Below are 257,502 nucleotides of genomic sequence, written 5' to 3' on the forward strand. Positions count from 1 at the left end.
TTATTTTAGTGTGTTGAGTCTTAAGAGCTCTAACTTTTGATTGCTATATGGTTTTATCATCTCACATTTCGTCATACACAGGTAAACAATATGAGTTTTGTGAAAAAGACAGTGGGGGGGGGTGGGCATCAATGACTAGGCCTATCTTATATGACAGACTAATCATGATAAGTGTAATACTCATCTATTCTATTTCACATTACTCAGAACATCAGGATCCACATCCCTATAATTTGTAGGCTATATTTAATTCATATTTTGAAAGTGGATGAATTAAAAATGTCATAAGTTTCAATCACGTACGATGTACCCATACAAACTGACCATCTCCATTTAATCATCAAGTCATAGACAATAACTTCAAACGTTGTAAGATTCCACTACAATGAGCAATGACGTTGTTGAGCATGCAGTCCAATTCAGGCGAGCGGCGAGCAAACAGTCATTTACTTTGATATGACTTGAAAAGACACTCATCCTCCGCCTGACATGCAATCGGTTTGAAATCCTAACACAGGAGAGAGGGAGAAGTCATAGACTTCATACACCACATATCCTTTTAAATTGCCAGGTCGAGTCCATCTATTACCATTCCAAGTGTCAGATAGTAAGAAGACGCTAACAGTGCAGTAATGTTCTGTTTCTAGGCGATCGATTTAGTCCACAAAATACCTTCTTTTTTTTTTTTCTTAATCTACAGTCGTATTAAGGTTACCACAGTATTAGACACATGATAACACAATGGTGTCGGTTAGACATGTACCCACCACATTTTACAATGATGATGATGGCGATGTGGTATATGGTAAATTGTGCATTACACATGAAAAACGTCTGAAGAACATGTGCTCTGCTGATGTACCCTGCTGTCACATCTCACAAGGACAGTTAGGAGGTGCCATACTTGTGGTCAACAAATGCCATTGAATATCTTAATCCTCACGAAAACCTGTTTGTTTAAAAAAAAATCAGAGATATAAAAATAATGATAAAGTACATGCATTTACTTCTGAGTCTGAGCAAATTGTACATTACACACTTATACAGAACATGTAGTCTCAGCTGTCATGAAGTCACAATGACATACAGAATTACTATATGTAATTATATGGTTAAAGATGCCATACTTGTGGTAAACATCATAGAATACCTGAATTCCCTCAAAAAACCTGCTGGAAAAATATATATATACATATATTTGTCTCAGTCTGAGTAATCCAAATGACCTTAACCAGAGCATGATGCTGAAGCCCCAATGTCAATCAGGAAAGCTTGGGATCAATCAACCAATCCATCATTAGTCATTATTTATTACATTTGCAGAGGTAAAAGTGGGGAGAAAGTGGGGGAAAACAGAACAATATTTTACAGTAATAAGTCTGTCACCCCCTATGGGCTATTGTCTGATAATGACATTGGTCTGCCACAACCACAGATCACAGGTGCCAATTGCCTCGCAGGCAAAAAATAAATCAAAATGTATTGGGCCACAATATGGAGAAAAAAAGCTTTTGGTCAAAGCTTGTTGCAAAAAAGCCACCCCTTTTTAACGATTCCAATAAAATCTGTTTTACACCCTGCTTCAGCTCGCCCCGAGCAAACGGAAGCACCTCACTCCATCTTCAAGTCGGTGTTACTGTGTTACTGAGATATTTTAGAATCTAGGGGAAAATACTGAGCATCAATAAAATGTGTGTTACCCAGTGGGCAAAAATCGTTTAAATGACGTCTTTACAACCAGAAACCAGGCAAAACTGGTTTTGAAGACAGACGTCATTGGTCATTTCAGCTGTTGTAATGTCATAATGCTGTAATTTCAACAAGTTCTGCCCAGTTTTACAGCTGAAACTTCTATCCTTTTCCTCCTCCAAGAAACAGATAATGGCCACACATTGTATAGGTTTATACAGGAATCTTTGTTATGGCTTTTGCAAATGTGCAGACAGGCATAACAGACCAGGGCTGTCATCACTTTAGGCCTTATACACTTTTCTAATGTCAAAAATGGGGAAATCATTAGTAATACTGGTTGAGTATGTCAAATCCTCTAACTAAATAACACCATAAAAAAACTGATAATAAAATAGCTATAATTCCTATTTTAGGGAAAACTCATGTTGAGCCCATTGGCATCTAATCAGTTGTTTTTATAGAACTGCCTTGCTCTGACGCTGGTTAGGCTATAGCTAGCCCTTGATCATAACTCTCAGTTCCATCACATCACACATAAGAGTCAATGGACAAAGGCGTCATTTGTAGGGGGGAGTTTTGTTATAATTTTGAATATTGACATGCATTGCTTGCGGTACGATTTTGGAAGAAAAAGGACCTTATCTTTCATATCGGCGAAAAAATAATAATAACGAAAGGTTAAATTGATATACCTTTTATAGGGTTAGGGTTCCCACGCGGCCATATTTCCATGTTAGAATGCTTGTTTACGAAAAGCAGATGGAAGAGAGTGGACTACAGTCGGCTACAGTCAGACGACGGAACGAGTTTTTGATGGGGGGTGCAGGATTATTTTGTTGCCTGATTTAGATATGTTTCTGCTTATAATTTCTGACATTTTTGGTAGAATATTTGTTAGTCAACTTGTGTATAATTAGATACTGTAGATGCAGCGTCTCTTCTGTCATTATATGTTGCCCTAGAAGACTAATTAATGCTTTAATAAAACGCTCAAACAGATGCTGCGGAAGGTCATCGAGCAGGACGGGAAGAACTGGGACCAGCTAATACCCTACCTAATGTTTTCAATCCGAGAAGTACCCCAATCCTCCACTGGATTTTCCCCGTTCTAACTCCTCTACGGGAGGAAGCCACGCGGCCTACTGGACCTCGCCAAGGAGGTGTGGGAAGCCCAACCGACCCCATTATGCAGCGTGGTAGAGCACGTGGAGACGATGCGGGAGCGGATGACAGCCATATGGCCCGTCGTGAGGGAACATATGGAGAAGGCCCAACGTGCCCAAGCCCAGGTCTACAATCGGGGAGCCCAGCCCTGAGATTTCCAGGTGGGAGACAGGGTGCTGGTCTTAATCCCCACGACCGAAAGTACGGACCCTACGAGGTGGTCGAGAAGATGGGACCTGTCAATTACCGCGTTCGGCAACCGGGGAGACAGAAACCTCAACAGATTTACCACGTGAACCTGTTGAAGTGGCACGAGAGAACAGCCTTGGCTGTGTATTGGTCGGGACCCAGGACGCCAATGGGACCAGTGGTGGTCCCGAGCAATGAGGACCTCGACCCGGCCCAGAAGCAAGAGCTCAGGGAGCTGGTCGATCGGAACACGGTGGTGTTCTCCGAGAAGCCGGGCCGCAAGACCCTCATTGAACACCACATCCGTACCCGGCCTGGCGAAACGGTAAGAAAGAGGCCATATCGGATTCCGGAGGCCCGGAGGAAGGCCGTGAAACAGTAAGTGGAGGCTATGCTGAGGATGGGGGTCGTTGAAGAGTCCCACAGTGCATGGTGCAGCCCCATCGTGTTGGTGCCCAAACCGGACGGTAGCCTCCGCTTCTGTAACGATTTCCTGGGGGTGAACGACATCAGCTTGTTCGACGCATATCCCATGCCGAGGGTGGACGAGCCCGGTGGACGAGCACCCTTGACCTGACCAAAGGATATTGGCAGGTATCGTTGGCAGCCTCCTCCCGGGAGAAGACGGCGTTTTTGACACCAGACGGGTGTTATTCAGTACTGGGTACTCCCGTTCAGTCTCCACGGAGCCCCGCCCACATTCCAACGGCTGATGAACAGAGTACTTCGACCCCACCAGCAGTACGCAGCGGCCTATTTGAATGACATCATCATCCACAGCCAAGGTTGGGAAGAGCACTTGACGCGCCTTCAGGCGGTGCTGGACGCGCTCAGACAAGCCGAGTTGCCCGCGAACCCCAAGAAGTGCAAACTAGGTTTCGAGGAGGTGGAGTACCTGGGGTATTTGATCGGACGGGGGAACGTCAAGCCCCAGGAGAAGAAGGTTCACGCGGTGCGTGACTGGCCGTTCCACACACCAAGACACGGGTCTAGTCCTTCCTGGGACTAGCAGGATACTATAGCCGATTTATCCCCAACTTTGTGGCTATAGTTTCCCCCCTCACCGATCTAATCAGGGCCCGCCTCCCGAAAACAGTGAAATGGACGAACGAGACAGAAGCGACGTACAGCAGGTCAGCCACCAGGGGGAGACTCGTCGAGGCCTGGTGACAGACGGAGTATACATCACGAGGCGATGACTCGATCTGCTGGACGTGCCAGGTCTCGACGGGCTCTCTGCCCAGGACTAATTGGGGCTGATTGGGGAGTTGGAGAGTAATCAAGGGCTGATTGCTCACCAGCTGTACAAGCCCCATAAAGCATAAAGCAGCACACAGAGGAAGACTGGGGGAAGTAAGGGGACTTCTGTGTAGTTGGAGACGGTGCGAGCTAAGACGTTTGTGTGCCTGACAGGATACAGCAAGACCCGGAGCCCAGAAGACGGAGAGGGTCTCATGGGGAGACCTATCTTTTTCTTTTGATTTATTATTTAATAAACACCCTTGAAACCCGAGCTCATCATACTCTGTCCGTGTAAATGTCTTGACCCAACCCCCTGGTGTGCCACACTACACACACAAAAACTATCTAGGTCAAATAGGGGAGAGGTGTTGTGCCGTGAGGTGTTTGCTTTATCTGTTTTTTTTTAACCAGGATCACTGTTCATTGAGCAATATGAGATGGAACAGAGTTACATGCAATAATGGCTCTATATAATACTGTACGCTTTCTTGAATTTGTTCTGGATTTGGGGACTGTGAAAAGACCCCTGGTGGCATGTCTGGTGGGGTAAGTGTATTTTTTATTTCACCTTTATTTAACCAGGTAGGCCAGTTGAGAACAAGTTCTCATTTACATCTGCGACCTGGCCAAGATTAAGCAATGCAGTGCGACAAAAACAACATAGAGTTACACATGGGATAAACAAACGTACAGTCAATAACACAATAGAAAAACCTGTATACAGTGTGAGCAAATGAAGTAAGAAGGTAAGGCAATAAATAGGCCAATAGTGCCGAAGTAATTACAATTTAGCAATTTACACTGGAGTGACATATGAGGATGCGCAAGTAGAAATACTGGTGTGCAAAAGAGCAGAAAAACCAAAACAAATATGGGGATGAGGTAGGTAGTTGGATGGGCTATTTACAGATGGGCTGTGTACAGCTGCAGCGATCGGTAAGCTGCTCTGACAGCTGAAGCTTCAAGTTAGTGAGGGAGATGCAAGTCTCCATCTTCAGTGATTTTTGCAATTCGTTCCAGTCATTGGCAGCAGAGAACTGGAAGGAAAGGCGGCCAAAGTAGGTGTTGGCTTTGGGGATGACCAGTGAAATATACCTGCTGGAGCACGTGCTACGTGTGAGATGTTGCTATGGTGACCAGTGAGCTGAGATAAGGCGAGGCTTTACCTAGCAAAAACTTATAGATGACCTGGAGCTAGTGGGTTTGGCGATGAATATGTAGCGAGGACCAGCCAATGAGAGCATACAGGTCGCAGTGGTGGGCAGTATATGGGGCTTTGATGACAAAACGGATGGCACAGTGATAGACTGCATCCAATTTGAGGAGTAGAGTGTTGGAGGCTATTTTGTAAATGACATCGCTGAAGTCAAAGATCGGTAGGATAGTCAGTTTTAGGAGGGTAATGTTTGGCAGCATGAGTGAAGGATGCTTTGTTGTTAAATAGGAAACCAATTCTAGATGTAATTTTGGATTGGAGAGGCTTAATGTGAGTCTGGAAGGAGAGTTTACAGTCTAGCCAGACACCTAGGTATTTGTAGTTGTCCACATATTCTAAGTCAGAACCGTCCAGAGTAGTGATGCTAGTCGGGCGGGCGGGTGCGGGCAGCGATCGGTTGAAGAGCATGCATTTTGTTTTACTAGCATTTAAGAGAAGTTGGAGGCCACGGAAGGAGTGTTGTATGGCGTTGAAGCTCGTCTGGAGGTTTGTTAACACAGTGTCCAAAGAAGGGCCAGATGTGTACAGAATGGTGTCGTCTGCGTAGAGGTGGATCAGAGAATCACCAGCAGCAAGAGCGACATCGTTGATATATACAGAGAAAAGAGTCTGTATGTGTCAGAGCTGTGTGTAAGTTGACTATGCAAACAATTTGGGATTTTCAACACATTCATGTAAAAAGAAGAAGTGATGCAGTCCGTCTCTCCTCATCTCTTAGCCAAGAGAGACTGGCATACATAGTATTTATTTTAGCCCTCTGGTTACAATAAAGAGCAAGACGTGCTGCTCTGTTCTGGTCCAGCTACGTCTTTCCTCACAGCACCCGACCTCACAACTAGACAATATTCAAGATAAGACAAAACTAGAACCTGGTTTTTAGAGTGTGGTGTCAAAAAAGCAGAGCATCTCTTAATTATGGACAGACCTCTCCCCATCTTTACAACCATTGAATCTACAGTGCCTTTGGAAACTAATCCGACCCCTTAACTTTTCCACATTTCTTTTAGGTTACAGCCTTATTCTAAAATTGTCAAAGGGTCTGAATACTTTCTGAAGGCACTGTATATGTTTTGACCATGACAGTTTACAATCTAAGGTAACACCTAGTAATTTAATCTCCTCAACTTCGTTACCACACAATTCATTGCCAGATTCAGCTGAGGTCTAGAACTTAGGGAATGATTTGTACCAAATTTCAATGCTCTTAGTTTTAGAGATGTTCAGGACCAGTTTATTACTGGCCACCCATTTCAAAACAGACTGCAACTCTTTGTTAAGGGTTTCAGTGACTTCATTAGTTGTGGTTTCTGATGCGTATATGGTTAAATCATGAGCATACAGTATACATGGATACATCAGCATACAGTATACATGGACACATCAGCATACAGCATACATGGACACATCAGCATACAGTATACATGGACACATCAGCATACAGTATACATGGACACATCAGCATACAGTATACATGGACACATCAGCATACAGTATACATGGACACATCAGCATACAGTATACATGAACACATCAGCATACAGCATACATGGACACATCAGCATACAGTATACATGGACACATCAGCATACAGTATACATGGACACATCAGCATACAATATACATGGACACATCAGCATACAGTATACATGGACACATCAGCATACAGTATACATGGACACATCAGCATACAGTATACATGGACACATCAGCATACAGTATACATGGACACATCAGCATACAGCATACATGGACACATCAGCATACAGTATACATGGACACATCAGCATACAGCATACATGGACACATCAGCATACAGCATACATGGACACATCAGCATACAGCATACATGGACACATCAGCATACAGTAGACATGGACACATCAGCATACAGTATACATGGACACATCAGCATACAGTATACATGGACACATCAGCATACAGTATACATGGACACATCAGCATACAGTATACATGGACACATCAGCATACATGGACACACAGTTTTGCCCCCCCCTCAGGTTTTCGTGAGGGGTGTGGATGGTGTGGATGGACATAATCAACATGTGCGCGATGGTGCACACGGACGCATGTGTGTGCCCGGTCTTACACAAAACACGTCTCTTCTTCTTCTTCTTTAAGGTTTTATGGCAGACTACCCCTATTGCTTTATTGCTGCCACCTAAGGTACGGATAGTGAACAAAACTAAAACTAAAAACATCAATTTCGGGAAGGGGGGGAGAATACCAACATCATATACAATACAAAAATAAAATGAATAAATAGTGATAAAACTGTTCTTAAAGTTGTAGCTACGTGTAACACTTGAAGCTAGCTAAGTGGCTATAATACTGTACCTTGTGGATTCATTAGCTAGCTAAGTGGCTATAATACTGTACCTTGTGGATTCATTAGCTAGCTAAGTGGCTATAATACTGTACCTTGTGGATTCATTAGCTAGCTAAGTGGCTATAATACTGTACCTTGTGGATTCATTAGCTAGCTAAGTGGCTATAATACTGTACCTTGTGGATTCATTAGCTAGCTAAGTGGCTATAATACTGTACCTTGTGGATTCATTAGCTAGGTAAGTGGCTATAGTACTGTACCTTGTGGATTCATTAGCTAGGTAAGTGGCTATAATACTGTACCTTGTGGATTCATTAGCTAGGTAAGTGGCTATAATACTGTACCTTGTGGATTCATTAGCTAGGTAAGTGGCTATAGTACTGTACCTTGTGGATTCATTAGCTAGGTAAGTGGCTATAATACTGTACCTTGTGGATTCATTAGCTAGGTAAGTGGCTATAGTACTGTACCTTGTGGATTCATTAGCTAGGTAAGTGGCTATAATACTGTACCTTGTGGATTCATTAGCTAGCTAAGTGGCTATAATACTGTACCTTGTGGATTCATTAGCTAGGTAAGTGGCTATAATACTGTACCTTGTGGATTCATTAGCTAGGTAAGTGGCTATAGTACTGTACCTTGTGGATTTGCTAAGGCAAATGGTTTGATATGCGGAATCTAAAAGCCAATTAGATTCACTGTGACAGTGAAAAACATACCTTTGGTTTTATGTCGCTATTCAATGTCAAAATCTGAAGTTCCAAGGAAAGAGCATGTCCCCAGGGTTGCCAGGTTAGCAAAAAGCCCAATGACCTCTAGCCCAATGACCTCTAGCCCAATTACCTCTGAAAACCCACTCACAAAGCCTGCAAACTAGCCCCCCCAAAAGAGAAGTTGCCACATTTATCCAATAGACCCTTTTTCCATAATGTTATTGAGCGAATTAAGAAGGAATATCGATGTAATTTTTAACAATGTAGGCTAAGAAACAAAATTCAGTTTTCCATCAAAATTATAATTCTTGCAAGTTTAAGAATATGTCGAAAGAGAAAATATAATTTGCCCTTATTAAAGTCTCCAGATCAACAATATATGTCAATTTAACTTGTTTTGACTGCTATGATTAAGCATCAGCCCTGAGGGGGTGTGGTATATGTTCTTAGTACATAGCCATTATTGGCCATATACCACAAACCCCTGAGGTGGCTTGTTACTATTATAAACTGGTTACCAACGGAATTAGAACAGTCAAAATAAAATGTATAGCATTCCCGTGGTACTTGGTTTGATATATCATGGCTTTCAACCAATCAGCATTCAGGGCTTAAACCACCCAGTTTATAATTGTAAATAAATCCTGTTTGCACATATAGTGCATTTGGAATTTATTCAGACCCCGTCCCTTTTCCACATTTTGTTACGTTACAGAGGTGCTGACCTGTTGCACCCTCGAAAACCACTGTGATTATTATTATTTGACCCTGCTGGTCATCTATGAACATTTGAACATCTTGGCCATGTTCTGTTACAATCTCCACCCAGCACAGCCAGAAGAGGACTGGCCACCCCTCATAGCCTGGTTCCTCTCTAGGTTTCTTCCTAGGTTCTGGCATTTCTAGGGAGTTTTTCCTAGCCACCGTGCTTCTACACCTGCATTGCTTGCTGTTTGGGGTTTTAGGCTGGGTTTCTGTACAGCACTTTGAGATATCAGCTGATGTAAGAAGGGCTATATAAATAAAATAGATTTTGATTTGATTTGATTACAGCCTTATTCTAAAAATTACTAAATATTTTTTTTCTCATCAATACCCCACAATGACAAAGCGAAACAGGTTTTTAGAAATGTTTGAAATGTGTCAGGTTTTGGCCAGGACTGTTCAGGTTTTGTTCACTAGATGTCCCCCTTGCACCTTTTTTGTACCTTTTGTTTTTTCTTGCTCTAATTATTGTTTGCACCTGTAAGTCATTCCCTTGTTACTATTTAAACCCTGTGTGTTCCTCAGTTCCTTGCTCAGTGTTTGTATGTTAGCACCCAGCCCCAGCCCAAGCCTTGTTGTGATCTTATATTTTCTCTTGTTGGATTTTCCAGAGGTTCTCTGGTTTTGTTCTCGTGTATTTTTGGATTAGTCTTTTGAGGTTTGTTTTTTCCCTTGCTGTTTTTACCACTTTGTGGATTTTCTTTGTATTTTGGAAGATATCTATTTTTATTAAACCACCATCTCTAGTACTGCTGTGTCTGCCTCATCTTCTGGGTTCTGCCAATTATTAGTGACTGTTTCTCGCACCGGGTCGTGACAGAAACACTGAGCCATTAATATGAACCCAGAGGCAGCCAGTACCCAGGACTTTTTTCCCATGCTGTCCCACCACGAGGGGACTGTCCAACGTCACGAAGCTGCTCTGGTTCAGCAAGAGGCCTTACTGGCTGGACATTCTCAACTTCTGTCGGAGATGATGACTTCCATAAAGCAGATATCTGATCAACTTTCTCCTGCAACCGCTTCTGCTCCAGTTCATCAGATTCAAGTGCCCGTGGCAGTTAACCCCCTGGCTGAACCTCGTCTGCCGCCTCCCCAACGGTTCTCAGGTGATCCGAGTGTTTGTAAGGGGTTTTTCACCCAATGTTCTCTCTCCTTCGAGCTGCAACCCTCGTCGTTTCCCACCGACCGGTCCAAGATAGCATATATCATCACCTTGCTGTCGGAAAAAGCCCTAGCCTGGGCTACCGCTGTGTGGGATGCCCAAAGTCCCTGCTGTGCCAGCTACTCTACCTTTGCTGAAGAATTCAAGCGAGTGTTTCAAGGTCCTATCAGCGGTCCTGACTCAGCCAAACAGCTCCTGACTCTCCGCCAAGGTCGGCGCAGCGTGATGGACTATGCCATCCAGTTCCACACGGTGGCAGCAGCGAGTGGCTGGAACGACGAGGCGCTCACAGTGTGCTTTTTGAAGGGTCTTTCCAACACCATCCAAGATGAACTGGCCACTCGGGAACCACCAGACAACCTCGAGTCCCTGATCAAGTTGGCTTCACGCATAGACCAGCGTCTGAGAGAGAGAGAGCTCAACCGTAGATCTCTCACCCTAGCTCCTATCGGTCCCAGCTCTGAGTCTCCACCTTTATCCTCGCTGACTCTACCGGAACCCATGCAGGTTGGACGCATCTCCCAGGCTGAGAGAGACCGCCGGATGAGGGAGCGATGCTGTCTATATTGCGGCAAACCGGGCCATTTCCTCTCCACGTGTCCCGGGCTCCAGGGAAAACGCACTCTCCCGTGCAGGCCTGGGAGGACTGTAACGGGAAACATAACCTCCTCCCATCCATCCAATTCCCGCCTGCTCATTTCAGTTACCCTTTCCTGGGACAACCACGAGCTTCCCCTTCAAGCCTTGGTAGACTCTGGAGCCGCAGGTAACTTCATGGATGGTGTCTGGGCGAAGGAGAATGGCGTTCCCTCTGAACCTCTAAGTGACCCCATAAGGGTTACTACGTTGGATGGAAGCCCTTTGGGATCTGGACTTGTCACTCGTGTCACTACCCCCTTGCGACTTTCAGTTTCCCAACACCAGGAAGTGATGAACTTTCATCTGACCTCGTGTTCCGAGTTCCCTCTCGTCCTTGGATACCCCTGGCTTCACAGCCATAACCCTCACATCGACTGGTCTGTGGGCACTATCAAGCAGTGGGGTCCTACGTGCCAAGCCACTTGTATCTTCCCAAGTTCCCCGAGTTCCCCTCCCGAGTCTCTAGAATCCATCGACCTGTCCCGAGTTCCCGAGTGTTACCATGACCTCAAACCAGTATTTAGCAAACAGAGGGCCACCAAACTACCACCCCATAGACCTTACGATTGCCCCATCGACCTGTTTCCGGGCACCTGCCCCCCCAGGGGTCGGATCTTTTCCCTATCTCCTCCCGAACGAGCTGCTATGGATACCTACATCAAGGACGCTCTGGCAGCAGGCCTCATGCGTCCATCCACCTCGCCGGCGGGAGCAGGGTTTTTCTTTGTGGCCAAAAAAGACGGGGGATTACGTCCTTGCATCGACTACCGGGGACTTAATGCCATAACCGTCCGTAACCGCTACCCGCTACCCCTTATGGCCACAGCCTTTGAGCTGCTCCAGGAAGCAGTTGTCTTCACTAAGCTTGACCTGCGGAACGCATACCATCTTGTGCGGATCAAACCCGGTGACGAGTGGAAGACCGCTTTCAACACGCCTACTGGTCACTACGAATACTTGGTGATGCCCTTCGGCCTGACCAACGTCCCGGCTGTGTTCCAAGCGCTCATAAACGATGTGCTTAGGGATATGCTTAACATCTTCGTGTTTGTTTACTTGGATGACATCCTCATCTTTTCGAGCTCCCTTCAAGAACACACTAAGCATGTCAGACAAGTACTCAAACGCCTCCTTGACAGCCATTTGTACGTTAAGCCGGAAAAATGTGAATTCCATTCCTCCCGAGTACAATTCCTGGGATTTGTAGTGGAACCCGGTCGAGTCCAGATGGACCCCAAGAAGGTAGGGGCGGTAGCGGATTGGCCCACCCCCAAGTCCGTTAAGGAGGTTCAGCGTTTCCTGGGCTTCACCAACTTTTACCGCAAGTTCATCAAGAACTTCAGCTCGGTGGCAGCCCCTCTCTCAGCTGTAACCAAGGGTGGCAACACAAGGTTTCTGTGGGGAAGAGAAGCGGAGACGGCCTTCCAAGGACTCAAGCAGCGCATCCTCTCTGCTCCCATTCTGACACTACCAACGGCGGATGAACCTTTTGTGGTGGAGGTAGACGCATCAGAGGTTGGGGTTGGAGCTGTCCTGTCTCAGAGGGGTGAAGACAAGAAGCTTCATCCTTGCGCCTTCTTCTCTCACCGGCTTACCCCGGCCGAGAGGAATTACGATGTGGGGGATCGTGAACTCCTAGCGGTTAAGATGGCATTGAAGGAATGGAGACACTGGCTCGAGGGGGCTTCTCAACCGTTTCAAGTGCTTACGGACCACAAAAATCTGGAGTATATCCAGCAGGCGAAGCGGTTGAACTCCAGACAAGCTCGATGGTCTCTTTTCTTCAGCCGATTTCAGTTTATCCTCACCTATAGACCCGGGTCGAAGAATCTCAAACCGGACGCCTTGTCACGAATCTACTCTCCTGCCATTCGAGAAGATACTGACATGACTGTCCTTCCGGCCGCTAAGATCGTGGCTCCGATCTCGTGGCAAGTGGAGGATACCGTGAAACAAGCCCAAGCCATCGAACCGGGCCCTGGAGGAGGTCCTGCCAATCGGTTGTTTGTTCCCAAGGCAGCAAGGTCCCAAGTCCTTCTGTGGGGGCACTCCTCTCGCCTCACCTGTCACCCGGGCGTAGGTCGCACCTTGGAGTTCATCCAGCGTAAGTTCTGGTGGCCCACCATAAAAGAAGACGTTGCCACTTTCGTCAAGGCCTGTTCCGTGTGCTGCCAGGGCAAATCTTCTCACCTCCGCCCTCAAGGACTCCTTCACCCTCTATCTATTCCCCACCGACCCTGGTCCCATATCTCATTGGACTTTATTACTGGCCTTCCTCCGTCCCATGGTAATACTACTATCCTAGTCATCATCGACAGGTTTTCTAAGGCGGCCAGGTTCGTTCCCTTGACTAAGTTACCTTCTGCCAAGGAAACGGCTGAGTTTGTGATTAACCATGTGTTCCGAGTCTTCGGCATTCCGCAAGATATGGTTTCCGACAGAGGTCCCCAGTTCGCCTCAAGGTTTTGGAAGGCCTTCTGCCAACTCATAGGGGCCACTGCCAGTCTATCTTCAGGGTACCATCCGGAGTCCAATGGCCAAACCGAGAGGATGAATCAAGAGCTGGAAATCACCCTCAGATGTATGGTCTCCAACAACCCGTCCACATGGTCATCCTTCATGGTTTGGGCCGAGTACGCGCACAACACCTTGTGCTCCTCCTCCACTGGTATGTCCCCGCACGAGTGTCAGTTTGGCTATGCTCCTCCATTGTTCCCGGACCAGGAGGCAGAAGTCAGTGTGCCTTCAGCCTCGAGGTTCATCAGACGCTGTCGGCTTACGTGGAAGAAGGCCCGTCTTAATCTTCTGCGTTCCTCACAGAGGTACCAACAACAAGCCAACAGACGTCGCCGTCCCGGGCCTACCCTGCGCCTCGGTCAGAGAGTATGGCTCTCAACCAAGAATTTACCGCTACGGGTGGAGTCTCGCAAACTGTCCCAGAAATTCATCGGTCCCTTTAAGGTTGCCAGAAGAGTGAACCCCGTTACTTTTCGCCTGCACTTACCCAGATCCCTTAAAATTAATCCCACGTTTCACATTTCTTTATTAAAACCTGTTGTTTTTTCTCCCCTTATCCCGGCAGGCAGACCTCCCCCTCCGCCCCGTATCATCGGAGGCCAGTCGGCTTATACCGTCCATCGGATACTGGATTCCCGCCGGGTGCAGCGGTCCTGGCAGTATCTGGTGGACTGGGAAGGCTACGGTCCCGAGGAGCGCTCCTGGGTTCCTGCCAAGGACATACTGGAGCCTGACCTCATTCGTCAGTTCAGGGTCCTCCACCCTGAGAAGGCTGGTAGGAACGTCAGGAGCCGTTCCTAGGGGGGGGATTCTGTCAGGTTTTGGCCAGGACTGTTCAGGTTTTGTTCACTAGATGTCCCCCTTGCACCTTTTTTGTACCTTTTGTTTTTTCTTGCTCTAATTATTGTTTGCACCTGTAAGTCATTCCCTTGTTACTATTTAAACCCTGTGTGTTCCTCAGTTCCTTGCTCAGTGTTTGTATGTTAGCACCCAGCCCCAGCCCAAGCCTTGTTGTGATCTTATATTTTCTCTTGTTGGATTTTCCAGAGGTTCTCTGGTTTTGTTCTCGTGTATTTTTGGATTAGTCTTTTGAGGTTTGTTTTTTCCCTTGCTGTTTTTACCACTTTGTGGATTTTCTTTGTATTTTGGAAGATATCTATTTTTATTAAACCACCATCTCTAGTACTGCTGTGTCTGCCTCATCTTCTGGGTTCTGCCAATTATTAGTGACTGTTTCTCGCACCGGGTCCTGACAAAATGTATAAAAAACAGAAATACCTTATTTACATAAGTATTCAGACCCGTTGCTATGAGACTTGAAATTGAGTTCCGGTGCATCTTGTTTCCATTGATCAACCTTGAGATGTTTCTACAGATTGATTGGTGTCCACCTGTGGTAAATTCAAATGATGGGACATGATTTGGAAAGGCAAACACCTGTCTATATAAGGTCCAACAGTTGACAGTGCATGTCAGAGCAAAAACCAAGCCATTGAGGTCGAAGGAAATGTCCGTAGAGCTCCGAGACAGGATTGTGTCAAGGCACAGATCTGGGGAAGGATACCAAAACATTGCTGCAGCTTTGAAGGTCCACAAGAACACAGTGGGCTCCATCATTCTTAAATGGAAGAAGTTTGTAACCATCAAGGCTCTTCCTAAAGTGCCTCTGTGGAGATGGGAGAACCTTCCAGAAGGTCAAACATCTCTGCAGCACTACACCAATCAGGCCTTTATGGTAGAGTGGCCAGATGGAAGCCACTCATCAGTAAAATGCACAACAGCCCACTTGGAGTTTGCCAAAAGGCACCTAAAGGACTCTCAAACCATGAGAAACAAGATTCTCTGGTCTGGTGAAGCCAAGATTGAAATCTTTGGCCTGAATGCCAAGCGTCTTGTCTGGAGGAAACCTGGCACCATCCCTACGGTGAAGCATGGTGGTGGCAGCATCATGCTGTGGGGATGTTTTTCAGCGACAAGGACTGGGAGACTAGTCAGGATCAAGGGAAAGATGAAAGAAGCAAAGTGCAGACAGATCCTTAATGAAAACCTGCTCCAGAGCGCTCAGGACCTCAGACTGAGGCGAAGGTTCTCTTCCAACAGGACAACAACCCTAAGCACACAGCCAAGACAACACAGGACTGGCTTCAGGACAAGTCTCTGAATGTCCTTGAGTGGCCCAGCCAAAGCCCGGACTTGAACCCAATCTAAAATCTCTGGAGAGACCTGAAAATAGCTGTTCAGCGACACTCCCCATCCAACCTAACAGAGATTGAGAGGATCTGCAGAGAAGAATGGGAGAAATTCCCCAAATATAGGTGTGCCAAGCTTTTGGTATCATATCCAAGAAGGGAAAAGTCCACAATGAAACTGACATTAAATGTGGAGAATGATACATTTGCGATAGAGCTGTGATCACAATTGATAACTTTCAATTTAATTAACTAAACATGGCCATTAATAATTGCGTAATAAAACAATTCTACAACAACAAACTGAGTTGTATGCTATTTATGAAATATGTTTGCCAGCTCCAAGTAGGCTACACAAGTGGCACAAATTGATTTGCAATGACTCCAGTGATATCGTCATTTCAACCTATTTATTGTATCAAATATTAGGCTACAGTAGCCTACAATGGAATAGAAAATAATAGTCTACTTGACGGCCAACAGATGCAAATGTACCCTATCATGAATGTTCCCTCTAATTTCTTTCCAGCACTGAGCAAATTTCAGGTCTGCTAAGCGCAAACACTGAGGCTGTGTTCACAGTAAATGCATCCCATTACATTTTAACATGGAAATAGCTGTTCTATCATTCAGCCTATAGTATCACTTAATGTGTGGTGTTCAATGTAGACCTACATTCCATGTGACTTTTGAAAAAAACATGCAGGGCTTGACATTAACCTGTTTATCCACTTGTCCTTCCGACAAGGAAGTGACTGAAAATGTTTTTGTTTAATGCAATAAACCACTTTACAAAATAAAATGCATAATTATTTCCATACCATTATTACAGAGAATCAGACATATTATGCTACCCTCTGCCTGTTGGCTACTTAGCTTATTCAAGCCTTTCTCAAAATACAGCACTGCCCCTTTTAGACAAAAAAAAAGCTCTTTACCTGACTTGCTTTTCAAAGATGACTAGAATTGTACATGTTTTGTGCTCTAGTAGGAAGCAATCACTCCCCTATTTCTGACTACAAATGATCTATAACTGGGCTAATAACTCACTAACTAGCAAAGAATATGAACAAAATGTGCACAGGTGGCTACATGCAGCTCTCGCTTTGATCTCAAAACAAGCGCATCTACCCATATCTGCTCATGCTGTAAACACAGTCTAGTTCAAAGTAAATGGCATAGATCTGTTGTGTCTTTGGCTATGCCGGATTAAGTGATATGACATGCTATTCTATAAAATCCTTTCTCTGTAATTAATATTACCTGATTGAGCTAATCATGTAAATATAATTAACTAGAAAGTTGGGGCATCACAAAATAATATTTATAGAGCTGTTATCTTCCGAATAAACTCTTAAAGACCTAGTAATCTTTTACATCAATAACAGTCAATATTAATCGTCACCTTATTTCAGTCTCATCTGAAAGTTGTACATTCTTGGTTATCTTCACGAACCCTGGCTAACAAGTTGAATCAGCAATACTAAATTGGGTTTAATTATTTATTTACAAAATACCTAACTAATCACACAGAGTTACATATACACAGAATGAATCATACCTTGATTACAAATTATGTCATAAAGGAAAACGTCCCTAGAGGACGGAACAGATATGACAGCTGGTTACACAAAGGAAAGTGGGTTGGGTTTGAGTGAAAGAGCGGGAAGACTGAAGAACAAAGGGAGAAGCGATGTCTCTATCGGGCCGTAGGCAGCTACTCTATCGTAAATACAGAATCGTATGCATTCTAAATTACCGCCCATTTGGAAAAGGAAAATTAAATAAATATTTACTCTGAGCTGCGCTTCGGTAGGTTGGTCGTAGATTCTGGTCGTGTTGGCCAACAGAGATCTTGCTGTCCTCGGAAGAATGTCTCTGGTGGTAAATTGGATACGTTGTAGTAACGTCGTTGTGTGGTAGATTGGGTACTCTGTCTGTTCTTTCCTAGCCCACGTTTGCAGCTGCTGTTGCTAACTCAACGGCTAGGAGGTATCACTTCTGTAGTGAATAAGAGTTCAAAGTTCATACCATTCGCAACCAAAGCTCACGCTGAGGTTGGCTTCGTTCTGTAGTTATTATCTGAACCCTTGTCAAGGCTTTATATAGGAAGGGAGAGGAGGGCGTGTTTCATAGTTTATAACCAATGTCTCTTCACGTGGGCGGGCCACTGAGTCGGGCCTAATTCACTCATGAAAACCCAACTCTCACATTTTAGAAGTTAAAATCACATTTCATCCCCTCATAAATAATTTCATATTCAAACATTTAAATTGCACAACAATTCCATGTGAATCTGATAACTATAATGTGTAGACTTTCCACTGTACAGTTTATGTCATCCTATCATTGATGAGAATGTCTCAGATGACAACCGAACTGACATCATATTCATTAAGTACCAACGCATATGTTCAACTGGTTGGATTACCAAAATATGGTTAATTTCCCCCCACCTTCTGATGTTCCCAGAATCTCTATGTTAACCAAGGGATTTTCAATAGTCACATCAGTAGGGTAGAGAGAGGAAAAAAGGGGGGAGAGGTATTTATGACTGTCATAAACCTACCCTCAGGCCAGCGTCATGACAGATCCATATATGGAAATGGCCTATTTGCATCTAGGTCTACTGCAGCTTTGATTGTTTATGCCGCACCAGTCTGTGTGGAGTACGGGCTAATAGAATCCTACTCCAATACGTTCTGCCTACAACAAAATCTCTTGCATAGTTCGTTTTGTTTCAGTATGTTGCATTGAAAGTGGTTAATATTGCATTGATTCGATCACAATTGTCACAGTAAAGGGAAACGTTGATAGTGTTAACAGGGAAAACTCTAGAACAGCTGTCACCAATCTTTTCTGAGTCATGATCACTTTCTGAGTCAAAATGCAAGCCGAGATCTACAGTTCAGATTTTTTTTTAACATGACTTAAAAAACCTAAGCCTATGCAACATTAACCAATTAAAAACAGTTCTGTAGTAATGAGGTTAATGCAGTGCATTATCATTGCATATTGGCTTTGCTTGAATTGCCCTGCCAATGCATTGTTGTTCAGGCCATTTAAATATATATATATTTAAACATTTGAAATAGGCTATATGATCCCGCTGGTAATAGATCTGTTGTTGTATTACTTGTGAGGAACAGCTGAGTGAGCATACATTTCAATAATTTCCATTAAATTTTTAATTTACTGGGCTGATGGTGCCTCCATCTGATGTTCAGTCTCAGCGGAGGGAGAGAGCAGCAGGCTGAGTGTCTGCCTCTCAACATCCCTCTGCTCAACCTTTCGTCCACTGACACTGACCAAAAAGGGACACCGTCTTCCAGCTGATGGCGAAACTCGAGTCGCACCACATTATTTCTGCCTAGTGCACAAATTCATGTTGTTACTCCTATTGAACAGAGAAAGTGAAATATTCCGTGATATTAAAAAAGACCCAAGTCGTTAATAATAACAACAACGCAAACCTATAGATACACTTTCCTCCTCATTCATTACTGCTGCAGTGCTTGTTGTAGTCATTCATTACTGCTGCAGTGCTTGTTGTAGTCATTCATTACTGCTGCAGTGCTTGTTGTAGTCATTCATTACTGCTGCAGTGCTTGTTGTAGTCATTCATTACTGCTGCAGTGCTTGTTGTAGTCATTCATTACTGCTGCAGTGCTTGTTGTACTCATTCATTACTGCTGCAGTGCTTGTTGTAGTCATGGATTACTGCTGCAGTGCTTGTTGTAGTCATTCATTACTGCTGCAGTGGTTGTTGTAGTCATTCATTACTGCTGCAGTGCTTGTGTAACGGATGTGAAATGGCTAGGTAGTTAGCGGGTACGCGCTAATAGCGTTTCAATCAGTTACGTCACTTGCTCTGAAACCTAGAAGTAGTGTTTCTCCTTGCTCTGCAAGGGCCGCAGCTTTTGTGGAGCGATGGGTAACGATGCTTCGTGGGTGACTGTTGTTGATGTGTCATTCATTACTGCTGCAGTGCTTGTTGTAGTCATTCATTACTGCTGCAGTGCTTGTTGTACTCATTCATTACTGCTGCAGTGCTTGTTGTAGTCATTCATTACTGCTGCAGTGCTTGTTGTACTCATTCATTACTGCTGCAGTGCTTGTTGTACTCATTCATTACTGCTGCAGTGCTTGTTGTACTCATTCATTACTGCTGCAGTGCTTGTTGTACTCATTCATTACTGCTGCAGTGCTTGTTGTACTCATTCATTACTGCTGCAGTGCTTGTTGTACTCATTCATTACTGCTGCAGTGCTTGTTGTACTCATTCATTACTGCTGCAGTGCTTGTTGTACTCATTCATTACTGCTGCAGTGCTTGTTGTACTCATTCATTACTGCTGCAGTGCTTGTTGTACTCATTCATTACTGCTGCAGTGCTTGTTGTACTCATTCATTACTGCTGCAGTGCTTGTTGTACTCATTCATTACTGCTGCAGTGCTTGTTGTACTCATTCATTACTGCTGCAGTGCTTGTTGTACTCATTCATTACTGCTGCAGTGCTTGTTGTACTCATTCATTACTGCTTGTAGCGCTGAGTGGAAATAGGAAGAACACACATTTTACGGGTACATATCCGGTATCAAGTTGAACTGGGGAGAAATCTTCAGTCTGAGAAAGGACAAACCAGTGAGTCAGGCTACACTCACTAACATGCTGGAGAAGCACAAAGAACTTTTCAAAGATGGCTACGGCGAAATACAAGACTTCACAGCAAAAGTCAGAGTGCAAGAAGGAACCAAGCCTATCTTTCACAAACCACGTCCAGTTCCCTATGCTCTTAAGGAAGCGGTAGAGAAGGAACTGGACCGCCTACAGAAGAATAACATAATCACGAAAGTAGCGAGGAGCGACTGGGCCGCTCCGATTGTTGTAGTCCCAAAGAAAGACAAGACCGTCAGAATGTGCGGTGACTACAAGGTCACAGTAAATCGCTGCATACTACCAGAGGAATATCCACTACCAAACGCTGAAGATCTGTTTGCCACTCTAGCTGGTGGGAAGGTTTTCAGTAAGCTGGACCTGGCATTCGCTTATCAGCAACTGAAGCTGGATCCGGAGTCAGAACAGTATCTGACCATCAATACACACAAGGGGCTATTCAGATTCAATCGCTTGGCCTATGGAATCTCGACAGCTCCAGCGATATTCCAACACACAATGGATCAGATCTTGGACGGTATAGACAACGTTGTGTGCTTCATGGACGACATCCTCGTGTCAGCACCAACCATTGGAGAGCACCTGGTAGTGCTGGACAAAGTGATGTCAAGACTGGAGAAATACGGAGTGAGAATGAAACGCAGCAAGTGTGAGTTCCTCCAGGACTCAGTGGAGTATCTCGGATACAAGATTGATGCACAAGGCCTGCACCCAACCAACAGCAAGGTGGAAGCAATTGTAAACGTACCAGCACCCACAAATATCTCAGCGCTGAGGTCATTTTTGGGGCTCCTGAACTATTACGGAAAGTTTGTGGCAAACTTGTCCACATTGTTGCATCCGCTTCACCAACTGCTGCAGGCCGATACAAAGTGGAATTGGTCCCCGCAATGCGAAGAAGCATTCAAGACTTGCAAACAGCGTCTGCTAAAGAGCAAGTGGCTTGCCCACTACAACACAGAGATGAAGCTGAGACTCGCGTGTGATGCATCTCCATACGGAGTAGGAGCCGTCATCTCACATGTTCTATCGTCAGGTGAAGAACACCCTATTGCATTTGCATCACGGACTCTGTCACCAAGTGAGAAAAATTATGCTCAAATTGAGAAGGAAGCCCTGAGCATAATATTCGGAGTGAAGAAGTTTCACAAATACCTGTACGGAAGGAAGTTCCAACTGCTGACAGATCACAAGCCTCTGTTGGCCATCCTTGGACCAAAATCAGCTATACCAACCCTTGCTGCACTTCGAATGCAACGTTGGGCTCTGATATTGTTAGCCTACGACTACGAGATTGAGTACAGACGATCCAGTGATCACGCAAATGCAGATGCACTATCAAGACTACCATGCAATAGTGACTCCGACAGTGAAGATGATAGAGCAGTCTTCCAGATCTCTCTCATTGACGAACTGCCCATATCTGCTTCAGACATAGCAGAGGAAACAAGGAAAGATCCAGTGCTTTCCAAAGTCTTGGACTTAACATTAGGAGGTTGGCCAAACTTCGTAAATGACGATAACCTTCGTCCATTCATCGACAAGAAAGACCAGTTGTCCACTGATCAAGGATGTGTTCTGTGGGGATCAAGGGTGGTGGTACCTCACAAATTCCAGAGGAGACTGCTATCTGACCTGCATGAGGGACATCCAGGGATCACTCGAATGAAAGCACTCGCTCGCAGTTATCTGTGGTGGCCTGGACTGGATCAGGACATTCAACAGCATGTAGGCCACTGCTCACCTTGTGAAGCACGTACCCGCCTGACATTGTTGAAACCAGACTTGTCAAGCACTGTGGCAAAGCACCAGCTACAGCAGAAGAAAGCTCATGACAGACACTCAAAGACTGTCAGAGAATTCAAAGAGGGAGAGAGGGTGATGGTACGTGATTTCAGACACCCCAAGAGCCTGTGGAACTCAGGTGTGATCTTGCAACGCAAAGGACCTTTGACTTACCAAGTCCAAATTGGTCATCGCCAGGTCAACGTTCATGTGGATCATCTGCTACGGTCCAACGCCCCAGCAGAGACACGCCGAGAGAACAAGAACAATAACGACCCCCAGGACTATTCTCCTGACTGTGGACGTACGGGAGAGACAGAGCCTGACCTTCCACCCGAACCTGGCCCACTACCGGAAGCCCAGGAGGAGCGGAGATATCCTATTCGACAGCGAAGGGCACCTCAAAAGCTTGACCTGTGAGTTGAGCTGTTTAAGGTAACAGACAGTAAAACAAACAAACACTTTAATATGTCCTAGATAAAAGGAAAGAAAACGGACATTACCTGGGTTAGTTATTAGGACACAAACTCCATCTTCGGGGCAGAATAATCCCCTGGATTTGTGCTGGGCTCTGAAAAGTCTGCTTCAACCCAGTAGTTGAAAAATGTTAAGAATGCATTGTTCAGATATTGCATTAGTAGTTCCCTAACATATTTACCTTGTTCTCTGGGAGTTAAAAACTATGGGGGGAGGAGTGTAGTATCTGGGATCTACATCTGTTTATATTAGTTACTATGCTGTTACTAAGCGGTGATGTATTACGACAGTGTTACGTTACTACACCTAATAGGAAATGCACATGCGCACTAGTGTGCCCGGGAACTGTAGAGCACGAGAGGTTTTGACTAAAGGAAAACTAACTACTCCCGTCTCCTGCCTAATCATTTCTCCACAACACAAATATTACAATACCGTGATGACGTAGTTCCAACGCGTCTGTTGGCCTATCACAGTAGAGGCTGGGCGCGGTTTAGACTTTGCCCCGCCTTTGCTGGCCCTCGGATTTGTCCAAGCCCCTTGGCGCGTTCCTTTTGTCCACATCTGGTTGCTGGGTAGATTAGATCCGTCCTGTGTCTGTCGATTCTACACTGAAACAGTTCCTAATATGGTATTGTCCAGTATTCTAACCTCCTGGTTGGCCTAGAGAGATGCACCCCTCCCCTCTCCAGACTGTCCACAGCTTTTATGGCCTGTGTTGGTCAATCCTTACACCTACACACACCCCCCTCTGTATTGTTTGTGTGTGTGTGTGTAACGGATGTGAAATGGCTAGCTAGTTAGCGGGTACGCGCTAGTAGCGTTTCAATCAGTTACGTCACTTGCTCTGAAACCTAGAAGTAGTGTTGCCCCTTGCTCTGCAAGGGCCGTGGCCTTTGTGGAGCGATGGGTAACGATGCTTCGTGGGCGACCGTTGTTGATGTGTGCAGAGGGTTCCTGGTTCGCGCCCGAGGTCGGGGCGAGGGGACGGTTTAAAGTTATACTGTTACATTGATGCTGTTGACCCGGATCACTGGTTGCTGCGTTGAAAGGGGGGTGAGTGTAACGGATGTGAAATGGCTAGCTAGTTAGCGGGTACGCGCTAGTAGCGTTTCAATCAGTTACGTCACTTGCTCTGAAACCTAGAAGTAGTGTTGCCCCTTGCTCTGCAAGGGCCGCGGTTTTTGTGGAGCGATGGGTAACGACGCTTCGTGGGTGTCAGTTGTTGATGTGTGCAGAGGGTTCCTGGTTCGCGCCCGAGGTCGGGGCGAGGGGACGGTCTAAAGTTATACTGTTACATGTGTAACAAAACAATATTCATCTTCAAACAATATGCTAACAGACTATAGTGCATAAACATAAATCCTAACACTAGCCACTTTAAACTATGCCACTTTATGTTTATATACCCTACATTACTCATCTCATATGTATATACTGTACTCTATACCATCTACTGCATCTTGCCTATGCCGTTCTGTACCATCACTCATTCATATATCTTTATGTACATATTCTTTATCCCTTTACACTTGTGCGTATAAGGTAGTAGTTGTGGAATTGTTAGGTTAGATTACTCGTTGGTTATTACTGCATTGTCGGAACTAGAAGCACAAGCATTTTGCTACACTCGCATTAACATCTGCTAACCATGTGTATGTGACAAATAAAATTTGATTTGATTTGAGCTGGTCGTTTCAAATTGGAGCAAATTAGTCATAGTCTGCAGAACAAGCAAGGAGGTGGGCAGAGCCAAGCACAAGCTAGCGAGATCCTACTGGCGCGTTCTAGCATTTATTTGCATATTTCCGTTAGGGAACGCCTATTCTGTGAAGTGCGCGTGTGCAATAACTCAATTCGCCTTTGCACTCCTTCTTGGTTGGTGACTACTGCTCCACAAAGTTGAGTGAAGTTCAATCTCGGGCTTCTCAATTCAAATCAATTCAAAGGGCTTTATTGGCATGGGAAACATGTCAACTTTGCTGAAGCAAGCGAAATACATAAAAAACAAAATTGAAATAAACAATACAAATTTACAGTAAACATTACATTCACACACGTTCCAACGGAATAGAGACATTTCCAATTGTGTAAAGTACTTATGTAGAATACTTGAAAAGTCGTTTTTTGGTGTATCTTTACTCTACTACTTAGATTTTTGACAACTTTTACTTTTTCTTCACGATATTCATTAAAAAATGATGTACTTTTTACTCCCTACATTTTCCCCGATACCCAAAAGAACTCGTTACATTTTGAATGCTTAGCAGGACAGGGAAATTGTATAATTGACACACTTATCAAGAAAACATCCCTGGTCATCCCTACTGCCTCTGATCTGGCAGACTCACTAAACATATGCTTCGTTTGTAAATTATGTTGGAGTGTTGGAGCGTGCCCCTGGCTTTTACTTTTGATACTTAAGTATATTTGAGCAATTACATTTACTTTTGATACGTAACCAGATTTAAAACCAAATACTGTTAGACTTTTACTCAAGTAATATTTTACTGGGTGACTTTCACTTTTACTTGAGTCGGAGTTCCATAAAGACCATTTCAAATTTCCACTAGCGCTGCGCTCCAGACCCTAAAACTGAGCATGAGTAAAACCCTTCGCTTTATACGGTTATCCATAAGAAACGTCGACATAATGCAGTTTACTTTAAATCACCTCTGAGGGAATTTATCAAAAGTAGCAATTTGACTGAAAATTTGACTGGAAAATCGAGAACACGTCAACACTGAATGTCCCCGAAACATGCGTGCCACATCCACAGCTCGCGGGAGACTGTTTCATTGGTCGGATTTTGGCCACTGAGGAAATTCGATTAAACTGAACCGCGGTGCATAGGTTATGGCCCGTGACATGAACAGGCAAAAGCGGTGAGGGAGGAACGCTCTTCTCCAATCGAACAGTAATTTGCGCCACTCGGTCATGTTGTCAACAAGGCAGCATGATGTATAGTTCAGAAACATACATTTTTTTCCATTAAAAAAAATTGTTTTTATTGAGTAGGCAGATAAAGCATTTTTATCCAAATAAATCACTTGTGCATGTGTGAACACAAACTCATATGCAAAACCGAAATGTAGGAACAGTAAACATAGAAATAGCACACATAGAACATATCTACCGCTTCTTAGACTTGCTTTCAATGAGAATGACAGATCTATAACAGGTATTTCTATGTGAATTTGGTCGGGTCCAATGCAAACATTTTTATCTCAATGTCAAATCATTTTTGGGTAACAGTTAAGTAAGTACCATACTGTGATTGTTTTCAATTAAAATGGTAAAAATATTTTTTTAAATAGCTCATTAGCAAATGGGTGGCAGGGTAGGCTAGTGGTTAGAGCATTGGACTATTACCTGAAAGGTTGCAAGTTCAAATCCCTGAGCTGACAAGGTACAAATCTGTCACAGGCACTGTTCCTCGGCCGTCATTGAAAATAAGAATTTGTTCTTAACTGTCTTGCTTAGTAAAATAATAAACAATCTCTCAAGCAAGATTTTTGCTAGGACTTTCTGGCAGTGGTCTGAGCTGGGAGGGGAAAACTCAAAACTAGCTGTTTTTGACAGAGATGTTGAGAACTTTCTTTCTTACTGATCTGTTCACTAATTTGTCCAAGCAAGCCAAAACAGGCTGACATTTCAAGAATCGTTTCAAACGGCTCTTACATAAAAAGGGCATTATCATCATTTTCACAATTTCCCTGTATTATTCCAACCGATATATAAAATATAGCAAATAACGTTTTTGACTGCACTGGGCCTTTAATAAATAAAGTATGGAAATAAACAAGGAAGTAGTCTGGGCTGGGGTGTTCCTTTGCTGTAGTGGGTATTTTGGCTCATTGCCTGAGACTATCATAATAGACTCCTAGACTCCTCCTCTTTACCGTAACTTCCAAGTCCTTCCTTGTTGAGTAAATACAGGGTAAATCAACATTTTCTACCCTGACAGTAAAAAGTGTGTAATCTTGGGAGGGTTTCGATGATTTCCTCCATTAGCCAACATTCGATATTACAAAAACCCTACAACTATTTTGCAAAATGAAAGGAGGATTTTAACCATAAATGACTCTGATTAAAGTTATCATTATGGCCAGGACTATTTACGACAAAAATTAACAACAAAAAATTAAGAGCTCTGTATAGACAGAGATCATTTATCCAGGTTCCACAACCGTACTCAATCCCAATCTCCTTTTTTAAAATCAGGTATTCTCCTGGCCCTAAATGATAATAGTGTTTATGTTTTTAGTGATCATTTTGCCATGGCAAATGTTGTTATACTAGGTTATTCACCTCTTTGTTCCCAGATAAGTAAATGAGCAAATATCGCATAGTCACTATCAGGAAACTACTCGGCTTTGACCGGAGGATGTCGATAATTACAGTAGAGGGAGAAGATCGAGAGGAAGTTGCATACTAAAAAACAGAATATATGACTGATGTGATGTGAGAGGAACTCTGAAAGAACAAGCAAGACTTCAGCAAAGGTAGTAGAACAATACACACTGCATTTAATGCGTGCTTTAACTTCAATTAGTTTATGTGCCAATGTTTTATTGCTTTTGTTTTAATCAATTTCTATGATTTTAAAGCTTTTATTTGCTTATCAGAAACTTAAACTTGATGATATATTGTGGAGACTAATATTGTTATGTTGAATTTACTTTAAGGATTTTTAATATTTTTTTTATCCTATAATATATTTGTCTCTGCCAGGACATTTTGAGTTGACTTTTTCTGAGCAAGGCTTTCCCCAATCCACTACTTGGGTTAAATAACTAAATGAATAACCTATTCACTGTAGCAGAAAAGCTCTTGTTATGTTTCAGTATACACTCTGTTATACACAAATTAATTTACCATGGTTTACCATGCTGCGGCGATAAAACCCTCAGATGGGGGATTGATTTCCATGATTTGGATGTATTATTCTTATTGATTGAAAGTGGAATCTATGAAATCAGAGCTGCACTGAACCTGGTGTTATTAACTCCATTTATTTACACCCCCTGTTCTTAACCAGAGAGAGCCTGTACATACATGATGCAGAATGGTACCCATGATCAGTAGTGGTATTATTTAAATATATATTTTTGTCATTAACCAGACGCTCTTATCCAGAGCAACTGCTTTGTTCAAGGGCACATTAACACATTTTTCATCTAGTCGGCCTCAGGGAATCGAACTAGCGACCTTTCAGTTACTGGCCCAACGCTCTTAACCGTTAGACTACCTGCTGCCCTATAGGAAAGTAAAATGCTCTATTTCTGCCAATGCTGCTGACTCATACCAGTCTGGTCTAATCAGGAGATAAAGTTAGACTACACAGCAACAAATTAATACATATTCTTTCATGCCTTTTCTCCATTGCATCAGTTGCTGAAGCACCCGAGAACCAGTTCAGACCAGACTCATACAGTAGTTCTAGTGTGCCAATTTCTGTTCTATTTCAAAGGACTGACTCATTTTTTATTTAACTCAGGACTCCACTTACAAAAGCTATTGGTTGCAAAATTTCAAACATGTCATTCCTTCTCTAGGTCAAATGGAGAAGGCTTTTGTCTTGGTTTTACATGTAGTCCTATGGCCAACTCTTGCAGGTATGTCATTGACTTTTGAAAGTACATTCACGATAATACAATAGACTCAAAAGCCACCTTCATATTTTTTTGTCCATTGTTTAGAGCACACTTTAGCCTGGTTATTGTGACTTCTGACTGACTGTTGGATATCTGATCTCAATATGGATGATATTGCCAATGTTGCTAATCTATCTCTGACCCCCCCCCCCCCCCCCCACACAGCCTTGTTCACAGTGGAGGTGGACAGTCTCTCACATGTGGCGGAGTTCAACGGTGATGTCACCATGGGCTGCAGGTTCCAACCTGGGGGCTGGGACCCGAACCTGTCAGTGATATGGCAACGGGTCCAGCCTCTTCCAGATGTAGAGGTGTACAAGCTGGATAACGGACAGGAGGACCTCACTTCTCAGAATCTCCAGTACCGCGGCAGGGCACGGTTGGTGTCGGAGGAGCTGACCAATGGCTGGGCCAAGCTACATGTGTCCAGGCTGAGGATCAACGACTCTGGGGTGTACCGATGTCTTGTGGAAATGGGGGGAGCTGATTATAAACAGACCACTTTGACTGTCAAAGGTGAGTTAAAGCTCTTTCATTGCAATAGCACAGTACTGTAGTTTTTATAAGCAGTCAATCAATATTAGGTAATGAACTTGTCTGAAAAAAAATTGGTAACATTTTACTTTGTTTTTCTTATACGACACAGTAATTACACTGTATTCACATGCTGTTACATATGTAGTTTAACCACATTATAAGTACTGCATTGTAATAGAGTTGAATGTTTTATCATTCAACTTTCATGTGTCCTTTAGCTACCTATAAGACTATCATTAAAAGCATGCAGAGACGTGGGGGAGATGAGGTGGAGCTGGCCTGTGAGTCTGAGGGCTATCCTCTTGCCACAATCAACTGGAGAGACAAGAGTCTCAGGAACATCAAATCCAACGACACCGTTGTGAAAACTCCAGACCAGCTTTTCCATGTCACCAGCAAGATAACGGTCAAATACTCTGAGAAAAACAACTATACATGTGCCTTTGTGGAGAAAGGTGAAGCTCCAAAGGGTCCATCAGCCAGGTTTGACATCCCAGGTATGAAGTGGGTGAATTTCCCTGTTTGGTTACACTATTTGAAGGGCATCTACATAAGGACTTCATAACACATTCATAACTCATACATAACACATTTATAAGCAATACCATGTGACATTATAGTGTGAAAGCACTATAGTTAAAGCACAACAAGGTCTATTTAACCTCTGAATGGAAAGTGGGAGAGCATAGATGTGTTGTTGATAAGATGCTTTAAAACGGGTGCTTTCCTCAACGAGCATAGTGTTGTAAAGCGTAGGTGTCGGGGTGATGTTTTCCCTTCCATTCAATTAATCACATTGTAGGCGTCATAAGTCAATGTGGGGGAAAAAAACATGGGCTTTGAAGATGGCTAGCAGATAGTGTATAAATCTTTTCATGAAGACCCAATTTTTGTCAGAACTTAATCATTGTAGTGGTAGTGGCGTTGTTTTAAGTTTGACCAATTTCTGGAAATTCTCTTAAACCCTTTTTATCTGGTGTAATATTGTTCTCTTTCCTAAATGTTTTTTTTATGTTTAGAAATTTTTACTAAGAACATAGGCAGTATTATATACAGTTTATGATGAAAAATAAAATGGTTTCACTCTCCCTATCTTTTTTACTCACAGATGAAATACCTGTGCTTGAGAGTAAACCTAACACCCTTTCTATTGTATTGGGCACGACGTTGACGGTGGCTATGATCATTGCAGCTACCATCTTGGGGTATCGCAGAAAGAAAGGTAACATACACTTAACTTTTCTACAGTTCTTAATTGATTTGCACACATTTTTTATCTCAAGTTTGTTACAAGGAGTTTCCACTGTTTCATGTTGCCTGAGATAGACAGCCTAGAGAGGAAGTATGTACTTTAACCTCTAAAGTTGTAACTGATGTTGAAGCCAGAATGATCGCGTACAGAGTTAGTGTGAGACTGGAAAAAAAATAATCTGAATCTTGTGACAATGACTTAGAGTCCCTAATGATTTAGCATGTGAGAGCATGAGTGTGTGCTTTCTAAACCTGTCTGAACTGCCACGTGTGGAAACACCCCCACAGTTTGTTTTTGTGTTGGGGGGGGGGGGTTTCACATGTTGTAAATCATGTGGATGGTTTACTACTACTACTAATAATAATAACAACAATAATTTAATACATTGGTAAAGCATCTTTTAATTTAAACAAGAAAAATACCAAAGTGCAGGAAATAAAATAGAATTTTTTTTTTTTTTTTAAACGAAACAAATATATCTAACCATATCATGAAAGCAACAATCAAATTCTAGTAGGAAGGGTAGTCCAGCCGATAGAGATGAGTATTAAGGCCAGCTTTAAAAGTCCCGGCAGCCTGATATAGAGCTAGTCATTCCTTATTTTTAGAAAAGTCCCCTATCAGTCTCGATCTCTATCAAGTTTACAACACAGGAAGTTGGTGGCACCTTAATTGGGGAGGACGGGATTGTGGTAAGGAACAGTCAAAAGGGGATCCTTGGGACGTCCCAACTCTGACGACACCACGTTTAAGTAAAATAAAAATAAATAAAAAGGGTTACGGTAAGGGTTATTTATGGCAGGGTAACACTAACACTTGTGGTAATGGCTGGAATGGAATAGTATGGTATCAAATACATGATTACCATTATTATGAGCCATTCTTCCCCTCAGCAGCCTCCTATCTTACAGTATTACTGCAATAGCATTTTGAGAAGTCAGCGTGTTAAAAACCAAAGAGCGAGAAAGAGGAAAGGAAAGTCCCAACCTTAGACACTAAAAGTGTTACAAAATTACTACTTTCTAAGCAATAACATGAATAGGACATCTCATGCAACATTATGTAAACTATAACCCGCCTTTACGTTCTGTTCACAGGGAGGCCCAGGACCATCAAGCTCTAACACCCTCCTGGGCTCAACAGAGGTGTGACCTCTGACATGTCTGGACCCCTTTCGGCAGCTCCAACTGGTCCTGGTGATAGACTGTTTGTGACTGTCAGTGACCTGTACCAGGAGGCAACAGAGAAAGAGACTCCTCACTGAAACTGTAAACTCTGCCAGGAGAGGACTGAGAACACAAAAGACTCATGGACACACATACACATTGACTCTGTCAACGAAAAGTTGAATTGTGCTACATTTTCTGTTAACTAAATGTGATGCATCCGGGTTGGCATTTCCACTCACTACCAAATATGTTAATGAGAGGAAGCCCAGTTGCCGGCAGTGGGAGAAGATGGAGCGAGATGGATTTTGGCCGACATTGCTAATTTTCTCATCGATTAAAAAGTTGATCTCCATACAGTTTTCTGTTTCCAAAACTATAATCTGTAAAAAACAGAGTGGATTGCATTTTTTAGACTAACATTTGCCAACGATTTTTTTTTAAATGGCGTTGTTTAGGAGTGCAAGGGTGAATTGAGTACTTCACAGAGTAGGCGTTCCCTAATGGAAATATGTAAATATATGCTATAATGTGCCAATAGGATCTCACTAGCTCGCTCTTGGCACTGCCCACCTCCTTGCTTGTTCTGCCCATTATGATTAATTTGCTCCCATTGGAAAGACAGGCTGTGGTCTATCTTGGGTTAGTTATAAACGTCTTTGTCTAGGCCTTCTCATAATGTCATCAAAAAGTATTGCTTCTCCTTCACTTAGAACTAGAATGGTCCATCTACAGAAATTATTATGTCAGGTGCATTAAATATGCACTATGCCGAAATCGCTCCACCATTTCCTGGTTGCAAAAATACTAATAGTTCGCCTAATTTCAGTTTATGTGACAAAACAAGTGCTCATTGTGTAGATAATCATTGTACAATCTAAACAGCTGTGAAATATATTTTCCATAACCAAAAATATTGTATTTTCAGCTGTGAGAAGCTGGTGTACAAAACCAAAAGTAAAAGACTCAAAAACAAAACTTCAGAATGGGGAAGCATAGAAATAGCTCATATAGAACAGATCTACAGCTTCTTAGACTTGCTTTCAATGAGAAAGACAGATCTATAATGCATATTTCTATGTGAATTTGGTCAGGTCTCCCAAAAATGTACATATTGCAGCTTTAAGTGATGTTCTGTTTTGTGTTATTTACTAGATTTTTTCGTTTCATACAACTTATTGGAAGATTTTTGGTCCCTCTGAAGGCCTAGGTCCTATGGTCATGGTTCGTCATTGCATTTACTTACTGTATATCTTGTACCGTTACTAAGTGTAATACAGAGATAATAACATGTTTATACAGAGATGTCCAACTTTGGGGGATTTTATTGAAAAAACAGTTCCCCTCCATCCTTCCCATGAAACCCCAGAAGGAAAATTAGTGATTCCAGCCACAGTTTAAGTATCGCTCATACTAACACAGTTGTTTACTGTACTCCAGGTATTTGATACTGTTTGATACGCATTATGAGTCTAACCATTTGATGACTTAGACCTTGTGACCACACAGTTTCACTTTCTGTCTGAGTCATATGGCAACTCTACAGTGGGACTGGATTGAGTCAGTCCATTGCACAATTTCCTAGAAAAGAACTTTGTCTATAGACATGAAAGATGGGTGGTGCTGATGGGAAATGCTGATGATGTTTCCTGCTTAAAGAAATATCTCGGTCATCAAATTGAAACTCAGTCATCAACTCTGGTCTTTTTTCTAATTCACATAATAAGATATGCTCACTAGTACATTGTAAAACATGTGCCATGATAATGATTGTATGCTATTCGTGACAGTCTATACCTCGCAAAATCAAATCTGAACCCTTAAAACCAATTGCACAGCTTTTTTCCCTTCTTCCCCTCTAATCAGGGATTGATTTAGTCAAAGATGATGGATATACTGACCGTCCTAACAATGGGAGTTGTTGTCCACAAAGCGGCAAGGCGCGCTGTCTAGCTTTCGCCTATCCTTTCTTTGGATTGGTGGATACATCTCATTATTGTGATATTTTTTTGGTAAATATTCAATGAAGGTTGTTGACGTCAACCGCCTGTAATCAACGGAAAGAGATGCTATGCTACTAGCCTTATGCCATAAATATGCATAGCCATCTCGGGACAACACCGATATGGAGTTGTTTTTTTTTACTTACAAGTTGCCGGGATGTCACGTGTCCTACTATATCAGTACACTAGTAACAATAATACATTTTCGGGGTACCAAATGCAACACTCTCTCATTGACCTCCATAAAAAAACTCCTTGGTTGTTGGGCGAAACAACGAAACTCTGCCGAGTTGGGGCTCCCTCTTCCTATGTCTCTCTGATTTAGGCCTGCGACACCAGGTGGGTGCAATTCATTATCAGGTAGAACAACAGTACTCCGGACCTCCACAGTAGGATTTGAATACCGCTGGTCTATACTTTGTTACACAAGGAAACAGACAAGGATTTCCCAGTGGCTCCACCCTGAGGATCTTGGTGTGTCTTACCTCAGATACCAGTTTCTTCCTTCTGTTGTCCCAAACGTATCTGTTCTACCATGGTATTAAATAACATCTGACATTAGTTTGGAAGGAGGCTCTGTTGATCAAAATTCAAATGTTCTCTCGCCTCAAGTGCAAAGATTGGGTCTGTGCTGGGTAGTGCTGAGTGATTAGTGCTTTAAAAATATATATACAGTATATATACAGTGCCTTTGGAAAGTATTCAGACCCCTTGGAGCTCAGGCACATCCTGTTTCCATTGATCATCCTTGAGATGTTTCTACAACTTGATTGGAGTCCACCTGTGGAACATTCAATTAATTGGACATGATTTGGAAAGGCACACACCTGTCTATATAAGGTCACACAGTTGATAGTGCATGTCAGAGCAAAAACCAAGCCATGAGGTTGAAGGAATTGCCCGTAGAGCTCCGAGACAGGATTGTGTCGAGGCACAGATCTGGGGAAGGACACCAAAACAATTCTGCAGCATTGAAGGGCCCCAAGAACACAGTGGCCTCCATCATTCTTAAATGGAAGTTACGAAACACCAAGACTCTTTTTAGAGCTGGCCGCCGGCCAAACTGAGTAATCGGGGGAGAAGGACCTTGGTTAGGGAGGTGACCAGGAACCCGATGGGCGCTCTGAAGGAGCTCCAAAGTTCCTCTGTGGAGATGGGAGAATCTTCCAGAAGGACAACCATTTCTGCAGCACTCCACCAATCAGGCCTTTCAGGTAGAGTGGCAAGACGGAAGTCACTCCTCAGTCTAAGTCACATGACAGCCTGCTTGGAGTTTTCCAAAAGGCACCTAAAGACTCTCAGACCATGAGAAACAAGATTATCTGGTCTGATGAAACCAAGATTGAACCCTTTGACCTGAATGCCAAGCATCACGTCTGGAGGAAACCTGGCACCATCCCTACGGTGAAGCATGGTGGTGGCAGCATCATGCTGTGGGGATATTTTTCAGTGGCAGGGACTGGGAGACTAGTCAGGATCGAGGGAAAGATGAACGGAGCAAAGTACAGAGAGATCCTTGATGAAAACCTGCTCCAGAGCACTCAGGACCACAGACTGGGGCGAAGGTTCACCTTCCAACAGGACAACAACCTTAAGCACACAGCCAAGACAATGCAGGAGTGACTTCGGGACAAGTCTCTGAATGTCCTTGAGTGGCCCAGCCAGAGCCCGGACTTGAACCCGATTTAACATCTCTAACACTAAACATACAATTATGTATTTTACATTGAAAAGGAAGGTGAAATCTTATAGATAGTGGTTTTATAATTTGATTATACTATACATAGAAAGTATAAAAGTAATTTAACGCCTTTTAACCTTTCTTGGAGTATGCAGCTTTACTAGTTATTGTTTATGGTCCTCTCATGATAAATATTATTATCATTATTTAATACTTTCGGGGATTACGTAGATTACATTTTAGATTACATGATGTAGTTACATTTAAGAAGTTTAAAGGGGAAATCAGGAGTTGCGTCCATTTTTGGAATTATAAATTAATGATATGACTCTTGTTGGTGAAAATTGGGAGCCGGCTCGCATATCAGAAGAGCTTAATCTATTTATATATATTTAAAAAAAAAAATAAGATATGAATAATCAAAAGATTTAAATGAATAGAATTAACTAATTCAAAGAACGAAAAAATAAATAAAATAACATAGGCCTAAATGCTCAAGCGCACACACATTCGTTCTGACTGTCTGCTTAGACTAACAGCCTCACCTGTTGTTCCTGTCAGTCAGAGACGCAGTGTCAACCAATGAACGTGAGGGAGGGCCGAGCCAATTCACTCACAGTCACACACTTAGCAGCCGAGGAGAGAGAGGAAGGACAGCTGTGAAAACAACAGCTGGAAAATGAAGCACTGTGCTCATGATGCCATCTATTTTGTGAAGTGCACCAGTCCCTCCTGCAGCAAAGCACCCCCACAACATGATGCTGCCTCCCCCGTGCTTCACGGTTGGGATGGTGTTCTTCGGCTTGCAAGTCTCCCCCTTTTTCCTCCAAACATAACGATGGTCATTATGGCCAAACAGCTCTATTTTTGTTTCATCAGACCAGAGGACATTTCTCCAAAAAGTACGATGTTTGTCCCCATGTGCAGTTGCAAACCGTAGTCTGGCTTTTTTATGGCGGTTTTGGAGCAGTGGCTTCTTTCTTGCTGAGCGGCCTTTCAGGTTATGTCGATATAGGACTCGTTTTACAGTGGATATAGATACTTTTGAACCTGTTTCCTCCAGCATCTTCACAAGGTCCTTTGCTGTTGTTCTGGGATAGATTTGCACTTTTCGCACCAAAGTACGTTCATCTCAAGGAGACAGAACGATTCTCCTTCCTGAGTGGTATGACGGCTGCGTGGTCCCATGGTGTTTATACTTGCATACTATTGTTTGTACAGATGAAAGTGGTGCCTTCAGGCGTTTGGAAATTGCTCCCAAGGATGAACCAGACTTGTGGAGGTCTACAAAAAAAACTTCTGAGGTCTTGGCGGATTTCTTTTGATTTTCCGATGATGTCAAGCAAAGAGGCACTGAGTTTGAAGGTAGGCCTTGAAATACATCCACAGGTACACCTCCAATTGACTCAAATTATGTAAATTAACCTGTCAAAAGCTTCTAAAGCCATGACATAATTTTCTGTATCTTTCCAAGCTGTTTAAAGGCACAGTCAACTTTGTGTATGTAAAGTTCTGACCAACTGGAATTGTGATACAGTGAATTATAAGTGAAATAATCTGTCTGTAAACAATTGTTGGAAAAATGACTTGAGTCATGCACAAAGTAGATATCCTAACCGACTTGCCAAAACTGTAGTTTGTTAACAAGACATTTGTGGAGTGGTTGAAAAACTAGTTTTAATGACTCCAACCTAAGTGTATGTAAACTTCCGACTTCAACTGTATGTGTATATGAGCAGTAGATGAGAATGTAGTACCAGTAGACAAAACATGAACCTGAACAAATAAGTTACTGTTCTCTCTTTTCAGCTATGTGACAGCATCAAAACTTATGCTCCTGTGTAAGGGTCTGCAGCGAATCACAGCCAGCCGCCAGAGAGAAGCAAATGTAATCACAGGACATGTGACAGAGTTGATGGACACCCAATGTTCATCAATGGACAGAAAGTTCCACAGAATGGAATATAGTCACGTGCTATCAGAAAACGCTGCACTTGACCCCAGGTTTAAGAAGTTAGCCTTCAGTGATCTAATCCAAGATGGATTATCTAATCCAAGATGGCGTAGCAGTAGGACGTGTGTGTTTGTCCTGGTCTTATCCCGTGTAAATAGCTGGTCTTCTTTGTATATATCTTTCAGCGATTGTGTGCAGATATGTAGCGGAGTCAGGCGCAGGACACAGGTGTTGAGCAACACAACGGAGTTTACTCAAAATACAAGCAAAACTCCACATAGGAATAATAACAAACACACTAGCACATACAACAACCACTAACGACACAAACAATCACGGACAGAACAGAAATGTATGCCAGAGGATTAAATCGGGAACATGATAGGGGAATTGAAACCAGGTGTGTGTAATACAGACAAAACAAAACGAAACTGAAACATGGATCGGTGGTGACTAGAAAGCCGTTGACGTCGACCGCCGAACACCACCCGAACAAGAAGGGCCGACTTCGGCGAAAGTCGTGACAGTACCCCCCCATTGACGCGCGGCTCCAGCAGCGCGCCGACACCGGCCGCGGGGACGACCCGGAGGGCGAGGTGCAGGGCGATCCGGGTGGAGACGGTGAAACTCCTGTAACATTGAAGGATCTAGAATGTCCTCCACCGGTACCCAGCATCTCTCCTCCGGGCCGTACCCCTCCCACTCCACGAGGTACTGAAGGCCCCTCGCCCGACGCCTTGAGTCCATGATGGCTCGTACGGTATACGCCGGGACCCTCTCGATGTCCAGAGGGGGCGGAGGAACCTCCCGCACCTCAGACTGCTGGAGCGGACCAGCCACCACCGGCCTGAGGAGAGACACATGGAACGAGAGGTTAATGTGATAATCAGGGGGGAGTTGTAACCTATAACAAACCTCGTTCAGTCTCCTCAGGACTTTGAATGGCCCCACAAACCGCGGACCCAGCTTCCGGCAGGGCAGGTGAAGGGGCAGGTTTCGGGTCGAGAGCCAGACCCGATCGGGTCGAGAACCGCCTCACTGCGGTGGCGGTCGGCACTCGCCTTTTGCCTCCTGATGGCCCGTTGTAGCCGCACATGGGCAGCGTTCCATTTATCCTCTGAGTGTCGAAACCATTCATCCACCGCAGGAGCCTCAATCTGGCTCTGATGCCATGGTGCCAGGACCGGCTGATAACCCAGCACACACTGAAAAGGTGATAGGTTGGTAGAGGAGTGGCGGAGGGAGTTTTGGGCCATCGCCGCCCAGGGGATGTAAACCGCCCACTCCCCCGGCCGGTCCTGGCAATAGGACCACAGAAACCTACCCACATCCTGGTTGACTCTTTCCACCTGCCCGTTACTCTCGGGGTGGAAACCTGAGGTAAGGCTGACCGAGACTTCCAGGCGTTCCATAAACGCCCTCCAGACTCTAGACATGAATTGGGGACCCCGATCAGAAACTATATCCTCAGGCACCCCGTAGTGCCGGAATACGTGGGTGAACAGGGCTTCCGCAGTTTGTAGAGCCGTAGGGAGACCGGGCAAAGGAAGGAGACGGCAGGACTTAGAAAACCGATCCACAACGACCAGGATCGTGGTGTTACCCCGCGACGGGGGAAGATCCGTCACGAAATCCACCGATAGGTGTGACCACGGTCGCTGTGGAACGGGAAGGGGTTGTAATTTCCCTCTGGGCAGATGTCTAGGTGCCTTGCACTGTGCGCATACCGAACAGGAGGAAACATAAACCCTCACGTCCTTAGCTAAAGTGGGCCACCAGTACTTCCCAGCAAGGCAGCGCACCGTCCGACCGAGGCCAGGATGACCAGAGGAGGGTGACGTGTGAGCCCAACAGATCAAACGATCGCGGACATCAAACGGAACGTACAGACGCCAGACACGTACAGATGTCCGTGTCCACCTCCCACACCACAGGTGCCACCAGGCGAGAGGCTGGAATTATGGGAGTGGGATCTGTGGACCGCTCCTCTGTATCATACAGCCGGGACAGTGCGTCTGCCTTAACGTTCTGGGAACCTGGTTTGTAGGAAAGGGTGAAAACAAAACGGGTGAAAAACATGGCCCACCTTGCCTGGCGAGGGTTCATTCTCCTCGCCGCCAGGATGTACTCCAGATTGCGGTGGTCAGTCCAAATGAGAAAAGGGTGTCTAGCCCCCTCAAGCCAATGTCTCCACGCTTTCAGAGCCATGACAACAGCCAACAACTCCCGGTCCCCCACATCATAGTTTCGCTCCGCCGGGCTGAGCTTCTTCGAAAAGAATGCACAGGGGCGGAGCTTTAGCGGCGTACCCGAGCACTGAGACAGCACAGCCCCTATCCCTGCCTCGGACGCGTCCACCTCAACTATGAACGCTAAGGAGGGATCAGGATGAGCCAGCACGGGAGCCGAGGTAAACAGAGCCTTCAGGTGACCAAAAGCCCTGTCCGCCCCAGCTGTCCACTGCAGTCGCACCGGTCCCCCCTTCAGCAGTGAGGTAATTGGAGATGCTACCTGACCAAAACCCCAGATAAATCTCCGGTAGTAGTTGGCAAACCCTAAAAACCGCTGCACCTCCTTTACCGTGGTTGGAGTCGGCCAATTACGCACGGCTGAAATGCGGTCATTCTCCATCTCCACCCCTGACACGGACAGGCGGTACCCTAGGAAGGAGATGGACTGTTGGAAGAACAGACATTTCTCAGCCTTGACGTACAGGTCATGTTCCAACAGTCGACCAAGCACCCTGCGCACCAGGGACACATGCTCGGCGCGTGTAGCGGAGTATATTAGAATGTCATTTATATACACCCTGCCCGTGCAGGTCCCTGAAAATCTCATCTACAAAGGATTGGAAGACTGATGGAGCATTCATTAACCCGTACGGCATGACGAGGTACTCATAATGCCCAGAAGTGGTGCTAAATTCTGTCTTCCACTCATCTCCCGCCTTGATACGCACCAGGTTGTAAGCGCTCCTGAGGTCCAATTTTGTGAAGAAGCACGCCCCATGTAATGACTCGGTCATACTGGCTATGAGTGGTAGCGGGTAACTGTATTTTACCGTGATCTTATTTAAACCTCGATAATCAATACACGGGCGCAAACCTCCATCCTTCTTCTTCACAAAAAAATAACTTGAGGAGACAGGTGAGATGGAAGGCTGAATGTATCCCTGTCCCAGAGATTCGGTGACATATGTCTCCATAGCCACCGTCTCCTCCTGTGACAGAGGATACGCGTGACTCCTGGGAAGTGCAGCTTCTACCAAGAGATCTATCGCACAATCCCCCGGTCGATGGGGTGGTAATTGAGTCGCCTTCTTTTTACAGAAGGCGAGTGCCAAATCGGCATATTCGGGGGGAATGTGCATGGTGGAAACCTGGTTTGGACTTTCCACCGTAGTGGCACCTAAGGAAACACCTACACACCTCCCTGAACACTGACAGGACCATCCCTTGAGAGCCCTCTGTTGCCACGAAATAATCGGATCATGAGAGGCCAACCAGGGAAGACCCAACACAACAGGAAAGGCAGGAGAGTCGATCAGGAAGAGACTAATTCTCTCCTCGTGATCCCCCTGCGTTCTCATAGCAATGGGCGCTGTGACCTCCCCAATCAGCCCCGACCCCAAAGGACGACTATCTAAGGCGTGTACAGGGAAGGGAACATCAACAGGAACAATAGGGATCCCTAATCTATGTGCCAAGGAGCGGTCAATAAAGTTCCCAGCTGCGCCTGAATCTACTAGCGCCTTATGCTGGGGATGCGGGGAAAACTCAGGAAATTCTATAGGTAACCACATGTGTGTGCCATTTACCCGTTGATGTCTTAGCTCTCCTGATCAACACCTGTGTTTGCTTTATGCCTCTCTCTAATGTCAATATGCCTTGTCTACTGCTGTCTTGGCTAGTTCTTATTGTTTTATTTCACTGTAGAGCCTTCAGTCCCACTCAAAATGCCTTAGATAGCTCTTATGTCCCACCCCACACACATGCAGAGACCTCACCTGGCTTAACTGGTGTCTCCAGAGACGAAACCTCTCTCATCGTCACTCAACGCCTAGGTTTACCTCCACTGTACTCACATCCTACCATACCATTGTCTGTACATTATGCCCTGAATCTATTCTACCACGCCCATAAATGTGCTCCTTATATTCTCTGTCCCCAACGCACTAGATGACCAGTTCTTATAGCCTTTAGCCGTACCCTTATCCTACTCCTCCTCTGTTCCTCTGGTGATGTAGAGGTTAACTCAGGCCCTGTAGCCCCCAATTCCACTCCTATTCCCCAGGCGCTATCATTTGTTGACTTCTGTAAACGTAAAAGCCTTGGTTTCATGCATGTTAACATCAGAAGCCTCCTCCCTAAGTTTGTTTTATTCACTGCTCTAGCACACTCCGCCAACCCTGATGTCTTAGCTGTGTCTGAATCCTGGCTTAGGAAGGCCACCAAGAATTCTGAAATGTCCATCCCCAACTACAACAATTTCTGCCAAGATAGGACTGCCAAAGGGGGTGGAGTTGCAATCTACAGAGATAGCCTGCAGAGTTCTGTCATGCTATCCAGGTATGTGCCCAAACAGTTCGAGCTTCTACTTTTAAAAATCCACCTTTCCAGAAACAAGTCTCTCACTGTTGCCGCTTGTTATAGACCCCCCTCAGCCCCCAACTGTGCCCTGGACACCATATGTGAATTTATTGTCCCCCATTTATCTTCAGAGTTTGTACTGTTAGGTGACCTAAACTGGGATATGCTTAACACCCCGGCCGTCCTACAATCTAAGATAGATGCCCATCAATCTCAAATTATCAAGGAACCTACCAAGTACAACCCTAAATCCGTAAACACGGGCACCGTCATAGATATCATCCTGACCAACCTGCCCTCTAAATATATCTCTGCTGTCTTCAACCAGGATCTCAGCGATCACTGCCTCATTGCCTGCGTCCGTAATGGGTCCGCGGTCAAACAACCACCCCTCATCACTGTCAAACGCTCCCTAAAACACTTTAGCGAGCAGGCCTTTCTAATCGACCTGGCCTGGGTATCCTGGAACGATATTGACCTCATTCCGTCAGTAGAGGATGCCTGGTTATTCTTTAAAAGTGCTTTCCTCACCATCTTAAATAAGCATGCCCCATTCAATTTTTTTTTACTTGACTGCCCTTAACCAGCACAAAAACATCCTGTGGCGTACTGCATTAGCATCGAATAGCCCCCGCGATATGCAACTTTTCAGGGAAGTTAGGAACCAATATACACAGGCAGTTAGGAAAGCAAAGGCTAGCTTTTTCAAACAGAAATTTGCATCCTGTAGCAGAAACTCCAAAAAGTTCTGGGACACATGGAGAATAAGAGCACCTCCTCCCAACTGCCCACTGCACTGAGGCAAGGAAACACAGTCACCACCGATAAATCTACTATAATCGAGAATTTTTTTAATAAGTATTTTTCTACGGCTGGCTATGCTTTCCACCTGGCTACCCCTACCCCGGTCAAAAGCTCTGCACCCCCCACAGCAACTTGCCCAATCCTCCCCCATTTCTCCTTCACCCAAATCCAGATAACTGATGTTCTGAAAGAGCTGAAAAATCTGGACCCCTACAAATCAGCTGGGCTAGACAATCTGGACCCTCTCTTTCTAAAATTATCCACCCGCAATTGTTGCAACCCCTATTACTAGCCTGTTCAACCTCTCTTTCGTATCGTCTGAGATCCCTAAAGATTGGAAAGCTGCCGCGGTCATCACCCTCTTCAAAGGGGTAAGCACTCTAGACCCAAACTGTTACAGACCTATATCTATCCTACCCTGCCTTTCTGTCACGTTCCTGAACTTATTTTCCTTTGTTTAGCTTTGTTTAGTTGGTCAGGACGTGAGCTGGGTGGGCAGTCTATGTTATTTGTTTCTTGTGTAGGTTCATTTGTTAATTAGCCTTATATGGTTCTCAATCAGGGGCAGGTGTTTGACGTTTCCTCTGATTGAGAACCATGTTAAGGTAGGCTGTTCACACCGTTTGTTGGTGGGTGATTGTCTTCCGTGTCTGTGTATGTACCACACGGGACTGTTTCGTTTGTTTAGTCTGTTCCTGTTCGTGCGTTCTTCGTGTTATGTAAGTTCTCATGTCCAGGTCGGTCTACGTCGTTTTTGTTATTTTGTAATTTATCAAGTGTGCTTCGTGTTCGTCTTGTTTAAATGAATTCATTATGTATTCCACAAAAGCTGCGTTTTGGTCCGATCCCTGCTCCTCCTCAGACGAGGAGGAGAACAATCGTTACACTTTCTAAAGTCTTCGAAAGCAAAGTTAACTAACAGATCACCTACCATTTCGAATCCCACTCTACCTTCTCCGCAATGCAATCTGGTTTTCCGAGCGGGTCATGGGTGCACCTCAGTCACGCTCAAGGTCCTAAACCATATCATAACCGCCATCAATAAAATACATTACTGTGCAGCCATCTTCATTGACCTGGCCAAGGCTTTCGACTCTGTCAATCACCACATTCAAATGACTGCCTCGCCTGGTTCACCAACTACTTCTCAGACAGAGTTCAGTGTGTCAAATCGGAGGGCCTGTCGTCCGGACCTCTGGCAGTCTCTATGGGGGTGCCACAGGGTTCAATTCTCGGGCTGACTCTTTTCTCTGTATACATCAATGCTGTCGCTCTTGCTGCTGGTGATTCTCTGATCCACCTCTACGCAGACGACACCATTTTGTATACTTCTGGCCCTTCATTGGACACTGTGTTAACTAACCTCCAGACGAGCTTCAATGCCATACAACTCTCCTTCAGTGGCCTCCAACTGCTCTTAAATGCAAGTGAAACTAAATGCATGCTCTTCAACTGATCACTGCCCGCACCCGCCTGCCCGACTAGCATCACTACTCTGGACGGTTCTGACTTAGAATATGTGGACAACTACAAATACCTAGGTGTCTGGCTAGACTGTAAACTCTCCTTCCAGACTCACATTAAGCATCTCCAATCCAAAATTACATCTAGAATTGGTTTCCTATTTAACAACAAAGCATCCTTCACTCATGCTGCCCAACATACCCTGTAAAACTGACTATCCTACCGATCCTTGACTTCAGCGACGTCATTTACAAAATAGCCTCCAACACTCTACTCAGCAAACTGGATGTAGTCTATCACACTGTCGTCCGTTTTGTCACCAAAGCCCCATATTCTACCCACCACTGCGACCTGTATGCTCTCGTTGGCTGGCCCTCGCTTCATATTTGTTGCCAAACCCACTGGCTCCAGGTCATCTATAAGTCTTTGCTCGGTAAAGCCCCGCCTTATCTCAGCTCACTGGTCACCATAGCAGCACCTACCTGTAGCACGCGCTCCATTAGCCTGGAGTCTTATATCTTCCTCACTAACTTTAAGCATCAGCTCTCAGAGCAGCTTACCGATCATTGCACCTGTACACAGCCCATCTGTAAATAGCCCACCCAACTTCCTCATTCCCATATTGTTATTATTTTTTTCTTCTCCTTTGCACCCCAGTATCTCTATTTGCACATTCATCTTCTGCACATCTATCACTCCAGTGTTTAATTGCTAAATTGTAATTATTTCACCACTATGGCCTATTTATTGCCTTACCTCCCTAATCTTACTACATTTGCACACACTGTATATAGATTTTTCTATTGTGTTATTGACTGTACGTATGTGTTGTTTGTGTCGCACTGCTTTGCTTTATCTTGGCTAGGTCACAGTTGCAAATGAGAACTTGTTCTCAACTGGCCTACCTGGTTAAATAAGGGTGAAATAAAATAAAATAAAAATGCCAGAGCGATTGATGAGGCTCTTCAAAGAATAACCTCAGCAGCAGGGAGGGACAGCCCCAGCAGTCAGCTGGCTCAGGCACCAGGGCACCAGGAAGAAGAGGGAGCAGATGGAGCAGAAGCACCAGCAGTAGTGCTACAAACGTCTGCTGTTTGGATGCTGTTTGACGAGAGAGGAACTGGGGATGCAGCACGAAGGAATAATGGAGGTTCAATCCTATTTGGAGGAACCCCTCCACCAAAGATCTGCAGGTCCTCTGAGCTGGTGGAAGAACAAGGGCTCTGTCTACCCACGGCTTACTAAAGTCATGACAGGAAGACTGCATAGTGGCCACATCCGTTTCCTCTGAGAGGGTCTTCTCGAAAACGGGACAAATAATTACTGAGAGAAGAAACCGCATCAGCCCCTCGAAAGTGAGGCAGCTTGCATTTCTAAATGCAAATCTCTCATAAAAGCAAAATATGGTCAGCATTGCTGTGTGCTGCTGGTTATAACATGGCAATAAAGAAGAGAGAGAAAAGAAGGACCAGTTTAATGTTTTAAGTGGGATGCTGCAGTTTTGCACATTGTCATTTATTTTTCTTTGATATGGTGCAATATTTTATTATTATGTTGTTCAGATTGTATTCGTTTTGAATTGTTACATTTAATATGCACTTTGTTTATATACATAAAAATATATATACTTTAAATGCACATGTGTAATAGCGTCCTTCTTTTTTACATTTATTTCAATTTGTGGGATGCTGCAGTTTTGCAAATTGTTATTTATTTTTCTTTGATATGGTGCAATATTTTATTATTATGCTGTTCAGATTGTATTCGTTTTGAATGGTTAGTTTTATATGCACTTTGTTTATATACATTAAAAAGTTATACTTTAAATGCAAATGTTTAATAGCATTATTTTTCATAACAATACAATACATTGTGGTTAAGGTAGAGTATGATTTCATTTAATAATTTAATTAGAATTGTTTTAACATCAATCATAGTCAAACTATCGCAAACTGTTTGACTTGAAAAAATACAAAACATATTTTTTTAAAGAGCCGTTTGTGAGCCAAAAGAGATGTCTCTTTTTGGTGAGCTGAGCCGAACGAGCCAGCTCACTATAAAGAGACGGAATGCCCATCACAACTTTGTAGAGTTCAAACTTTCCGACCTGAAAATCACTGACGTCATAATTTCGCTCGTATTTTTTCGAGTTCCCAGTTGTCTTGAAAGCACCAATAACTGACAACAAAATAATCCCTATTTTGGTTCTCCCATGGAAAAGTCTGGGGGTTTCCAGTGCGCCAAACCACTAACCTTAAAACATGTTTTTTGGGAAGTAGAGAGCACACACTAGTTGTCATTTGTACAATGCTAAACTCAAGTGGGAGCATTGAACTACAACATATGGGCAGTAATCGATCTCCCTACATATGCCCATGTACTGTAGTTTATGTAACCCATGGTTACGTGAATCATCAGATCTAAGACATCTGTTTGATATTTTTGATGCTTTGTCCCAGGGGGTGAATTCCTACATTTCTGTTTAATTATTGTGTATCTAGGTTGAGTGGTGAAGGAAGTTACTGTGTGCAGCCAAATCTCAGAAACTTACATTGAGACAAATTTTAATGCACAACCCTTATTAGGTCTATCTCAAATTCTTGTTGTTATTTCTGTTGAAAAGTGAAGTATAATGACACACTTCAGAGTTAGAATTTATTTCGCAGTTGTTCGATTTGAAGAAAAATACATGTTAGATGGTGTAGAGAGCTTGTCAGGTCAAATCAAATCAAATTTTATTTGTCACATGCGCCGAATACAACAGGTATCCGAATACAACCTTACAGTGAAATGCTTACTTACAAGCCCTTAACCAACAATGTAATTTTAAGAAAAATTGCAAAAAAAGTAAGAAATAAAAGTAAGAAATAATTAAAGAGCAGCATTAAAATACCAATAGCGAGGCTATATACAGCTGGGTACCGGTACAGAGTCAATGTGCGGGGGCATCGGTTAGTCGAGGTAATTGAGGAAATATGTACATATAGGTAGAGTTATTAAAGTGACTATGCATAGATAATAACAGAGAGTAGCAGCAGTGTGAACAGACAATTTTTAGGGCCTTCCTCTGTGGTACTTCATTTGATACAAAGTATATAAATGTGAGATAAAATATAACCAGAAACACTCATTCTAAGTGCAACCAAAGATTACATTGAATTACAGTACATTAGTTTCTCCACTGCACTGTCGGAGCTAGAAGCGCAAGCATTTCGCTACACTCGCAATAACATCTGCTAATCACGTGTATGTGACCAAAACAATTTGATTTACAGGTCTCTCTTGTGCAAGCCTCCCTTATCACCGCCAGAGTGGAGCAACGAGCCATTCGGGGGAGTTCGTAAATTCACTCTGGAGTGCCAAAGTGCAAATTCAGAGCTTTTTTTTAGGTTGTCCGTTCGTATATTCGGGGCGTTCAGAGCGCACACTGAACGCTCTGGCCGAGGAGTAAGGATGATCCGAGCGTCATGACCTCACGATGGCAGTCAAGCACCCAAGCTAACTGGCTAAAGTTGGCTAGTTTGCTATCTACTGCCAGACACAAATGAGAGAACACCTCACTCTGGACATTTTACTCGACCTAGCAGAGCTGGTTAGAGTGTTTTCTTGTTATCTAGAGGGTTAGTGACTGTAACTGTGTTATGGCAACAATGTAATTCCGTTTTTAGCCGATGTTTACTTGCACCTGTCATAACCAATTTTAGGGCGTTCGTAAATTCCTCAATGTACTATTCGCTCGCAAACCAGAGTGTTCTGAAATTGGAGCCGATTACCACAGTGAATACGATTGCACCCCAAATTTGAAGTTCACGAGAAAATTACGTCAGATGTCTCGTTCTGCGCAAACTTCTGCCACGTTCAAAACAACTGGGAACTCGGAAATCTCTGACTTCCGAGGGTTCAAGACATCTGAGAACCCGTAAAAAACGAGCCTCGACTGGGAAAAATCGTTTTGAACTGTCATCCAACTGGGAACTCCAAGTCGGAAACTCGGACATTTTTCTAGAGCTCCGACTTTCCGACCTGAAATGAAGATCACCGACGTCATGAGATGACCTCGGTTATTTCTGAGTTCCCAGTTGTCTTGAAAGCACCATTCACACGGGGCAGAGGCCTCTTCGGGGATAGCGAATCGGAGTGAGGATAGCAAACATAATCGCTAAAGATGGCGACGGAGAGAGACACCGAAGAGAATACTGCATGTATTATCATCGCTAAATGTTTTTTTAGATAGGTGGACACGCAAAATACCGAGAGCTTTTAAGTTGAAGTCCCGTGTGCACACATGATTTGTTTTTCACTGGAGCGCCCAAGTTCCATGTCAAGTTAGCAGTGTTGGCTAGCTAGCCTTGTTGGATTCTCAATCGGGACGAATGTCGTTGGAATGCAAATAGATTTTATGAGCGATTAAATTTGCTACAAACTGTCCATGAAGCTATTGGACAACATCGTCTCTTACTTTGGAATACAGCTAGTCAGCCTTTCAACAGGACCCGCGACACGGCGAGTGTTGAGTCGAAGTGACTGACCGTCATGTATTTTTTAACTGGCTGGCCTCGGAGGCTACTTTGTCCACTGAAAAGTGAAGAAGAACCGTTTCATGTTCAACCCAGCTCCCAGAGGTTTTACTTCGCTGTATTGTCCGAGACTCAACTAAGCGTCTGGTTTAGTCGGGTAAGCACCGAAGGAATTACTGACGAGCTGGCTAGCCGCTAACGTTAACTAGCAGTTGTTAGCCAGTGATCAAGTTGGATAGTTAAGTTTGGTCTGTGCACTTTGGTTGCCGCGTCACTGACTTTTTTTTAGGTAATGGCACGGCATTTAGCTAACTAACGTTAGCTGTCATGCATACATGAATTTGGAAAAATAAAATACAAAACAGTACCACCTGTTTGTTAACAGCAGAAGTGTTAGTTAGTTACACACATCAATGTATTCTGTTCAGTATACGTTAAATGTATGTGCCAAACTACATTAGCTAGCCAGATAAAGACATGGAAAAAGCACAGCATTGGGGACTAACAATTTACTATAATGTAGCTAACTTTAGCTATATGAGGAATATGTAAACATGTAAGAATACTGTAATCTTCAATCATATACTGTGAAGTATTTAGGTAGGCTTGCTATTGTAAGAGGTGCAAATCAGTGCCATAATATAGAGTTTTGGCACAAATTCCTTCACTATCACTGGGTGATTTAAGTTGAAGGAGAGTGTTATTTATTTTGACAACGTGTAAATTACGCAAGTTGAGTTCCCATGGACTTCAACCTCCATGTTCGTCATTCTTCTGCACATTTCCTCTCCCATATATTTATAACAAAGAGAGCCTCTCACACGCGTGTTGAATCCTCTGCTTTGAGTGAAAGGAGTCACTTGGTGCTAGGGCAGTTCACACCGTACTGCCACTTCATAGGTCCATATTTTCCTTTCCCCAGGGCTTCTGTTGATAAACGATCACTGGGGCTTTGTGACCCCAGGGGCAGACTTTCATCAAGGCAAAAGATGGCAAAGAAAATGTCCATATATTCACTACATGGGTGAACTTTGATTAAACTAGGCTATATATTGTTTTTTTCTGTGATAGATTGGTTGTTTTTTCTGTTTAACAGCAATGCAACTTTAATTTTTAATCTGGTGTCCACATAACATCTGAAATTACAGTTGTCAGCTGTGGAATTATCTCTGCATAGTAGTAGTCAATGACTGCATGAGAGTATAAACACGAGTGCTGCTGAAAATATAATAGCTGTATGTGGAGTAGAATTAGACAGGGAAATAAATACTGGCCTAGATTTACACTGTCTCACAGGAGGTAAGTATCCTGTTGTACTTCCATGATTTTGAAATTTTTTATTTAACTAAATCAGTTAAGAACAAATTCTTATTTACAATGACGGCCTATCCCCGGCCAAACCCTACCCTAACCTGGACGCTGGACCAATTGTGCGCCGCCTTATGGGACTCCCAATCACCGGTTGTGATACAGCCTGGAATCGAACCAGGTCTGTAGTGATGCCTCTAGCACTGAAATGCAATGCCTTAGACCACTGCGTAGTACAACATAGCTAGCTAACTACTCCACCGACTCTCGACAGCTAACAGGCAGCTGCTTTCTATAAAAATTGAATACATTTTTGTGATTTAATTATGTTGCTTGCTACTACTCTTGTTATCTAGTTTGGCCAGCTGGTTAGTATCAACAAGGGCTTACTACAAATTCTATCTAGTGAGCAACAATATTAAAGCAGCTTGCCAGTTTGTTTACATTAGCTACAGCAGGCACAAGTCAAGCTACTTCTGCCTTGTGGCCTGGAGTATTATTTTTTATTTTAAGTGTTTTACGTTTTATATTAACCCCTCCACCTCCCCTCTTTGGAGGACAGATATCGTTTAGTTTTTTTACAGCTTTTTTTGCTACATTTTACATATACATTTTACATACATGGTACTTTTATATAAAGCAGTCACATAACAATAATACATTACCAAACATCAGCTCTTTAATCCCACCCCTCAGCCACTTTCAGCCCATCCCACCTATCATCGTAGACTACTCTCGTTTGGTTTCCATGTGCCATATATTTTTCAATTGTGCTGTGATGTTTTAAAACATTTTTTAATCTTTCTAATTGTATGTTAACCACAGATTGTGAGCTAAAGGTGAAAACCTTTCCTATGAGTAATATTATATTATTTACTGACTGACTATGGCTTTCCAGATCGCCCGACATTGCTATTTGTAAGGTTAATTTTAAGCGTGTGTTATAATTTTTTTGAACCATTCCTGAACATAGGGACAATAACAGAATAAAGGATCTATTGATTCTGTCTCTTCGCAGCATAATCTACAGAGCTGAGATTGTTGTATGTCCCATATATTTAGTATTCTGTTGGTGGGAAGAATTTAATATAATTTTAAATTGAAAAACTCTGTAAAAAAAAGTGTAGTTTTTTGTACCATTTCATAAACCATATGCCATGGAATCAGTACATCAAATCTCTTCCCATTTATTTTGCAACCTGTATTGTGCCGTTGTTAACATTTTTGTACTCAGATGAAACTGGTATATTTTTCTATTTATGCCAGTTCCTTTCAGCCAATTTGTATCTTTAATATATTGCAGGCAAACAAGTTCCACTTGCCGCCTCAATTTTTGCTTTAATCAGTTGCATGTAAGTTTCTAGTCACTAGTACTTCATAGCACTAGTACTTCATTGTTGAATAGTACAGGGGTTATTGGGAAGTTAGGGAGGTCAGGAAGAAGCCTGTAAAAAAAAATACCCCCTGTTTTTTGCTTCTCCGATGGAATGTCACTTGAGCTGTTTAGGAATGTTTTCCTCCAGTTCTGACTGCATAAGATATGGCCTACAACATGAATGGGTCGTGTAGAATATTCGCATGCTAGGCCTATGTAAAATGTAATGCATGTAACTGTAAAATTTGCAACAGCTTTCTGAAAGTATATAGGCTGAAATAACTTGTCAAATAGTCATAACATCAACAACCTAACAGATGGTCAACATCAACCTGTACATCATCTAATTGGATAATCATGATCATGATCGTGTATGTGGTTGTGCATGTCGTCTCTATGCATCTGTTCATGCAGATCAAGAGTATTTCCCTTTCTGAGTGGGTTACCATCTGCTGTGTTTTAACCTTCTCAAGATCTAATGGCAATACCGGACTGAGACGGGGGTCCAGTCAATACCGGACTGAGACGGGGGTCCAGTCAATACCGGACTGAGACGGGGGTCCAGTCAATACCGGACTGAGACGGGGGTCCAGTCAATACCGGACTGAGACGGGGGTCCAGTCAATACCGGACTGAGACGGGGGTCCAGTCAATACCGGACTGAGACGGGGGTCCAGTCAATACCGGACTGAGACGGGGGTCCAGTCAATACCGGACTGAGACGGGGGTCCAGTCAATACCGGACTGAGACGGGGGTCCAGTCAATACCGGACTGAGACGGGGGTCCAGTCAATACCGGACTGAGACGGGGGTCCAGTCAAATGAAGCACCCCACCATCCCTGAGTTATTCCCACAACGTGGACTCCTTGGTTTCTGCCTGTACTGCTCCACTTCTCGCTGTAGCAGCGTCTCCTCCTCCTCCGACCTCCTATTACTACTCTTTGGCCGTGTCTCCAATAGCCTTTAGTGGACCCCTCTCCTCGACTACTCTCATTCATCTGCAGTGATAACAAAGCAGTGCATGGTTCATACTAGTGCTTTCATGCCGAGGTGGTTAAATGAAACACCTCAGGAGTAACCAGTTTCCTTCCTTCCTCCTCCACGGGAAGCTGCCGCCTCTCGCCTGTTCCTTCCCTCTCCAATCTCCCTGTTTATCAGCTGTCTCCTACTCCTATCACCCTTCCCCCCCCGGCCCCAATCCAATATGCTCGTTAGTGACTAGATCAATCCAGACTGCAATTTGTGTCTATTTGCCATATTCTAGTCGCACTCTCTTTGAAATAATCCTAGAATGGTGAGAAAATAAGGTTTAGGTAGTTCATTTAGACTTGATATTCAACATATTGATACAACCTAACTGATAAAACTGCACAGTTCTCATTTGTAAAGTTCAAATAGAGTATAGTCTTGCACATCATATATGGTCAATGTCAAATATCACGATTTTCAATTTAATCATATTAAATACAATTTTATTTGTCACATGAGCCGAATACAACAGGTGTAGACCTTACAGTGACATGCTTACTTACAAGCCCTTAACCAACAATGCAGTTAATAAAATATTTACTAAATAAACGAAAGTAAAACAATAAAATTAATAATGAGGCTATATTCAGGGGGTACCAGTACCGAGTCAATATACAGGTTAGTCGAGATAATTTGTACATGTAGGTAGGGGTAAAGTGACTGCATAGATAAACGGCGAGTAGCAGCAGTGTAAAAACAAGGGGGATCAATGTAAATAGTGGGCCTTCCTCTGACACCGTCTAGTATAGAGGTTCTGGATGGCAGGAAGCTTGGCCCCTGTGATATACTGGGCCGTAAGCACTACCCTATGTAGCAGGCGGTGATGCAACGGGTCAGGATGCTCTCGATGGTGCAGCTGTAGAACTTTTTGAGGATCTGGGGACCCATGCCGAATATTTTCGGTCTCCGGGAGGTGGGAAAAGGCGTTGTCGTGCCCTCTTCACAACTGTCTTGGTGTATTTGGACCATGTTAGTTTGTTGGTGATGTGGACACCAAGGAACTTGATTCTCTATCCGCTCCACTACAGCCCCGTCAACGTGAATGGGTGCGTGTCCGGGCCTCCTTTTCCTATAGTCCACGATCATCTCCTTCGTCTTTTTCACATTGAGGGAGAGGTTGTTATCCTGGCACCACACGGTCAGGTATCTGACCTCCCTATAGGCTGGTTCAATGTTTTTTGATTTTTAAATTTTATTTTTTATCTTTAAATTTTACCCCCTTTTCTCCCCAATTTCGTGGTATCCAATTGTTAGTAATTACTATTTTGTCTCATCGCTACAACTCCCGTACGGGCTCGGGAGAGACGAAGGTCGAAAGCCATGCGTCCTCCGAAACACATCCCAACCAAGCCGCACTGCTTCTTAACACAGCGCGCCTCCAACCCGGAAGCCAGCCGCACCCATGTGTAGGAGGAAACACCATGCACCTGGCTACCTTGGTTAGCGCGCACTGCGCCCGGTCCACCACAGGAGTCGCGATGAGAAACCCTCCCTAACCCGGACGACGCTAGGCCAATTGTGCGTCGCCCCACGGACCTCCCGGTCGCGGCCGGCTGCGTCAGAGCCTGGGCGCGAACCCAGAGTCTCTGGTGGCACAGCTAGCGCTGCGATGCAGTGCCCAAGACCACCCCGCCACCCGGGAGGCCCGGCTGTTTCAATGTTGTCGGTGATCAGGCCTACCAGTCTTGTGTCGTCAGTAAACTTAGTGATGGTGTTGGAGTCGTGCTTGGCCACACAGTCGTGGGTGAACAAGGAGTACAGGAGGGGACTACGCACGCACCCCTGAGGGTTGAGGATCAGCGTGGCAGATGTGTTGTTGGCTAACCTTACCACCTGGGGGCGGCCCAGGATCCAGTTGCAGAGGGAGGTGTTTAGTCTCAGGGTCTTTAGCTTAGTGATGAGCTTTGTGGGCGCTATGGTGTTGAACTCTGACTACAGCTCAATGTGATAATTTTTTTCTCACATACAGTACCAGTCAAAAGTTTGGACACACCTACTCATTCCATGTTTTTTCTTTATTTTTCCTATTTTCTACATTGTGGAATAATAGTGAAGACATCAAAAGGGGCGGCAGGTAGCCTAGTGGTTAGAGTGTTGGACTAGTAGCCGAAAGGTTGAAAGATCGAATCCCCGAGCTGACAAGTAACAAAAATCTGTCGTTCTGCCCCTCCTGACTTGCCTAGTTAAATAAAGGTAAACCCCCCCCCCCCCCCCCCCAAAAAAAAGAATGCAATAACACGCATGGAATCATGTAGTAACCAAAAAAGTGTTAAATCAAAATATATTTTAGATTCTTCAAAGTAGCCAGCATTTGCCTTGATGACAGCTTTGCACACTCTTGGCATTCTTTCAACCAGCTTCACCTGGAATGCTTTTCCAACAGTCTTGAAGGAGTTCCCACATATGCCGAGCACTTGTTGTCTGCTTTTCCTTCACTCTGCGATCCAACTCATCCCAAACCATCTCAATTGAGTTTAGGTCTGGTGCTTGTGGAGGCCAGGTCATCTAATGCAGCACTCCATCACTCTCCTTCTTGGTCAAATAGCCCTTACACAGCCTGGAGGTGTGTTGGGTCATTGTCCTGTTGAAAAACAAATGATAGTCCCTCTAAGCGTATTCCTCCTGGTCGCGGCAGGGTTTCCCTTTGTAGTCAGTAATAGTATGCAAGCCCTGCCACATCCGACGAGCGTCAGAGCCGGTGTAGTAGGATTCAATCTTAGTCCTGTATTGATGCTTTGCCTGTTTGATGGTTTGTCTGAAGGCATAACAGGATTTCTTATAAGCGTCCGGATTAGTGTCCCACTCCTTGAAAGCAGCAGCTCTAGCCTTTAGATCGGTGCAGATGTTGCCTGTAATCCATGGATTCTGTTTGGGATATGTACATACGGTCACTGTGGGTACGACATCATCGATGCACTTATTGATGAAATCGGTGACTGAGGTGGTACACGCATCAAAGCCGTTGGGTAAATCCCGGAACATATTCCAGTATGTGCTAGCAAAACAGTCCTGTAGCGTAGCATCCGCGTCATCTGGTACTTCCTGCTTTAGTTTTTGCTTGTAAGCAGGAATCAGGAGAATATAATTATGGTCAGATTTGCCAAATGGAGGGTGAGGGAGAGCTTTGTCTCTGTGTTTGGAGTAAAGGTGGTTGAGAGTTAGTTTTTTTTCTCCCTCTGGTTGCACATGCTGGTAGAATGAGGTGTAACAGATTTAAGTTTGCCTGCATTAAATTCCCCGGGCCACTAGGAGAGCCGCTTCTGGATGAGCATTTTCTTGTTTGCTTATGGGCCTTATACAGCTCATTGAGTGCGGTCTTAGTGCCAGCATCGGTTTGTGGTGCTAAATGGACGGCTACTAAAAATATAGATGAGAACTCTCTTGGTAGATAGTGTGGTCTACAGCTTATCATAAGGTACTCTACCTCAGACGAGCAAAACCTTTTTTAATATCAGACATCGCACACCAGCTGTTATTGACAAATTGACCCCCCCACCCCTCGTCTTGCCGGACGCAGCTGTTCTGTCCCGCCGATGCACGGAAAACCCAGCCAACTGTATATCTGTGTCGTTGTTCAGCCACGACTCGGTGAAACATAAGATATTACAGTTAGTGTCCCGTCGGTAGGATAGTCTCGAACGGAGCTCATCCAGTTTATTCTCCAGTGATAGCACGTTGGCCAATAGAAAGGGTGCTCGAGGCATGTTACCCACTCGCCAATGAATTCTCACAAGGCACCCTGATCTGTGTTTCTTTATTTTCTTCATGTGTATGACAGGGTTTAGTGCCTTGTCCGGGAGCAACATTATATCCTTTGCGTCAGACTCATTAAAGAAACAATCTTTGTCCAGATCGAGGTGAGTAATCGCTGTTCTGATATCCAGAAGCTCTTTTCGGTCATAAGAGGTGGTAGCATTAACATTATGTACAAAATAAGTTACAAACAATATGAAAATGCACAAAATAGCACAATTTGTTAGGAGCCCATAAAACGGCAACCATCCCCTCTGGCATCCCCTCATTTTTTCCCTGGATACCTCGGCCCAACCCTATTCTGAATGCTGAATGTCCCTCTGGGACCTCTTCAATTACACTGACTCAGTAGAATGGGTTGTTATGAAGCTTGTATTATATGTGGGGTATCGTCTGAGTGGCTGTTTGGTGTCCAACCTCATCACAGTTTTGATTTTGAGAACAGCTCTCAGTATCACTTTACCTAAAGTGAAAAGACATCTTAAGATAAGGTTCTTAAGGGCCGTGGCTGAGTGAGGGTTACTTATTTGTGCAGTTCAGGGAGGCTTGATGGCATTGATTGAGTGCTTCTCTCTCATGCAAGAAGGCATATCCACCTCCACCGTATTATGCTCAAGTTATGACATCACTGTCATCTCCATGACAATGCTGTTCATCAGGAGGAATCCTTACGGCAAGGTCCTCTGAGACCCTTATCATATACTGTATGAAAAGTGTCCGTTTGAAGTTCGTCCCTCTGGGTTATTCTAGATAATTAGCACTAGGCTAGCTAGGTTTGTGCTTGACTGAGTGCTGTATCGTACTTGCTGCTCATATGAGCGCTTTGGTAGAGAATGTGTAATCAAAAAAAATGGCATGAGAGTAGATATGAATATTTTCAAAACAGTTGATCCCCGTTGAAATATCAAGGTATCTTAACTAGTTCCACTCTTCATCTCCCCATTTATTCATGAGCTGATCTGCTATCTGTATAATCAACTCGATTGTTGCACAATATAGGAGATATTCTGGCATTCGTTGGAGGTTATCTAGCAAGCTTAGCAACTTTGCTCATTTTACTTTTGTTTGACTGCCATTACAAGGTTTGTATGATTAGACAATGCTTTACTGAGGCTGCCCCTATTGCTGAAATGCACTGGATTAATTGAAGAACATGGAAACGCTCTGAATTTTATGAACGGCCTGTTTCGCAATGCACAACAATGTCATTGGCGATCAAAGATAGTTACTAAATATCAGTTTAATTTGCCCTGGAAATCTTTACATGGTGATGCAGCGTCCGTCTTATTTGGGGAGAACCCTGGCATAGTGATCATATCTTGGTTTTAAACTCTTGATAGATAAACATTATTTCTGATATTGAATCTTGGTAGATTTTCTGTGAAACATGCATCCCTAGAATACAGTGACAACTGTGCCCTGTTTCTATTTTGTACAATGACCCATTTTTTTGTTGTTGTTTTGGCTTTGTACTTCAGCACTTTGGATTTGAAATGATACAATGACTGAGGTTAAAGTGCAGACTGTCAGCTTTAATTTGAGTCTTTCATCCATATCAGGTGACACAATTAGAAATTACAGCCCTTTTGTACATAGTCCACCCAACCCCCACCCCCCATTTTAGGGTACCAAAGATATTGGGATAAATTCACTTGTGTATTAAAGTAGTCAAAAGTTTAGTATTTGGTCCCATATTCCTAGAATGCGATGACTACATCAATCTTGTGACTCTATTACATGTTGGATGCATTTGCTGTTTGTTTTGGTTGTTTCAGATTATTTTGTGTCAAGTAGAAATGAATCGTAAATAATCTATTGTGTGAAATAAGTATAGAACGCTTCTGCACTTTAACCTTATAGTCAGTGAATAATTTCAAATCCAAAGTGCTGGAGTACAGAGCCCCAAAACCCCCCCAAAAAATGGCCACTATCCGAATAAGTTTGGAGCTCAGTGTATGGAGTATGTATCAACCATTGTTGTAGTAAAAGTGTGTGACTGGCTGTCTGACCTTGTCAACATTCCCGTTAGCAATCCCATCCGCTAGTTTCCATCTGGCCCAGTGCTGCTGGTGCTCCAGGACCTGGGCTGGGGGCTCCGCTAGACACACACACACACACTCTGCTAGGACAAGTAGAGACCTGTCCTCAAGCTCCTCCACTAAAGTCTTATAGCGGTTTTCCTTGGCACAGTTAAGAGAGGGGGTGAAAGTGGGCGTGGCCTCATATTACAATAAGACACACCCACATTCATGAAGGCCTAGCTTCCACTGTCTCTGCGATTATATAATAGGCTTGGGAGATATACCGAGGGTATGATGTTCAATACCGTTTTGAAAATCATACCGGGGGCTGTGGGGATGCGTGCTACGCCACTACTTATAACTACACTGAGTATACAAAACTGACCAGGTGAAGCTATGACCCCTTATTGATGTCACTTGTTAAATCCACTTCCATCAGTGTAGATGAAGGGGAGGAGACGGGTTAAAGAATAATTTTTAAGCCTTGAGACAATTGAGACATGGATTGTGTATGTGTGAGATTCCAAGGGTGAATGTCTGGATTACTGCAACTCGCTGTTGGCTGGGCTCCCTGCCTGTGCCATTAAACCCCTACAACTCATCCAGAACGCCGCAGCCCGTCTGGTGTTCAACTTTCCCAAGTTCTCTCACGTCACCCCGCTCCTCCGCTCTCTCCACTGGCTCCACTGGCTCCACTCGCTACAAGACCATGGTGCTTGCCTACGGAGCTGTGAGGGGAACGGCACCTCCGTACCTTCAGGCTCTGATCAGGCACTACACCCAAACAAGGGCACTGCGTTCATCCACCTCTGGCCTGCTCGCCTCCCTACCTCTGAGGAAGTACAGTTCCCGCTCAGCCCAGTCAAAACTGTTCGCTGCTCTGGCACCCCAATGGTGGAACAAACTCCCTCACGACGCCAGGTCAGCGGAGTCAATCACCACCTTCCGGAGACACCTGAAACCCCACCTCTTTAAGGAATACCTAGGATAGGATAAAGTAATCCTTCTAACCCCCCCCCTTAAAAGAGTTAGATGCACTATTGTAAAGTGGTTGTTCCACTGGATATCATAAGGTGAATGCACCAATTTGTAAGTCGCTCTGGATAAGAGCGTCTGCTAAATGACTTAAATGTAAATGTAATGTGCAGGACAAAATATTTAAGTGCATTTGAATGAAATATGGTAGTAGGTGCCCGTTAACGGGATCGATATGACAACAGCCAGTGAAAGTGCAGGGCGCCAAATTCAAATCACATAATTAAAATTCCTCAAACATACAAGTATTTCACACCATTTTAAAGATACACTTCTTGTTAATCCCACCACAGTGTCCGATTTCAAATAGGCTTTACAGCGAAAGCACCACAAACGATTTTGTTAGGTCAGAGCCAAGTCACAGAAAAACACAGCCATTTTTCCAGCCAAAGAGAGGAGTCACAAAAATCAGAAATAGAGAGAGAATTAATCAGTAACCTTTGATCTTCATCAGATGACACTCATAGAACTTCATGTTACACAATACATGTATGTTTTGTTTGATAAAGTTCATATTTATTTCCAAAAATCTCAGTTTACATTGGCGCGTTACGTTCAGTAATGTTTTGCTTCCAAAACATCCGGTGATTTTGCAGAGAGCCACATCAATTTACAGAAATACTCATCATAAATGTTGATGAAAATACAAATGTTATACATGGAACTTTAGATAAACTTCTCCTTAATGCAACCGCTGTCAGATTTCAAAAAAGCTTTACGGAAAAAGCAAACCATGCAATAATCTGAGTACGGTGCTCAGAGCCCAAACAAGCCAAAAAGATATCCGCCATATTGTGCAGTCAACAGAAGTCAGAACTAACATTATAAATATTCACTTACCTTTGATGATCTTCATCAGAATGCACTCCCAGGAATCCCAGTTCCACAATAAATGTTTGTTTTACATTTACATTTACATTTAAGTCATTTAGCAGACGCTCTTATCCAGAGCGACTTACAAATTGTTTTGTTCGATAATGTCCATCACTTATGTCCAAATAGCTCCTTTTGTTAGCGCGTTTGGTAAACAAAACCAAACTCACGAAGTGCGTTCACTAGGAGCAGACGAAAAGTCAAAGTTCCGTTACAGTCCGTAGAAACGTCAAACGAAGTTTGGAATCAATCTTTAGGATGTTTTTAACATAAATCTTCAATAATGTTCCAACCGGAGAATTATGCAATGGAACGCAAGCTAACTCTCACGTGAACGCGCATGCTCAGCGCATGGTCAGCTCATGGCAGACCTTACTCAATCCCCTCTTTCGGCCCCCCATCACAGTAGAAGCATCAAACAAGGTTCTAAAGACTGTTGACATCTAGTGGAAGCCTTAGGAAGTGCAACATGACCAATATCCCACAGTATCTTCAATAGGGAAGGAGTTGAAAAACGACCAACCTCAGATTTCCCACTTCCTGGTTGGATTTTTTCTCAGGTTTTTGCCCGCCATATGAGTTCTGTTCTACTCACAGACATCATTCAAACAGTTTTAGAAACTTCAGAGTGTTTTCTATCCAAATATACTAATGATATGCATATATTAGCAACTGGGACTGAGTAGCAGGCAGTTTACTCTGGGTACCTCTGGGCACCTTATTCATCCAAGCTACTCAATACTGCCCCCAGCCATAAGAAGTTAACTCAATATTAGGAAAGTGTTCCTAATGCTTTGTACACTCACTGTATACATTAAGTTTAACTACAACACATATTGTTTTCAATAGCTCCCCTTGTGTGCAATTTCAGTAATACCTTATACCACGGTATGGTACAGAAACGGTATGAAAATCTGCCTACTGCCCAACCGTATTAGACACTGAATTATTTAGTCTTTTATAAGTGTGTTCTGTGCTTGGCATCTCACGGTCTCATTAGAAAAGAGCAAGTTGATATTTCCTGTTGAAAGAAAGAGTCTGGGTCTGGCAACCTAACAATAGATTGTTGTGTACTGTCTGTCTTTTCCAGGTTCCCCTTTTTGTATATGTGGAAGGAAATCCTCGGAATCGATCCTGAAGGTCGCCAGAGAATCATCATTAATACAAACAATTGACCTAGTCATGTTTGACTCAAAACACATTCATTGTGGAAGTTTAAAAAAAATGTTTTATGTCATTTTGCTGCATAGCCAATCTCAGTTCAGTGGAAAGTCATTTTTCTGTTTGTGTGAAAGCTCTATGGAAGCAGACAGGGATTTAGGCTAAATGTCATGTAGAGAATCAAATGGAAATTATGATTACTTAAGTTATACGTGTGTGTGTGGCTCTGTCAGATGGACAGCTGATCTAGTCCCCCTTCTATACTAGAGTTAATGGCTGATAAGCCCTGTGCTTTGCTCATAACTTATTTTATGATTACGGTGTCATTGCAGGATCTGTGCGTGTAACTGTGCTACGATTTATGTATACGGTGGCATTGTTCTGCTGTTTAACAGGATCAGTGTGTCTGTGATGTTGGCTACTACAGGACCTCGGATGTCTACACAACACAAATGAATTTGGCCTTTTGCTCAGTGAAAAGCAGATAGCCTCAGATTATTGCTCCTATTTCTTAGTAGAAACAAGTTTCCTGAAGGCCTGTGACTCTGAGGGATATCACATCTTATGTAATGTTATCTTCTTTGTGGAACTTAGAAGGGATTCAATTGGGATTGATTATGTGGCTTTGCAGGAACTGGCAGGAACGGTTCTGTCCAAGGTGCGTGTGTGTGTGGTTTCTGCGTAGCCTCTTTTCTTCTTAGCCTCTTTTCCTCTTCTTCTTGACTGGCTGTCTCTTAGCTAACTCCCCTGATTGCCTCCGGTGGAGAATTCAGCATGTGGCAGCTGCTCGCAGGCCGCTAGTTCAGACATGACAAGGTACAAATATTTTGTTCTGCTCCTGATCAAGGCAGTTAACCCACTGTTCCCCGTGCACCAGTGATGTCGATTTAAGGCAGACTACCCCCCCCCACCCACCTCCGCACCTCTCTGATTCAGAGGGGTTGGGTTAAATGCGGAAGACACATTTCAGTTGAATGTATTCAGTTGTATAACTGACTAGGTATCACCCTTCCCACTCGTTCTGACCTGACATTGTGGTTACATGCAGTCTGTGTTCTATAGAGTCTAGATGACCCTTTGGCTGCAATACAATTTTACTACTGAGTGGAAATTAGACACACACACACACACACACACCATTGTTTCCATTAGCTGGCTTTTGGTCTAAACATTTATTTTTTGTGAAAAGCTGATAAAGAAGAAAAAATCCCATTGTGAAATAACACTTTTTTGCCTCTTCATTGATGGAAATACCAGTCGATGGAAATACATTTTCCCGGTCATGCTTATCCGTCTATAGGTTCATTTGCATAATTTAAAATCATTTAAATTGGCGTGTGTGTATGTTAATTTTTTAATCTTATTTATCTCACTCGTACAGAGAACAGATACAGTCTTTGTGCAGAAAAGCTGTCAGTGCGAGAGCTGTTGCTACAGCATCTCAAACAGCAAATGCCTAGGCAACGGAAGGCAGGCTTCATCAGTGCGTCACACCACTTTGCAATGAGCTCGAGGCCGTGTGCATTTGCTGTGTGCCCCTAGCTATCTGTAAATACACAAAAATTGTGCCGTCTGGTTTGCTTAGTATACGGAATTTTAAATGATTCATACTTTTACTTTTGAAGTATATTTAAAACCAAATACTTTTACTCCAGTAGAATTTTACTGGGTGACTTCCACTTTTTAATTTTTCTATTACAGTATCTTTACTTTTACTCAAGTATGACAATTGGGTACTTTTTCCAACACAGCTTGCCTTGTAGCCTAGCTAAAACCATGTCCACGGAGGCAATTATTTGATACCAACTTTCTTTCATTGTCTAGTAGCCAATGGCACAATCCCAGTCATATTAGCAACCCATGCTAGTCATATTAGCAACCCATGCTAGTCATATTAGCAACCCATGCTAGTCATATTAGCAACCCATGCTAGTCATATTAGCAACCCATGCTAGTCATATTAGCAACCCATGCTAGTCATATTAGCAACCCATGCTAGTCATATTAGCAACCCATGCTAGTCATTTTAGCATATTAGATTTCCCCCTTTTTAAAACATTTCTAAAGGATATTTTCATCAGTCACATGAAACCTCTCGCCTTTGTCAATGGTGTTATCCTGTTAATTGTATTATGGAACGAACAGTCGCGAGTAGACTATTGCCTTGTGGGCAGCAATACGGTCGCGAATAGACTACTGCCTTGTGGGGTGCCAGGTAGACTACTGCCTTGTGGGGTGCCAGGTAGACTACCGCCTTGTGGGGCGCCAGGTAGACTACCGCCTTGTGGGGCGCCAGGTAGACTACCGCCTTGTGGGGCGCCAGGTAGACTACCGCCTTGTGAGGCGCCAGGTAGACTACTGCCTTGTGGGGCGCCAGGTAGACTACCGCCTTGCGGGGCGCCAGGTAGACTACCGCCTTGTGGGGCGCCAGGTAGACTACCGCCTTGTGGGGCGCCAGGTAGACTACCGCCTTGTGGGGCGCCAGGTAGACTACTGCCTTGTGGGGCGCCAGGTATACTACTGCCTTGTGGGGTGCCAGGTAGCCTACCGCCTTGTGGGGCGCCAGGTAGACTACTGCCTTGTGGGGCGCCAGGTAGACTACTGCCTTGTGGGGCGCCAGGTAGACTACTGCCTTGTGAGGCGCCAGGTAGACTACCGCCTTGTGGGGCGCCAGGTAGACTACCGCCTTGTGGGGCGCCAGGTAGACTACTGCCTTGTGGGGCGCCAGGTAGCCTACTGCCTTGTGGGGCGCCAGGTAGACTACTGCCTTGTGGGGTGCCAGGTAGCCTACCGCCTTGTGGGGCGCCAGGTAGCCTACCGCCTTGTGGGGCGCCAGGTAGACTACCGCCTTGTGGGGCGCCAGGTAGCCTACCGCCTTGTGGGCGTTGCTGCACTTATAATGTGAAGAAATAATAGTTGAAAATTTTTAAGCTAAATGTTCTGATCTTTTGCATCAGACTCATTGCATTTAAAAAAAAAAAATTTCATGTAGCCTAGGCCAACTGGTTGTATGAATTTGGGGGTCTATTGTCCTACAACTGTCCCAAAGTCTGTTTGGAATAGGCTATTTGATTTCACGACAAGCAGAACAATAGAATCGGTAAACCTTTCTACAATGGGGGATATTAGATTGACATAGGCTAGTGATTTGCTGTTTGTTACTCGTTTTGTTAGCTGAGGAAAAGGAAAAGTGCATATCAGAATTCAGTAAGAAGGACTGCAGATCGTTGCATTGTGTTCTTGCATGTTCTGTAAATATGAATTGCCATAATGTGATTTCTGTCATTCTGTGCACCGTGGGTTACGCACCCAATCCGGTAAAGTTCTTAAATGTCCGTTAAATTAAAATGTTTACGGCCAAATGTCCAGGGCCACATTTTCCTAATGGAGACGATGACACGCACACAGAGACTCTCTGACAGTCCTGAAATAATTATACCTTTTCCGTGAGGGGTCATTGTCCTCTACCCAGTTACCTTCCCTGCTTTTCTTATATTGTAATGTGAAGATACACTCTCTTGCTCTCTGTCTCTTGCTCTCTGTCTCTTGCTCTCTGTCTCTTGCTCTCTGGCTCTCTCTTGCACACGTGCTGTCTTGATGAAGTCGCTGGTGTGTGTTGGCGTGTATCGATGGTGTGAGAATGGGATTACATGGTGTAGTGTGGTGCTGATGAATAGTCTCCTGTTGGACCATGGAATACTGGCGACATTGTGTGTGTGAGAGCGCACGTGTGTGTGAAATGAGAGTAATCCACCACGCTGCCATTGGTCTCTTCTCAAAGAGAAACTGCATCCAGAGGTAGTGTCAAATCTGATTCAAGATCTGCCTTGAGAAACAGGGTGTGTCCTAATTGGCACCCTATTCCTTATATAGTGAACTATTTGGAACCCAATGCTCCCTGGTGAAATGTAGTGCACTATAAAGGAGAGATGTAATGATTCACTGATACGCATTGGTACCTGATTCAATGTTTAAGATATGAGTGCATCGGTCCGCGGGACCCCAAACTTATTCAATGTAGCATGCATTGGTCAGGAAATAGATTCAAACGTTACGAATCACTGGTTCACACATTTGTTGTTCAAAAATAACTTTTTGGACCCTTTTGAAAATACCTAATCTTTTGTGACAGCTCCGTCCTCTCATTGTGTCAAACTTAGCATGTAATTATGTTGACAGTCATTGATCTACAAGTTATTTTGAATGCCTAACAACCCCAGGCAATATCAGTAGTCTAGTCAAACAGTGTCGAGAGACGGTTCCTGATCTGGCACTTTGGCTCGCCACCTTCATTCAAATGTCTGTAACATGGCCTATAAAAGGCTCTATTAGTTCAGTGACAACCAGTGTAATTTGCTAGTTTTTATTTTTATCAAATGGTTATAGAAAATGGTGTTTACTGGAATTAAAGTAGTCTACTGTTATGCTACTACCGGAGACACAACTCTCATCTGGCTATATAGGTAGGCTACATGCCGATTGGTGCTTACTAGGGATGCACCGATATTACATTTTTGTCCGGATCCGATATTTTACTTGCCAAGAAATACGATACCGATAACCGATCTAAACATTTTTAGTGGCCTTTTTAAGCATTCTAGTACAGTTAAATGGTTAACACACACACATGGACACAGCGGTCTAAGGCACTGCATCTCAGTGCAAGAGGCGTCACTACAGTCCCTGGTTCGAATCCAGGCTGTATCACATCGGGCCGTGATTGGGAGTACCATAGGGCGGCGCACAATTGGCCCAGCGTCGTCCGGTTTTGGCCGGGGTAGACCGTCATTGTAAATAAGAATTTGCTCATAACTGACTTGCCTAGTTAAATAAAGGTTACACACACTACACTGACCAAAAAGTTATTTTGTTGGCATTTTACGTATGTCCCCATTACCAGTAAAACATAATCATAGACCTATTTCTTTCACTTACTTTCTGTGCTGTTTCGTTGTTCAGTCGTTTCATTCTCAACCAGGATTTCATCATACATGTCAAGCGGTGAAGTTTCAGCTCTGTCTGTCTGTGGCCTCTCTTCCTCAGTGCGCACTGTCACTGTGTCCGTTTCCATCTTGTCCAGCTGTGTCTGGAACATTTAATGTAAACCCTGTTTTTTTTGTCTGCACTGATGTAGCGGTCCTTGTACATAGCATTGAGCATGGTGGCGACACAGTAAAGAGAGAATGCCACCGAATCGCTTGTTCACAGCCTGTGTTGCCAGTTTTGTTGAGCAGGCGTTTCAATGCCTTGACCGAGGGTATCACGTCTGCTGCAGATGCAGTTGATGGGCTTATTTCTCGAGTCAGTTGAACACACTAGCTAGCTCCATTCGAACATGTTCTCAAATGCCATTGAAATGGCAGAAGTGACAACCATCACATTCATGAGCATGCAATACGACTTTCCTCAGTATGAAATCCTCGTCGACCCACTGTGCTGTCAGACTCAGCATGCTCATGGGGCTGATATCGCTGGTCCAAATGTCAGTCGTGAAGCTAATAGCAGTGACGCTATCACTGTGTAACTTCGGTAGGGCAACATCTGAGAAATAGCTCACTTGGTAACGTTAGTGTGTACCTACCGTTGCACTGACCAGTCGGCGAAAGCCAACATCACCCACGACAGAGAACGGTTGATTGTCAAGGGCAATGAATTTTCTTACTCTTTCAAATGACTGCTCGACTTGTTGACTGCTGGATCCACACAGCAGACATTGTGGGCAAGGTTAGGAATGCTGTGTTGCACGTGTGGCGTCATTGTCATGTACCTACGTTATATAGGTATGCACGTCAGCTTTGACATCGGTTTTGCACATCGGCGTTAAATATACGCGGGGAGCTAACATTAATGATATGCATGTCAATCTCTCATGTTTCAAAGTGGAGAAGAGATTGACTTCATCACTACTTGTTTTTGTTAGAAGTGTTGACAAGCTGAATGCACGAGCTGTCTGTTTAAACTACTAGCACACATCTCAGACACCCATGCATAGCTTATAAAGCTTGGATACAAATGCAGTGTCTTTACCTAGCTATCACGCTAAACATTTAGCTAACCTTAGCCAGCTAGCTAAAAACAATCTATGGGCTGTATGCGATTTATGGAGATTGAATTAAATTGTTTCTTTGTTGTCTTGCAAGCGGTACAGCTGTGGCCATCTGGCTGGTATAAACACGTGCTTCCTACAACAATAGCAACATTAGAGCAGCAAGCAATCTAGCGAACATTGACCAGACCCGTCAAACATAACTTTTGGCCTCGCAGCCAGTTCCACTGCATTTTTTTCATTGTTCCCCTTTTAATGATTTAGACCTGGGACACTTGGTGTGTGCAATTAGTTATCAGGTAGAACGGAACCAGCAGGCTCCGGACCTCGTAGGGTTAGAGTTGAATACCCCTTGGCTAGACCATAAAGCAGCACACACAGACATGCGTTGCCAAACAATGCTACTGCCACCTTATGGTTTGGAGTATTTTAACAAGGCTGAGTGGCTGAGATTGACTGCTGACACTGTTCTGACACACTCTCACTTGTTCTCTTTCTGTCTCTCTTCCAGCCCAGTGTTCTGATAGTGAGCTACATAGAGTCGGCGAAAGCATCCTCCCAGTTTGGCTTCTATCAGCAGGCCGAATGGAAGCAGGACGATTCCATGATAGCAGTAGCGGTGAGTAATGCGATGCAGTCACTTCTCTCTCTCTCTCTCTCCTTTACTTTTGCGTATTTTCTTAGGTTTTTCCTACGTTCATTTTCCATGGTGGAGGGTTAACGCATCGTTTGTTTGATTTCCACTGTTTATCATTTTGAGTTGCGGGAGGGGGGCCGGGGAGTTTGTTTGGGGTTTGGGAGACGCCGAGCGGGGAAGAAATGCTGTTGCTTTTGAACGGCTTCAAGTGCGATCTGGAGAATGGTGTCAGGAGGAAGTGGGAGAAAGTTTTGCTCACGGTCGGCTAACAGGTGGGAGCGGAACATACACATTCTGCAGCCAGAATGAATAAGGTGGTGGTTGTGTTCACGAAAAGGGGATTTCTTGTTTCCCGGCTAGTTGCGAATGTGAATTTTGTGAGGGGTGTGTTGGTGCCGATTTTTCCTTTTTTAGTGAGTTTACAAGTCTTTTTCGTGTGGTCTCGACTGGGTGCCAGGCGCAATCCGTTAAACATGTTTCCTTTCGTAGGCCAGTGTGTGTTTCTTAACAAGGCAGAACAGCAGGTAAATATCCACTTCAAGGTTAATCATGGGAGGGGTGGTACCCAGGGTTTGCTAGCATAGATAGTTTGCAGTGTTTTGAGTGTGGGAACTTAGTGCACAATAAGTTTGCATGCCCAGGTAAGGCCCAGAGACCGGGAGCTAGTGCAGACAAGCACGACCAGCCGGCAGCAGGGGCTGGGACAGGTACATTTTATCCAGGCAAAACCACGCCCACAAGAAACCTAGCAACATTCAAAGTTGCACTGAGACGGAAGAACGCCAAAACAAAAGTCTTCAATACCTTGCATTTTCCTGATTTTGCATTTGAAGTTACATTAAACTATGTAGCTTTCTAGTGAGTGATTGCAGCCAGCCTGGCTGACCAGTTGGATAGTTGCATTGTTTTTGGAGGTAGGTAAGCTGTGCAATCGCTAGCTTACAACTCCAATTGGGCTGAAACTGTCTAGTAGTGTTCGTCGTCTAGCGTTTTAGTGTGGTTATCTAAGTGTTTACGAAAGGACTATTGATATACTTAGCTACATGACATTTGTGCTAGTTGGCAACTAAAAGATGCTGCATAGCTATCTCTAGCTGACTGGGCAAAGCTAGCTCCGTTGATTCACTGTTAGCGTCAGCTATCTACAGAGTCACTTGTTTCTTGCCTTTCATTTAGCTAATTTCAAATGAGTCCATCTCCCGCGGTTGGGGAGGGGGGCTACTGGGCTTGTAGAGGTGAGTGGGGTTACAGCTGGGCAAAATGAGCAGAGGCAGGTTGCTGTAGTAACGGATACTCCTCTGGTGGTGGAAGTGGAGAGCGCCTCTGGAGAACGCTAAAAGGGCTGAGGAGGCCCGAGGAGGGTGCCACACAGAAAAAGGAGAAGAAACGTGGGGGGGGGGAAGAAGAGTGTGGCTGGGAAAAGGCATGGTGGGCTCATCCCAGGAAATACTGGCTGGCATTGGGGAGGAGGCCCTGATCGATGTGCAGACAGGGGAGGAGGACGGTACTGTGCCAGTGGAGTAGGAGGAAGAGGGGGGGTGGGGGGATGAGCAGGCCTGGATCCAAGGCTGTCAGGCAGAGGGCCCAGTATATACGGTGAGAGAACCTTCTAGGTTCCTGAGGGAGACTTAACGGAAAACTTTCCGCTGGAGTCTTACTTTCCTGATTCTGGAAGGTTTGTAAGGTCCGTACAACACGTGAGGAAGAATGAGGGGTTTGGTGCCGTCTCGCCCAGGAACCTGTATAGGCTTGTCTTCAGACTGCTTAAATTGATAGGCCTTTTCCTTCACGGTGGCTTTGTGTTTCTCTGTTGGTTTCTGATTGTGGTGTTTTCCCTTCCACCTCTTATGGAGATCTTACGGCTCCCTTAACATGTACGGCGGGAAGAGCGGGTTGCTGTGGGAGTATGTCAAACAAAAACATTTAAATGTGTTTTAAAAGAGACACAGTGATGTGGATGGGGGGGGGCGTCTAGTGGAAGGGGCCCCAGGTGCTGAGCCATGGCACAAATCTTAGTGCAGGGGTAGCAGTGCCCCCCCCGCACCTGGCATGGATGTCAAAATTCTCTCGTCAAAAGGAGGTGTGTAAGGGTAGGTTGTCAATGGTTAGAGCCAAAATCAATAATCTTGTCTTTGCTTTCATAAATGTGTATGCACCTAGTACAAGGCGGGAGAGGGGAGACTTGTTTTGCAGTCTAAGGCAGTAGTTTGCACATTTAGCATTGGACGAGGTGCTTGTGTTGGATTGGAGCTACATCACTGACTTTACTAAAGACCGGAATAGTGAGGAACCACCTTTGGGCTCAGCAAAGGTGTTGTATGATACTCTGAATAAATCAATTAAATGTTATTTATAAAGCCCTTTTTTTTTTTAAATGAGCAGAAACCGAACCTTAAACCCCATAGAGCAGGAATGAGGATGTAGAGGCACGTGGCCAGGAAACTCCCTAGAAAGACAGAAACCTAGAGAGGAACCAGGCTCTGAGGGGTGGCCAGTCCTCTTCTGGCTGTGCTGGGTGGCGTTTATAGGAGTACATGCCATTAAGGCCAGATTGTTCTTCAACATGTTCAAACGTTCATAGAAGACCAGCAGGGTCGAGGAATAATCTCGGTGCTTATAGAGGGTGCAACAGGTCAGCACCTCAGGAGTAAATGTCAGTTTGCTTTTCATAGCATTGAGAGGTTGATACAGCAGGTGTGTGTTTGGGGGGGGGGGGGGGACAAGGTAGCACGACCGGGTGAACAGGTCAGGGTTCCATAGCAGCAGGCAGAACAACGGAAACTGGATCCGCAGTACATCCAGGGAGACGGGGACTGCCCGTAGTCATCAGGCCAGGTAGTACTGAGGCATGGTCCTAGGGCTCAGGTCCTCCGGTAGGGGAGAAAGAGATGAGAGAATTAGAGAGATCATACTTAAGTTGACACAGGACACCAGATAAGAAATCAGAAATACACCAGATATAAGACTGACCCTAGCCCCCCGAGACATAGTCTATTGCAGCATAGATACTGGAGACTGAGACGGGGGGTGTCAGGGGACACTGTGGCCCCGTCCAACAATACCCCTGGACAGGACCAACCAGGCAGGATATAACCCCACCCACTTTGCCAAAGCACAGCCCCCACACCACCAACAGAATATCAACCGAGCACTAACTTAATACCCCGAGTCAGTTTGATCTAGTGGAGTATCCCATCTCAAAGCAGTATACGTGGGTGAAGGTGGTTGGGGGTAGGGTGAGTACAGCTTGTTTGGATCGTATCTATACAAGACTCAGAGCAATATGTCTTTGGGGGTCTCCATTCTCCCAGTTGGGTTTCTGGACCATCATATTGCTATGGCTCAGTTCTTTGTTTCATCAGGTCCCCGGCAGGCATCCTAATGGAAATTACATGTAAAGCTCTTACAAGCTGCCACTTTTTGCTCAAGCTTCTAAGGCTTTTGGGAGAGGTGGAAACAGCAGAAGGGGGAGTTTCAGTCTCTCAGTCAGTGATATAGGTAAAGCCCACATTCTGTTTTTTTGTCAGCAGTATACAGCTTCCTCTTCAGAGTCCAGGAGAGGACTGGGGGAGCTTGAGGTTAGCATAAGTGAGGTGGAGGCTGAGCTGGTGGGGCAAGGTAGGGAGGGGCTGCAAGCTGATCTGGTTGAACTACGTAGGAACCTGTGGGATTTTCTTCAGATCAAAAGGAGCACTTGTAAGAGCTAGATTTTCCATGTTGAGCGAGATGGATGCTCCCAGCTCTTTCTTCTTTGGGTTAGAAAAAACCCAAAGACGTTTGTCTGATGGGCCTGTAACTTCTCTTGTGGAGATGAGAGAGCCGGGCTGTGGAGTTCTACTCTGATTTCTATATGGCAGAACTCTGCCGTCCTGGGTGTTCTCAGGTTCTGCTCACAGACCTTCCCAAACTCTCTCTGTCGCAGAGAAATGGAGTGGACATTTCACTGGGCTTACACAAACTCTCGGCTGCCGTATCTCAGATTGCCCCCGGCTGCACCCCGGGGGTCGATGGTCTACCTGTGGATTTTTATAAATCATTGAACAGGACTTGTTTTGCGTGAGTGTGTCGGGGTGTGGGATCTGCTGCTAAGCTGTAGACGGGCAGGTTTGACTCTCCTGCACATAAAAGGAGACTGTAGGCCTGTGGCATTGCTCTGCTAACAGACTCAGTTGTACGCAAGGAGAAAAAGTACTGTGTATCACAGACAAGCTCTTCATAATCAGGGACATGCTGGATCTGTCGACGCTTTCAAATGTGAACTTTCCACTGGCTTCCTTTGATGGGTGGACCATGACAATCTGTTCAATGTGTTTTGGTTGTGGGGAGAATTTTGTGGCCTGTGTTAAAATGTTGTATGCCTGGGAGCGGTGTCCATTTTGTGGAATGAGAGACTGTTGATCATGTTTTTTCAGTGTGTGCCAGGTTAATGCCTTTACTGTTGCTGCTGGGGGGGTGATTGTGTGGAGATTGTGGTGTTTTTACGGAGGTGGTGTTTGCAGTGGTTTTAGTGTAATGAGGATGTCTCATTAAAGGAAGACAAATCAGTCTCTTTCCCTCTGATCGTAGTTGAGGAAGTCTCACTCTCATCACTGTGGTCATGCACTTTTTAAATCTGGTCCTCTGTAGTACTTCTCTGTGAGCTCCATCACGTGTGGGGGCCCATTGCGCATATATGTGTGTGGTTTGGCAGGGCCCCCAGTGATGGGTTGTTAGGTCATTAGTGTGTGGTCCGATCACTGTACTGGTTCGGTCTGGTTACGTGTTCACCACAGAACCGTGCTGAAAACAACAATGTCAAAAGAGAATATCCAAGCCAGTAGGGTTGAGTTTGGTTTGGGCACGATAGTGTGGCTCGAGTCAAACAGAGAGTGATGTTCAACATTTCAGTGAGTCCATGGAGAGATACTGGTACTCCGTTCCACCATTGCTTCATGTGAAGAACAATGATTGAAACCACAGAGCATGTCTGTTGTGGTTCCAGGCTAACATCTCTCTGGCTCTTGCACTGTCTGCACCCAAACCACATCCCCAATGACAATGGCTGCTCTCCTGTGTGAGCTCCAGTAATGATTGAGAGGTCACTGTTCCTCCCACTGATATGTGCTCTGTTTGTTACATCATTCACGAGGGGACTGATAACGTGTTCCATCTCTTCCAATCCAAGGATAATCAGCACTTCTGTTGGAAGTAAAATGCAACAGTGTTCCTCTGGCCTCTTGTTAATGTGGTTGCCAGGCAACAACAGCATGCCATGTGAAGGCCGTCTGGGTCTGTCTGCAGTGTGAAAAACAAGTGTTTTACAATAAGTAGCCTTCTTTCAGCTGCCTGTCTCTGAGCTGAGCTGTCTACAGGCCTATTAACTTGAGCCTCAAGTCCAGTGGGGATAACAACCACTTATAAGAAAGTGGACCTAGCTAGGCTCTGACCCTCTGCCTGCAGGCAGGACTAACAGTCTGGTATAGTAGCTATGCCTGCAGGCAGGACTAACAGTCTGGTATAGTAGCTATGCCTGCAGGCAGGACTAACAGTCTGGTATAGTAGCTATGCCTGCAGGCAGGACTAACAGTCTGGTATAGTAGCTATGCTTGCAGGTAGGACTAACAGTCTGGTATAGTAGCTATGCCTGCAGGCAGGACTAACAGTCTGGTATAGTAGCTATGCTTGCAGGTAGGACTAACAGTCTGGTATAGTAGCTATGCCTGCAGGCAGGACTAACAGTCTGGTATAGTAGCTATGCTTGCAGGTAGGACTAACAGTCTGGTATAGTAGCTATGCCTGCAGGCAGGACTAACAGTCTGGTATAGTAGCTATGCCTGCAGGCAGGACTAACAGTCTGGTATAGTAGCTATGCCTGCAGGCAGGACTAACAGTCTGGTATAGTAGCTATGCCTGCAGGCAGGACTAACAGTCTGGTATAGTAACTATGCCTGCAGGTAGGACTAACAGTCTGGTATAGTAGCTATGCCTGCAGGCAGGACTAACAGTCTGGTATAGTAGCTATGCCTGCAGGCAGGACTAACAGTCTGGTATAGTAGCTATGCCTGCAGGCAGGACTAACAGTCTGGTATAGTAGCTATGCCTGCAGGCAGGACTAACAGTCTGTGGTATAGTAGCTATGCCTGCAGGCAGGACTAACAGTCTGGTATAGTAGCTATGCCTGCAGGCAGGACTAACAGTCTGTGGTATAGTAGCTATGCCTGCAGGCAGGACTAACAGTCTGTGGTATAGTAGCTATGCCTGCAGGCAGGACTAACAGTCTGGTATAGTAGCTATGCCTGCAGGCAGGACTAACAGTCTGGTATAGTAGCTATGCCTGCAGGCAGGACTAACAGTCTGGTATAGTAGCTATGCCTGCAGGCAGGACTAACAGTCTGGTATAGTAGCTATGCCTGCAGGCAGGACTAACAGTCTGGTATAGTAGCTATGCCTGCAGGCAGGACTAACAGTCTGTGGTATAGTAGCTATGCCTGCAGGCAGGACTAACAGTCTGTGGTATAGTAGCTATGCCTGCAGGCAGGACTAACAGTCTGTGGTATAGTAGCTATGCCTGCAGGCAGGACTAACAGTCTGTGGTATAGTAGCTATGCCTGCAGGCAGGACTAACAGTCTGGTATAGTAACTATGCCGATAGCAGGACTAACAGTCTGGTATAGTAACTATGCCGATAGCAGGACTAACAGTCTGGTATAGTAACTATGCCGATAGCAGGACTAACTGTCTGGTATAGTAACTATGCCGATAGCAGGACTAACAGTCTGGTATAGTAACTATGCCGATAGCAGGACTAACAGTCTGGTATAGTAGCTATGCCGATAGCAGGACTAACAGTCTGTGGTATAGTAACTTTGCCTATAGCAGGACTAACAGTCTGTGGTATAGTAACTTTGCCTATAGCAGGACTAACAGTCTGGTATAATAGCTATGCCTCTAGCAGGACTAACAGTCTGTGGTATAGTAGCTATGCCTATAGCAGGACTAACAGTCTGTGGTATAGTAGCTTTGCCTATAGCAGGACTAACAGTCTGTCGTATAGTAGCTATGCCTATAGCAGGACTAACAGTCTGTGGTATAGTAGCTATGCCTAAAGCAGGACTAACAGTCTGTGGTATAGTAGCTATGCCTATAGCAGGACTAACAGTCTGTGGTATAGTAGCTATGCCTATAGCAGGACTAACAGTCTGTGGTATAGTAGCTATGCCTATAGCATATGGGGATTATGAGTCTAAAAGGATACAGCAACCTCTGCCATTCTGAGAGGCTGTGCAGAGAGAGACACACACAGACACACAGAATTTGAAGGATAGGAGTCCAGCTGTTTGTATATGCCTTCTCTGACGCTGTTCCTTTTTGTTTCTTTCGTGTCATCATTATGATGATTCTGTGTGAAGCTCTGGATTTGACAGATCAGAATGTGGAACATAGTGTCTGGCCAATGGGAGCCCAGATCAGGTCATTCTGGTCTTCCTATTGCCTCTGGGCTTCCTTCTGGGGCCTGTTTCATTATGTTCCCGGATCAGACAGGGGCAGATACACAGAGGAAGGCACTGCAGTCATTGGTCAAAAGGCCTTTTGGATCATTACTCATAAATTTATTTTGATGCGTCAGATGTCTAATCTTGTCTTCCATAATGCTACCAGGATGAGAGACGAAGCTTATTGAGGGTAAATCAAAAGCTACTTTGTTTTGGTTCCTTTCTTTGTCCTTGAGGCATCTTGATATATTTGTTTGATTTCAGCGAGTATGTTAAATTAACAGCCAAACATGGTTTTAAAACCATATTAAGATGTATGAAAAAAATAAAATAAAATGGCATCAAAAGAACTCTTGATACTTGGTCAAAATGACTCCCCCCACGGTGATGTTATATTACCACTACTAGCCTGTCCGTCTGCCAAACCCCCCCATCTTGTTACTAACTCCTGCTCTGAGATATGTGGTATGAAAACTACCACATGGTCCATTATTGAGACTTTTTTATTTGCAGCATCAAATCAAATGTTATTAGTCACATTGCCGAATACAACAGGTGTAGACCTTACACTGAAATGCTTTCTTACGAGCCCTTAACCAACAATGCAGTTTAAAAACATACGGATAAGAATAAAAGTAACAAGTAATTAAAGAGCAGCAGTAAAATAACAATAGCGAGACTATATACAAGGGGGTACTGGTACAGAGTCAATGTGCGGAGGCACCAGTTGAGGTAATTGTGGTAATATGTACATGTAGGTAGAGTTATTAAAATGACTATTCAGACAGCCGGCGTGATGGAATATTAGTTATATTAGCTATTCAGCATCCTAATTGCAGCTTATCCCACTAAGTCCCTGGTGTGACTGATGAAGTCATGGTGTGTTACTGACTGGGAGCTAAGTTTTGCCAAGGCGGCCGGGCAGAACTAACTTACACTTTGACACAGTTGCCTCAGACAGATGGCTTCACTTCAGACAGGAATCAAAGATGGAAGTAGCTGATGTGGTTGAGTTTATTTGACATTTGGTTTGATTTTAGGCCTTACATTGGGTAAGTGAAAGTGAACTTGCATAGTCACTAGGGTTGCACATTTTAGTGGAATATTCAGAGGTGAAAAATTGTCATGGATTAACGGAAATAAATGTAAATAGTTTTTGCATTGGATATATTTACCATATCATATTGTCACGGCTCCTCCTCTGCAGTGCAGGGGCGGTTCCTCCTGCAGGCAGAGGGTCGTTAGTGATTGGAGTCACCTGGGCTCTAAGTATTTAAACTGTCACTAATCACTTCTCTCTCTCTGCTCCTCCAGGTATGCTCATGTTTTGTTTGTTCCTTTGTAGTTTTGCATAGTTTTCACTCAGTCATGTTCACACACACATATTCACGCATCCATGCACTTTACATACACCTTACATTCTGATACTTCCACACCTCATTCCTTTTTCTTAGTTTTAAGGTAATAGTTTTGTTTATAATAAAGAACACTTTTAATTGGCCTATACCTGTTGTTCGTGTCCCCTCATTTTTGTCACAGGCTATGAGCCGGCTTGTGACAATATGGAGACAGAAACATAAACCTTTTACCTTATCATACGTAGACATAATTGTAAATTATTAAATCCTTCCAATAGAAATAAAACAATGAATTTAGTTACGAATTTAACTTTAATTAAAGGATCTGACTCTAAACATGGGATGATTTCACTGAACAGCAAAAGAAAGGGAATATTGAATGATCCCCAATGATCCATTGCATCTCCCAAAAACGTTTTCAACATAAATCTGTAAAATGATAGTATGGAAACTAAAGCTTTGGTTGTTTTCCTGTCAGGTTTCCATGTCTTCTCCCTGGACCACCTCAATGTCCACCTCTTGAACATCAGACTCTGAGGCCTCATCTTCACTGACACTTTCCAACCTTGTTGAGGATGGCTCGTTGTCAGGTTCAAAAAGCCTCAAATTTGCTCGGATGGCCACCAATTTTTCAACCCTTGTATTAGTCAGCCTGTTGCGTGCTTTTGTGTGTGTGTGTTCCCAAACAAGGACCAGTTGCACTCTGAGGCTGCTGATGTTGGAGGGATTTGGAGGATGATGGAGGCAACAGGGGAAAGAGCCTCAGATCCACAAAGTCCCTTCCACCAGGTGGCTGATGAGATATGTTGGCACGACTGCCATATTGCATCTCCATCCCAAAGCCCTAGCTTGTAAGTGTACTTCGCCAGACTGCCAAGAACCTTGCCCTCATTCCGGCCTAGGTGGCGCGACACGGTAGTGCCTTGTTGATCTCTGGACCAGACAGGATGCTCTTGCCAGCATACTTGGGGTCCAACATGTACGCTGCGGTGTGTATGGGCTTCAGGCAGAAGTCTTCACCCTTTTTGATGTATTTCAGATCTGCAGTTTCCTCTGCTTGGAGCAACAGTGACGTGGGCAGGGCTGTACAGATTTCTTATCTTACATCTGCAAGCAGATTCTGAACATCAGACAGGAAGGCATTGTCTCCCTCAATCCGTGCAATGGCTACTGCTATAGGTTTCAGGCTGCTTACCACTCTCCCAAAATACATCATTTAGGAGGATCCAATTGATGGGGCTGTCCATATCGGCAGACTGTGATATGGCCATTTCTTGGAGAAACTCCTTCCCCTCCAGGAGACCGTCAAAACATGATGACAACACCACCCCAACGGGTGTTGCTGGGCAGCTTCAATGTGGTGCTCTTATTCTTCTCACTTTGCTTGGTGAGGTAGATTGCTGCTATAACTTGATGACCCTTCACCTACCTAACCATTTCCTTGGCTCTCTTGTAGAGTGTATCCATTGTTTTCAGTGCCATGATGTCCTTGAGGAGCAGATTCAATGCATGAGCAGCATAGCCAATGGGTGTGATGTGAGGGTCGGACTCCCCCACTTTAGACCAAGCAGCCTTCATGTTCGCAGAATTGTCTGTCACCAGTGCAAATACCTTCTGTGGTCCAAGGTCATTGATGACTGCCTTCAGCTCATCTGCAATGTAGAGTCCAGTGTGTCTGTCGTCCCTTGTCTGTGCTCTTGTAGAATACTGGTTGAGGGGTGGAGATGATGTAGTTAATTATTCCTTGCCCACGAGCATTCGACCACCCATCAGAGATGATTGCAATACAGTCTGCATTCTCTGATTTGCTTGACCTTCACTTGAACTCTGTTGAACTCTGCATCCAGCAAATGAGTTGATAAAGCATGTCTGTTTGGAGGGGTGCATGCTGGGCGAAGAACATTCAGAAATCTCTTCCAATATACATTACCTGTGAGTATCAGAGGTGAACCAGTTGCATACACAGCTCGAGCAAGACATTCATCAGCATTTCTCTGACTACGTTGCTCCATTGAGTCAAAAAAAACTTCTAATTCCAGGAGGACCATGAGCTGTTATCGATAAGGTGTGTGATTCATCATTTTCACCTCAAATATAAGTACAGGGACTTTTGTCAGAGGTTGCTTGTTGTGAGCGCTGAGGGAACTTTATGCACTTGGCCAGATGGTTCTGCATCTTCGTTGCATTCTTCACATGATTTGGCACAGAATTTGCAAATGTACACAGCTTTTCCTTCTATATTAGCTGCAGTGAAATGTCTCCACACAGCAAATAGTGCCCGTGGCATTTTCCTCTAAAGATGAGAAAAAAAATGTATATAGTTAAGCAGTTAGATTAAACAACTCTTTTTTGAGAAATGTTTTAAAATGAAACGTATGGAAACAGGTGAATTAACACGCCTCAGTTAAAAGGCTCAAGCAAGCTTAAACCCACATGGTAGCAAAAACGAACTAGCAGAAATTGTTAAGAACATGATTTAAACACACTTTGGTGTAGGCTACGAAACTCAGTAAAAAAAGAAATGCACTCTCACTGTCAGCTGTGTTTATTTTCAGCAAACTTAACATGTGTAAATATTTGTATGAACATAAGATTCAACAACTGAGACATAAACTGAACAAGTTCCACAGACATGTGACTAACAGAAATTGAATAATGTGTCCCTGAATAAAGGGGGTGTCAAAATCAAAAGAAACAGTCAGTATCTGGTGTGGCCACCAGCTGCATTAAGTACTGCAGTGCATCTCCTCCTCATGGACTGCACCAGATTTGCCAGTTCTTGCTGTGAGATGTTACCGCACTCTTCCACCAATGCACCTGCAAGTTCCCGGACATTTCTGGGGGGAATGGCCCTAACCCTCACCCTCCGATCCAACAGACGTGCTCAATGGGATTGAGATCCGGGCTCTTCGCTGGCCATGGCAGAACACTGACATTCCTGTCTTGCAGGAAATCACACACAGAACGAACAGTATGGTTGGTGACATTGTCATGCTGGAGGGTCATGTCAGGATGAGCCTGCAAGAAGGGTACCACATGAGGGAGGAGGATGTCTTCCCTGTAACGCACAGCGTTGAGATTGCTTGCAATGACAGCAAGCTCAGTCCGATGATGCTGTGACACACCGCCCCAGACCATGACGGACCCTCCACCTCCAAATCGATCCCACTCCAGAGGACAGGCCTCGGTGTAACGCTCATTCCTTCGACGTTAAATGCGAATCCGACCACCAGTGATGTCTGGTGAGGACCTGCCTTAAAACAGGCCTACAAGCCCTCAGTCCAGCCTCTCAGCCTATTGCGGACAGTCTGAGCACTGATGGAGGGATTGTGCGTTCCTTGTGTAACTTGGGCAGTTGTTGTTGCCATCCTGTACCTGTCCCGCAGGTGTGATGTTTGGATGTACCGATCCTGTGCAGGTGTTACACGTGGTCTGCCACTGCGAGGATGATAATCTGTCCATCCTGTCTCCCTGTAGCGCTGTCTTAGGCGTCTCACAGTACGGACATTGCAATTAGCATGTTCATGAATTGTTTGGTTCATTGAACAAGCATGGGAAACAGTGTTTAAACCCTTTACAATGAAGATCTGGGAAGTTATTTGGATTTTTACGAGTTATCTTTGAAAGACATGGTCCTGAAAAAAGGACGTTTATTTTTTTGCTTAGTTTATTTACTAGTTAACAGAAAATCATGTAATGTCTTATATAAAATATATTCATCCCACCCAGTATTGTAATCAAAACTTATAAGAAAGAATGTAGTCCTTGGCTCAGACAGTGTAGTAGTGTGGGCTCAATAGCTTCTCATTAGTGTGCAAGATCTTGAGAATCAGCTGTACATGTGATGAAAGAATGCACTCTGCATGCAGAGGGTTGCAATTCCATTGAATTGGAGATAGTTTAACCAAGATATTCAAAATACCTAGAATTGCCTTGTGTAACTCACAATAAAGGTACACTGTCATAAGCTAACTTTTTGGAAGAATTTAAGCAAATTTCCCAATATTCTCAGGCTTAACTTCCCATGGAACATTTTTGAAAAATATCCGGAAAGTTTTCGACCCTTTGCAACCCTAATAGGCACAGCTGCCAGACTGTGGTCTCTCAGATGCAGACCTTGTTAGTTAGAGGATCTAAGCCTCTGCCGTCCTATATTTATTTTATATTATTATAATCTCTGAAGGAACATTCAGTTTCAGTTAAAGTAAGTCTTCATGTTCACAATCTCTTTAGTCTCTGTCGATTAGCCTCCTCACTCTGATACAGTGAAGAGATTTGATGACCCTTGATTTGCCTCGGTGGGTTTATGCCTTTTGACAGCTTATTTTTTTCAACCATGAGGTTTCCTTTTGTCTTTTTCATAGTGAAAACATCCAGAGGTTTGTTTTTACAACTGAGAAAATAATCTTTCAGAAAGAATACATCCCCCAAAAAATCAAATCTGCTCTCTTGTCTGTCTTATTTAGGTAAATAAGCCAATCAAAACAGGAAATCCACAAGACAAAAAAACACTAAGATAACGAAGATGTAGTCATTTGTTTTTCAGCTGTCTCTTGTATTAGCACGGCAGACAAAGGAAGCTTACTAAAACCGAGACCTAGTATGCAGTCTATAGCCTAACCTCACGGTCTTTATAGGCTAACCTCACTGTCTTTATAGCCTAACCTCACTGTCGTTATAGCCTAACCCCACGGTCGTTATAGCCTAACCCCATGGTCTTTATAGCCTAACCCCACGGTCGTTATAGCCTAACCCCACGGTCGTTATAGCCTAACCCCACGGTCGTTATAGCCTAACCCCACGGTCTTTATAGCCTAACCCCACGGTCTTTATAGCCTAACCCCACGGTCTTTATAGCCTAACCCCACGGTCTTTATAGCCTAACCCCACGGTCTTTATAGCCTAACCCCACGGTCTTTATAGCCTAACCCCACGATCTTTATAGCCTAACCCCACGGTCTTTATAGCCTAACCCCACGGTCTTTATAGCCTAACCCCACGGTCGTTATAGCCTAACCCCACGGTCGTTATAGCCTAACCCCACGGTCGTTATAGCCTAACCCCACGGTCGTTATAGCCTAACCCCACGGTCGTTATAGCCTAACCCCACGGTCTGCAAACTCCTACCATCTATCTTATGCAAGCTGAGTTGAGAGAGCAGAGCTTGCAGTTGACTCAAACTTATACCTCCTATGCAGTCACTATATCCTAACTTTCGGCAAACGTCTGCTATTGTTCGAGACTAGTGCTGAGCTAGCTATCTGGCTGTGCTGTCAAGGTCTATTTGTGTTTCTCCTCCAACTGTAACGTGAAGGATAAAAGCGACAGACTTGAGATGTTTTGTCTGAAAACCCTGTGCTGTTTACATTCCAGACGCACAGAGCATGAGACGAACGGGCTGGGACCTTACAGCTAGTCGTAAGCCCCTTTTCTCCCACCCTTTCCCACCCTCACCTAGACCCACCGTCCCTAGTCAGTCTCACAGGTAGGCCGATACTTAAATCCTTGCTTGTCTGGCTCTTCTGCAATAGTTCACCCTGTTTAAAAACAAACAACAAATAAAATGTATGTTTTGATGGACAATAAATGTGTGTCCTATAAGGTAGGCCCAGCGTGTACAGTAAGCTTGGGCAGTATACTGTATATATGTATACCGGGGTATTTGAAAGTCCCGGGGGATGCTTACAACTATAAGTTAACTGTCTAAGATTGCCAAATAAATTGTCTCCAGCTCAGGACTACAGCTATGCATTTGGTTTGCTAACTTGCTAGCTAAGTGACTAGCTTGCCAGATCAAATTTCTTGGTGTTAGACCGCTGCGCCACTTGGGAGGCCCAAGGCAACGCATCGCAGTGCTAGAGGCGTTACTACAGATGCAAGGTTCGATCGCGGGCTGTGTCGCAGCCGGCCGCGACCGGGAGCCCCATGAGGCGCAATTGGCCCAGTGTCGTCCAGGTTAGGGGAGGGTTTGGCCGGGCAGGATGTCCTTGTCCCATCGCGCCTTAGAGCGTCCCCTCCCAAAATAAAAATATTGCACCTTGTGTGCTCTGCCGGTAATACCATCTTCCCCGGTATGGTACAGGAACGGTATGAACATCTGGACCACACAACATCTGGACCATACAGGGTGTACCATACAGCCATACAGGGTGTACCATACAACCATACAGGGTGTACCATACAACCATACAGGGTGTACCATACAACCATACAGGGTGTACCATACAACCATACAGGGTGTACCATACAACCATACAGGGTGTACCATACAACCATACAGGGTGTACCATACAACCATACAGGGTGTACCATACAACCATACAGGGTGTACCATACAACCATACAGGGTGTACCATACAACCATACAGGGTGTACCATACAACCATACAGGGTGTACCATACAGGGTGTACCATACAGGGTGTACCATACAACCATACAGGGTGTACCATACAGGGTGTACCATACAGGGTGTACCATACAGGGTGTACCATACAGGGTGTACCATACAACCATACAGGGTGTACCATACAGGGTGTACCATACAACCATACAGGGTGTACCATACAACCATACAGGGTGTACCATACAACCATACAGGGTGTACCATACAGGGTGTACCATACAGGGTGTACCATACAACCATACAGGGTGTACCATACAACCATACAGGGTGTACCATACAGTGTCTTTCTATCCTGAGGAGAATTTTAAACCGTTGAGACACAGGGACACACAGCCCTGCTGGAATAACCAAATTGTAGGGAAGCAGACCACAGCTCCCAGGAGGCACAGCTGTTTTCCAGATGTTTGGCTGGTGATGCCTGCCGGGGTAAACATTATCACCCCAGACCAGACCTAGGCAAACTATATCTTTAGCAGAGAGGGAGAAAGGAACAGGAAAGCTGTGTGTGCAGAGAGCTGGGAGAGACAGAGGGGGGTAAGTTTCGAGTTTCAAAGTTTATTCGCCACGTGCACAGGATACAACAGGTGTAAAACAGTACAGTGAAATTCTTACCTTGAAAGCTTGTTCCAACAAGGCAATGATAATAATAATAATGATTATATAATATCAAAAGTAATATGATGATATTAACAATAATAATGATGATGATATAAAGATAATGATAATAGTAATAATAAATATAATAATAATAATATGATGACGATGATATAATAATAGTATCAATAATATGATATTAATATAGATAATAATGATATAAATGACAATATGGATAATGATAGTAATAATTATGATAATAGTAATAATGATATAGATAATATAAGTAATATTAATGATAATATAGATATTTATGATAATATAGATAATGATGATAATAATATAGATAATGATAATAATATAGATTATAATAATAATGATAATAGAGATAATGATGATAATAATAATATAGATAATAATATAAATAATAATATAGATAATATAATGACGATGATAATAATATAGATAATAATAATATAGATAATAGAAAATATAATACATGTCAAAATAAAAGCCACACAAGAACTATGAGTTAAAGACAGGAATATATAAATACTTATGGTAATATATACAGTACATGTACCCAGGAGTAATATTGACCAGTATCAGGAATATATAAATACGTATGGTAATATATACAGTACATGTAACCAGGAGTAATAGTGACCAGTATCAGGAATATATAAATACTTATGGTAATATATACAGTACATGTAACCAGGAGTAATAGTGACCAGTATCAGGAATATATAAATACTTATGGTAATATATACAGTACATTTAACCAGGAGTAATAGTGACCAGTATCAGGAATATATAAATACTCATGGTAATATATACAGTACATGTAACCAGGAGTAATAGTGACCAGTATCAGGAATATATAAATACGTATGGTAATATATACAGTACATGTAACCAGGAGTAATAGTGACCAGTATCAGGAATATATAAATACTCATGGTAATATATACAGTACATGTAACCAGGAGTAATAGTGACCAGTATCAGGAATATATAAATACGTATGGTAATATATACAGTACATGTAACCAGGAGTAATAGTGACCAGTATCAGGAATATATAAATACTTATGGTAATATATACAGTACATGTAACCAGGAGTAATAGTGACCAGTATCAGGAATATATAAATACTTATGGTAATATATACAGTACATGTAACCAGGAGTAATAGTGACCAGTATCAGGAATATATAAATACTTATGGTAATATATACAGTAGAGGTGTTACTACAGACCCTGGTTCGATCCCGGGCTGTATCACAACCGGCCGTGATCAGGAGTCCCATAGGGCGACACACAATTGGCCCAGCGTCGTCCGTGTTTTGGGAGGGTTTGGCCGGGGTAGGCCGTCATTGTAAATAAGAATTTGTTCTTAACTGACTTGCCTAGTTAAATAAAGGATAAATAAAAATCTAGCTTGGTCCCAGATGCATTTGTGCTGTTTTGCCAACTCCTATGCCAAATGGTCATTGGAGAGACAGTTGGCAAGACAGCACAGTTCTGCTAACTTCAATAGAGGTTGACACTGGAGTGAAAATGTATTCCTATGTATTCCTAACCTCGGAACTTTTCTGTCCCGATAAAAATCATTCCTGTCCTGTCCCTTGCTAATTTTTATGCCCCGAAATTACTTCATACGTTAGCTGCCCATCTGTCCCCCGCTCTGCGTGCAGAATCGCATTAGTGGAAACCAAGACTTCTCAGGGCAGGCCTGGTTGAAGCTAAATATGTTCGAGTCACGTCAGGGACAATTTAAAAATGTTTGCCTATCCCTTTTCCTTACCTTAACCTAATTCTCCTAACCTGCCACATTAATTCTCCTAACCTGCTACGAAAGGTCACTTCTGCTAGTCAAAACTGGCAGATCTGCCCTGAGAGCAGTGAGTATCCCTAATGCTAAGAATCTGCTCCGTTTGGCTGATGCTCAGCACTCAGGAGACAGTTGCCTGCACAGTGCACACATATGGTAACAGTCACATTACGAGATTTTGGCAATGCCGTAAGCTCTTCTACTTACCCAGTTGGATTAACTCGTGATATGGACGAGGCGCTTGAGAGTGACCCGACAAAAGGGGAGAAATTACATTTTCTAAAACGGTAGGTTTTTGGAATGAAATGCTCCACACATTGCGTATTTCTAACTATTCCTATACTGTCCGTATCTACAGTGAGGGAAAAAAGTATTTGATCCCCTGCTGATTTTGTACGTTTGCCCACTGACAAAGAAATGATCAGTCTATAATTTTAATGGTAGGTTTATTTGAACAGTGAGAGACAGAATATCAACAAAAAAATCCAGAAAAACGCATGTCAAAAATGTTATGAATTGATTTGCATTTTAATGAGGGAAATAAGTATTTGACCCCTCTGCAAAACATGACTTAGTACTTGGTGGCAAAACCCTTGTTGGCAATCACAGAGGTCAGACGTTTCTTGTAGTTGGCCACCAGGTTTGCACACATCTCAGGAGGGATTTTGTCCCACTCCTCTTTGCAGATCTTCTTCAAGTCATTAAGGTTTTGAGGCTGACGTTTGGCAACTCGAACCTTCAGCTCCCTCCACAGATTTTCTATGGGATTAAGGTCTGGATACTGGCTAGGCCACTCCAGGACCTTAATGTGCTTCTTCTTGAGCCACTCCTTTGTTGCCTTGGCCGTGTGTTTTGGGTCATTGTCATGCTGGAATACCCATCCACGACCCATTTTCAATACCCTGGCTGAGGGAAGGAGGTTTTCACCCAAGATTTGACGGTACATGGCCCCGTCCATCGTCCCTTTGATGCGGTGAAGTTGTCCTGTCCCTTTAGCAGAAAAACACTCCCAAAGCATAATGTTTCCACCTCCATGTTTGACGGTGGGGATGGTTTCTTGGGGTCATAGGCAGCATTCCTCCTCCTCCAAACACGGCAAGTTGGGTTGATGCCAAAGAACTCCATTTTGGTCTCATCTGACCACAACACGTTCACCCAGTTGTCCTCTGAATCATTCAGATGTTCATTGGCAAACTTCAGACGGGCATGTATATGTGCTTTCTTGAGCAGGGGGACCTTGCGGGCGCTGCAGGATTTCAGTCCTTCACGGCATAGTGTGTTACCAATTGTTTTCTTGATGACTATGGTCCCAGCTGCCTTGAGATCATTGACAAGATCCTCCTGTGTAGTTCTGGGCTGATTCCTCACCGTTCTCATGATCATTGCAACTTCACGAGGTGAGATCTTGCATGGAGCCCCAGGCTGAGGGAGATTGACAGGTCTTTTGTGTTTCTTCCATTTGCGAATAATCACAGAAACTGTTGTCACCTTCTCACCAAGCTGCTTGGCGATGGTCTTGTAGCCCATTCCAGCCTTGTGTAGGTCTACAATCTTGTCCCTGAATTCCTTGGAGAGCTCTTTGGTCTTGGCCATGGTGGAGAGTTTGGAATCTGATTGATTGATTGCTTCTGTGGACAGGTATCTTTTATACAGGTAAGAAACTGAGATTAGGAGCACTCCCTTTAAGAGTGTGCTCCTAATCTCCGTTCGTTACCTGTATGAAAGACACCTGGGAGCCAGAAATCTTTTTGATTGAGAAGGGGTCAAATACTTATTTCCCTCATTAAAATGCAAATCAATTTATAACATTTTTGACATGCATTTTTCTGGATATTTTTGTTGTTATTCTGTCTCTCACTGTTCAAATAAACCTACCATTAAAATTATAGACTGATAATTTCTTTGTCAGTGGGCAAACGTACAAAATCAGCAGGGGATCAAATACTTTTTCCCCTCACTGTATAGACTGTCAATCCTGTCCAGAACTTGACTCTAGAACTTGACTCCCATTCCTGCTGGAATCCCACGGGATCCGCAAGACCCGCAGGGTTCCTGTTCCCGTGTCAACCTCTAATTTTGGAATGTGGTTTACTTTCTGGATTTAAATGGAGTTGAGCCCCACTCTGGTGTGTGGACAGAAGCAGTAGCACACTCTGATCTCTTCACATCTCTCCAACAGCAAAGTAGGTCTGTTTGTTCCAGTGCTTGGGTGCAGTTAAGATGTAGGCCTAGGCTGTTGTAGTCCTATATGCCCATACCATTGTCTATGTGCGTACATTTTTCTAGAGCACGTCTAGCCTGTGTTTTCACCAAAGTAAATGACTCTGTCCTCCAGACTTGCCTCAGCATGAGAGGAGTGCGGTAGCCTAACCATTTATTTGGTTTTCATTTCTTGTTTCCAATAGCAACACCTAGTGTTCCTTTTGATGCTCCTTCCCTCATTTTCTTTGTCCGAACGCGTATGTCATTTTCCTGAAGGTGTCTGTATTTAATATTCAAAGAAAAGAAAGGCTGGTTTCTGTAGGTATCTGGCTGCTGTGAGAGAGAGAAGTCCTAGAGACGAGAAGGTGGCCATCCCTCTCTTTAAACACCGGCGCACACACACCCTTATCTACCCAGGCGGAGGAGAGAACAACTTCCTTTTCCCCCTATGCTTTAATGATGCTCCTCTACCCACCTAAATACAGCCGTTTAGCTACAGTCACATTTCAAACGGATTCCTTTGCTTACTTTCCCCTCCTAGATCATTTTCATTGTGAAGCGGAAATGGATCGTTACAGATAGGTCTGAATGAGTTGAGGTGCGTTGGCGTGCAGAAATAGTCATAAAAGTTCTATCTTTTAACAAAGCCAAAGACCAAAACATGTTATGTGTTGACTATTGGCATATAGCTGGCAAAAGAAGGTGATGGGGGTGGATTTGGTGTGTGAGATATGTCTACAGTATGCTCTTGGCTTCATCGCTCGATTATGAGAGTGATGTGAGACAGGTTATTTGCCATGTGACATGTAAATACATTGGAAATCTTACTCAACCTGAGCGCTCATGGTAAAAACACAAACACGTGAAAATGGCACAGAAGAAATGTACAGTTGAAGTCGGAAGTTTACATAAACTTGGTTGGAGTCATTAACTTGTTTTTCAACCACTCCACACAGTTCTTGTTAACAAACTATAGGTTTGGCAAGTCGGTTAGGACATCTACTTTGTGCATGACACAAGTAATTTTTCCAACAATTGTTTACAGACAGATTATTTCACTTATAATTCACTGTTTCACAATTCCAGTGGGTCAGAAGTTTACATACATTAAGTTGACTGTGCCTTTAAACAGCTTGGAAAATTCCAGAAAATTACGTCATGGCTTTAGATAGGCTAATTGCCATCATTTGAGTCAATTGGAGTTGTATCTGTGGATGTATTTCAAGGACTACTTTCAAACTCAGTGCCTCTTTGCTTGACATCTTGGGAAAATCAAAAGAAATCAGCCAAGACCTCAGGGGGAAAAAAATTGTAGACCTCCAGAAGGCTGGTTCATCCTTGGGACAAATTTCCAAATGCCTGAAGGTACCACGTTCATCTGTACAAACAATAGTACGCAAGTATATACACTATGGGACCACGCAGCCGTCATACCGCTCAGGAAGGAGATGCGTTCTGTCTCCTAGAGATGAACGTACTTTGGTGCGAAAAGTGCAAATCAATCCCAGAACAGCAGCAAAGGACCTTGTGAAGATGCTGGAGGAAACGGGTACAGAAGTATCTATATCCACAGTAAAACGAGTCTTATATCGACATAACCTCCAAGGCCGCTCAGCAAGGAAGACGCCACTGCTCCAAAACCGCCATACAAAAGCCAGACTACGGTTTGCCACTGCACATGGGGACAAAAATCATACTTTTTGGAGAAATGTCCTCTGGTCTGATGAAACAAAAATAGAACTGTTTGGCCATAATGACCATCGTTATGTTTGGAGGAAAAAGGGGGAGGCTTGCAAGCTGAAGAACACCATCCCAACCGTGAAGCACGGGGATGGCAGCATTATGTTGTGGGGGTGCCTAGCTGCAGGAGGGACTGGTGCACTTCACAAAATAGATGGCATAATGAGGGGAAATGATGTGGATATATTGAAGCAACATCTCAAGACATCAGTCAGGAAGTTAAAGCTTGGTCGCAAATGGGTCTTCCAAATGGACAATGACCCCAAGCATGCTTCCAAAGTTGTGGCAAAATAGCTTAAGGACAACAAAGTCAAGGTATTGGAGTGGCTATCACAAAGCCTTGACCTCAATCTTATAGAAAATTTGTGGGCAGAACTGAAAAAGTGTGTGAGCAAGGAGGCCTACAAACCTGAATCAGTTACACCAGCTCTGTCAGGAGGGATGGGCCATAATTCACCCAACTTATTGTGGGAAGCTTGTGGAAGGTTTCCCAAAACGTTTGACCCAAGTTAAACAATTTAAAGGCAATGCTACCGAATACTAATTGAGTGTATGTACACTTATTGCTGAAAGCAATAAAAGCTTAAATAAAGAATTCTCTCTACTATTATTCTAAGACATTTCAGTCTTTCAATAAAGTGGTAATCCTAACTGACCTAAGACAGGGAATTTTTACTATGATTAATTGTCAGGAATTGTGGAAAAACTGAGTTTAAATGTATTTGGCTCAGGTGTATGTACACTTCTGACTTCAACTGTGCATGCATACATACAAAAAACAATCAGCAATTACAAAATAAACCAGACATGCATATAAGGTCATACGAGAGCAGTTTAAAACTAGTCTGCAATTTGAACGCTTATATAACATTTAATTTAAAAGTCAAAAAATGTATGTATGCTAGGAATTTTAGACTGCACCTTTTTTAAAACCACAGCATCTAGGCCTCAGCTAAGTCACAACAACAGGAAGGGAAGATGTTACATGGCCTCTGAGTTTTGCGGTCTGAACAATGTAGGCTTGTTCTATGCATGTTGTCATCTTGATAAAAGATAAACAGTAAGGCCTTATGCCATAACCAGATCTAATCTTTGAGGTAGGCTAGTTAATAAAAATTTAAAACACTTCCTGCCAAAATACCATTGTCCTTGTTTGATTATTATCTATGTCTAGCATGCATTTCCTTGGTTGTTGTTTAGAGGCTAGGTACTATTATTAAAGATGTGAAGGGAGACCTTAGAGGTCAAACATTAGGTCCACCATGGGTTCGGCTGGCCATCTTTTTGTATCTGTGTATTTGAAACGTCACTAGCTAGTATCCCTGTTTTAACTTTTCTCCAGCTCTTTGGTGTGAGTTTATTACGAGAGCTCCTTTTTGGCTCCCAAACCATTTAAGACTGACTTCTGAATGAAATGAACAGAGCAAAAGTTTAAAACCAGGAATCATTACTGTATTCTGAATGAAATGAACAGAGCAAAAGTTTAAAACCAGGAATTATTACTGTATTCTGAATGAAATGAACAGAGCAAAAGTTTAAAACCAGGAATTATTACTGTATTCTGAATGAAATGAACAGAGCAAAAGTTTAAAACCAGGAATTATTACTGTATTCTGAATGAAATGAACAGAGCAAAAGTTTAAAACCAGGAATCATTACTGTATTCTGAATGAAATGAACAGAGCAAAAGTTTAAAACCAGGAATTATTACTGTATTCTGAATGAAATGAACAGAGCAAAAGTTTAAAACCAGGAATCATTACTGTATTCTGAATGAAATGAACAGAGCAAAAGTTTAAAACCAGGAATCATTACTGTATTCTGAATGAAGTGAGTAAATGCAACAGGCAAACATGTATGTAAAAAAAAAAATATATATTTTCTACGCCAAGTTTCTTTGTGTCTAGTTAGTTTCAATTTGGGCAGTCAGTTCAGTTTCTCTTCCATATCTCAGCTCTGCTGCAGTAGTGCTGTTTGACTCATATATGCCCGGAATTCACAGTATTTTCACTCTAAGGAAATGGTTATATTATAATAACTAGGCTATCTGAGACCGAGGAGCCTGCTGTGACAATCCAAACTATGTATAGGTCCCCTCTGAATGTGATGAAATGTTTTTCTTTGTAATAGCTAGTTGAGCCTACTCTGTTTGTGGAGTAATTAGCTGACAAGAGGCACAGTTAGTTTGTGTGTAGGCCTATAGTGCAAGTTGAAGTGTACTGCTGCTGCTACTATTCTCTTTTCAATAGTTTTAATAGAATTTCCCCCTTCCATCCCATCTCTTAGATGCATAATAGGCTACGTTTCCTCTTCCTGTTTGATACATTTTGAGTTCTAAAAATTAACCATTTGGGGCTAATGCACTCCCCCCCCTACTAGCGCTGACTGAGATATGTAGTCATCCCACCTAGCTAGCTTAGGATTTTTTTAATACAATTTAACCTTTATTTAACTAGGCAAGTCAGTTAAGAACAAATTCTTATTTGAGTGTCTGAGTGTCTGCTGAAGGACTGAAATGGAAATGTGTCCACATAATCGAAAGGCTGTAATAAAAAATAATGTCCTTGAGTACGGTATGTAACTGGATAGTGACGACTACTCATTTCAACAGAGTTTAATAATTGTTCCCCTTCCGTCTCCTCGCCTGTAGACATAGGACTAATACATAGTCACCCAGAGTAAAAAAACAAACATTCAGAACTCTTTTCTAGAGGTGTCAACATTATGAAAAGGCTGTGATAAAGAATGAGCCTGTAGAATAGCCTAGATAAGGAAGGGGCCTGTAGAATAGCCTAGATAAGGGATTTGCCTATAGAATAGCCTAGATAAGGCATTTGCCTATAGAATAGCCTAGATAAGGAAGGGGCCTATAGAATAGCCTAGATAAGGAAGGGTCCTAGAAAATAGCCTACATTTAACCGAAGAGAGAGTCAGACTGCCGGGCACTTTGTCTGCTGTCCCGTCACCCAGGCAACCGCATCCAACCTAGCTCTTATCATAAATGTCTCATGGGTGTGGCCCGGTAATCTTTCTGGAATCCTAGCTGTCTAGATTTAATTTAACCACTGCTCTATATCCAACACTGTCCCTCTGTCCTCCCTGCTCTGCTCTGGTCTCATCTGATTTGTTCATGTAGCTACAAGTGCCAACGGTGATCTGTCTGTGGGGTGAACAACAAGTGGAGTCAGACACATCAACTTAGCACGGAGATGTTTGGTTTTGCACTTCTTGACTTTTCACACCCTCAATCCCATCATTTTAATCTGCAAAGCCATTCCTCCATAATCGTAATGTCCCAGCCATGTTTTAGTGTGTGTATTTGGACTGCTTGTCATCATGCAGCAGGTACCTATAGCGTGACATTCTGCCACTAGCATAACACCATTTAACGCTACAGAGCAGAGACGGCTCAGTATGGGTCAGGTTGACACGACAGTGTGAAAATCGTCTCCCTGTAGGAGGACCGACTTCTCCCATCCAGACCTCTCTCTGCCAGATGTCACTTACTGAGGCAGCATGTGTTCTTTCCTCATCGGGACCGAGTCAGAGGGTGAACTCTGAGGAACTTCAGACACTATGCACTTCCAAAAATATGTCCCCTCTCTCTAGTTCTCGCTTGCCTTTTGACACAACTCTGCCCTGCCAGCAATGGTCACAGCAGACTCTATTTTCAATCTCTCTTATTGCTTGGCTTGGCTTGGTTTCCGCCACATACTGACTATTGTTCAAAGCTGCATGGCCTCTGGGTTTTCTGTTGAATGTTCTTTTTCCTTTGACACTTATTCTTCAAATATTTGTCTTGGTTTTCTTTCATCCAGGCTTTGCCTCTTGTTTTTGTCACCAAATCACTAAATCCAACCAGGTTTTGACTGAAATGTCATGTTTAGCAAACTTCCTGAGTTTTACTCTCCCAATGTCTCCATGGAGATAGCTATGTAATTGTAAAGGTTTTGAGTTAGACTTCTGTCACTCTTTGGGTTATACTTTCTTGGATATCCCCTAGCCTGGTCCCAGGTCTGTGCTGTCTTGCCAACTGTCTCTCCAATCACCATTTGGCATAGAAGTTGGCAAAACAGCACAAATGCATCTGGGACCAAGCTAGATTTTTATTTTCCTTTATTTAACTAGGCAAGTCAGTTAAGAACAAATTCTTATTTACAATGACGGCCTACCCCGGCCAAACCCGGACGACGCTCCGCCAATTTTTCCCCCCATATCAATTTACACACAGTACCTCATAATGACAAAGCAAAGTATTTCTCTGTACTTTGCTTGGTTGATCTTTCTCTCGATCCTGAGTAGTCTCCCTGACGCTGAAAAACATCCCCACAGCATGATGCTGCCACCACCATGCTTCACCGTAGGGATGGTGCCAGGTTTCTTTCAGATGTGACGCTTGGCATTCAGGCCAAAGAGTTAAAAATCTTGGTTTCATCAGACCAGATAATCTTGTTTTTCATGGTCAGAGTCCTTTAGGTGCCTTTTGGCAAACTCCAAGCAGGCTGTCATGTGCCTTTTACTGAGGAGTGGTTTTCGTCTGGCCACTCTACCATAAAGGCCTGATTGGTGGAGTGCTGCAGAGATGGTTGTCCTTCTGGAAGGTTCTCCACATAGGAACTCTGGAGCTCTGTCAGAGAGAGTGACCATTGGATTCTTGGTCACCTCCCTGAACAAGGCCCTTCTCCCCTGATTGCTCGGTTTTGCCAAGCGGCCAGCTCTAGGAAGCGTCTTGGTGGTTCCAAACTCCCATTTAAGATTGATGGAGGCTACTGTGTTCTTGGGGAGCTTCAATGCTGCAGAAATGTTTTGGTGTCCTTCCTCAGATCTGTTCCTCGACACAATCATGTCTCGGAGCTCTAAGGACAATTCCTTCCACCTCATGGCTTGATATTTGCTCTGACGTGCACTGTCAACTGTGGGACCTTATATAGACAGGTGTGTGCCTTTCCAAATCATGTCCAATCAATTGAATTTACCACAGGAGGACTCCAGTCCAGTTGTAGAAACAGCTCAAGGATGATCAATGGATACAGGATGCACCTGAGCTCAATTTCGAGTCTGTTTTGTATCCCCTAAACCTGTTTTTGCTCTGTCATTATGGGGTATTGTGTGTAGATTGGGGGGGTTATTTAATCATTTTTAGAATAAGGCTGTAACGTAACAAAATGTGGAAAAAGGGAAGGGGTTGAATACTTTCTGAATGCACTGTGTGTACCCTGCATGCAGGACATCGGCTCATTGATTCAGGTCATGAATAGCTGGGACTTTTTTCAGTCAATAACAGCAGTTCCAGAAGTTGACATATTGAAGGACCACCTTACTGTCTCTGATATGAGAGCTGAATAGAAATGTTGTTTATGTTTTTAAGAGTAGTCTGCTACTCCAACCTCAATGACTTTAGCAGAACCCAGGCTGTCCCAAATGGCACCTTATGCCCCCTACGTAGTGCACTACTTTTGACAAGCTCAATGTACTTTATAGGGAATAGGGTGCCATTTGGGGGAGACACACTTAGTTTGGCTTTGCAGACCTGCAGACCTTTGCAGACCAGTGGGATTTTATGGTCTTCATTACTTGTGGCTCTATCCTGATCCTGAATTCCGGCCTGTTGAATTAGTCCAATTTCTCTCTCCATTGTATTTTATCAGTCCCATGGTGCTGCCTTGGTTACCACACTGTAGAAATGTCAGGGGTTACTTGAGGTTACTTTGGTCAGTTTGTGGACTGGTTGCACTCTGTGGCTGCATCTCAAATAGCATCCTATTCCCTACTCAGTACACTACTTTTGACCAAAGCCCAGTGCCTTCAGAAAGAATTCACACCCCTTGACTTGTTCCACTTTTTGTTCATTGTTTTGGTCAGTGATCTACACAATTCTAATGTAAAAGTGGAAGAAAAATTCAAATGAAACACTATCTAGATTTTTTTGTAACAAGCATTCAACCCGTCCCCTGAGTTAATACATGTTAGAATCACCTTTGGCAGCGATTTACAGCTGAGAGTCTTTCTGGGGAAGTCTTAAGAGCTTTCCACTTCTGGATTTTGCAACATTTGGCAATTTATTCTTTAAAAAGTTCTTAAAGCTCTGTAAAATTGATTATTCAATGTATTATTTTCTTCTATTTAGCTATCTACCAATAGGGGTCCTTCTTTGTCAGGCATTGGAAAACCTCCCTGGTCTTGTTTGAATCAGTGTTTGAAATTCACTGCTCGACTGGGGGACCTTACAATTATCTGTGAGGTACACCCATGAGGTAGTCATTCGAATATCATTCTAAACACTATTATTGCACACATAGTCAGTCAATGAAAATTATTTATAAAGCCCTACTTATATCAGCTGATGTCACAAAGTGTTGTACAGAAACCCAGCCTAAAACCTGAAACAGCAAGCAATGCAGGTGTCGAAGCCCAGTGGCTAGGAAAAACTCCCTAGAAAGGCCAGAACCTAGGAAGAAACCTAGAGAGGAACCAGGCTATGAGGGTTGGCCAGTCCTCTTCTGGCTGTGCCGGGTGGAGGTTATAACAGAACATGGCCAAGATGTTCAAATGTTCATAGATGACTAGCAGGGTCAAATAATAATAATCACAGTGGTTGTTGAGGGTGCAACAGGTCAGGGACTGGGGACAGCAAGGAGTCATCAGGCCAGGTAGTCCTGAGGCATGAACCTAGGGCTCAGGTCCTCCGAGAGAGAAAGAGCGAATCAGTGAGAGCATACTTAAATTCACACAGGACACCGGATAAGACAGGAGAAATACTCCAGATATAACAGACTGACCCCAGCCCCCCGACATACAAACTACTGCAGCATAAATACTGGAGGCTGAGACATCCGGGCAGGGCCAAACAGGCAGGATATAACCCCACCCACTTTGCCAAAGCACAGCCCCCACACCACTAGAGGTATATCTTCAACCACCAACTTACCATCCTGAGACAAGGCCGAGTATAGCCCACAAAGATCTCCGCCATGACACAACCCAAGGGGGGCGCCAACCCGGACAGGAAGTTCACGTCAGTGACTCAACCCACTCAAGTGACGCACCCCTCCTAGGGACGGCATGGAATAGCACCAGTAAGCCTGTGACTCAGCCCCTGTAATAGGGTTAGAGGCAGAGAATCCCATAGTAAGTCCATGTAACTTATTATGTGACTTGTTATGCACATTTTTACAGCTGAGCTTGTTACAACAAAGGGGTTGAGTACTTATTGACTCAAGACTTTTCAGATTTTAATTTGTAATTTGTAAAAATGTTTTAACTTAATTCCACTTTGACATTATGGGGTATTGTGTGTGTGTGTGGGTGGGTGGATGAGCGGTTTGCTGATGTCAACGTTGTGAACAGAGTGCCCCATGGTGGCGGTGGAGGTATGGTCAGGCATAAGCTACTGACAATGAACACAATTGCATTTTATCAATGGCAACTTGAATGCTAAGGGATACCGTGACGAGATCCTGAGGCCCGTTGTCGTGCCATTAATTCGCCCCAATCACCTCATGTTTCAGCATGATAATGCACGGCCCCATGTCGCAAGAATCTGGACACAATTCCTGGAAGCTGAAAAAGTCCCAGTTCTTCCAAGGTCTGCATACTCTCCAGACATGTAACCCATTGAGCATATTTGGGAGGCTCTGGATCGATGTGTACGACAGCGTGTTCCAGTTCCCACCAATATCCAGCAACTTCGCACAGCCATTGAAGAGGAGTGGGACAACATTCCACAGGCCGTAATCAACAGCCTGATCAACTCTATGTGAAGGAGATGTGTCGCGCTGCATGAGGCAAATGATCACACCAGACACCGACTGGTTTTCTGATCCATGCCTCTACTTTGTTTGTAAAGGTATCTGTGACCAACATATACATATCTGTTTTCCCAGTCATCTGAAATCCATAGATTAGGGCCTAATGAATATATTTCCTTATGAACTGTAACTCTCAGTAAAATCTTTTAAATGGTTACATTTTCCGTTTTATTTTTTGTTCAGTCCAAAATTGTGTTTTAATTCTGTTATGGAAATACATGTATTACCTATTACCAAGTCATTTATGGTCTCTCTGCCTTTAGTTTTCTATGTGGACCAATTTATCTGTGAATTCTGAAAAGCTATCCAAGGATTGTTCCATAGTGCAGAAGGAGCCTCTCCTAACTGATGACAATGACATGTCTGAACGGTAGTGGCTGAGGAAGGAGATGGGGGTTCTCTGTATAGAGCATGCTGGATGTAGGAACACCAACCACAGTCTCTCTTTGATAGATCAGAGTACCGCAAGCATGACCAAGGCCACAACATACTCATGAATGTTTCTCGCTCGCTCTTTCTGTTGCTCTCGCTCTGTTTCTCACTCTTTCACTCTCTGTTTATCTCCCCCTCTCTCTCCTCTCTTCTCTCGCTCTCTGCAGGCTGCCAATGGTTACATCCTCCTGTTTGACGTGGTGGGAGGAGGAGAGGACAAGTATCTTTATGAACCCGTCTATTCCAAGTGAGTACATAAATATGTATTTATTGTCCTCTCCACACACTCGCTTTCTTCAGGGTCAAAGGTTGAAGTTCAAAATAGAATCATAATAATAGAAAAAATAAGGTCAACTGCAGCAGGCCAGGATCCTGCTGTGGAAGGCAGGGGACTAAATGTTAAAGGATGAAGTTCTACAATGCTCACGCATAGATGTCAGTTGTTGTACTGCAATGGTCGTTGTATTCATTCAAATCAAATGTATTTATATAGCCCTTCTTACATCAGCTGATATCTCAAAGTGCTGTACAGAAACCCAGCCTAAAACCCCAAACAGCAAGCAATGCAGGTGTAGAAGCACGTATTCATTCACTCACAGCATAGGACAAACCCCACTGTAGCTCCTGTCTACATGCTAGTATAATTAGTGTACCAGTCAGGAGGCCTGAGGGAAAGGTTGTACTGTAGTTTAGGACATCATTGCATGTTGAAGGCCTTGGCAAATGTCTGGACTAATTACATGAACAGTGAATGCTGTGGATGGCTGACTGTACAGCACAGTGTGTTCCTCGCCAATCTTGGGCTGGGCCCTCACACTGTTATAGCAAGGCTGCGTGGGTGAGTGGATGTTTAGGCGCGTGCGTCTACACACAGTGGAAGAGAGGCTTTTCAGCCGGCCAGCTCTCTCTGCTCTCTGACAGAACTCAGATCTCCACAGCGAGCCCAGTCAATGAATCACATTTATTTATTTATTTATTTATGTATGAAGCCCATTTCGCATCAACAGCTGCATGCGAGGTGTGTTACCTTAACTGCAGTCATTTTCAGTCACAGAACCAAAGGGCTTCTCTCAGCCTCTGAGTCTCTGGTCTTCTTTTGGCCATAGGCCTTCAGTTAGCCTGTATATGTGGTTCATATCAGACCTAGACCACTATCTCACATGCACATAAACCAATACAGCCATGAAGTACAGTAGAGTATTTATGAAGCCATGAAGTACAGTAGAGTATTTATGAAGTAGCTGAGATTTCGGCCAAACAAGCCATACAGAGGAGGTTTAACTGTGGAGGGAGGTTTAACTGTGGAGGGAGGTTTAACTGTGGAGGGAGGTTTAACTGTGGAGGGAGGTTTAACTGTAGCTATCTGAGGGCTGATCAGGGTGATACCAGCAGAACAGCGCCACTCAGCCTTTATGGAAGATTCTGAGAGAGAGTTCCAATGAGGACATGCCTGTACACACACAGACCTACCTACTCCCCCTCACAAAACCTCTGTTCCATTCTGTGCTACCAGTCACCACATCAAAGCTTTGTCAGGAAATCTGACCAAGCCTAGACTTGATGAGGGAGGAGCCAGATGTACTAAACACAGGCCTCACTGTGCCCGCTGGCGTTTGGCCTCACTGTGCCCGCTGGCGTTTGGCCTCACTGTGCCCGCTGGCGTTTGGCCTCGTTCGTGCCTAGATCCTGAAGTGCTATTGTTTGACTAACCCAGCCTTTTCCCCCTGTTGATTTTAGACTTGAGAGTCTAGAGTGAATTGGATAAATCAGTGAATGAACCCTATGTACCGTCCTTACCTCTGCCACATACACGTCCTCACTGTGTGTGTGTGTTTACAGAGGGAGTAGTGGTGTTAAGGTCACCCCAGGTTATAAAGAGGAGCAGTGTGCCCCCGCTCTCAGCCTGGAGATGAAGAGACCCATAGATCTGGAGGCTCCCATCACCAGGTACTAGTCTCTCTTTCTCACACACACACACACACACACACACACACACACACACACACACACACACACACACACACACACACACACACACATACACATCTACACACAACTCACACTCAAACACCAACTGGACACTGAAGTGTGTGTAGTTTGCAAGTTAACACTGGTGTAGTTGAGTTCGTTTTTCCTATTGTGGACTGGTGCTTGGTACTTACTTCAGCCACTGTGTACATTTCTGTGCTGAATAGATTTCCTACTCTTCTTCCCAAACCAATTTGTGTCTTCTGCAAATTATATAACGTGGGTTCGGCTTTGCACATTCCTCGTCTAGTCCCTGTAGACTACAGTAGGACATTAAGATTCTATTCCTCCTCGCTTTGCCTGTGTGTGTGTGTGTGTGTCGGCGTGTGTGTGTGTGTGTCGGCGTGTGTGTGTGTGTGTCGGCGTGTGTGTGTGTGTGTCGGCGTGTGTGTGTGTGTCGGCGTGTGTGTCGGCGTGTGTGTCGGTGTGTGTGTGTCGGTGTGTGTGTGTCGGTGTGTGTGTGTGTGTCGGTGTGTGTGTGTGTGTGTTGGTGTGTGTGTGTGTGTGTGTCGGCGTGTGTGTCGGCGTGTGTCGGCGTGTGTGTGTGTGTGTGTGTGTCGGCGTGTGTCGGCGTGTGTGTGTGTGTGTGTGTGTCGGCGTGTGTGTCGGCGTGTGTGTGTGTGTCGGCGTGTGTGTCGGTGTGTGTCGGTGTGTGTCGGTGTGTGTCGGCGTGTGTCGGCGTGTGTCGGCGTGTGTCGGTGTGTGTGTCTGTCCTTCCAGTAGCCTGACTTCCAGGCTGCATGTCTGGGGTGAATTGAGGAGAGAAGCTAAGCCCCAGTATTGTCCTGTTGGATTCAAAAGCCTTATTCTCCAGTATTTCTGGCCTATTCTCCTCTGGAGAGATGAAGTGTTGTGTTCTGGCCAGACCACATTCAGATTACTGAGACTGGGCTACAGGGTACTCCTCAGTACTCACACACCATCTGAGTACACTGCACATTCCAGCCTGGTCCCTCTGCAGCTCCCCAGGAGGAACACTCCTCTCTCTCTCTCTTCATTCTCACTCTTAAAAAATAAAAAATCCTCCTCTTATCCGTTCTTCTTTCATTCAACTTCTTAAACTTTGTCACAAAACTCTATTTTCTACTCATTTATTGTCACCCTCTCCGTCCTAATTTATTGGTCGCTTTGTTTCTTTCTCGCTCTCTCTCCCTTTCTCTCTCTCCTTGTCCTCTTTTCTCTGTCCCCTTAGCATGCAGTCTCTTCAGGAGGATCTGTTGGTGTCTACTGCTGATGGCTACCTCCACATCCTCCACTGGGATGGAGTCAGCAACGGCAGGAAGGCCATCAGTCTCTGTAGCGTCCCTTTCTCCCTGGACCTACAGTCTGCCAGAGGTCAGTCCCAATCACTATACCATCCTCTCCCCGCCTCACCTACAGTCTGCCCTTAGCCCTACCAGTCCCTGTAAGCCCCACCATATCCAGCCATGTTTACGTAATGATCTGGACCTACATCCATCTATCCATGTGTTTTAGATACAGCACCCCTCGTTGTGGTTTAGACACACTGCCAACTCCCCTCGTTGTGGTTTAGACACACTGCCAGCGCCCCTCGTTGTGGTTTAGACACACTGCCAGCGCCCCTCGTTGTGGTTTAGACACACTGCCAGCCCCCCTCGTTGTGGTTTAGACACACTGCCAGCCCCCCTCGTTGTGGTTTAGACACACTGCCAGCCCCCCTCGTTGTGGTTTAGACACACTGCCAGCACCCCTCGTTGTGGTTTAGACACACTGCCAGCACCCCTCGTTGTGGTTTAGACACACTGCCAGCCCCCCTCGTTGTGGTTTAGACACACTGCCAGCACCCCTCGTTGTGGTTTAGACACACTGCCAGCACCCCTCGTTGTGGTTTAGACACACTGCCAGCCCCCCTCGTTGTGGTTTGTGTGTTCTGATATAAGTCTGATGGGTTTGTTTATGTGTCTCTGCAGGTGGTCTGTGTCTGGACCTGAAGGGGGTGTACATCAGAGACATGACCTACTGTGTGACTCTGGATGGCTTTGCTGTGGTGCTGGATGATGGCAGGCTGGGGTTCATCACTCCTCTAGCCAACAGGATCACTGCAGACGTAAGAACTGTGGGAGGTGTGTGTGTGTGTGCTTTGCTGTAGTGCACACACAATGCAGCAGAGTTTTGTGAATCATGTTAAACAATGAAGCATAACGACTGTGTGATGTGCTGTGTGATGTGCCTTGTGAGGTGCTGTGTGAGGTGCTGTGTGATGTGTGATGTGCCTTGTGAGGTGCTGTGTGAGGTGCTGTGAGAGGAAGAAAGAAAGTGAAAGGCAGAGGTGTGTCAGTGGAAAAGCGGTGATCTGACTGTCCTCGTCTTTCTACAGCAGCTGCAGGGCGTCTGGGCAGCAGATGTAACAGACGGTACGTGTGTGGCTGTCAACAATAAGTACAGACTGGTGACCTTTGGCTGTGCCAGGTACGTGTGTCTGGGAATCTGGTCGGGCTATCTTTTGTGTGATTGGTGTGTGCTTGACCAGAGGTCCTCAAGGATTGTACAATCTGCCAGCTTGGCAGGACTGTCAGGACTATTTTTAATCTCTCACACATTGACACCTGGCTGGTTGACTGTCTGGCTGGTTGACTGTCTGGCTGGTTGACTGTCTGGCTGGTTGACTGTCTGGCTGGTTGACTGTCTGGCTGGCTGACACTGACTGGCTGACTGACTGGCTGGTTGACTGGCTGGCTGGCTGAACAGTGTGACTGGATCTCTTGATTGTGTAATTAGCATTCCACTGATGCAGAAAGGAAGGGGTTATAGAGGCCTGTGGTGATACTGTCAGCAGGATGCGCGTGCGGCTACAGAGTATTGCTGAGGTCAGCAGGAGACCGAGAGAACCAGAGTGACAGACAGTAGATGGCCAGAGTGACAGACAGTAGATGGCCAGAGTGACAGACAGTAGATGGCCAGAGTGACAGGCAGTAGATGGCCAGAGTGACAGGCAGTAGATGGCCAGAGTGACAGGCAGTAGATGGCCAGAGTGACAGGCAGTAGATGGCCAGAGTGACAGGCAGTAGATGGCCAGAGTGACAGGCAGTAGATGGCCAGAGTGACAGGCAGTAGATGGCCAGAGTGACAGGCAGTAGATGGCCAGAGTGACAGGCAGTAGATGGCCAGAGTGACAGGCAGTAGATGGCCAGAGTGACAGGCAGTAGATGGCAGTGATTTGAATCTCCAACCTTTCATCTAAATATTTATTGAATCATCACGTTGCCTTATTTCGGCAGTTGTTTGTCAGTCAGGAAATGTAGGCTAATTGTATTGAATGATGTATTGAATCTACTGACCGTGTTTCTGTCTGTTTCAGTGGCTCAGTGTTGGTGTACAGTATCGACACCACTACAGGGTCCATGCAGCTCTCCCACAAGCTGGAGCTCACTCCTAAACACTACCCTGGTACGTACAACCCCCCAAACGTACTACCCCGGTACGTACAGCCCCCAAACGTACTACCCCGGTACGTACAGCCCCCTAAACGCACTACCCCGGTACATACAACCCCCTAAACGCACTACCCCGGTACGTACAGCCCCCTAAACGCACTACCCCCGTACGTAAAGCCCCCTAAACGCACTACCCCGGTACGTACAGCCCCCTAAACGCACTACCCTGGTACCAACTGACACATGTACCTTTTATACAAACTACTACTCTCTAGTATCACATATTGTTTTTATTGTAAATAGTGGCATGTTTTGGTTTCGACTGGCAAATGCAGGTGGTGTTTAGTTCCCCTCAACACAGGCTATGTATGAGACAGAATCAGTTGATTACATGTTATGGTATGTGTCTGCCCCCTCGTGGAAGTGAATGGTATAAAATGAGAGTACAGCGTGAAATCCTATTGACCTATCCTAAACCTGAGCTCTGTTTTCATCATGGGAGATCCAGCAACCTATCTCTGTCAACAAGTGGTGAAACAAGCCGTGTAGTCTCATACCTCTTTCATGCTGCCTCGCTGTACTGTGCTGGTCTAGGACTGTTGCTGGAAAGTTAGGCCGGAAAAAACATGAGAATAATAAATCCAAGGACAGTTATGTTTTGGTTCAGAAGGATTGTGTTAAAAGGATATTTAACAAACCCTCCTTATTATAGAAAATATTCCTGTCTGACCTGTCGTCCGTTCCTGCTCTTCCTCCTCCTCTTCCACCTCCTCTTCTTCCTCATCTTCCTCCTCTTCCACTCCTTCCTCTTCCTCCTCCTTTTCCTCTTCCTCCTCCAACTCAGACGTGTGGAACAAGACTGGTGCGGTGAAGCTGATCCGCTGGTCCCCTGACTACAGTGTTGCCATGGTGACCTGGGAGTGCGGGGGACTGTCTCTGTGGAGTGTGTTCGGAGCCCACCTCATCTGTACCCTGGGGGAGGACTTTGCGTGAGTGATGCCTTCAAGTAGAACCCTAGCCTCTAGCACAATTACCTCTGCAGTTTAGTCAGCTGCACAGTTGCAACTTTATTTTTCTCCCACATATAAAAGCTTTGGTAATGTAGAAAACAGATGTACATATAGTGCATTCAGAAAGTATTCAGACCCCTTCACCTTTTCCACATTTTGTTAAATTACAGACTTATTCTAAAATTGATTAAACATTTTTTTATATATAATCAATCTCTACACAATACCCCATAATGACAAAGCGCAAAGTTTTTTTTGCAAATGTATTAAAAATAAAAACCGATCACATTTACATACGTATTCAGACTCTTTGCGATGAGACTTGAAATTGAGCTCAGGTGCATCCTGTTTCCTTTGATCATCCTTGAGATGTTTCTACAACTTGATTGGAGTCCACCTGTGGTAAATTCAATTGATTGGACATGATTTGGAAAGGCACACACCTGTCTATATAAGGTCCACAGTTGACACTTCATGTCAAAGCAAAAACCATTGTGTCAAGGCACACATCTGAGGAAGGTTACCAAAACATTTCTGCAGCATTGAAAGTCCCCAAGAACAGTGGCCTCCATCATTGTTAAATGGAAGAAGTTTAGAACCACCAAGACTCTTCTGGCTGCCCGGCCAAACTGAGCAATCGGGGGAGAAGGGCCATGGTCAGGGAGGTGACCAAGAACCAGATGCTCACTCTGACAGAGCTAAAGAGTTCCTCTGTGGAGATGGGAGAACCTTCCAGAAGGACAACCATCTCTGCAGCACTCCACCAACCAGGCCTGTATGGTAGTGGCCAGATGGAAGCCACTCCTCAGTAAAAGGTACAACAGCCCGCTTGGAGTTTGCCAAAAGGCACCTAAAGATTCTCAGACCATGAGAACCAAGATTCTCTGATCTGATGAAACCAAGATTGAACTCTATGGCCTGAATGCCAAGTGTCACATCTGGAGCAAACCTGGCACCATCCCTATGGTGAAGCATGGTGGTGGCAGCCTCATGCTGTGGGGATGTTTTTCAGCGGCAGGAACTGGGAGCCTAGTCAGGATCGAGAGAAAGATGAACGGAGCAAAGTACAGAGATCCTTGAAGAAAACCTGCTCCAGAGTGCTCAGGACATCAGACTGGGGCCAAGGTTCACCTTACAACAGGACAACAACCCTAAGCACACAGCCAAGACAACGCAGGAGTGGCTTCGGGAGAAGTCTCTGAATGTCCTTGAGTAGCCCAGCCAAAGCCCAGACTTAAACACGATCGAACATCTCTGGAGAGACCTGAAAATAGCTGTGCAGCGACACTCCCCGTCCAACCTGACAGAGCTTGAGAGGATCTGCAGAGAAGAATGGGAGAAACTCTCCAAATACAGGTGTACCAAGCTTGTAGCGTCATACCCAAGAAGACTCAAGGCTGTAATCACTGCCAAAGGTGCTTCAACAAAGTTCTGAGTAAAGGGTCTGAATACTTATATAAATGTGATATTTCCGTTTTTTAAATTTTGTATACATTTGCAAAGAAATTGTAAACTTGTTTTTACTTTGGGGTTGTGTATAGAATGATTGGGGTGGAGGGGCGGCAATTTAATCAATTTTAGAATAAGGCTGTAACGTAACAAAATGTGGAAAAACTGAAGGGGTCTGAATACTTTCCTAATGTACTGTAGATGTAAACATTCCATACAACAAAAACAAGACCTGTACACCTCGGTACAGACCGAAGATGGCGCTCTTTCACTGACTTCATATTAGGGTGCATTTTGGTATACTATTCTGCCCTCCCATCTCTCTCCAGGTATCGGTCAGACGGCACTAAAAAGAAACCTATAAATATCAGCTCAATGTGCTGGGGAGCGGAGGGCTACCAGCTGTGGGTCATCACCAGCAGAGAGGAGACGGAGCTAGTAGAGAACATGGAGGAGGCTCCTCCCCAGACCCAGCAGGCTGGCATACTGCAGTTCCACTTCATCAAGAGCGCCCTCACGGTCAACCCTTGCACGGTAATGATATGGACGTGGCATTATACACACACACACCCTGTCACCCACTTACAGTGCCTCGGAAAGTAGGCACACCCCTTGACTTTTACCAAATGGCGTTGTTACAAACAAGGATTAAAATTGATTTATTTGTAATTGTTAACTATCTACACAAAACACTTTAATGTCAAAGTGGAAGAAAAATATGTGTATATATATATATTTTTTTACAAATAATATAAGTATTCAACCCCTTGAGTTAATACATGTTAGAATCACCTTTGGCAGTGATTACAGCTGTGAGTCTTCATGGATAATTCTCAAAGAGCTTTGCACACCTAGATTGTACAATATTTGCCCATTATTCTTTCAAAAATATTTCAAGCTCTGTCAAGTTGGATATTGATCATTGCTAGACAGCTGCCATTTTCAGGTCTTGCCATAGATTTTCAAGCTGATTTTTAAGTCAAAACTGTAACTAGGCCTCTCAGGAACATTCAATGTTGTCTTGGTAAGCAACTCTAGTGTAGAGTTGGCCTTGTATTTTAGGTTGTGTCCTTCTGAAAGGTGAATTAATCTCAGTGTCTGGTGGAAAGCAGAGTGAGCCAGGTTTTCCTCTAGGATTTTTGCCTGTGCTCCATTCTGTTTATTTATATCCTAAAAAACTCCCCAGTCCTTGCTGATGATGAGCTCATCCATAATGTGATGCAGCCACTACCATGCTTGGAACATATGAAGTGTTACTTAGTGATGTGTTGGATTTAACACTTTTCTATTCAGGACAAAAAGTTCATTTATTTGCCACATTTTTTGCAGTATTTCTTTAGTGCCTTGTTGCAAACAGGATGCATGTTTTGGAATATTTGTATTATGTACAAGCTTCCTTTTCACTCTGTCATTTAGGTTAGTATTGTGGAGTAACTACAATGTTGTTGATCCATCCTCCGTTTTCTCTTATCACAGCCATTAAACTCTGTAACTGTTTGAAAGATACCATTGGCCTCATCGTGAATTCCCTAAGCTGTTTCTTTCCTCTCTGGCAACTAAGTTAGGAAGGGCTCCTGTATCTTTGTAGTAACTGGGTGTATTGATACACCATCCAAAGTGTAAATAATTACTTCACCATGCTCAAAGTGATAGAGGTGATTTCACTGCTCGACTCAGGGACCTTACAATTATCTGTATGTGTGGGGTACAGAGATGGGGTAGTCGTTTAAAAATCATGTTAAACACTTATTGCACAGAGTGAGTCTGCAACTTATTATGTGACTTGTTAAGCACATTTTTACTCCTGAACTTATTTAGAATGCTTATTCATTTTTAATTGGTATGTAAACATTTCTAAAAACATAATTCCACTTTAACATTATGGGGTATTGTGTGTGTAGGCCAGTGACAAAAAAAATCGAAATTTACAATTTTTTTAAATTTAGCCTGCATCACAACAAAATGTGGAAAGTCCAGGGGTGTGAATACTTTCTGAAGGCACGTCCACATGAATACACAGATGGTGTATTTGGGGTTTTAGGCTGGGTGCTTCCTGTATAGCACCTGTATAGCACTTTGTGACATTGGCTGATGTAAAAAGGGCTTTAAAAATAAGTTTGATTGTGTATGAAAAAGTGATGTATTCTGCATAGTCTTTTATATGAGGAATAATGAGTACCTGTTGTCTCCAGAGTAACCAGGAGCAGGTGTTACTTCACGGGGAGGACCGTCTCTACCTAACCTGTGGTGACCCCACCCAGCTCCCCTCTAGCAGCTCAGAGAGCCCCCATAACCTCCCCCACGGCGGGGAGAGCAGCCCCCCCCACCACCCCTCGCCCAACTCTACCTCTCAGGGACTCAGCACTTTACTGGGATACAAGCACTGGCACGTGGTCCAGGTAGAACCACCATATACTCTTCTTAGTTGGCTATCTATCTCTTCTTAGTTGGCTATCTATCTCTTCTTAGTTGGCTATCTATCTCTTCTTAGTTGGCCATCTATCTCTTCTTAGTTGGCCATCTATCTCTTCTTAGTTGGCCATCTATCTCTTCTTAGTTGGCCATCTATCTCTTCTTAGTTGGCCATCTATCTCTTCTTAGTTGGCCATCTATCTCTTGCTTAATCCTTTTTGAACATTATGTCAGTGGATAATTTACAGTCTGTTATGAGAATCCCCTTCAGATTTAGCCCTCATTTGAGCTGCAGAAGAGTTGTATCGTCCTGTCAGTAATACCGTCTTTCTTGTAGATTCACAGTACATACCTAGAGAGCAACTGGCCTATACGGGTGAGTGTGAGGGGGGGGGGGGGGTCGGTGTGAGGGGGGGTGTGTCGGTCTGTCTGTCGGGGTGAGGGTGGGTGGGTGGGTGGGTGGTTGTGTCGATGGGTCTGTCTCTCTGTGTGTGTGTGTCTTTGTGTGTGTGTGTGTCAGGCTGTCTTGTCTGTCTGTCTGTCAGTCTGTCTGTGTCTTGTCTGTCTGTCTGTCAGGCTGTCCTGTCTGTCTGTCAGTCTGTCTGTGTCTTGTCTGTCTGGTCTGTCAGGCTGTCTTGTCTGTCTGTCTGTCAGGCTGTCTGTCTGTCTGTCAGGCTGTCTTGTCTGTCTGTCTGTCAGGCTGTCTTGTCTGTGTCTGTCTGTCTGTCTGTATGTCAGGCTGTCTTGTCTGTATGTCAGGCTGTCTTGTCTGTCTCTGTCTGTCAGGCTGTCTTGTCTGTCTCTGTCTGTCAGGCTGTCTTGTCTGTCTCTGTCTGTCTGTCAGGCTGTCTTGTCTTGTCTGTCTGTCAGGCTGTCTTGTCTTGTCTGTCTGTCAGGCTGTCTTGTCTTGTCTGTCTGTCAGGCTGTCTTGTCTGTCTGTCAGGCTGTCTTGTCTGTCTCTGTCTGTCTCTGTCTGTCAGGCTGTCTTGTCTGTCTCTGTCTGTCTGTCAGGCTGTCTTGTCTGTCTGTCAGGCTGTCTTGTCTTGTCTGTCTGTCAGGCTGTCTTGTCTTGTCTGTCTGTCAGGCTGCCTTGTCTTGTCTGTCTGTCAGGCTGTCTTGTCTGTCTTGTCTGCCTTGTCTGTCTGTCTTGTCTGTCTTGTCAGGCGGTGTGTCCTGTCTGTCTGTCAGGCTCTGTGGGTGTCTGTCTGTCTGTGGGTGTCGGTGGGTGGGTGTGTCGGTGGGTGTGCTCCTGGTAAAGTGGTCTTTTGATGTCCTTGTGCGTGTCTAGTTTGCAGCCATAGACACAGCAGGCCAGTGTATAGCTGTAGCAGGGAGACGTGGATTTGCACATTACTCCATGTCCTCCAGGAAATGGAAGCTGTTTGGGAACATCACTCAGGAGCAGAACATGACCGTGACAGGGGGGCTGGTCTGGTGGAACGGCTTTGTTGTTGTTGCCTGTTACAATTTCATCGACCGGCAAGAAGAGGTGAGACAACATGACAGGATATGATACAACACGTCACAATATGACACAATATGATACGACGCAACACGATATGACCCGACCCGACGCAAACGACGCGACGCAATACGACCCGGCACAATACGACGCGATACGGCACGATATGACATGACGCAATACGACGCGATACGACATGACGCAATACGACGCGATACGACACAGTACATACAAAGTGATACGACACAATACGCCTCGCCACGACACAATACGACGCGATACGGCACGATATGACATGACGCAATACGACGCGATACGACACAGTACATACAAAGTGATACGACACAATACGCCTCGCCACGACACAATACGACGCGATACGGCACGATATGACATGACGCAATACGACGCGATACGACACAGTACATACAAAGTGATACGACACAATACGCCTCGCCACGACACAATACGACGCGATACGGCACGATATGACATGACGCAATACGACGCGATACGACACAGTACATACAAAGTGATACGACACAATACGCCTCGCCACGACACAGTACAATACGACACGACGCAATACGACACAGTACAATACGACACGATACGACGCAATACGGCACAGTACAATACGACACGATACGACGCAATACGGCACAGTATAATACGACACGATACGACGCAATACGACACAGTACAATACGGCACGACACAACACAATACAATACGACGCGATACGACGCGACACGACAGTACAATACGACACGACGCAATACGACAGTACAATATGACACGACATAGATAACTGGATCACAATACCCCTCTTTGTTCACTACACTATTCTCATTGTATTTGGATGAGGCGCGGAGGGGCTGGGCGCGGACGGGCTGCGTTTTCCCCAGCTGATGGATTCAGTTAATGATTGTTTGATTGGATTGACCGACTGATTGATTGAGAGACGAGAAGAACAGCAGTATTGAATGTTTCTCCTGTCCTCCTGGCTAGCTCTGTCTCTACATGATTGGTAGATCTATACAGTAGATGTAATGATTGTTTCTCCCTGGCTAGCTGCGTCTGTACCTGCGGTCATCTAACCTGGATAACACCTTCTCCTCCGTCACCAAGCTGCACTCTGGCACTCTGCTGCTCAACGTGTTCAGAGACATGATCATCCTCTTCAGAGCAGACTGCTCCATCTGCCTCTACAGCATGGAGAGGAGACACGACGGGTAGGGTGGTACACACATGCTTAGGACAGGCACAGGCATGCACACAAACTCATACTCAACAAGAAAACTTATCTCACTCTCACACACAACATTACTAGCAGGCAGGACAGGTACTGAATGTCACCTGACCCAGAAGGTCTCAGACAGTAATCAGTAGTGTTGTGAAATGAAAGTCACGAGAACTTTGTGGGGAAAAACCCAGTAATACTTATCACATGATGAGATTTGTTCTTTCAGTTCATGAAACATGGGACCGGTGTAGATACGGAAAGAGCAATACAAGACACCATTTACACAAATAAGGAAGTAAGATAAACTAACAAGATGTCACAGTAACCTACTAAAGAACATTAAACAGTCCAAAAGGAAGTTTCATAACATTGGTTGGGGCCTTAACTGGGGTTAAGCTTTTACAACTGGCCAATACAGAGAATGTGTGTCTCTGTGTGTGTGTCTCTGTGTGTGTGTCTGTGTGTGGTGTGTGTGTCTCTCTGCAGGCCCAATCCATCAGCCAGTGTTGAGCTGCTTCAGGAGGTGTCCATGTCTCGCTACATTCCTCATCCTGCCCTGGTGGTGTCGGTCACCCTCACCTCCGTACGCACAGAGACCGGCATCACGCTCAAAGCCCCACAGCAGGTACACACACACACACACACACACACACACACACACACACACACACACAGACACACAACCTCACCTCCGTACGCACAGAGACCGGCATCACGCTCAAAGCCCCACAGCAGGTACACACACACACAGACACACAACCTCACCTCCGTACGCACAGAGACCGGCATCACGCTCAAAGCCCCACAGCAGGTACACACACACACACAGACACAACCTCACCTCCGTACGCACAGAGACAGGCATCACGCTCAAAGCCCCACAGCAGGTACACACACACACAGACACAACCTCACCTCCGTACCCCCAGAGACCGGCATCAAGCTCAAAGCCCCACAGCAGGTACACACACACACACAGACACACAACCTCACCTCCGTACCCCCAGAGACCGGCATCAAGCTCAAAGCCCCACAGCAGGTACACACACACCCACAGACACACAACCTCACCTCCGTACGCACAGAGACCGGCATCACGCTCAGAGCATCTTTCTTTTGTTGTTTTTCAGAGTCAGTAGAAAGGCCTCTAGTGTTCTAAGTTTTCAAAACTGTGACCTTAATTGCCTGCCGTCTGTAAGCTGTTTGTGTCTTAACGACCGTTCCACAGGGGCATGTCCATTAATTGTTTATGGTTCATTGAACAAGCATGGGAAACAGTGTTTAAACCCTTTACAATGAAGATCTGTGAAGTTATTTTTTCAGGGTCCTGAAAAAGGGACGTTTCTTTTTTTTCTTCTGAGTTTATGTACCGAGTCGCTCTGGATAACAGCTAAAGGATTCAAATGTAAATGTTTTCATGTGTGTGTGTTTCTCTGTGCCCGTGACAGGCCTGTATGGCAGACAGCATCATACTGAACCTGGCAGGCCAGCTCATCATGCTACAGAGAGACCGTTCTGGACCCCAGATACAGGAGAAGGTTCCCAGTCACATCCCCTATTCACCTCCTAGCAGGGTTGGGGTCAATTACATTTCAATTCAGTCAAGTGTACTTCCTGAGTTGAAATGTAATTGACCCCAAGCCTTCCCCCTAGTATTTGTATTTTATTATGGATCCCCATTAGTTCCTGCCAGGGCAGCTGCTACTCTTCCTGGGGTTTATTATGGATCCCCATTAGTTCCTGCCAGGGCAGCTGCTACTCTTCCTGGGGTTTATTATGGATCCCCATTAGTTCCTGCCAGGGCAGCTGCTACTCTTCCTGGGGTCCAAACACACCAAATGACATATAAAACAGCAGATAAAACAGTGAACTATGTTTGTACTGAATGAGCTAAAGATAAAACAGTACATCATATAACATCTCTACATCACCACATATCCACAACATGTTCAATACAACAATATCACAATGTGTTATAATTTATCTGACATTGGAATCATTACACCCAGCAACCTGTCACTTCATTATTGATTCATTCATTGGTATCATACAGGGTACATTATATAGTGTGTGTGTATGAGAGAGGGGTTGTTATGGTGTTTAACGCTCTCTCTCCCTCCAGCTGCCGTTCTGTCCTCCAGTGGTTCTGGCTCAGTATGTAGAGAATGTGTGGACGACGTGTCGCAGTAACAGGAAGAAGCGCCACCTACTGGAGGCTCTGTGGCTGTCGTGTGGAGAGGCTGGGATGAAGGTATACCTGCTATCTGTTTTTACTACTTCTATTGTGGATTAGTGTCACCTGTTGTTGTCTGTGAATGGCCAAATAAATTAACCCAACTAAAACGTTGTCTTTTGTGACTGTTGCTGGCTGCAATGATTTGACAAACCTGTTTCCTTGTCTTATGTTCTGTTATCTGAAGGTGTGGCTCCCCTTGTTCCCCCGTGACCATCGTAAGCCCCACTCCTTCCTGTCCCGCCGCATCATGCTCCCCTTCCACATCAACATCTACCCCCTGGCTGTGCTGTTTGAGGATGCTCTGGTTCTGGGAGCTTCCAACGAGACGGTGCTCTATGACAGCCTGCAGGTAGAGAGGAGTATCATATTATTATAGTAGTTATTATAGTAGGAGCGTTCTCTGGGGCTGGGTGCATCTAATGAGCAGTGATGCCAACTTAGCAATTTTGTTGCAAGATTTAGCTACTTTTCAGAGTACCCTGGCAACCTTTCTTTTCAAACAGCACCTAGCAACACATGTAGCTACTTTTAAAAATGTATTTGGAAGTTTTAGCAACTTTTGAAAAGGGACTCAAACGCTAAAATGCATTTTTCCCTCTAAATGACACAAAAACGATTTTCTCTGTCACACACTCAGTCACAACACGCGTGCCTGGCTGCAACAGTGCATTGTGAGTGACGTCAGCAGCAGGCGCTCAGCTCGTCCACAGGCAGCAGCAGGCCAGCAGCAATTTCAGCAAATTGCAAATCATCGTTGGCTGACTGCAGCAGCAGTAGTATGCGTTCGACGAGACAAACCCAATGAATATAGTCGGTCACGAATGTTTGATCTTGAACAGAACGTACAGCATCACTCAACATGTCTCAATCACAACGGTACAGCCAGAAGTACAGAAAAGAGTGGGAGTCTGTACCTGAATTTAAAGGGTGGTTGAAGCCAGTAATTGGGGATGATTGACGGGCATACTGTGCGTACTGCAAATCAGATATGTTTGCAAAAATGTATGACATCAAAAAACATTGTGCTACAGCAAAGCATATAAATAAATCAAAACCGTACAACCACACAACGCAGTCTACATTACCACAGTTGGTTAAAAAAGTGGATAACTGCAAAAGCGCAGAAGCTACTATGGCAATGGCCACTGCAGAGCATTGTTCGCTGCTAGCATGCGACCATTTAGGTATGGCTTGCAAAGCTGCCTTTTCAGATTCAGTGGCAGCAACAAACTTCCAAATGCACCGAACCAAGTGCACAGAAATGATTAGGGGAGTACTGGCTCCTTATTTTCTCAAAAGGGTAACATCAGATGTGGGGGATGAGAAGTTCAGTCTCCTTTTGGATGAGTCCACTGATGTCAGTGTCTCGAAATACCTGGGTGTGGTGATTCGGTATTTCAGTGCTAAAAAAATAACCGTTGTGTCCACATTTCTCGGGCTGGTTGAATTGGAGGGGGGCGATGCCAGATCAATAGCAAAGGTAGAAGTTGAGTTTCTTGAGAAGTGCAACATTAAAAAAGAGTATCTTCACGGTATTGGCACTGATAATGCTTCTGTGATGACTGGGGTGCACAAGATTTTAAGGTAAGAATGTGCATTGCCCAATTGGGTCTCATCTGCTGTGTGTGCCATCCTTTACAATTGGCTGTCAGTGCAGCATCCAAAGAAACCATCCCTAGGAGTGTTGAGTACTTAATCAGGGAAACCTACAACTGGTTTTTGATTTCCCTTAAACGGCACGAGGCATACAAAGGAGTGTACATCTGTCCATCACCATACCTTGGGTACCTTTTTGAGAGCACGGTGTACCCAACTCAGTCTTGCGCCAGAGGACAAAAAGGTAATTCGGAGACAGTGCATCAACTACATTGTTGCTTTAAGCAAGGAGCTGCAAGCAAGGCTCCCAGACAACCTTGAAGCCTTCGACACATGGCCTTGTTCAGTGTTAAGGAAACACTAAAGCACAATAAAGGCACCACTGAAATTATTAAAGTAGCTGAGCTACTGCGATACCAGCCACAAACAATTGATCAAATTGTTTCCCAAAGGAGAAACATCCATCTGTTTAGGTGGGACTCAACTGAAAATACAGTGGAGTTTTGGAGTGAAGTCAATAACTACACGGACTCTTCCGGGTCAAATCCATTTGAATAACTGTGCAAAGCTGCACTCGCTGCCCTCTCCTTGCCACACTCAAATGCGGAGGTTGAACGGCTGTTCAGCCAAATGAGTGTGTCACTGCACAATCTCAACTCCATACTCCCGGTGCGGTATGGACTGAAGCTGGCTGGTGATACCTGTTACCAGCATAAACTACCAGGTGAAGTTCTGCAGCAGTTTGGCACCACAGCAGCATACAGCTTTAAGGACACTCCATCCTCGTCTGCTGGTTCCAGCTCCGTGACAATGCAGTTGGACAGTGAAGATGAAGAGGATTTCCTTGCCAATCTATGATTCATCATATTTATAATACGTATGCAAGGAGTGGACTTTCTGGAACTGGCGGAGACACACAGCTGATGGTGGCAGTGTGTACTGCAGTGTGAGCGAGAACAGTGGCAATATCTGGAGGAAACCATTGAGCAGCTAGCCAGCCAAGCAGCACAACAACCTGGAGAGAGACATTATTTGAGATAAGTTGCTTGTTCAATAAGATAGCATATATACCTTGTTATTAGCTTGTACCTATAATTGTTGATCATTTAGGTAGCATGTTAACTAACTACCAATACACTGCTTAAAACTATAATTGTTCAGAATGTGTAGGTTTACTAGTTAAAAAGAAAATAAATTAAATGTAATTGTTCAATGTGTAATTGTTCAATAATTCAATGTGTTTAAAAATATCTGATCATATAAGATGTCTTTATTACTGTTACAAATAAAAATATGTGATAATAAACAAACAAATCTAAACTAACAAATGTCAAATCATATTTTTTGCCGAGATGGCCAGTCAATTTAAGTAACGTTATTGTGTGTCTGTTCTACGTAATGACACAGTTTTAAGTTAAGTAATGACGTCATCACGCAATGACATCACAACGTCATTTAGCGACTTTTAGCAACAAATCGACCTGCCTCTAGCAACTTCCCCTGAAAATGAGTTAACAACACTGCTAATGAGACTGTGTTCTATGACGGCCTGCAGGTAGGGAGGACTGTAGTTCATCCATCCTGCCCTGCCTATCTAAGGTCTTCGAAAGCCAAGTCAACAAACAGATCACTGACCATCTCGAATCCCACCGTACCTTCTCCGCTGTGCAATCCGGTTTCCGAGCCGGTCATGGGTGCACCTCAGCCACGCTCAAGGTACTAAACGATATCATAACCGCCATCGATAAAAGACATTACTGTGCAGCCGTCTTCATCGACCTGGCCAAGGCTTTCGACTCTGTCAATCACCATATTCTTATCGGCAGACTCAGTAGCCTCGGTTTTTCTAATGACTGCCTTGCCTGGTTCACCAACTACTTTGCAGACAGAGTTCAGTGTGTCAAATCGGAGGGCATGTTGTCCGGTCCTCTGGCAGTCTCTATGGGGGTACCACAGGGTTCAATTCTCGGGCCGACTCTTTTCTCTGTATACATCAATGATGTTGCTCTTGCTGCGGGCGATTCCCTGATCCACCTCTACGCAGACGACACCATTCTATATACTTCCGGCCCTTCCTTGGACACTGTACTATCTAACCTCCAAACGAGCTTCAATGCCATACAACACTCCTTCCGTGGCCTCCAACTGCTTATAAACGCTAGTAAAACCAAATGCATGCTTTTCAACCGTTCGCTGCCTGCACCCGCACGCCCGACTAGCATCACCACCCTGGACGGTTCCGACCTAGAATATGTGGACATCTATAAGTACCTAGGTGTCTGGCTAGACTGCAAACTCTCCTTCCAGACTCATATCAAACATCTCCAATCCAAAATCAAAGCAAGAATCGGCTTTCTATTCCGCAACAAAGCCTCCTTCACTCACGCCGCCAAACTTACCCTAGTAAAACTGACTATCCTACCGATCCTCGACTTCGGCGATGTCATCTACAAAATAGCTTCCAATACTCTACTCAGCAAACTGGATGCAGTTTATCACAGTGCCATTCGTTTTGTTACTAAAGCACCTTATACGACCCACCACTGCGACCTGTATGCCCTAGTCGGCTGGCCCTCGCTACATGTTCGTCGTCAGACCCACTGGCTCCAGGTCATCTACAAGGCTATGCTAGGTAAAGTGCCGCCTTATCTCAGTTCACTGGTCACGATGGCTACACCCACCCGCAACACGCGCTCCAGCAGGTGTATCTCACTGATCATCCCTAAAGCCAAAACCTCATTTGGACGCCTTTCCTTCCAGTTCTCTGCTGCCTGCGACTGGAACGAATTGCAAAAATCTCTGAAGTTGGAGACTTTTATCACCCTCAACAACTTTAAAAATCTGCTATCCGAGCAGCTAACCGATCGCTGCAGCTGTACATAGTCCATCTGTAAACTACCCACCCAATTTACCTACCTCACCCCCCATACTGCTTTTATTTATTTACTTTTCTGCTCTTTTGCACACCAGTATCTCTTCTTGCACATGATCATCTGATGATTTATCACTCCAGTGTTAATCTGCTAAATTGTAATTATTCGATTTATTGCCTACCTCATGCCTTTTGCACACATTGTATATAGATTCTCTCTTTTTTTTTCTATTTTTTTTTTCTACCATGTTATTGACTTGTTTACTGTTTACTCCATGTGTAACTCTGTGTTGTCTGTTCACACTGCTATGCTTTATCTTGGCCAGGTCGCAGTTGCAAATGAGAACTTGTTCTCAACTAGCCTACCTGGTTAAATAAAGGTGAAATAAAAATAAAATAAAATAGTTGTTGTAGCAGCAGCAGCTACAGCAGCAGTAGTCGCCCCCCCCCCCACAGCATCTGCTCTTTCCTAGCCATTGTTGTGGATTTTGTCGGCTTGGTGTAGGAGGAGCATAGTGGTCAAGGCATTTGTGTCAGAGAGATCTGAAACTATTTTTCTAGCCATGTTCCCTTTATTTGAGGGAAAGTGAGTCAGTGGGCAGACTAGGTTAAGAGATAAATAATAGTAGTAGCCTGTGAAGGATAGAGTAGAAAATAAGATTAAAAACTAAAATGTTTTGTGTCTTTTCTGCAGGGTCCCAGAGAGGGCCGGGAGTCCCTAGAGGGGTTGTTCCCCTACTGCACGGTGGAGAGGACTTCCCAGATCTACCTCCACCACATCCTGAGGCAACTCCTGGTCCGTAACCTGGGGGAGCAGGCCCTTCTCCTGGCCCAGTCCTGCGCAGCGCTTCCCTACTTCCCCCACGTCATGGAGCTCATGGTTCACGTGGTGCTGGAGGAGGAGGCCACCTCCCGGGAGCCCATCCCTGACCCGCTGCTGCCCACCGTGGCCAAGTTCATCACCGAGTTCCCCCTGTTCCTCCAGGTAACAGAGAGAGGGAGACTTTGATCAAGTGGTTAATTTATAAAATATATATTTTACCTTTATTTAGCCAGGTAGGCCAGTTGAGAACAAGTTCTCATTTACAACTGCAACCTGGCCAAGATAAAGCAAAGCAGTGCGACATAGAGTTACACATGGAATAAACAAACATAGTCAATAACACAATAGAAAAGTCTATATACAGTGTGTGCAAATGAGGTAAGATTAGGGAGGTAAGGCAATAAATAGGCCGTAGTGGTGAAGTAATTACAATTTAGCAATTAAACACTGGAGTGATAGATGTGCAGAAGATGAATGTGCAAGTAGTGATACTGGGGTGCAAAAGAGCAAAAATAAATAAATAATTAACAATATGGGGATGAGGTAGTTGGATTGGCTATTTACCGATGGGCTATGTGCAATGATCTGTGAGCTGCTGAATGTTGTTGCTTAGTCTAAGACATTCAAGGTCATGGTAATTACTGATAGTGTGTACTGTAGTCTTGGTTTGTCTGAATTCGTATCCTGTCACTACTTTTGACTTGGGCTCGTGGTGTTCCCCATTAGCAGCGGCGTCAGTTTGGAACAGCGGCATTCCCCATTAGCATCCTATCCAGTGGTGGAAGAAATACCCAATTGTCATACTTGAGTAAAAGTATAGATACCTTTTAATAGAAAGTTACTCAAGTAAAAGTGGAAGTCACCCAGTAAAATAATACTTGAGTAAAAGTATTTGGTTGTAAATATAACTATCAAAAGTAAAAGTATAAATCATTTCCAATTCCTTATATTAAGCAAAGCAGACGGCACCATTTTCTTTTTTTCTTTTCTTTTTTTACAGATAGCCAGGGGCACACTCAAACACTCAGACATCATTTACAGATAGCCAGGGGCACACTCCAACACTCAGACATTATTTACAGATAGCCAGGGGAACACTCCAATACTCAGACATTATTTACAGATAGCCAGGGGCACACTCCAACACTCAGACATTATTTACAGATAGCCAGGGGCACACTCCAACACTCAGACATTTATAAAAAGATGCGTTTGTGTTTAGTGAGTCCGCCAGATCAGAGGCAGTAGGGATGACCAGGGATGTTCTCTTGATAAGTGCGGAAATTGGACCATTTTCTTTTCCTGCTAAGCATTCAAAATGTAGAGTACTTTTGGGTGTCAGGGAAAATGTATGGAGTAAAAAGTACATCATTTTCTTTAGGAATGTAGTGGAGTAAAAGTTGGCCAAAATATAAATAGTAAAGTACAGATACCCTAAAAAACTACGTAAGTAGTATTTTTACTTAAGTACTTTACATCACTGCTCCTATCACTACTTTTGACCTGGGCCAATAGGGCTCTGGTTAAAAGTAGTGCACTATATACCGTAGTGACTGTGTCTAATGTAGCGCCGCCTGTGTGTTTCTGCTCCAGACCATCGTGCACTGCGCCAGGAAGACAGAGTTTGCCCTGTGGAACTACCTGTTTGCTGCCGTGGGCAACCCCAAGGATCTGTTTGAGGAATGTCTGATGGCTCAGGACCTGGACACCGCTGCATCCTATCTCATTATACTACAGGTTAACATACTCCCCTGTCTCATCCTAATAGCCAGAGACAAACATTATTTAGAAATGTGACTGGTGGAGCCAGGGTTAAGGTTAGGGATGGAGCCAGGGTTAAGGTTAGGGATGGAGCCAGGGTTAAGGTTAGGGTTGGAGCCAGGGTTAAGGTTAGGGTTGGAGCCAGGGTTAAGGTTAGGGTTGGAGCCAGGGTTAAGGTTAGGGTTGGAGCCAGGGTTAAGGTTAGGGATGGAGCCAGGGTTAAGGTTAGGGTTGGAGCCAGGGTTAAGGTTAGGGTTGGAGCCAGGGTTAAGGTTAGGGTTGGAGCCAGGGTTAAGGTTAGGGTTGGAGCCAGGGTTAAGGTTAGGGTTGGAGCCAGGGTTAAGGTTAGGGATGGAGCCAGGGTTAAGGTTAGGGTTGGAGCCAGGGTTAAGGTTAGGGTTGGAGCCAGGGTTAAGGTTAGGGTTGGAGCCAGGGTTAAGGTTAGGGTTGGAGCCAGGGTTAAGGTTAGGGTTGGAGCCAGGGTTAAGGTTAGGGATGGAGCCAGGGTTAAGGTTAGGGTTGGAGCCAGGGTTAAGGTTAGGGATGGAGCCAGGGTTAAGGTTAGGGATGGAGCCAGGGTTAAGGTTAGGGTTGGAGCCAGGGTTAAGGTTAGGGTTGGAGCCAGGGTTAAGGTTAGGGATGGAGCCAGGGTTAAGGTTAGGGATGGAGCCAGGGTTAAGGTTAGGGTTGGAGCCAGGGTTAAGGTTAGGGTTGGAGCCAGGGTTAAGGTTAGGGATGGAGCCAGGGTTAAGGTTAGGGTTGGAGCCAGGGTTAAGGTTAGGGATGGAGCCAGGGTTAAGGTTAGGGATGGAGCCAGGGTTAAGGTTAGGGATGGAGCCAGGGTTAAGGGTCAAGTAGTTAAAAGGCTTGTATTGATAATGTGACTGTGGTCCTCAGAACATGGAGGTTCCAGCGGTGAGCAGGCAACACGCTACGCTACTCTTCAACACGGCTCTGGAGCAGGGCAAGTGGGACCTCTGTCGTCACATGATCCGATTCCTCAAGGCCATTGGCTCTGGGGAGATGGAGACCCCACCCCCAACACCAACCACTCAGGTACAAGAAGGAACAAATTCATAATCTTTTTCTGTCTTCTACCTCTCTACTCTTCTCTCTCGTTCTGTGTTTGTCACACATTCTGACATGTTATGTTAGAGCTAAACCTCTTAATGCTTTAGTGTTATCTATGGGGATAATGGTTGAGATGGTCTAAAAATACTGTATAAATTAGAGACTGCTATTAGGCTACTGCCTCCACCTCTTTATAACTTGATATAGATACCCGTAACTGGCTATATGGTGCATTTACATTTGTGCAGAAGCCTGCTGTGTCAGAGGCTTACTGGATGAGTTTCCCCCTGATAATGATCTGTCCTCTCAACAGGAACCCAGTTCGACAGGAGGTTTTGAGTTATTCAGGAATCGCAGCATCAGTCTGTCTCAGTCAGCTGACAGCATCGCTGCTGGGAAGTTTAACCTACAGAAGACCTTTAGCATGCCTTCTGAGCCCTCTGCTAAGGGGTACGCCACACACACACACACACACACACACACACACACACACACACACACACACACTTTCTTTGACATCTCCTCTCTTTAGGTATCATATGATTCAAAGGCAGCTTTTGTTTGTTGAGTATCTAATGCATGGGTTCTTAAACTTTTTCAGTCTGGGACCCAAATTAGAAATTCTGTGTTTTCCTGGGACCCAAGCTTATGAAAATATGCAACTATACGTAAATATTGGTACATTTCATTGCCGTTATGCCTAAAACAAATGCAATATAGACAAAAACAAATAATGAAATACCCATATAAATATCTATTCATGTTTATTTTCCCCATTAAACACACCATTACATACCTGTCTAGGTTGGTACTGTAGCTGTTAAAATACAATAAATATTTTTTATAATAAACTGATTGACCAAATCACACAAGTTGACATTTTCAACAAGCATGTTGATATTCTGGGCTGAGTTTTTTACAGTGCAACAGTGAAGTCATGCTCAGCATGGAGTCTGTTTCTGTACTTGTTTTTTAAGTATGCTAGAGTTAGGAACCCTGACTTGCAAACTAGATCAGAACATCTTCTGCTTTCTCAGTCAGGCAGGAGACCGCTTCCTGCTGTAGATGAGCAACCCAGAACTCTTTCAAAAAAACATCTTGCTTCAATCAGTTTATTCCAGTTCAGAATGAAACTGATTACTTGTATTTTAACAGCAACAGTTCCAACCTAGACTTGTTTTCAACAATAATTTCTACAGTAAGATGTACAGTAGGCTTGATACCTTTTTCTGTACTGTTACTTAGGGTTGAACTATCAGTAACTAGCTAGCTTGCTTTGGCTAATGTTAGCTAGCTAGCTATTAGCTGTGTGCAAGGTCAGGGGATTGTTTGAATGAGACTCACATCTACTATATGAGAGAGTACTCCCTTATTGATGCTCATCACCTGTTAAATTACAACAATGTCTTGCTAGCTGACTGACTTTTCCACTGTCGAAGCACTGTTTCCTGAAGCTTTTGACCCTGTTCTGAAAGAACTCCTTGGGTTTACCATCATGCAGTGGATTTTTAGTTGTTTTCATTTGTTAGTTTTGAGACTCATTACTAAGCACTTCCCCGCCAAAACACATTGTTGGCGCTCCTCGTTATTTCACAAAGTTTGTATGAAACCAAGCGAGGAAAAACTAATCGTTGTATTTGCGTTTCATGACGATTGAGCTCAGTCAGAACTTGTGGCCAGCTTGAGTCCATTTGATGACAGCGGTGAGTGATGGTGAGTGAGAATGATGACAGCTCATCTGCTGCTGAACGCCACAGCTGCAGCTGCGTGGGTCACGGAGTGATCTTCAAGACAACTGCAGAAAATAGATGCTGTAAACAGCGAAACACACGCGTCTTCCTCCCACTCGCACCGCTGTTCCAAACTGACGCCGCTGTTCCAAACTGACGAGGCTGCTAAGCAGAGAGCTCTGTTGCACTTGGCCAGATCAATTCCAGTAATCAATTAAATAATTATAAATTTACTCTGACATGTTGCGACACACCATTAATGGATCCGCGACCCATACTTTTAGAAAGACTGATCTAATGTGTACTGAGAGGGATTGTCCTCTTCCAAATCATTTCTGGGCTCAGTACACTGACCCCACGGAGTTGGTCAGTTCCATTTATTTTTTATTCCTGTCGGCTCATTAGAGTTCGATCAGTTCCTGGATTGACTGAAAGTCGGATGGAATTGAGCCCAATTCTGGTAAAGCAGTGTATGTACTACAGGCCTTTCTCCTCATAGCTATAACACGTCTCTCCCTCCTCTAGGTCTGACAGGTGGTCTAAGGACAGTGACTGTGCAGAGAACATGTACATAGACATGATGTTGAGGCGTCACGCCCGCCACCTCCTTGAGCACGTCAGACTAAAAGAGCTGGGTTGTTTCTCTGCCCAGCTGGGCTTCGAGCTGATTGGCTGGCTGTGCCACGAGCGCACGCAGGTGGCGCGGGTTGATGACTTTGTCATGGCGCTGAAGTGTCTCCACAAGGACTTCCTGTGGCCGTTTCCTGTCATCCCAGCCGGCTCCATCAGCTCGCCTTTCAAGAACGGACACCGCAGGACAGGTGTGCATCAGAGTTTGTGTGTGTGTGTGTGTATTGAGGTAATTGGAATACTTCTGAAAGTGTGTGTGTGTGACTGCTGGTGCTGCAGGAGCTCTGTCCGTCTGTTTGCAATGCATTTTTGTCCTCAGCAATGACTGTGTCCCCCTCACCCTCTGACTCCATTGGGTGTGTTTGATGCAAACTTCGTGACTGAGTGCATCTTTTTCTCAAGTCGCATTTGTTTAGTTAAGTGTTATTTTATCATTGAATTAACTCTGCCCCTGTTTGTTCCTCCCTCCCTCCTCCAGTGCTGAGCCAGCATCTACTGAAGTCCCAGTCAGCAGACAGCCTGTTGAACAGTGACATGGACACAGCGCCCCCGCAGGCCGCAGCACGCAACAGCAACCACACCTGGCTAGACGGGCTGGGGGCTCTTGGACCTACAGAGCCTACAGAGATGGACACTGCCTTGTCCCACGGGGGGCCACAGACACAGGAGGCCTTCCTCTCTCCACTAACCAACAAAAGTAAGTAGTCTTCATCAGAAGATAGGAACAGCTGAGACTCTCTTTCCCTTAGAGAACTCAAATCAAATCAAGTTTATTTTATATAGCCCTTCGTACATCAGCTAATATCTCGAAGTGCTGTACAGAAACCCAGCCTAAAACCCCAAACAGCAAGCAATGCAGGTGTAGAAGCACGGTGGCTAGGAAAAACTCCCTAGAAAGGCCAAAACCTAGGAAGAAACCTAGAGAGGAACCAGGCTATGAGGGGTGGGCCAGTCCTCTTCTGGCTGTGCCGGGTGGAGATTATAACAGAACTATGCCAAGATGTTCAAAATATTCATAAGTGACAAGCATGGTCAAATAATAATCATGAATAATTTTCAGTTGGCTTTTCATAGCCGATCATTAAGAGTTGAAAATAGCAGGTCTGGGACAGGTGGCGGTTCCATAACCGCAGGCAGAACAGTTGAAACTGGAATAGCAGCAAGGCCAGGTGGACTGGGGACAGCAAGGAGTCATCATGCCCGGTAGTCCTGACGTATGGTCCTAGGGCTCAGGTCCTCCGAGAGAGAGAAAGAAAGAGAGAATTAGAGAGAGCCAAGATTTTCAAAATGTTCATAAATGACAAGCATGGTCAAATAATAATCAGGAATAAATATCAGTTGGCTTTTCATAGCCGATCATTAAGAGTTGAAAACAGCAGGTCTGGGACAGGTAGGGGTTCCATAACCGCAGGCAGAACAGCTGAAACTGGAATAGCAGCAAGGCCAGGCGGACTGGGGACAGCAAGGAGTCATCATGCCCGGTGTGCCGTGACGTATGGGCCTAGGGCTCAGGTCCTCCGAGAGAGAGAAAGAAAGAGAGAAGGAGAGAATTAGAGAGAGCCAAGATTTTCAAAATGTTCATAAATGACAAGCATGGTCAAATAATAATCAGGAATAAATATCAGTTGGCTTTTCATAGCCGATCATTAATAAGAGTTGAAAACAGCAGGTCTGGGGACAGGTAGGGGTTCCATAACCGCAGGCAGAACAGCTGAAACTGGAATAGCAGCAAGGCCAGGCGGACTGGGGACAGCAAGGAGTCATCATGCCCGGTTTGCCGTGACGTATGGTCCTAGGGCTCAGGTTCTCCGAGAGAGAGAAAGAAAGAGAGAACGAGAGAATTAGAGAGAGCATACTTAAATTCACACAGGACACTGGATAAGATAGGAGAAGTACTCCAGGTATAACCAACTGACCCTAGCCCCCCGACACATAAACTACTGTAGCATAAATACTGGAGGCTGAGACAGGAGGGGTCAGGAGACACTGTGGCCCCATCAGAAGAAACCCCCGGACAGGGCCAAACAGGAAGGATATAACCCCACCCACTTTGCCAAAGCACAGCCCCCACACCACTAGAGGGATATCTTCAACCACCAACTTACAATCCTGAGACAAGGCCGAGTATAGCCCACAAAGATCTCCACCACGGCACAAACCAAGGGGGGGCGCCAACCCAGACAGGAAGATCACGTCAGTAACTCAACCCACTCAAGTGACGCACCCCTCCCAGGGACGGCATGAAAGAGCACCAGTAAGCCAGTGACTCAGCCCCTGTAATAGGGTTAGAGGCAGAGAATCCCAGTGGAGAGAGGGGAACCGGCCAGGCAGAGACAGCAAGGGCGGTTCGTTGCTCCAGAGCCTTTCCGTTCACCTTCACACTCCTGGCCCAGACTACACTCAATCATATGACCTACTGAAGAGATGAGTCTTCAGTAAAGACTTAAAGGTTGAGACCGAGTCTGCGTCTCTCACATGGGTAGGCAGACCGTTCCATAAAATGTAGATCTATAGGAGAAAGCCCTGCCTCCCGCTGTTTGCTTAGAAATTCTAGGGACAATTAGGAGGCCTGCGTCTTGTGACCGTAGCGTACGTATAGGTATGTACGGCAGGACCAACTCGGAAAGATAGGTAGGAGCAAGCCCATGTAACGCTTTATAGGTTAACAGTAAAACCATGAAATCAGCCCTTGCCTTAACAGGAAGCCAGTGTAGGGAAGCTAGCACTGGAGTAATATGATCAAATTTCTTGGTTCTAGTCAGTGCTAAATACGGCTGCTAGAATCCTAACTGAAGTATATTTAGTGCTTTATCCGGGTAGCCGGAAAGTAGAGCATTGCAGTAGTCTAACCTAGAAGTAACAAATGCATGGATACATTTTTCTGCATCATTTTTGGACAGAAAATTTCTGATTTTTGCAATGTTACGTAGATGGAAAAAAGCTGTCCTTGAAACAGTCTTGATATGTTCGTCAAAAGAGAGATCAGGGTCAAGAGTAACGCCGAGGTCCTTCACAGTTTTATTTGAGACGACTTTACAACCATCAAGATTAATTGTCAGATTTAACAGAAGATCTCTTTGTTTCTTGGGACCTAGAACAAGCATCTCTGTTTTGTCCGAGTTTAAAAGTAGAACGTTTGCAGCCATCCACTTCCTTATGTCTGAAACACAGGTTTCTAGCGAGGGCAATTTTGGGGCTTCACCATGTTTCATTGAAATGTACAGCTGTGTGTCATCCGCATAGCAGTGAAAGTTAACATTATGTTTTCGAATAACATCCCCAAGAGGTAAAATATATAGTGAAAACAATAGTGGTCCTAAAACGGAACCTTGTGGAACACCGAAATGTACAGTTGATTTGTCAGAGGACAAACCATTCACAGAGACAAACTGATATCTTTCCGACAGGTAAGATCTAAACCAGGCCAGAACTTGTCCGTGTAGACCAATTTGGGTTTCCAGTCTCTCCAAAAGAATGTGGTGATCGATGGTGTCAAAGGCAGCACTAAGGTCTAGTAGCACGAGGACAGATGCAGAGCCTCGGTCTGACGCCATTAAAAGGTCATTTACCACCTTCACAAGTGCAGTCTCAGTGCTATGATGGGGTCTAAAACCAGACTGAAGCATTTCGTATACATTGTTTGTCTTCAGGAAGGCAGTGAGTTGCTGCGCAACAGCTTTTTCTAAAATTTTTGAGAGGAATGGAAGATTCGATATAGGCCGATAGTTTTTTATATTTTCCGGGTCAAGGTTTGGCTTTTTCAAGAGAGGCTTTATTACTGCCACTTTTAGTGAGTTTGGTACACATCCGGTGGATAGAGAGCCGTTTATTATGTTCAACATAGGAGGGCCAAGCACAGGAAGCAGCTCTTTCAGTAGTTTAGTAGGAATAGGATCCAGTATGCAGCTTGAAGGTTTAGAGGCCATGATTATTTTCATCATTGTGTCAAGAGATATAGTACTAAAACACTTAAGTTTCTCTCCCGATCCCAGGCCCTGGCAGAGCTGTGCAGATCCAGGACAGCTAAGCCCTGGAGGAATATGCAGATTTAAAGAGGAGTCCGTAATTTGCTTTCTAATGATCATGATTTTTTCCTCAAAGAAGTTCATGAATTTATTACTGCTGAAGTGAAAGCCATCCTCACTTGGGGAATGCTGCTTTTTAGTTAGCTTTGCAACAGTATCAAAAAGAAATTTTGGATTGTTCTTATTTTCCTCAATTAAGTTGGAAAAGTAGGATGATCGAGCAGCAGTGAGGGCTCTTCGGTACTGCACAGTACTGTCTTTCCAAGCTAGTCGGAAGACTTCCAGTTTGGTGTGGCGCCATTTCCGTTCCAATTTTCTGGAAGCTTGCTTCAAAGCTCGGGTATTTTCTGTATACCAGGGAGCTAGTTTCTTATGACAAATGTTTTTCGTTTTTAGGGGTGCTACTGCATCTAGGGTATCGCGCAAGGTTAAATTGAGTTCCTCAGTTAGGTGGTTAACTGATTTTTGTCCTCTGACGTCCTTGGGTAGGCAGAAGGAGTCTGGAAGGGCGTCAAGGAATTTTTGTGTTGTCTGAGAATTTATAGCACGACTTTTGGTGCTCCTTGGTTGGGGTCTGAGCAGATTATTTGTTGCGATTGCAAACGTAATAAAATGGTGGTCCGACAGTCCAGGATTATGAGGAAAAACATTAAGATCTACAACATTTATTCCATGGGACAAAACTAGGTCCAGAGTATGACTGTGGCAGTGAGTAGGTCCAGAGACATGTTGGACAAAACCCACTGAGTCGATGATGGCTCCGAAAGACTTTTGGAGTGGGTCTGTGGACTTCTCCATATGAATATTAAAATCACCAAAAATTAAAATATGATCTGCTATGACTACAAGGTCTGATAGGAATTCAGGGAACTCAGAGAGGAACGCTGTATATGGCCCAGGAGGCCTATAAACAGTAGCTATAAAAAGTGATTGAGTAGGCTGCATAGATTTCAAAGAACTCTCGCTACCTACCTCTCTCTCGCGCTCTCTACCTACCTACCGCTCTCTACCTACCTACCGCTCTCTCTCTACCTACCTCTATCTCTCTACCTACCTCTATCTCTCTCTACCTACCTACCTCTCTCTCTCTACCTACCTCTATCTCTCTCTACCTCTCTCTCTCGTTAGGTAGAGCGCGAGCTACCTACCTCTCGATCTCTACCTACCTCTCGATCTCTACCTACCTCCCGCGCTCTCTACCTACCTCTCTCTCTCTACCTACCTCTATCTCTCTCTACCTACCTCTATCTCTCTCTACCTACCTACCTCTCTCTCTCTACCTACCTCTATCTCTCTCTACCTACCTCTCTCTCTCTACCTACCTCTATCTCTCTCTACCTACCTCTATCTCTCTCTACCTACCTACCTCTCTCTCTCTACCTACCTCTATCTCTCTCTACCTACCTACCTCTATCTCTCTCTACCTACCTCTATCTCTCTCTACCTACCTACCTCTCTCTCTCTACCTACCTCTATCTCTCTCTACCTACCTCTATCTCTCTCTACCTACCTACCTATCTCTCTCTACCTACCTCTATCTCTCTCTACCTACCTACCTCTATCTCTCTCTACCTACCTCTATCTCTCTCTACCTACCTACCTCTCTCTCTCTACCTACCTCTATCTCTCTCTACCTCTCTCTTGCTTGCGCTCTACCTCTCTCTCGTCTCTCTCGCTCTCTCAATTCAAGGGGCTTTATTGGCATGGGAAACATGTTAACATTGCCAAAGCAAGTGAAGTAGATAATATACAAAAGTTAAATAAACAAGTTCCAAAAGAATAAAGACATTACAAATGTCGTATTATGTATATATACTGCGTTGTAACGATGTGCAAATGGTTAAAGTACAAAAGGGAAAATAAATAAACATAAATATGGGTTATATTTACAATGGTGGTTGTTCTTCACTGGTTGACCTTTTCTTGTGGCAACAGGTCACACATATTGCTGCTGTGATTGCACACTGTGCTATTTCACCCAGTAGATATGGGCATTTATCAAAATCGGGTTTGTTTTCAAATTATTTGTGGATCTGTGTAATATGAGGGAAGTATGTGTCTAATATGGTCATACATTTGGCAGGAGGTTAGGGAGTGCAGCTCAGTTTCCACCTCATTTTGTCTTCTCTTGAGAGCCAGGTCTGCCTACGGTGGCCTTTCTCAATAGCAAGGCTATGCTCACTGAGTCTGTACTAGAGGTCGACCGATTATGATTTTTCACCGCCGATATCGATTGGAGGACCAAAAAAAGCCGATTACCTATTTCCACCTGTTGTCTATTCCATTTGCACAACAGCGTGTGAAATCTATTGTCAATCAGTGTTGCTTCCTAAGTGGACAGTTTGATTTCACAGAAGTGTGATTGACTTGGAGTTACATTGTGTTGTTTAAGTGTTCCCTTTATTTTTTTGAGCAGTGTATAACTGTTTGGCCATAATGACCATTTATGTTTGGAGAAAAAAAGGGGAGGCTTGCAAGCCGAAGAACACCATCCCAACCGTGAAGCACGGGGGTGGCAGCATCATTGTGGGGGTGTTTTGCTGCAGGAGGGACTGGTGCACTTCACAAAATAGATGGCATCATGAGGTAGGAAAATTACGTGGATGTATTGAAGCAGCATCTCAAGACATCAGTCAGGAAGTTAAAGCTTGTTCGCTAAGGGGTCTTCCAAATGGACAGTGACCCCAAGCCTACTTCCAAAGATGTGGCAAAATGGCTTAAGGACAACAAAGTCAAGGTATTAGATTCAGAACTGAAAAAGCGTGTGCGAGCCAGGAGCCCTACAAACCTGACTCGCCTACACCAGCTCTGTCTGGAGGAATGGGCCAAAATTCACCCAACTTATTGTGGGAAGCTTGTGGAAGGCTACCCGAAATGTTTGACCCAAGTTAAACAATTTAAAGGCAATGCTACTGAATACAAATTGAGTGTATGTAAACTTCTGACCCACTGGGAATGTGATGAAAGAAATAAAATCTGAAATAAATAATTCTCTCTACTATTACTCTGACATTTTACATTCTTAAAATAAAGTGGTGATCTTAACTGACCTAAAACGGGGAATATTTACTGGGATTAGATGTCAGGAATTGTAAAGAACTGAGTTTAAATGTATTGGGCTAAGGTGTATGTAAACTTCCGACTTCAACTGTACATACCCAGCGTGCAACAGCTGCAGGAGTTGTGACCCGTTTTTGTTGGTTATGTTTTCATAGTTAGGGCCTAGGGGGCATATGGGGGAGGGAATGCTGTTACCTCCAGGAAGGTGTTTGTCCCCCTGTGTGCTGAGGGTGTCAGGTTCTTGTCCAGTGCTGGCATTTAGGTCGCCACAGACTAGTACATGTCCCTGGGACTGGTAATTGATTTCCTCCTCCAGAATGGAGAAGCTGTCTTCATTAAAGTATGGGGATTCTAGTGGGGGGATATAGGTAGCACACAGGAGGACATTTTTCTTTGTTAAGACCATTTCCTTTTGAATTTCTAGCCAAACGTAAAATGTTCCTGTTTTGATTATTTGAATGGAGTGAGTTAGGTCTGATCTATACCAAATTAGCATACCCCCGTCCCTTCCCTGTTTCACACTTGGTAGTTTGGTGGATGGGACTACCAGCTCTCTTTAACCTAGAGGGCAACCAGTGGGTCCCGCAGGTTTGGGAGAGTGTCTATCTGGTCTGGGCGGGGTGTCTATTGATCTGTTGCTCCTGTGTGAAGTGTTGGAGCTGCGTTTGAGAGCAATGTCCTTTAGGGTCCGTGCGAAGGTGGGCACTGGTGCCTTGTAGAGGTGGACCTGGTCATAAAGGATGTTCAAGTCCAGGGTAGAGTAGTGGGCCAGGTAAACATTTGGTTTTGAGGCACAGTCACAGGAAATACTTGTGTTTACCTGCTGTATGATAGCAGGGTGGAGATAACCACTTGTGTGTTAGAAGAAGCTTTTTCAATCACTCCCTTGAGTGCTGTGGCCACCCTCTCCTGCTGGGCTCTCAGGTCGTTTGTGCCTGTGTATTATTATGTGGCTGGGTGACCCTAGTTGGTCCTCAGACAGAAGGTCTAGGGCGCTGGGTATATTATTATGTGGCTGGGTGACCCTAGTTGGTCCTCAGACAGAAGGTCTAGGGCGCTGGGTGTATTATTATGTGGCTGGGTGACCCTAGTTGGTCCTCATACAGAAGGTCTAGGGCGCTGGGTGTATTATTATGTGGCTGGGTGAACCTAGTTGGTCCTCAGACAGAAGGTCTAGGGGCGCTGGGTGTATTATTATGTGGCTGGGTGACCCTAGTTGGTCCTCATACAGAAGGTCTAGGGGGCGCTGGGTGTATTATTATGTGGCTGGGTGAACCTAGTTGGTCCTCAGACAGAAGGTCTAGGGGGCGCTGGGTGTATTATTATGTGGCTGGGTGATCCTAGTTGGTCCTCAGACAGAAGGTCTAGGGGCGCTGGGTGTATTATTATGTGGCTGGGTGAACCTAGTTGGTCCTCAGACAGAAGGTCTAGGGGGCGCTGGGTGTATTATTATGTGGCTGGGTGATCCTAGTTGGTCCTCAGACAGAAGGTCTAGGGGCGCTGGGTGTATTATTATGTGGCTGGGTGACCCTAGTTGGTCCTCATACAGAAGGTCTAGGGGGCGCTGGGTGTATTATTATGTGGCTGGGTGAACCTAGTTGGTCCTCAGACAGAAGGTCTAGGGGGCGCTGGGTGTATTATTATGTGGCTGGGTGAACCTAGTTGGTCCTCAGACAGAAGGTCTAGGGGCGCTGGGTGTTTAGACACACTGTTTGGGGAAAAGTTTTTTTTCTTGTATATATTTCCCGTTTGAGTCCATAAGGAGAACAATCTGTGTCTTGTGTATGTCCTCAGTGGGTGTGGGGGGGTTGTCAGGAGGGCTATCAGGGTGGCTGACAGGAGGGGGGTACTCAGAGGGGGTGAAATCCCCTAGGCTTGGGGTTCTTCATTTGTCTGTCCTGCTGTGATGTCGAGGCTATGGTCAGGGTCTGGTGTGGACTGTTCTGCTGTGGTGTCGAGACTTTTGTCGGGAGCTGAGGTGGGCTGTTCTGCTGGCTACTCTGCGGGGGTGGCCACCTCTCTAGTGGGTTGATCTCTGTCACACACCATCCCCCTCACCCTCTCCTCCAGCAGTCTGATCCTCTCCTCCATCCCCCTCACCCTCTCCTCCAGCAGCCTGATCCTCTCCTCCATCCCCCTCACCCTCTCCTCCAGCAGTCTGGTCCTCTCCTCTAGTGCTCTGTTCTTCTCCTTTCTCAAGGGAGGTTTTCTCCTGCTCAGCTAATTCTTTGATTAGGTGAAAGTCCAGCTGAAACTGCTTGGGGTTGCCCTGTACCAATACTGTTCCAGACTTATAGAGATTTATATTAGCTGACTCAGAGTCCTCGTTGTCTTGTATCCTGAGTTTCCACCCCTCATTAACACCCCCCTTCTTAACAGAGGGGTAGTGTGTTAATATAGCACTGTGCCATGCCAGGGGATGGTCTGTGTGGAAGATAAGGTTGCTGATGTTCCCATTTTTATAATAGTCAGCAAAAAGTGTCTCTTGATTTTCCATAAGGAGCTTAATTTTGTGGTCTTTTCGTGTCTTATCATTCTTTACATACACAGGGTACTGTATTTTAATTACCTCTGAACAGCGGGAGGCAGCTTCTGAACAGCGGGAGGCAGCTTCTAAGGCCTCTCCATCTGGTTGGAGTAGACTGTGTGACTCTCCTGCCATTGTTGGGCTAAAGGGCTTTGACACCTCTCACTTGACACGTCAGTGCTAATTGAAGTTGTATCAAGCTTGGCAGCCTTAATTTAGCATTCAGTCCTTATAAAGTAATGTAATGTATTTTTCTTCTTGGCTTTTGGGAAAAAAATATAGCTTCAGACTAAACATTACTCACTCAGTTCCAGGTTGGATGGTGTTTTCAGGTTTCTGTTGTTTTCCAGAGCATTTGCTGTGTAGTTTTGGAATAATAATCCTTGGTAGTTGTAAGCCTTCCAGGTGATTCCGTAATTCCGTCCAAAATCAGGTTGTAGGTTTTGAGTTTTGATTTGGAGTGAAGGTTATGTTGTAGAGGGTAGCAGCCTGTATATGTCCTGGTGACATAGTGAAGGTTATGTTGTAGAGGGTAGCAGCCTGTATATGTCCTGGTGACATAGTGAAGGTTATGTTGTAGAGGGTAGCATCCTGTATATGTCCTGGTGACATAGTGAAGGTTATGTTGTAGAGGGTAGCAGCCTGTATATGTCCTGGTGACATAGTGAAGGTTATGTTGTAGAGGGTAGCATCCTGTATATGTCCTGGTGACATAGTGAAGGTTATGTTGTAGAGGGTAGCATCCTGTATATGTCCTGGTGACATAGTGAAGGTTATGTTGTAGAGGGTAGCATCCTGTATATGTCCTGGTGACATAGTGAAGGTTATGTTGTAGAGGGTAGCAGCCTGTATATGTCCTGGTGACATAGTGAAGGTTATGTTGTAGAGGGTAGCAGCCTGTATATGTCCTGGTGACATAGTGAAGGTTATGTTGTAGAGGGTAGCATCCTGTATATGTCCTGGTGACATAGTGAAGGTTATGTTGTAGAGGGTAGCAGCCTGTATATGTCCTGGTGACATAGTGAAGGTTATGTTGTAGAGGGTAGCATCCTGTATATGTCCTGGTGACATAGTGAAGGTTATGTTGTAGAGGGTAGCAGCCTGTATATGTCCTGGTGACATAGTGAAGGTTATGTTGTAGAGGGTAGCATCCTGTATATGTCCTGGTGACATAGTGAAGGTTATGTTGTAGAGGGTAGCAGCCTGTATATGTCCTGGTGACATAGTGAAGGTTATGTTGTAGAGGGTAGCAGCCTGTATATGTCCTGGTGACATAGTGAAGGTTATGTTGTAGAGGGTAGCATCCTGTATATGTCCTGGTGACATAGTGAAGGTTATGTTGTAGATGGTAGCAGCCTGTATATGTCCTGGTGACATAGTGAAGGTTATGTTGTAGAGGGTAGCATCCTGTATATGTCCTGGTGACATAGTGAAGGTTATGTTGTAGAGGGTAGCATCCTGTATATGTCCTGGTGACATAGTGAAGGTTATGTTGTAGAGGGTAGCATCCTGTATATGTCCTGGTGACATAGTGAAGGTTATGTTGTAGAGGGTAGCATCCTGTATATGTCCTGGTGACATAGTGAAGGTTATGTTGTAGATGGTAGCATCCTGTATATGTCCTGGTGACATAGTGAAGGTTATGTTGTAGAGGGTAGCATCCTGTATATGTCCTGGTGACATAGTGAAGGTTATGTTGTAGAGGGTAGCATCCTGTATATGTCCTGGTGACATAGTGAAGGTTATGTTGTAGAGGGTAGCATCCTGTATATGTCCTGGTGACATAGTGAAGGTTATGTTGTAGAGGGTAGCATCCTGTATATGTCCTGGTGACATAGTGAAGGTTATGTTGTAGAGGGTAGCATCCTGTATATGTCCTGGTGACATAGTGAAGGTTATGTTGTAGATGGTAGCATCCTGTATATGTCCTGGTGACATAGTGAAGGTTATGTTGTAGAGGGTAGCATCCTGTATATGTCCTGGTGACATAGTGAAGGTTATGTTGTAGAGGGTAGCATCCTGTATATGTCCTGGTGACATAGTGAAGGTTATGTTGTAGAAGGTAGCATCCTGTATATGTTCCTGACAAAACAATCCAAGTGTATCTAACTCTAAATCTAGCTTTTTTTAAGAACATGCTGAAAAATGCAGGAGCTCATATGATCATGACCTGTTACTATCTGTGTGTGTCTCTCTCTCTCTCTCTCAATTCAATTTGCTTTATTGGCATGACGTAACAATGTACATATTGCCAAAGCTTATTTTGGATATTTACAATATAAAATGAATAAAAATGAGAATCAAAATTGTCAACAGGACAACAGTGACAACAATAACCAAGGGTCAAAATTATATATAACAATAATAATAATCTCTCTCTCTGGCTCTGGCTCTCGCTCTCGCTGTGCCTCTCAATTCAATTTGCTTTATTGGCATGACATAACAATGTACGTATTGCCAAAGCTTACTTTGGATATTTATAATAAGAATCAAAATTGTCAACGGGACAACAATAGCCAAGGGTCAACATAACCATACATTGAACAATAAGCATACAGTAGAGGACATGTGCAGGTTGATTGGTCTGTCAGACACTGTCCCTCATCTTATGGCAGGCAGCAATGTAGTGCTCTGCCAACCCACAGCTGTCTGCGTCCTCCCCCAACAGGACGGGTAGCCTACTCTCATCAGAGAGGGCTCTGGAACCTTGAATAAGGGTTTCAAATTTGGGGAAATTACTCTAATTGTTTTATGTTTTTTACATTTTGTCAGGAAATGTAGCTCTGTCTCAGGTTCTGCTGTTGTGCAGTGGTTGCACAGCCTTTCCTCTACAGGGAGCCAGGTTTTCCTGTGTCTACCCTTCTCAATGGCAAGGCTGTGCTCACTGAGCCTGTACTTTATCAAGGTTTTAATCAGTAACCATGGTGAAATAGTTAGCCACGGTATACTGTCGATTTAGGGCCAGATAGCACTGCATTTTGCTTTGTGCTTATGTTTCCCAATAAGTAATGTAGTTTTGTTTTGACTGTGTTGTAATTTGTTATATTCTGATTGATTGGATGTTCTGGTCCTGAGGCTTCAGTGTGTTAGTAGAACAGGTTTGTGAACTCAGCCCCAGGACCAGCTGGATGAGGGGACTCTTTTCTTTGCTCAGCTCTTGGCATTGCAGAGCTTGGTAGTGATATGATACTTTAGATGTTTCCAAAACTTAATTGCTCTTTTTTGAGTTATTATTAGTGGATATTGGCCTAATTTTGCCCTGCATGCATTGTTTGTAGTTTTCCTCTGGACATGTAGGAGAATCTTACAGAAGTCTGCATGCAGGGTTTCAATGGGGTGTTTGTCCCATTTGGTGAAATCTTGTTTTGCAAGTGGACCCCACACCTCGCTGCCATGAAGTGCAATTGGTTCAATGACTCATTCAATTAGTTTTTAGCCAAATTTTAATAAGTATTTCAATTTGAATGTGTGTAATGGCGTAGAATGCCCTGCGTGCTTTCTCTCTCAGTTCATTCACTGCCTCATTAAGGTGTCCAGTTGAGCTTATTTTTAAACCTATGTAATTGTAGTGTGTGCAGTACTCTATATTTTGTACCAATTGACAACTTTGGTCTAATTCCCTGAGATCTGGATCTTCTCTGGAAAACTACCAGGGCCCAGGTCTGGCAGTACTGCTCCAGCAGGTCCAGGCTCTGCTGTAGGCCATGTGCTGTGGGTGACAGCAGGCATAGGTCATCTGCGAAGAGCAGGCATTTAACCTCTAAATTGTGGAGACTAACACCAGGGGCTGAGGATTTTTCTAGAATAGTGGCGAATTCGTTGATGTAAATATTGAAGAGTGCAGGGCTCAGATTGCAACCCTGGCGAAGGCCCCGCCCCTGGTTTAAGAATTCTGTTATTTTCTTGCCAATTTTAATGCTGCACGTATTGCCAGTATACATTGATTTAATTATGTCATGTTTTACCCCCTACAACACGTTCAATAACTTTGTAGAACAGTCCTGTATACCAAATAGAATCCAATGCTTTTTGGAAGTCGATAAAGCAAGTGTATATTTTGGTATTATTTTGGTGGACATGTTTATCTATCAGGGTGTGTAGGGTGTAAATATGATCGGTTGTGCAATGTGTTGGTATAAATCCAATTTGGCTTTTACTCAAGACATTGTGCTTATTAAGGAAGTTTAGAACTCTTACATTTATAATACTACAGAAAACCTTCCCCAGGTTACTGTTCACACAAATGCCTCTGTAATTGTTGTCTCTGTTCTTAAAGATTGGGGTTGTTATTCCAGATGTCAGGGAAATAACCTACACTCAAGATCAAATTAAACAGTTTAAATACAGCCAATGTAAATGTTACACTTGTGAGTTTGAGCATCTCATTTAGGATGCCATCAGGTCCGCATGCTTTTTTACATTTGAGGGCCTGAAGTTTCTTATACAGCTCCTGGTCAGTAATTGGGGAATCCAGTGGATTTTGATTGTCCTTTTTATAGCTTTTTCTAATCCATTCAATTTCTCATGAATTTGGCGTTGTTCTGCGTTCGTGTCAATTTGAACGGTGTTGTGGAGTGTTTTAAAATGGGTTGTTAATATCTCTCTCGCTTTCTACCCTTCCTCATCAACTACCTCCCTTCCTCATTCTCCCTCCATCTTTCTCTCCCTAGCGGAGGAGTGCAGTATCGGCTCTGCCACAGACCTGACGGAGACCAGCAGCATGGTGGATGGAGACTGGACCATGGTGGATGAGAACTTCTCTACTCTCAGTCTGACCCACTCTGAGCTGGAACACATCTCCATGGAGCTGGCTAACAAGGGACCACACAAGTCCCAGGTCCAGCTACGGTAAGCCTGTCCTCCCACTCATAGACAGGATTTCTACTTCTATTTGACAGCCCAATCAGAGCGACAGAGTGGGTTTACCTGAAGGAATAATTCATGACTTTTATGGTAGCTTGAAGGCATGTACTGCAGAAAGAGTCTCAAGTTACCACGGAGACAACCTGTTTCACTGACATGAACATCTCTTATCAAAGAGAGAGTCTTTATTCTGGGAGATCACATAATAGAACTTCTACATTCAAGACAGTAGAAACAATTTGAATCAGGAGATAAAACACCTTTTAGTTTTCTCAACTTGTTTCTATTACTTTCTAGCACATCCAGCTAACTGACAGAGTAGCTAGCTAGCTAGCCAACTAGCTACAGTAGCTTTGTAGCCATGGATTGTGCACCTTCCATTAGCTACGTAGCTAGCTGGTGGATGTTTCCCCTTTGAAACCAGGACAGAGGAAAGCAACATTCACCTCCACAAATATTATTTATATTGATATCCATACTGAATGAAAGGGGATACCTCTATCCATACTGAATGAAAGGGTGATACCTCTATCCATACTGAATGAAAGGGTGATACCTCTATCCATACTGAATGAAAGGGTGATACCTCTATCCATACTGAATGAAAGGGGATACCTCTATCCATACTGAATGAAAGGGGATACCTCTATCCATACTGAATGAAAGGGGATACCTCTATCCATACTGAATGAAAGGGTGATACCTCTATCCATACTGAATGAAAGGGTGATACCTCTATCCATACTGAATGAAAGGGTGATACCTCTATCCATACTGAATGAAAGGGTGATACCTCTATCCATACTGAATGAAAGGGGATACCTCTATCCATACTGAATGAAAGGGTGATACCTCTATCCATACTGAATGAAAGGGGATACCTCTATCCATACTGAATGAAAGGGTGATACCTCTATCCATACTGAATGAAAGGGGATACCTCTATCCATACTGAATGAAAGGGTGATACCTCTATCCATACTGAATGAAAGGGGATACCTCTATCCATACTGAATGAAAGGGGATACCTCTATCCATACTGAATGAAAGGGTGATACCTCTATCCATACTGAATGAAAGGGTGATACCTCTATCCATACTGAATGAAAGGGTGATACCTCTATCCATACTGAATGAAAGGGTGATACCTCTATCCATACTGAATGAAAGGGTGATACCTCTATCCATACTGAATGAAAGGGGATACCTCTATCCATACTGAATGAAAGGGTGATACCTCTATCCATACTGAATGAAAGGGTGATACCTCTATCCATACTGAATGAAAGGGAAAGGGGATACCTCTATCCATACTGAAAGAAAGGGAAAGGGGATACCTCTATCCATACTGAATGAAAGGGAAAGGGTGATACCTCTATCCATACTGAATGAAAGGGAAAGGGTGATACCTCTATCCATACTGAATGAAAGGGAAAGGGGATACCTCTATCCATACTGAATGAAAGGGAAAGGGGGATACCTCTATCCATACTGAATGAAAGGGGGATACCTCTATCCATACTGAATGAAAGGGAAAGGGGATACCTCTATCCATACTGAATGAAAGGGAAAGGGTGATACCTCTATCCATACTGAATGAAAGGGAAAGGGGATACCTCTATCCATACTGAATGAAAGGGAAAGGGTGATACCTCTATCCATACTGAATGAAAGGGAAAGGGGATACCTCTATCCATACTGAATGAAAGGGTGATACCTCTATCCATACTGAAAGAAAGGGAAAGGGTGATACCTCTATCCATACTGAATGAAAGGGTGATACCTCTATCCATACTGAAAGAAAGGGAACGGGTGATACCTCTATCCATACTGAATGAAAGGGTGATACCTCTATCCATACTGAAAGAAAGGGAAAGGGTGATACCTCTATCCATACTGAAAGAAAGGGAAAGGGGATACCTCTATCCATACTGAATGAAAGGGTGATACCTCTATCCATACTGAAAGAAAGGGAAAGGGTGATACCTCTATCCATACTGAATGAAAGGGCGATACCTCTATCCATACTGAATGAAAGGGTGATACCTCTATCCATACTGAATGAAAGGGGATACCTCTATCCATACTGAATGAAAGGGTGATACCTCTATCCATACTGAATGAAAGGGGATACCTCTATCCATACTGAATGAAAGGGTGATACCTCTATCCATACTGAATGAAAGGGGATACCTCTATCCATACTGAATGAAAGGGTGATACCTCTATCCATACTGAATGAAAGGGTGATACCTCTATCCATACTGAATGAAAGGGTGATACCTCTATCCATACTGAATGAAAGGGGATACCTCTATCCATACTGAATGAAAGGGTGATACCTCTATCCATACTGAATGAAAGGGTGATACCTCTATCCATACTGAATGAAAGGGTGATACCTCTATCCATACTGAATGAAAGGGGATACCTCTATCCATACTGAATGAAAGGGTGATACCTCTATCCATACTGAATGAAAGGGAAAGGGTGATACCTCTATCCATACTGAATGAAAGGGTGATACCTCTATCCATACTGAATGAAAGGGAAAGGGGATACCTCTATCCATACTGAATGAAAGGGAAAGGGTGATACCTCTATCCATACTGAATGAAAGGGTGATACCTCTATCCATACTGAATGAAAGGGTGATACCTCTATCCATACTGAATGAAAGGGAAAGGGGATACCTCTATCCATACTGAATGAAAGGGAAAGGGTGATACCTCTATCCATACTGAATGGAAGGGTGATACCTCTATCCATACTGAATGAAAGGGAAAGGGTGATACCTCTATCCATACTGAATGAAAGGGTGATACCTCTATCCATACTGAATGAAAGGGAAAGGGGATACCTCTATCCATACTGAATGAAAGGGTGATACCTCTATCCATACTGAATGAAAGGGGATACCTCTATCCATACTGAATGAAAGGGGATACCTCTATCCATACTGAATGAAAGGGTGATACCTCTATCCATACTGAATGAAAGGGGATACCTCTATCCATACTGAATGAAAGGGTGATACCTCTATCCATACTGAATGAAAGGGTGATACCTCTATCCATACTGAATGAAAGGGTGATACCTCTATCCATACTGAATGAAAGGGGATACCTCTATCCATACTGAATGAAAGGGTGATACCTCTATCCATACTGAATGAAAGGGGATACCTCTATCCATACTGAATGAAAGGGTGATACCTCTATCCATACTGAATGAAAGGGTGATACCTCTATCCATACTGAATGAAAGGGGATACCTCTATCCATACTGAATGAAAGGGGATACCTCTATCCATACTGAATGAAAGGGTGATACCTCTATCCATACTGAATGAAAGGGAAAGGGTGATACCTCTATCCATACTGAATGAAAGGGTGATACCTCTATCCATACTGAATGAAAGGGAAAGGGGATACCTCTATCCATACTGAATGAAAGGGAAAGGGTGATACCTCTATCCATACTGAATGAAAGGGAAAGGGTGATACCTCTATCCATACTGAATGAAAGGGAAAGGGGATACCTCTATCCATACTGAATGAAAGGGAAAGGGGATACCTCTATCCATACTGAATGAAAGGGAAAGGGTGATACCTCTATCCATACTGAATGAAAGGGTGATACCTCTATCCATACTGAATGAAAGGGAAAGGGGATACCTCTATCCATACTGAATGAAAGGGAAAGGGGATACCTCTATCCATACTGAATGAAAGGGTGATACCTCTATCCATACTGAATGAAAGGGTGATACCTCTATCCATACTGAATGAAAGGGTGATACCTCTATCCATACTGAATGAAAGGGTGATACCTCTATCCATACTGAATGAAAGGGTGATACCTCTATCCATACTGAATGAAAGGGGATACCTCTATCCATACTGAATGAAAGGGTGATACCTCTATCCATACTGAATGAAAGGGTGATACCTCTATCCATACTGAATGAAAGGGAAAGGGGATACCTCTATCCATACTGAAAGAAAGGGAAAGGGGATACCTCTATCCATACTGAATGAAAGGGAAAGGGTGATACCTCTATCCATACTGAATGAAAGGGAAAGGGTGATACCTCTATCCATACTGAATGAAAGGGAAAGGGGATACCTCTATCCATACTGAATGAAAGGGAAAGGGGGATACCTCTATCCATACTGAATGAAAGGGTGATACCTCTATCCATACTGAATGAAAGGGAAAGGGGGATACCTCTATCCATACTGAAAGAAAGGGAAAGGGGATACCTCTATCCATACTGAATGAAAGGGGGATACCTCTATCCATACTGAATGAAAGGGAAAGGGGATACCTCTATCCATACTGAATGAAAGGGAAAGGGTGATACCTCTATCCATACTGAATGAAAGGGAAAGGGGATACCTCTATCCATACTGAAAGAAAGGGAAAGGGTGATACCTCTATCCATACTGAATGGAAGGGAAAGGGTGATACCTCTATCCATACTGAATGAAAGGGTGATACCTCTATCCATACTGAAAGAAAGGGAAAGGGTGATACCTCTATCCATACTGAATGAAAGGGTGATACCTCTATCCATACTGAAAGAAAGGGAAAGGGTGATACCTCTATCCATACTGAAAGAAAGGGGATACCTCTATCCATACTGAATGAAAGGGTGATACCTCTATCCATACTGAATGAAAGGGAAAGGGGATACCTCTATCCATACTGAATGAAAGGGAAAGGGGATACCTCTATCCATACTGAATGAAAGGGTGATACCTCTATCCATACTGAATGAAAGGGTGATACCTCTATCCATACTGAATGAAAGGGTGATACCTCTATCCATACTGAATGAAAGGGTGATACCTCTATCCATACTGAATGAAAGGGTGATACCTCTATCCATACTGAATGAAAGGGGATACCTCTATCCATACTGAATGAAAGGGTGATACCTCTATCCATACTGAATGAAAGGGTGATACCTCTATCCATACTGAATGAAAGGGTGATACCTCTATCCATACTGAATGAAAGGGTGATACCTCTATCCATACTGAATTGAAAGGGGATACCTCTATCCATACTGAATGAAAGGGTGATACCTCTATCCATACTGAATGAAAGGGTGATACCTCTATCCATACTGAATGAAAGGGTGATACCTCTATCCATACTGAATGAAAGGGAAAGGGGATACCTCTATCCATACTGAAAGAAAGGGAAAGGGGATACCTCTATCCATACTGAATGAAAGGGAAAGGGTGATACCTCTATCCATACTGAATGAAAGGGAAAGGGTGATACCTCTATCCATACTGAATGAAAGGGAAAGGGGATACCTCTATCCATACTGAATGAAAGGGAAAGGGGGATACCTCTATCCATACTGAATGAAAGGGAAAGGGGGATACCTCTATCCATACTGAATGAAAGGGTGATACCTCTATCCATACTGAATGAAAGGGAAAGGGGGATACCTCTATCCATACTGAAAGAAAGGGAAAGGGGATACCTCTATCCATACTGAATGAAAGGGAAAGGGGATACCTCTATCCATACTGAATGAAAGGGAAAGGGTGATACCTCTATCCATACTGAATGAAAGGGAAAGGGGATACCTCTATCCATACTGAAAGAAAGGGAAAGGGTGATACCTCTATCCATACTGAATGGAAGGGAAAGGCTGATACCTCTATCCATACTGAATGAAAGGGTGATACCTCTATCCATACTGAAAGAAAGGGAAAGGGTGATACCTCTATCCATACTGAATGAAAGGGTGATACCTCTATCCATACTGAAAGAAAGGGAAAGGGTGATACCTCTATCCATACTGAAAGAAAGGGGATACCTCTATCCATACTGAATGAAAGGGTGATACCTCTATCCATACTGAATGAAAGGGAAAGGGGATACCTCTATCCATACTGAATGAAAGGGAAAGGGGATACCTCTATCCATACTGAATGAAAGGGTGATACCTCTATCCATACTGAATGAAAGGGTGATACCTCTATCCATACTGAATGAAAGGGTGATACCTCTATCCATACTGAATGAAAGGGTGATACCTCTATCCATACTGAATGAAAGGGGATACCTCTATCCATACTGAATGAAAGGGTGATACCTCTATCCATACTGAATGAAAGGGTGATACCTCTATCCATACTGAATGAAAGGGAAAGGGGATACCTCTATCCATACTGAATGAAAGGGAAAGGGGATACCTCTATCCATACTGAAAGAAAGGGAAAGGGGATACCTCTATCCATACTGAATGAAAGGGAAAGGGTGATACCTCTATCCATACTGAATGAAAGGGAAAGGGTGATACCTCTATCCATACTGAATGAAAGGGAAAGGGGATACCTCTATCCATACTGAATGAAAGGGAAAGGGGGATACCTCTATCCATACTGAATGAAAGGGTGATACCTCTATCCATACTGAATGAAAGGGAAAGGGGGATACCTCTATCCATACTGAAAGAAAGGGAAAGGGGATACCTCTATCCATACTGAATGAAAGGGGGATACCTCTATCCATACTGAATGAAAGGGAAAGGGGATACCTCTATCCATACTGAATGAAAGGGAAAGGGTGATACCTCTATCCATACTGAATGAAAGGGAAAGGGGATACCTCTATCCATACTGAAAGAAAGGGAAAGGGTGATACCTCTATCCATACTGAATGAAAGGGAAAGGGGATACCTCTATCCATACTGAATGAAAGGGAAAGGGGATACCTCTATCCATACTGAATGAAAGGGAAAGGGTGATACCTCTATCCATACTGAATGAAAGGGTGATACCTCTATCCATACTGAATGAAAGGGAAAGGGGATACCTCTATCCATACTGAATGAAAGGGGATACCTCTATCCATACTGAATGAAAGGGTGATACCTCTATCCATACTGAATGAAAGGGTGATACCTCTATCCATACTGAATGAAAGGGGATACCTCTATCCATACTGAATGAAAGGGTGATACCTCTATCCATACTGAATGAAAGGGTGATACCTCTATCCATACTGAATGAAAGGGTGATACCTCTATCCATACTGAATGAAAGGGAAAGGGGATACCTCTATCCATACTGAAAGAAAGGGAAAGGGGATACCTCTATCCATACTGAATGAAAGGGAAAGGGTGATACCTCTATCCATACTGAATGAAAGGGAAAGGGTGATACCTCTATCCATACTGAATGAAAGGGAAAGGGTGATACCTCTATCCATACTGAATGAAAGGGAAAGGGGATACCTCTATCCATACTGAATGAAAGGGAAAGGGGGATACCTCTATCCATACTGAATGAAAGGGTGATACCTCTATCCATACTGAATGAAAGGGAAAGGGGGATACCTCTATCCATACTGAAAGAAAGGGAAAGGGGATACCTCTATCCATACTGAATGAAAGGGGGATACCTCTATCCATACTGAATGAAAGGGAAAGGGGATACCTCTATCCATACTGAATGAAAGGGAAAGGGGATACCTCTATCCATACTGAAAGAAAGGGAAAGGGTGATACCTCTATCCATACTGAATGGAAGGGAAAGGGTGATACCTCTATCCATACTGAATGAAAGGGTGATACCTCTATCCATACTGAAAGAAAGGGAAAGGGTGATACCTCTATCCATACTGAATGAAAGGGTGATACCTCTATCCATACTGAAAGAAAGGGAAAGGGGATACCTCTATCCATACTGAATGAAAGGGTGATACCTCTATCCATACTGAATGAAAGGGGATACCTCTATCCATACTGAATGAAAGGGTGATACCTCTATCCATACTGAATGAAAGGGGATACCTCTATCCATACTGAATGAAAGGGTGATACCTCTATCCATACTGAATGAAAGGGATACCTCTATCCATACTGAATGAAAGGGTGATACCTCTATCCATACTGAATGAAAGGGTGATACCTCTATCCATACTGAATGAAAGGGGATACCTCTATCCATACTGAATGAAAGGGTGATACCTCTATCCATTCTGAATGAAAGGGAAAGGGTGATACCTCTATCCATACTGAATGAAAGGGTGATACCTCTATCCATACTGAATGAAAGGGAAAGGGTGATACCTCTATCCATACTGAATGAAAGGGTGATACCTCTATCCATACTGAATGAAAGGGAAAGGGTGATACCTCTATCCATACTGAATGAAAGGGAAAGGGGATACCTCTATCCATACTGAATGAAAGGGAAAGGGGATACCTCTATCCATACTGAATGAAAGGGAAAGGGTGATACCTCTATCCATACTGAATGAAAGGGTGATACCTCTATCCATACTGAATGAAAGGGAAAGGGTGATACCTCTATCCATACTGAATGAAAGGGAAAGGGGATACCTCTATCCATACTGAATGAAAGGGAAAGGGGATACCTCTATCCATACTGAATGAAAGGGAAAGGGGATACCTCTATCCATACTGAATGAAAGGGGATACCTCTATCCATACTGAATGAAGCACTTAAGGGACCTCAGGGGCACCCTTAACTTTTTCACTTCATTTAAGGGGGGAATTTGCCTTAAAATGTTTTGTGCAACTTATTTTAAAGTTAAGGACATTTTAAGGGAAAATATGAGGGGAAAATGTACTTAAGATTTTTTTATGCAAATAGAACCTGTACTTTAATATTTACATTTTAACTTGACTACATTCCTAAAGACAATGATGTACTTTTTTACTCCATATATTTTCCCTGACACCCAAAACTACCCATTACATTTTGAATGATCAAATTCACACACTTATCAAGAGAACATCCCTGGTCATCCCTACTGCCTCTGAATCTGGTGGACTTACTAAACACAAATGCTTCGTTTGTAAATTATGTCTGAGTTTGTGCCCCTGGCTATCTGTAAATAATATTTGTTTTAAAAAATGGTCCCGTCTGGTTTGCTTAATTTAAGGAATTTGAAATGATTTAATTTTTGTACTTTTGATACTTAAATATATTTTATCAATTACTTTTGATACTTACATTTAAAACGAAATACTTTTAGACTTCTCAAGCAGTATTTTACTGGGTGATTTGTACTTGAGTCATTTTTCTATGAAAGGTATCTTTACTTTTACTCAAGTTTGACAATCGAGTACTTTTTTCTACTACTGCTATTAGGTGCTACTAATACTCCTCCACCCCACTTCCCAACCCAACCCAGCTAGACGTATGGCTGCGGTGACCTATTTGTTTGTGTCTGTGTGTTGGTTCCATATGTAGGTTTGTGTATATCTTGTGTGATTTGTCAGCCTTAGCTTGTGTATCCTTAGGTATGTTTCCCTGGACTCAGATAAACTAAATGGAGAATCTCCATTGACCATATGCTTCTTAGTGTTGGGCTAAAATTCCTCTGTGTCTGGGAAGTCCCTTATGGATCATGCCTTTTATAGCTTATCTCTCTCTGTCCTCAGGTACCTCCTGCATGTGTTCATGGAGGCTGGCTGTCTGGAATGGTGTGTTGTGATTGGTCTGATCCTGAGAGAGGCCGCAGTCATCAAGCAGGTGGTCAACTTCCTGGACAGCCCCGAGGTTCCTCCTGAGACAGTCCAGAGTGTCCACTCCGGCCTGCTAGGGGTCGACGCATGGGCCTCCACAGACTGGTCAGTGTCTCTGTTTGTCTTTGTCGCTCTCTGTCGCTCGCTCGGTCTGTCGCTCGGTCGCTCTGTCTGTCGCTCGGTCTGACTGTCTGTCGCGTACAGAGGCCCAAATGTCATAATTGCAAAAGGGTTTTCTATTGATCAATTAGCCTTTTAAAATGATAAACTTGGATTAGCTAACACAACGTGCCATTGGAACACAGGAGTGATGGTTGCTGATAATGGGCCTCTGGACGCCTATGTAGATATTCCATCAAAATCAGCAGTTTCCAGCTACAATAGTCATTTACAACATTAACAATGTCTACACTGTATTTCTGATCAATTTGTTGTGTTAATGTTATTTTAATGGACAAAAAATTTGCTTTTCTAACAAAAACATTTTTAAGTGACCCCAAATTTTTGAACGGTAGTGTATATGTTTACAAAAAATATATATATGGGGGATTGGAAATAATGCAGACAATTACATTGGAAGCCACAATATATCTGCATTATTAAAGCTGATTTTGTATTCATCCAGACCACTAGTGGAACTGTGGGGTAAAGGATGTTACATATTCTATAGCAGCTATAGCAAAGGCACAGTGAATGTTGTGAGCTTGATACTGACTCCCCCTTCTCTCCACTCCCTGTAGCCTGGGCTATAAGCCCTTCCTGAACATGATCCGGCCCCAGCTACAGAAGCTCATAGAGACTTCTGTAGAGCAGATCCAGCCTGAAGCCTTCCTGCCAGGGGCTTCCAACTCGAAGCTGGCTGAGCCCCAGCCCGGAGGCCCCAGTGCGGAAGACAGTAGGGGGCCTGCTCTGCTGGGTCTGGCCCTTCCTTTGGAGCCCCCTGGGGGGTTAGGGACAGAGGACGGCGGAGTTCCAGAGGAGCAGGAGGAACAGGCGGTGGACGAGGGCGTGTACGACTGCACTCTGTCCTGACATGCCCAGTCCTGACCTGAGTCATGTTCATTAGGCACCAAACGGAAGAAAATGGACTGAAACAGGGAGGGACTGACTATATTGACTTAAACTTTTTTGCTACGGTAAGCCCTGATGAATACAGCCCTTTTCTGACCTCTGACCTTGCTGGGCGGGTGTGACAGGATGAAGAAGAGAGACACTGGAAGTCTCAGACTAAACTCTGTGTGTCTGGAACCAGTTTGTTGACTGATGAGGACTCTGATATTTTCCATTGTGTGTGAGACTGTGTGTGTCATGAGTTATTGTGTGTATTACTACACTGGGTGTGTAACATTTGGAAGCCTCAAACGCAAGTGGACATTCTCGACTTCTCTCCATTCTGGATACTCGTCCATCCCAGTGCTGGAGCAGGGTCAGTCAGTGAGTGAGCTCTTGTGTTTTAAGTGTGTCAGTATTGTCCAATTGATTATGGACTTGAGTCATTGCAGACATCGTTAGTCAGGACACAGCCGATTCATAACAAAAAATAAATAAATCTTACCTAAAATATAGATATGACAGATGACGTGCTTCTAACCATCTATTTATTTTGCTCTGCGTAAAAAAATGTTTTTTAAAGAAATTTGCTCACAGACCAGAGTTTACCGGACTGAGTTTGGGCTTGTCAGGCTTTATTCTGGGATTAAAGCAGGCAGTTTGTGTTGCAAGTTAGTATTTTACCAAAATATGCTTTTCAGATCAGAGAAATGCTGTCTGGATTGTGCTTGTCTGGGCTATAGTGTCTAGATAAAAATGTCAGATCGCCGTGATGACGTGCTGGGCAAAAAGCATCCGGGTTATTGTCTGTTAGACCTGTCACATATTAAGCTTAATTGGCTCATTCCACATTACAGAAAGTTCCACCTATAACTGTATATTTTTGTCACAGTTTGTACAACGGTCTTTTGTTGTGAAGGAGTTCAGATATAACTTTTTGCAAGGAATCAACTATGTGTGCTGGACATTTTATGAGATGCACTGAAGTGTGTGTGGGTGTTATATTGTATACCTCCTACTGTACCGTGGATTTAAAGATGCCTTGGTCAATAATGTGATATTATTCTACCACATTACTTCATGAGACGATGTCAGTCCCCTCACTAAGATATTAAAGACTAGTGTGAGAATTCTGTTGGTCGAGAGAGAAGACATGTGTGATGACCTGGATTGGAGGTGAATGTTGTTGACGAGGGCCTGACCAGGCCTCAACCAAACCATGACTGACTCCTGAAGGGAGAATCTAACGTTCTCTGAGGACAAACCAAATTATTATGGAGATCTTGACCTGCGTCTTTACACACATGCTTTAGGATTTGCTCTAGAATTAAAGCATTACTGTTGTTGGCTTCCGTCATGCTGGAGGATCCAAACTGAGACAAACTATATTCATAATTCACTTTGTATTGATGGCATATTATGTCATGCCAGAGAATTTTTATTTGCCCCCTTTTTAAATAGATAAGACATCAACTGATCCACACTTTGGCGTTAATTCAATGTCACATTTCAGTATCGTTTTCTAAAGGTAGGATTGTGTTTGTCTCCTATCAGTGATCTTGGTGTTTCCTTAGCAATGTCTGTGGAGTTGAATAGGTCCTATACTATTTAATGTATTCTGACAATGTGTCCATAAGAATTTAAGTCTGTAAGGGCTTGGTTGTTATCACCGTGGTAACATGGCAGTAACATACCAAAATCTCAATCATGTAAAACTGAAAACATCTCCAACACTGACACTGCTTTCAGAAGCAGCTCCTGTGTGCATGATGTGGAACGGTAAAGACTGATTCCATGTGAGGATACTGTACTTAATCTTTTATGATCTTTTATGATGATTATTATTTATTGGTTGTGGTGTTATTGCTAATGGGAAAATATTAGCCTTAATTATCCATTCAAATTGTTTTATTTCGGCTATATCGAAGCAACTAAACAAGAACTATATGCTTTTGCCTCAACTCGTACTGTAGTCATTTGAGTCGTTCTTAGGCCTAGCGCCCAGGTCGATATCCCGCCACCTGACCAGCATAGAGCTCTCAGGCCCAGCGCCAAGGTCAATATCCCGCCACCTGACCAGCATAGAGCTCTCAGGCCTAGCGCCCAGGTCGATATCCCGCCACCTGACCAGCATAGAGCTCTCTCAGGCCTAGCGCCCAGGTCGATATCCCGCCAACTGACCAGCATAGAGCTCTCAGGTCCAGCGCCAAGGTCAATATCCTGCCACCTGACCAGCATAGAGCTCTCAGGCCCAGGTCGATATCCCGCCACCTGACCAGCATAGAGCTCTCTCAGGCCCAGCGCCAAGGTCGATATCCCGCCACCTAACCAGCATAGAGCTCTCAGGCCCAGCGCCAAGGTCGATATCCTGCCACCTGACCAGCATAGAGCTCTCTCAGGCCCAGCGCCAAGGTCGATATCCCGCCACCTGACCAGCATAGAGCTCTCAGGCCCAGCGCCCAGGTCGATATCCTGCCACCTGACCAGCATAGAGCTCTCAGGCCCAGGTCGATATCCCACCACCTGACCAGCATAGAGCTCTCAGGCCCAGGTCAATATCCCGCCACCTGACCAGCATAGAGCTCTCTCAGGCCCAGGTCAATATCCCGCCACCTGACCAGCATAGAGCTCTCAGGCCCAGCGCCCAGGTCGATATCCCGCCACCTGACCAGCATAGAGCTCTCAACCTTCAAACGGGAATCAATTGTGAAACAGCCACATCCATTTGTGATTTTACAACAACAGTTACTATCTTTTCCCCCTCTGACATCATTGCACGCGTGACAGAAGAGCTTAATATGTACTGCCTTGTTTTCACCAGGCTGCGCGACGTTCAGCAGCAACAACGGTGGTGGGGCGGCCAGTGGCGCCGTTTCCCCCCTACTGCAGATGCCATCTTTAACAGCCTGCAAAACTCTGGCTCATATCCACAACGCAACTGAGTAGGAACGCTGATCTAGGAACAGGGCCCCATGTATTCATTGAGCTCTAAATGGAAATACTGGTCCTAGATCAGCTGTTTCTCCAGACAATTGTTAGTGCTCTGTGAACAATGCAGTTTTCTTTACTGTGTGTATTTCTTCTATATTAGCTAGGTTCAGTACATCACTGTTAAACTGTGCAATTCTGAAACGTTGCTTTGTTTCAGCTGTTTTTTTCTCTAGATTTACATTCAGCTCCACATATTTTACTGTCGCTCATACCAACCAAAACGTTTGTACTTTAAACATTATTTTGCTGCAGCTCACTGTGCTTGTAGTTTTGTATTTTTAAACATTTTGCTGCAGCTCACTGCTTGTAGTTTGTATTTGCCTGTATTCTTATTCTATTGTTCTGCAGCGTTTGTTTTTACGAACCTCTTTGGCCGTGACTGTACACTAGCCTGAGTCCCAGACCGGTTTGTGCCGTCTTACTGTACCAACTCCATTTCTGTCATTGTCATGTTTGCTATGGAGTTGGCAAGACGGCACAAACAGAACAGGGACGCAAGTTAACTACACAGCATCGATGTGCTTCTATACCATCTGTCCTCTGCTGCCAGTACAGTATATGCAGTAGCTTACTATCTGCTCTCAAGCCCACAACAAACCCCAGATGTGAAGTTTACCTAACGTAATAAGGTTGTTGGCTAACCAAAGACATGTTCTGAGGCCTTGGGTCAACGTGACGTGAGTGCTTGTATATGCAGAGGTATAATGAACCACTCTGATGAAAGAACCATTGCTGCTCAAACAAATTTTTCAGTTAGTACTTAAGACAGTTTATCGATATTATACACGTTTCATGTTTCCATCTGAGGACTAGAAGTCTATTGTTTCGTGTGTCTGTCTCTGCTGTTGGGGAAAAGCACAATGTCAGACATGATGACAGTGGTACTCTTTTCATACAAAATCTGTATGAAGGACATCTTTGTTTTCCTTCATATTGTAAAGAATAGCATATCTGACGCAGTAACATTCCCTGGGTCAGTATAGATACTGTTTCTTGTACAATTTGCCTTTTCTACTCATTTTGGTTTTCTATTTTTTCCTGTACATAAACAATAAATTATATTTTAAAACCAAGGCCATTTTATTTGTATTTCCTGCATTACCATTGATTTTTTTTAAAAATACGACAACTAAAAGCAACATGTATTAAGCACTTTATTGCTGTACATGGTGGTAAGTCACTGGACACAAGTGTTAATTTCAAGTTACACAATTTCTGTTACACAATTCCCCAAATCAACCATGTTAATCCCATCTGGGATTACATTACTGATTTTAAAAGGTTAGGCGTAACCCTCCCAGTTGACAAATTAATAAAATAAAAAGTTACAAAAGTATGATTGCTTTTAAATAATTAACATCTTATACAAAACTGCACTTTATTCAGTGACCCAAGAGTACACTGCAGTTAAAATAGGCATAGATACTGTAGGTGAGTTGCATCGAACATGTCCCAACGACGATGCATTTCAGTTCCCATTTTTCCAACTGAAGTACTGTTTCCTTTATTCAGGCATATTAAAGAAAAGATCCTTTCTCACAATCATTCTACAAAATTGAAATTTGAGACCCATAAACGGTTTCAATGAAATGTTTCACCTTAATATTGGTATTTACAAAGGACAAAGCTCGGGAAATGTCATCGTTACAGTAACAATGTTTTATGGGATATGATGATAAGTAACCCTTCGCAAATTACTTTGAACAATGTTTATTATAGTTTGCTTGAACTGAGTGGGGATTTATGCCATGATTCAATCCGATCGCGTTTTGGCAGCAATGCACCATTTTAATGGAAATGTATTATTGAAGCAACAGCGTTTACCGTGAATGTGGTCACCACGAACGAGTGAACATTGTCGACAACGTGCGATCGGATTAATTCCCTGCATTACTTTTTTTTGTAAAATCAAATGTTATGATAAATGACTGCATAAGAAAAGTGTGACGGTACTGACAAATGTCATTACCATAAATCAAAAATAATTTTACAATTTCAACAGAGCATGAGCAATCCATACAAAACATTTAAGTTATTTTTAAGAAGGCAGTGTACAGTACGCTTGAGTCATTATTTAAATTCAATGGGAAGGTTTGGGGTAGTGAACCTAAACATTAGTCACCAATCGTTGTGTAATTACAGAATCAGGCCCAAAGGGGATATTTCTTTACTAAAATTACAGAACCCACCAGACTTGATTATAGAAATTAATTAATTTTATTAAACGTTTAAATTACACCTGCATATTTTTTGTTGTTCCATCCATCAGGTCTGAGCTGTTGATATACCTCTTTGATTAAGGTGACCAAAATGGCACCCTATTCCCTGTATAGTGCACTGCTTTTATACGGCTCTAGTCAAAAGCAGCCAATAGCGTGCAAGTTCAGGCATGGACAACCTCACTAAACGATGCCACTAGCTAAAGGTCTTTAGACGTGTGCTCGTTAGTTTCCTTCTCTTTTCCTCTCAAGAAAACATCACCCTGTGTTCATCTTGCATATTTAAGAGTATACTGGGATGTGTTTTTCACCACAGCGATGGATATGACAAATTGTTTTTTTAAACCCACATTACACAAAATGTTGCTGTACAATCCTGCTAAGACCATATTGTTTTACAGGTAAGTGCATGTGGCAAGAACCCGTTATATATTTAAGAAGCATGACGCCAACAACCATGAGGCATTCTAGAACCTAGAAAGAACATTAGCTTGGGTCCATCCTTTTCACCTGCTCAGAGAGAGAGGACGCATCGCTGGATTCAAAACAAGGCGACTATTCAACACAAACTGCTACTAGCCACAGCAGTGTAGTCCAAGAGACTGCCCAAATCAACACCCCAGTTGCCTAGTAACAATCCTTATCAAATCTCAAGTACCGGTCAGTCTTCACAAAACCCCAGATACCTACTTCATAGAGGTAACACATCGAGCCATTGCTGAGAACCATGAAGTAGGGCTGTACAATATGGGGGAAAAAACGGAATTGCGATATAAACACTTGGGTGAACTGTTGTAATCAAATAAAATAGTGCTGCTTGAGTAACGGGGTGGGGAAAGCAGCTGCAAGAGGAGAGTGGGAGAGACGACAGTAAACTATTAGCCGTGTGTAACAACCGTTTTGAGTGCTGTTTCAAAATATTGCGACTCCTATTAATTGTGCAGCCCTACCATGAAGACAGCTCACGTAAGACTTTACCATGCAAGTACAGAGAAAACAGCTTGGCTTTATTCATAAAGTAGGAGTGCTGATCTAGGATCAGGTCCCCCTCTATCCATATAATTGTATTTGTTATGACCTAAAAGGCTAAACTGATCCTATAGCAGCACTCTTATTCGGACTCTTTATGAACACAGACCCTGCGCTACCTCAGTGTTAGCAGGAGCTGCTGTCCTGCAGTCAAACACCATGATGTTCTAAACCGGGTTGGGGGTCAATTCAGGAACTATACTGAAATTCCAATTATCTTCAATGTCTTTAAATTAATATTTTTTTTTGAATTTGGTTTACTTTCTGAAATTGACCCCCAACCCTGGTTCTATAGCAACAAAACTAGAAAGACAGAAAACATGGAGAGTAGAAAAGGAGGGTTCCCCACTGATAAAATACAAGTTCAGTGCTTTGCGTTCTCATTCACTATGTGCAACAGTCTGACCCACTCTCACCGCAGGCTTCAACCATCGCAATATACTTATTAGAACACCAGAAAGGGTGTTGTCAGTCTGTTTTGTGACATCAGCCACTAGTATTATAATCTGAGTTTATAATAAAACAATATCCCACTGTAAAATATTGATATACACCTTGCACATGATGGGCAAAAACACACCATGTGAAGTAGGATTTATTTTTAAACCCATTTTACTGTTCAACTGTTAACAGGAAGTACCATTGATGAGGGACATCAGTAGGACAACATGAGTTGGTGGAATGGCTTCCCTATGTGTTGCATTAATAAATGTTTTGTAAAAAGCGCCGCAGTTGTTTAGAGGTTAGAGCACTGTAGTTGAGAATAATGTAAAAAGCACCATTAGTTTATGACTGAGTTGAAGATAATCAAACTATCTAAATCAGTGTGTTTCTTGATGGACAGAAAATACGTTTGCAACACTCAGCTAAATTATTTATTAATTCAGTGATGAGTTAATTGCATTTCTATTTTTGACATCAGTCGTTAAAACAAGTCAAAATATCCTTGCACATTAGCGAGCTCACCGTAAGTAAATCATACAAAAGGCTTTCCACTTTACTGCAACAATTAAATCCTGTTCACCTTCAGACTACTGTACTGGCCTTGACATCTTAACGACTGAAGTTTTCATGAATTTCGACTTCCTTCGTTTTTTTTTTGTTTCTTATTTAAAATGTAAAAACATGAAACGGTTAATTTTGTAAGGAAACAACACTGTAACCTTTTAACTGAAATAGTGAGTGACGCTGAAGACCTCGTGCTTGTTGACAGAGATGGAGGGAGGTGGAACATGCAAGGCCATGCATGCAAAACAGTTTGTCAGAGAGAGAGCGAGAAGAAAGAGTGTAAAAAAAAAAAGAAACTACCTATTTACCCTCATTCCCACAATAAAGGAACTCTACTGAACACTGGTTGACTGTGCCCTAGTGTTTCTGTTTATAAGGACCGTGCCCTAGTCCTACTGTTACTGTTTATAAATAATGTCGCTTCTGGCTTGGCTTTAGTGTCCCTCCTGTTAGCTACTGACCTATTGACACAGTGATGGTGGGGTCTCTCGAATGGGCCTGTGTATGGAAGCAGGCCCAACAACGGGCCCAGTATTTCAAATATGGGTAAATGTGGTAGGTGCCTCCCAGTATGTTTACATCTGATAGGCCTAGGTGTCAGTATCGGTACATGTGATAGGTGGAGACCCAGGAAGAGGGGAAGGCCCATTTAGGGAACCTCTGCAGCATGTCCTCTAGCTGAACAGTCCTCTGGTCCTCTCCAAAGAAGTAATGAGATGAGATGGCTACTGAGATCATTCCCTCTGGGCCTGATGGGTCCTCTTCTCTGGGAGGCTGGAGAGGAGAAATATATATATATACACATATTAAAACACAATCATATATGGACAGTGTTTCTCCTATATTCACAAATCGTTGCCGCCACTCCCAACAAATTTTTTATTTAATGTTTTTTAAATCATTTTCGGGATGGTAAAACATTTTCAGTGTAAACTTAAGACTAAAACCAGATATAAAGTATGTAGAAAATATAATTGACCAATATATTTTTTAAATAAGATCATCTTTGAGAACTAACAACCACCAAAATAAAAACTAGACAGTCAGGGAGAATCTGAAATAAAAAATGTCATGCATACTCCCAGTCGATATTCAAGTCATAAGATCCCCTAGACCACGCCCACCAATCAGTATTCCCAATTGATTCCCCTGAAAAAGAGCCAACTTCTTCGTTGATTTTTAAATCATACAGAAATCAAAAACCATGCAGGAAAAACTGCTGTGTTGTACAATGTACATCAAACCAGGTCAAAACTCTAGTTTGCAATGCTCCCACATAGGGAAATAGAGTCTGTGGGAAGAGCCCTGTGTCTTCAGGCTATTCGGCGTGGGAGAGTCAGGGAATTGTGGGGACCCGGTGTCCAAGTACACGTAGCTATGTGTGTGGAAAACGTTTCATCACAGGTAAGCACTACTTGTAGCTGTACAATCTGTTTGTGTTGTTTGTCTTGGCTAGCTAGCTAGAGGCTAGCACACACGTGGATAGCACCGTCATGAAATGGGGCATGAGGGTTGCCTTACAATATCATTAGCTCGGGAGCAGGCAATGTTGAAAAGTCCTCTTTAGACATGTACTTTTCTTCAACTGAGTTTTGTATTTGACTAAAACAAGCAGCCAACAAGAAAGTTGTTTGAAAAAGGTAATTTTGGGGTAGCAACATTCTATCGAATACAGACGGATTATGGAGCCCCTATTGATTTTGTTACGTTTGAGTCACTCAGATAGCATAAGCATGGCAAAATGTGTAAAATTGAAGGAAATTTGATTTTAAACTGCACATTTCCTCTCAGCCCCGTGGCAATATGTGTAGAATTCTAGGAAATGATGCCACAACATTTGTACAATCAATCAAAATAAACTATCTACATTTGTCATTTTATTTTCTAATGATCTGTCGCTCGGGAAACATGCCTGGGTGAGAAGAAATAACAGCAAGCGTGGGCTTGGATCACGACATAACAGACGTCGTAAAGCAATGGAATCATTACAGACCAAGTAGTCCTACTAAACAACGCCAAGTCGACAGACTACAACAACCATAATGACCTCAGCAAAGTCGACTAGATTTAACAACAATGAATAACTCCGGATTCTGATTCATACACGATGTTTGGAGAAAGGGAGACTTGTGCCCTGAGACAAGTGACTGGGGAGATGAGCGGCTTGATCTAATCCAATCGTTGCAGCAGGTTCAACCGATACCCCGCTGTTTCTTTACAGACAAAATAACTAGCCAATAGTTGTTCAGAGTGCACAGCGCTTCACACTGTTTGAGTCAAAGATAGATGTGTTCTGGCAGCTGAAAAATACTTTTTTCCAATCATGGATAATTACAAAAAAAATACTAATCGTATTCTGAAAATTCTCCATATCTATTACGATACTTGTTTTGTCCGAGTACTCGGCACACCCCTAGTACACTGTACACAAAGACAAGCATTCCTCCAAAGGCTCATGTGGACAAATTCTTGTGAAGCTTTTGAAAGTACACTGTGCTTTAAATCCAAGCTTGCAATGAAAAAAGGAATGTGTTAATTAAGGCGCTAACCCAGCAGGTAAAACTGATGTCATGTTTGGAATCCTAAATCTCTAATATTCTGTACCTGTATTTCGAACCAGAAGTTCCAGGCGGGGGCATCCAGGCCGTGGGAGTAGAATATAAAGTACTCTCCAGCCAGGTGGTACTGGGGGACACCGTCCCCAAACGACCAGCTGGACAGAGAGGCCCCTTGGTGGGGTCTCAGGTAGAGGGACATGTGGCTGGGACCTGGGGGACATACACAGAGTCAGTACATAGTCACACACAATGCATGTCACAAACTATGGTTCCTAAACACTGCCTTTTCTCACACAACATTTGGAGAGAGAAAAGGATTGGAGTAATGGATCCTACAGCAGATAGTGATAGAGGATTGGAGTAATGGATCCTACAGCAGGTAGTGATAGAGGATTGGAGTAATGGATCCTACAGCAGATAGTGATAGAGGATTGGAGTAATGGATCCTACAGCAGGTAGTGATAGAGGATTGGAGTAATGGATCCTACAGCAGGTAGTGATAGAGGATTGGAGTAATGGATCCTACAGCAGGTAGTGATAGAGGATTGGAGTAATGGATCCTACAGCAGGTAGTGATAGAGGATTGGAGTAATGGATCCTACAGCAGGTAGTAATAGAGGATTGGAGTAATGGATCCTACAGCAGGTAGTAATAGAGGATTGGAGTAATGGATCCTACAGCAGGTAGTGATAGAGGATTGGAGTAATGTATCCTACAGCAGGTAGTAATAGAGGATTGGAGTAATGGATCCTACAGCAGGTAGTGATAGAGGATTGGAGTAATGGATCCTACAGCAGGTAGTGATAGAGGATTGGAGTAATGGATCCTACAGCAGGTAGTGATAGAGGATTGGAGTAATGGATCCTACAGCAGGTAGTAATAGAGGATTGGAGTAATGGATCCTACAGCAGGTAGTGATAGAGGATTGGAGTAATGGATCCTACAGCAGGTAGTGATAGAGGATTGGAGTAATGGATCCTACAGCAGGTAGTGATAGAGGATTGGAGTAATGGATCCTACAGCAGGTAGTAATAGAGGATTGGAGTAATGGATCCTACAGCAGGTAGTGATAGAGGATTGGAGTAATGGATCCTATAGTGCCTTCAGAAAGTATTCACACCCCTTGACTTTTGTTGTGTTACAAAGTGGGACTAAAATTATTTTAATTGAATTTTTTTGTCAACGATCTACTCAAAACACTGTCAAAGTGAAAAAACAACAATTCTAGCATTTGTAAAAAAAAAATATATATATATATATATATATATAAATTCTTCAAGCTCTGTCATATATATATTAAAATCCTAACATAACTTGATTAGATATGTACTCAACCCCCTGAGTCAATACATGTTAGAATCACCTTTGGAAGCGATTACAGTTGAGTCTTTCTGGGTAAGTCTCTAAGAGCTTTACACACCTGGATTGTGCAACATTTGCCCATTATTCTTTTCAAAATTCTTCAGGCTCTGTCAAATTGGTTGTTCATCATTGCTTGACAATCATTTTCAGGTCATACCGCAGATTTAAGTCAAAACTGTAACTTGGCCACTCAATGTCTTCTTGGTAAGCAACTCAAGTCTAGATTTGGCTTTGTGTTTTAGGTTATTGTCCTTCTAAAAGGTGAATTAAATCTCAGTGTCTGGTGGAAAGCAGACTGAACCAGGTTTTCCTCTAGGATTTTGCCTGTGCTTAGCTCCATTCAGTACTTTTTTTTAATCCTGAAAAAACTCCCCAGTACTTAACGATTACAATCATACCCATAACATGATGCAGCCACCACTATACTTGAAAATATGGAGAGTGGTACTCAGCAACGTGTTGTATTGGACTTGCCCCAAACATAACACTTTGTATTCAGGACAAATAGTTAATTGCTTTACCACATTTCTTGCAGTATTACTTTAGTGCCTTGTTGCAAACAGGATGCATGTTTTGGAATATTTTTATTCTGTACAGGCTTCCTTCTTTTCACTCTGTCATTTAGGTTAGTATTGTGGAGTAACTATAATGTTGTTGATCCATTCTCAGTTCTCCTATCACAGCCATTAAACTCTGTTTTAAGGTCACCATTGGCCTCATGGTGAAAACCCTGAGCGGTTTCCTTCGTCTCCGGGAACAGAGTTAGAAGGATGACTGGGTGTATTGATACACTACCCAAAGTGTAATTAATAACTTCACCATGCTCAAAGGGGAATTCATTGTCTGCTTTTTACATGTATTACCTCTCTACCAATAGGTGCCCTTCTTTGCGAGGCATTGGAAAACCTCTCTGGTCTTTGTGGTTGAAATACACTGCTCGACTGAGGGACTTTACAGATAATTGTATGTGTGGGGGTACAGAGATGGGGTAGTCATTTAAAAATCATGTTAAACACTATTATTGCACACAGAGTGAGTCCATGCAACTCATTATATGACTTGTTAAGCACCTTTTTACTCCTGTGCTTATTTAGGCTTACAATAACAAAGGGGTTGAATACATTTTAGCTTTTAATTTTTAATAATTCAGTAAACATTTCGAAAAACATAATTCCACTTTGACATTATGGGGGCCAGTGACACAAGATCTCAATTTAATCTATTTTAAATTCAGGCTGTAACAACAAAATGTGTAAGAAGTCAAGGGGTGTGAATACATTCTGAAGGCGCTGTAGTGGTAGAGGATGAAGGGTCGTCGTTGTAAAATAAGAATTTGTTCTTAACCGACTTGCCTAGTTAAATAAAGGTTCAATTTAAAAAATACCATGTGTTCAATGTTCATATAATCTCACCTGTGACTTCAAATGTGATCTTCACTGTGCCCCATTTTGTCTGTTCTTTAGAAAGAACCTGAAACTCGATGGGAGACTTGGGAAAGACTTCAGGGGCTGGGAGGTACCAGTTCTTCCTGAAAACAAGTAAATTGACACAATGCCGTTTAGTTATTTTGCTAAACCAGTCGATACCTGCCATTTATTAATAAATGTAATAAAAAATATTTGTATTTCTCTTTTTGACAGGTTTGGATTGAGCAACAAATTTGACACTGAGTTTCCCTCAGTTCTCACGGGAAAGGTACAGTAGCCAAATTCTTCGTATGCACTTTACGGTCCCGTGTGGCTCAGTTGGTAGAGCATGGCGCTTGCAACGCCAGGGTTGTGGGTTCATTCCCCACGGGGAGACCAGGATGAATATGGATGAATATGTATGAACTTTCCAATTTGTAAGTCGCTCTGGATAAGAGCGTCTGCTAAATGACTTAAATGTAAATGTAAATATATGGTATGTGCATGATACAGTAAAATTGTTTTTCCTTTATGAAACACATTTGAAAACAACCAAATACATCAGCATTTCGTTGCCATAGACAACACATTTTTAACCCCTTTGAGATACAATATAATACAGATCATATCTACAGTATAGTAATAATAGTGTTATTTAATTCAGCCATGTGTGACCGTAGAGATCCTATTAAATTAGTACACAGTGCATTCAGAAAGTATTCAGACCTCTTGACTTTTCCACATTTTGTTACAGCCTTATTCTAAAATGGATTAAATAGCTTTTTCCCCTAATTTATAAAACATAAAATACAGAAATACCTTACGTAAGTATACTTTGCTATGAGACTCGAAATTGAGCTCAGGCGCATCTTATTTCCATTGATCATCCTTAAGATGTTTCTACAACGTGATTGGTGTCCACCTGTGGTACATTCAATTGATTGGTCATGATTTGGAAAAGGCACACACCTGTCTATATAAAAGGTGCCACAGTTGACAGTGCATGTCAGAGTAAAAACCAAGCCATGAGGTCAAAGGAACTGTCTGTAGAGCTCCAAGACAGGACTGTGTCGAAGCACAGATCTGGGGAAGGCTACCAAAACATGTCCGCATCATTGAAGGTCCCTAAGAACATAGGTGGTCTCCATCATTCTTAAATGGAAGAAGTTTAGAACCACCAAGACTTCCTAGAGCTGGCTGCCCAGCCAAACTGAGCAATCAGGGGAGAAGGGCCTTGGTCAGGGAGGTGACCAAGAACCTGATGGTCACTCTGACAGAGCTCCAGAGTTCCTCTGTGGAGATGGGTGGACCATCCAGAAGGACAACAATCTCTGCGACACTCCACCAATCAGGCCTTTACGGTAGAGTGGTCAGACGGAAGCCACTCTTCAGTAAAAGGCACATGCTTGGAGTTTGCCAAAAGTCACCTAAAGGACTCAGACCATGAGAAACATGATTCTCTGGTCTGATGAAACCAAGATTGAACTCTTTGGCCTGAATGCCAAGCTTCACGTCTGGAGGAAACCTGGCACCATCTCTACGGTGAAGCATGGTGGTGACAGCATCATGCTGTGGGGAGGTTTTTCAGCGGCAGGGACTGGGAAACTAGTCAGGATTGAGGGAAAGATGAACGGAGCAAAGTACAAAGAGATCCTTGATGAAAACCTGCTCCAGAGCGCTCAGGTTTACCTTTCAACAGGACAACAACCCAAAGCACACAGCCAAGACAACGCAGGAGTGGCTTCGGGACAGGTCTCTGAATGTCCTTGAGTGGCCCAGCCAGAGCCTGGACTTGAACCCGATCGAACATCTCTGGAGAGAACTGAAAATAACTTTACAGCGACGCTCCCCATCCAACCTGACAGAGGTTGAGAGGATCTGCAGAGAAGAATGGGAGAAACTCCACAAATACAGGTGTGCCAAGCTTGTAGCGTCATACCCAAGAAGACTCAAGGCTGTAATCACTGCCAAAGGTGCTTCAACAAAGTACTGAGTAAAGGGTCTGAATACTTATGTAAATGTGATATTTCAGTTGTTTATTTTGTCATTATGGTCTATTGTGTGTAGATTGATGAGGGGGAAAAAACTATTTAATCCATTTTAGAATAAGGTTGTAACGTAACAAAATGTGGAAAAAGTCAAGGGGTCTGAATACTTTCTGAATGCACCGTGTACTGCATATTCAAATTCCTAGTTCTATGTGTATGACTCACTTGACAAGGAACTTGACAGGTAGGAACCAGGGGTAGCCACAGAAAGGCCTGTCCTCCTGACAGCTGGTCCTGATGGTGTCGTTGATCTCTGGTATGATAGGCGTGATGTGCTGCATGCCAGTGTAGTCAAAGCTGTTGATCCACAGACCTGAGTCTTTGCTCTTCACCTGGCCATCCAGACCATGGAAGGTACGAGTGGTGTGCTGACAGGAAGAGAAGAGAGAAAAGGTGAAAAGATATTCAGCAACTCATGGTAGAACACCTGAGGGGGGAGTTGTTTCAAAAGAACATCTTTAGCAGGAGCAGACAGAAAGACATAGTCAACATTGACACACAGTTGTTCATTCGAAATAAGAGTGTGTTTGTTCTTAAGTCCTGAATAAATAGAAATGTGCTTGGGGGAGCAGGCAGAAAGACCGACGGTCAACATTGCCAGGTTGTCATTGTAATATAAGGTCTGTATTTAATTAATTGAGCTACACACACACTAAGCCCAATGCATCAGATGATCGTTTATTCAATGTTTTTATATCTGTCAATAACTGACTTGGTAAGATAAATAAAGGTTAATTTAAAAGGTTGTCAGGTGTGTGTGTGTGTGTGTGTGTGTGTGTGTGTGCATCTAAGCAGAAAGTGCCTGAGATGGTCTCGGGACTAGACCCGTTTGGGTTCGGAGGGGTCGTGTGTGTGTCAGATGGTCTCACCTGAAGAAAGACCCGTTTGGGGCGTGGGCTCGAGGGGTCTGCTGTGTAGGGGAAGAACATTCCACACAACACCAGCACCAGAAACACAGTGAACACTGTTCCCAGACCTGCCAACAGCCACTTAGTAGACCTAGCCAAGTAGATGAAGTGGAGCTGGGGGGGAGAGAGAGAAGAGAGAGAGAGGGGGGGGAGAGGGAAGAGAGGGAAAGATGGAGAGAGGGAGGAGGGAGGGAGAGAGGGAGAGATAGAGAAGAGGGAGAGAGGGAGGAGGGGGAGGGAAAGATGGAAAGAGAGAGAGGGGGGGGGGAATAAAAACACACTCATCAGATCACTCAAAGCTGTTTAAAGTCATCAGCTGATATGATATTTCCTAGTCATCATCCACATTTCATCTTTCTGCCTCATATCCTCCATTCCATGGTGGAGAGGGGAGTTGCTGCTGACCTGGTTGGTAGAGTATTGTAATAAATATTGCTATGCTGTCGCTTCCAAAGGTTTCTATGGGAATGTTATTTCCACAAAGACTACAGTCAGGAACATGTTCCTGTCCTCTTCCCTCTTTTGGAAAGCTAGCTAGTATTAACCATGGTACTACTCTACTCACAAAGAAGGAGGAGAGGAAGAGTGTGGTGAGGGTGACGAGGGTGGCCAGGACCACGTCAGGGGGGATCTCTGTGCCGCTGCGCCCCAGGATGGGCGTGAAGATCTCAAACACCACCCAGATCAGGAACATGAAGTGGACATAGGGCAGAGTCAGACCCAGCTGGTAGAGAACAGAGTACTTCAGCGATGCACCTGGAGACACAGGAGAGATACATTAACTAACCCAGACCCAGCTGGTAGATAACAGAGTACTTCACCTGCACCAAACAAATAAGAGATCAATATAAAACCCTTTCAATTCAAAACTAATCATGTGATACAGCAATGTATCGTTGTTGCTGCTGAGCTGTGAAAATGACCTGACAACCTTCTGATTGAAACATCACACTTAATAATAACAATGGGAGCATTGAACAGTATCCATGTCTATCCATTTATTGTTCATGAAAAGGAATTTCCTTATGGAAAGCAACTTATCTATCGATCTACAGTGCATTCGGGAAGTGTTCAGACTAGAAGTCGACCGATTAATCGGAATGGCAGATTAATTAGGGCCGATTTCAAGTTTTCATAACAATCGGAAATCTGTCTTTTTTTACACCTTTATTTAAACTTTATTTAACTAGGCAAGTCAGTTAAGAACACATTCTTATTTTCAATGACGGCCTAGGAACGGTGGGTTAACTGCCTCGGACTAGTTAACTGAACGACATATTTTTACCTTGTCAGCTCGGGGGATTCAATCTTGCAACCTTACAGTTAACTAGTCCAACGCTCTAACCACCTGATTACATTGCACTCCACGAGGAGCCTGCCTGTTACGCGAATGCAGTAGAAGTTAAGGTAAGTTGCTAGCTAGCATTAAACTTATCTTATAAAAAACAATCAATCAATCATAATCACTAGTTAACTACACATGGTTGATGATATTACTAGTTTATCTAGCGTGTCCAAATCAAAATCAAATCAAATTTTATTAGTCACATACACATGGTTAGCAGATGTTAATGCGAGTGTAGCGAAATGCTTGTGCTTCTAGTTCCGACAATGCAGTAATAACCAACAAGTAATCTAACCTAACAATTCCACAACTACTACCTTATACACACACACAAGTGTAAAGGGATAAAGAATATGTACATAAAGATATATGAATGAGTGGTGGTACAGAACGGCATGGCAAGATGCAGTAGATGGTATAGAGTACGGTATATACATATGAGATGAGTACTGTAGGGTATGTAAACATAAAGTGGCATAGTTTAAAGTGGCTAGTGGTACATGTATTACATAAAGATGGCAAGATGCAGTAGATGATATAGAGTACAGTATATACATATGAGATGGGTAATGTAGGGTATGTAAACATTATATTAAGTGGCATTGTTTAAAGTGGCTAGTGGTACATTTTTACATAATTTCCATCAATTCCCATTTTTAAAGTGGCTGGAGTTGAGTCAGTATGTTGGCAGCGGCCGCTAAATGTTAGTGGTGGCTGTTTAACAGTCTGATGGCCTTGAGATAGAAGCTGTTTTTCAGTCTCTCGGTCCCTGCTTTGATGCACCTGTACTGACCTCGCCTTCTGGATGATAGCGGGGTGAACAGGCAGTGGCTTGGGTGGTTGTTGTCCTTGATGATCTTTATGGCCTTCCTGTGACATCGGGTGGTGTAGGTGTCCTGGAGGGCAGGTAGTTTGCCCCCGGTGGTGCGTTCTGCAGACCTCACTACCCTCTGGAGAGCCTTACGGTTGTGGGCGGAGCAGTTGCCGTACCAGGCGGTGATACAGCCCGACAGGATGCTCTCGATTGTGCATCTGTAGAAGTTTGTGAGTGCTTTTGGTGACAAGCCGAATTTCTTCAGCCTCCTGAGGTTGAAGAGGCGCTGCTGCGCCTTCTTCACAACGCTGTCTGTGTGGGTGGACCAATTCAGTTTGTCCGTGATGTGTACACCGAGGAACTTAAAACTTTCCACCTTCTCCACTACTGACCCGTCGATGTGGATAGGGGGGTGCTCCCTCTGCTGTTTCCTGAAGTCCACAATCATCTCCTTTGTTTTGTTGACGTTGAGTGTGAGGTTATTTTCCTGACACCACACTCCGAGGGCCCTCACCTCCTCCCTGTAGGCCGTCTCGTCGTTGTTGGTAATCAAGCCTACCACTGTAGTGTCATCCGCAAACTTGATGATTGAGTTGGAGGCGTGCATGGCCACGCAGTCGTGGGTGAACAGGGAGTACAGGAGAGGGCTCAGAACGCACCCTTGTGGGGCCCCAGTGTTGAGGATCAGCGGGGTGGAGATGTTGTTACCTACCCTCACCACCTGGGGGTGGCCCGTCAGGAAGTCCAGGACCCAGTTGCACAGGGCGGGGTCGAAACCCAGGGTCTCGAGCTTGATGACGAGTTTGGAGGGTACTATGGTGTTAAATGCTGAGCTGTAATCGATGAACAGCATTCTCACATGGGTATTCCTCTTGTCCAGATGGGTTAGGGCAGTGTGCAGTGTGGTTGCGATTGCGTCGTCTGTGGACCTATTGGGTCGGTAAGCAAATTGGAGTGGGTCTAGGGTGTCCGGTAGGGTGGAGGTGATATGGTCCTTGACTAGTCTCTCAAAGCACTTCATGATGACGTAAGTGAGTGCTACGGGGCGGTAGTCGTTTAGCTCAGTTACCTTAGCTTTCTTGGGAACAGGAACAATGGTGGCCCTCTTGAAGCATGTGGGAACAGCAGACTGGGATAAGGATTGATTGAATATGTCCGTAAACACACCAGCCAGCTGGTCTGCGCATGCTCTGAGGACGCGGCTGGGAATGCCGTCTGGGCCTGCAGCCTTGCGAGGGTTAACACGTTTAAATGTTTTACTCACCTCGGCTGCAGTGAAGGAGAGCCCGCAGGTTTTGGTAGGGGGCCGTGTCAGTGGCACTGTATTGTCCTCAAAGCGGGCAAAAAAGTTGTTTAGCCTGTCTGGGAGCAAGACATCCTGGTCCGCGACGGGGCTGGTTTTCTTTTTGTAATCCGTGATTGACTGTAGACCCTGCCACATACCTCTTGTGTCTGAGCTGTTGAATTGCGACTCGATTTTGTCTCTGTACTGGGACTTAGCCTGTTTGATTGCCTTGCGGAGAGAATAGCTACACTGTTTGTATTCGGTCATGCTTCCGGTCACCTTGCCCTGGTTAAAAGCAGTGGTTCGCGCTTTCAGTTTCACGCGAATGCTGCCGTCAATCCACGGTTTCTGGTTTGGGAATGTTTTAATCGTTGCTGTGGGTACGACATCGTCAATGCACTTCCTAATGAACTCGCTCACCGAATCAGCATATTCGTCAATATTGTTGTTGGACGCAATGCGGAACATATTCCAATCCGCGTGATCGAAGCAGTCTTGAAGCGTGGATTCAGATTGGTCGGACCAGCGTTGAACAGACCTGAGCGCGGGAGCTTGTTGTTTTAGTTTCTGTTTGTAGGCTGGAATCAACAAAATGGAGTCGTGGTCAGATTTTCCGAAAGGGGGGCGGGGGAGGGCCTTATATGCGTCGCGGAAATTACTATAACAATGATCTAGGGTTTTTCCAGCCCTGGTAGCACAATCGATATGCTGATAGAATTTAGGGAGTTTTGTTTTTAGATTAGCCTTGTTAAAATCCCCAGCTACGATGAATGCAGCCTCAGGGTGTGTGGTTTCCAGTTTACAAAGAGTCATCGGGCCATCGATGTGTCTGCTTGGGGGGGAATATATACGGCTGTGATTATGATTGAAGAGAATTCCCTTGGTAGATAATGCGGTCGACATTTGATTGTGAGGAGTTCTAGATCAGGTGAACAGAATGACTTGAGTTCCTGTGTGTTGTTATGATGATCACACCACGTCTCGTTAATCATAAGGCATACCCCCCCGCCCCTCTTCTTACCAGAAAGATGTTTGTTTCTGTCGGCGCGATGCATGAAGAAACCAGCTGGCTGCACCGACTCCGTTAGCGTCTCTTGAGTTAGCCATGTTTCCGTGAAGCAGAGCACGTTGCAATCCCTGATGTCTCTCTGGAATGCTACCCGTGCTCGGATTTCATCAACCTTATTGTCAAGAGACTGGACATTGGCGAGTAGTATGCTAGGGAGTGGAGCGCGATGTGCCCGTCTCCGAAGCCTGACCACGAGACCGCCTCGTTTGCCCCTTTTACGGCGTCGCACAGGGTCGCCGGCTGGGATCAGATCCATTGTATTGGGTGGAAGGCAAAACACTGGATCCGTTTCGGGAAAGTCATATTCCTGGTAGGAACGATGATGAGTTGACGTTAATCGTATATTCAGTAGTTCCTCCCGACTGTATGTAATGAAACCTAAGATTACCTGGGGTACCGATGTAAGAAATAACACATAAAAAAACAAAATACTGCATATTTTCCAAGGAACGCGAAGCGAGGCGGCCATCTCCTGCCGCCTCGCGTTGCATGCGTTGCATGTAATCGATGCGGTGCGTATCGTTGCTCCAATGTGTACCTAACCATAAACATCAATGCCTTTCTTAAAATCAATACACAGAAGTATATATTTTTAAACCTGCATATTTAGCTAAAAGAAATCCATGTTAGCAGGCAATATTAACCAGGTGAAATTGTGTCACTTCTCTTGCGTTAATTGCACGCAGAGTCAGTGTATATGCAACAGTTTGGGCTGCCTAATTTTCCAGAATTTTACGTAATTATGACATAACATTGAAGGTTGTGCAATGTACCAGGAATATTTAGACTTATGGATGCCACCCGTTAGATAAAATACGGAACGGTTCCGTATTTCACTGAAAGAATAAACGTCTTGTTTTCGAGATGATAGTTTCCGGATTCGACCATATTAATGACCTAATGCTCGTATTTCTGTGTGTTATGTTATAACTAAGTCTATGATTTCATAGAGCAGTCTGACTGAGCGGTGGTAGGCAGCAGCAGGCTCGTAAGCATTCATTCAAACAGCACATTCCTGCGTTTTGCCAGAAGCTCTTCGCTGTGCTTCAAGCCTATCAACTTCCGACATTAGGCTGGTGTAACCGATGTGAAATGGCTAGCTAGTTAGCGGGGTGCGGGCTAATAGCGTTTCAAACGTCACTCGCTCTGAGACTTGGAGTAGTTATTCCCCTTGCTCTGCATGGGTAACGCTGCTTCGAGGGTGGCTGTTGTCGTTGTGTTCCTGGTTTTAGCCCAGGTAGGAGCGAGGAGAGGGATGGAAGCTATACTGTTACACTGGCAATACTAAAGTGCCTATAAGAACATCCAATAGTCAAAGGTTAATGAAATACAAATGGTATAGAGAGAAATAGTCCTATAATTCCTATAATAACTACAACCTAAAACTTCTTACCTGGGAATATTGAAGACTCATGTTAAAAGGAACCACCAGCTTTCATATGTTCTCATGTTCTGAGCAAAGAACTTAAACGTTAGGTTTCTTACATGGCACATATTGCACTTTTACTTTCCTCTCCAACACTTTGTTTTTGCATTATTTAAACCAAATTGAACATGTTTCATTATTTATTTTAGGCTCAATTGATTTTATTGATGTATTATATTAAGTTAAAATAAGTGTTCATTCAGTATTGTTGTAATTGTCATTATTACAAATACATTTCTTTTTTCTTTCTTTTTTAAATCTGCCGATTAATCGGTACCGGCTTTTTTTGGTCCCCCAATAATCGGTATCGGTGTTGAAAAATCATAATCGGTCGACCTCTAGTTCAGACCTCTTGACTTTTCCCACATTTTACAGCCTTATACTAAAATTGATTAAATATTTTTTTCCCCTCATCAATCTACACATAATACCCCATTATGACAAAGCAAAAACAGATTTTTAGAAATGTTTGCACATTTATAAAAAAAATATATATATATATCACATTTACATATTTATTCAGACCCTTTACTCAGTACTTTGTTGAAGCACCTTTGGCAGGGATTAAAGCCTTGAGTCTTCTTGGGTATGGCGCTACAAGCTTGGCACACCTGTTTTTGGGGAGTTTCTCCCATTCTTCTCTGCAGATCCTCTCAAGCTTGGTCAGGTTGGATGGGGAGCGTCGCTGCACAGCTATTTTCAGGTCTCTCCAGAGATGTTCGATCGGATTGAAAATTCAGGCTCTGGTTGATCCACTCAAGGACATTCAGAGACCTGTCCCGAAGCCACTCCTGCGTTGTGTTGGCTGTGTGCTTAGGGTCGTTGTCCTGTTGGAAGGTGAACCTCCTGAGCGCTCTGAAGTAGGTTTTCATCAAGGATCTCTCTGTATTTTGCTCCGCTCATCTTTGCCTCGATCCTGACTAGTCTCCCAGTCCTTGCCACTGAAAAACCTCCGCACAGCATGATGCTGCCACCACCATGCTTCACCATAGGGATGGTGCCAGGTTTCCTCCAGATGTGAAGCTTGGCATTCAGGTCAAAGAGTTCAATCTTGGTTTTCATCAGTTTTTCTCATGGTCTGAGAGTCCTTTAGGTGCCTTTTGGCAAACTGCAATCATGTGCCTTTTACTGAAGAGTGGCTTCCGTCTGACAACTCTACCATAAAGGCCTGATTGGTGGAGTGTTGCAGAGACTGTTGTCCTTCTGGATGGTCCACCCATCTCCACATAGGAACTCTGGAGCTCTGTCAGTGACCATCAGGTTCTTGGTCACCTCCCTGACCAAGGCCCTTCTCCCCCGATTGCTCAGTTTGGCTGGGCAGCCAGCTCTAGGAAGTCTTGGTGGTTCCAAACTTCTTCCATTTAAGAATGATGGAGGCCACCTATGTTCTTAGGGACCTTCAATGATGCGGACATTTTTTGTTACCCTTCCCCAGATCTGTGCCTCGACACAATCCTGTCTCGGAGCTCTACGGACAATTCCTTCAACATCATGGCTTGGTTTTTGCTCTGACATGCACTGTCAACTGTGGCACCTTTTATTTAGACAGGTGTGTGCCTTTCCAAATCATGTCCAATGAATTGAATTTACCACAGGTGGGCTCTAATCAAGTTGTAGAAACATCAAGGGTGATCAATTGAAACAGGATGCACCTGAGCTCAATTTTGAGTCTCATAGCAAAGGGTCTGAATAGTTATGTAAATAAGGTATCAGTTTAAAAAAAATTATACATTTGCTAAAATGTCTAAAAACCTGTTTTTGCTTTTTCATTATGGGGAATTGTGTGTAGATTGATGAGGGGGAAAAATGATTTAATACATTTTCAAAAATGTCTGTAACGTAACAAAATGTGGAAAAACTCAAGATGTCTGAATACTATCCGAATCCATCCATCTATTCTCTCCTCACCTCTGAGTTTAAACTCCCTGGCGAGGAGCAGCTTGGTGGTCAGAGGGAAGGCCACCATCAGCATGGGGACGTAGGCAGAGCAGAGGCCGTTAGCTGTGAGGTAGACCAGGGCACCGCACCACAGCAGCAGGCTCACGTCAAAGTAGAGCTCCCCCAGCTCCAGACGGCGCACACCCTGCAGGAGGAGGACCAGACAGACCAGGTCAGCAAGGAACAATCCCTGTCACTGGTGTATTGATACAGTATGCAAGAGGAACACTCAGACAGACAGGGGTCAATAAGGGCAGACACAGACTGTCATCCATTACCCCAAAATAGGCTTATCCATTTAATTGTTATATCAACATCAAGGTCTATCAAAATGTTTTTCTCTCATGGCTACATAGTCAACATAAAAATCAGTCAGATTTGTTTGGATGCATGTTTTATTGAGCTGCCTTACACAGACCATGTGAGAACCATGGAGAGTCTTAACTTTAGCCCAGATAGACCCACCCTGACATCCCACAGGCGAATGGCCAGGACTCTCCCTTTCGCTCTCCCTCTACTTCTCTGTTTCTCTCGCTCAGTCTCTCTCTGTCCCACCGCCCCGCTCTCACTCCACCCGCTCTCGTCTCTCTCTCCAACAAAGGTCTCATTCACAGAGTTTCAAACCACTCCATTATCGCCAGTACTGTGCCTGAATCACACATAATTCTGACTCTGGTCATGTTGCCAGGAGGAGAATGTTGTTTAATCTACCTCTTAATAATATCCTCTGTACGTTTACCCTGGCACTGTAGTGAAGCATGAACTACTGCCTTCAACTACAACCATAACAGTGGAGACTGGCTCTGCCACTCAGTGGCTCTGCCACTCAGTGTCTCTGTGTCCAGGCCTGGAGCTCTGCCACTCAGTGTCCAGGCCTGGAGCTCTGCCTCTCAGTGTCTCAGTGTCCAGGCCTGGAGCTCTGCCTCTCAGTGTCCAGGCCTGGAGCTCTGCCTCTCAGTGTCTCAGTGTCCAGGCCTGGAGCTCTGCCTCTCAGTGTCTCAGTGTCCAGGCCTGGAGCTCTGCCACTCAGTGTCTCAGTGTCCAGGCCTGGAGCTCTGCCACTCAGTGTCTCAGTGTCCATGCCTGGAGCTCTGCCACTCAGTGTCTCTGTGTCCAGGCCTGGAGCTCTGCCTCTCAGTGTCTCAGTGTCCAGGCCTGGAGCTCTGCCACTCAGTGTCTCAGTGTCCAGGCCTGGAGCTCTGCCACTCAGTGTCTCAGTGTCCAGGCCTGGAGCTCTGCCACTCAGTGTCCAGGCCTGGAGCTCTGCCACTCAGTGTCTCAGTGTCCAGGCCTGGAGCTCTGCCACTCAGTGTCTCAGTGTCCAGGCCTGGAGCTCTGCCACTCAGTGTCTCAGTGTCCAGGCCTGGAGCTCTGCCACTCAGTGTCTCAGTGTCCAGGCCTGGAGCTCTGCCACTCAGTGTCTCTGTGTCCAGGCCTGGAGCTCTGCCACTCAGTGTCTCTGTAGGAAGCAAAGGCTAGCCTGCTACAGCACCACTACCTACCATAGAGCACTGGTATAAACCATTGGCTACATCCCAATATGCAGGCTAATATAGAACTGACAATACATGCCCAATACATTGCTTCATTCCAAGTGGTATGGTATGCCAGTGTGCATATTAAAATATAGATATTGTCCACACCCGTGGAACAAATGCACCCAGGACAATACCAAAATAACCCAACGTGGTTACAGACAGAACAGAGAGGTCAATAATAGAAGCTGAGTCTGTATAAACGTGGCTGGGCATAAGACTATAGCACTATTGACACAAGTCTGTTGAAAGCACAACTTACACATGCTGTTTTAAACCTGCAGGGCTGAACTGAATTTCAGAATAAAAGCTTTTCAAAGCGTCTGGTCTGGGTGGTAGAACTTTTTCAGTCATATGACTAGGTGAGTTTGACTTTTCTAACAGGCAAGGCTTCACATTGTGATAAAAATCGCTGCAGTATCGAGTAGGGCTGTCCCCGACAAAATAATTAATATTGGCCGACAGAAAGTAATCTGTTGTTTCGACTAATTGATTGGTAGAATTTTTTTTACTTGTATTTTTTCCATACATAGGCACACCCTATGTGTTTTAATGAAATCAAAGCACCTGAGCTCAATTTCGAGTCTCATAGCGAAGGTTCTGAATACTTATGTAAATAAGGTATTTCTGTGCTAAAATTTCAAAAAAACTGTTTTTGCTTTGTCATTATGGGGTATTGTGGGTAGATTGATGAGAAGAAAAAAAACTACTTTGCCCATTTTAGAATAAGTCTGTAATGTAACAAAATGTGGAAAAAGTCAAGGGGTCTGAATAATTTCCGAATGCACTGTATGCATTAAGATTGTCTGATGCTTTAAGCTCACTGTTTGATGAAATAACACACAAATGACTCAAGAGGGAGTCAGAGATCTAAAGGAAGAAAACAACTTTAACCCGACCATCTTCCTCCTGTTGGCTTTCACAGATTCTGACATTACTCTCCTGAAGTAGCCGGTAAAAGGCTACACGAGGAGTCAGCAACCTTTCTCATGTGGAATGCCAATTTATCTTACAATTTCTACCGATCTGCATGCCAGCTATGGTTTCATATGCACATTTTCATGGAACAATTTAATTTAGAGGGTGGAGGGTGTGGCTAGTTTTATTTTAGGGGGAATGTGGCTGATGGTGGGGGGGGGTCTTGCAGTTCTGGGAGGGTATCTCACTGGTCTGGGAGGGGTGTCTGTTGCTCCTTTGTGAGGTATATGGGCTGCAGTTGAGGGTGCCAGGAGGGGGGAGTCTGCTGGGTTGGTGGATCCTACCTTGTCTGTCCTGCTGTGGTGTTAAGGCTGTGGTTGGGGTCTGAAGTGGGCTGTTCTGTTGACTTCCCTGGGGGGGGCAGCTCTCATGAGTTGTTCATTGTCGCATCTCAGTTCTCTCCTCTTCCTGCAGTGCTGTTAGCTGGGCTGTGTGTTCCTCTCTTTCCTCAAGTTCTCTCACCTCAGACCGGAGTGCAGCCAGCTCTACCTTCAGCCCTTCAGGTCCTGCTGGGGGGGGGGGGTGTGGTTGTGCTGGTCTGTTTTGTGGTTCTGTGCTGTCTGGCGTGTGTGGACTAGCTCACCATCTCTGAATGTATCCCTCTCGACTATGGGGGTGACTCTCCTCGTCTGCAGGGCAGTTTGAAGAGGTGTGATCAGACTAGCTTGGAGTGGGGTAGTCGTCATCAAGAGAGAGCTTCTCCTGCCGTGCTCTCTCTTTGATTCTGTGGAAGTCCTGCTGAAAGTGTTTTGAAGTTGCCCTCCGCCACTGTTCCATTGTTGTACAGATTGAATAGGTTGTCTCAGGGTCCTTGTTTTCCAGTATTCTGATCTTCCATCTTCATACCCTCTCTCTTGAAGGAGGCTGCTGTGCTCTTATAGCAGTGTGCAATGCCCAGGGATGGTCTGTGTGGAAGATTAAGTTGCTTTCTTTCCTATTTTTGTAGCAGTCAGTAAAAAGTGTCTCTGGATTGTCCATGAGGAGCTTCTCTTTGTACTCTCTCATTTTTTATATCCAAGGGATACTGTACTGTGGTGACCTCTGCAAAGGGGGAAGGCATGGAGCAGGGGGCGAAAATTTGGTTGGGGGAGGAACTCTGCTGCCATAGTTGGGCTGAAGGGCTTTCACTACCTCTCACCTCAGTGGAAATTGAAGTTGCAGACAGATCTGTTCTTTCCTATCAAGCTTGGTAGCCTTAACTTAGCATTCAGTCCTTATGAAGTAAAATATATAGAGATTATTGTAATGTTATTTTCCTTCTAGGCTTTAGAAGTAGCAACAGACGGAACATTATTTACTCAGTTCCAGGTTGGATTATATTTTTCGGGTTTCTGTTGTGCTTCTATCGCTGGTTGTTGGGTTATCAGAAAGTTTGCTGGATAGCAGTAAGAAACATTAGCAGTGAGAATTTTGTCCAAAACGAGGCTGTGGGTTTGGAGTTTGGAATTAAAGGTTAGGATGTGAGTTTGGATTTGGAATTAAGGTTAGGATGTGGAGGGTAGTATCATGTATATGTCCTTGTAAAAAATATAAAAAAATATAAACTTTATCCAACTCTAAATCTATCTTTTTGTAGAATAATTCTGAAAGATTCAGGAGCTCATCTGCTCATGAACTTCCCGGTCAACTGCATATATGGGCTACACTGAGGTTTTTCTTTAATTATTTTAGGCTATCTGGTACTAGTGCAAAAGCTTTTGGGCCTAACTGTACTACCGCCAAATAGGCCACACGACTGGGAACGGGCAGAAAAGGTTAACGTCGATCCACGAAGGCAAAAAGGACAATGTCAGAGTTTACTTCAATAAGAGAAAAGCTGTGAAATGTAGAGTTGAAAATAAAAAGAAGGGAGGACCAGAAAGTCATGTTTGGGAAAGATTTGGTTAAGTGGTAAAAGAGGATGATGACAGTGTTGTGTGGTGATTGTGAGGCGCTATACACATTCAACAGTCACAAGATCGGACTTCAAATAGGCCTATGACACGTCAAGGGAACTGTAGCCTACTGTTCAGATGAGTAAAATGGAAACTGAAATCTGAACACTGACTGTAGGTCTATAACCTCTCACAGAGCCTTAACATTAACTCCTGCAAAATGAAACATTTCTTGCAGTAAAATTATACACCAAATGTAGGCTACATTTTTACTCAGAAACAGGAGTATAGAAATATGATTTATTTCAGTATCTTGAGAGAATGTGAATGATCAGTTAGATACCATCTGTAGAGGTGCTATATTTATCAGCATCATAAAAGCTGATAGTATTTCAACCACATTAAATATGCATCCAAGCAGAACTTAAATCTTATCAGAAACATGTTGGCACTTTTACACAGCTTTCTATTTCTGTACAACCGGTCAAACTGATGTCCTTCAGAAACTTGGTAAAGAAAATCATTCTTTTTTTTCTTTTTTTTTTTGCTATTGCATTTCCTCCCCGATCCCTAAACGTATTTGCTCTGAGAAAGAAGCAGAAATGACAGAGAAAACTTTACCAATGTCAACTAGATTGAAGCATTCATTCTATCGATGTATGGTGAGCACGGGTTTATTTAGTCTTTTAGGGCAGTGGTTCCCAAACCTTTTTATAATCCCCTACCCCTTCAAACATTCAACGATCAGCTGCGTACTGTCAAATAGCACCAGGGTAAGTGCACTGTCAAATGTTGTTTTTTTGCCATCATTGTAAGCCTGCCACACACACACACACACACACACACAATACATTTTTTAAACATAAGAATGAGTGTGAGTTGTTGTCACAACCCGACTCGTGGGAAGTGACAAAGAGCTCTTATAGGACCAGGGCACTAATAATAATACATCATTGTGCTCTTTATTTAACCATCTTACATACAAAACCTTATTTGTTCAACAAAAGTTGTGAATGACTCACCACAGGTTAATGAGAAGGGTGTGCTTGAAAGGATGCACATAACTCTGCAATGTTGGGTTGTATTGGAGAGAGTCTCAGTCTTAAATAATTTTCCACACACAGTCGGTGCCTGCATTTAGCTTTCATGCTAGTGAGAGCTGAGAATCCACTCTCACATAGGTACGTGGTTGCAAAGGGCATCAGTGTCTTAACAGCGCGATTTGCCACGGCAGGATACTCTGAGCGCCGCCCAATCCAGAAATCTGGCAGTGGCTTCTGATTAAATTCAATTTTTCACAGAACCGCTTATTGCAATTTCGATGAGAATCTCTTGTTCAGATATCGGTAAGTGGAATGGAGGCAGAGCATGAAGAGGGATAACGAATCCAGTTGTTTGTGTTGTCCGCTTCGGGAAAGTACCTGCGTAATTGTGCACCCAACTCACTCAGGTGCTTCGCTATATCACATTTGACATTGCCCGTAAACTTGAGTTAATTTGCACCCAAAGATTATACAATGATGGAAAGACCTGTGTGTTGTCCTTGTTAATGCAGACAGAGAAGAGCTCCAACTTCTTGATCATAGCCTTAAATTTTGTCCCGTACATTGTATATAGTTGCGGAGAGTCCCTGTAATCCTAGATTCAGATCATTCAGGCGAGAAAAAACATCACCCAGATAGGCCAGTTGTGTGAGAAACTCATCATCATGCAAGCGGCCAGACAAGTGAAAATTATGATCAGTAAAGAAAACTTTTAAGTTCGTCTCTCAATTCAAAAAAAAATGGTGTCAATACTTTGCCCCTTGATAACCAGCGCACTTCTGTATGTTCTAAAGCATTACATGGTCACTGCCCATATCATTGCATAATGCAGAAAATACACGAGAGTTCAGGGGCCTTGCTTTAACAAAGGTAACCATTTTCACTGTCGGTGTCCAAAACATCTTTCAAGCTGTCAGGCATTCCCTTGGCAGCAAGAGCCTCTCGGTGGATGCTGCAGTGTACCCAAGTGGCGTCGGGAGCAACTGCTTGCACGCGCGTTACCACTCCACTATGTCTCCCTGTCATGGCTTTTACGCCATCAGTACAGATACCAACACATCTTGACCACCAAAGTCCATTTGATGTCACAAAGCTGTCCAGTACTTATCCTCTCCTGTTATCCTGGTTTCCAGAAGAGGATGTCTTCTTTAATTGACCCCCCATAAACATAACGGACATATACCAGGAGCTGTGCCAGGCCCGCCACGTCTGTTGACTCATCCAACTGTAACGCATAGAATTCACTGGCTTGTATGCAAAGCAGTAATGGTTTCAAAACATCTCCTGCCATGTCACTGATGCGTCGTGAAAGTCGTGAAACAGTGTTGTTTGATGAAGGCATTGTCTATATTGTTTTTTGGGGCTTTTTCCCCCAGCATTGTCCCAGCCATATCCACAGCAGCAGGAAGAATTAAGTCCTCTACAATAGTATGGGGCTTGCCTGTCCTAGCCACACGGTAGCTCACCATATAAGACGCTTCTAGCCCCTTCTTATTAATGGTATATGTTGCTTTTATACATGTCTTACAACTCAAAAGTTGTCTTAATTCTCACTCAATAAACTCCCGTGGCTTATTTTTCAAATTAGCATGTTTTGTTTCTAAATGTCTGCACAAGAGTGAAGGTTTCATTGAGTTGTGAGAAAGTACTTTTGCACATATAACACACTGTGGCTGAGGAAAGGCACTATTCTCAATATAAGTGAACCCCAAATCAATGTAAGGGGGCAGTAGCTCTTCGGCTGCATCAGATTCACAACTGTCAGTGTCCATGCTAGCCGGGGCTAGCAACAAATGTAGAAATACTTATGCTAGCATTGGATGGGCTCGTGGAAGCAGAACAACTTGTGTCGTCGACAGCTGCAGGTGTAGTACTGCTGGTAGTAACAGTACTACCAGTAGAGCTGGTATGTGTCTCTATGGACGCGGGCCTAACTGTTTTTAACCATTCATCAATTTTTGAGGAAACCGAACGAGCAGCAGCTACGTTTGGCTACATACGGACCGTTAATGTAATTCCCGCGAGAGAGTAACGGTTAATGTGATTGGATATTAATTATCTGACTAGGCTACCTGTATTTGACATTGTGTTGTTATTTCGCTGAACACTAGATGGTTTCATTTTATTTTTGGCAGTGAAACGAGGCTACTCAGGCGAGAAAAAAACATCATCCAAATGTATAGCCCCGGTGGAAAATCTAAATGGACTGTTTGAAAATGTTTATCACATTTTTATTTGGCGTACCCCCGACGGCATTGCGCCTACCCCAGTCTGAGAATAGCTGTTCTAGGGCAACATACTGAATCCATAGACATTCAGTCCAATTGGAAAGTATTCAGACCTCTTGACTTTTTCCACATTTTGTTACATTACAGCCTTATTCTAAAATTGATTAAATCGTTTCCCCCCCATCAATCTACACATAATACCCCATAAAGGCAAAGCAAAAACAGGTATTTAGAAATATTACATTTACATAAGTATTCAGACCCTTAACTCAGTACTTTGTTGAAGCACCTTTGGCAGCGATTACAGCCTCAAGTCTTCTTGGGTATGATGCTACATGCTTGGCACACCTGTATTTGGGGAGTTTCTCCTATTCTTCTCTGCAGATCCTCTCAAGCTCTGTCAGGTTGGATGGGGAACGTCGCTGCATATCTATTTTAAGGTCTCTCCAGAGATGTTTGATCAGGTTCAAGTCCGGGCTCTGGCTTGGCCACTCAAGGACATTCAGAAACTTGTCCCGAAGCCACTCCTGCATTGTCTTGGCTGTGTGCTTGGGGTCATTGTCCTGTTGGCAGGTGAACCTTCGCTCCCAGTCTGAGGTCTTAAGCACTCTGGAGCAGGTTTTCATCAAGGATCTCTTTGTACTTTGCTCCGTTCATCTTTCCCTCAATCCTGACTAGTTTCCCAGTCCCTGCCAATGAAAAACATCCCCACAGCATGATGCTGTCACCACCATGCTTCACCGTAGGGATGGTGCCAGGTTTCCTCCAGATGTGACGCTTGGCATTCAGGCCAAAGAGTTCAATCTTGGTTTCATCAGACCAGAGAATCTTGTTTCTCATGGTCTGAGAGTTCTTTAGATGCCTTTTGGCAAACTCCAAGCGGGCTGTCATGTGTCTTTTACTGAGGAGTGGCTTCAATCTGGCCACTCTACCGTAAAGGCCTGATGGTGGATTGCTGCAGAGATGGTTGTTCTTCTGGAAGGTTCTCCCATCTCCACAGAGGAACTCTGGAGCTCTGTCAGAGTGACCATCGGGTTCTTGGTCACCTCCCTGACCAAAGCCCTTCTCCCACGATTTCTCAGTTTGGCCAGGCGGCCAGCTCTAGGAAGAGTCTTGCTGGTTCCAAACTTCTTCCATTTAAGAAGGATGGAGGCCACTGTGTTCTTGGTACCCTGCTCCAGATCTGTGCCTCGACACAATCCTGTCTCGGAGCTCTACGGACAATTCCTTCGACCTCATGGCTTGGTTTTTGCTCTGACGTGCACTGTCAACTGTGGAATAAGGCTGTAGCATCTTAAAATGTGGAAAAAGGGAAGCGGTCTGAATACTTTCCCGAATGCACTGTATGACAGAAGAGAAGCTTCATGTATCTAATTATAGACAAGTTGACTAACAAATATTCTACCAAAATGTTGGAAATTATAAGCAGAAACATATCTAAATCAGGCAACAACAAAATAAATCCTGCACCCCCTTTCAGAAAAATGGTTCTGCCGTCTCGGACTAGCCTACAGCTAGAGGGTTGGGTGTGGGCCTCAGATTGTCACATTATCACATATAGTCGGGTGGTTGTGGATGGGTTATTAGCAATTGTGGGCGAGTGCGGGTGAACAAACAACTGACCCATGCACCACAAACACACACACACACACACACACACACACACACAGCTCACCCCGTAGTAGAGGTTCTTGGCCAGTGTGTGGATCAGGACCATCGTCCCAGTGGCAGCAGAACCATACATAAAGATGCATGTATAGAAGTCGTTGTACCTAGAGGACAACGGAGAAAGAAAACTATATTTATGCAAAATGATATGACTTATACTTCTATAAGTAATGACAATATTCTATATTGTTAAAATAATAAAGTTGTCCTCTAGAGTGTGTGGTTGGGGCGATCCAATATAAACACACAGAAAAAAGAGTGATTGGATACATCTACTTCCATACATCTTCTCTTGTTATACTCTGGACATTTGTTATTTATGTCTAAATGGTCAAATAAATGTTGTCTAAATAAACTAGAAAATGTACACTTCCTGAAGAAAATGTGTGTTTCAAGTGTTAATACCAGAACATGGATCGTCCTGTCAGCGACACAACCAAGGCTATGATGAGCACTGTCAGCAGAGTGACCAACCAGCTGAGGATGACCACCGCCGTGGCATAGGCCAGCTCCTTTATGTAACGACCTCCTGGGAAAGAGAGGGAGATACAGTACACAGCTAGTCAGGGATGGGGTCAATTCAGGAAGTCAACTGAAATTATATTTTCCCCCGGAGAAAGCCATTGAAGAAAATGTACATTAGAATTTCAGTTGACTTCCTGAACTGAAATGGAATTTACCCCAACTCTGCTGTACACAGATAGTCATTCATCCTTTAACACACTTTAGAGGGAAACAACCAATAAAGGTCCCCCACATTACCAAACTAACCTGCTCTGCTCAAACACATAAACCCTTTACACTCGTGGGGATTGGCCTATATGGATAGGGCTAAATAGAAAGGTTTCTTACGGAAGAAATATGAAAACGCATAACCATGGTAGCAATTCAAAAAGGTAACAGTGGAGATTATGGGAAAATGATTAGACCAAAGTTAAGGACACCTGACAAGACTGAATCCCAACATTACACAGTTGATTTTGTGTGCCTTTTACATTTACTGTACTCTTCGCTGCATTTGTTCATAACAACATTTGACAATACTCCCCGCCTTCACACAAATCTGGGTCAGGTCGCAATCTATGCTCATGATGCCACTTACCCACATTACTGGGATGGGAGCACTTCTTAAATAGGTAGAGGAAGGTTGCCATGGCAGTCATGTAGTTGATGATGGTACCAACGCGGGCCGGGTACGCCACCACCACAATGCCAAGCAGGTCGAAGAACACCATGTTGCCATGACGATACTCCGACGAGTCCGCCAGCTCCTCAGACATCGCCAGGTGCTTCAGTACCGCCAGGATGTTGTCACCTAGGGATATGGGAAGGAGGTGAAGTGAAGTCAAATTTGATTTATTGAACCCACTGGTGTAAATTGGGTACAAAACAGGCCTCTCTTCCAGATGAGATTTAAGGTAGAATTTGTATTTGTATTTATTAGAGATTGCCATTAGCTGCTAAAAACATTGTTTATGATGAGATTGAGAAGGAATTTCTAAAAAGCTGTTACATTTGACCTTCAGTCTAAAAGCTCTTTGGCCTAACAATTATTAATATCCATGGACATTATTTATTTGATCTTTATTTAACTAGGCAAGTCAGTTAATAAAAAAATCTTATTTTCGATGACGGCCTAGGAACAGTCTTGTTCAGGGGCAGAATGACAGATTTTTTACTTGTCAGCTCGGGGATTCGATCTTGCAACGTTTCGGTTACTAGTCCAAAGCTCTAACCACCAGGCTCCCTACCACGCCATTAGATGAGAGGGTTTGTCTGATCAAATCCCAGCTGGATTATATTGCTGTTGTGCCCTTTAGCCTGAATAGCTGCAGTGATTCACTGATATACCGAGTAGAGCAACTGTCTTCAATAGAAGCATTTTCTAAACAAACAATGCAATATATCAATCATTAAACCAACAGACAGACAAAGGGACCAGTGGGAGGATGAAATACATGAACGTGCTGCATTCTATGCCAAGACAGCATCAATCCCTAAACAAATACAACAAATACAACACAAAAATACACAAACGTATTGTGTTTGTCTAGCATAGCGTTAGTGTGTTATGATTAGACTGAGGGCTGGGTCAGTTGTGCTGCCTGTCTGTGATGTCCCCTGCTGTCAGTGGGTTATGAATGATCTCAGTATGCTGCAGACCTGGGTTCAAATAATATGCTAAATTATTTAAAAGCTTTGTCTGTGCTTGATTGAGCTTGCCTGGCTTAAATGGACCAATAGAAATGTCCAAAACAGCAAATCGCAAACATCTGGCACTCCATGGTAAACTAGACTAGAGCAAATGCTTAAAGTATTTGAAAGATTTCCAATAGTAACTGAACCAAGGATTGGTATGCTGCCAGTGCATCTCCCCCTCTCTGTTCGCTTGAAAACACAAAAGTAAGTAAACAGCAGCTTAGCCTGGTAAAATGGCCAGCCTTGCACAAAGCTCCATTGTTCCAGTGTTCCGTTTGATATCTCCACGGAGTCCGTTCTGCCCCCAGAACGCAAACATAAAGCATTGCTTTCATTTGGACATTGGCTGCCTGATAGCCTGGAATCCAAACTGACTTAGCTGTGTTTAAACTGAAACAGTGGTGAGCCACAGATTTCAGTCTGGTTTAAGCAGGCTAGCTTGGCTGGTCCTCTGGGTTGGGGGAAACTAGGCCTTGTCATACTGAAATTATTTGATGTTCTTAGAGTTTCACTAATTCCCTCCACCCAGTCGGAGATTAAGAATTACACTACAAATTGACGAAGGTATAATTTGCATCTAGATTTGCATCTAGTTTTGAACCAAAACTAACAGCATGTATCTATAGTAGTTTTGGACCAGATTACAACCAGAAGTGAGAGCATGCATCTAGTTTTGGAACAGATTACAACCAGAAGTGAGAGCATGCATCTAGTTTTGGACCAGATTACAACCAGAAGTGAGAGCATGCACCTAGTTTTGGACCAGATTACAACCAGAAGTGAGAGCATGCATCTAGTTTTGGACCAGATTACAACCAGAAGTGAGAGCATGCATCTAGTTTTGGACCAGATTACAACCAGAAGTGAGAGCATGCATCTAGTTTTGGACCAGATTACAACCAGAAGTGAGAGCATGCATCTAGTTTTGGACCAGATGTGAGGATAAAGATGAATTACTTCTAAAACAGATCCTGGTCCATTTATCATGGTGGTAGTGGACAGACCAATACCTTCTAAGATATGGGGAAATACTCTTTTCACGCCACTTCAATACCGAAGTGCTTTAACGTAGCAGGTTAGGAGAATTAACGCAGCAGGTTAGGAGAATTATGCTTACATTTGTAAACAATCACATATACAGAATCTCTTATGCGTGGGAATACTTTGGGAGACATTTCCAAAATTAAAATCACTTGGAGTTCATTTGCCGGTGTTTTTACAGTCTTATGTCCAACAATAAAAAACTGCTCAGAAAACTTGGGGAGTCAAATAAATCCTGCGGGGCGCCAGTTAGGGAACCCTGCTTTAAGATATACTCGCTCACCTTCCTTCCTTCCTTATCTGTTCTTTCTCCACCATACAGGGTTAGACTGCTATGTTGTTCAAAATAGCTCAAGATAGTAATATTTCATGACTGTCTTGATGGGCTGCTTCTATTTTAGATACTTTATTTCCCCCACTACTGTTTATGTGTGGACATGTTTATTCTACCTGGTAGTTAGAGGTTAGAGTAGAGTGCTTGGTTGAGCAGTATGTGGTGTTTATTCTACCTGGTGGTTAGAGGTTAGAGTAGAGTGCCTGGTTGAGCAGTATGTGGTGTTTATTCTACCTGGTGGTTAGAGGTTAGAGTAGAGTGCCTGGTTGAGCAGTATGTGGTGTTTATTCTACCTGGTGGTTAGAGGTTAGAGTAGAGTGCTTGGTTGAGCAGTATGTGGTGTTTATTCTACCTGGTGGTTAGAGGTTAGAGTAGAGTGCTTGGTTGAGCAGTATGTGGTGTTTATTCTACCTGGTAGTTAGAGGTTAGAGTAGAGTGCCTGGTTGAGCAGTATGTGGTGTTTATTCTACCTGGTGGTTAGAGGTTAGAGTAGAGTGCCTGGTTGAGCAGTATGTGGTGTTTATTCTACCTGGTGGTTAGAGGTTAGAGTAGAGTGCCTGGTTGAGCAGTATGTGGTGTTTATTCTACCTGGTGGTTAGAGGTTAGAGTAGAGTGCCTGGTTGAGCAGTATGTGGTGTTTATTCTACCTAGTGGTTAGAGGTTAGAGTAGAGTGCCTGGTTGAGCAGTATGTGGTGTTTATTCTACCTGGTGGTTAGAGTAGAGTGCTTGGTTGAGCAGTATGTGGTGTTTATTCTACCTGGTGGTTAGAGTAGAGTGCTTGGTTGAGCAGTATGTGGTGTTTATTCTACCTGGTGGTTAGAGTAGAGTGCCTGGTTGAGCAGTATGTGGTGTTTATTCTACCTGGTGGTTAGAGGTTAGAGTAGAGTGCCTGGTTGAGCAGTATGTGGTGTTTATTCTACCTAGTGGTTAGAGTAGAGTGCCTGGTTGAGCAGTATGTGGTGTTTATTCTACCTGGTGGTTAGAGTAGAGTGCTTGGTTGAGCAGTATGTGGTGTTTATTCTACCTGGTGGTTAGAGTAGAGTGCCTGGTTGAGCAGTATGTGGTGTTTATTCTACCTGGTGGTTAGAGTAGAGTGCTTGGTTGAGCAGTATGTGGTGTTTATTCTACCTGGTAGTTAGAGGTTAGAGTAGAGTGCTTGGTTGAGCAGTATGTGGTGTTTATTCTACCTAGTGGTTAGAGTAGAGTGCTTGGTTGAGCAGTATGTGGTGTTTATTCTACCTGGTAGTTAGAGGTTAGAGTAGAGTGCTTGGTTGAGCAGTATGTGGTGTTTATTCTACCTGGTGGTTAGAGGTTAGAGTAGAGTGCTTGGTTGAGCAGTATGTGGTGTTTATTCTACCTGGTGGTTAGAGTAGAGTGCCTGGTTGAGCAGTATGTGGTGTTTATTCTACCTAGTGGTTAGAGTAGAGTGCCTGGTTGAGCAGTATGTGGTGTTTATTCTACCTAGTGGTTAGAGTAGAGTGCTTGGTTGAGCAGTATGTGGTGTTTATTCTACCTGGTGGTTAGAGTAGAGTGCTTGGTTGAGCAGTATGTGGTGTTTATTCTACCTGGTGGTTAGAGTAGAGTGCCTGGTTGAGCAGTATGTGGTGTTTATTCTACCTAGTGGTTAGAGTAGAGTGCTTGGTTGAGCAGTATGTGGTGTTTATTCTACCTGGTGGTTAGAGTAGAGTGCTTGGTTGAGCAGTATGTGGTGTTTATTCTACCTGGTGGTTAGAGTAGAGTGCTTGGTTGAGCAGTATGTGGTGTTTATTCTACCTGGTGGTTAGAGTAGAGTGCTTGGTTGAGCAGTATGTGGTGTTTATTCTACCTGGTGGTTAGAGGTTAGAGTAGAGTGCTTGGTTGAGCAGTATGTGGTGTTTATTCTACCTAGTGGTTAGAGTAGAGTGCTTGGTTGAGCAGTATGTGGTGTTTATTCTACCTGGTGGTTAGAGTAGAGTGCTTGGTTGAGCAGTATGTGGTGTTTATTCTACCTGGTGGTTAGAGGTTAGAGTAGAGTGCTTGGTTGAGCAGTATGTGGTGTTTATTCTACCTAGTGGTTAGAGTAGAGTGCTTGGTTGAGCAGTATGTGGTGTTTATTCTACCTGGTGGTTAGAGTAGAGTGCTTGGTTGGGCAGTATGTGGTGTTTATTCTACCTGGTGGTTAGAGTAGAGTGCTTGGTTGGGCAGTATGTGTGCTACAGACAGTGAAGGGTGTTTAAGCTTCCTTGGCGTGAAGGTTAGAGGAGAGTGACCGTTGGTAGAGGTTGAGCAATGTGAGGTGTGCTACAGCCTACAGCAGATTGTGTTTACACTACCAGGGAGGTAAGTGCTTGTTTGAGCAGTCATTTTCATTAATGGATGGAATGTGGAGTGAGAGTAGGGAGCAGACAGGGGCTACCTAGCTGCGTTGAGGACTAGGTTGTGAGCTACAGCCTACGGTACAGTAGAGCTGTCATTGATAAATGAGATATGGAGAGAGAGAGGGAAGGAGGGAGGGAGAGAGGGAAGGAGGGAGCAAACGGAGGGTAAAACACACTGTAATGGGTCTGAGTGCTCATCTGAGGAATAGAAAGAGATTGTCTTTCTGTACTAAAGTCAGTCTGATTGTCCGGTTGTTTGGAGTCATTTGTAAAACTATTGACTCTTGCTGCCATTAAAGCTGTATTATAACAAATAGGATCATGTTGCACATCACAGTGTGTTAACAGTAAGTGGACGGTGTGTATGAAAGTATTGGCACCATGATTTGAGTGAGTGAACTCCATTGGTGATAATGAGGTAAGTAGTGGTCCCGTGTGGCTCAGTTGGTAGAGCATGGCGCTTGCAACGCCAGGGTTGTGGGTTCATTCCCCACGGGGGGACCAGGATGAATATGTATGAACTTTCCAATTTGTAAGTCGCTCTGGATAAGAGCGTCAGCTAAATGACTTAAATGTAAATGTAAAATGTAGTGTTTTGTCTCTGTCTGAGCTGAGCCGAGCCTACAGCAGATCTGTCTGTCTGGCGGCCTGAGCCGAGCCTACAGCAGATCTGTCTGTCTGGCGGCCTGAGCTGAGCCGAGCCTACAGCAGATCTGTCTGTCTGGCGGCCTGAGCCGAGCCTACAGCAGATCTGTCTGTCTGGCGGCCTGAGCTGAGCCGAGCCAGGGAGCACACAGAGGAGAGAAGAGAAGGTTATGGAGGTGTAGATTGCCCGTCTGGCCTGAGCTGAGCATTGGCACATGGAGAGACGGAGTGAAGTTGATGGAGGGAGGTATAGCTTGCCTGTCTGGTCTGATCTGGGGGCGGGCGTTAGTGACCGTCCAGGACACCGCTGTTCACCTCAGCGTCTGGCACATCGCCACGTGAGCCAGCAGAGTGTGGTGCTGCAGTGACATGCTTGGTTCACCCTGGGAAGAAGGCATAGCCCACTTCCTCTTGCTTAACCCCCACCAACAAGGACCTGAGCTGAGCTAGCCAAACACCATGGTAGAAGTCAGACCCCCAGAGAGACATGCATCACCTCCAGCCTCAGATTGGAGATGGAGAAACAGCCCTCTTCCCACACACAGACAACATTCTCTGTTCATAACAGAGAAAGCACCGCTATGGGCCCCATAGAACTTACCTGCCCTCTGGATGGAGTCAGTCAGTATTCTGTCGGATGTGTCGTACTTGGTGTGGTAGAGGAAACCGTTCTCAATGAAGGCCAAATCAATTCCTACAGAGACACAGAGAGAGGGACAAGAGGGTCAGGTCAGTGAGATTAACAATGCTCAGCTAGGGGGAATGGAAATGAACTGTTCATCTAGAGGCTAATGAGAAACACACTAAAGGATGAACTCAGACAACCATTAAATAAAGTGAAGGCAGTCGGATAGGCAGTCGGCTAGTCTGCAGGTAGACATGGCAGCAGAGCGGAGAGCGAAGAAGGCAGAAGTTTTACCTGGAATGTTTCCGAAGTCCCTGTAGATGCGGAAGTCCGTGTCAGATGGGATCACACCGCTCTGGAAGACTTCCTGTCCCACCACCGAGGCAAAGGGATGTTTGGCAGCATGGACATAGGCCTGGACCAACCAGGGGTTCTCAGGACCTGGGGGTGTGTGTGTGTGTGTGTGTGTGTGTGTGTGTGTGTGTGTGTGTGTGTGTGTGTGTGTGTGTGTCAATGTAGGAGAGCAGAGACAGGAGGGACTCGTAAAAGATGTGAAACCATCACTTTAAACTTGTACATAGAGTCCACCCTTTAAAGCAGGGGTTCTTAAATTTTTTCAGCCTGGGACCCAAATGAGAAATTCTGTGTTTTCCTGGGACCCAAGATTAGAAAAATATGCAACTATACGTAAATATTGGTACATTTCATTGCCGTTATGCCTAAAACAAATGCAATATAGACAAAAACAAATAACAATGAAATACCCATATAAATATCTATTCATGTTTATTTTACCCATTAAAAACACTCTTATCTGTCAAGGTTGGAACTGTAGCTGTTGAAATACCATAAATCATTTTCATTCTGAACTGGGGAAAAAACTGACTGATCACATCGCACAGATGTATAACAGAACCACAGGAGGCTGCTGAGGGGAGGAAGGTTTATAATAATGGCTGGAACGGAGAGAACGGAATGGCATCAAACACCTGGAAACCATGGAAACAATGTGTTTGATACCATTCAACTAATTCTGCACAAAACACATTACGGGTGATACTCGTTATTTCTCAAAGTTTGTACAAAACCAAGAGAGAGAAAGTCATCGCTGTATTTGCGTTTCATGACGATTGAGCTCAGTCAGAACTTGTGGCTAGTTTGAGTCCATTTGATGACAGCGGTGAGTGATTGCGAGTGGGGATGACAAGTCAGTGGCTGACAGCACATCATCTGCTGCTGAACGACAGAGCTGCAGCGTGTGGGTCGCGGAGTGATCTTCAAGAAAACTGCAGGAAAAAGATCTGGTAAACGACGAAGCACACGCATCTTCCTCCCACTTGTGCAGCTGCCAAACTGAGCTGAGATACAGCTGCCAAACTGAGCTGAGATACAGCTGCCAAACTGAGCTGAGATACAGCTGCCAAACAGAGCTGAGATACAGCTGCCAAACAGAGCTGAGATGCAGCTGCCAAACAGAGCTGAGATGCAGCTGCCAAACAGAGCTGAGATGCAGCTGCCAAACAGAGCTGAGATGCAGCTGCCAAACTGAGCTGAGATACAGCTGCCAAACTGAGCTGAGATTAAGCTGCCAAACTGAGCTGAGATACAGCTACTGAGCTGAGATACAGCTGCCAAACAGATCTGAGATACAGCTGCCAAACAGATCTGAGATACAGCTGCCAAACTGAGCTGAGATACAGCTGCCAAACTGAGCTGAGATACAGCTGCCAAACTGAGCTGAGATACAGCTGCCAAACTGAGCTGAGATACAGCTGCCAAACAGATCTGAGATACAGCTGCCAAACAGATCTGAGATACAGCTGCCAAACAGATCTGAGATACAGCTGCCAAACTGAGCTGAGATACAGCTGCCAAACTGAGCTGAGATACAGCTGCCAAACAGAGATCGCATTGAACAGTGAGCGCAGTTGCACTTGAACAAATCAATTCCAGTAATTCATTAAATAATTATACATTAACTATGACACTTCACGATGCACTATTAACAGGTCCGCGACCCACTATGGGTGCGACCCATACTTTAAGAAAGGCTGCTTTAAAGGATTAGGGCAGTCCCCGACTAAAGAAAATCTTGGTAGACCGAAAGTAGTCTGTTCTTTTTTAACGTGTATTTTTCGATATGTGTTTAAATAATAAATAAAATCAACTATATGCATTAAGATTGACTGATGCTTTAAACTCACTGTTGGATTAAATAACACACAAAGGACTCAAGAGGGAGTCAGAGATCTAGAGGAAGAAAACAACTTTAACCCGACCATCTTCCTCCTGTTGGCTTTCACAGATTCTGCCATTACTCTCCTGAAGTAGCCGGTAAAAGGCTACACGAGGAGTCAGCAACCTTTCTCATGTGGAATGCCAATTTATCTTACCATTTCTACTGATCTGCATGCCAGTTATGGTTTTCATATACACATTTTCGTGAAACAGTTATATTTAATTTATAATAACATCTTCATATTTCAAAACCATGTGGTTAATCAAAATTATATCCAACTCTAAATGAAAATGATACAAACCTAAAAAGTTACTTCTATTGCCTTTGCTAATTATATAAAAATAGCCTACATAAAGCCAACAAATAAAAGCATTGCAGCCTGCAGGTTGAAAACATCCTGATATAAATAAATATCCTATTAATCACATTGGCTACACATGGCCTGTCTGCAACCAACTTGAAACATTGTATCAACTATTAACTTGGGTCTGGCCTGAAGCTTGAGCTAGCTAACTTGCAACATTGTATAAAATACTCTGGGCCCTCAGTTTCTCCACACCAGTGAGCTCAGGACAGACACAGCTGTAGGCTATTTGCATAAGAAGCAGTGTTTGACTTGGGCAGGAGCTCACCGAAGCGGAGTACCGACACCTCACATGTTCTACTGCTTGAGCTCCTGTTCCTCTTTATAGAATAGTAGCTCAGAAGTGTTGAGGAGCTCCTGCACCTAAATATAAACAGTACCAGAACCCAAAATGAGGACCGGAACCTATTTCAGTCCAAGTCAAGCCCTGATGAGAAGTAATCAGTCAGGCCTATTTTATGATGTTTCCACTGGATTAAAGCATAGCATTTTTCCCTTTCACGCTGAGTTGTTATCGAAAGGGAGAGGCCTGGAAAGATTTTTCAAGTACATTGAGGAACTATTGTCATTCTCAATGGATGTAAAAACAGACTTTGTTTGCTGTTTGAGGCGAAGAAAACATTACTTTAGGAAGCTCCACAGGTCATTAGTGGTGGTGCATTAAGCCAATCAGAAATACTATCAGATCCCCAAATGGGCACGTTTATATGCCTACATTTGCGCAGGAGCACTCCAAACAAAAGACTATGACTAAACTAACAAAACTCGTAAATGCAATGAAATAAACCAAAACTTGTTTCTCACAAGTGTAGCATAGGTTGTGCGCTCAGCAAACAACATGTCCACTCAGACAATGAGAACGGTAAAAGACTGGAATAATAATATTCAATGCATTAAAATAAATTACCATAAACAAAGTAACAAACATTGTAGATTAGAAATTATAGGAATTAATGGTAAAGGTACTAGTGGTTATATATGTAATGGGGAATTGATAGACACTAACAATCAAACGCAAAACATTCACACAATGAAGTCATGAAACAATGAATGTGCACAAATTGGCAGGAGAGAGCTCATTCTGGAGAGAGCTCTCATTCTGGAGAGAGCGCATTCTGGAGAGAGCTCTCATTCTGGAGAGAGAGCTCATTCTGGAGAGAGAGCTCATTCTGGAGAGAGAGCTCATTCTGGAGAGAGAGCTCATTCTGGAGAGAGCTCATTCTGGAGAGAGCTCTCATTCTGGAGAGAGCTCTCATTCTGGAGAGAGCTCTCATTCTGGAGAGAGCTCTCATTCTGGAGAGAGCTCTCATTCTGGAGAGAGCTCTCATTCTGGAGAGAGCTCTCATTCTGGAGAGAGAGCTCATTCTGGAGAGAGAGCTCATTCTGGAGAGAGAGCTCATTCTGGAGAGAGAGCTCATTCTGGAGAGAGAGCTCATTCTGGAGAGAGCTCTCATTCTGGAGAGAGCTCTCATTCTGGAGAGAGCTCTCATTCTGGAGAGAGCTCTCATTCTGGAGAGAGCTCTCATTCTGGAGAGAGCTCATTCTGGAGAGAGCTCATTCTGGAGAGAGCAGTGCATTTTGCATCTGGGCGCATGGTCAATCTGCATTGACGGTGCAGCATTTACGGTGATACTGCCTCTGCAGAAGTCAGGGCATTCACACTTCTTGTGCTTCGCTGAGCAGTGCAAAGTTGTTGTCAAGGAAGTGAGTTTGTGTTTTCTACAGGATGTACCGCCCCCACCTACCGTCAACCAATCAGGTCAATGCAGAGCTATACAGAGCCCTCCACATTGTTATAACATTTGGGAGGAGCATGGCGATGCGGTACAGAGCTGGATTTGCCCTCTGGAGGCTCCGCAATTACGTCCCATACTCCATACGGAGCCACCGACCACATTTTCAGATCAAGCATAAATTGTCTTTTAGTCTAGGCCTCCGCAATGGATTAGTTCACTGAGATATATATATATATGTTACTGCTCGACTAAAACAAATCGCCTAACGACCAAACAACCGACCAGTCGACTAATTGGGGTCAATTCCAAGCATAAGATATTTTACAACAGCAGCCAGTTTCTTTCTGCAGCCAGTGAATTGATTTTCCTGACACACCCCTCTCTCCTCAAGCTGACATTGCTGGGGGCCATTTGCATTCTGCCAGGTGTTCCTGTATGACCGCTCTATTCTGTTCCCTGAGGGCCAGGAAGGTTTGTTCAGCTGCTGACACAGACACCTAAATAAATATGTTCCCATTGGCCTGGATCCAGGTCCAATCACTGGTCTAAAACACAGAGTAGGTAGAAGTTGCCCTTAACCCCTACCCCACAGATCTAGGATCAGATACTACTTTATTTATTCTCCTGGTCAAGGTTAGGTTTGGGAGTAGGCTAATCTGATCCAAGATCTGTGGTGTAGGGGGCACCTTCTACTTAGAAAACACCAATTCTTTGTCCCCCCCACCCCCGCTGCCTCCACCTACCACCTGTGAGTGTGTGTGTGTCTCCACCTACCTGTCTGAAACACCACCTCTTTGTCCCCCCCACCCCCGCTGCCTCCACCTACCACCTGTGAGTGTGTGTGTGTCTCCACCTACCTGTCTGAAACACCACCTATTTGCCGCCCCCACCCCCGCTGCCTCCACCTACCACCTGTGAGTGTGTGTGTGTGTGTGTCTCCACCTACCTGTCTGAAACACCACCTCTTTGCCGCCCACGCCTGCTGCCTCCAGGTTGATGAAGGCTCGGACCTGCTTGGCCCAGGGATGCTGAGTGATGAAGCCATGACTCGCCTGGGGTGGTGGGGAGAAGGTATTTATTTTTTTATGTTTCACATTCCATATTATGTAATTTAATATCATTTTACAAGAGCAAGCAACCCTTACACACGAGGAATAGCATTTATGATTCTGGCTGAAAATGTATGTTCACTCAAAATGTGATTGTGTGAACTTAGTTGACCTCCTAACATCCAGTCCAGTGTTCACTAGTGTCGCCCAGTGTCCCTCTCTGTCCAGTGTTCACTAGTGTCCCCCAGTGTCTCTCTCTGTCCAGTGTTCACTAGTGTCCCCCAGTGTCTCTCTCTGTCCAGTGTTCACTAGTGCCCCCCAGTGTCTCTCTCTGTCCAGTGTTCACTAGTGTCCCTCTGTCCAGTGTTCACTAGTGTCCCCCAGTGTCTCTCTCTGTCCAGTGTTCACTAGTGCCCCCCAGTGTCCCTCTCTGTCCAGTGTTCACTAGTGTCCCCCAGTGTCTCTCTCTGTCCAGTGTTCACTAGTGTCCCCCAGTGTCTCTCTCTGTCCAGTGTTCACTAGTGTCCCCCAGTGTCTCTCTCTGTCCAGTGTTCACTAGTGTCCCCCAGTGTCCCTCTCTGTCCAGTGTTCACTAGTGCCCCCCAGTGTCTCTCTCTGTCCAGTGTTCACTAGTGTCCCTCTGTCCAGTGTTCACTAGTGTCCCCCAGTGTCTCTCTCTGTCCAGTGTTCACTAGTGCCCCCCAGTGTCCCTCTCTGTCCAGTGTTCACTAGTGCCCCTCTGTCCAGTGTTCACTAGTGTCCCCCAGTGTCTCTCTCTGTCCAGTGTTCACTAGTGTCCCCCAGTGTCTCTCTCTGTCCAGTGTTCACTAGTGTCCCCCAGTGTCTCTCTCTGTCCAGTGTTCACTAGTGCCCCCCAGTGTCTCTCTCTGTCCAGTGTTCACTAGTGTCGCCCAGTGTCCCTCTCTGTCCAGTGTTCACTAGTGTCCCCCAGTGTCCCTCTCTGTCCAGTGTTCACTAGTGCCCCCAAGTGTCCCTCTCTGTCCAGTGTTCACTAGTGCCCCCAAGTGTCCCTCTCTGTCCAGTGTTCACTAGTGTCCCCCAGTGTCCCTCTCTGTCCAGTGTTCACTATTGTCCTCCAGGGTCTCTCTCACCTGCAGCACATTCTCCTCAGCTCCATTGAAGAGGAACACCACCCCGTGTCGTAGAGGTGTGGAGAGGTTGGCCAGGGAGTGGAGCACCTCCAACATCACCGCACAGCTCACTGCATCGTCACTTGCACCTGTCACACACACAGGTTACATGGGGTCAGAGACTGAGGAAGGCTGGCACAGTAACACTGTGTGTGTGTGATCTCATAAAACTATATGGGTGTGTCTCTGAATATTGGTGAGCGAGATTAGTGTGTTTGTGTGTGTGTGTGTGTGACAATTAATGCCCTGCTGAAATTCCTGCCTGGAAGGCTGATTGCATAATCACACAGTGGGGGCAACAGTAATCACTTACTACCTAACCATCAGACAAGCAACACAATGATATCAACAGTTCCCTAACCATCAGACAAGCAACACAATGATAGCAACAGTTCCCTAACCATCAGACAAGCAACACAATGATAGCAACAGTACCCTAACCATCAGACAAGCAACACAATGATAGCAACAGTTCCCTAACCATCAGACAAGCAACACAATGATAGCAACAGTTCCCTAACCATCAGACAAGCAACACAATGATAGCAACAGTTCCCTAACCATCAGACAAGCAACACAATGATAGCAACAGTTCCCTAACCATCAGACAAGCAACACAATGATAGCAACAGTACCCTAACCATCAGACAAGCAACACAATGATAGCAACAGTTCCCTAACCATCAGACAAGCAACACATTGAGATCAACAGTACCCTAACCATCAGACAAGCTACACATTGAGATCAACAGTACCCTAACCATCAGACAAGCTACACATTGAGATCAACAGTACCCTAACCACTTTAAGTCTACTTAGGCTTTTAAAACTGTTCATCAGACAATCTACTGCCTCCTTCAGCCCCGTGTCCCTATACTGCTGCACTGAAGGTAAAATGCCCCTCTCATGCCAGGCTGTTGACTCAGGAGCACATATTACCCGGCAGGGTGCAAGGTGCAGCAGTGCCGGTCTAGCCACTAACTCTCTCTCTGTCTCCTTCTACTGTTCTACTCTAAAGCTATCCCCGTCTAATAACTTTAAAAAACACAAAAGGAGGGGTAAATTTCACTAGACACATCAAAAGGAGGATGGAATTCCACTTTCTGCCCCACTTGGCCAGCCCCATTCCACCACTATCAGTAGGAAATCTCTCCACGGTTAACTGTGGCTGTTGTGTTAGCCACGGTCTCATCCTGCAGTGCAATATTGTTGTTGACTGTCCGGTATTCTATTGTTGTTGACTGTCCGGTATTCTATTGTTGTTGACTGTCCGGTATTCTATTGTTGTTGACTGTCCGGTATTCTATTGCTGTTGACTGTCCGGTATTCTATTGTTGTTGACTGTCCGGTATTCTATTGTTGTTGACTGTCCGGTATTCTATTGTTGTTGACTGTCCGGTATTCTATTGTTGTTGACTGTCCGGTATTCTATTGTTGTTGATTGTTCGGTATTCTAAACTCAGCAAAAAAAGAAACGTCCCTTTTTCAGGACCCTGTCTTTCAAAGAGAATTCATAAAAATCCAAATAACTTCACAGATCTGCATTGTAAAGAGTTTAAACACTGTTTCCCATGCTTGTTCAATGAACCATAAAGAATTCATGAACATGCACCTGTGGAACGGTCGTTAAGACACTAACAGCTTACAGATGGTAGGCAATTAAGGTCACAGTTATGAAAACTTAGGACACTAAAGAGGCCTTTCTACTGACTCTGAAAAACACCAAAAGAAAGATGCCCAGGGTCCCTGCTCATCTGCTTGAACGTGCCTCAGGCATGTGGCAAGGAGGCATGAGGACTGCAGATGTGGCCAGGGCAATAAATTGCAATTTCCGTACTGTGAGACGCCTAAGACAGCGCTACAGGGAGACGGGATGGACAGCTGATCATCCTCGCAGTGGCAGACCACGTGTAACAACACCTGCACAGCATCGGTACATCTGAAAATCACACCTGCGGGACAGGTACAGGATGGCATCAACAACTGCCCGAATTACACCAGGAACGCACAATCCCTCCATCAGTGCTCAGACTGTCCACAATAGGCTGAGAGAGGCTGCAGTGAGGGCTTGTAGGCCTGTTGTAAGGCAGGTCCTCACCAGCAACAACATCGCCTATGGGCACAAACCCACCATCGCTGGACCAGACAGGACTGGCAAAAAGTGCTCTTCATTGACGAGTCGCGGTCTTGTCTCACCAGGGGTGATGGTCGGATTTGCATTTATCGTCGAAGGAAAGAGCGTTTCACCGAGGCCTGTACTCTGGAGCGGGATCGATTTGGAGGTGGAGGATCCGTCATGGTCTGGGGCGGTGTGTCACAGCATCATCGGACTGAGCTTGCTGTCATTGCAGGCAATCTCAACGCTGTGCATTACAGGGAAGACATCCTCCTCCCTCATGTGGTACCCTTCCTGCAGGCTCATCCTGACATGACCCTCCAGCATGACAATGCCACCAAACATACTGCTCGTTCTGTGTGTGATTTCCTGCAAGACAGGAATGTCAGTGTTCTGCCATGTCCATGAGGAGGAGATGCACTGCAGTACTTAATGCAGCTGGTGGCCACACCAGATACTGACTGTTACTTTTGATTTTGACCCCCCCCCTTTGTTTAGGGACACATTATTCCATGTATGTTAGTCACATGTCTGTGGAACTTGTTCAGTTTATGTCTCAGTTGTTGAATCTTGTTATGTTCATACAAATATTTACACGCTAAGTTTGCTGAAAATAAACGCAGTTGACAGTGAGAAGACGTTTCTTTTTTGCTGAGTTTATATGGGAAAGAAAAACATTGAAGGAGGAAAACACAATACAAGAAGTCAAGACCTGCCTAGAGATTTCCTGTCGAGCAGGTTCTCTTTCTTATGAAGGTAGAAACAACACATGCCCTCAAGGCCAACGATGAGTACTAACCAGGCCAATGTTTTTTATTGAAACACCCAACAACTACAGCAGCTAATCAGGGACTGAGGAGGATGATATTTATTGTAGGCCTAGGAACGCTATTGACTTGGAGCCTAGGCTATACTTAGTATGGGAATATTTATACTCAATGATATGTGATATATAGGCTGCTACAGTATATCTTCAAATGACTCACATCGACACATTGAGTAAGAAGGGAGGGAGCGAGAGGGAGAGTAAAAGACAGAATAAGAGAGAGAGTAAGAGGGAGAGGCAGAAAGAGAATCGTATGATCCAGCCCTGCGTAGCGGGCTGGCCGGTCAGGGGAGGAGCCAGAGACATGGTGGCCTGTTCAGTCTGAACCAGATAGACTCGAGTGCCGTGCCACAACTAATGTTGTCAAAACACAGTAGTCTTGTTACCCTCAGAAATGTGTGTGTGTGTGCGCGTGTAGTATGTGTAGTGTGTTATATCGACAGCGTATGTCTATGTGAGTGCCGGGCTCATGTGTGTGTGTGTCTGTGTGTTAAACAAAGCCAACAGGTGACCGTTGCTTCCTCCCTGTTCACACACACTTCTCCATTGGGCCTTGCTTGCACAGAGAACAAGCATCACATGGGACAATGCATGTGCTAATTCTTTCTTCTGTTTTTTTCCCCCACAATGTGCATGTTTTGAATTCCTGAATCCAGCTTCCTCTTTCTGAGAGTATGTGGAAGCCAGGGAGGAAGGAAACATGCCAATGCCTGGGTTGTGTTTATTTTCTTGCTCCCCATCCAATGTATTTAACCACCTCTTCTGGTATCAATCTCCTGGTTTAAGGTACAGAACTTCATGTTCAGACTTTAGAGAACATTCATTTCTCTTCAGGGGTTATGGGGAATGAATTATGGTTGGAGAACTGTATGTAGGCTTAATCTGAGATTCAGTCTGAAACTATTCTTGGTTTGCACCATGTTGGACTGTAAGTTGTAGCCTGTTTTGTCCTCTCGGTTTTCAGGGACACCGCAGCCTCTATTAGAGGTCGACCGATTATGATTTTTCAACGCCGATACCGATTATTGGAGGGCCAAAAAAGCCGATACCGATTAATCGGACAATTTTTCAATATATTTGTAATAATGACAATTACAACAATACTGAATGAACACTTATTTTAACTTAATATAATACATCAATAAAATCAATTTAGCCTCAAATAAATAATGAAGCATGTTCAATTTGGTTTAAATAATGCAAAAACAAAGTGTTGGAGAAGAAAGTAAAAGTGCAATATGTGCCATGTAAAAAAGCTAACGTTTAAGTTCCTTGCTCAGAACATGATGGTGGTTCCTTTTAACATGAGTCTTCAATATTCCCATGTAAGAAGTTTTAGGTTGTAGTTATTATAGGAATTATAGGACTATTTCTCTCTATACCATTTGTATTTCATATACCTTTGACTATTGGATGTTCTTATAGGCATTTTAGTATTGCCAGTGTAACAGTATAGCTTCCGTCCCTCTCCTCGCACCTACCTGGGCTCGAACCAGGAACACATCGACAACAGCCACCCTCGAAGCATCGTTACCCTTCGCACCACAAAAGCCACCGCAAGGGGAACAACTACTCCAAGTCTCAGAGCGAGTGACGTCACCGATTGAAATGCTATTAGCGCGCACCCCGCTAACTAGCTAGCCATTTCACATTGGTTACACCAGCCTAATCTCGGGAGTTGATAGGCTTGAAGTCATAAACAGCTCAATGCTTGAAGCATTGCGAAGAGCTGCTGGCAAAACGCACGAAAGTGCTGTTTGAATGAATGTGTACGAGCCTGCTGCTGCCTACCATCGCCCAGTCAGACTGCTCTATCAAATACCAAATCATAGACTTAATTATAACATAATAACACACAGAAATACGAGCCTTTGGTCATTAATATGGTCGAATCCGGAAACTATCATTTCGAAAACAAAACGTTTATTCTTTCAGTGAAATACGGAACCGTTCCGTATTTTATCTAACGGGTGCCATCCCTAAGTCTAAATATTGCTGTTACATTGTACAACCTTCAATGTCATGTCATAATTATGTACAATTCTGGCAAATTAATTACGGTCTTTGTTAGGAAGAAATGGACTTCACACAGTTCGCAACGAGCCAGGCGGCCCAAACTGTTGCATATACCCTGACTGCTTGCACGGAACGCAAGAGAAGTGACACAATTTCCCTAATTATAAGAAATTCATGTTAGCAGGCAATATTAACTAAATATGCAGGTTTTATGCTAGCTAGCAACTTACCTTGGCTTCTTGCTGCCCTCGCGTAACAGGTAGTCAGCCAGCCACGCAGGCTCCACGTGGAGTGCAATGTAAGGCAGGTGGTTAGATCGTTGGACTAGTAACCGGAAGGTTGCAAAAACGAATCCCCGAGCTGACAAGGTAAAAATCTGTCGTTCTGACCCTGAACAAGGCAGTTAACCCACCGTTCCTGTGCCGTCATTGAAAATAAGAATGTGTTCTTAACTGACTTGCCTAGTTAAATAAAGGTGTAAAAATCGGCCAAATCGGTGTCCAAAAATACAGATTTCCGATTGTTATGAAAACTTGAAATCGGCCCTAATTAATCGGCCATTCCGATTAGTCGGTCGACCTCTAGCCTCTATACACTTCTTCAAAATAGTCAGAATGAATCTAAGATAACTCAAGCAATTTGTCATTAACTTTGACATTTTTGCCAGAAGAGATTTTAGTCGCGCAATTTTTATATCTAACTAAGATGTTTGGTGCAGTATTTCTCGATGAAAAAAGGTGCATGAAAATGAGTCGTCACCTCGTTGAATGACAGAAAATACTTTATTCAAGGATCCCTACTGTTGACCAATCACCGACTAAGGGGCGTAGACTTCAGCTCTGAAATTCGTCTTGCCTCCAGAAAAAACGTTGAGTGGCCATACAGCCGGAAATAAAATCTCACCGAAGTCCAAAAGGTTGTCATAATATGTGCGCGAACTCTACTGAGCTGTTTAGGCTGGGACGCCTTAGGGGTTATACATATGTAGAGAACATGTTTCTGTTTTTTAATATGATGATTTTGCGTTCACGTTACTGTATGAACTAATAGGACCTCCCCACCCAACTGTGGTTAAACTACAGTACACCACCACTACTACTGTTGCTTACTGTCTTGACCTAAATAACAAACATCTCTGTCAATCAGTCATACACTCAACCATTTGTGCCTTACATAACATGTCTTTTAGCTATTCTCTTCAGTAATGTAACTGTAACTAATAACACTAGTCACACAGACAAGATTTTATCCACTAAATGAAATGTAAGGGAAGCAGACCCAGGCCTGGTCATAGCTAGAGATAGTGATTGTATTCGGCCTGTTGTGTGTGAAAACCATGGTTGTGTTATCGTGTGTGTGTGTGTGTGTGTGTGTATGGTGTGTATGGTGTCCCAGGAGTGGTGAATAATAAACCCTAAGATATAATAAAGACTAATTGGGTGTGTTGTATTGTACCTGGACTGTTGGCCACAGAGTCAAAGTGGCAGTTGGCCAGCATGAGGTGCTGAGCCCCAGCCTTGGGCTCCAGGCGGACAGCGATGTTGCTGACCCGGTCGTAGTAGGAGGTGAACCCTCCCAGGAAGTCAATGCTGAAGGAGCCTGTGGGTCGCTGGACGTCCACAGTGACAGAGTGGGGTCCTGAGGCGCTGTCGGCCTTGATGTGCTCAATCTGCTCTAGCAGGAAGTTAACCGTTAAGACCTCATTCTCCGGGCTGCCCGTGGGACGGGGACCGACGCTGGTGATACGCTCCAGGTGCTTCCTGGTAGAAAGGGAAAGGCATGCAGGGTGTGAGTCAGCAAATCAGGTGAGACATGTTCAGTAAAAGGTCTACTACATCTGCAGTTTCTATCAAGTTTCATTTCAATCATTTTGATAAAGTAATTTTAATAAGTATGAACAGTTTCTAAAGTTGTTCTTTGCTTTCAGCAAGCATAGCTAATAACTTCCAAATGTAGGCTAGGCCTAATATTATCATCCCTTTTGACCTGACGTATGTTACGTTTTGTTGTGCATAATAATATTAGAAGAGTTAAAACATTGTGAGGCATCCTGGCAATGTTTTGAAGTGGGATATGTCTTCTGTCATCCCGTACTGTTGGCCTAGTCATATCAGTACTGTAAATAGCCTACTGTAGAGCCTGTTTAGTCGTTTTTTTAGAGACAAAGCCTTTCCTGTTTCCTTTCTGCTTTTTCGGTTTGCAAAAATTCTGGCAGCTACAATAAGATCCACACCAATAAGGCTGTAGGTCATTTGACACTCCACAGGGCCTATGTGGTAGTTTACATTGAGGTAGCCTATGTAGACCCTCACCCCCACCCCTTCCCTAGCCTGGTCCCAAATCTGTTTCAGCTGTCATGCCAACACATATGGTCATTGTCAAGGAGCCAAACAGTTTAGTCACCACAGGAGTTGGCAATACAGCACAAACAGATCTGGAACCAGACTACCACTTCCCTTACGCCACTAAAAACAGGAAGAATTCCCCATGGACTGTTTGGCTTTGGCTAGGTCAACTAGACTGTAAAATCCAAATGACTCCAGATGAATTCCTTACTTGTAGCCTATGTCTGACAGGTTTGCACTCAGATTATGTAGGTGTCACATTATTTGACACTTTCATAAGGCTAATATATATTGTCCCCACCCCTTCAATTCCCTTCCTCCACTAAAGAGAACTCGACATGGACTGTGTGGGTGTGGCTAGGTCTAGGTAGACTGTAGTGTCCTTAATGACTCCAGGTGGTTTCCTTTCCTGTATGTTAGCTTTAGGGTTGCCCTCAGATTATATCACCTACTGTATGTGTCCCATCTGACACATTCATCAGGCTTATGTGTCTACATCTCTCTACCTAGTAGTGTCATAAAGCAGGATTTTATCAAATAAGCATCCAACTGCTCCCTGATTACCGGAAAAGCAGCCTTGTATATATTTATTACAGGAATGTAGGAAATAAAATAAGTAGTTCCTTTAGAAAATGGTGTTATGCTACAATTATTCAAATGTAGAGGATAATTGGTCTATTTGTGTCTGATATTTATTCACTATTGACATGTTCAGACAGACTATGTCAGCGCCACAAACTGTCAAGAAACAATGGAGAAGGATTATTTTATACTTCCACCGCCACTCCCTCCTATTATGAACCGACCGTTAGCTACACCCTAGCGACACCTGACATGGGTTACCTAGAATGACAACTAGTACCAGTGGCTTGTAGCGTAGCTAGGTGGAACCAACTCTGAGATAACCTTTCCTCTAGTTGTTTATCTCACACACCGGGGTCGTTAACGCCGTATTGCAAACTGGAAGTGATCGCAATGGAAGAAGTAACGTTAACGTTCGGCTAATATCAGAGATTCTATATATGCAACTTGTTGAGAATATAGCTATCTACAATTCAATTGACAACAGTATCAAGATTTACCTTGCCCTGATAGCATTGAACTCGCCAGTAGATTTTCCAATGACTAGCTGCTGTAATGATAAATGAACAACTCCCCACAGCACCAGAATAAATACAGTCACCAGTGCCACTCCGACGCCTTCGTGTAGCAGGTACAAGCTCACTTCAGGCTTCTTTTTTACTTCACTGCAGCCGTTGATTCCACGTTGATCCTGAGAGCCATTCTTATTTTCCGATACATTGTTTTGCGTCCCGTATAAGGATTTTATTCTCCTAATTGTGGTGTCCCTCTCCATCTTTGCCACTAGTACACATATATATGAACGTCCAATACACCAGCAACCGTCGCTTCTGGAACACCGGACAGATCACGAAGAGGGACAAACTTCTCTCGCTACAAGCAGAGGGGAAAAGGCGAAGCGAGAGAGATAACTGGGGCCAAAATCTGTAATCTCCAGCAGGTGGCGTTTTTTCCGCTCGCCTAACGAATTTTGTATGGAGCTCAATGAGTGTCGAATTTGGTTAACAAAACATTTTATGATTTATTTGTTCGAATATAAGTTCCTAATGATTGGGTTGTTATGAGTGTACTGATATAAGTAGGACACGTTACACCCCGGCTACTTTGAGAAAAACCGCGTTCGTAAATTGCCTCCAGTGTGCTCTGGGTCGTTCCTAAATTCAGAGAGTTGTAAAATTGTCTGTTGGTAAAGGAGTAGGGATGATCCGAGCGTTCTGACCACACAATGGCAGTCAAGCACCCAAACTAATTGGCTAAAATTGACTAGCTTGCAAGCTACTTCCCAACACAAATGAGAGAACACCTCACTCTGGCCATTTTACTAGGCCCAGCAGAGCAGGTTAGGCTGTTTTCATCTAGAGTTTTAGTGACTGTAACTGTGCTACTGGCAACAATTACATTTTTACTGACGCCGATCATATTCAATGGGTGTTGCGTGTTCGTAAATTCAACAGTTACGCTTCGAACACACCGGCTGCGTCATTGCATCACTGCTGCATAACATTTTGCGCAGCTAGGCAACTATACTGATGCAGGTACCTTTTGCAAATGGTCGCATGCGGTTGGACACATGGAAGAGAGAATAATTTTCGCAGTATCCTCAAAACCGTGTCTTTTTGACACAACTGCTGACAGCTACAGGGACATAAACACAAAAAAATGCTGCTTGGAGACAAGTGTCCACGATAGTAGGATTGCCAGGTCAGTTTAGTAGTGAGCTTGTGCTAGATGTGGCTAGTTAGCGTTAGCTAGCTAGCTAACCTAGCTTGCTAACCTAGCCAATGAGGTGGTCGTTGGTCTCATTGTTGAAAGAGCCTACTCTGCCTATCTTTACTATTTATTATTGCATTTCGCTCCAAAACTGCATTTTGGAGGGAAATTATATTATAGGCTCTCACAATTAATTTGAGGATGTCATCGAATAAATAATATACTTGGCAAATAAATTTATAAAAAATGTAAAGAAATTATGCAATCAAACTGTTTTTATGTAATCACACATTTTTACTGAATGTGTGTGCAAAAAAAAATCTACATTCATATTTTGCTACTTTCTGTCAAGTCCACTCATACAATTTGATGCATACGTTCGATTTATCGAACGTATGCACCACACAGAACGCACTGCAACTGCCTCTGCAACGCAATGCTGCAAGGCAAATGCAGCGTTCCATTGGAAATGAATGTACTTCTGGTGTATCGAAACGCAATGACACAGTCGGTGTGTTCGAAGCGTTACTCTGTGCTCTGCCACACTCAGACAAGAGTGCTCTGAAATCGGAGTAGATAACTAGAGTGAATTTAAGAATGCACCTATCGGAGTTGTGCCTGGTCGTCACTAGTTACATCAAACACAAATGTTATTGTAAACCTAACCTTAACCACACTGCTAATTTTGTACCTAACGCTAAACTTAAATTAAGACCAAAAACCAAATGTTTGTTTTCATGAATTTTTACCATATAGCCAATTTTGACTTTGTGACTGAGATAACTAACTAGTCGGTGTCTGTTGTTCACACGCGTGTCTGCCTTCTCATTGGCTAGAATGGTCGCAACAGATCGTGCCTCTTCCTCCTCCTCTCTATGGTCCAGAGCATCCGTAAATTTCTCTGGCTCTGGAGCTATCAAGTGAAGGCTCCCCTGAACCGCTGAGACTACGGTCTGGAGGCTAGGCAGGAAAGGTAACAATTCGGAAAGCATTCAGACCCATTTTTGTTACGTTACAGCCTTCTTCTAAAATGTATTAAATGCATTTTTTCCCGCATCAATCTACTCCCAATACCCCATAATGACAAAGTGAAAACAGGTTTTTAGACATTTTTTTTCTCATTTATTAAAAATTAAAAACAGAAATACCTTATTTACATAAGTATTCAGACCCTTTGCTATGAGATTTGAAATTGAGGTCAGGTGAATCCTGTTTCCATTGATCATGTTTCTACAACTTGATTGGATTCCACCTCTGGTAAATATAATTGTTTGGACATGATTTCGAAAGGCACACACCTGTTCATAAAAGGGCCCACAGTTGACAGTGCATGTCAGATCAAAAACTAAGCCATGAGGTCGAAGGAATTGTCCATAGAACGCCGAGACAGGAGAATGTTGAGGCACAGCTCTGGGGAACGGTACCAAAACATTTCGGAAGCATTGAAGATCCCCAAGAACACAGTGGCCTCCATCATTCTGAAATGGAAGAAGTTTGGAACCACCAAGACTCATCTTAAAGCTGTCCGCCCACCCAAACTGAGCGATCGGGGGAGAAGGTCCTTGTTCAGGGAGGTGACCAAGAATCCGATGGTCACTCTGACAGAGCTCCAGAGCTTCCTCTGTGGAGATGGGAGAATCTTCCAGAAGGACAACCATCTCTGCAGCACTCCAATCAGGCCTTTATGGTGGAGTAGCCAGATGTAAGCCACTCCCTCAGTAAAAGGCACATGACAGCCCACTTAGAGTTTGCCAAAAGGCACCTAAAGTACTCTCAGACCATGAGAAACAAGATTCTCTGGTCTGATGAATCCATGATTGAAGTAATTGGCCTGAATGCCAGAGCCCAGACATGTACCCGATTGAACATCTCTGGAGAGACCTGAAGATAGCTGTGCAGCGACGCTCCCCATCCAACCTGACAGAGCTTGCGGAGATCTGCAGAGAAGAATGGGAGAAACTCCCTAAATACTGGTGTGCCAAGCTTGAAGCATCATACCCAAGAAGACTCAAGGCTGTAATCGCTGCCAAAGGTGCTTCAACAAAGCACTGAGTAAAGGGTGTGAATAATTATGTAAATGTGATATTTTTTATATTTTTTTTAATACACTCGCAAACATTTCTAAAAAACTGTTTTTGCTTTGTCATTATAGGGTATTGTGTGTAGATTGATGAGGGGGAAAAAACGATTTAATACATTTTCAAATAAGGCTGTAACTTAACAAAATGTGGAAAAAGTCAATGGGTTTGAATAGTTTCTGAATGCACTGTATGCATCTGTGCTACGAGGAAATGGACAGTAGTAAAATGAAATTCCAAGTTGCCTCGAAGTTGCATCAGTTCCCAGTCAATAATAAATTCCTATAATCAGTTTTCTTGTCTTATCAATTCAACATCTACTACGTATCTTGATTATGTGGAGAATACTGTATGAAACACAATGATTTTGACGTATCATATTCTTTAATTCATACAATATGGCAATGTGCTGTTATATTGGGTTGAAATTAGCCCCAAAGATGGCGATATTGAGTCGTTTCATCTTACCGTCTAAAGGGAATGTATACAGCCGGCTATAGAGCACCACAGTGGATACCCATAAACCCTAGCGGTCAAACAGGGAAATGGTTCCAATCGTTTTTCCACCATTTATTTTTCCCATAGGGAATAAGAAACACTTAAAAAAGGGCTGTGTTTGTGTAGGCTTACCCTGGCGTGATGTTTTGATAACCATGTAAATCTCTCTTGGACAAGGTGACTTTTATCAATATATTAATCTGTATTTACTCAGATTCGAAAATGTAAATTAGTATCAATGTAGACATCATGCAAGACCACAGATCCCTGCAAGCTCCTGCAAGTCACCTCTAGCTGACACCTTTGCTAACAGGTATTGTGTCAATTTAGAACTTGCACAAGACAGTTCACAGAATTGTAAATGTATTTATTTTTTGCCAATTTATTCATTACAAAATGTAGCTAACATTAGATAGTTAATCCAGAGATTCTTACCGATTCGGCAGTCTAGTCCAGATCACCATAGATGGCATTTGTAGTTCTTTATGATAGCCACATAAGCAGCTAATTAGCATTTCATATTGGGGGGTTAAATACAGGCGAATATATTGATAAAAGTCACCTTGTCCTAGAGAGATTTACACAGTTATCAAAACATCACTCCAGGGTAAACCAACACAAAAAAAAATAGAACTTATTTTAAGATTCTAAAATTCACTATGGGAAAAATGAATGATGGAAAAACAATTGGAAACATTTCCTTCTTTGACCGCTAGGTTTTATGGGTATTATGACTCATAATGTGGTACTCTATACACTCGTATCCACCGTGAACCGGTTCGTATAAAAAACATTGTCCATTCAGCCTGCAGAGGCGTCGATTTCCTCCTTAACTTGATTTAATAGTGAGTAAAAATAAATAAAAAAATATCGCCAATAAATTAAGAAGTCGAGTTAAGGAGGAATATTGAATTAAGGAAGAAATCAACAGCTTTGCTGCCTAAGTGGAGAATTAATGTTTTATGTGCGAATCGGTCATGTGTGTAAAGCCGGCAGCATACATTCCCTTCGGACGGTAAAATGAAACGACTCAATATCGCTATCTGTGGGATAGGTTGAAATGTTTAAACTTTCCTACCTAATTTCTTATTTTTTTATTAAACTTGTTGTGCTCATTGCAATGGTTTACTATTTAATTTCACTAATACAGGAAACTACCAAAAGAAAGGAAACATCAATATTGCGCGTCTTAATAGGCTGTTGGGCCAACACGAGCCACCAGAACAGCTTCAATGCTCCTCGGCATAGATTCTACAAGTGTCTGGAAAACTATAGGAGGCTTCTGACACTATTCTTCCACGAGAAATTCCATAATTGAGTGTTTTGTTGGTGGTGGAAAACACGCGCTGCTCCAGAATCTCTCATACGTCTTCAGTTGGGTTGAGATCTGATGACTGAGATACACACACACACACACACACACACACACACACACACACACACACACACACACACACACACACACACACACACACACACACACACACACACACACACACACACACACACACACACACTCACACACACACACACAATGCTCCTTTGCGACCCATCTTTCAAAGTCATTGAGATCTCTTCTAGCCACGGTAACCAACATAATGGTCAACTGGGCATTTCTATACATGACCCTAAACTTATTTTAATTGCTTAATTAACTCAGGAACCACACCTGTGTGGAAGTACCTGTATTCACTATACTTTGTATCCCTCATTTAGTGTTTCCTTTATTTTGTCAGTTACCTGTAGTGTTCCAGTATGTGAACTGCCTGTGAAGCAGAAGGTAGTGATATTGTGCACCCTACAGACCATTTCTTGATACTGCGTGATCATCTACAGTACTGTCCAAAACAGGCAACAAATGACAATTATATTATTACACTATCAAGAGCATCATACTGCATTTCCACCACTATATAATAAAACATGTTATCTTATTCACAGGAATTGTCATCGATTAGAATGACAAAGCAATGAGGAGACAACACATGGAGAAGAAAACCTACTTTGTGTTAAAATATGGATCTCTTTTTGTGGTCTCTCTTTTATTTATAAAGCATATTTTGGTAATAATCCAAATATAATTTCGTACTATGAAATGATTATGATATTGACCATTAAAATATAACATTCATTTCCAGAAATACAATATTATCATTGGGCTGACCGACACGTGGCTTGAGTGTACAGGCTAATGTTCAAGATAGGATATCAGTTGTGTGTAATGAATGTTAGCCTATTACATAAAGTTATTATTATGAACTGAAGTGAATGTACTCTAAACTAATTATATGAAATGTTAGCATCCTTTATATTAGCCTACTTGAATAGGTGTTTATCAAGTTTCCGTTATTAATATGAATATTGAGGTCACCTGAGTCACAGTCAGACAGAAAGAATTAGCAGACAAAGCTTCACGAGTCCATAATAGATGTGTCCTGGCTCTAGGGCTGGGAGGGTTAGTAGTTAGATGTGTTCTGGCTCTAGAGCTGGGAGGGTTAGTAGTTAGATGTGTTCTGGCTCTAGAGCTGGGAGGGTTAGTAGTTAGATGTGTTCTGGCTCTAGGGCTGGGAGGGTTAGTAGTTTGATGTGTTCTGGCTCTAGAGCTGGGAGGGTTAGTAGTTAGATGTGTTCTGGCTCTAGGGCTGGGAGGGTTAGTAGTTAGATGTGTTCTGGCTCTAGAGCTGGGAGGGTTAGTAGTTAGATGTGTTCTGGCTCTAGGGCTGGGAGGGTTAGTAGTTTGATGTGTTCTGGCTCTAGGGCTGGGAGGGTTAGTAGTTAGATGTGTTCTGGCTCTAGAGCTGGGAGGGTTAGTAGTTAGATGTGTTCTGGCTCTAGGGCTGGGAGGGTTAGTAGTTAGATGTGTTCTGGCTCTAGAGCTGGGAGGGTTAGTAGTTAGATGTGTCCTGGCTCTAGGGCTGGGAGGGTTAGTAGTTAGATGTGTTCTGGCTCTAGAGCTGGGAGGGTTAGTAGTTAGATGTGTTCTGGCTCTAGGGCTGGGAGGGTTAGTAGTTAGATGTGTTCTGGCTCTAGAGCTGGGAGGGTTAGTAGTTAGATGTGTTCTGGCTCTAGAGCTGGGAGGGTTAGTAGTTAGATGTGTTCTGGCTCTAGGGCTGGGAGGGTTAGTAGTTAGATGTGTTCTGGCTCTAGAGCTGGGAGGGTTAGTAGTTAGATGTGTCCTGGCTCTAGGGCTGGGAGGGTTAGTAGTTAGATGTGTTCTGGCTCTAGGGCTGGGAGGGTTAGTAGTTAGATGTGTTCTGGCTCTAGAGCTGGGAGGGTTAGTAGTTAGATGTGTTCTGGCTCTAGGGCTGGGAGGGTTAGTAGTTAGATGTGTTCTGGCTCTAGAGCTGGGAGGGTTAGTAGTTAGATGTGTTCTGCCTCTAGGGCTGGGAGGGTTAGTAGTTAGATGTGTTCTGGCTCTAGAGCTGGGAGGGTTAGTAGTTAGATGTGTCCTGGCTCTAGGGCTGGGAGGGTTAGTAGTTAGATGTGTTCTGGCTCTAGAGCTGGGAGGGTTAGTAGTTAGATGTGTTCTGGCTCTAGGGCTGGGAGGGTTAGTAGTTAGATGTGTTCTGGCTCTAGAGCTGGGAGGGTTAGTAGTTAGATGTGTTCTGGCTCTAGGGCTGGGAGGGTTAGTAGTTAGATGTGTTCTGGCTCTAGAGCTGGGAGGGTTAGTAGTTAGATGTGTTCTGGCTCTAGGGCTGGGAGGGTTAGTAGTTAAGATGTGTTCTGGCTCTAGAGCTGGGAGGGTTAGTAGTTAGATGTGTTCTGGCTCTAGAGCTGGGAGGGTTAGTAGTTAGATGTGTTCTGACTCTAGGGCTGGTAGGGTTAGTAGTTAGATGTGTTCTGGCTCTAGAGCTGGGAGGGTTAGTAGTTAGATGTGTTCTGGCTCTAGGGCTGGGAGGGTTAGTAGTTAAGATGTGTTCTGGCTCTAGAGCTGGGAGGGTTAGTAGTTAGATGTGTTCTGGCTCTAGAGCTGGGAGGGTTAGTAGTTAGATGTGTTCTGGCTCTAGAGCTGGGAGGGTTAGTAGTTAGACGTGTTCTGGCTCTAGAGCTGGGAGGGTTAGTAGTTAGATGTGTTCTGGCTCTAGAGCTGGGAGGGTTAGTAGTTAGATGTGTTCTGGCTCTAGAGCTGGGAGGGTTAGTAGTTAGATGTGTTCTGGCTCTAGGGCTGGGAGGGTTAGTAGTTAGATGTGTTCTGGCTCTAGAGCTGGGAGGGTTAGTAGTTAGATGTGTCCTGGCTCTAGGGCTGGGAGGGTTAGTAGTTAGATGTGTTCTGGCTCTAGAGCTGGGAGGGTTAGTAGTTAGATGTGTTCTGGCTCTAGGGCTGGGAGGGTTAGTAGTTAGATGTGTCCTGGCTCTAGGGCTGGGAGGGTTAGTAGTTAGATGTGTTCTGGCTCTAGAGCTGGGAGGGTTAGTAGTTAGATGTGTTCTGGCTCTAGAGATGGGATGGTTAGTAGTTAGTTGTGTTCTGGCTCTAGAGCTGGGAGGGTTAGTAGTTAGATGTGTTCTGGCTCTAGAGCTGGGAGGGTTAGTAGTTAAGATGTGTTCTGGCTCTAGAGCTGGGAGGGTTAGTAGTTAGATGTGTTCTGGCTCTAGAGCTGGGAGGGTTAGTAGTTAGATGTGTTCTAGCTCTAGGGCTGGGAGGGTTAGTAGTTAGATGTGTTCTGGCTCTAGAGCGCGGAGGGTTAGTAGTTAGATGTGTTCTGGCTCTAGGGCTGGGAGGGTTAGTAGTTAAGATGTGTTCTGGCTCTAGAGCTGGGAGGGTTAGTAGTTAGATGTGTTCTGGCTCTAGAGCTGGGAGGGTTAGTAGTTAGATGTGTTCTGACTCTAGGGCTGGTAGGGTTAGTAGTTAGATGTGTTCTGGCTCAAGAGCTGGGAGGGTTAGTAGTTAGATGTGTTCTGGCTCTAGAGCTGGGAGGGTTAGTAGTTAGATGTGTCCTGGCTCTAGGGCTGGGAGGGTTAGTAGTTAGATGTGTTCTGGCTCTAGAGCTGGGAGGGTTAGTAGTTAGATGTGTTCTGGCTCTAGGGCTGGGAGGGTTAGTAGTTAGATGTGTTCTGGCTCTAGAGCTGGGAGGGTTAGTAGTTAGATGTGTCCTGGCTCTAGGGCTGGGAGGGTTAGTAGTTAGATGTGTTCTGGCTCTAGAGCTGGGAGGGTTAGTAGTTAGATGTGTTCTGGCTCTAGGGCTGGGAGGGTTAGTAGTTAGATGTGTTCTGGCTCTAGAGCTGGGAGGGTTAGTAGTTAGATGTGTTCTGGCTCTAGGGCTGGGAGGGTTAGTAGTTAGATGTGTTCTGGCTCTAGAGCTGGGAGGGTTAGTAGTTAGATGTGTTCTGGCTCTAGGGCTGGGAGGGTTAGTAGTTAAGATGTGTTCTGGCTCTAGAGCTGGGAGGGTTAGTAGTTAGATGTGTTCTGGCTCTAGAGCTGGGAGGGTTAGTAGTTAGATGTGTTCTGACTCTAGGGCTGGTAGGGTTAGTAGTTAGATGTGTTCTGGCTCTAGAGCTGGGAGGGTTAGTAGTTAGATGTGTTCTGGCTCTAGGGCTGGGAGGGTTAGTAGTTAAGATGTGTTCTGGCTCTAGAGCTGGGAGGGTTAGTAGTTAGATGTGTTCTGGCTCTAGAGCTGGGAGGGTTAGTAGTTAGATGTGTTCTGGCTCTAGAGCTGGGAGGGTTAGTAGTTAGACGTGTTCTGACTCTAGAGCTGGGAGGGTTAGTAGTTAGATGTGTTCTGGCTCTAGAGCTGGGAGGGTTAGTAGTTAGATGTGTTCTGGCTCTAGAGCTGGGAGGGTTAGTAGTTAGATGTGTTCTGGCTCTAGGGCTGGGAGGGTTAGTAGTTAGATGTGTTCTGGCTCTAGAGCTGGGAGGGTTAGTAGTTAGATGTGTCCTGGCTCTAGGGCTGGGAGGGTTAGTAGTTAGATGTGTTCTGGCTCTAGAGCTGGGAGGGTTAGTAGTTAGATGTGTTCTGGCTCTAGGGCTGGGAGGGTTAGTAGTTAGATGTGTCCTGGCTCTAGGGCTGGGAGGGTTAGTAGTTAGATGTGTTCTGGCTCTAGAGCTGGGAGGGTTAGTAGTTAGATGTGTTCTGGCTCTAGAGATGGGATGGTTAGTAGTTAGTTGTGTTCTGGCTCTAGAGCTGGGAGGGTTAGTAGTTAGATGTGTTCTGGCTCTAGAGCTGGGAGGGTTAGTAGTTAAGATGTGTTCTGGCTCTAGAGCTGGGAGGGTTAGTAGTTAGATGTGTTCTGGCTCTAGAGCTGGGAGGGTTAGTAGTTAGATGTGTTCTAGCTCTAGGGCTGGGAGGGTTAGTAGTTAGATGTGTTCTGGCTCTAGAGCGCGGAGGGTTAGTAGTTAGATGTGTTCTGGCTCTAGGGCTGGGAGGGTTAGTAGTTAAGATGTGTTCTGGCTCTAGAGCTGGGAGGGTTAGTAGTTAGATGTGTTCTGGCTCTAGAGCTGGGAGGGTTAGTAGTTAGATGTGTTCTGACTCTAGGGCTGGTAGGGTTAGTAGTTAGATGTGTTCTGACTCAAGAGCTGGGAGGGTTAGTAGTTAGATGTGTTCTGGCTCTAGGGCTGGGAGGGTTAGTAGTTAAGATGTGTTCTGGCTCTAGAGCTGGGAGGGTTAGTAGTTAGATGTGTTCTGGCTCTAGAGCTGGGAGGGTTAGTAGTTAGATGTGTTCTGACTCTAGGGCTGGGAGGGTTAGTAGTTAAGATGTGTTCTGGCTCTAGAGCTGGGAGGGTTAGTAGTTAGATGTGTTCTGGCTCTAGAGCTGGGAGGGTTAGTAGTTAGATGTGTTCTGGCTCTAGAGCTGGGAGGGTTAGTAGTTAGATGTGTTCTGGCTCTAGAGCTGGGAGGGTTAGTAGTTAGATGTGTTCTGGCTCTAGAGCTGGGAGGGTTAGTAGTTAGATGTGTTCTGGCTCTAGAGCTGGGAGGGTTAGTAGTTAGAAGTGTTCTGGCTCTAGAGCTGGGAGGGTTAGTAGTTAGATGTGTTCTGGCTCTAGGGCTGGGAGGGTTAGTAGTTAGATGTGTTCTGGCTCTAGAGCTGGGAGGGTTAGTAGTTAGACGTGTTCTGGCTCTAGAGCTGGGAGGGTTAGTAGTTAGATGTGTTCTGGCTCTAGAGCTGGGAGGGTTAGTATTTAGATGTGATCTGGCTCTAGAGCTGGGAGGGTTAGTAGTTAGATGTGTTCTGGCTCTAGAGCTGGGAGGGTTACTAGTTAGATGTGTTCTGGCTCTAGAGCTGGGAGGGTTAGTAGTTAGATGTGTTCTGGCTCTAGGGCTGGGAGGGTTAGTAGTTAGATGTGTTCTGGCTCTAGAGCTGGGAGGGTTAGTAGTTAGATGTGTTCTGGCTCTAGAGCTGGGAGGGTTAGTAGTTAGATGTGTTCTAGAGATGGGAGGGTTAGTAGTTAGATGTGTTCTGGCTCTAGGGCTGGGAGGGTTAGTAGTTAGATGTGTTCTGGCTCTAGGGCTGGGAGGGTTAGTAGTTAGATGTGTTCTGGCTCTAGAGCTGGGAGGGTTAGTAGTTAGATGTGTTCTGGCTCTAGAGCTGGGAGGGTTAGTAGTTAGATGTGTTCTGGCTCTAGGGCTGGGAGGGTTAGTAGTTAGATGTGTTCTGGCTCTAGAGCTGGGAGGGTTAGTAGTTAGACGTGTTCTGGCTCTAGAGCTGGGAGGGTTAGTAGTTAGATGTGTTCTGGCTCTAGAGCTGGGAGGGTTAGTAGTTAGATGTGATCTGGCTCTAGAGCTGGGAGGGTTAGTAGTTAGATGTGTTCTGGCTCTAGAGCTGGGAGGGTTAGTAGTTAGATGTGTTCTGGCTCTAGAGCTGGGAGGGTTAGTAGTTAGATGTGTTCTGGCTCTAGAGCTGGGAGGGTTAGTAGTTAGATGTGTTCTGGCTCTAGGGCTGGGAGGGTTAGTAGTTAGATGTGTTCTGGCTCTAGAGCTGGGAGGGTTAGTAGTTAGATGTGTTCTGGCTCTAGAGCTGGGAGGGTTAGTAGTTAGATGTGTTCTAGAGCTGGGAGGGTTAGTAGTTAGATGTGTTCTGGCTCTAGGGCTGGGAGGGTTAGTAGTTAGATGTGTTCTGGCTCTAGGGCTGGGAGGGTTAGTAGTTAGATGTGTTCTGGCTCTAGGGCTGGGAGGGTTAGTAGTTAGATGTGTTCTGGCTCTAGGGCTGGGAGGGTTAGTAGTTAGATGTGTTCTGTCTCTAGAGCTGGGAGGGTTAGTAGTTAGATGTGTTCTGGCTTTAGAGCTGGGAGGGTTAGTAGTTAGATGTGTTCTGGCTCTAGGGCTGGGAGGGTTAGTAGTTAGATGTGTTCTGGCTCTAGGGCTGGGAGGGTTAGTAGTTAGATGTGTTCTGGCTCTAGAGCTGGGAGGGTTAGTAGTTAGATGTGTTCTGGATCTAGAGCTGGGAGGGTTAGTAGTTAGATGTGTTCTAGAGCTGGGAGGGTTAGTAGTTAGATGTGTTCTGGCTCTAGAGCTGGGAGGGTTAGTAGTTAGATGTGTTCTGGCTCTAGAGCTGGGAGGGTTAGTAGTTAGATGTGTTCTGGCTCTAGAGCTGGGAGGGTTAGTAGTTAGAAGTGTTCTGGCTCTAGAGCTGGGAGGGTTAGTAGTTAGATGTGTTCTGGCTCTAGGGCTGGGAGGGTTAGTAGTTAGATGTGTTCTGGCTCTAGAGCTGGGAGGGTTAGTAGTTAGACGTGTTCTGGCTCTAGAGCTGGGAGGGTTAGTAGTTAGATGTGTTCTGGCTCTAGAGCTGGGAGGGTTAGTAGTTAGATGTGATCTGGCTCTAGAGCTGGGAGGGTTAGTAGTTAGATGTGTTCTGGCTCTAGAGCTGTGAGGGTTACTAGTTAGATGTGTTCTGGCTCTAGAGCTGGGAGGGTTAGTAGTTAGATGTGTTCTGGCTCTAGGGCTGGGAGGGTTAGTAGTTAGATGTGTTCTGGCTCTAGAGCTGGGAGGGTTAGTAGTTAGATGTGTTCTGGCTCTAGAGCTGGGAGGGTTAGTAGTTAGATGTGTTCTAGAGATGGGAGGGTTAGTAGTTAGATGTGTTCTGGCTCTAGGGCTGGGAGGGTTAGTAGTTAGATGTGTTCTGGCTCTAGGGCTGGGAGGGTTAGTAGTTAGATGTGTTCTGGCTCTAGGGCTGGGAGGGTTAGTAGTTAGATGTGTTCTGGCTCTAGAGCTGGGAGGGTTAGTAGTTAGATGTGTTCTGGCTCTAGGGCTGGGAGGGTTAGTAGTTAGATGTGTTCTGGCTCTAGAGCTGGGAGGGTTAGTAGTTAGACGTGTTCTGGCTCTAGAGCTGGGAGGGTTAGTAGTTAGACGTGTTCTGGCTCTAGAGCTGGGAGGGTTAGTAGTTAGATGTGTTCTGGCTCTAGAGCTGGGAGGGTTAGTAGTTAGATGTGATCTGGCTCTAGAGCTGGGAGGGTTAGTAGTTAGATGTGTTCTGGCTCTAGAGCTGGGAGGGTTAGTAGTTAGATGTGTTCTGGCTCTAGAGCTGGGAGGGTTAGTAGTTAGATGTGTTCTGGCTCTAGAGCTGGGAGGGTTAGTAGTTAGATGTGTTCTGGCTCTAGGGCTGGGAGGGTTAGTAGTTAGATGTGTTCTGGCTCTAGAGCTGGGAGGGTTAGTAGTTAGATGTGTTCTGGCTCTAGAGCTGGGAGGGTTAGTAGTTAGATGTGTTCTAGAGCTGGGAGGGTTAGTAGTTAGATGTGTTCTGGCTCTAGGGCTGGGAGGGTTAGTAGTTAGATGTGTTCTGGCTCTAGGGCTGGGAGGGTTAGTAGTTAGATGTGTTCTGGCTCTAGGGCTGGGAGGGTTAGTAGTTAGATGTGTTCTGGCTCTAGGGCTGGGAGGGTTAGTAGTTAGATGTGTTCTGTCTCTAGAGCTGGGAGGGTTAGTAGTTAGATGTGTTCTGGCTTTAGAGCTGGGAGGGTTAGTAGTTAGATGTGTTCTGGCTCTAGGGCTGGGAGGGTTAGTAGTTAGATGTGTTCTGGCTCTAGGGCTGGGAGGGTTAGCAGTTAGATGTGTTCTGGCTCTAGAGCTGGGAGGGTTAGTAGTTAGATGTGTTCTGGATCTAGAGCTGGGAGGGTTAGTAGTTAGATGTGTTCTAGAGCTGGGAGGGTTAGTAGTTAGATGTGTTCTGGCTCTAGAGCTGGGAGGGTTAGTAGTTAGATGTGTTCTGGCTCTAGAGCTGGGAGGGTTAGTAGTTAGATGTGTTCTGGCTCTAGGGCTGGGAGGGTTAGTAGTTAGATGTTTCTGGCTCTAGAGCTGGGAGGGTTAGTAGTTAGACGTGTTCTGGCTCTAGAGCTGGGAGGGTTAGTAGTTAGATGTGTTCTGGCTCTAGAGCTGGGAGGGTTAGTAGTTAGATGTGATCTGGCTCTAGAGCTGGGAGGGTTAGTAGTTAGATGTGTTCTGGCTCTAGAGCTGGGAGGGTTAGTAGTTAGATGTGTTCTGGCTCTAGAGCTGGGAGGGTTAGTAGTTAGATGTGTTCTGGCTCTAGGGCTGGGAGGGTTAGTAGTTAGATGTGTTCTGGCTCTAGAGCTGGGAGGGTTAGTAGTTAGATGTGTTCTGGCTCTAGAGCTGGGAGGGTTAGTAGTTAGATGTGTTCTAGAGCTGGGAGGGTTAGTAGTTAGATGTGTTCTGGCTCTAGGGCTGGGAGGGTTAGTAGTTAGATGTGTTCTGGCTCTAGGGCTGGGAGGGTTAGTAGTTAGATGTGTTCTGGCTCTAGGGCTGGGAGGGTTAGTAGTTAGATGTGTTCTGGCTCTAGGGCTGGGAGGGTTAGTAGTTAGATGTGTTCTGGCTCTAGAGCTGGGAGGGTTAGTAGTTAGATGTGTTCTGGCTTTAGAGCTGGGAGGGTTAGTAGTTAGATGTGTTCTGGCTCTTGGGCTGGGAGGGTTAGTAGTTAGATGTGTTCTGGCTCTAGGGCTGGGAGGGTTAGTAGTTAGATGTGTTCTGGCTCTAGAGCTGGGAGGGTTAGTAGTTAGATGTGTTCTGGATCTAGAGCTGGGAGGGTTAGTAGTTAGATGTGTTCCAGAGCTGGGAGGGTTAGTAGTTAGATGTGTTTTGGCTTTAGAGCTGGGAGGGTTAGTAGTTAGATGTGTTCTGGCTCTAGGGCTGGGAGGGTTAGTAGTTAGATGTGTTCTGGCTCTAGGGCTGGGAGGGTTAGTAGTTAGATGTGTTCTGGCTCTAGAGCTGGGAGGGTTAGTAGTTAGATGTGTTCTGGATCTAGAGCTGGGAGGGTTAGTAGTTAGATGTGTTCTAGAGCTGGGAGGGTTAGTAGTTAGATGTGTTCTGGCTCTAGAGCTGGGAGGGTTAGTAGTTAGATGTGTTCTGGCTCTAGAGCTGGGAGGGTTAGTAGTTAGATGTGTTCTGGCTCTAGAGCTGGGAGGGTTAGTAGTTTGATGTGTTCTGGCTCTAGAGCTGGGAGGGTTAGTAGTTAGATGTGTTCTGGCTCTAGAGCTGGGAGGGTTAGTAGTTTGATGTGTTCTGGCTCTAGAGCTGGGAGGTTTAGTAGTTAGATGTGTTCTGGCTCTAGAGCTGGGAGGGTTAGTAGTTTGATGTGTTCTGGCTCTAGAGCTGGGAGGGTTAGTAGTTAGATGTGTTCTGGCTCTAGAGCTGGGAGGGTTAGTAGTTAGATGTGTTCTGGATCTAGAGCTGGGAGGGTTAGTAGTTAGATGTGTTCTAGAGCTGGGAGGGTTAGTAGTTAGATGTGTTCTGGCTCTAGAGCTGGGAGGGTTAGTAGTTAGATGTGTTCTGGCTCTAGAGCTGGGAGGGTTAGTAGTTAGATGTGTTCTGGCTCTAGAGCTGGGAGGGTTAGTAGTTTGATGTGTTCTGGCTCTAGAGCTGGGAGGGTTAGTAGTTAGATGTGTTCTGGCTCTAGAGCTGGGAGGGTTAGTAGTTTGATGTGTTCTGGCTCTAGAGCTGGGAGGTTTAGTAGTTAGATGTGTTCTGGCTCTAGAGCTGGGAGGGTTAGTAGTTTGATGTGTTCTGGCTCTAGAGCTGGGAGGGTTAGTAGTTAGATGTGTTCTGGCTCTAGAGCTGGGAGGGTTAGTAGTTTGATGTGTTCTGGCTCTAGAGCTGGGAGGGTTAGTAGTTAGATGTGTTCTGGCTCTAGAGCTGGGAGGGTTAGTAGTTAGATGTGTTCTGGCTCTAGAGCTGGGAGGGTTAGTAGTTAGATGTGTTCTGGCTCTAGAGCTGGGAGGGTTAGTAGTTAGATGTGTTCTGGCTCTAGAGCTGGGAGGGTTAGTAGTTTGATGTGTTCTGGCTCTAGAGCTGGGAGGGTTAGTAGTTTGATGTGTTCTGGCTCTAGAGCTGGGAGGGTTAGTAGTTAGATGTGTTCTGGCTCTAGAGCTGGGAGGGTTAGTAGTTAGAATTGTGTTTCACGCTAATTAGTCCAGTTCAATGGCCTTAAGCATGAGCGGGTGAACTCGTGACGGTCATAAGAATTATTTTCCTCCCCTCATAGTTCTAACCCTTTCTCAAGTCAGAGATTTAAGTTTAAAAAAGTGAGACTGAGAACTTTGGGAAACAGTGTTGGGAAGCAATTTAGACGGACCGGACCCTTTCACAATCTAACTATCCACTTTAGGTAAGACGATGCTTCTTTAAAAAAAAAAAAACGCAGACCAAACACTGACAGCCTTGATGCACAGGCCATTCAGATATTCTATTCAACTATATAATTTTATTTTTTTAATTATGGCATTTTCTAAATTATCAATTGTCTCTGGATTTACAGAGCCTATGGCATATATTATGCTTGATGGACTAAGATATTGATCCCAATTCAAAAATTGCTACAAAAATAAACACTACAGTGTATATATACATACAGTATATGCATAGGCCTACAGAAATCACATAAATGATCTCATCTGATGTGTTAAAAATTGCTTTGAAATGGAGTGTGAAATACATGTGCACATTTCAGGAACAAATGCTGAATCTACCAGTCTCATACTTGACCAATGGTTCACAGTATGTAATTGATGTTGCTATTAACATGTAATAACCATATCCTACAGTTTATAGCCCAACGGTATTCCTCAGGTGTAGTCACTGGGTGGTTCAAAGAGATGCCTCGCGGTAACTTCAATGTTTATTTTGCAAGCAGAGGAGGACCCCATGTCAGGACCGAAGAGTTAGTGGATTATTCTTCTTTTTTTTTTACGATGACAATATCAGACTATTGACTCTATTTATGGGCAGGCCTGATAGAAATTCAGAACTTTATTCAATATTTTTTTTTAAAGCTTTTGTTTTTTGTTATGCTGCATCTCAATCTTAATGGATCATTTGGTGAAGAAAGTATTATTAATTTAGTGTTTTATTTTCTTTGTGTGCCACAGGGCAGCAGGCATAGTTCTGTTGGTCTTCATACTTGCAGCTCTTCTCATCCTCGGATGCTGGTATTTTAGGAGGAGATGCGGGTACAAAATGATTAGGGTAAGATTAGTCCAGCACTTGCATGGCCAAGGGTGCATATTTCAATAGTCTTAATAAATGGCTTCCTCTCTACTTTCCTTAGTCTGTGGTGATCTGAAGAGAATGGGCTTAGGCTTTCACCTGGAGTTATTTCCAATGATTCTATGTCTACGATTCTCCTCAGTTAAGATAAAGGAGGATACAAAGAGGGATAGCTGCATTGATGTACATCAACTTGGCAATGGGTTTAGGGGAGCTCCCACCACACTGGTTCCTTTAGAACAGATCTGAAAACTCAGAAGAAAAGTGTATGTATGGGTTGCTTTCCCAGTGAACACAAGATGTTGAAAATACTTATTTTTAATGTCTTTTCAACCAAAAAGACAATATTTTCATGTGTTGTGCTCATAGGTTTTCGACAGGGCTTATACCTCCTGTTCCCCTGTTGTTTTCTTTTCCTCTCGTGTTATTCTCCCCACAGAGCCCAAGATCAGGGTCCCTGCCAGGATTCAGTGGAGGACAGATCAACGAGGGAGGAGCCACAGCAGAAAACAAGATGGGCCTCAGTGACCTCCGACCTTTGGTAAAACACTGGATGTACTGGGGGGGAAGCAACGGTGGTCAGGGCCCGTATTAATAAAGCATCTCAGAGTAGGACTGCTGCTCTAGGATCAGTTTTTGCCTAGTAGATCATACTGAATAAGATTACATGGACAGAGGGACCCTGATCCTAGATCAGCACTCCTCTAAGGCGCTTTATGAATATGGGCCCAGAGCGCTCTTTTTTCAGAGTATTTGATAAGTTTTATTGAATGAAGGTGTTTTTGTGAGGTTTAAATCTCTATACAAACTTAGAGAAGTGAGGAGAGAATTTGTTTATACCAAAGTAGTGGTGGAACCGATCCCATGATGCAGACATGGGCAGTTATGCGCTGGAAGGCAATGGTGTGACCAACCCCAGGCCACAATCATTATCTTGTCATAGGATACTGCTTTCCTCTGACTATACAGACAACAACACAACCATGAAGGAAGGACCTTTTGTTCAAATCTCCATTACTCTTCTGAGAATGAAAGGGCAATAAAGCCAAAGGTCATGTGAGCTGCCTGATGCAATATGACTGGTGGCGGTTCAGTCTGAGATTATGTCACCAGACCCGTCAGGAGGGGATTATGATCTGGAATTCATAGGGGTGTTAGGAAGGGGTGGTTTGGATCAGAGTGGTGGGGGAGGGGTGGTGTGTGTGATATTCTACTGGAAAAGGTTAACCTTTCTTTGTTCAGAGGAAAACATTTTGACTTGAGGGCTTTTTCCACGACTGAGACGAACCAAGCTGTACTGAGCTGTCCGATGCATCCACCATAGTTGCTGAAATCATTCCGGAAAGGACGATGGGAAAAGAAAATAAGAACATATTCAGAGACTGCAGTTGAAAACTAGCCAACTGTCATTTTTACAGTAATGTTGACTACTGTGCACTGTACCTGTAAAACTAAATGTCATAACGTAAGCGAGCTCATTTTGGTTTGGCCCGGCCCAATAGTGTAAAAATGGAAATAGTATTTCAATCATCAAAGAGTGGCTTATCCTGCTTGTTTTCTAAATGATGTGTGTTTGACTTGATGTGTTTCAGGTTCCCAATGCCCCTCCTGCATATGAGACGATATCATCAGGACCCCTACCTCCTCCCTACTCTCCCTAATAACAACAGTCCTCTGTGGATAACCAAAAAGATGAAAACTATTAACTTAATGTGTTGTCTTAAACTCTATATCAATGAAGAAAAAGCTTTTGATGAAAATACTATTAGCACTCTATATTTACAATTACACGATTTACTAGATTTTACCATATTTTATGTTTCTTTTCCTATCTTGTATTTTTTTTAATGTGTATTTCTCCAAAACTTGTGTGTGTTATGTGTTCCTCAAGGTTATATTTCTGAAGGTTCAGCAAACAAGACCCTTCTATCAATACTTGAATAACAGTATATTAATCGATTACAACAAAGTCGTACTTAGGAAATTGCTTGTTCATTTAAGATAACCAACGTAAAAAAAAAAAAGTATATCTGCAATTGAGAATCCATAGTAATTTAAAGACAATAATGTCGGCTTGATCGTTGGCTAAGTATTTCAACATGTACTTATGAAAGGATTTGAAAATGATGGAATGGTTATCCCCTATAAAATTCTGCAGACACATTTCAATAAAAATATAAAGCTTACCAAGGGTCTAATTCAAATGAACATCACAAAACCCTCTATGGAGGACAGTTACACCAGTTACTTCCAAGCAGAAATGTCCACAGTTATGCAATGAAAATGGACCAACTAAATACTTAGAAAAATCTATATGGTAGGAAAAATATATATAAATATATATATGGGCTTCAACATTTCAATAAATCATTTAGAAGTTGCATTTCAATCATGTGAAATACCAGTTTATTTTCCAAATAGTTGATGGAAATAAGACTGAACCAATGTAGACACCAATGTAATAAAATGTAGACACCGACATGCCTCTTGAGTAGGCAACACACCGGCAGAAGGTATACAACAGGTCAGAGGGAAAGACCTAAGAGTGTGGTAGACAGAATAAAAACAAGTGTTGTTCCAATCTAACGAATTATATTGATATAATTTCAAAATTATAATTAATGTCAATGAAACGTATTACAATCACATTTAAATCCATTTGTCTACCCTTCAAACCAAGCAATTTACAACATATTTATTACTGGCCAAGAAAAAGGTTGTTTGTTTTTTTTAATTAAAAATATGTCCAAATTGATCTTCAAACTTTGTGAAAAGGAAACCCTAAAATGCTGTTTGCTTTAAGAAATAGAAAACCCATCACAAATACATTGCCACCTACATTTCTTGAGCAAACTGTTTGAGTCAGCTATAGAGGTTTATCTAGCGTCGCTTAAAGCTGCAATGTCACTTTTTGGGTGACCTGACCAAATTCACATAGAAATACGTTATAGATCTGTCATTCTTATTGAAAGCAAGTCTAAGAAGCGGTAGATCTGTTCCATGTGCGTTCTCTCTATGCTTCCCGTTCATAAGTGTTGTTTTTGCGTCAAACAGCTGAAAATACAATATTTTTAGTTATGGAAAAGATATTTCACAGCAGTTTAGATGGTACAATGATTCTCTACACTATACTTGCTTGTTTTACCACAAACTCAAACTAGGGGAACTATTAGAATTTTAGCAACCAGGAAATGGCAGAGCCATTTCTGCATAAGGCATCTTTAAACACACTTTGATATGCAAAGTAAAAATACAGCTCAACCAGGCAGTTTCTCAACCGACTCCCACCTTCTACCAAAAATATTCTAGAATGTTCTAGATATTCTAGATGCAGTCCAGAACACAAAGTTTGCTGGAATATGTGTCTTCTTCATCACAGACAATGCTACTGGCTTTCAGTCTTTCAGTTGATAGGGCCACTTCTGTCAGCCTGGGTAGGCATCCAGGGATTGTCAGTATTTACAGGAGGCAGGGGCAACACTCTCCCAGTGGATTTCGGAGTTACAATCAACGTAGCCAAAGGCTTGTTAGCTATCTCTGGCAGGCCTGTGTTGGCGGTAGGGCCTCTAACCGTGTTTAAAACAGCCACATCAGGACTCACTAGTAGCTTGGTGGTGGGGCTGGTTGTTTGCACTGCTGATGCAGGCACATGTGAAGCCAACAAAGGGCGCTTGCCTAGGCCCAGTATCTGCTGCTGCCAAGGATTGGATAAAACAATGGGCATGCGGATAGTCTCTGCCGACATCACCGTCCTGACAGGTTGAGCCGGTGTCATGATTACAGTGCTGTTGGATGGAGGCACAGTTGCCACAGGAGATGTTTTGCTACCGAAGGCACCCCCAAGGGGCGGTACAGTCACCACAGGTAGAGACTGCATCCTGGAGAAGGTGCTCCCGATCGGCGGAACAGCTACCGTCGGTAGGACCTGCGTCCGTGTGGAGAACGCTCCCATAGGTTGCACGAACGACGTTATCTGCTGTGTTGTGAGTGGTGCGTAGTTGATGCCAAGTCCCGTGTTCAAAGGGAGCTGCTTTGTTGGGCTCTGTAGAGCTTCTGCTGTTTGAGCTGCACTGGGACTTGCTGGCACGGAGGAGAGTGACAAGCCGCCCATCCCTTCCGGTTGAGTTAAAGGTGGAGCTGCCACCACATTAGCTAGGCCAGTGAGTATGGTGGCCGGAGCAGGGAGCCGGTGTAAAACTGGAGGAGAACCGTTGGTGGTGGTGCTGGTGACCAATAGTGGAGCTCGAATCTCCATTGTCTGGCGAGGGACAGTGAAAGAAACCGGGAGAGAGGGTCCAACTTTCTCAGCGGACGGCGCTGCCAGGGTTAGTGATCTAAGTGCTGCTTGTTGAGACTGGTGCGTCCTTGGTTGTGTGGCCATTCTGGGGCCTTGTGCAGGTGTGGCTAGCCCAGGTAACGTTGGCCCTCGTGGGACACTGGTCGTTGGGCTCGCTCCCCTGGGACTAGGAGCTGCCAAGGGCACTGCAGGGCTGGATATTATGAGGACATGCTGGCCAGGCCCAAGGCCTTGAGGGGGAACAACAAAACGGGTGTTGTTGAGCAGAATCTGTGTGCCGCCTGCAAGCGGTGCAGGGGTGTTAATGACAATCTTCTGTTGCACAGTTGTGGTGGTGGTGCTGGTGACAGGATTGGTATTACCAGCCGGCCGCACTGGAGTGGACTGCTGAGTGGATCTAGTGGCAATTGGAGACTGTGGAGTACTTATTTGAGGAGGTGTGGTGACCCCGCTTACGTGGTGAGACTGAGAAACCTGGGCCGGTGGTGTGAGAGGGGATGTTTTGACAAAGCTTAACGGTGTCGTGACCGGCACTGGTAGTTGTGGGTTGCTGGTGATTAAACCTCTGATTATCGAAGACCGTGGTTGCCCAGTTACCTTGCTTAGATTGGGGATCACAGAGGACGAAGGGATGCCTTGTAGTTGAGATCCAGACAGGCGTGTGGAAGAGGGCAAATGTGCAGTGCTAGTGATAAGGTGAGACGACGTGGTTGTAAGAAGTGCTGCCTGTGTGCCAGACACAGATGTGCTTTTTAAAGTAGATTGTGCAAGTGCACTTGCCTGTTGTGGTAGCCTTATCGGAGATCCTGGAAGCAGATTGATGCGCTGGACCTTATTCAAGGCTCCGAAGTTTGCACTGCTGATAGCTTGACCAAAGTTGAGTCCGATCTTCATTGCTTCATTGGGTATTGACGTGGTCAGGGATTGTGCCCCAGACACTGAAAACTGTCTTGGAATGCTACTTGTTGCGTGGGATGCCTGGGCTGGTGATTGGCTGATGAACATCAACCTTTGCCCTGGAAGAGCGGAGGGAGCTGTAGTGGAAGTGACTTTGGTTGCAGCCATAGATGTGATGTTGGACGAGGGAGAGACCAGGATGAACTTTGTGAATGGGGACCTCTCATCTGGACATACCCTTTTCAAAACAGGTTTAGTGACAACCTGGACAAGAGACGTCTGGGTGGCGCCTGCTGGGTTACCAGGTACAGTGATGATGCTTTTAGGTAGCTGTGAGTTCACAGCAACTGTAGATGAGATGTTGCAGCCCTGGTTTACAGCAATGGTAACAGCAGAGCCCGCTGTCCGACCTGTGGCCTGAATGCCAGCAGTGATCGAAGACTGGCGTGCAGTTGTTGAACTCGTGACAGTTGAAGACCGTAATGGTGCCGGTCCTAATTGCGCCCGGGCTACAGTCGCGCTTGTGACCACTGGGACCGTGGGGGCAGCAGGTGGAGAGGTCTTGGACACCAGGAAGGCTTTGAACTGTGGAGAGATGATGACGGGACTGGCAGGTAACAAACCAGATGTACTCTGATCAGACGTCTGCACCTTGACTACTCCAGTGTTGCCCCCCCTAGTGGTGACTAGGATGGACTGCGAGTCCCTTATACACACGGTCTTCAGCTCTTGTTTAGGGTCCGGAGGTTTACTGGGATCAGTAAAAGCTGTGGGGTTGGATGGTGATCTATTTGGTATAACATTTTGGGTAGTGCTACTCACTTTAGGACCAGGGAGTTGGACAACCTTGTAGCCTGTTGTAAGAGAGGTTGTCTGCAACCTAGGGGAGTTGGTAGGAGAGGGTGTACCTCCCTTTAGCGGTGCCACTTGTTGTATGGGGATCCGGTTGTCATGACTTTGCGGCGTGGTGAATCCAGAGCTTTGTGACAGTGGAGTGGTCGCTTTGGAGGCTGGGACCTGGATTGTCCTTGGTTGCTGGGGGTGACTCTGACCCTCTGACTTTTGAATGAGCAAGTTCGAAGGTAGGATGACCACTTGCTGCATTAGCTTATCCCCCGTTTTCTGGTCCAGGATTGGCTGCACTGCCATTTTCATAGGGCTTCCAGCTTTCCTGACCAGACCCATACCCTCGGGCATCTTGTAGACAACATGTACGGGGGTCTTTGGTATGGGCGTGGTATGGGACATCTGTGTGTGTTTAGGTGTGGGTGTTGTTGGTTGCGGTAACTGTTGAGAGCTTTGTGGTAAAGAATGTTTAACTTTAGTAACTTGCAGGGAAGAAGCACAGGCTAAGCTATGAGCCTGACCAACATGGCTGATAACACCTGGCTGATGATGAATTAAAGTAACTTTATTACCAACACTCTTAGCCAGCAGGGTATATAGCTGAATGGGTTTGTGAGTCCTTTGGACACCAGCCATCGGTGTAGTTATAACCACTGGGCTTGTTTCTCCAACCTGCTGTGCTGCTGGATTCGCTTCCCTGGATCTGTTTTCCACTTCAGCTTCAGGGGAAGTCGTCAGTTCATCACTGTTGATCCTGCCTCTCTTAATGAGGCTTGAGTTCTCATCTAAATCACTCTGCAGACGCTTCAAGCCCCGAGTGGAAGGCCTGTGCTCGTTCAAGGTCAACATCTCTTGTCTGGTTACCACAGTGAAGCTGCCTCTCAATGCCTCTGTTCCAAACTGCCCTGAGTCCTCTGAAAAAAAGAGACACATTCAATGTATTTCAACTTGCACTACCAATGATTTTACTGATACAAATCGTTATGTGATTTCAATGCAATGTATAATAAATAGCCTACACGTTATATGCTTTTCCATAATGTCTTACTGCACTTCACCCACAAATAAATCACAAGTTACCTTCCGCCCACAGGATCCTCTGAACAGTCTGATCCTGCTGTTCCTCCGCTTCAGTCAGTCTGGTGTTTTCAGTGAACGAAGTGCTTCTATCCACATCCTCTCTGACAAAGTTGTCATAGTCAGGGTGCTTTTTGAAGTCGTCAAAATCCTTTTTCAAACGTAGCCTGTGGGGAAAGATTACATCTAAATGAAAAATAAAAGCCATCGAGGAGTCAATGATGTGTTATGCTAGACATGCTTTGTAAACATAGTTTTCTGATATTATAACCGCCTTCAGGCGAGTGGTGATACCTGTTCCTATGGAAAGCCTTGACCAGTTTGGGTTCCCATGGGGAGAGCTCGTTGAGTAGCCTTATGAGAGTGATGTGCAGATCTTTCACGGCTTCTTTCCTGAAGCACCACCTTCCCTGTAAAAACAAACAAAAACTCACAACATCAAGAATAAAAAGGCCCAATGGTTGAGAGCACATACCGCTGTATTCTGCATTCTCCCTCTCATAGTAGACAATCCATATATATATATATAAACTCAGCAAAAGAAACGTCCTCTCACTGTCAATTGCGTTTATTTTCAGCAAACTTAACATGTGTAAATATTTGTATTAACATAAGATTCAACAACTGAGACATAAACTGAACAAGTTCCACAGAAATTGAATAATGTGTCCCTGAACAAGGGGGGTCAAAATCAAAAGTAACAGTCAGTATCTGGTGTGGCCACCAGCTGCATTAAGTACTGCAGTGCATCTCCTCCTCATGGACTGCACCAGATTTGCCCGTTCTTGCTGTGAGACATTACCCCACTCTTTCACCAAGGCACCTGCAAGTTCCCGGATATTTATGGGGGGGAATGGCCCTAGCCCTCACCCTCCGATCCAACAGGTCCCAGACGTGCTCAATGGGATTGAGATCCGGGCTCTTCGCTGCCCATGGCAGAACACTGACATTCCTGTCTTGCAGGAAATCACGCACAGAACGAGCAGTATGGCTGGTGGCATTGTCATGCTGGAGGCTGTCAGGATGAGCCTGCAGGAAGAGTACCACGAGGGAGGAGGATGTCATCCCTGTAACGCACAGCGTTGAGATTGCCTGCAATGATAACAAGCTCAGTCCGATGATGCTGTGACACACCACCCCAGACCATGTCGGACCCTCCACTTCCAAATTGATCCCACTCCAGAGTACCGGACCCTCCAGACGATAAACGCGATTCCGACCATCACCCCTGGTGAGTCAAAACCACGACTCGTCAGTGAAGAGCACCTTCTGACAGTCCTGTCTGGTCCAGCGATGGTGGGTTTGTGCCCATAGGCGACGTTGTTGCCAGTGATGTCTGGTGAGGAGCTGTATTACAACAGGTCTACAAGCCCTCAGTCCAGCCTCTCTCAGCCTATTGCGGACAGTCTGAGCACCGATGGAGGGTTTGTGCCCATAGGCGACGTTGTTGCCAGTGATGTCTGGTGAGGAGCTGTATTACAACAGGTCTACAAGCCCTCAGTCCAGCCTCTCTCAGCCTATTGCGGACAGTCTGAGCACCGATGGAGGGTTTGTGTGTTCCTGGTGAAACTCGGGCAGTCGTTGTTGCCATCCTGTACCTGTCCCACAGGTGTTATGTTTGGATGTACCAATCCTGTGCAGGTGTTGTTACATGGTCTGCCACTGCGTACATGGTCTGCCACTGCGTTGTTACATGGTCTCCCTGTAGCGCTGTCTTAGGCGTCTCACAGTACGGACATTGCAATTTATTGCCCTGGCCACATCTGCAGTCCTCATGCCTCCTTGCAGCATGCCTAAGGCACATTCACGCAGATGAGCAGGGACCCTGCGTAACTTACTTTTGGTGTTTTTCAGTCAGTAGAAAGGCATCTTTAGTGTCCTAAGTGTATCTTTAGTGTCCTAATAAAATGCAAATGAATTACTTAAAAATCATACAATGTGATTTTCTGGATTTTTGTTTTAGATTCCGTCTCTCACAGTTGAAGTGTACCTATGATAAAAATTATAGACCTCTACATGCTTTGTAAGTAGGAAAACCTGCAAAATCGGCAGTGTATCAAATACTTGTTCTCCCCACTGTATATACACACACCACTGTATTTTGTATTCTCCCTTTCATAGTAGACAATCCATATATACACACATATACATATATATATATATATATATATATATATATATATATATACACACACACACCACCGTTCAAAAGTTTGGGATCACTAAGAAATGTCTTTGTTTTTGTCCAATAAAATAACATAGAATTTATCCGAAATACAGCGTAGACCTTGATAATGTTATAAATGACTATTGTAGCTGTAAACGGCAGATTTTTTATGGAATAAAGAGGCCCATTATCAGCAAACATCACTCCTGTGTTCCAATGGCACATTGTGTTAGCTAATCCAAGTTTATCATTTTAAAAAGCGAATTGATCATTAAAAACTCTTTTGCAATTATGTTAGCACAGCTGAAAACTGTGCGGCAATAAAACTAAGGCGGCAATAAAACTGGCCTTCTTTAGACTACTTGAGTATCCGGAGCATCAGCATTTGTGAGTTCGATTACAGGCTCAAAATGGCAACAAACAAAGAACTTAATTCTGAAACTCGTCAGTCTATTCCTGTTCTGAGATATGAAGGCTAGTCCATGTGAGAAATTGCCAAGAAACTGAAGATATTGTACAACGCTGCTTACTGCTCCCTTCACAGAACAGAGCAAACTGTCTCTATCCAGAATAGAAAGAGGATTGGGAGGCCCCGGTGCACAACTGAGCAAGAGAACAAGTACAAGTGTCTAGTTTGAGAAACAGATGCCTCACAAGTCCTCAACTGGCAGCTTCATTAAATAGTACCCGCAAAACACCAGTCTCAACGTCAACAGTGAAAAGGCGACTCCGGGATGCTGGCCTTCTAGGCAGAGTTCCTCTGTCTAGTGTCTGTGTTATTTTGCCCATCTTCATCTTTTATTGGCCAGTCTGAGATATGGCTTTTTCTTTGCATCCCGGAGTCACCTCTTCACTGTTGATGTTGAGACTGGTGTTTTACGGGTACTATTTAATGAAGCTGCCAGTTGAAGACTTGTGAGGCATCTGTTTCTAATCATTTCTGAAGTTATTTTAATGGACAAAAAAAGTGTGCTTTTATTGAAAAACAAGGACATTTCTAAGTGACCCCAAATTTTTGAAGTTTACATACACTTAGGTTGGAGTCATTAAAACTAGTTTTTCAAACACTCCACAAATTTCTTGTTAACAAACTAGTTTTGGCAAGTCGGTTAGGACATCTACTTTGTGCATGACAAGTCATTTTTCCAACAATTGTTTACAGACAGATTATTTCACTTATAATTCACTGTATCGCAATTCCAGTGGGTCAGAAGATTACATACACTAAGTTGACTGTGCCTTTAAACAGCTTGGAAAATTCCAGAAAATTATGTCATGGCTTTAGAAGCATCTGGTAGGCTAATTGACATAATTTTTGTCAATTGGAGGTGTACCTGTGGATGTATTTCAAGGCCTACCTTCAAACTCAGTGCCTCTCTTTGACATCATGGGAAAATCAAAAGAAATCAGCCAAGACCTCAGAAAATAATTGTAGATCTCCACAAGTCTGGTTCATCCTTAGGAGCAATTTCCAAAACGCCTGAAGGTACCACGTTCATCTGTACAAACAATAGTATGCAAGTATAAACACCATGGGACCACGCAGCCATCATACCGCTCAGGAAGGAGACACGTACTGTCTCCTAGAGATGAACGTACTTTGGTGCGAAAAGTGCAAATCAATCCCAGAACAACAGCAAAGGACGTGAAGATGCTGGAGGAAACGGGTACAAAAGTATCTATATCCACAGTAAAATGAGTCCTATAATCGACATAACCTAAAAGTCCGATAAACAAGGAAGAAGCCACTGCTCCAAAACCGCCATAAAAAAAGCCAGACTATGGTTTGCAATTGCACATGGGGACAAAGATTGTACTTTTTGGAGAAATGTCCTCTGGTCTCATGAAACAAAAATAGAACTGTTTGGCCATAATGACCATCGTTATGTTTGGAGGAAAAAGGGGGAAGCTTGCAAGCCGAAGACCACCATCCCAACCGCAAAGCATGGGGGTGGCAGCATCATATTGTGGGGGTGCTTTGCTGCAGGAGGAACTGGTGCACTTCACAAAATAGATGGCATCATGAGGTAGGGAAATTATGTGGATATATTGAAACAACATCTTAAGACATCAGTCAGGAAGTTAAAGCTTGGTCGCAAATGGGTCTTCCAAATGGACAATGACACCAAGCATACTTCCAAAGTTGTGGCAAAATGGCTTAAGGACAACAAAGTCAAGGTATTGGAGTGGCCATCACAAAGCCCTGACCTTAATCCTATAGAAGATTTGTGGGCAGGACTGAAAAAGCGTGTGCGAGCAAGGAGGCCTACAAACCTGACTCAGTTACACCAGCTCTGTGAGGAGAATTGGACCAAAATTCACCCAACTTATTGTGTGAAGCTTGTGGAAGGCTCCCCGGAATGTTTGACCCAAGTTAAACAATTTAAAGGCAATGCTACCAAATACTAATTGAGTATATGTAAACGTCTGACCCACTGGGAATGTGATGAAAGAAATAAAAGCTGAAATAAATCACTCTACTATTATTCTGACATTTCACATTCTTACAATAAAGTGGTGATCCTAACTGACCTAAGACAGGGAATTTTTACTCGGATTAAATGTCAGGTATTGTGAAAAACCAAGTTCAAATCTATTTTGCTAAGTTGTATTGAACTTCTGACTTCAACTGTATATACATTATATATAGACACACACACACATACGTGCTCCTGCAATCATTTTTTTTACCTGTATCGATGTAATCCTTCCATACTGTACGTAATAGTTATTTTTGTTTATAATGTATTTTTGATACAGCACAATAAAAATTGCAAAATAAAATGTATTTTATTACTTTACTAACAGATCTCTTTTTGGTACTCTCCAGCTCATCCAGCTCATCCTCCGTCCTACTGATGAGTTCCTTCAGCTCCTCTAGACTGGTGCACACCAACTGAGGGACAAATCAGCACTCATGGATTCAAATTGCATATCAATTCATATTCCATATTTTGCATCAAAAACAAACAAACTGTGGGGTTTACCCTGAATGCAGGTTGAACTGGGAGTTGAGGTTTCTTTTTTGAAGCCAGCTTCCTGGACTTAAGCTTTCTTCCTGCGAAGGAAGAAGATTATTCTATTGAGTAATTCAGACATAAGTGGGGCAAAGCATTATAAACAAGATTACATCTCGTTAGGGCTGACCCAGTTTAGTCGACTGGTGGATTGTTTGGTCGAGCAGTTGCAACATACATAACATACATATAGTACCAGTCAAAAGTTGACACCTACTCATTCAAGAGCCTTTATTTTTTTACTATTTTCTACATTGTAGAATAATAGCGAAGACATCAAAACTATGAAATAACACATGTAGTAACCAACAAAAAAAAAGTGTTAAACAAATCAAAATATATTTTATATTTGAGATTCTTCAAATAGCCATCCTTTGCCTTGATGACAGTTTTGCACACTCTTGGCATTCTCTCAACCAGCTTGACCTGGAATGCTTTCCCAACAGTCTTGGAGTTCCCACATTTGCTGAGCACTTGTTGGCTGCTTCTCCTTCACTCTGCGGTCCAAGTCATCCCAAACCATCTCAATTGGGTTGAGGTCGGGTGATTGTGGAGGCCAGGTCATCTGATGCAGCACTCCATCACTCTACTTCTTGGTCAAATAGCCCTTACACAGCCTGGAGGTGTGTTGGGTCATTGTCACGTTGAAAAACAAATGGATAGTCCCACTAAGCCCAAACCAGATGGGATGGTGTATTGCTGCAGAATGCTGTGGTAGCCATGCTGGTTAAGTGTGCCTTTGAATTCTAAATAAATTAGAGACAGTGTTAACAGCAAAGAACCCCCACACCTTAACACCTCCTCCTCCATGCTTTACGGTGGGAAATACACATGCAGATATCATCTGTTCACCCACACCGCGTCTCACAAAGACATAGCGGTTGGAAGCAAAAATCTGAAATTTGGACACCTTTCCCTCAATGTGATCAAGACAAAGGAGATGATTGTGGACAACAGGAAAAGGAGGACCGAGCAGACCCCCATTCTCATCGACGGGGCTGGAGAGGAGCAGGTTGAGAGCTTCAAGTTCCTTGGCGTCCACATCACCAACAAACTAACATGGTCCAAGCACACCAAGACAGTCGTGGCGAGGGTACAACAAAACCTATTCCCCCTCAGGAGACTGAAAATATTTGGCAAGGGTCCTCAGATCCTCAAAAGGATTTACAGCTGCACCATCGAGAGCATCCTGACGGGTTGCATCACTGCCATACCACTGCTCGGCCTCCAACCGCAAGGCACTACAGAGGGTTGAGCGTACGGCCCAGTACATCACTGGGACCTCTATACCAGGCGGTGTCAGAGGAAGGCCCTAAAAATTTTCAGACTCCAGCCACCCTAGTCACAGACTTTTCTCTTTGCTACCGCATGGCAAGCGGTACAGGAGCGCCAAGTCTTGGTCCAAGAGGATTCTAAACAGCTTCTACCCCCAAGCCATAAGACTCCTGAACATCTAATCAAATGGCTACCCAGACTATTTGCATTAACCCCCCCCCCCCCTTCTACACTGCTGCTACTCTGTTATTATCTATGCATAGTCACTTTAATAACTCTACCTACATGTACAGATTACCTCAATACCGGTACCCCTGTATATAGCCCTGCTATTGTTATTTACTGCTGCTCTTTAAATATTTGTTATTCTTAGCTGTTACTTTTTTTTAGGTATTTTCTTAACTGCATTGTTGGTTAAGGGCTTGTAAGTAAGCATTTCACTGTATTCAGCGCATGTGACAAATAAAATTTGATTTGATTTATAAAAATGGTGTACAAGACAGCTGTCTGATTTGCGCCTATCTAAGTGGACTAATCCATTGTGGAGGCCGTGGGGATGGAACAGTGCCTCACTAAAACGTGCTTATATACTGTAGGCTACTGTATCAATCGATCATTCATTCATTTGTTCAGGTCATCACACAGCATACGAGTCATTCATGATTTGAAATGTAATCAAGCATTTTAGTTTTAAAATAAAATAAAGCGACCCTTGAATAATTAGCTTAAATAATAAATACACCATTCCATTTCGGGAAATTGCATTCACGAATGAATGCGACTGTTTTTAGTCTTTGCTGTAAAAAATGCTTGACAAAAAAAACATTACAACAGACTCTGGTATGCTTATAATTTATTTAGTGTTGTTTAAACTGTTCCAAACAGTCAGAAAAAGTTGATTGTAATCTAACAGCATCTGTTTGGAAACATAACATGCAGGCAGAGCTTGTTCCTTACCTTCATCTCCAGTATTTAACAACTAGTCACATTTATTACACACATCTGACTTCCTCTTTACTTCCTGAGAAACCAGTACACATTCCCCCGTTTAGAGTTTGTCACGTCCTCTGCATCCATTTTGCTGTTACGGTGTTCAGAGTTTGTTATAACCAATTTATTGATGCGATTATGATATGCTATAGGTCAGGCCCTATTGGTCCATGCGATGCATACATGTGTCACGTAAAGAGAGCAAGGGTTGAGGGAATATGGAATGTTTTTCCTAAACAGAAATGGCTGTAATTATGTTACAGCTTCAGCAACACGGACAGCATAATAAACACTGTTGATGTTCTGTGGTGGTCGCTGCAGCATGGAGGAGAGAAACAGGTGCTAGTCACACAGTCACTAGCTGTCATTTTTTTTACCACAGCAAGTCTGAGCCCGGCCAGGCACAATCTAATCAATTGCTGGTCGGACTCCCTCTAGTCATTTGTGCGTCTTAATTATTTAATCAAACAGTGTGCATAAAGCATCAGACAAGCTCAGTGAATATAGTTGATTTGATTAACACACATAGGATGTGTCTATATGGAAAAATACACATTTACAAATCGATTGCTCGTAAGAACAGATGACTCTTGGTCGACCAAGATTTTTTGTTGTTGTTGTTGGGGACAGCCATACATCATCATTGAACAAGTGCCAAGTCTCTCAGCTGTGATTTTACATAGGCCTAATTTAGCCTAACAAAATGTAAAATATTGATTTACAAGACAGGTATTCCATTTTCTTACCCATTTTTCGTTTTTTCCCCTTGTCCTTTTTCTTGACGGTGGTCGCAGCTCTCCTGACAGTGGATTTAGCTGCCTTGGCCTTACAGAGTGGGCTCCTGTCTGATCTGCGCTGCCCACCTGCTGCACGTCGTTCCCCCAATTCCCTCGCTTTTTTCCTTTTCGTTTTCTTAACCCGAATCCTGTCCATCCTATTCTCTGTCACGTTGACCTTGCGTGGGTGGCCAGCACCAGAAGGTGACGTTGTTGATTTCTTGTCCGTGGCACAATGGCAGCGATGATTGTCCTGTGACTTTGTCCCCATTTCGGAGAAACATTTTGGACAACATCTTTGTCCCTCAGAGAGTTTGTTCCCGTCCACTTTAACATGGACATCAGTCAGTCTCATGGGTACAGTGACACCAGGCCTGCTGGTATATGTTGCCCTAGCAGGGCAAGCAGGGGACTTCCCTGTATAGCAGTGTTCCCCCACACTGAGACGCGGCTCACATGACCCTGATGATACGTCCGATCCCTCTTCCTGCTTCACCTGAAGTCTATTAGGCCTATATTCCAATTCATGTGGCTCTTCCTTCACACTCCCTCTGCCCACAAACTCCTTGATAGGTGAAGAGGGCCCAGTTGAGCCAGTGAGTCTGTTCTGATTAGTAGGCTTACAGTCCTCCTCATCCTCCACCCCCCATGTGTGAAATTGCCCAGTTCCACCCCTGCACATGTCCCCTTTAATCCTCCCACCACTCCGTCTGTCAGAACCAGGTTTCTCCTCTGACTCCTCCTCCATTGAAACCAGGTGCTCAGAGTACTTCTGCTTGTCAGAGTCCTCTGATAGCCCCTCGTCAGGCTCCACCCTCTTCACCCAGACAGCTGGTAAGGAGAAGTCAGAGGGCATGCTGACACTCTGGCAGTAGATGCGTAGGTCGGCCCCGCAGAAATGCGGAAAGTGTATGTAGACGTTCTCGTTCCCGTCGTAGCCCAGGATGGACTCTCGGCACTCGTGGATGGGCTGGCCCAGCACAGCGTCCTGCACGTCCTTCTGGGTCTCGTATACGTTGTCACACAGGCCTTTGAGCAGCCACACGCGCTGGATGAAGGGTAAGAGATGGAAGGGGTTCTCCTCCAGGGGGCTAACCACCCCGACTGTCCTGAAGAACTGATGGGATAGGCCCAGCTGCTCAGCCATCCACCTTTGGTCCTCCGCCGTACCCATAGCGTAGTACCAGCCTTGCACCCTCTGGCGGAGCTCAGACTCCCAGCGGCAGTAGGTGAGGGCTGGGCGACGGTGGAGCGTCCCCCTCCTCTGGGGCGGGCAAAGAAGTGAACTCATGATCTTGGAGAGGAAGATGCTGCAGCGAGGCATGAGGAGGCACCGCTCCAGCTCAAAGAACACTATCTCTGGGAGGTTGAGAGCTGCCTGGGCCAGGCAGAGGAAGTGGCCGATGGCAGGGAGTTCCCACATGGTCTTCAAGGGGGTCTGGGTGGCCTGGGAGAGAAGACTGCGCTCCCACTCCTCCACCTCCTTGGCTGAGGTCTCCTCCGCCTCCTTCTTATCTAGCTCCCGCTGCCTACAATCAGAAATGAAGGATGAGTTTATGAACCAGATGTCCTACTAAACACAAACAATCACAGCCATAAGTCATACACACAGAATGAAATATTATTATTTAAAATGTTTAATGTAAATTATATTGTCACAGTTGTCAGGATTAAGTAGTCTATGGTATTTCAAGTTTTATTCTGACCATGGAGAGAGTGGGAACATAGAAAACCCTCACGCACTGGAACATTCCATCCATATCTTACCTCTTCTCTTCCTTGACTCTCTGCTGCTCCTCCAGCCTGAGTGCCTGGACCATGATGGACTCATTTCCCCCCACTGTGATCGTAGCCAGGCTGCGAGGCACTGTCCTCCGTCTGGTAGAGGTGCCTACGGGCCCCCTCTCATCCTCGGTCCCCAAACGACCCTTGGAGGTCACTGCCAGAGTGGTCTTCTCTCGCAGCGTCCTGGTTGGGTAGGTGGATACAGACACAGCATCATAGGGCTAGTTAGGGTCCCAGTCATTTCATCAAGGGTCCTGAATGAAACAGACACTACTGATGTTTGAAAATGTTTTACTTTTAGTTACTACTACAGCAGCAACTGAAGAAAGAATCCATACCATTGAATGTGTGTATTTTAAATGTGGATGAATGTATGTAGAATATGTAGGCTGTGTCATGAATACTTGAACGTATATATGTACCGTGCATTCAGAAAGTATTCAGATCCATTGACTATTTCCCACATTTTGTATTCAGACCCTTTGCTATGAGACTCGAAATTGAGCTCCAGTGCATCCGGTTTCTACAGATCATCCTTAAGATGTTTCTACAACTTGATTGGAGTCCACCTGTGGTAAATTCAATTGATTGGACATGATTTGGAAAGGCACACACCTGTCTATATAAGGTCCCACAGTTGACAGTGCACGTCAGAGCAAAAACCAAGCCATGAGGTCGAAGGAATTGTCCGTAGAGCGCCGAGCCAGGATTGTATCGAGGCACAGATCTGGGGAAGGGTACCAAAACATTTCAGCAGCATTAAAGGTCCCGATGAACACAGTGGCCTCCATCATTCTTAACTGTATGAAGCTTGGAACCACCAAGATTCTTCCTAGAGCTGGCCGCCCGGCCAAACTGAGCAATCGGGGGAGAAGGGCCTCTGATAGGAGAACCTTCCAGAAGGACAACCATCTCTGCAGCACTAAACCAATCAGGCCTTTACGGTAGTGGCCAGACGGAAACCTCTCCTCAGTAAGTCACCTAAAGGACTCTCGGACCATGAGAAAAAATATTCTTTGGTCTGATGAAACCAATTATTTGGAATGAATGCCAAGCGTCACACCTGGAGGAAACTTGGCACCATCCCTATGGTGAAGCATGGTGGTGGCAGCATCACGCTATGGGGATGTTTTTCAGCAGCAGGGAGACTAGTCAGGATCCTTGATGAAAACCTGCTCCAGAGCGCTCAGGATTTCAGGCTAGGGCAAAGATTCCCCTTCCAACAGGACAATGACCCTAAGCACACAGCCAAGACAACACAGGAGTGGTTAAGGGACAAGTCTCTGAATGTCCTTGAGTGGCCCAGCCAGAGCCCGGACTTGAACCCAATCAAACATCTCTGGAGAGACCTGAAAATAGCTGTGCAGCGACGCTCCCCATACAACCAGACAGATTTTGAGAGGATCTGCAGAGAAGAAATGGGAGAAACTCACCAAATACAGGTGTGCCAAACTTGTAGCGCCATACCCAAGAAGACTTGAGGCTGTAATCGCTGCCAAAGGTGCTTCAACAAAGTACTGGGTAAAGGGTCTGAATATTTATGTAAACGTGATATTTCAATATATTTTTTATTTTTAGACTGTATATTTGCAAAAAATTCTAAAAACCTGTGTAGATTGAAGGGGGAGAACAATTTAATTAATTTTAAAATAAGACTAACATAACAAAATGTGGGAAAAGTTAAGGTGTGTTTCTGAATGCACTGTAGGTATGTAAGGCTTACACATGCTTACCTTGACAGCAGTGTCAACTTCTGCTCAAGCATTATTTCCAATTTCTGTGCCTGTTTAGAAATCCAGTGGTCGACCCCATGGTGCCTATAGCAGTTCTCTAGCATTAGCCTGAAGTCTGCTACAAACTCTGTGATTGTTTCATACTCCCGGCGAACAAACTTCTCCTCCATCCTTCTGAAACACATGGACTTCTTGAGGTGACCCCTGACCCAGTCAGTGTGTTTTTCAAGGCCAATGGGGTGCAAGAAGGGAGTCATAATGCCTTTGTGCTTTTCCAGAAGAAAGCCATTAAATATCCTATAAGCCTGCTGTAACTCATAGCTAAGGTCTTCTTCAACTGTAACTGTGGTAGGTATGCAGACCTCTGACAATGACAGTTCGTTTGAGATTTCAGGCACCCCATCATGTCTTAGCGCAGGATTACTAGTAGAACTACTGTGGGAAAGAACATTAACATTCTCCAGGGAGGTTCCGTTGCGGAGTCCTCCTTTGGTGACTAGGCTGCTGCGTTCAGTGCTGTGCCATTTGGAGTCTACTGAAGATACAATGTGAACATTCTGATTCTGAGATCCTGAACCCAGTTCATTCTGACAGTCTCGGTTGATAAAAAATAAATGACTATTGTGGCCGTCCTTCTTGTCAGACAAGTCTTGCTGCTCCCCTGTGTCGTTTTGTGGCACCTTGGGTGGGTTAAAGGTTTCAGCGTGCACTTTCATGTTGCTGTATTTCAATAGGAGGTAACTAACTACTAAAAAACCTGACTCTTTTATTGGCTAACCTTGTTAGCTAACCAGCTGACCGCAACCTAACATTAGTAAGCTTTGTTGCCATCTTTTTTTAACCAAATTATCATGCACAATTGGCAGTGGATATATTATATCCTGCCAATTACGGTCACATACATAACTTGGCTAGTCCTTCCTCGTTTTGACTCTTCAAAACATTCACCGGCACGTGCAAGAATGAGTTGACGTTACAGTGCTATCTAGCTATCCACCTACCTAGCTAGCCAAACAGTAGCTAGTACTAGCTAGCTACTTATGATTTAGTTAACTAGACAGCATAGTGAGATATGTTATGAACGTTCGTTTGACAGCGAACATTGTTATGTTCATAAAATTATTAGGTTCGGCTTATTTAGGTAATCCACCACAAACGAATAAACATTAGTTGACAAGAAACAAAGTGAAGTTCAACATTTGCCATATAGCTATTACCTAGTCTAACTTTTCTTTGATAAATTATCTGATGGGACTGGTAGTCTAGATTCGACAAATATAGCTAGGTCAATTGACAAGACCATTACTCATACCTCACATCAGCGCTTTAGGGTCGCGTCCGATACAAGCGGTACAAACTGCTAGTTAGCTAGCCAACTTGTTAGCTAGCAGCTAGTTAGCCGGTGTTGTACAGGCAGTGTGGCTGTGTCTCCTTCACAGCCTATCATTGAGCTCATTGTTTCCAGTCAGAGGCCTGCGTCTGCAGTGTCCGATGCAACGTTATCAGGGAACATTTTAGGCAACACAGCGATGAATCCTTGCTATGATGAGCCAACGAAACCAGTTTAGCTAGAAAGGTAGATAGTTACATGAGAAGATCCATCAATTCAGCAAGCTTGCTGGGAAGCTAGCTAGCCATAGTTAGCCGGTTAGCTAACAATTAATGTAAGTTATCTAACTTCAACATTTTCTAAAATTAAACTAACTAGCATAAATCTAGCTAGAGAACTTTCTAATTCAACTGAACAGTCTACAAAGTTAGCCATGTATCGAGTCCGTTACACCATAGGCTATGCTAGCTAGCTAACTAACAAAATATTCCCAGAACGACGTTTCTTTGCATCGTCCTGGGTGCGTGCAAGTGTACACCCTGACGTAGTCGCGTGGCACAGATTTTTTTATTGGGGTTTCATAATACTGAGAGAGGACTTATTTCTCTCTGGCAATATAATTACTTTACCAATGTTAACGAATTGTTCAGACAAAATGTTGATGAATTTTGGGCACATTTGTATACCCTAAGATTACAAGGAGAGATGATGAGCCTTGGCAAGCACACTTTGTAATTCTAACCTGTCCTCTTCAAGTTATTACCTGCCTTTTTCAGCAGGTACAGGTGAAAAGCATGTCAGATGTCAATTTTACCACTGGCAATTAATGTGAGACTGATGGCAAGTTGACAAGTAATTTAGAGAGATGAGTCAGTCAAGTTCTGCCCCTGAACAAGGCAGTTAACCCACTGTTCCTAGGCCGTCATTGAAAATAAGAATTTGTTCTTAACTGACTTGCCTAGTTAAATGAAAGTAAAATAAATTTTAAACAATTTAAAAAGTTAATCACTGGCTACATATATTCTTCTATGCTATAATAGCGGTCTGCAAACAAACGTTAAAGTTGCATGCTGCCACTTACTGTGCTGGAGTGTGTGGTCAATCATGGTTTACAACATTAAGGCCACATTTCTAAATCCTCCTCCCTAACTCAGTAATTCTGAGAAAATAAAAAAGAGCCCTACTAACTTTTAAGAGACCCTCCCACATCCCCCAAATCCCCCCCCCCCCCCAATCCCATCCAACCTCAATGACCCTACACTTCAAACTTTCCCTCTCTTCAACATACTTATAACAATATAACAACACATGTTCCACTGTTTCATCGACCATACACTCCAGACACAAACCATTCACATGCTTGCCAACCAGATGTAATGACGAGTTCAATGTCCTAGGTCAAGAGCAAACACCACCTCTTCCTTCCTAATATGACTTTTGAATCTTGGTCCACCGACCTTTCTTTGGAGAGTATATAAATGCCAGCTCTTGTGCTCAGAGTACCATCTCTTCTGCCACACATCTATCAATATGTCTCTGATCTTACATTTGGCCTCACCTCTACCCAGTGGAACAATAATATGAATTATATCGTGTTTTAAAGCTCTTTTGGCTATCTGGTCTACAATTTCATTCCCTTCCACACCCGAAAAGGCTGGGACCCAGCACAATCTCACTACTACACCCAGTCTCTCAATTCTCCATAAGAACAGAACACCTCCAATAGCAGGTCACTCCTATTAGATTTTCCAGATGATAAACTATTCAATACAGACAGAGAATCTGAGCATACTATAATTCTGACAGGTTGTATGTCCTCCACCCACTGGAGGGCAACTACCAATATTTTATTTTCTCTACCAAGGTTAGATCAACAACAGGATCTGGTAGTAACCACGGAGGAACATCCCCTATCACCACAGAAGGGTCAACTTCCAACTCCCCCAAACCACTCTCATCAGCAAGCTTTCCAACTGTCCAACCAAAACCACTGCCATGTCTACTAGTATATTCCCAACAGTCATCTAGAACTGCAGCAATGGGAAGGACAATCTCACAGCCTTTCAGCCTAACCCAATTGTCACGAACGTCGTCAGGGAAATGACCGTTTCAAGGTGCAGCGTGGTGAGCATACATTTCTACTTTATTTTAAATGTCGCCAACAAAAACAAGAAACAACAAAAACGAACGTGAAGCTGACTAGGGCTATACAGGCCACTAACACAGACAACTACCCATAACTAAGGTGGAAAAACAGGCTGCCTAAGTATGATTCCCAATCAGAGACAACGATAAAACAGCTGTCCCTGATTGAGAACCATACCCGGCCAAAACATAGAAACAGAAAACATAGAAATAAAGAAACTAGAATGCCCACCCTAGTCACACCCTGGCCTAACCAAAATAGAGAATAAAAGCCTCTCTATGGCCAGGGCGTGACAGTACCCCCCCCCCCCCCCCCTGACTCTATAGGGGAGGGTCCGGGTGGGCATCTACTTCGGTGGCGGCTCCGGTGCGGGACGCAGACCCCGCTCCACCTCTGGCTCCCCCCACTTCGGTGGTGCCTCTGGACTGGGGACCCTCGCTGCAGGCCCCGGACTGGGGACCCTCGCTGCAAGCCCCGGACTGGGGATCCTCGCTGCAGGCCCCGGACTGGGGACCCTCGTTGGCGGCTCCGGACTGGGGACCCTCGTTGGAGGCTCCGGACTGGAGGCCGTCGCTGGAGACTCCGGACTGGAGGCCGTCGCTGGAGGCTCCGGACTGGAGACCGTCGTTGGAGGCTCCGGACTGGAGGCCGTCGTTGGAGGCTCCGGACTGGGGACCCTCGTTGGCGGCTCCGGACTGGGGACCGTCGCTGAAGGCTCCGGACTGGAGGCCGTCGTTGGAGGCTCCGGACTGGAGACCGTCGCTGGAGGCTCCGGACTGGAGACCGTTGTTGGAGGCTCCGGACTGGAGGCCGTCGCTGGAGGCTCCGGACTGGAGGCCGTCGCTGGAGGCTCCGGACTGGAGACCGTCGTTGGAGGCTCCGGACTGGAGGCCGTCGTTGGAGGCTCCGGACTGGGGACCCTCGTTGGCGGCTCCGGACTGGGGACCGTCGCTGGAGACTCCGGACTGGAGACCGTCGTTGGAGGCTCCGGACTGGAGGCCGTCGCTGGAGGCTCCGGACTGGAGGCCGTCGCTGGAGGCTCCGGACTGGAGACCGTCGTTGGAGGCTCCGGACTGGAGGCCGTCGTTGGAGGCTCCGGACTGGAGTCCGTCGCTGGAGGCTCCGGACTGGAGACCGTCGCTGGAGGCTCCGGACTGGAGACCGTCGTTGGAGGCTCCGGACTGGAGGCCGTCGTTGGAGGCTCCGGACTGGAGGCCGTCGTTGGAGGCTCCGGACTGGAGTCCGTCGCTGGAGGCTCCGGACTGGAGTCCGTCGCTGGAGGCTCCGGACTGGAGGCCGTCGCTGGAGGCTCCGGACTGGAGACCGTCGCTGGAGGCTCCGGACTGGAGACCGTCGCTGCAGGCTCCGGACCGCGGTTTAATACTGGAGGCTTCGTGCCATGGATCCTTATTGCAGGCTCTGGGCCATGGACCATCACTGGAGGCTTCGTGCCATGGATCATCACTGGAGGCTTCGTGCCATGGATCATCACTGGAGGCTTCGTGCCACTGATCATCACTGGAGGCTTCGTGCCATGGATCATCACTGGAGGCTTCGTGCCATGGATCATCACTGGAGGCTTCGTGCCATGGATCATGGCCAGGGCGTGACACCAATAAGCTAATGACAATTTTTTATGCCATATATCCAAAGGCATCTCACCTGCATCCACTAGTATGGCACATACAGATGTTGATTTAAATGCACCAATACATATCCTTAAAGCTATATACTAGATTCTGTCCTGCTTCTGAAGCCAAGTCTTGCCACTGTTCCATAAACGATACACCGTAATCAATTGTCATCCTGATCAGAGATCTATAAATATCCAGCAACGATTGAATGTCAGCAAAAAGATTCACCACCTTCTTACACTTTGTTTCAACATTTATTACATAATATTTCCATGTATATTGCTCATTGAACCATATAACCAAATATGTGTACTTAGAAACCCTCCACATAGGCTGTCCATACAGAAAAAAATGTATATTATCAGCAACTTTCTTCTTCGAGAAGAACATACAGCAAGACTTCACCACTGACAATTTAAAACCCCAGTCAATCGACCATCTTTCAACATCCAATATAGCTTGTTGAATAGATTTGGTCACATGAGAGACATTCCTTCCCCTCTTCCAAACAGCTCCATCCTCAGCATATAGGAAAGCCCCAATATCCCTACATACATTCAAAAACACATCGTTAATCATAATATTGAACAAAATAGGACTGATAGCACTGCCTTGAGGAATACCATTGTCAACTCAATAGGAATCAGATAAAATCGACCATATTTTAACTCGAAAATGATTATTAAATAAGAAGGCCAAAACTCAGTTATACAATCTCCCACCAATACCAAGTGTTTCCATCTTAATCAGTAGGCCTTCTCTCCACATAGTGTCATGGGCCTTTTCAATGTCCCAAAAAAAATTTCAACTTCATTGCTCACCTTTACCAATGCATCCAATGCAGATCTAGCTATGTTCCAGGAAATATGACAATCTGTTGACTATCACCTTTTCCATCAGTTTACATAAGTCTGAGGTCAGTGCCATTGGAATGTAACTATCAGCACATGAAGGGTCCTTACCAGGATTTACAAAAGGTAATATTACTGCACGTTTCCAGCCAGAAGGTATAACCCCCTCACTCCAAATCCTATTAAAGAATCCCAGAAGAACGTGCATGACCTCATCAGGTAGATGCTTAAACATGAAACCAATATTGAACTCTTTGGCCTGAATGCCAAGCATCACGTCTGGAGGAAAACTGGCACCATCCCTACAGTGAAGAATGGTGGTGGCAGCATCATGCTGTGGGGATGTTTTTCAGCGGTAGGAACTGGGAGACTAGTCAGGATCAAGGCAAAGATGAACGAAGCATAGTACAGAAAGATAATTGATGAAAACCTGCTCCAGAGCACTCAGGACCTCAGACTGGGGTGAAGGTTTTGATCACGCGGACTGGGATATGTTCCGGGTAGCCTCCGAGAATAACATCAACGAATGCACTGATACGGTGACTGAGTTTATCAGGAAGTGTATAGGAGATGTTGTACCCACTCTGACTATTAAAACCTACCCTAACCAGAAACTGTGGATAGATGGCAGCATTCACACAAAACTGAAAGCCCGAACTACCGGATTTAACCATGGCAAGGTGACTGGGAATATGGCCGAATACAAACAGTGTAGTTATTCCCTCCGTAAGGCAATCAAACAGGCAAAACGTCAGTATAGAGACAAAGTGGAGTCGCAATTCAACGGCTCAGACATGAGACGTACGTAGCGGGGTCTACAGACAATCACGGACTACAAAAGGAAAACCAGCCAAGTCACAGACACCGACGTCTTGCTTCCAGACAAGCTAAACACCTTCTTTGCCCGCTTTCAGGATAACACAGTGCCACCGACGTGGCCCACTACCAAGGACTGTGGGCTCTCTATCTCCGTGGCTGACGTGAGTAAGACATTTAAGCGTTAACCCTCGCAGAGCTGCCGGCCCCTATACGGCATCCCTAGCCGCGTCCTCAGAGCATGCGCAGACCAGCTGCCTGGAGTGTTTACAGACATATTCAATCAATCAATCCTTATCCCAGGCTGCTGTTCCTACATGCTTGAAAATGGCCACCATTGTTCCTGTACTCGAGAAAGCAAAGGTAACTGAACTAACTAAATGTAGCACTCACTTCTGTCATCATGAAGTGCTTCGAGAGACTTGTCAAGTATCATATCTACCTTACCTGACACCCTAGACCAGACATGGGCAAACTACGGCCCGCGGGCCACATACGGCCCGTTAGGCTTTTTAATCCGGCCCGCCGAACTTGTCCAAATTATAGTAAAAACCTCATTTTTTTCCCCTTTCCCTGCAATGCCCACGTTTCCCCAATAGATGGCGCACTCAAAACACATTGACCGTTGTTGGAGTGGCGCGTATTTCTCTTTATTTCACTTTAATTTTCACTTCGTTTCACGTCACCATTAAGCCCTTCTGTGAAAATGAGCGGACCAAAGAGAAGGAAAGTGGACAGCGAATGCCGAGTGTTTAATAAGGAGTGGACAACAAAATACTTCTTCACTGAAGTCCGATCAACGGCTGTATGTCTGATATGCCAAGAAGCTGTTGCGGTTTTCAAAGAGTACAATATCAGCCGTGAGTATTTCGTTGTGTAATAATATGTTTTGAATGTTGAAAGTGATTCCATTTTTCAATAAATGTTGATTTCTTTAACTTTGCACCTTCGATTGAAACTTATTAAAAACAGACGCAATCTTGATAAATCACAGTGCGTATGTTATTTTAATCTATTTACATTTCCTCATCCCGGTATCTGCGAAATAGTATGTAAATGCCATATCTTGCATATTCCTTGAGACAAATTTATTAACTGATAAGGGCTATTTTTCACATTTGAAAGACAGTTAATAAATTGGGTTGTAGTGTTCTTACTGTGCTATGAGGTTTGCACACACTACATTTAATGCTTTAGTATATCCGGCCCAAACACTCCCTCCAAATGCTCCTGGCCCGGCCCCTCTGTCAAATTTTAGAACCCATTGTGGCCCGCGAGTCAAAAAGTTTGCCCACCCCTGCCCTAGACCCATTTCAATTTGCTTACCGCCCCAATAGATGCAGACGATGCAATCGCCATTGCACTACACCCTGTCCTATCCCATTAGGACAAGAGGAATACCTATGTAAGAATGCTGTTCATTGACTATAGGGAAAGGGGGGTACCTGGTCTGTTGTCTAACTGAATGTATTCAACTGAAATGTGTCTTCTGCATTTAACCCAACCACCCTGAATCAGCTCAGAATTCAACACCATAGTACCCTCCAAGCTCATCATTTGTTTAATTATTTTTTAATTTAACCTTTATTTAACTAGGCAAGTCAGTTAAGAACAAATTCTTATTTACAATGGCAGCCTACCCCGGCCAAACCCGAACGATGCTGTGGAGAAACTGAAACGGTCCACCCACACAGATAGTGTGGTGAAGAAGGCACAACATTGCCTCTTCAACATCAGGAGGCTGAAGACATTTGGCTTGGCACCTAAAACCTTCACAAACTTTTAAAGATGCACAATTGAGAGCATCCTGTCGGGTTGTATCACCGCCTGGTACGGCAACTGCACCGCCCGCAACTGCAGGGCTCTCCAGAGGGCTCAATGCATCAGCAGGGGCAAACTACCTGCCCTCCAGGACACCTACAGCACCCGATGTCACAGGAAGGCCAAAAAGATAATCAAGGACAACAACCACCCGAGCCACTGCCTGTTCACCCCGCTATCATCCAGAAGGTGAGGTCAGTACAGGTGCATCAAAGCTGGGACCGAGAGACTGAAAAACAGCTTCTATCTCAAGGCCATCAGACTGTTAAATAGCCATCACTAGCACATTAGAGGCTGCTGCCCTATATACATAGACATGAAATCACTGGCCACTTTAATAATGGAATACTAGCCACTTTAATAATGTTTACATATTTTGCATTACTCATATGTATATTCTGTATTCTATTCTATTCTACTGTATCTTCGTCTATGCCGCTCTGACATTGCTCGTCCATATATTTATATATTCTCAATTCCATTCCTTTACTTATATTTGTCTGTATTGTTGTGAAACTGTTAGATATTACTTGTTAGATATTACTGCACTGTTGGAGCAAGAAACACAAGCATTTCACTACACCCGCAATAACATCTGCTAAACACGTGTATGTGACCAATAAAATTTGATTTGATTTGACGTTCCAACAGGACAATGACCCTAAGCACACAGCCAAGACAACGCAGGAGTGGCTTCAGGACAAGTCTCTGAACGTCCTTGAGTGGCCCAGCCAGAGCCTGGACTTGAGCCCAATCAAACATCTTTGGAGAGACCTGAAAATAGCTGTGCAGCAACGCTCCCCATCCAACCTGACAGATCTTGAGAGGACCCCTAAGAGGATCCTCATTCCCTAAGTTCTAGACCTCAGCTGAATCTGGTAATGAATGGTGTGGCTGTTGAACAAGTTGAGGAGACTAAATTACTTGCCGTTACCTTAGATTGTAAACTGTCATGGTAAAAACATATAGATTTAATGGTTGTAAAGATGGGGAGAGGTCTGTCTGTAATAAAGAGATGCTCTGCTCTGCTTTTTTAACACCACACTCCAAAAAGCAAGTCCTGCAGGCTCTAGTTTTGTCTTATCTGATTATTGTCCAGTCGTGTGGTCAAGTGCGGCAAGGAAAGACCTAGTTAAGCTGCAGCTGGCCCAGAACAGAGCAACACGTCTTGCTCTTCATTTTACCCAGAGGGCTGATATAAATACTATATATGCGAGTCTCTCTTGGTTAAGAGTTGAGGAGAGACTGACTGCATCACTTATTTTTATAAGAAACATTAATGTGTTGAAAATCACAAATTGTTTGCATAGTCAACTTACACACAGCTCTGACACACACCCCACCAGACATGCCACCAGGGGTCTTTTCACAGTCCCCAAATCCAGAACAAATTCAATAAAGTGTGCAGTATTATATAGCCATTATTGCATGGAACTCTGTGAAGTGAACAGCAAACCTTGTTTCAAAAAACAGATCAAGCAACCCCTCACGGCACAACACCTCTCCCCTATTTGACCTAGATAGTTTGTGTGTATGTATTGATATGTAGGCTACGTGTGCCTTTTGTAATTTTGTATTTATTTATGTAGTTCTGTCCTTGAGCTGTTGCCTATTAATGTTCTGTGTTATGCCATGTTTCATGTTTTGTGTGGACCCCAGGAAGAGTAGCTACTGCTTTTGTGACAGCTAATGGGGATCCTAATAAAATACAAAAAATACAAAAAAAAATATTACATATTTCTTAAACTCCTGACCGTTAGCGATAAGGCTTCTGGCATTCCACTGAACGATGACAAAACCCATAACTCTAATTGTCATCATACTGAGACATTCCATCATTAGTATTATTAGGGAAGGGAGGTTGTTGATGGAGGAGAAGAGTGAGGACAGATTGGGAAAGATGGCAGAAGTGGATGCTGAGTTTGAATCAAGCAGCGCATCAAGCAAAGTTGGTGAAGACGAATGATCTAAATGGACAACAGTAGTATCGAAAACTGAAAGGAAAGTGTCTAAAATTGGAGTGGAGGATACGTGTATTAAATATATGATAATGAATCGCTTCTTGTTGGGATGAATTTGTTGAGTAAGGATGCATATGTGGGAGACCCGTTTGAGGTGTCAAATTGTGATGTATGGGCTGGGAAAAGTGGAGTCTGAAATAGTGAACAGGAATGGCCTTATTTCGATTCATTGTATTTCTGAAGAAAAGAGGAAGATTGCAGTGAGTCTCAATAGAATCTGGACAACAGAAGTTTTGTGTTTTGAACTTCGGAGTAGAGCACCTGTCAAAGGAGTCATCTCAGGGGTGACGACAGATGTTCAGGTTGAATACCTAAAGAGAATTCCTGGTGTGGTTGGTGCACGGCGTCTGACCCGCTGGGTGAATGAAGAAAAAGAAGAAAGTCTGTCGGTCCTGTTGTTTTTTGATAAAGAGCAAATACCTACGCATATGAAGCTTGGTTATGTAGGATACGCTGTAGCTTTCGTCCCCAAACCACTGCAGTGTAAGAATTGTAAAAGATTTGGCCATGTTTCTAATGTGTGCAGACGGACAGAGTATATTGAAGAACGGTGTGTAGAAGGACAACGGTGTTGCCATTGTGGTGGAGATCATGATCCCAAGTTCCTGGAGTGGCCTGTAAGGGTGAAGGAGATTGAGGTGGCAAAAGTTAGTGCGGTCAATCAAATCTCCTATGCGAAGACGATTAAAAGAATTGAGAAAACAAGTGATGCTAGTGAAGACATGGTACGGGACGCATCATAGCCTGTAGTAAATGTTTTCTCCCAGTCAAAAAAATACCACGTGTGTTAAAAAGGTGGATTTTGAGGCATTCATTGCCACAGATGTAAACTGTAAGGTACAAGTCTCAAATAAGTTTAAGAAACTGGACATTATTGTGGCTGCGGCAGAAAGGTTTTTGGGACTTAAGGATTTTACATTTGAAAGCTTGCAAGGGGTACTGGAGCCAGAAGACCCGCCCTCCCAGGTTCCCCTTGAGCCTGTGTAGGGATCAGATCTGTTTTTATTTTTTAACGGAAAAGTTGTTTGATTTTGTTTATTTTATTTATACATTTTTTGGTAGTTTAGTGTTTTTTTGTTGGTATTTTGTACAATTTTTGGGAATCCTGTTTGCACATTAAATTGTGCAATCGCCAATATACCATAGAAGAAGAAGAAGTATTATTATTATTATTATCAGTAGTAGTAGTAGTAGTAGTAGTAGTAGTAATGAGTGATTTGATATATTTGATATATCTTTCTGCACCTGGCATTCACCAAATGCTGAACTGTGTTCCCCCACAATTACAACAGTTACCCATGACATTGTTCTCACATTCACCATAATCATGTTCCCCTCCACACTTGGTACATATTTTCTTTCCTTTGCACAGAGTAGCTACATGTCCCATTCTTCGGCATTTAAAACACCTTAATGGAGGTGGGACAAACTCTCTAACACTGAAAGCCAGGGAGCCCATCTGTACCTTCTTAGGCAAAACTTGATCAAACATTAATAGTACTGACATGCTTTCACTTCTCTGCCCCTCTTTCTTACTGAATAGCCTTTTGGCTTCAACCACTATGCCCTCTTCTACATTTTCTTTTATATCATCTATAGAGTGTGGAACCCCAGAAATGACCCCCCCTCAGCTTAGCCGAAGATCCAGGGACATGACTTGTGATTTTCTTCCCATTGAGAGTTTTCATTTTCAGAATCTTCCCTTGCTGAACATTGTCAGCACAGAATATTAACAGTCTACCATTACCAATGAACGGGGCTAATGTGATTTCACCTATCTCTTTCTTTTCGGCATTGGTTAATCAAATAGGGTATAGATGAGACCCTGTGGTCACATCGAACACGATCACAACTTTCCACTCCAACACATCATTAATATGGTTATTCACTACCTTTGTCCTCTTCATGCACTCAACACTAGAACTGCCACTGCTGTCAGCAGCGCTTTTTCCTTTTACCTTTCACCACAGACCATCCAGGTTCTTGACTTTCATCATCCCCACCCATACCATCATAACTATCACCCATGTCGACCACAGTTCAGCACAGCTGTTGCTAAACCGCCTACCACAATATAAAACGATAGATTCTATCTCGCTTCTCCGCCGACCCTTGAGACCACAAACACATTTTCTCACTGTCGCTCCGTGCTTCCTCCCCACATAGAATTAGGCATTAGAATACTACTAGAATGGACATGAACCTTCTTATGATGGAATAAAGGTCAGACATTTTGGTCGGAGTTAGCCAACCATGGTTTGCCAGTGCTGCAGTGGTAGAAAAAGTAGTCATATTTGAGTAAAAGTAAAAAAATACCTTATTAATAAAAAGTGACTCAAGTAAAAGTGAAAGTCCCCCAGTAAAATACTACTTGAGTAAAATTCTAACAGTATTTGGTTTTATATATACTTAAGTATCAAAAGTAAAACAGATTGCAAATATATACTTAATTATCAAAAGTAAAACAAATTGCAAACATATACTTAAGTATCAAAAGTAAGAGTCTAAATCAACAATTTTCTTGTTTTTTTAGTTTACGGACAACCAGGGGCACACTCCAACACTCATAATTTACAAACGTAGCATGAGTGTTTAGTAAATCTGAGAGATTGGAGGTAGCAGGGATGAACAGGGATGTTCTCTTGATAAGTGCGTGCACTCAACCTGGTCTCAGAGCATTTCGAATTATTCTGTATGTAAATCCAAGACACGCTATTAAGTATGATATGTTATGTTTGGTATGGTATGGTTACATAATACAGATGTTTACATAAGGCAAAAACGACAGGGAGGTGGTTGGTCAGGGTGGATGGGTATGCGTATAACACGAACATCTAGCAACCCAAAGGTTGCAAGTTCAAACCTCATCATGGACAACTCTAGCATTTTAGCTAATTAGTAACTTTTCAACTACTTACTACCTTTTATCTACTTTGCAACTACTTAGCATGTTAACTAACCCTTCTCCTAACCCTAACTTTAACCTTTTTAGCTAACCCTGCAACTAACCTTCACCCTTTTAGCTAACCCCTTCCCCTAACACTAACCTTAACCCAACTCCTAAACTTAACCCTGACCTTTGCCCCAAACTCCTAGCCTAGCAAACTCCTAGCCTAGCAAGCTAGCGAATGTCAGCCACCTAGCCACTAGCTAGAATTTGTAACATAACATACCTTTTTGGCGAATTCGTAACATATTGTACATTTGGCATATCAGTAACGTATTGTACGTTTCGCAAATTCGTAACATATAATATGAATTGTAATTCGTAACATATCATACGAAATAGGTGATGGACATCCACAAATTAATAAACACCATACGAAACGTAACATATCATACTAATTTCAGTAGAATGCATTCAGATGTACAACTGACTAGGTAAAATGGAACGTCACATATTTACATACAGAATAATACAAAATGCTCTGAGACCATGTTATTGAATTGGACCATTTTCCTGTCCTGCTAAACATTCAAAATGTAAAGAGTACTTTTGGGAGTCAGGGAAAATGTATGGAGTAAAAGCTAACTGATTTTCTTCAGGAATGTAGTGAAGTAAAAGTTGTCAAAAACATAAATAGTAAAGTAAAGTACAGATATCCCCAAAAACGACTTAAGTAGTTCTTTAAAATATTTTTGCTTAAGTATTTTACACCACTGCAGTGCTGTGATACGATATTGTGTAAAATAATGAATTTGTAGAATTTATCTGCACTATATATGTTTGTTCACTAGCTTGACAGACAGTTTTAGAGGAATGATTCCATAACATTATCAACTTAACTGCAAATATGCCAACATTCCATTCAAACAATGCAATCCATCCACAGCCATACACTGGCTGAAATCAGTTGATGATAGGACTTAGACAAGTTGTAAATGCAACAAGTACTGATATTGTATGATATAATACCACTCTCAGCTTTTCAAGAAAACACAAAATGATACACTTTTGGTCTGTTTACATATATTTTTAGAGGCTATTTATACAGAAAATGTGTATAAAACCAGAATAAACTGTATTTATGATTATATGACAATATGTTAGGTTGACAATAATTATATTACACCATTTCTTATACAACACATGCCTTTGTTTAATTTCCTGCATAAGTAAAATCAGGATTATGCTTATACTGCCATTCACTCCAATGAGAATGGTTTGGATTTATCCCTGACCATTTGCACCCCATACTGGAACTTTGAAAGTTTATGACATAGCCCCTTTAGTCATTTAATAGGATCTCTATGGTCACCCCCCAGACAGGATATGAACACGGCAAAAATGTCTAGAGTGACAGGAAACTAGCTGTAAAACAGAAAAAAATTCTCAGCCTCATTGCAAAATGTGTAGAATAGGATGAGATTACCTATAAAATGTCACATTTTTCCTCTCCGCCCCATGGCAATATGTGTATAATTGCAGGAAATGTACTTTAAACAGCAACATCTTCTCTCAGCTCATCGCAAAATGTGTAGAATAGCATGAGATTAGCTATAAAATTGCACATATTCTCTTTGCCCCATGGCAAAATGTGTAGAATTGTAGGAAGTTAGCAGTTTCCCAAAAATGTTAAGAATTATTTGGTGATGGGGGGGGGCTTGCTCAGACCTTGCGGGGACCCCTTGATACCCCTGCATGCCACTTAGATTAATCAGTTCAAATAGGTTAGTGCTGGTTGACATCTGCAGAAGGCCGACATACATGCACTGCACTGCAGGCTACTGTTCAGTATTCAGAGGCTCAATAACTTTTCCAAATTCAATTTCATGCAGTCTATGGTTCAACCACTAGGTGTCGATAGAGACCCACAGTAGTAGTAGAGCAGAGCTCAATCAATAGGTCTTTGGTCCAATTTATTCCAGGCATGTTCCACTTCCAGTTTTGATGATACAAGACAGGTGCGTTGGCCACACCCACTAATTGCCCGCACCTGATGCCAATTGTTTTATTTTTATTTTATTTAACGTTTATTTAACTAGGAAAGTCAATTAAGAACAAATTCTTATTTACAATGACGGCCTACCCCGGCCAAACACGGTTGTTAACAGTTTAGGTAGAGTATTGCATTGAGAGAGCAAGTGGTAAGAGGAAGCTAGACGTGATCAATTGTTGTCCATCATATTGAGTATGGGCCGCTTTTTTTCTCCCTTTTTAAAAAATCCACATCTTTCCCCCCAACAGATACACAGATGACGCGATCTCTATTGCATTCTACACTGCCCTCTCCCACCTGGACAAGAGGAACACCTATGTGAGAATGCTGTTTTGGTATTTTATTAGGATCTCCATTAGCTGTTGCAAAAGCAGCAGCTACTCTTCCTGGGGTCCACACAAAACATGACATAATACAGAACATTCATAGAAAAGAACAGCTCAATGACAGAACTGCATCCATGTTTTTTTTTAAAGGCACACGTAGCCTACATATCAATACATACACACAATCTATCTAGGTCAAATAGGAGAGAGGCGTTGTGCTATGAGGTATTGCTTTATCTGTTTTTTGAAACCAGGTTTACTGTTTATTTGAACAATATGAGATGGAACAGCTTAAAGTTCCTTGGTGTCCACATTAAGGAATTAACATGGGCCACACACCAACATGTGAAGAACGCATGACAATGCCTCTTCCCCCTCAGGAGGCTGAAAATATTTGCCATAGGCCCTCAAAGTTCTACAGCTGCACCATTGAGGGCATCTTGACTGGCTGCATCACCGCTTGGTATGTCAACTGCTTGGCATCTGACCGCAAGGCGCTACAAAGGGTAGTGCGTACAGCCCAGTAAATCACTGGGGCCCAAGCTCCGTGCCATCCAGGACCTCTATACTGTACCAGGCAGTGTCAGAGGAAGGCCCTAAAAATTGTCAAAGACTCCAGCCACCCTAGTCATAGACTGGTCTCTCTGCTACTGCACGCAAGCGGTACCGATGCACCAAATCTGGCACCAACAGTACCCTGAACAGCTACTACCCTCGAGCCATAAGACTGCTAATTAGTTAAACAAATACAGTGCATTCAGAAAGTATTCAGACCTCTTGACTTTTTCCACAATGTTACATTACAGCCTTATTCTAAAATGGATTAAATAAATAAAAATCTCAATCTACACATAATACCCCATAAAGACAAACCAAAAAGTTTTTTATACATTTCTTCAAACATCACATTTATTCAGACCCTTTACTCAGTACTTTGTTGAAGCACCTTTGGCAGAGATTACAGATTCGAGTCTTCTTGGGTAGGACGCTACAAGCTTGGCACACCTGTATTTGGGGAGTTTCTCCAATTCTTCTCTGCAGATCCTCTGAAGCTCTGATAGGGATGGTGCCAGGTTTCCTCCAGACGTAACGCTTGGCATTCAGGCCAAAGTTTTCAATCTTGGTTTCATCAGACCAGAGAATCTTGTTTCTCATGGTCTGAGAGTACTTTAGGTGTTTTTTAGCAAACTCCAAGCAGGCTGTCGTGTGCCTTTTTACTGAGGAGTGGCTTCTACCATGAAGGCCTGATTGGTGGAGTGCTGCAGGGAAGGTTTTCCTTCTGGAAGGTTCTCCCATCTCCACAAAGGAACTCTGGAGCTCTGTCAGAGAGACAATCGGGCTCCCTTACCAAGGCCCTTCTCTCCCGATTGCTCAGTTTGGCCAGGCGGCGAGCTCTAGAAAGAGTGTTGGTGGTTCCAAACTTCGTCCATTTTAATAATGATGGAGGCCACTGTGTTCTTGGGGACCTTCAATGCTGCAGCAATGTTTTGGTACCCTTCCTCAGATCTGTGCCTCCACACAATCCTGTCTCGGAGCTCTGCGGACAATTCCTTCAACCTCATGGCTTGGTTTTTGCTCTGACAGCCACTGTCAACTCTGGGACCTTATAAAGGCAGGTGTGTGCCTTTCCAAATCATGTCCAATCAATTGAATTTACCACAGCTGGACTCCAATCAAGTCGTAGAAACATCTCAAGGTTGATCAATGAAAACAGGATGCACCTTAGCTCATTTTCGTGCCTCATAACAAAGAGTCTGAATACTTATGTAAATAAGGTATTTTATTTTTTATTTTTAATAAATTTGCTAACATTTCTAAAAGCCTGTTTTCACTTTGTCATTATGGGGTATTAGGGTAAGATCGAGGAGAAAAAAAGTTAATTTAATCAATTTTAGATTAAGGCTGTAACGTAACAAAATGTGGAAAAGGCAAGGAGTCTAAATACTTTCCGAATGCACTGTAGATACTCTAGTCTATTAGCCACATTATGACTAGTTACTAGTTAGTCCAGGTAGCTACAGTAACTAGTAACTATCTGCATTGACCCCTTTTGAACAAACTCTTTTGACTCATCACACTGCTGCTACTGCTTATCTAGCCTGTTGCTTAGTCACTTTACCCATACCTATATGTACATATCTACCTCAATTACCTCGTACCCCATGCACATCGATTCTGTACTGGTACCCTGTGTGTATAGCCAAGTTATTGTTACTCATTGTGTATTTATTTATTTTATTTTTCTCTCTGAATTGTTGGAAGGGCCTGTAAGCATTTCACTGTTGGTCTACTCCCGTATAGAAAGCATGTGACAATTTGATTTAGACAAATATTTTTGTAGCTATATTTTTTACATTTTTATAACTGTCTAGTTGTATGTATCAACCCAGCTCTTTACAATGCAAGTCGGTGTAGGCTTTAATTTGACATTGAAG

General features: G+C 44.1%; 5 protein-coding genes across 17 annotated transcripts; 3 read left to right on the plus strand and 2 right to left on the minus strand.

The window, feature by feature from the left end:
- The first annotated feature begins 27,152 nt into the window (after nucleotides 1–27,152).
- On the plus strand, nucleotides 27,153–32,686 carry LOC139538374 (programmed cell death 1 ligand 1-like). The gene is made up of 6 exons (XM_071340351.1): nucleotides 27,153–27,282; nucleotides 28,336–28,395; nucleotides 28,600–28,950; nucleotides 29,190–29,468; nucleotides 30,080–30,193; nucleotides 31,321–32,686. Exons 2-6 carry the CDS (start codon nucleotides 28,341–28,343, stop codon nucleotides 31,344–31,346), a joined length of 825 nt encoding a protein of 274 aa, XP_071196452.1. The 5' UTR covers nucleotides 27,153–27,282; nucleotides 28,336–28,340; the 3' UTR covers nucleotides 31,347–32,686.
- A 15,081-nt stretch (nucleotides 32,687–47,767) lies between these two features.
- LOC139538380 (guanine nucleotide exchange factor subunit RIC1-like) lies at nucleotides 47,768–152,324 on the plus strand. Of its 6 annotated transcripts, none has more exons than XR_011667724.1 (28): nucleotides 47,768–48,558; nucleotides 67,515–67,622; nucleotides 97,656–97,735; nucleotides 99,328–99,435; nucleotides 100,709–100,851; nucleotides 101,448–101,584; nucleotides 101,855–101,946; nucleotides 102,836–102,924; nucleotides 103,756–103,900; nucleotides 105,700–105,904; nucleotides 107,563–107,769; nucleotides 108,120–108,158; nucleotides 109,071–109,271; nucleotides 110,319–110,479; nucleotides 110,977–111,115; nucleotides 111,939–112,028; nucleotides 112,613–112,741; nucleotides 112,911–113,075; nucleotides 117,889–118,179; nucleotides 119,611–119,754; nucleotides 120,676–120,834; nucleotides 121,163–121,299; nucleotides 123,105–123,400; nucleotides 123,688–123,906; nucleotides 137,492–137,669; nucleotides 147,127–147,315; nucleotides 147,951–150,811; nucleotides 150,858–152,324. XR_011667724.1 is itself a non-coding variant. In XM_071340360.1 (27 exons), the coding sequence occupies exons 1-27, from the start codon at nucleotides 48,418–48,420 to the stop codon at nucleotides 148,240–148,242; spliced, it is 4,284 nt and encodes a 1,427-aa protein (XP_071196461.1). In that variant the 5' UTR covers nucleotides 47,768–48,417; the 3' UTR covers nucleotides 148,243–152,324. The 6 variants fall into 6 exon arrangements, 1 of the variants encoding a protein (XP_071196461.1); XR_011667727.1 differs by having other exon boundaries at nucleotides 147,951–150,515; nucleotides 150,673–152,324; XR_011667725.1 differs by having other exon boundaries at nucleotides 147,951–150,316; nucleotides 150,516–152,324.
- Nucleotides 152,325–152,388: 64 nt separating this feature from the next.
- On the minus strand, nucleotides 152,389–203,476 carry LOC139538400 (endoplasmic reticulum metallopeptidase 1-like). Its single transcript, XM_071340389.1, has 16 exons — nucleotides 203,119–203,476; nucleotides 201,147–201,451; nucleotides 194,695–194,822; nucleotides 193,480–193,585; nucleotides 188,489–188,635; nucleotides 188,171–188,263; nucleotides 182,095–182,307; nucleotides 181,398–181,521; nucleotides 181,000–181,096; nucleotides 171,637–171,811; nucleotides 164,355–164,545; nucleotides 163,751–163,903; nucleotides 163,047–163,249; nucleotides 160,840–160,955; nucleotides 158,112–158,275; nucleotides 152,389–156,281 (listed from the first exon to the last, which is right to left on the minus strand). The coding sequence occupies exons 1-16, from the start codon at nucleotides 203,391–203,393 to the stop codon at nucleotides 156,105–156,107; spliced, it is 2,667 nt and encodes an 888-aa protein (XP_071196490.1). The 5' UTR covers nucleotides 203,394–203,476; the 3' UTR covers nucleotides 152,389–156,104.
- Nucleotides 203,477–204,053: 577 nt separating this feature from the next.
- LOC139538421 (melanoma antigen recognized by T-cells 1-like) lies at nucleotides 204,054–222,508 on the plus strand. Of its 6 annotated transcripts, none has more exons than XM_071340465.1 (5): nucleotides 216,444–219,444; nucleotides 219,906–219,996; nucleotides 220,205–220,301; nucleotides 220,762–220,863; nucleotides 221,915–222,508. In XM_071340465.1, the coding sequence occupies exons 2-5, from the start codon at nucleotides 219,932–219,934 to the stop codon at nucleotides 221,981–221,983; spliced, it is 333 nt and encodes a 110-aa protein (XP_071196566.1). In that variant the 5' UTR covers nucleotides 216,444–219,444; nucleotides 219,906–219,931; the 3' UTR covers nucleotides 221,984–222,508. The 6 variants fall into 6 exon arrangements, 4 of the variants coding, with proteins under 4 accessions (XP_071196548.1, XP_071196566.1, XP_071196558.1 ...); XM_071340457.1 differs by having other exon boundaries at nucleotides 216,445–219,444; nucleotides 219,881–219,996; XM_071340447.1 differs by lacking the exons at nucleotides 216,444–219,444; nucleotides 219,906–219,996 and adding an exon at nucleotides 204,054–204,319.
- A 203-nt stretch (nucleotides 222,509–222,711) lies between these two features.
- LOC139538407 (uncharacterized bromodomain-containing protein 10-like) lies at nucleotides 222,712–241,039 on the minus strand. Of its 3 annotated transcripts, none has more exons than XM_071340409.1 (8): nucleotides 239,183–241,039; nucleotides 237,432–237,632; nucleotides 235,635–237,193; nucleotides 232,594–232,664; nucleotides 232,413–232,502; nucleotides 227,734–227,849; nucleotides 227,443–227,606; nucleotides 222,712–227,276 (listed from the first exon to the last, which is right to left on the minus strand). In XM_071340409.1, the coding sequence occupies exons 1-8, from the start codon at nucleotides 239,896–239,898 to the stop codon at nucleotides 223,726–223,728; spliced, it is 6,468 nt and encodes a 2,155-aa protein (XP_071196510.1). In that variant the 5' UTR covers nucleotides 239,899–241,039; the 3' UTR covers nucleotides 222,712–223,725. The 3 variants fall into 3 exon arrangements, with proteins under 3 accessions (XP_071196510.1, XP_071196502.1, XP_071196519.1); XM_071340401.1 differs by having other exon boundaries at nucleotides 232,404–232,502; XM_071340418.1 differs by having other exon boundaries at nucleotides 232,404–232,502; nucleotides 237,432–237,703; nucleotides 239,183–239,318.
- Nucleotides 241,040–257,502: the final 16,463 nt, after the last annotated feature.

This window comes from Salvelinus alpinus, chromosome 1 (assembly GCF_045679555.1).
Source record: "Salvelinus alpinus chromosome 1, SLU_Salpinus.1, whole genome shotgun sequence".
Taxonomy (NCBI): domain Eukaryota; kingdom Metazoa; phylum Chordata; class Actinopteri; order Salmoniformes; family Salmonidae; genus Salvelinus; species Salvelinus alpinus.

Excerpts from the sequence above, each read along its gene's own strand:
- LOC139538380 (XM_071340360.1), top strand. The coding sequence starts at position 48,418 with ATGTATTTTTTAACTGGCTGGCCTCGGAGGCTACTTTGTCCACTGAAA. Across the intron at positions 111,116-111,938 it reads CGCTCAAAGCCCCACAGCAG|GCCTGTATGGCAGACAGCAT; the intron begins GTACACACACAC and ends TGCCCGTGACAG. Across the intron at positions 123,907-137,491 it reads CTCTCCACTAACCAACAAAA|CGGAGGAGTGCAGTATCGGC; the intron begins GTAAGTAGTCTT and ends TTCTCTCCCTAG.
- LOC139538421 (XM_071340438.1), top strand. The coding sequence starts at position 219,845 with ATGTTGCTATTAACATGTAATAACCATATCCTACAGTTTATAGCCCAA. Across the intron at positions 219,997-220,204 it reads CCCCATGTCAGGACCGAAGA|GGCAGCAGGCATAGTTCTGT; the intron begins GTTAGTGGATTA and ends TGTGTGCCACAG. Across the intron at positions 220,302-220,761 it reads GCGGGTACAAAATGATTAGG|AGCCCAAGATCAGGGTCCCT; the intron begins GTAAGATTAGTC and ends TTCTCCCCACAG.
- LOC139538374 (XM_071340351.1), top strand. The coding sequence starts at position 28,341 with ATGGAGAAGGCTTTTGTCTTGGTTTTACATGTAGTCCTATGGCCAACT. Across the intron at positions 28,396-28,599 it reads CCTATGGCCAACTCTTGCAG|CCTTGTTCACAGTGGAGGTG; the intron begins GTATGTCATTGA and ends CCCCCCACACAG. Across the intron at positions 28,951-29,189 it reads GACCACTTTGACTGTCAAAG|CTACCTATAAGACTATCATT; the intron begins GTGAGTTAAAGC and ends TGTGTCCTTTAG.
- LOC139538400 (XM_071340389.1), bottom strand. The coding sequence starts at position 203,393 with ATGGAGAGGGACACCACAATTAGGAGAATAAAATCCTTATACGGGACG. Across the intron at positions 182,308-188,170 it reads TGACTCCATCCAGAGGGCAG|GTGACAACATCCTGGCGGTA; the intron begins GTAAGTTCTATG and ends CCATATCCCTAG. Across the intron at positions 163,904-164,354 it reads TCTTCCTCTCCTCCTTCTTT|CTCCACTTCATCTACTTGGC; the intron begins GTGAGTAGAGTA and ends TCTCCCCCCCAG.
- LOC139538407 (XM_071340401.1), bottom strand. The coding sequence starts at position 239,898 with ATGAAAGTGCACGCTGAAACCTTTAACCCACCCAAGGTGCCACAAAAC. Across the intron at positions 237,194-237,431 it reads AGAGTCAAGGAAGAGAAGAG|GCAGCGGGAGCTAGATAAGA; the intron begins GTAAGATATGGA and ends TTCTGATTGTAG. Across the intron at positions 232,503-232,593 it reads CAGTTCAACCTGCATTCAGG|TTGGTGTGCACCAGTCTAGA; the intron begins GTAAACCCCACA and ends TTTGTCCCTCAG.